This window comes from Microtus oregoni, unplaced genomic scaffold, assembly GCF_018167655.1.
Source record: "Microtus oregoni isolate MIOR12 unplaced genomic scaffold, Mior012 000032F_ref0000030, whole genome shotgun sequence".
NCBI classification, from domain to species: Eukaryota; Metazoa; Chordata; class Mammalia; order Rodentia; family Cricetidae; genus Microtus; species Microtus oregoni.
The window spans coordinates 27,280,893-27,540,366 of NW_024543091.1; the positions used below are offsets into that span (position 1 = coordinate 27,280,893).

The following is a 259,474-nucleotide window of genomic DNA, read 5'->3' on the forward strand; positions in this document are numbered from 1 at the left end:
CCTCTGTCCTCTTCCAGCGTATGCACTTGTGTACACGTACACACATACACACACACACTGTTCTGCTAGGGACCAGAGGGGCCCACCCTTCAGAGAGCCTGGCAGGAGGGAAGAGTTGACCCAGATAGGATCACTGCTGGTCATCTCAGGTGAAGGAAGAAAGCAACTCCCTGCAGCTAAAGCCTAGGACAGGGCCTTCTAGGTCTTCTCAGGTCTTCAAAATGCTTCAGGGCGAAGACTTCTCCATTGATGGGCTGGGCAGCTGTGTAGGGGAATATCTGATTCCTTCTAAATGTTATCTAGAGAGCAGAATAAAGAGCCCTTGTTGAGAAACTACTCAAATCTGTCCACGAGTGCCTGCCTCTCTGAGTTCTGCCGGTGCTAGATAAAGAAGCCATTGCCTCAGGAAGGCCAGGCCAAGGAGCCCAGCATCCTGTGATCTTCAGTCTCCTGAGACCGATGAAATCAAGCTGGAAACACTGTCTTGGCTTTGAAGTGGAGAGAGCAGCAGAGAGCCCACTGTTTGAGGCGGTCGCCTGGGGTTCTGTAGGAAGAGTGGACACACAGCATCCACAGGTGGATGCTTCACTAAAATGCTGCAGGAGTCTTCAGGAAATGTCTGCTTGGTTAGGTTTGGGAAGTGACATCACCAGGCCTCTAGCTCTGAAGAGCTCACGCACTCAACTTACTTGTAGCTCTTCAGAAAGATGGGGAGGATACCTGGGTATGGCTCAGTTGGCGGAGTGCTTGCCTGGTGTGCTTGGAGCCCTGGTACCAGTCCCAGAATCACACAAACCAGGTGCAGTGACTCGCCCGGTAATCCCAACACTAAGGAGGCAGAGGTGGAAGGATCAGAAGTTCAAGGTTAACCTGAGAGCAGCTACAGGTGCCTACACAATACTGGGTCTGTCCGCAGTAAATATGCATCAGAAAGAACCTTATGGGGCCCTTCTCCCCCGAATACTGGCTACCAATAGATTCTGAGGGAGGGGCAGTTAGTCACTGTGTGCCACTGAGGAACCTTCCAGCTCAATCCTATGGTTATACAGGCGTTTCCAGTTAAACTCATTGGGTCTCAAAAGGCCCACAAAGTCAAAATGTGGTGTTTGTTTGAAGGGAATTTGTAGGGAAGGGGGCGTACGATGCAGGTCGGGGGGATTTAGGAAGGATATAATAATCAGAATGTACCTTATACATGTATGAAGTTGCCAAAAAACAACATAAAAGTAAAGAGTAGTTCAAAGTCATCCTCAGCTGCATAGTGAGCTTGAGGCCAGCCTAGAGTACAGGAAGGAGATTCTGCCAAGTAAACCGCAGGAGGGAAGATCTGGTCCAGGGATCCCATGCTGTCGACCCGCAGCTGCTGGAACGAAAACCAATCAAGCTGACAGGCAGCAGCTGCCATCCCACCCTGGCAGGACAGCCCCAAGCCTGGGCCTCAGGAGCCACCTCCTCTGCCAGGCAGAGCCAGATCGAGGCTAGGGACTTCCAAGCCCAGCCCTAAGGAGGTCAGTACTGCAGCTCGCCCCAGGTTCACCACACACCCTAGGCGTCTGGGGAGTCAGAAGAAATTGCTGACCTGTCCCCTAGAGGAATAATTGCATTAGTGAGGTGGCCTCTGGTGGCTTTGTCAGCAGTTTCAAGGCTTTGAGTTGAGTAATCCTTTGGCGTCTGCCCCAGCAGCTGGTGGTCACAGGCTAGGGGACCCCCCCCCCCCCAGGCTCAGCTGACTCTACACGGTGTCTGTCTTGCCAGCTCACAATTTTCCTTTTCTCGCCTGCTCAGCTCAATTCTGAGGGAGCCCAGCTTGCCAAAGATGAATGTCGGGGAGACAAATTCAGAAACAGAACTTCTGTCCTTTAAATGCCTTCTGATCAGATGCTAAGCTAAACTCTAACCCTATTTCTAGAATCTTCCATCGGGACAGAAGAGAGAAAGTAGACCCAGAGGAAGCTTCAACATTAAGGACAGGGCCTGGCCCTGCGTGAGACCTAGCAGTAGAGAATTGGGCAGGTTGAGGGGATACTGAGCAGGTCTGGAAGGATGGGTAGGGGTGAAACAGGTGAGCAGGAGGGGTGCCCCTTAGGCACCCCCTTAACCACTCAAACTCCTGAGCAGGTCTGGAAGGATGGGTAGGGGTGAAACAGGTGAGCAGGAGGGGTGCCCCTTAGGCACCCCCTTACTCACTCAAACTCCTGTTTGCTGGGCTCAGTTTGCCACAAAGCCTCCCCAAGGTTCCCCTGGGGCGACCTAGGACTTTATCCCTTCCTCGGTCCCGCCTCTATACTGTCAGTCTCAAATGAGAGGCTCAAGGCCACCTGGGAGAGAAGAAAAAAACTCCCTTTGGTGTGGGCCTCACCCTGGCTCCCTCCACCCCACTAACCACGGACAGAACACCTCCCATCCATCCCCAAGACACAGCCACCCGCTCTAGAGCTGAGGAAGGAGATGTGCACCTAGCTCAGCAAAAGCCGCCAGACTTGCTGCTGGTCAGGCACCATGCTTCACGCCCTGGGGCCTGCCTTCATCTGGCCCAGCCTCCAGCCACAGGTTCACCCGGGTGTCTCACTGTGAGACTCTGGGGTGAACCTGCACTTGTTCACACCCAGCTCTGCCCCTCCTTCTTTACTGTTCCACAGCTGTGTGGCTTGTGTACCTCCCCACTCTGGGCCTCTCTGACTCAGTCTACCAACTGTGAGTTGAGGCTCGGTGTCAGCTTCTCTGCAGGGTCACAGTGAGGGGGTGGTTTGTGTGAGAGGACTCCAAACACTTTCCCAGAGCTGTTACTGAGACTTCATCTTTGCCTCCTCCTCCCCACCGTCCCTCCCACACCCACGGGTTCTCCATTCCCCTCTGCATTGGTTCTCGGCTGGACACCCTCAGCTCAGCCTGACCCATTCTACCCCTGCATCTGATCCCTCTGCCAAGTCCTTGGGCCCCACTTACATGTCTGCGTGGGTCAGTTGGGGATGAGTGGGATGTGGGGGCAGAGCTGAGGACAGAGACTCTGCTGAGAGCCTGGCGTGGAGTTGTCACGGAAGCCGTGGATGTCTGCCTTTGAGACTGCCCACAAAGAGGATGGAAGCCTTCCTAGAGTGGCATCTGGATGTGTGACACTGATGTCATGTTCTGAGTACAGACCTGGGCGGTAATACCCTGGCTTGACTGATAACTGGAGCTTCCGGCCTGGGTTGGAGTGAGGACAGAGAGGGCAGGCGAGAGGCTCAGGGCCTCGGCGGATCACCCTGCAAAGCCCCTGAGCTGACTTTCCAAATCCCCAATAGTGCTTCCCTGTCACAGTGAGGGTTAGCCCCACTTAGGGGGCCATGCCCCACCCTTCTGTTCCCTTAACTCCATGATCCCTCTAGAAGCTCCCAGGCTCTAATGCCCTACTCCACCCTGTGAGGCAAGGGCGGCTGAGGATGGGACTCCCCTCTCCTGCAGACCAACATGCTATTTCCTGCCCTGCTTGTGCCCCCGGAGAAGATGGCAAAAGGGTAGACTGGCAGGAACAGGACGGGGTGTTCACTGGGGTGCCGCTTCAGCCTTCTTAGTACCAGGTTCCAAAACACGTTCTCGGAACTATTTAACTTGGTTTTTCCCAGCCACCCTGGAAGACATGCATTTGGAGGAAACCAAGGCTTATAGAGACAGTCACTTGCTCAGAGAAGCATGGCCCATCACAGCAGGGATATCATGGAGGTGGACCTACCCTTGCCCTCACTCCCACTCTGTCTCCCTCCAACCATCCCGGGTATAAGCTGGGTAGGGGGACTCGGGTTCAGCAGAGAGACTGCCTGGCACTGGAGTCCAGGTCAGGGGAGGAAGTGGAGGCCACCTGAGTACTCAGAACCTGCTCCAGACAGCTGTGTCTCACCGCATCCTGCCATGGGGAAATGCCCACCAGCTTCTCCGCTGGCCCCAGCCTACCCAACACCTTCCGCTCGACTTGACAGCAGAGACACATCTGCTGATGCCAGCCTTCCAGAGGGCAGGTCCCTAAAGCACGGGCCCCACACAGTCCTTTATCAGGACAGGGGGTGGGCCTCCCAGGACCCGAAGTGAGTAAGCACTCAGGGTCAGGGACCCACACAAGCACCCATGCCTCAAATACATAGCAAATGTCACTAAAAACATTTAAAGTCCTTGGGGAGGTGGGGTCGACAACAAGCCCCCCTCAGAAGATTTGTCATTGGGTAATAATCGAGCACATGCAGTCTCAGCCGGGTTCCTTGGTCCTGGGCAGTGTGTGCAGGGACAGCGACAGCAAAGAATGGACCGGGATGTTGGGCAGCCTGGGAGTCTATGTGAAGACAGCAGGACTGAGCGGCTCCCAGGGCACCTGGGTAAGGCTGCAGGTGTGGCTGGTTGATCCCCTGTGGAGACAGTAAAGATTAAGAGGATCACACACTGCATCCAGAGCTGTGCTGGGAGAAGTCTGGACCCAGAGCCAAGCTCCAGAAGGAAAAGCTCCTAACTCACACGGGAAGGAAGCAGAGGAGAACCGGGCACCGACAGACAGAGTAGACAGAGACATAGGCTGGGCTGGGCAGCTGCTCACAGGGAGCTGACAGGCTGCCCTTGGGACTGCCGTACCCCATGAGCGCTACAGTGGCTGCCTCTGCTGTGGCCGTGGCTGTGACAGCCTCCAAGAAGGAGTCCCCGGGCAGCTGGGGCCTTGGAGAGGATCCCACAGGTAATGTCTGGAGGTAAGGTCTGGGCCCTTGAGGAAGAGACTACAAGCGGTAGGTTCCGGGGCCAGGAGAGAAGCTAGAGCCATCTGGTCCCAGTCCCCAGGCTGTAGTGAGCATGAAGGGGTCTGCTGACAACCCCAAAGTCCTAGAAACTCCGAGGCCCACGGATCAGGACCTAACAGTGGAGCTGCTGAGGAAGGCAATGGGTGCTCTTGCGTGTTTTATGACTGCTCTCACGAGAGCCTGCAGCCCCCCACAGGGAAGGAAGGGGGCTGGGAGAGTGGAGGCAGTGTGGATGTCTGCTGGAAACAGGCTGTGAAGGGAGCGGAGATGCTAAGAGGAGGGATCGATGCCACAGTGGGGAAGCTGCTTTTCCAGATGGGAGTAGCATGACTGTCTAGATTCGGGAAGGTGGGAACCTGAAGACTTGGAAAAGGATGAATGGGGGGCGGGGTGTGCAGCCATCTCAGTCCAGTCCTGTCTCCCCACTCAGGCGTGGGCCCCTCACTCCAGTGCCGCGTGTGTGGAGACAGCAGCAGCGGGAAGCACTATGGCATCTACGCCTGTAATGGCTGCAGTGGCTTCTTCAAGAGGAGCGTGAGGCGGAGGCTCATCTACAGGTGCCGCCAGCTCCGCCAGCCTGCCCCAGTGTGCTTAGCCCAGGTGGAGGTTGTTTGGGGAAAGCGAATGTCCATATTCAAGGCCTGGGGCCTGGGCATGACGCTGGCCCCCAGGAGCTCCCTGTCCTCCGCAGATGCCAGGTGGGGGCAGGAATGTGCCCAGTGGATAAGGCCCATCGCAACCAGTGCCAGGCCTGCCGACTGAAGAAGTGCCTACAAGCAGGCATGAACCAAGATGGTGAGTGGTGGGCCCAGCGGGGTGGGAAAGGCAGTCGAGCAGGTAGTAGCACTGCCGAGGCCCTTGGGGTGTCCTGAGTCTCCTCGCCTTCCAAGCTGTGCAGAATGAACGACAACCCCGAAGCATGGCCCACGTCCAGCTGGACAGCATGGAAACAGGCAATGATCCCCGACCTGAGCCCTTGGCGGCCTCCCCTGCATTGGCAGGGCCCAGTTCCCAAGGCCCCACGTCTTCATCGGCAGCCAGAGCCATGGGCCACCACTTTATGGCCAGCCTTATCACCGCCGAAACTTGTGCTAAGCTGGAGCCAGAGGATGGTAAGTGGAAGGGCAGTGGGCATGGATCTTTCTCCCCCGGCTTCCGCAGAGTGGGCACTAAGACCACAACCTCCTCCCTCAATAGCTGAAGAGAATATTGATGTCACCAGCAACGACCCCGAGTTCCCTGCATCTCCCTGCAGCCTGGATGGCATCCACGAGACATCAGCTCGCCTACTATTCATGGCTGTCAAATGGGCCAAAAACCTGCCTGTGTTTTCCAACCTGCCCTTCCGGGATCAGGTACACCACACAGCCAGCCGGCTGGAGCTGGACCAGGCACAGTCGAAAGTCATAAGCCAGCCAGCTTGGGGGAACATATGCTCCTGGGCTGGTGAGGGATGGAGGCTTACACAACTCAGATGGTGACCGAGGGGTACATGTGTCTCTGAGTTGGGAATGGTCAGGGCAGTGTAAGTAAGTATGTATGTCTCTGGGGGAAGGATGTGCACCCGAGATGCGTAGAGCCTGGGATGCAAAGTAAGACCTGTGGCTCTCTGGGCCCATTGTCTTTCCTTTTGCACACTGCCTGAACTATGGCCATTCTGTTCGAGACAGCCATCTGCATACCCCGCACAGCAAACTGGCTGACCCTCGGTACCTTTAGAGTGCAGACTTTCCATTACTTCAGGCCTGAGTGTCACCCCAGTCTTTCCACATTGAGCAGGCAAAGATCTCACACTGATCTGGGAGAGAGTGACTGCCAGATGTGCTGTGTGTTTGGAGGGAACAGCTTGGAAAAGTCACCCAGTTTCTTGAACTCACTCTTGGAATCATCTTGAAGGCTGTCCAGCGTCCCTGGGCTCTAGGCTTATCCTGAATGGCCCAGCCACAGCTCTGGAGAGAATCCACAGGCATCTGGAAACCTAGGTAGCTCTGTAGATAGCTGAGCCAGAGCCTGCGTAGGCAGTGGACAGGAGACTCTGGGCACCTCGGAGCAGCCCTTTTGTCCCTGGAGAAAGTGGCAGGCAGGGGACCGCTAGGAACTGTGTACCTGTGCTGACGCTTGAACCCTTTCTGGTAACAGGTAATCTTGCTGGAAGAGGCATGGAATGAACTTTTCCTCCTTGGAGCCATACAGTGGTCTCTGCCCCTGGATAGCTGCCCACTGTTGGCACCACCCGAGGCCTCCGGAGGCTCTCAGAGCAGGCTGGTCTTGGCCACTGCAGAGATGCGCTTCCTGCAGGAGACCATCTCCCGGTTCCGTGCACTGGCAGTAGACCCCACAGAGTTTGCCTGCATGAAGGCCCTGGTCCTCTTCAAACCCGGTACTGAGCCCTGGCCCAAGTTTTCCAGAGACATGGTTGGGAATTTGGGGGAAAAAGAGGAGGAGGAGGGGTTCAGGGGTTCTGGTGACCTCCTTCTGCTAGGCTCCTCATAAACCCACCTGGGTATAGATGGATAGTCTTCCTCTGGGGAAGCGGGGAGCAGAGAAAACAGTGTGGCCTGATACTTTGGGTGTTGTGGGATCGGGCAGGCTTCTGGAAGGGAGCTCACTGGTTCTGCTTCTCCCCAGAGACGCGCGGCCTGAAGGATCCTGAGCATGTGGAGGCTTTGCAGGACCAGTCCCAAGTGATGCTCAGCCAGCATAGCAAGGCTCACCACCCCAGCCAGCCTGTTAGGTGACAGTAATGACCTACTCATCCATCTACCCGCCTCGCCTTCCTCCCTCCCTCTACCTGCCTCTCCCTCACCATCTCTGGGCTTCCCTGCTTAGACAGGATAAACGGCTCAGTCGGCAGCATCTACCCAACACCTCCTGTGGACAGACACAGTGCCAGGTCCCAGGAGGGCACCAAAAGACAGAAGCTGCAGGGACAGGTGCTCCGCGTGTAGTCACATGAAAGACAAGGATCACCCGGGCCAGGCGTGGAGAGTGACTTGTATCTGAAGGGATAGCAAAGGCCAGACTTTTAAATTTTTACTTTTTAAAGACAGGATTTCAATTTATGTCCCACACTGGTCTTAAGTTTGGAGTTTTCCTGTCTCTACTTCCCAAGTGCTAGGCTCGCAGGTGTGCCCTTCTATGACCCTAGCCTTTGACAGGGACCTTGTCTCCATCCCAGGATAGGGTCTAAAGAGAAGAGAAAGTCTTATCTGTAAAGGTAGAGACAGAAGTACGCATTCTTAGGCAGGAGTCCAGTACAGAAGGATCAAAAGAGAGCCGGGGTGGTGGTGGCGCACGCCTTTAATCCCAGCACTCAGGAGGCAGAGGCAGGCAGATCTCTGTGAGTTTGAGGCCAGCCTGGTCTACAAAGGGAGTTCCAGGACAGGCTCCAAAGCTACAGAGAAACCCTGTCTCGAAAAAAAAAAAGGGGGGGGGGTCAAAAGAGTCTTGCTGGTAGGAAGGTGGGAGACTGAGGCAGAGAGTTGGCCTGGGACCAGCCCGATTAGAGCTTGGCGTGCCACTGAAGGCACATCTGATGAGAGAGGTGGAGGGGAACACCAGAGAGTCTGTGGGAGGAGGCGTCATGCCCAGGACTGGATCTCATGCAGACCTTTGTGGCTGTGGGCACAACAGGCAGAGCAGCAACTTCTCTGGGAGATTCCATTGGTCATAGCCATGGGGAGTGACCATAGGGAGCAGGAGACAGACAACAGTGAGGAACTCTGGGAATTAGAAGGGGACAGATTTAACCCTTGGCTAAAGGCAGGGAAGGAGCAAAGAGATGCATTCGGGAGCAATGGGCTTTCAGAACTTGAAAGTTGAGAGTCTGGAAGGAGCTTGCCAAGCTCTGGAGGAAGTGTGGAAGGTATACCGCGGAGCTGGTGTGCAGAAAAGTCAGGCATGAGTGAACACGGATGTGGCCGGCACAGGCTGGGTGGTGGTGGTAGACACAGGTGGAGGGTCCCGACTTAGTTTAGCATCAGGAAAGACACTGAAACATCAGCTGGTTTATCCCACTCAGCCAGGCTTCTGTGGACCATTCTAGACCACATTATCTACATTCTTTCGAAGAACTGGTGGCAGGAGCATCCTCAAGCCCCTCTCCAGTAGGCAAGGTCAGCACCATGTGGTGCAGGAGCAGAGAGCGTAGTGGAATGTCGGCACTAAGCCCTGACACAGACATCCAGAAGCCAGGGGTCTCCCTGGTCCCCTCAGAGGCACCTGATCATGTATCACATTTAAAAAATACCGAGGAAGGTTTTCTATGTAGGGGCAGGGGGAACTACTCAAGTATCTGCCAAGCAAACTTAAGGACCTGAGTATGCATCCCCAGAACCCACACAAAAGCCGGGCGTGGTGGCATGTGTCTGTCAGCCCAGCACTGAATTGGGTGGAGACGGGTGGATCTATGGAGCTCACTGGCCGGCCAGCCTAGCTGAACTGAGGAGCTCCAGGTTCAGTTGAGAGACCATGTCTCAAGACACATGGAGGAAGGGCTAGGGAGATGGCTCAGTGGATAAGAGCATTTGCTGTGCAAGCATGAGGACATGGGTTCAAATCCCCAGTACCCATGTGAAAATGCTGAAAATGCTGGGTAAAGCAGGCTAAATAAATAAAAACCAGTGTTGGGCAGCAGAAACAGTCAGATCCCAGGAGCTCTCTGTCCAGGCAGCCTAAATAACAAGGTTTTGGTTCAGAAAGAAACCTCATCTCAAAGGAAGAAAGCAGGGATGTACAGGATGCTCAGTGTCTTCTCCTGGCCTCTGTGGGTATATACTCCAACACACGAATGTGGATACATTGTATGTGTGTGTGTGTGTGTGTGTGTGTGTGTACTCACAGGCATGTGCACACATACACACATAAAATATAGATAAGGTGGGGAGTGATTGAAGAAGATGATCTCTGGCCTCTGCACATGCAGACTCTTGGGATTACTTTTGCCCTTTAATTGCTCCAGGCAGAACTAAGTATCACTGCAGGGTCTCCAGTCTCTGGGTCAATGTATCTTAGCACAGCCTACACAGAGACACTAAAACCCACACTTGCTTTGTATGATCCACTCTGACACACTGCTTTAAGACTAAGTTTCATATAGTCCTAGCTAGCCCTGAACTCGCCATGCTGCTGGGGTAAGCTTCAGCTCCTGATCTTCCTGCCTCCCCTTCCAAAGCACTAGGAGGATGGCAGGTATGTTCAATCACACATAGGCTACAAGCTACTGGGACTGGAGCCCATGGCCAGATGACAGTGGTGGCGCCTGCCTTTAATCCCAGCCCTGAGGAGGCAGAGGCAGTGGATCTCTATGAGTTCAAGACCAGCCTGGTCTATAGAATGAGTTTCAAGACAGCCAGGACTATACAGAGAAACCCTGTCTAAAAAAATAAACAAAACCACAAAAAAAAATTCTATCTAATGAGTTATAATATCCTCAGTCTCCATTTTGGTGTCTATTTTAATTTTAAAAGTCCATTTGTGAGGCTATCACCTATCACTGTCTACCAGGTAGGTCCATACCCACAGTTTGCAGTGACTCTTAGACTTCACAGTTCCTCTCCTCCTCCCTAGACCAGTGAAAGCAGAGGTCTCGGTGGAGCACAGCATCTTGGTGGTCCCAGCTGTATGACTTCCTCCCACAGACGTCTGGTTCTGATTTTTTTTTGTTCTTTGTTTTTTGTTGTTTTGTTTTTTGCACTGGGACCTCTGTTTTAACAAATGGTTCTTACTTGAAGCTAGGTTGGATTTTTTTTTTCTCCCTTGACTCCAGATAGTTTCCGTAGTAGTTACTATCATCATAGGTGTTTCACAGACAGAAATTCATATTCTTTTTTTTAAATATTTATTATGTATACAATATTCTGTCTGTGTGTATGTCTGCAGGCCAGAAGAGGGCACCAGACCTCATTCCAGATGGTTGTGAGCCACCATGTGGTTGCTGGGAATTGAACTCAGGACCTTTGGAAGAGCAGGCAATGCTCTTAACCACTGAGCCATCTCTCCAGCCCAGGAATTCATATTCTTATACATAAAACTAATATAACTTACAATGTGCATATGATCAATGAATAAATCTATAAACGCTATCAGGAATGGCTCACAGGCTGGAAGATGGGCTGCACAACATGGAGACCGGACTGGAGCTCAAATCCAGGACCTGGCACAAAGGCCAGCAGACCTGGCAGTGCTTGCAATCCCAGAACTGGGAGGCTGACGTAGTGGCTCCCTGGGGCAAGTTAGCTAGCTGGACTAGCCAGAATGGGTCAGCGTCCAGTTCAGCAAGGGACCCTGCCTCGGTAAAACAAAGTGGAGTGAGCCAGGAAGATGTTTGACCTCAACTTCCACATGAACAGATAAGCACACACACACACACAAATACTCTCAACGAGAGTGTATTCACACACACACATACCACATACACGTGCAAAGAAGTAACTTCTCATTCTATAGTCTTGACACATAATGGACAATATTCTCGAGGCCCTGTTTTCATGCTCCTACCAGAGGGAAGATGGAAGTGAGCCGTCTAACACAGGGGTCTTTCCTTGAAATGCCCCTGGAAGGCCCTGGGCACGCCTCCCTCCTCCCGGACCGCTTTGCTCAGCAGCTAGCCCTGAGCCTGACAGCATCCTTTCTCCCGTTCAGGTTTGGGAAGTTGCTCCTCCTGCTCCCGTCTTTGAGGTTCATCACTGCTGAGCGCATCGAGCTCCTCTTCTTCCGAAAGACCATAGGGAACACGCCGATGGAGAAGCTGCTTTGTGATATGTTCAAAAACTAGTGGGCAGGCGGGCCAAGTGTGTACACCTGGGCGACACACTCTTGGAGCTAAGTATTTCCTGCCTTTCTCACCCAGCAATGCCACATGTGGGTATTTGTACCTGGCAGAAACTTCTCCCAAAATACTTTATTGGGATAATCATAGCTGTCTTATTCGGAACAGCCCTAGCTCTGTTTGCACAGCAGAATGCATGGATGTGTTGTGTTATATTCATAGGAAAAACTTAGAGGGATCAACAGTGGGTCCACGTGACCACAAAGGGAAATTTCATAGGCTAGACGTTTAACAAAAGCCAGGCATGAGTAACTTTTATACAGGGTTCAAGACCAGGGAGGGAGAAGGAAAGGAAGGAAGATGGGAAAGAAGAGAAAATAAAGGAAATGAGAAAAGAAAAAGAAGCAAATAAGACAAAGTGTGGTAAGAGTCAGCAGTCACCTCTGGGTGTGGCGGGAAGAGGGGAATAGCCTCCTGCACTAGGGACGCCCTTTGTTTTGATCTGGATGACAAACTGATCGTCATTAAAACTCGTAGAGCACCTAAAATCCGTGCACTTTGTTGTATTGTTTCACCCCAGTTAAAATAAAACCAGAAAACCGCGTCCCAGGCTTTCTTCTTGTAGATGTGGAAGAGATGAGGACAAGATCTTTTAAGTTTTGTCTGGTTTCATTCCCAGCAAGAGTCTGGGTGCCACAAATCCAGGCTCTGGGCACTATTTCCCAGGGGATCCAGATAATACCTCCCTTCGCATCCGAAGGAGACCCTGCACTGCAGGCTCTTCCTTCTGGATTAGGTACAAACCACACCCAAACACCCATTTTCACAGAGAGATCCTTTATTAAGCAGGGAAGAAAAGTTAAAATGGAAAATGCCTGCTTTTTGGCTCAGGCAGAAACCGGCAGCAAATGACCCTGCAGGTGTGATTTTTAAGGAGACAGATGATGAGGGAGAAGGGGACGGGGACTAGGGAAAGGGGGGGGGGATGTTTGTCCTGGAGAGACAAAGGACCTGCCTCTGAATAGAGAGGAGACACACGTGGCACACTGGCAAAAGGCAGTCTGTGAAGGTAAAGGGGGAACCCATGTTAGGATGAGGTGTTTCATTTTAATTGGACATGTTAAACAGGTGAGTCAAAGGGGGGGTGTTCGTGTGTGTGTGTGTGTGTGTGAACTCTTCATTATTATTCCTTAATCCCTCATGGAAAGGCCTGGCTCAGACAAACCCTCTTTTACAAAGACAGACCCAAGCAAGTTAGTGAGACCTGGAAAATAATCATGAAAGTTAACATATAAAAGTTAACTGTGGTCCAGCCAACAGTACTTGATTAAAATGGCAGATGAAGCCCTAGGTTCAGTTCCCACCACCACCCAGACACACAGGATTTACATACGTCAGGCAATGTGTAAAACAGGCAGTGAGCTGGGTACCCAGGTTGGGTTGTCTCATCCTCACATAACTCCAGGGAGGCCCAGCTGTCACAGTTTCTAAATTAAAAAAAAAAAAAAAGGCTTCGTGAACTCCCCGCTTGCTGCACCGCTTATCACGGGCTGCTTAATCAATCAGCGGCTGCTTAATTCAGATGTTGCCTCCTCTCCTCCCCTCCACTCTGGAATCGGCTAGAGCGTTCTGTTGCATTTCCTGTCTTCAGAGCAGAAATGTAAGGGGCTGGAAGAAAAACAATACGTGAGAAGGCCATAAGAAGTCTAGGGGTTCCCTGGCCTTCGACCCTCTGCTCAGGAAACGGTGAAAGGTGGGTGGGGCCGAAGGTGGGCTGGGCCAAAAGAGCAAAGAGTTGGACCAACACTATCCCGTGGAAGACCTCCACACCAGAGGAGGCCAACTACTTGAGATTCTGTCCTCTAAAGTGTCAGCTTGGGGCCAGCAGGGTGGTTCAGTGGGGAAATGATAATTGTCACCAAGCTTGACCTCGGTTTGATCTCTGGAGGACAGAGAAACCCCACAGACTTCCACATGCTCCCTGTTTCCCACCCCCACTCCCACCCCAAATAAACAGAAAGTTAAAAGCGTCAGTCTGGCCTGTTACTGGGTTTCTGATGTCTGCGTTGCGGTTACATTCTCTAGTGTCTCTAGTGGAGTTTATGCCTAGCCTCTTAAGGCGGGGCAAAGATGCCTGATAAAAAACACACACGTGGTTGCCGTGGGCCGCGCCAGCCCAAACCGTTCCGTTTCCAAGCTGGCGTTTGGAAACACTGGAGTGCAAAGGTGACCCTGCTGAAGTTCTCTGGCGAAGAGCGCTGGGTTACTTCCAGGAGGAAGTGTTGGAGAATTCAAGGAGCTACCTTAGCTGAGTCATCTGCCCTCAGCTTGGTCTCAAAGCCTCCGAAGGCTTTCCCTTGTAGGTGTTTTAGTTTGGATCTTAAATGCCTCACGGGGTGTGTCAAGCGTGGGCACCAGCCTATGGCACTGTTGGGAGCCCGTGCAACCTTTAAAAGGCGGGTCCTATCTGGAAGGGAGTTGGGACCCTGGCTCCTCCTCTAACCCTTGGCCCTCAGAGCACCGAACACCTGACCAGCTAGCTGCCTCTTCCTCTACCAACTGAAAGCAAGGAGATGATCGACCACGGATGAAACTGTGAGCCAAACTCTTTCTTTCTTATTAAAAAAAAAAAAAGTCATTTTAAAGTGTGTGTACATCGTTCATTGGTGCAGGTGTCTGTAGAGCCTAGAGGTTTTAGCTCCCAGGATGCTGGAAAGCTGGAATTCCAGGCATTTGTGAGCCGCCAAAAATGGGTGCTTAGGAACAGAACTTGGTATTCCATTCACGCTAACATACCGCCGATGAGCACATGTGGACGGTAAGGGCTTTCTTTAGGGTCCTTTCTGGAAGACATTTGGTTTGGCTTTCGCCGCCAGTACCAGAAGCATGCTCAGCTGTATAGGACCACAGAAGGTTCTTGGGCTTACTCAGGCCTATTCTTTTCTTGAGAAACTGCCCTTTTCCAGTTCATACGATGCGTCTCCTCCATTCCCAAGTCAGATGTTTCAAGCATGAAGGGCTGGGAAAGACTTCAAAACGGCTAGAAAAACCAAAAGTAGTAACTAGAACCAGAGAGTGGCAGCTAGGCCTGCAATGTACTGTCTGCCGCGTCTCAGTGACTAGACGGCAAGCTCAGTATGGGGTCAGGGGTCGAGGGTTGGGAGTCGGGGACAGTATGGGGATGCGTGGGGGACTTCGCTGTATCCACTGTTCTGCTGCAAGCATTAGGGTGTTGGGGGCGGGTGATCCTGTTTCCTTAAGAAATAACCACAGGAGCCTGAGGCCAGCCTTGGAGTCCTGGCTGCCCCCAAGATTCTCCAGGTACCACTGTGCTGAGCGGACTTTCATGGTGGTCCCTGGTTCATAGAGACCCTACTGCCGAGCAACCTCGGCCAAGAGTAATTAAAAGGAGAACCACCTGTGATCTGCCTAGACCTTTCTCACGTCTTCCTGCTTGCAGGGCCTTGGAATCAGAAAGGGTTGGGACAAGTCTTAAAAATATGATTTCTTGGTTTTATTTGGCCAGTTTATAGACATTTTAAGAAATAAAACTCACTCTTATTCTAGTGTAGAAAAAGGAAAGTCCATCTCAGAATTTTGAAGGCTGAATGTATTTGGCATTGAAGGGAAATTTACTAATTTTTTTTTTTTTTTTTTTTTTTGTTTTTGTTTTTGTTTCACCCTGAACCTGACTTCATCCCAGTCAGGCTTCTCATTCAGGATCTAAGCACCTACCTAGTCCAAGGCATCCAACCCAGGAAATCCTTCTCCTGGGAACCCCATACCCACTGAATGATGATCTTAGTTCTGGCAGCTGTGAGAACTGGGGAAGGTAGAGCCAGCTGAAAGGGGCAGCGGACAACCTGTCCTTAACGGGGAGAGTGGGGTTAGAAGATAGCAGGGGACTAATAAAAGTCCTGATAGGAAAACTGACACTCGGGCAAATGACCCCCCCTTCCCACGCACCTTGTCATACAATAGGGAGACAGAAATACAACTCAGGATTGAGTTGTTCCCATTGTGAAGTGTTACTTTGCCTTTCAGGGGGAGGGGGGGCACTAAAAGCATCCCAGTCAGCTCTGCTATGTTGTAAGATGCCCTTCCAGAGGACACGAGTTCAATTCCCAGCACCACATGGCAGCTCACACATGTCTGTAACTCAGTTCCAACACCACTACACTTGAAATTAAATAAATAAATAAGATGGCCACGTGATGGGAAAATGCTAACTTTGCATTAAATATGCACTCACTGCTGCCATCGTTAGCGTCGGTGCTGCCAATTTCACACGAACCGTAGTCACTTGGGAAGAAGGAACGTCTGTTGAGGAATTGCCACCATTAGAATCACTTGTGCGCCTGTCTGTGTGGGTATTACTTACGGCTGTAGGGTGGTGCTGCCCCCGGCAGGTGGGCCTAGGCTGGATAAGACCCCGAGTGAGTTGTTAAACCAGCTCCACCGTGGTTTCTGCTTCTGCTCCTGCCTCGACTTTCCTCAGTGACAAAGAGCCTGCAAACTGCAAGCCGAAGCAAACCCTTTCCTTCCTGGTGTTGTTTTTGGCCACAGCAACAGAAACCAAGCTATAAACCGGACAGTTGTCTTCAATGCCCCACCTGTCCTCATCCTCGCCTTCCTCTGCCGTTTTTATGGCTCCTGTAATCATCCACATACTTCCAGGGTGGCCTTTTCAGTTTCATCGTAGGAAAGATAACATTTCACGCTTATCTTTGTGCACCTGGTTTATTGTGCTTTATTCAGTCCACCTGGACCATCCTTTTTTGCTGCAAATGGCGAGATTTCAGTTTTCTTGGTGTTTTTTTGTTTGTTTGTTTGTTTGTTTTTGCTTTTGTTTTGGGTTCTTTGGGGGTGGTGTTGTTTGTTGTTGTTGTTTTGTTTCTCTGTGTAACAGTCCTGGCTGTACTGGAACTCGCTTTGTAGACCAGGCTGGCTTCAAACTCCCAGAGATCCACCTGCCTCTTTGCCTCCCGAGTGCTGAGATTAAAGGCATTTACCACCACTGCCCCGGCAGTTTGCTGTCCTTCCAAATAAAATGCCATCGTGTATGTATATCCTATTTATTATTCACTTAACTGTGGTTAGCATTTAGACTGTTCATATAGCTTGGTATTATAAACAAGAGCATGTAGGCACCTCACTGGAAACCCTTTGAATTGACATACATTGAGACCCAAGCAACTTGTTATAATTTAGCAGTGTGTAAGCAAGCAAGATACGCGTTTACTGGCAGTTACAAAGAAAGGACCAATCAATTTATTACCTATCATGAAATGCAATCTTATAAGGAATCTTAAAGGAATCACAAATCTCAACTTTTATATATGAAAAAGAATCAGTTATACTTTAGATCTTTAGGGTGCAGGTCCCACTGCGGGTGGGGGCCACAGCAGGTGACAGAATACGCCATGCTGACAGTTTGGGTGTGGGGTTTATTTGAGATAAAGGGAGTGGGAAGGGAAGAGAGAATGAAAAGAGACAGAGAAACAAGAACCGGAGGGGAGAGAGGGAGAGACCTGCTTGCCTGGGGGCGGTGGAGAGATCGGGAGTGGGCGGAGCTTGTCTCTTAAAATGATCTTTGCACCTGTCACAGTCAGGGACCTGCTTGCCATAGCAGAGGGGTGCCAGGTTCCCAAGGGGCAGGGCCAAGGTGTGCCTGGCTACTAACAATGCCAGATAGCAGAGAAAGATGGCAGCGGCAGAGCGGCAAACATGTGAGGGCACAGAGTCTGTGGTCTCGGCCGTGCCTATCCAAGATTCACCCATCAGCGCTGCTCCTCCTGGTGGCCGACACCTCAGACTTCAGCTGCTCCTCTGACAAGCCCTCCAGCACTAAGCCGCATCCCTGGCTGTGGGCAGCTGCTGCTCTGCTCACTGCCAGGCAGAGCCATTGAAGTTTGTCAGGCTTAGCTCGATTTCCTGTGCTTTGGAGTCCTACTGAGAAAAAGCCTTGCCTGTGCCAGTTGTTTCTTCCATATTCTCATTCATTTCACGTTTTCAGAGTTCAGATAAAGCGTTTGGTACATCCTGATGAGCTGTTAATACAGAGTGAGGAACCTGGGTCGAGTTTCAGTCTTCTGCGTGAGGATATCCAGGGTCTCCAGCACCAATAAAATATGAGAACAAATGGACAGAACTTGTGTGTCCGGGTCTGGCGTGGAATTCTGTCCTGTTGGTCTAGGTGTTTAAATGTCCACGCCATTCTGTTTTAGTGACTGTGGCTCAGTAAAATTGTCTTGGAGTTAAGTGATTAGGATGCTTCCAAGTTTTTGCTCAAGATTGCTTTGGCTAAGTGGGGTACTTTCTGCTTCCATATGAATTTTGGGGTCTGTGAAGAATGCCACTGATATTCTGACAGGAATTCCGTTGACTCTGTACGTCACTTTGTATAACGTGTAATTTAAGAACACTAATTCTGTAAATCCCTGATTCTAAGGGAATCTTCTAATGGTTTCTTCAGTTTCTTTCACCAGTTTTGCAGTTCTCCTTGTAAAAGTCTACTTCCTTAGCTAAATTTATCCCTGGAGTTTTGTTTGTTTGTGTGGTTTATTGTGAATAAAATTGATTTCATAATTTCTTTCTCAGCAAATTTATTATTGATACATAGAAAAGCACTGATTTTCTAATATATATATATATATATAGCTAGCAGGAATTCCTAGCTGACTGAATTCCTCATTTCTCATCCTCTTTCAGGGATCTTGTATTTTTCAATGAATAGAGACATTAATCTATTCATCTGCAAATGAACAATTTACCTCTTTCCTATCTGCATGCCGTTTCTTTCTTTCTCTTGCTGAATAGCTCTGGTCAAAACGTCTAACACTGTATTGAGTGAGATCTGTGAGAGACAGCGTTGTCTTAGAGACAATACTCCATTTCTCCCCAGTTATGTATGATGTTGGCTATGGATTTATTTATTCTACAAAGCCATTGGTATGTTGAGTTCTGATCCTCTATACCGAATTTTTTCAGGTCTTTTTTTTTTTTTTTTTTGATTTTTGAGACAGGGTTTCTCTGTAGCTTTGGAGCCTGTCCTGGAACTAGCTCTGTAGACCAGGCTGGTCTCAAACTCACAGAGATCTGCCTGCCTCTGCCTCCCAAGTGCTGGGATTAAAGGTGTGCGCCACCACCGCCCGGCTTGTTTTTGTTTTTCAAGACAGGGTTTTCTGTGTAGCCCTGGCTGTCCTGGAACTCGTTTCTGTAGACCAGACAGTCTGGAACTTCGAGATCTGCCTGCTTCTGCCTCCTGAGTGCTGGGATTAAAGGCGTGCGCCACCACCGCCAGTTTGGAGCTCACTATGTAGCTAGGGCTGCTTTCAAACTTTGCTCTTCCTGCTTCTGCCTTACGGGGATGTGTCACTATGTTCCTCTTTGTTGTAGGGATTGTTCTGTTGCATTGTCAAATTTGATTCTCTTATTTTGTTGAGGACTTCTGCGTCTATGTCCATCAGGAATACTGGTCTTCTGGCTTATTTTTACCTCCCCACTCTTTCCCCTCTCCTTTCTTCTTGCCATTGTCAGGTTTTGGTAAGAGTACTGCTGGCTGACAGGATATAACCAGTATGCAAGGATCTCCTCCCAAACCACGGGACAGTGGGACAGCATGAGGGCCAATGTTAGTTCTTCTCTAACAGCTCAACAAGGTTTAGCAGCGAAGCCTTTCAACTCTGTAATTTTCTTTCTTAGAAAATGTTTTAATGTTGATTTACCGTCATTAGTTATTGGTCTGTTCAAATTCAGAACCTCTTGGTTCAATTTTGATAAGTCCTATATGTCCAGATATGTTGGGGGAGGCTGCTTGTTCATTTCCTAGCCACCCAGATTCCCAAAGTAAGCACACAAAAATGTGTATTAACTAAATCACTGCTTGGTCTATTAGCTTATGCATATTTCTAGGTAACTCTTACATCTTAACCCATTTGCATTATTTTGTATTTTACCATGCACGAGGCTCATGGCCTACTGGCAAGGTTCCAGCTGGCAGCTCCTGTCTTTCTCCTCTGGCCGCTACATGGCATCTCTCTGACTCCATCTACTCTCTCTATCTATCTCTTTCAGCCTGGCCTTACCCTGTTAAGCCATTGGCCAATGACAACAGAACATTCATAGCATACAGAGAGGAATCCTACATCACAGATATTTGTCCATTTCTTACAGAGTTTCCAGTTCTATGGCATATTGACTTTTCAAAACAGTCCCCAGTAATCGTCCTTTGTATGTGTCTTTACCTGGTATCCTTTTTCATCTCTTCGTTCCATCTCCTGTCTTCTCTGTTGCTCTCTTGGTTAGTTAAGCTAAAAGTTTTCCAATTCTGTTTATCTTTTCAACAGAATAACTTTTGACTTACTCGTCTTTAGTATTATCTTTTTAGACTATATTTTATTTCCACTCTGATTTGTTTGCTTTTTTTTTTTTTTTTTTTGAGACAGTGTCTCTCTGTGTAGCCATGGCTATCCTGGCACTAACTTTGTAGAGCAGGCTGGCCTTGAATTTACAGAGATCCGCCTGCCTGTTTCCCCAGCCCTGGGATTAAAGGTAGGTGCCTCTATCTTTATTACCTTTCTCCTACAAATTTGGAAGTAGTCTTATTTCATTAAGTCTTTGCATCATTAGATTGTACAAAAATCTTTCTCCTCCATTCTTTTTATTTTTAGTATTTTATTTATTCTTAGACAATTTCATACACACACACATACACATACACATATATATATACATATATACAGTGTATCTTGATCATGTATACCCCCTGTTTCACCCAAAAATATGGCTCTCCCACCTTCATATGCTTTTTTTTTAAAGCATAATTTCTTTATTGATTCTTTGGGAGTTTCACTAACTCCGGTCACCTCCCAGTTTCCCTCATATACTCCCCGAGCCCCTGCAGTGCCCCCCAAAAGAAAATTTTAAAAAATCAAACCAAAGCAAAACAAAGCAAGCAAGCAAACAAAAACAAGAACAAAACAAACTCCAAAAATCCCCTCGCTTTTTCAACTTTCCCGCCTCTCCAAGCCCTCTCCGTTCATCCTGGTCGCACTGGGAGTGGTAGACTCTTTTGTCCAATCAGCTTTACTAGTTAATGTTCATTGCAACACGTCACTGGTGTGGTTCAAGACCTCTGGTTTCTGGCACATCATCATCACTGGATCCTCACAAACTCCTCTGGGATATCCCATAGCCACCTGGAGTCACGGAGAGCCTGTGTGTATCCTGATGATGTCAGAGAGGCATGCGGAACTGGCCCTGCTCTTCACTGGCTCTGCCTCTCACTGTGTACTGAAGCAGGAGAACTGGCCTGACCCTCACTGGGGAGCTGGCTCTACCCCCTTGCCTAAGGCAGGTGGCCGCAGTGGCCTGGACTGACCATCTCGGCGACCATCCAAGTGCACAGCACAGCCAGACCTTGGGTTGACCTACCTAACATTTACCTGACGTAGGACCAGCTGGGGCTCCTGAAGAGACTGGTCTTTCACAGTGATTCCCCCCCTCTTTACAAAGGGGGAATTAGCTATTATACACTTTCTGCTTGGAGCGCTCTTTGCGCTGCACAACTCAAGCTTTGGCGTGCCATGCTTCCATTTTTATGTGTTTTCAGAAGGTGATTTTTTTTCTAACTTCCTCAGTGACATATTGCTGTTTGGCCTCCATGAACTTAACAGGATTTCTAAAAGTTTCTCTTGTTGACAATGGTAGTGCCATTCTGTTATGGTCAGAGAAGATATTTCAATTTTTGTGATTTGTCAAGATTTGCTCTGTGGCCTTTAACATTTGGCATATTCAAAAGAAAATGTTGTGCACTGAGAATGTGTATCCTGCAAGTCACTATATGGAATGTCCTAGAAATGTCTGTCAGTCCATCTTAACCGTTTCTTGCTTTTCTTGCCTTGTCTGTGTGGATGAGAGTGGAGTACTGAAATTCCTCACTACCTCTGGTGCTTGTTTTTTAAACTTAGGAGCTCCAACATCAAGTATATACATTTACAATCATTTACTTTTTATTACTTATATGTTTGTGTATGTATGGGCATATGTGTTGCAACAGTGCGTGTGCGGAGGTCAACCAACAGCCTGCAGGAGTTGATTTTTCTCCTTCACCGTGTGGGGTCTTGGGGACTGAGCTCAGGATATCAGGTTTGGCAGCAAATGCTTTTACTTGCCAACCCATTTGATGACCCCGTGTCTCTCTGTGTGTTATATGTGTGTATAGTATATGTGTGCGTGTGCACAGATGCTATGTACCTGTACACGTGTGATGATCAGAAGAGGACTTGATGTGTCTTCTGTTCTTCTCTGCCTTGTTCTTTGAGTCTCTCCGACCTGGAGCTGTGTTCTTTAGCTAGGCTGGTAGCAGCAAATCCCAGCCATTCTCCTTTCTCTACCTCTTGCAGTGGTGGGATTACAAACATGCCTGGGACCGTGTTGATTTTTACATGGATCCTGTGGATCTGACTTCTGGTCTTCTTGCTTGTACAGCAAGTGCTCTTAACTGCAGGGCCATCTCTCCAGTCCAGAAACATGTTTTTGATGAACCGATCCTTTGATTGTTATTTAGTAACTTTTTTTAAAAAAAATCTCTCTTGCTATCCTTCCCCACTTGGTCTAGTTTCTTAGATAAAAGTGCAGCAACTACTGCTTACTTTAGGATCACATTTGCTTGAAATATTATTTCCCAGACTTTCATTTCCAAGCTCTTATGTGCCTATACTGGTGAACTGAGTCTCTTATACATACCATATTTTTGATTCTTATTTTGTTTTTCATATAGGATCTTGCATGGTCTGGTATCCACTACATAGCTTAGGTTGACCTCAAAGTCATGGTGATCCTTTGCCTCAGCCAAATGAAGCTGGGATTAGAGGTGTGTATCATAACATCTAGCTTTTAAAAAATTCATCCAGTCAGAATATAGGTTTGATTAGATAATTTAGTCCACTTATATTAAGGTTATTATTGAGATGTAGGAACTTATGCTTATCTTGATTTTTCTACTTATTGTCAAGGACCGGCCTTGACAAAATCACTAGTTACTAGGGTAGTGTTATGTCCACATCTGCGAAGTCCCTGCAAAAGTCAACAAGGAGACCGAGACCTGTATGTAAAAGCAAAGAGCCTTTATTTTATGCAAGTTTACAAACTCAGTCTCTCCATATGTCCAATGTATTGTAATAAACATAGAGCCCCGAGCTCAGTTAGAGTTGGGTTTTTATAGTAGTAAAGGTGGGGTGAGGGGTTTCTGAGGTTTAGGACCCCTGATTGGCTGACATTTGTCTCCGGGTGACCTGGTGAGTGTGTTCTGGGAGGTGACCCTATCTACAGCAGTTGGAATGTTAGGCATTTCCTTTGAACTGTCTGTTTTTGGGTGGTGCTAGGTAATCTCAGTTTGTGGTTCTTTCTGCAGCCAGGTATTGCTTTAGGGTAAACTACTGAGACTCAGGCCTCTTGTTAAGTTTATCAATGGCCAAGTTCTACTCTGGCAGGTGATAATGGTTAGAAGAATTTCCTTTAGGTGACCTGCCCACAGTTAGCTTATCACAGCTGGCTCCCACATTTTCCCCTTCACAAGCACGGATGACAGGAGCCAAGATTGCCCCATGGTCCACATCAGCTTTCATGAAGTCCAGGCTCACCACCATTTAGAGCAGGTTGTAGTCAGCAACTGATGCTTAGATGTGTCTGCCAGTCAAGTGGAAGTCTATTGAGATAAATTTAAACTACTGTGCTACTGCTTGTAGTGCCCCAAATATAGAGTATTTGGAGTTCTGATCATCCTGATCATAGAATGGAGTAGACTGATAGGCTTGATGTGGCTAAAATAAATAGGATTCCTAGGTTTAGGTTGACTGGGGGTGAGGCATAGGTAGTGGAATTCATAGGCTTAGAGCTAGCGAGGATAAAGTAGGCATGATAATAGGGTTGTGGAAGTAGCTAGGGAGTCATAGGGGTTCTTTAATAAATAATTTTATTGCATCTGTGAATGGTTGGAGAATTCCATAGGGTCCTACAATATTTGGTCCTTTTCGTAATTGTATGTAGCCTAGGATTTTACATTCCACTAAAGTAAGAAATACCATGGCGATTAATACTGGAATTAGGAGGGTGAAATACACTATTAGGGAGAGGATTTGAACCTCTGGGGACAAGGTTTTAAATCTTATGCAATTTCCTGATTCTGCCACCCTAATCATACCCTTGTCTAGGGTTATAGTTACACAAACTTACTAAATTCAGATAATTTCATATATTAGTTTTGGGGTACTATTAAGAAAGCCCCATTTCCCTTGTCCTTTCATACTGGGAGAAATAGTTAATAGTTATTCCAGTCTGAACTCAGATCACATAGGACTTTAGTCATTGAACCATCAATAGCTGCTACACCATTGGGATGTCCTGATCCAACATCGAGGTCGTAAACCCTAATTGTCGATACGGACTCTCGAATAGGATTGCGCTGTTATCCCAAGGGTAACTTGGTCCATTGGTCAAAAGTTTTGGGGTCAATAGGATTTTGGTCACTTTGACTTGTGAGTCTAGGTTAAAAAAAATCATTCAGAGTTTGGTTTGATTTGGTCACCCCAACCGAAATTCCTAGCTTATATCTTGATATTTGGTTCAGTAGGGAGGTTTGTTGGAAAGTTAAGCTAGTAAATTGAAGCTCCATAGGGTCTTCTCGTCTTATTATGTTATCCCACCTCTTCACGGGAAGGTCAATTTCATTGATTGGAAGTAAGAGACAGTTGAATCCTCGTATAGCCGTTTATTCCAGTCCTCAATTAAGAAAGAAGGGATTATGCTACCTTCGCACGGTCAGGATACCACGGCCATTTAACATTAGTAGTCACTGGGCAAGTGGTGCCTCTAATACTTTTTTTTTTTTTTTTTTTTTTGTTTTTCGAGACAGGGTTTCTCTGTAGCTTTGGAGCCTGTCCTGGAACTCCCTTTGTAGACCAGGCTGGTCTCGAACTCACAGAGATCCGCCTGCCTCTGCCTCCCGAGTGCTGGGATTACAGGTGTGCGCCACCACCGCCCGGCCCGCCTCTAATACTTTTTATGGTAGAGGTGATGTTTTTGGTAAACAGGCAGGATTCATGTTTGCCAAGTTCCTTTTACATCTTTTAATCTTTCCTTGTGGCATGCCTGTGTTGGATTAACATTTTACATACAGGTGAGTTTTGTTAGTAGGATTTACACCTGGGGTTGTTGTTTTTGTTTTTGTTTTTTTTTTTTTTTTTTTTGTTTTTCGAGACAGGGTTTCTCTGTAGCTTTGGTGCCTGTCCCGGAACTAGCTCTTGTAGACCAGGCTGGCCTCGAACTCCCAGAGATCCGCCTGCCTCTGCCTCCCGAGTGCTGGGATTAAAGGCGTGCGCCACCACCGCCCGGCACACTTGGGGTTGTTAACTAACAATGGTCATCTGGGTTGTTATAGGCTTGTGCTTGGAGAACAGTGTTCTTGTTATTCATGTTAACAGTATTTCATCTATATAACCATAGATGAACCCAATTAGTATTTATAGGAAGTCATTATGATTTGTGGAATTTGGATGTTGTAGTGTTGAGCGGCTGTTTATGACAGGATGTCATAAAGAGTTGATGACAGAATGGTGCATATAAGGTAACGCAGATATGTCTAATAAGCATTAATTAAATAGTTGTAGATCAAATTCATGGTTGAATTGTATGTTGATAAAGAATTTAATGTCTTATATAATAGTGCATGCTTGTATGTTTGGGGAATATAATTTAATGCATGATATACATAAATGTATTAATGTCCTATATACATTTATGTACAAGAAGTTTAAAAAGAATGTCAGCTTTGGGTGTTGATGGTGGAGGATGAGTCCTTCCTTCTTGATGTTCTGAGAAAAAGATTTTCATTTCTGGTTTATAAGGCCAGTGTAATGTTTATACTATCAGGGCATTTAATCTAGGTCAAGAATGTTGTTTTCAATTATGCCTGCAATAGGAATGAAGATTACGGTGATGGCGAAATAACCGACGGAGGCTTTGTCTGATAATGATGAATGGGTGTTCAACTGGTTGGGCGCCCATTCGTGTGTGGATAAGGAGGTCAGCTACTAAAATTGAATACATTGTGTGATTGGGCAGGTTAGTCCTCATTGTTTTGAGGTGTGGAGAAAGGGTATAAGGGCGAGAATAAGGATGGATAGGATTAGAGCTAGTACGCTCCCCAGTTTGTTGGGGATAGATTGGAGGGTAGCGTAAGCGAAAAGAAAATATCATCCGGTTTAATGTGTGGTAGGGTGTTAAGTGGATTTGCTAGTGTATAATTATCTGGATCTCCGAGAATATCTGGGAAAAATAAAACCAAAATTATGAGAGCTAATAATAGAAGAAGAAGAATAGACTTTCTCAGGATGCTGAGAAAGTCTTCGTGTAGTAAGAGTGAAATGGAATTTTGTCTGCGTCCGAATTTAGGCCTGATGGGTTATTGGAGCCAGTTTCATGGAGAAATAAGAGATGAACGAATACAAGGGCTGTGATGATGCAAGGCAAGATAAAGTGGAATGTTAGAGTGGCTTTATCTACTGAGAATCCACCTCAGATTCATTCTACTAGGGTTGTTCCGATGTAAGGGATGGATGGCTGATAGGACATTGGTGATTACTGTAGCCCTTCCAAATGGTATCTGTCCTCACGGGAGTACGTAGCCTACGAATGCTGTTGCTATTATGGCAAATAGAAGTACAATTCCTGTGTTTCATGTTTCAGTTATATTGTAAGAGCCATAATAGATTTCTCATTCTACATGGAGGAAAAGGCAGATGAAGAATATAGAGGCTCCATTTGCCTGTAGATAGTGGATTAGTTAACGTCTCGGTAGATGTGAGTGACCTATGAAAATGTTGTTGATGTGCCTAATGTGTAGAGTATGGCTAGGAATAATCCTGTGAGGATTTGAATGATTAAGCGTAAACCCAGGAGAGAGCCGAAATTTCATCATGATGAGATGTTTGATGGGGCTGGAAGATCCATGAATGAGTGGTTAATAATTTTGGTTAATGGGTGTCTTTTTCGGATGATTGTCACTAAGTGTTTCTATAATTGAATAACGATGATTTTCATGTCATTGGTCATAGTTAATGTAGAAATTATGACAGGATCTATTTATATTTTAAGTCTATTGATTTCATTAGGTTGTTTAGGCACTTATTTGAAGACGTCTATTTATGGTGGGTTATGTTTGATAGTGGGTGTTCAGGTTGTTTAGCGGTATTAGGTTTTGGTGGGTCTTTTTTTTTTAGGATTAATGGTGTTTTTGATTTAGGGGGGATGTTGATTGTATTTGGTTACACTACTGCTATGTCTGCAGAGGATACATGGGTCTCTGGTTGATTGGTATCAGGAGTTTTATTGATAAGTGTTCTTATGGAGATAGTATATTATTTGTGACTAATTATTATGAGGGGTTGGATATAGTGTTGGACTTCAATAGTTTAGGTGGGTGAATGGTTTATGATGGTGATGGGCTAAGATTAGTGGGTGATGGGGGTGTTGGTGGCTGCTTTGTGGAGCTGCTCTGCATGGTTGATAGTGGTTTCTGGTTGAACTTTATTTATAGGTATATTTATTATTGTTGAGATTACTCGGGGTAATTAAATGCTTAGTAAGACTGGGATAGACAGGAGTGTAATTAGGAATGAGAGGAAATATAGTTTAATTATTCTTTTTTGGTTACTGAGGGTTGCAGAGTGTAGGTATGGAAGGTGGAGGTGATTTTGGGGATAGCTTTTTCTAGTCAGATTAGATCTAGTAAGGTTAGAGCTGTTTGTAAAGCTTATGTTAAGTGTTTTGATAGGGAGAATTCAATATATAATTGTTGGGAAATATCCTAGGGAGGTTGAAAATAGTTTAGTAGGTGAGGGCTTGGTTGGTGAAAGGCTATTTGTTATTAAGTTCTAATGTGATGGCAAATCCTGCAATGGTTACTAGTATCATGGTATAGTTATGACTTAGATGGTTGTGGGTGGGATATTGTATGAGATGAAGAAGCCTGCCATGACACTTCCTAGGGCTAGGTGTTTGATTGGGTTAATTAATAATGGGTCATTTTCATTAATAATGATTGAAGAAGGGAATTGAGGTTTAGTTTTTAAAGCAAAGTAGATGATTCGTATGCTGTAGACAGCTAGTATTGAGGTGGCTACTAGTGTTACTAAGAGGGCTCAGGTGTTGGTGTAGCAGGTGTTGGCCTCAATAATTAGTTTTTTAAATTTTTTTAAAAATTTATTTAACATTTTCACCTCCTTCCACTCTCCCTTTTCCCTTCCACTTTCCCTCCCCTTTCCCCTTCCACTTTCCCTCCCCTTTCCCCCTCCTCCTCCTAAGAGAAGTCCTAAGAGAAGTCAGGGTGGCCTGCCTTGTGGGAAGTCCAAGGCCCCCCCTCCTCATTATGGGGTGAGAGGTGCAGGTGCCAGGATATTTTGTTTCTGTTGCCATGACTTTGTCTCAGGTCTCTGAGTCTCACAAGGTTCTGATGTTTTCAGTTTAGTTTTTTTTTTTTTCCTGCTTTTTCAAGACAAGGTTTTTGTTTAACAGCCTTGGCTGTTATGGAACTCACTCTGTAGACCAGGCTGCCCTCGAACCCACAAAGATCCGCCTGCCTCTGCCACCCAAGTGCTGTACTACCACCGCCTGGCTGGTTCTGATTTTAACTATTGTTCACCTCAAAATGCAGCTATACATTTTTTCTTCACAGAAAGTGAGCGTTAGATGCCTTTAATCTTCCATCTTGGTATTTCCCTCTGAACTGTCTTGACAGTCAGCAGACCAGTACCTTGGCTTTGCTCCTCCTTTGAATTCAGCTGAGTTCTAACAGAAGTCACTTCTGCACTTACCAACTGGGAACTGGGTCCTTTCTTTTAACTTTATCAGTATAAGAAATCAGTGTTGTTCCTTTGGGTTATGAATCTGATTGGGAACCAGAAAACAAACCACACATATTCCATTTCTGGAAGCTTTGTTCTTTAATGAGCCATGGAGTGATTTGTTCAGCAAGCTGCTTTTGTGTGGCCATACAGTGCATATTCTGAGTGACGCATACTGCACTTCATACAAATGTCTTGCCCCCTCCAAAAAAAAAAAAAACAAAAAAAAAAAAAAGAAAAACTACAAAGTGCTGCTGATTGCATCAGGAATGTAATCAGTTCTGTGAATGAGATAAATCATTCTAATAGAATTGTTAAACAGTAAAGTGGCATATTTCACAGGATATGTCCTTTTATAATATACAGTATTTTAAAAATTTACACTCACCATACTTATAAATTACTTAAAATCCATTAAAATAATATAATACTAATCTGTAGTCCACACCTTTCCCATAGCAAATACAAATACTTTATTCAAGAGGTGCAACTCTTATATGACCTAAGAGGGCTGATAAAGAGGCATTAAGAATGGATCAGTACAAGGCAACAGGCCCATTGGTAGAGCTTTTTTGAAGTTTAAACCAAGAGATTAATAAGATCTAATACACTGGAGATTACCCAGTCAACACCAAATCAAGTATGGGAATGTTCCAGAGAAACATGGTCTAAGGACACAGAAAGTTGGGTCTCCTACAAATGACTAAATATTTTACTACTAAGGCCAGCATGGTGTTGGGACACAGTGCTGGGAAGTTATCATAAGTGTGTGGGTGCATATAACACACCATTCAATACAGAAGAATGCAGGTCCATTCCCCACCAAGACTTAAGAGTGGGCGAGAAAACCAGCTGGACAACTTCTTTCTATAGTTACAACTTTCTCAGCTTCACACACCTCCTGAGAATCCTTTCTTCTCTCTAGCTTATCAGTTACAGATGAAAACATAGAGCTCACAGGCAGAGATGGGACAATACAACCTCCACGGATCACATGTCAGCATATCTTTGACTGTACAACACATGATATCTTCACATCCTATGCAAGGATAAGAGTCACAGCAGATTTCCAAAGCCTGAGAGTTGGCCCTAGTGACCTGTGCCCTGAACTCACATCTTTTTGTCCCTCCTAACAATACTCAGAGAAAGAGGGTCATATCTCCCTTTGTTTCAACAGCCCAGCGTGGCCATATATATCTAAATGGCAGGAAGTACAAACTATGTGCAAACTAAGCATGTTGCCTCCCTGAATTCTGCCTGCATTTGCTGTAGTATCTTCAATCTGTAATGCAGAATGAATTTGTTTCTGCTACATTTTCTATGATACACAGCTACAAACATATATTAATGAGTGGGTAGAAAAGAAAATATAGATGTTTTTGAGGGCTAGACGTGACTAGAATGCTCTGAAGTTGGGAACACGGGCTCCACATGTAAGCCACTCTGCTGCTGCCATGGAGATTCTTTTGATGCATTCTGAGTGAAGAAAAGCAGCAAGGCAGAAAGCAACAGAGAACTGTGAACCTGATGCGGACTGTATCATGAGTGACTGCAATACATTGTCATTTTGTGGTGATGCAGAGACCCTGATAAGAACTGACGGGAGTAGAACATTTGGTTCTGACAGTATTGAGTTATGGCTTCATCTCTATCAGACCAATAGTGCCTGCTGACCAGCAAGAACAATAGCATTCTTTTCCTCAAAGAAGGCCTACACTTGCTGAGACATTCTTATGATTGTGTGGATTTCCCCCAGCGCATCCTGGCAGCTTGTTAAATGATTGGAAATTTACAAATCTAGCAACTGAAAAAAAAGTTTTTATTTAATTTTATTCAAATTCAGGATTTAGGTCCCTGAGAAAAATTATAAAGTCTTTTAATATCGATTACCTAGTTCCTACAAAGTGACCTATGTAGACAGTTTTTTCTCAGCCCCAAATTTACCTTATAGAAAAACAAGACAAACAAAAAACTGAAAATTTAGGTGGGAGAATGTATGTCAAGTGTTAAGTTTCCCCAGACCATTCCTCTGAAACAAGGGAAACTGTTCAATAGCTTAAAAAAAAAATTAAGTAACATTTTGACCAAAGTGGAGAGCAACAGTTAACACCCAGCAGTAGCTGCTCTCCCCAGTGCTAAAATAGACTGTGTAAGGCCCAAAATAGTTACCCCACCTTGACACAGTCATGCTGGGTTCCTTTAGGACAATATCCAACATTCTTGTTGTTAATGTTTGTGGGATATAAAACTTAACATTTACTGATTGACCACCATCATTTGGGGAGAGTTTCAAAGCTTCCTTCATGTGTTTCGATGATGAACTATATATACCAGGGAGAGGGAAGACACCTGCTACCATGAGTTGCTGCGCAGAATGATGCTACAAGTCTCATCTCTAGAGCTGGCCAATGACCACTGAAGCAGGGGCATGAGGTTCAGTGTTGTGCAAGAGGAAAGACCCTGCCTTAACAGAAGACTTATTATTCTCATGACTTCAAACCAAAGAAAATGAAGAAAACCGAAATTCAGGTTATAGGTGGTAAAGGCTCTTTTTGTAACAGTGCATATGGTAGTTAAGACAAAATGTATTTAGTTACTTTAAAAATAAACATTTTCACATACTTAAGAAAGGGCATCATGTTTCATTTCACATACATTATAAATAGCAAAAAGATTTCTACTCCCACAAATGCTAGTACATGATGTTTCAGAAATTATAACTTAGGTACATAGAGACCACCAGTGATGAAGAAGATGCCCTTACTTTTCTCTCAACCCAGAGGTGAGTGGTTCTCACCACCTGTCCAATGGCCTCTCATCTGTAGGAAGAAACTCCATGGAAAAATGGGGGAAGCACAAAGTTAAAAAGAACTAGGCATACTATACATGTGTATTTACAGTAAACTTCAGGAACAAGTATATTAACAAAAATAGCTTCAAGTAGTCCTTGATTTTTTTTCATCTAATACTGATGGTCTGAGAAAAAAAAAAGAAGATAAAAGTTAAATAGATCATATTAAAACTTTCTAAATTTCTTTTGGCAGATTTCTATAACACTCATGCAATGTTGTGAGTACTTGTAGAAAAATGATTACATGGTCACATTATTTGTCTGAGTCTATGGTGGTATTCCACCAGCAAGTGAATAGGCTCGGATACGGTCTTCAGTTTAATCTATACAACAACAAAAAAGCCTGGATCAATCAGGATGAAGCCTTCACATTTAGGGGTTACCTAAATGTGTCTGTGACACAGAAACCAAACAAAAGACTAGAGGACTCTGACCTGATAATCAAGTCTATCATGACAGTATGGCTGCCAGAACTTTATCCCATGCAACATAGCTGGCAGGAACTAACCAGGAGTTAAACCAGTACTGATTACTATGATATCAACATCAACAAAACACAAAGCATGGTCTCTTCACTGTATGACCAGATAACTGAGACATGCTCTGATGGCTTAATGGAAATCATAGTTTATGTTTCCAAAATATAACATGGAGTATTTTTAAATTAAACTTAAAATAGAGGGCTTGGGCTTTCTTCTTATAAATCCTTGGGGGAAAATATATTCTACCACAGCTCCTAACTATCCCAATACAAACTCAAAAGCTTTTGCTTTCATGGTTAAGAGAGGTTTGTATATTTTCTTCAAAAGCTAGAAATGAGAGTATTCCTCAGGATCACAATAGCCTCCTAGTTCAACAAGTATCTGTTGGGAAGGGAAGAGTACTGCGGGAGAGGCAACAACTGCTGACCAAAATCCCCCAGGTCCTAGGTGGCTTTGTTTAGTGGAATCTCAAATCAAAGACAGCAGCCAAGGCACAGATGGCCCATCCCTAGCAACCTTCAAAGAGGCCACTTCTGCAGGAAGCCCAGTGATCCAGCACACAAAGTGCTGGAACAAGAGGCAGGACCATTAGGACTGTTATGGACAAAGTGACCAGAAGAGGCCCCAGAGATGAGATGTGTTTACCACTCTAGCCACATAGGGACACATCTGTCATTCAGACCATAAACTCATTATTTCCAAAAGGTGGTAGCTGCTGTGCTGAGCTGCAGTCTGGGTCCACAGTTTTCTTTCGGCCAGATGCGACTGTCCCCTCTGGGGTCTCTTTGGTTTTCTGAGGTGAATTTTTCACATTCTTTAGTTTTTGTTTGCCCTTTTCAGGGTTGAAGGTTCCTCTGCTGATGAACTGAGGCCTGTCTTCCAGCGATTTGGCTTGGCCTAGTGGTCCTTCCATACCCAGGGCCTCACAAGCTGAGGCAGCTCGGTAAAATGGAGACTTGGAATAAATCTGAAATCGCTTTCTAGTGCCATGAGATGATGTAGTGTTAGATAAACAGGAAGAGACGCAGGAGTTGACTGAGTCCACAGAGTCTGGCTGCTTTCTTAGCTGTTTTCCCAACTTGCTTGAAGGCTCAGACTTGGCAGCTGCTCTCAGGGAGCTAAGGGCTAAGCTTCTCTCTAATGGAGACACAGAAGACAAAGTTGTGACAATGTCTCTTAAACATCAGATAATAAACAGAAGCCAGTGCTCACAAGTAAAAATGAATTTGTCAAAGCTGTGAGGGTCGAGATGATCTACATTGTAGAAATGGCAAAAAGCTCTAGAGTTGGGCCTGGTGGTGCATACCTTAAATCCCAGAGCTTGGAAGGCAGAGGCAGATGGATTTCTGTGAGTTCCAGGCCAGCAAAGAACTACAGAGTGAGAACTTGTTCACAAACAAATAGATCAACAAATCCTCTTCATCCAGTTCCACAAATACTTTACACTAAGTCCCAGGGAAGTATGGTATGTCTGAGTATAAGGCCAGCAGAGACCTAGAACAGTCACCATCATTCCAAAGCCTCTGTCTCCCTGAGATACAGCACCTAGTCAAACACCTCCTTTGGTGTGACAGTTCCACCTCATAGCAGGGGACAGTTTTGGCACTCATTCTTGCAAAATGACCATGAAATGGATATGCACTGTGATTACTGGCTTTCCCCAACCCTCCACGATAAGTTACCAAAATTAAGTTACTAACTGCATTACAATGACCATTTGTGAGTCTAATGAACAATTATGAGGAAGCATCACAAAGACCTGTGATTCCTTAGTAATCTGTCGTATTTTCATGTGAAATCAGTGGATTTGTAAAACAAACTCTACTTAGCTTGGGAATTTGTTTTGGTTTATTTTGTAAGATAGGGTTTATCCATAATATTTCTGTCTGTCCTGGACCAGGCTGGCCTTGAACTCAAGAAATCCACCTGCCTCTGCCTCCTGGATTAAAGATGTGTGCCACCGCACCTAGCTTGGGGATTTTTTTTTAACTATTAAATTAAAAAAAAATTATATATTTTTATGTGTGTGGATACTTTGCCTGCATGTACACCAAGTGCCTGGTATCCTCAGAGGCCAGAAAAGGGCATCAGATTTCCTGGGACTGGAGTTACAAGCTGTAACCACCATGTGGGTGCTGGGAATTGAACCCAGTTCCTCTGAACATGAGGGTTCCTAACCACTGAGCCACTCTTCCAGCCTAGCTTGAGAATTCTTATTCCTTCTTTACAAAGACATAATACAAATTATGTCTCTAGTATAACATATTCATTTATCAGCTCTCTCAAAAGTGGTACCTTCAGAATCCATGTTCAAATTTTCTGAGCTATCAGCAGTCCCAATAGAAGCCTCAGACTCAAGGGTTTCGTCATCAGAGGCACGAGGTTCCAATACGAGCATCTCAAAAGTTAGTTCTTCCCTATGAGATACAATCAACAAACCCATTAACATGATAGGGAGCAGAAAAAAGATGACAGAAAGACTTTATTAAAACAAAAGTTAAATGACAAAGACATTTCTTACTGTCCCACTAAGGTGATGAAGAGTATTTATTTATATGAAACCAAGAGATGGATGAAAGCACAAGATCACAGCAATGATGGAGCTAGGGGTGGGTGGGCTGATGTAGGTTGCTGTAACTGAGACGTTCTGAGACGAACTTTGTACTGAAAACTAGGAATTGAAGATTCTAAATTTATTCATGATATATCAGCAAAACCTGTTCTCTCTCTGGATCTCAGCTTCTTCATCCAGAAAACACAGCTTGTAGATCCCTAGTAATAAGCCAGCTCTGAACCTAATTCTTTCTCTTTAAATCAAGTCTTCTCTTGTCAGACCCTTCTTAGCCTTATTTCTACTTTAAAATTGCCTGAAATTCACAGATCATCTTTCTCTTTTTTTTAATTAAGAAAATTTACTTTTCATTTTCATACCAACCCCAGTTTTCCCTCCTTCCCCTTCTCCTGTCATCCTCTTCCCCCTTCCCATTCCCCATCCGCTCTTCAGAGGGTGTAAGGCCTTCCTTGAGAAATCAACAAGACACACAAACTACCCTTTTAAACACAACCTTGCCAGGAGCTCACTACTTTCATGTGCAGTCACAGGTTTGAGATGTATGCTTATCCTTCGCACTTTATCTTTCCTAACAATTTCCTATTTACCCCTCTATAATTCTATGTTCATCAGAGCTGAGGTAGGTCATCTTTTTAGCCCCGGGTTTGTAGCTAATGCCTCACTTTTTCCACAGCTGAACCCTAGCTGCTTTTCAGTTGCCCTAAATTCCAGAATCAATCCTGACATTAAAGCTTCTTGATTCTTCATGAATCAAGTTCTCAGACCTAAGAGGTAAGCTATAGGGACTCAAGGAAACCTTTAGAATTTCTGAGCAATCTATGTCAATCATAACTAGTACATAGTACCTTCAGGGAGAACCATGGTATGTTAATCCCTAAGGGGTAATGTCAACCCAGTCTTGACAGAGTGATGAAGGTAATAGAATTTCTTAACTTTCTCTTTGAAATCACAACAGGTTTCTCTCCCTAGTACCCCAGAACAGAGTACAGGTGCTGCCTTATTCTATCTAGTTGTTGGGCCCATGGTCATAGTGATTTTTAAATAATAACACTTGTTATTATTCCTTTATGTAACTCCAACTAATGCTTACACTTGGAGAGAACTTTGTCTTAGCCAAGGACTCTTGCTCTTCCTTTTGTGAAGCACATCTGGTTCTGCAGGTTGGTCCCTGACCTGTCAAGATATGATACCTCATCTTGGCTCTCCATTGTTCATGCCTTTGGAATATGGACTAAGAAAGCATACACTGTGGATGTTTACCCTCCTATTCCTACTGCATCAAGATTCCTATCTCATGAATTTCCACACTTACCCTGAGTATAGGTAATAAGAATCTGACAACTCCATGTCCTTTGGACCACCTGACATAGTGCTTGACACAGAAGATAATGAATAAGGAAAAAATAAAGGGGGGAAGGAATCACAAAAGACAACTGGTATCTCCTTTCCTCTGGACACTTACTTCTCTTTCTGTAAATTCTCAATTTGCTCAGTCAGCACTTTTTCCTCCTGCTGCATTGCTGCTTGCTGCTGTTCTGTGATGTCAGTCTCCATGGCCGTTTCACTAGTCATGGTCTCTTCAGGGACATCAGACATGGAAGGCAATCGGACTATTACAGGAGAGGATGGACTTGGATAGTTTCCACGATTTATACGCCCCTTTCCCTGCAGAGAAAATTCATTTTAGAAGGTAAACTAACTATGTCAGTTTTATGTGTTTATCACTTTGGATAACAAATGTCCTTCCATCACATCATGAGAATGATAGGTCTGAATAGGCATAGAATATTTAAATAAGATATCATAAATAAACAAATTAAGTTAAAAAGAATTCTATCAAGAACACTGAAACATGAACACACATTTCCAGCCCTGGGTGTTAAGAATTTTCATGTCTTCTTTTAATCTAAGCTGTGCACTAAATAGCTTCAAGCCAATTAAAACTTGAAACTAAGTTATGTTGTGACAGGTGCCACATTTCATTCACTCCAGAGCCATACCACACTAACATTGAAGGTACATGTTGTTTTCATCATTATAAGAAGTTCGGCAGCTTTAATCCTATAAAGACAATCTCTCTAGAAAGATAAAATGTTTTTTACATGTCCAGAAACTCATACTTAAAGATACTGGATAGCTAAGTGGCATAAAAAAGGCCCAGCATTTCCTAGTGATCTGCAGGTTCAGAAGAGATGGTGGAGTCTGAGCAGAACTGTGAACATCTAGAGTTGGCAGTTACAGTACAGTACGTTTACAAATCTTTATCAGAATAAACTTATTATTAATGAAGTAGCTACAGCTGTTTTGTTCAACAGTGGCAGAGATGGCTTAAAACTCTAATAAAATTACATACTCCATGGCCCTCCAGAGAAAATGCTTGCCAACTCCTGAAGCACAGAATAACAGTGTATGAGTTGTTGCCCCATAAGACTTCCAAGGTTTGCATTCTAGACAGAAGGGTAAACTGAAATTACCACAGTTCTTACAGGTGTAATAGCCTAGCTTCAAGTCATCTGAATAATCTATATATAAATTTGATACAAAAATTTTAAACTTCAAAGACTGGATGAAAATGATGAACCTGCTAGTGCCCAAGGATCTCACAAAAAATTAAAATTACTCTTTGTAGGTATTCATTGCTATCCCAGGCCTCAAAATACTTTCTACAAATCATTTTTCAAATCAAAAGTAGTCAGGAATAAGAGGAGATAAGACAATGCAAATGAAAACTAGTAAAATAAACAAACAGAAGACAAAAGCTCTCAAGGACTATCAGACAAACTTAAAAATAACCTGTTCAAACAGGTGGCAAAACATAACTGAATTAAGTAGAATGGAAGTTAGGTCATAAGAAAAATCCAGAATCAAGTCAGGAGAAATCAACACAAAAGGATAATTTTATAGAAGATGGTAAAAGAGAGAGAGAGAAAAAAAAAGATCCACCATATGTTTAATGTTTACTAGGTGGATATGAGGTGAAGAGATAATAGATATTGATACTAAGTCAATAGAACGTTAAAAAAATCAATTAACAATGTTACGTGACTGATTTAAATGACTGATTTGAAGTCCATATATGTCTTCAAGTGAGAACCAAAATGTCAAGGTATTTAGAAACATTACTAAAAACCAGAGTCAAGAAAATCTTAGAAGCAGTCAGAAAAAAAAAAAAAAAAGAAACCAAAAATTACTTGCAAACAAATAACAATAATTAGGTTCTATTAAATGAAGTATCAGTAGAATCACAGAGACAAAGCTGTCACCAGCAGGGTAATGGGGATTAAGTATGTGTGCATAGCAAATCATTAGAGAGCTAGCAAGCACATTCTTCCACAGAATTAAAACGGACTATGTCCCATTTATTTGTTTGCTTGTTTTCTTTGAGGCAGGGTCGTGGTTAGCCTGGAACTCATTATGTAGACCAGGCTGGTCTCAAACTTACAGAGATATACCTGCCCCTGCCTCCTCCATGCTCAGGGATTAAAGGCATGTGCCATGATGCCTTGCCTAAATTGTTTTTATACAAATTAGAAAAATATAACAAGTACATTTAAGGGAAGGGCATTCTAGGACAATTTTATATATAATCACAGGAACAAAAAATCTTGATGGTTTATAAACTGAAGTGGGCAATTTATCAATGATGGTTTAACATCAATAAAATTTACAATTCCCTAAGCCAGGCATGGAGCTTGAGCCTGTAAAACCAGTGCTCCTGAGGCTGAGGTGGAAGGTCACTGCAACTTCTAGACCAGTCTGTGCTACACTGTGAAACATCTCAAAAAGGTGTATTAAAAACCTAAAAGAGGGCTGGAAAGATGGCTGAGGTTAAGAGCACTGACTGTTCTTCCAAAGGTCCTGAGTTCAATTCCCAGCAACCACATGGTGGCAGACAACCATCTATAATGAGACCTGGTGCCCTCTTCTGGCATGCGAGCATACATGGAAGGAATGTTGTATACATAATAAATAAATAAACCTTAAAAATAAATAAATAAAAATAAATAAAAAGCTAAAAGTCTGGTCTACAGAATGAGTTCCAGGACAGCCAAGGCTACACAGAAAAAAACCTGTCTTGAACAACAAGAAGATAAAAACAAAATAAAACAACCCATAAAAGTCAACATTACACTACAGTAACAACCTAGAAAACCAGTAATCAAATGAATGTGCTAAGTCTCATAAAGAATAAAAATCTTATAGCAAACATCATGTTTAGTGATGGGAGAATATGTTAATAATGATCACTACTGCCAGGCAGTGGTGGCACATGCCTTTAATCCCAGCACTCAGGAGGGAGAGGCAGGCAGATCTCTGTGAGTTTAAGGGCAGCCTGGTCTACCAGAGCTAGCTCCAGGACAGGCTCCAAAGCTACAGAGACCCTATCTCAAAAAACAAAACAAAAAAAAGAATGATCATTACCACTGGTTCATTCAACACTATACTGAAGGTTCTAGTTCCTTTAGAAAAACAAAGAGGAAGTGTAAAGACTATCAAAGAACAGATAAAATGATCATTCAAAAATGATACAACTAGCAAAGGAATGCTCAGAACAATTATTAGGTGATTTCAGCAAAGTAAATTGGATATTTTATTTAACAAGCAACAAAAAGAAAATAAAAATCTTAATGTGTAACACTTTCAAATATAGTATCAACTTTAATAAATACAGTTAAAGATAAGTAAACTCTCAACATAAAATAATAAAACTTAAGATATACATGGAAAAATCTCTAAAAAGCAATTTACACATGTAGGGTCACCTCAAAAAAAAAATCTCAGGGGTTTTGTACAGGTGAGTTCATACTCTATATAAGTTACAAAAAGCCAAAACTGAAGAAGACAGAATGAGTTTTTAAGCCAGTTCATCAGAAAGCTAAAGTAAATGGGTCAGTGAGGTGACTCAGTAAGTAGAAGCACTTGCTACACAAAGTTGACAACTTGAGTTTGATTCCCCAAACCCACATTAAGAAGCCAGAAGCAATGGCTTGCATCGTAGAGTCCCAGCATTCCTATGATGAGGTAAGAGGCAGAGACAGAATTTTTGGGAATCTAGTCTGGAGTAAGCAGCATGACAGAAACAGGAAACCCTGTTTCAAAAACAAGGTACAAAGAGAGAACGGACTTCCCAAAGTCCATTTGGTACAAGAGAGAATGAACTTCCTTTGTCCTCCACACACGGGTAACATGCCCATTCCTCATCTACATGACACACTATACAAAAAAGCCAGATTAAGTAAAGTAGTAGTACCATCGATGATAGTCAAAATGAGGTTACTTAAAAACAAGAAATACAGAAAAAAACAATGAAGCTACAACAATGAGGACTCTAAGAGAGACTTACAAAGATCTAATCTACATGGGAAGTAGAAAAAGACAAGATCTCCTGAGTAAACTGGGAGCATGGGGACCTTGGGGGAAGGTTAATGGGGGAAAGGGAGAGATACGGAGGGGAACAGAGAAAAACGTAGAGCTCAATAAAAAAAAAATGAATCTTTGAGAAGATACTGATTACAACCTTAGTAAATAATAAAAATTCTTAAATATACCTTCAAAGTATTAATAAAACTAGATTACACTAAAATTAACCTTTGTCCATCAAGATAACTTATATTTTGAGTCAGCGACTTGTTATGAAAGTTAAGAATGTTATGAAAGCAAGACTGGGCTTCAACTGCTGATCATCCTACCTCTAACTCCTAAGTGCTGGGATTGCTTACGTGTGCAACCATGCCTGGCTTGAAAGACAACTTTATTTGTTGTTGAGACAGTGTTTCCCTGTGAAGATGTGGCTGTCCTGGACTCACTCTGAACCAGGCTGGCCTTGAACTCAAGAGATTCACCTGCCCCCAAGTGCTGAGATTAAAGGCACTTGTCACCACCAACAGCTCAAAAAGCCACTTTTAAGAGAGTTTAAAAAAAAAAAATCAAACCATAAAATGGAATGCTTGCAACAGAAATAACTGATCAAAGGATTACAGGCAGAATTCAGAAAGAATTAGAAAAAAGATAAGCAATCCAAGTATAGAAAAACAGAAAAGCATATTTAGCATGTTGAGAAAACAAGGTATATCTACAAGAAGGCTGAACCTACTTGTGCACATTAGAGTCACAGGACAGAACTCCAAATTCAAGAAGTGGCATGCAAATATTAATGGCTAAAAGTAAAGTAAGTGACAACAGAAGGGCTGGAAATTTGGCAAACCAGAGATTCCTGTACACTGCTAATTATCATCCAGCCATTTTGGAAAATGCTAAAAGATATATCCCATGACCCGGCAATTTTTTTCTTTTTTTGGATTTTTTGAGACAGGGTTTCTCTGTGGCTTTGGAGCCTGTCCTGGTACTAGCTCTTGTAGACCAGGCTGGCCTTGAACTCACAGAGTTCGGCCTGCCTCTGCCTCCGGAGTGCTGGGATTAAAGGCTAAAGGCGTGCGCCACCACCGCCCAGCACAATTTCATTCTTATGTATTACCCTAACAAAAATGTGTGTATGCTACATATTCCTCCAAACAAAACTCAACTGCCCATAAACAGGCCCATAAACTGTTCATAAAGAGTACACTGGATTAACTGTGGTATATACGTTCTAAAATAGGATACAGGAACAAGAGTGAGCTGAGTTACAACTAAGCACAGCATGGATAAGTCTTGTACATAAAAAGATGACTGAAATGTCAGATACAAAATCTTCCATAGTATATAACTTCACTAATATGCATCTCAAAAACAAAACAGCACTGTGCTCAAGGATACAAATTTTGGAGGCATACAACAAAGAGAACAGGAAATATTTGCTGCAGTCAGTCTTTAAATGCCTAGTCTGTTTTTAGGTACCCTGTTTTGATTTTGATCATCCTATATTGATGCTCTATTGTAGTTCTATTGCACTTAGGAGACTGAGGAAGGAGGACTGCAAGTTCAAAGCAAGCCTGATATATACGGTGGGGAGAAAAATCAGAAACAGAAGCTCTGACTAATAAACCTAGGTGAGAATGCTATAAGCCTAGCCTACAGTTGGTTTCCAAAACTAGCAACAACATGGATCCAAATGCTTTAATGAGAAGGATTCAGTTTACTTATTTTTTTTTCCTGAAGCATGCATGGGCAGCCCATATAAGGTGGTTTTGTTGAACTTAACCATATTGGGTTTCATGGTCTAAGTTGATGAGGATGACTGACCAGGTCTCTTCATCAAGAGGACACCAGATCTCATTACAGATGGTTGTGAACTAGCATGTGGTTGCTGGGAATTGAACTCAGGACCTTTGGAATAGCAAGCAGTGCTCTTAACTGCTGAGTCATCTAACTTTACTTTTTTTTTTTTAAGATTTAAGTCGGTAACAATGAAGAATAGAAAATACACTTTAGTGTTAAAATGATTATGGCCTATGAAAGAGTTTGCTATAAGGCTCATAATGAAAAAAGGATGTAGGAAGGAATAGCAAGACATAACAGATGGACACAAGCTCAATATTGTCAATCATTGTAAGCCTACATAGCTAAAGAATGATGATGAAATATGATTTTGACTATGTAGAAAGACACCTCCCTCATGGGGAGTTATATTTCCTGATGATTCAAAGAAAGTACATGTAACTGGGGTTTGTTTGTGGGTTGAATACATCAAGAGGAAGAACTGTGCAATATCCAGATAGAACTAGAAGCTAAATAGCTAGAAGCACATATCTTAGAATCCTAACAGACAATTTACCCCAAATACTAAAGGATCACTGTTGTCATTCATTGAGCCACAAAAACAGGAACTGAATTCTCAGACTATGTCTGAGGGATCTTCTTTCCTAGAAAAGAAAGGTTCTTTATCCAAGTTTTTTTCTAGAAGACTACCAGCCTTGCTTGGTGGTCTTGCATAAAGTCCACACTTTGTATGATATCGAGATAGGAGCTTTCTATGGTAGTAGGTATTGAGGCTGATTCAAAAGTTGTATCCCCAACACCTGTAACTATGGTTTATCCCATAATAAGAGTTACTAAATACTTTAAATATAGTCACTGTATGTTTGCATATGTCGTTACTTTCTGTGTAGTGCATAAGCCAGCCAGAGTATTGTAGTACAAGAGTCTCTCTCTCTCTCCTCTCCTTCTCTCCCCACTCTCTCTGTGTTGAGAAATTTAACCTAGGGCCTCAAGCATGATTGAGACAAGTACTCTACCACCAAGCTATATCCCCAGCCTTGGGTATGGTGGCTCTGAATATAGTTCACAGGTTCCCATTAGGGATATTGAGGCATTCCCAAAAAAATGTACAATCTGAACATTGCTTTTATAATAGTGCTAAGATGCTATTTGCTCTTTCCATTTACTGACATTTACTCTAATTAGATAAAACCAACAGTGGGTAAAAACACACGGTTGACACCTCCACATGACTAAGGCAATGGTATAAAACTGTACTACTGGTCTTCATATTCTTTAATACCATGTATTCACAGCTAAAAAATAGTTTCAGATGCCATCAGTTAAATCATATAATTATCAACCATTAACGGTTAAATTCATTTTCTATTTATGTATGATAAAATGACAGGCACACAAAAAGCACTTCTCCCTGCAATATGCTGAGGGTTGTCCTAGTAAACAGTATTTGTACAACTACCTACTAGCAAGGTTTATGTTGGGGTTTAAGCCCCACTAAACCTCTCAGAAGGGTCACTATAGCAGGTGAAAACCTGACTAATAAGGTCTGAGTGTAAACAAAATAAATTAGCTCACATAAGTCTTTTTAAATCATGTCCCATTTATTCTTTTTTTAAAAAATATTTATTTATTACGTATACAATATTCTGTCTGTGTGTATGACAGCAGGCCAGAAGAGGGCACCAGACCCCATTACAGATGGTTGTGAGCCACCATGTGGTTGCTGGGAATTGAACTCAGGACCTTTGGAAGAGCAGGCAATGCTCTATGCTCTCTCTAATGCCCTCTTGATGTTCCCCTTCCGATGTTTCTCCTCAATGTTCCTCTTTTGATGTTCTTTGCTGTCCTTCCCATCCCACAAGGTTTCCAGTTTATATGCCCACACACACATCATAAACAATTTTTTGGGAAATAACAATGATGCCAAGCATGCATTTCTTAGGATTAACAGGATGGAAAAAAAGACAGGTTTTTTTCCTTTATATTTTAGGGGTAAAGATACAGTTTCCTAGACTAAGACCTTGTGTCAAGTGAAAGGTAAAGGTAAGTACAGAATACTAATAGCTTGCTAGGGCAGAGCAACTCAGGTTCTCCACCTGAGTTGGCTGTTAGAGAATTCAGGGTCACCCAGACCTGATTATCAGTAAAAGCAGACATACTATCTCTCCTGCTCAGGGCTCCTTTCATGTCAATAAGTCCTGTCAATATGGACTAGATTTATGTAGATTTGACTATGAGAACAAAGGTTTGGCTGAGTGAATGCTTTCATACCAGTGCCCCATTACAATGTGGGGTAATGGGAAAAGGTCATCCAGTTGCCAGTACAGGGGGAAGTTATCACAATGAATGATTTATACACTGCTGGGATATTTTCGGATGAATCCCATTATAAAAGGGAGAAGAGCCAGAATTGACAGTGACTATCCAAAAGACAAGTGTTCCCGAAGCTCTGCAAATCAGGTTCTCCATCAGATCATACTTGTGGATCTGTCTATAGATCTGTCATGTGTACTTTTACTGTACAATGCTTGTGACTCACAGCAACCTGCTTAGCAAGCTGAATGACTTAGCTGCTTTTATCTTCAAATACTGGGCTAACTGACAAAGAATGACTATTCACACGGGAGTAAATTGTACAGACTTTGACCCTATTAGAAAGGAACCTATTATTTTCAAAGTCACAATTTTTGTCATTGATAACACTTTAAGCTTTCTAAGCAAACAGGAGAATTTTGGAAAACTTGTAACTGTCCTGAAAGTTTGACAGCTTCTAACACCATGTCAATGCCATCACTAAGAATTTAGGCAGAAGATGAAGTCCCATCTTAAACCAGCAGTTCTCAACCTGTGAGTCACTACCTTGACAAACTTCTATCTCCAAAAATATTTACATTATGATTTATAACAGTAGCAAAATTACAGTTATGAAGTAGCAACAAAAATAATTTTATGGCTGGGGGGGGGTCACCACAACATGAGGAATGGTATTAAAGGGCCAAAGCATTAGGAAGGTTGAGGATCACTGACTTAAATGATAGTGGCAATATAAACAGAGATGACAAGTCTCCTCTGACTGTTAGGAGAGTAAATCTGGAGCTCCCACTCATCTTTAGTTAGACTACTGTCAGAACAGAGCAGAACTGCCACACAACACTACAACAGTATGCAGAATTCTGTTTACTCAAATTCTTCCTCCAGATAAAGGCTGAGTCTGCCCTGCAAAGGAAGTTTACCCTACAACTCCCCAGATAAAGGTATAGTCTGTAAAGAAGTGAGAAGAATACAGGATACCAAATCTATGACTGAAATTTTAATATAAAAAATGCATGTGAAAGAAAGTAATAGTGACATGCTATTAGGGCTATATTCTGAGGAAAAGAGAAGCTTGATATAGTAGAATTGACTGTTTCTACAGTTTCTCATTAATCGTGAATGATACCTGTACTTACAGATCAATAAGATAATGCTTCCCGGTAAAATGGGTATACAGAGATGGGTATTTTGGAATTAGTTTCCACACAGCTTGGTATTTTAGTTTTCTACCCTTCCATTTCTCCTTTGCATAAACAGTGTTAATAAAGAGAGGCAGCAACAACATAATCTTGTCTGGCAAACACTTAAGTAGGTAAGAGCTGTATTTCTACATCTTGGAAGATACCATTAGAGTCACAGTTATGAACAGATACATAAGCATTACTCATGATAGATACTAAAAATCATACAGGTATTTCAAATAATAAAGTGAATTTGCTAGGAATATAGCTCATACAGCAGAACGAATCTGAAAACCTCAGTTATCTTCAACCCCCATGTTTTAAAGATTTAACCACAACAGAAACTCTAAAGGACTATCTGACAAGGAAAAACAGTATATTTCAAATGAACACTGTTCACCTGCATACGCAGATAAAGTGAAGGACATAAAGAAAGTGATTAAGAAAAAGGCATGTGAAGGCTGATCAATAAGTGGGCCCTGAACTGGGTTTGAACATGTAAGGCAGACAGGCACGAATGACTGACAGAGCAGAACATTTCCTGGATGAGTGAGACACGATGATGTGAAGTGACTAAGACACATTGCAATATTAATACATACCGAGACTGAACTGCGGGTAATGCTCATAAATCTAACTGCAATTAGTACAGGTTTCTGGATTAGGAAGGACATGAAAAGGAAAGCAGAAGGTTAGAATGTACATGTCATTGCCCCATTAAAAGAGAAGGCTAAACCTTTCAGTGGAATGATATATCCATTCTCTGCAGTACTGGGGAGGTGGGATGCACAACTTTTCCACTTGCTTTGAAATACAGTTTTGTAGTAACGAAGCTCTTTCCTTCCTTCTTAAGTCTAATAATTTAGAAGTCTGAATACTGAGCTAAAATTATTAATATGAAAAGGTTTTTCTGTTTGCAGTGCCAAGGATCAACTTTGTCTTAAAGACAAGCATCAACTCATTTAAAGCCTTAGGCCAAAATTTTGATTTTAGATAGGATTTCTATTTGTAATGTCTTGTGGGGAGATTTAGGTCATATCCTATGATGACTGTGCTAGCTAGTTTTATGTCAACTTGATACAAGCTAGAATTATTTTCAAAGACAGAACCTCTGTTGAGAAAAATACCTTCATTAGACTGGTCTGTGGGCAAGCCTGTGTGTGATACATTTTCTGGATTGAAGATTATATGGGAGTAGGGTCAAGCTCACTGTGGCCAGTAGCACTCCTGTACAGGCAGTCCTGGGTAATATATATAAGCAAGCAAGCTGAGCAAGCCACAAGGAGCTAGCCTGTAAGCAGCCCTCTTCCATAGTCTCTCCCTTCAGGCTTCTCACCTAATGAATGATGGACTACAAACTCTAAAATAACACCTCCCTCTCTAAGCTGCTTATGGTCACAGTGTTTTATCATAGTAATGGGAATCCTAAGACAAGCTTCATTTAATGTCTGGAATTCTTCTAACCCTACCCTCTGTTGAACATTTGTTCTGTGCAAGGAAGCTGAAATAGGAAGGAAGAAGCAGAGTTATTTCAACGCCAATCTAAATACAAACTATAATGACATGGAAGAAGCATTGTGGAAGCTCTAGAAAAATATGAAAATCAGGAAGCTGCTGTTTTAAGAGATTTGCTGAGAATCTGAAATAAGTGCCTGCTGCTACAATGTTTACAACTGAAAGGAGGAATAATAAGTAGGCAAAAGTTAAACTTTAAGGCATCAGTTGTTTTATCAGAACATCAGATCCTACTGTTTTAGTTAATGGTAACTGGAGTTATTATAATACATAATTGCTGGTCACTGGTTAAAACAGAAGACACTAAATACAAAAGAAAGCAAATGAAAGAAATAAATTTTATTAGCACATCTCAAAACTCAACAACAAATCCCTAAATAAATCTTTATCTGATCATAGAAGACTCATAAATAGAATTCTGCTTCCGTAGGAATCAAGCACGTTAGTTAGTTCATATTCAATTCTAAATGACTAAGTTTTCTACGGTCAGGAATCTTGGAAGGACCACCAAAAATTTTATGGCTGAGATTAGGAAAAGATAGTGGAAGAATGTAGAGAAAGCTAGGGTAAAGTTAAGTGTTTATAGCATGAACAGATAAAGTAAGCAGGAAGATAATAAGCCACCAACTTTTTATCCAAAATATTTAAAATATTTTGCAGATTTTATTACATATATTCTGTACATTATAGCTAAAATAACTTAAAGATCATCAGATATTCCTAGCACCAGTGTTTCCTCTGAAAAGTTCCTTCTGTGCATAATTCATGTTACAAACACTTACTCAAAAAAACATAGAAAACCCCTTCCCAAAACATGGGTCCATGTTTTGCATCTTACCATTGATCTACGAATCAGTGATAGTCTGGTCTTTGCTTTATTTTCAGCAAATTCCAGGCTACTTATATCTTTGAGACGAGCCTTATATTTATTCATTTGTTCTACAACAATCAGCTCCACACAGCTGAAACAGGAAGAAAGAAAGAAAAAAAAAAAACGATTACAAGCAGAAGTAAATCAAATGAAGTGTGGTATCCCTAGACTACTTTTAACTGACTGTCCTAGACAGCTGAAGGATAAAGGAAGCATCCTTTATTTTATGAGCTCAGAGAAAAGAAGATTCAGAATGGTGGTTGATAATTGTCTGCATTTTAGAAACCAACTGAAAATAGTTACAAATTCTAATGCCCAGGCTATAATCCCAGATTAATTAATAAATCAGACAACTCTGGGGATGGGACTCAAGCCCTTGAATTTTTCCAAAAGTTCCCACTGCAGTCAGAGAGAGAGAGAGGGAGAGAAGGAGGGAGGGAGGGAGATGGGGGGTGGGGGGTTAAGAAAAAAAGGTCAGGGTGAAATGTAGGAATACTGAAGAATTATAACCAGAGAGATTCAGAGTCGTAAGATCATGATTAGACTACATGCTTTATTACAAGGAGATATAAACTACAAATAACTTGACATTTAAAAACTGTAAGTAATCCTAAATTGAAGCAAGCCTTAGAATACCCAAGAATCTGCTTTACAGGCACTGGAACTTATGAAATCATTCACTGTGTTTGATATTTGGATAAAAAAAAACTACACCAACTAAAATCCTGTAGAGGTGAATGTGGCTGGCCTTACGTGGTAGTCTTACTGATATCTTGTACACTTTGTAGTGGGTCAGTAGTGTCAGGGCAACGGAGAATGCAAGGTGCAAACACAATGGCCAGAGCATTAGCAGACATTCGGTTAGTGTCTTCCTGTAGCGCAATCCTAAGGAATAAAGCAAAACCAACACCAGTGAAAAGGTGATAAAAATAATAGTGGGAAAATATGGAAAAGAATACAGTATGCCATCAACCCCATAGTTCAGTGTGGATACACATCTAAATTTAAGGAAGACATTCTAGACTTCCCCAAAGTTATCCCTTTACCTGAAGAATGGACTTTACTACTCTCTGAAACAGTCTGGTTCATAGGTCAACATTACAGCATATCAAGTGACCTGCTGCTTAAGTCCAACATCATAAACATTTCTGCAGAATGCAGAGTTGAAGTTGTGGTGTTTTTTAATTTTAAAAATAGGATTTATTTTTATTTTATGTGCATTGGTGTTTTGCCTCATGTATGTCTGTGTGACAGTGTCAGATACCCTGGAATTGGAGTTACAGATAGTTGTGAGCTGTTGTATGGGTCCTGGAAATTGAACCCAGGCTCCCTGGAGGAGCAGCCAATGCTCTTAACCTCTGAGACATCTCTTGAAAACCTAGAAGTTTTAACACATTCCCAAACATCTCACACATCTGACCAGAGAGAGGGTTATACTCCCAACCCCTTCTAATATTTACATACAGAGAAAAAGACCTACTCCTGAATCCTCTAGTCAGTTAATTCCTGAGTATAATCTGAACCAACTCCCAGAAAGCTGATGTTCACTCTTTTCTAGTTCAGGTGTCAAAATGGCTGAGTTACTTGGTGCTACCATGAGGTGGGACCAACAATCACTCGACTTAGCAAATTTCTGCTTGAAAAAGCCCTAACCCCATATTTTAGGTACAAAAGGTAGAAAGGCAGAAAGGAGTAGGGGGGGGTGTTGTTTTATAAACATTACAAGGACCAAACTGAGGGCTTTGTGCACACTAAAGGAGCATTCTACTTCTGAACTACATTCCCAGGAGAGGCACTGACTTTATACACTCAAGTTCTTCAACTGAATGGAATCCTGACCTCCTCCCCTGAAAAAAAGCCAGGCACAGTGGTGTATAATCCCAGCACTTGTAAGGCAGAGGCAGGAAGATCTCTGAGTTCAAAGCCACCCTGATCTACATAGTGAGTCCCAATATAGCCAAAGATACATAATGAGTCCCTGTCTTGGGAGGGGAAAAAAAAGGAAAGAAAAATCCTAAAGAAACTGTTAAGTTACCTAACTAGATGAAAGATGAGGCGTTCCAGTGTATTGAGATGAGTTCGGGAGAGCTGATCAATTACAGAGTACACTCCACGGATTGTCTCCTTTCTCTCCTGAAGGCCTAAAAATTGGTAAGAATAGCAAGTTACACTGAATATTCCTGTTACATGCTTTATCTTCTTCCTGGATGGATCCGCTACAGCAGAGAATGATGGTTTCAGCTTGAGGAAGCAGAAATAGCTCTCAGATACTTGGCTCCCTGTATTTGAATTCCCAGAGTTAAGTTTGCCCTCCAGCAGCCCTTGATGACAGCAAGCAGTCTAGTATTTCAGCCATTATGTGACAGACTGGGTTCTCATTAAAATGAACTATTCTATGTCCTCGGGCTCTAAATACCTCTGGGCAGACCTTTACAAATATACAACACATTTAAAGCACAGAGCCCATCTGGAATAAAACAGCTAGCTTCAGACACAGTTCCTGCTTAGATTCACAACAGAATGTTAGCCCACCCTAAAATCTCCTACTTGCTACTTTACTGTTTTTATAACCCATATCTTTCAGTTACTTTTTGAGAAGCAACAAAGTGGCTTACTCAGAAACTTTTAGAAAATCTACAAAAGAAACAACTGTTGAATAGGTAACAGTGCACTGGCAGTTTTGTACTCTGCCACAAGCTTAATTTAGGACCCTTAAGGGCTACACTCCTATAGAAGGACTTAATAATGAATACAACAGAAGGGGTTGCTTTATCAAGTCTAGGCCTGTCCTTTAAACCCTTGAAGCTTGTGCTTACCCATAGCTCGAAGAAATTCCTCATAGAGTTCAAAGGTCATGAGTGGATTGGGCAAATCTCGAAGCCATTGTTTGAATACGCTTGCAATAACATGTATGTTATAGTCATCTAGGTTTACACTTTCAGCATCTATTAGAGACAATGAATAGATAACAAAGCATGCAAAAAGATTCAAACAGTTCAAAGTAAATATACTAAAAGAAGGCTTCATGTTTCCTAACTAAACTAATGTATATCTCCCACACTCTAATTCTATGCTTGGAATTGTCACTTCTGACTGTGAAGGAATAATGCTTGTACCTGTTGTGAACACAAATGTAAAAGATTATGTTTTGATGGAAGAAGAATCAATTATAGAAGTTTCTAGGGGCTTACTTTCGATTTTTTGTACTTGTCTTGGAGTGGCCCACATGCCTCATTCTTGAGCACCCATGCTTCACAAGTCTAAGGGGAAAGCCCTAAAAGACATTTTCTAAAAGCAAGGCTGACATTCTTAAGACGGCAAGGAAATGCTTCCTCCTATTTTGCTCAAGGTTACTGATTAGACTATTAGAATACAGAATGAATGACTGACATTTGTTCTGTTGCACAGGTCAAGAGCCAAACCTAACAAATGCCCATAAACTAGAGTAGATCAAGTTCTGACAGTCAGAATTTACTACCTGAGTTTTATCAGGCATTTCCGGTTGTTTTCTTACTAATTTATTTCTTACTGATTAGTTCCAAAAAAAAAAAAAAAAAAACCAAACCAAAAAAAAAAAAACCCACTATGGTTCTTAGTCACATAAACGCAACCTTTGGTTCAAAAATGACAAAAAGTGTTAACTTGAGAATTAAACCAAAGACAAGCCCTTCCATATACTCTAGGATTAAGCTTTACACTAATAAGTGCTCAACTCACTAGCAGTTTAAATAAAGTCCTCAATACAAATAGGAATAGGAAAATCTACTGCAAACAATAGCACGACAAGATCTCCTGAGTAAATTGGGAGTGTGGGTGTTATGGGAGTGGGTAGAAGGGGAGGGGGACGAAGGGAGGGAGTGGAAAAAAATGTTTAACTCAATTAAAAACAGTAAAAAAAAAATACCACCTGTAGTGAAGACTAATAGGCAGTACTTTAAATTACAGATCCAGAAAACACTGGATTAAATTCTGACATGGTCACTCGTTGGCAATAAGTAGTTAAGATAAACAGTTAAGATAAGCTGCTCTATCAGCCTGGTCCCTTATCTATAAATGAAGATAAATGACATCTGTAAATTCACAAGACTGTTTCTAAAAATCTTTGTTGCCTTGAGTCAACATTTCACTAATTTCTCTGAACCTACATTTCCTCTTTATAAATTAAGAATGTCAAGATCTAATTAGTGTGTCATATAGAGTGAGATCTTTTTCAAGTACCTAACAATACCTTGTACAATTATTTACTGTCAACACATGCTTGATGAATTAACTGAATACAGTCAAAGATTCAAAAAAAAAAAAAAACCAAACAAGTACCACAGAAAAGGTTCTGGCCCTACATTTAGAGAAGCAATATGTAATAAAAACTTGAAACAACTTTAAAAAAGTATTATTACATCTTAATTGGGAAGCACACTATCTTACCTGTATCTAGACCTTGTCGAAGTTCCTTGATTTTATTAGTTGAACCAGACTTTCGGTAAATACCTTCGGTATAAAGCCCATGCATTTCAATGTAGTTTATGAGCTTCTCAACCACTAAAGGAACAGCTCGGTCTTCACTAGTCAATCGAGACAGTTCAACCCCAAATTGCCGAGATGAAAGCTCTGGATCATACTAAATGGAAGATAAATTTTGTTTCTACATGCATTCAAACACTACAGAACATGGTTAGTCAATCTTTAGGAAATTACTTTTTATTTTCCTAGTGTTATGCAAATAACCTCTGCAGTTTGGAGGAAAGGGAATTATGATTTAAAAAATATAAATTGATGAGATACTACTTTCAGTCATCTCCACTGGGAATCCATAAAAGAAAACAAAGACTAGAGGTAGTAGCAATGGGCTGCTACTTCTTCCCATCAAAAATCAATTCCAAGCTAGGCAGTGGTGGCGCACACCTCTAATCCCAGCACTCAGGAAGCAGAAGCAGGCGGATCTCTGTGAGTTCGAGGTCAGCCTGGTCTACAAGAATTGGTTCCACAAAAGCTAGGTAGGGCTACCCTATCTCGGGGAGAAAAAAAAATCAATTCCAGCAAAAGATGAGGTTAGTTGTGGGAGAAGGGGGTTCAATTTTGTATGCAAAAACTAAACAACCATAACAACAACAACCAAAAAAAAAAAAAACCCTTAAAACATTTGCCATGTACTTTGGGAAATCCACAGAATTTTTTAAAAAATTGTTAATAATTTCTAAAACACTATGCTATTTCAAGGACTTGGGAAGGAGAGGCAGGAGAATCAGAAGTTCCAAGTCATCCTAGGCTACACAGAGAGTTCCAGGCCAGTCTGAGCTACATGAGACCCTGTCTCACACAAACCAAACCCAGAACAAAACCAACCAAAATAAACAACAACAAAAAATAGCAACGAAGGATCTCAAAAAGATCCGATGCTTCACACTGATGTTGAGCAGGTGGTACCTGAGAAACCAAGAGAGGACTAGGAAATGTGGAGTCACAGAATCTGTGATGTTACACCGTCTGGTATGGCGAAACTAAAAATGAACAAAAAGCTAGGCAGAGGCTATAAAGTGCATTTGGACTTTATTCTGACAGCTAAGAGACAGTACTGGAGAATTTCAAAGAGCCAAGAATTAGTTTTCTCTTATTGTGCATGCATACATTTTACATGTAAGCACTTAATTCTCAGAGAATCAATTCCATATTTTATTTGAAGAATGTTAAGTCAGTAATAAAATAACACTTCTAATACTATTTCAAGATCTGATGCAAAATATTTAGAAAGTTTAAGGGATGCATATTAAATGTTAGTATTGTCACCATATCAACTTAACTAAACATCTACTAAGTTGCTAAGTATATATGGCTTGGAACCACCTAGTATAGAGTATATGATAATTAGAAAAAAAATGAAATAATCTCCATGCAATGATTTAAGCAAATAAATAAACATTAACAAAAAGTTTTACTATTAATATGATGCATGCATAATACACTTATCATCTTTTAAAATGTTAAGGCTCTCCCTTCAGTATCAAAGTTAATAGTTAAAAATTGTGAAATAAAACTAGATATTTAAACATTCATTAAAGCTTAAAGCTATATATTTGATACTTAAGTAACTATTGGAATCTATTTTATTGACTATTTATTAAGTAGTCTAATTCTTTGTGTCTAGTATATTTGCAAAAAATATAATGTGCTGAGTGATGCTCTTTCTTTGGAGAGGTTCTTCCTCTCTTGTAGGTGCTCAGAATAAGGAAATAGCACCATAATCTAATTAAGAACCACCTTAAAGCTAATTGGTAAATTTTGTTAATCTCAGTCATCAATGATTCACCCCCATTCCTAGGGTGTATTTCTTGGCATAGCTCTCACTGAGAGTCTGGGGAACTACTTTCTCTTTGAATAGTCCTAAAAATTCTCTTTGCCCTCCTTAGCAGTGTGAAACTCTGAAAAATCTTATCCTAATTTGATTCTTTGCCATTGAGGCTAAATAGCTTTTCAGTTAAAAACCATATCCTGAAACAAAATATTTCTAAATTTTAGTCTTATTTCTCTAATGAACAAATTACAGTGATTCAAATCTTGACAGTATGGAACTACCCTACCCCTACTGCTAAAACCTCAACAACCTTCTCTGACTTTAGTATGTAAGATCGCTAGACAGAATACTGTTTGGTTGTTGTTTTCTTGTTTACATCTTGGTTACGTTTCTATTGTTGTGATAAAACACTAAGATGAAAGCAACTTAGGAGAAAAGGGTTTATTTTGTTTACATTTCCACATCATAGTCCAAGGAAGTCTGGGCAAAAACTCAAGGCGGGAAGTGAAGAAGTGATGAAGGAACACTGCTAACTGGCTTATCCCTCTCATGGCTTGCTCAGTTTGCTTTCTTACAAAACTTAGGATACCACCTTTAATACCAGCACTCGGGAGGCAGAGGAAGACAGATCTCTGAGTTCGAGGCCAACCTGGTCTACAAGAGCTAGTTCCAGGACAGGCTCCAAAGCTACAGAGAAACCCTGTCTCGAAAAACCAAAACAAGGGGCTGGAGAGATGGCTCAGTGGTTATGAGCATTGCCTGCTCTTCCAAAGGTCCTGAGTTCAATTCCCAGCAACCACATGGTGGCTCACAACCATCTGTAATGAGGTCTGGTGCCCGCTTCTGGCCTTCAGGCATACACGCAGAAAGAATATTGTATACATAATAAATAAATAAACAAACAAACAAATGAATGAATGAATGAATGAAAAAAAAACAAAACAAACAAAAAAAACCCATACTTTGTAATGTGATCTGGGGTCATGAAGTTTGAAAACCACTGTATTATAAACCCAAAGAAGCTCTAACTTCTTTCCATGTGACCAAAAACCTTGCAGATCCACTGTGTAGTCCTGAGGGTGGGACTATCTTACCTTCTTGGAGCACTTGGCTGTGGTTTTCAGACAGCACTTCTTATGGCAAGCATACTTACACACTGGAAAACAGGTTAAGGATGTAGCAATTTTAGTCTGCAAATCAATAGCAAGAACTTACCAAGTTCACAATTTATTTGAATACAGTTTGTTTCTTTGAAGGTGAATCTGCTCTAAGGTCATGAATACATCTTGTTTGAGATAACCTCTGTTAATGGACATGCAGTTGAAAACACCTAACATTTTCAGTCAGTGTCAATGAACAATTTCTTTAGAAATTGTTTCAATAGAACAATGAGCTTTCTACTTTTTCTAGGGTGCCAGTCCTACTGTATTTATATCCCCCACTCCCACAACTCCAACGGATTATTTATCTATCTTTATAGTTTGATTCACAAGGTAGTGCTCCAAAGCCTGTTGAAACTCCAGAAATACCAATTAATAATCTTGATTACGCTCAAAGGCATTATTATCAAAAATGCTTACTGAAATGAAATTGGCAGTATATTTTAAAAAATAGGAAAGAACTTATTTATCATTCCTAAAGTACCAGAATAGAGCTCTAAAGAATAATATAAGCAGAGTATTAGCTACGGTAGGAAACATAAGATTTAAAAAAAAAAGTTCAGAGCAAAAATAATATCTAGGCTTGGGAGGCAAAAGTAAGATCTTTGTGAGTTTGAGGCCAGCCATAGCTACATAGATAAACACTCAAAGACAAAAAACACCAAACAAAAAACAATTTCTTGAAATGGCTTGATAACAATGTAGCCAGACAGCTAGCTAAGTAGGAGACACTTGATGGGGGGATGTTGAGAACAAGGTGACTTCTGTCATTCTGCTTATACCAGTTCAACTTCTTGCAAACTAACAAAAATATTCTCTCTTAAACTTCTAATTTTTTATGTTTTCAAAACTAAAATCAAGTAGAAGAGGCCATGGTATTATACTGGTGAAACCGAGACAGTCATAAAAACCATTAATCCTATTTAAAAAATTAATCTAAATCCACTTTGGCCATAAAAAAGCAAATTCTCCAAATCAGCAGGTCTCAACCTGTGGGTCTCAAACCATTTGTGGATAACATATCAGATATTCTGCATATCAAATATTTACAGTACAATCCCTAACAGCAGCAAAATTACAGTTAGGAAGAAGCAACGAAATAATTTTATGGTTTGTGGTCACAACATGAGGAACTGTCACAATATTAGGAAAATTGAGAACTACTGCTTAGTTTAAAGTCAAAGTGTTTGAATCAAGTACATTTCAGATTACTTCCTACTATCTCATTATAATTCTTAAGATAACTGATAATAAAATGAAAGTTCTTGCTTTATTCAAGTTTGAATCTGAAAGTCCCATAGGATCATTATTAAAAAATTTATTCCCCATCTAGTGGCACCATTTTGGGGAGGCTGTGGAAGCATTATAAGGTGGAAACTCAACTGGGTGAAACTGGTCACTAAAGGTGGGCATTTGAGGATTACATCCTGCCCTCATGTGGGTCATAACCTCTGCTTCTTGGTTTGCCTCTACCACACAGCCCACTGGGCATGAAGGACTACAATCCCTGAAAACATGAGCCAAAACAAATGTGTCTTCCCTTAAGCTGTTTCTATCAGGCACTTTGGTCACACCAACACAAATAAACATAGAAAACTGGTACCAAAGAAGTAGGGTTGTTGTCTTTGCTAAACTTATAACTTAAAAGTGATTTTAAACCTCTGAAACTGATTTCAAACAGAAATGTGGAAAAATATGGAGCCTGAGTATAAAAAAAAAGTCCTAGTTCTAGAGTGCTGTAAATAGAACTTGATGAGATATTATGGAAGGAGGCTGGAAAACTAGACTGCTAATAAAAATGAGGACAGTAAAGGCCAAGTTCATATGTTCCATTTGTGAACCCTATGGAGAATTGGACTAGAGACCATTTGTATTTTTTTTAATTTATTTATTATGTATACAATATTTTGTCTGCATGTATGCCTGGAGGCCAGAAGAGGGCACCAGACATCATTATAGATGGTTGTGAGCCACCATGTGGTTGCTGGGAATTGAACTCAGGACCTTTGGAAGAGCAGGCGATGCTCTTAACCACTGAGTCATCTCTCCAGCCCTGACTATTTGTATTTTTGAGCAAAAATTTTATCTATGTTGATCCAGGTTCTGAAAATTTAAGTGAGGCCAAATTAAAGGACTAATTAATTTGATGGAGGAAATTTTAGGACAACATAGCATTATAGCATCAGGCTATAGTTCTGGTTATTGCTGGCTACATTTAGCCAAGTTTTTATTGATAATTGGAAAGTAGAATAAAACATATTCAGTTTTACCAGGAAAGGGGCACATAGATATGGACAAAAGACCACAGCTGCATTAAAAAGATGGAACCTGGGTGGTGGTGACACACACCTTTAATCCCAGCACTGGGGAGACAGAGGCAGGAAGATGTCTGAGTTCAAGGCCAGCTTGACCTAAAGAGTGGGTTCCAGAATAGCCAAAGGCAACACAGTGAAAGCCTGTCTTGAGAGAGGGGGTGGAAAAAAAGGAAGAAGAAAAAAAAGAAGATGGTAAATTTGCACTGGAACCATAGGAAAGGTTCCTTGAAGACATTTCAGGTACTCATGACAGCCTTCCGAGAGCAAGTTCCAGGGTGGCATAAAACTTAGAATGCATCTGAAAGACTGCACTAAAGAGGGTTATTAACCGTAGTGTTAAACTCACAAAGGGCTAACTAGCAAAATGTTTTCCAAAGTTCAGCTGCTGCTCGGGTACTGCAGTTATAGTCCAAGAGGGCTTGCGAATTACTCCAAGTGGCTGCATAACTTAACAAACATATAGTACTAGTTTTGCACACATGTGGACACAAGAGAAGACCATAAAGGCTGTTCCCTCAAAGATGTCTAATACTTACATTTGCAAACAGAGGCTCTGTCCATTATCCATATCAAGGAAGAACAGTATTCACAGTATGTAGGGATGCTATACTGGGTGGCCTTAAAGATGTGGCCGTTGTGCTCTTCCACCTGAATGAAGAGATTTCACTATTTATACAACAGCCAATCAAGTAAACGCTTCCCTAACATGGTTGGCAAATGGGAACTCCTCCAACCTCATGCTAAGACTTCATGGGTATTTATTCCAGGTAGAGAATTATGATTCCTCCAAGAAATAATGATATAAAGTATAGTTTGTCCCTTAGATATACAGATATTATAAAAAAATGCAACTCAACAAGCAAGTGGTAGCTATCTTATGTGACTACGCATGTTAAATTGAAAGCAACATTTCTAATATGTTTTGAAATTCCAAAAATGTTTTATGTTATTGGAAATCAACCATGAGTTCGAAAGGCTTTTGTTTTCATAAATTATACCTATTTCATAAATTAATTTTGAGTTAATATTGAAAATATAAGTACATTAAGAATCAATATAAATAATTATTTTTTTGTTTTTTTTCCTAATCAACTTTTTAGTTACTATAAAAGAGAAAATGGTTTCAATGTGACATTTTCAATGCATACACATCTTTCGTGTTGATTTGGTTGAGACAGGATCTCACTATATAGCCCTGATTGGCGTGGACTCCTGGATAGATCAGGCCGACCTTGAACTCACAGAGATCCACCTACCTCTGTCTCCCAAGTGCTAGGATTAAAGGCCACTGACTTGCCTGGGAAATCTGTTCTTGTTTGCTCTCTTACTGTTCTTGCTGGTTTCCTTCTCTGAAACAGTTCCTTGTTCTGCTCTCATGACATACATTACCCTCTCTTGTTCCTCCCCCACTTTAGACTTCACTCTCACATTCTACTTTCTACTTTAATGCTGCACATATACATTTAACAGATATAAAAAATTAAATCTGTAAGCTACACAAGATAAAACATGTGATATGTGTTTCAGACTTGCTTATTTCTCTTAGTCTGATAGTTCCATACATATTACTGCAAATGTCACAAATACATTCTATACAACCATTTAAAATTTCATTGTATATATGTAAATTTTTTCTTTCCTTTCTTTTGTTTTTTTCTTCAAGACAGGGTTTCTCTGTAGCTTTGGCACCTGTCCTGAAACTAGCTCTTATAGACCAGCCTGGCTTCGCACTTTCAGAGATTCTCCTGCCTCTGACTCCTGAGTGCTGGAATTAAAGGCGTGTGCCACCACTGCCCAGCCTATAGCATTTTCTTTACCCATTAATCTGTTGATGAACAACTAACTGGCTGTCATTCTGGCTGTGTGAAGTAGAATCTCAAACTAGTTTTAATCTGTAGTTCCATGATGGTTGAAAGTTTTGAACATTTTTCATGTATGAGCCTTTTTACTTTTTTGTCGAGAAAAATTTTAGTTCAATTGATTATTAATTTTAAAAAGGTCTTATTTTGGTTTTTAACTTTTGAAATATTTTACAGATTCTTTCAGATGTATAGTTGGCAGGACCCTCCCTCTGTTTCTTCACTTGTGTTTTCTGGTAAAGCAGCTTTTTAATTTTGTGCAACTTCAATTTGTCAATTCTTGGGACTATTTCCTATGTTGTAAGTCCTTGTCAGAATGTCTTTGCCTAGACTTGTAATCTTGAAATTTTTGCCTATGGTTTCTTCTATCCGACTCATATTTTTCAGATTTTATATTAAGGTCTTTCCAGTTTGAAACTGATTTCTGTACAAGGTGACAGATATTTACATTCAGTTTTTTTCAGTACCATTTGTTAAGAGACTAAATTTTTTTTCCATTTTATTTATTTATTTTTTGACGCCGTTGTCAAATATTAAGTATTTAAGTGTTTATTTATGGGTCATCTATTCTATTCCATTGACCTGACAAGGCTATTTTTGTACTGGAACCATGTTTTTGTTATTATGGCTCTGTAGCGTAGTTTGAATACAAGTATTGTGATACCTCCAGCATTGCTCTTTCTTCTTAGGATTGCTCTGGCTTTCAGGGTATTTTGTGCTTCCATCCAAATTTTAGGAACTGCACTAAATCTGTAGATGGTTTTTGGTAATAATATTAAATATTAACTCTGTCAATCCATGAGCACGGAGATTTTTCTCCATCTTCTTCCTTGATAAGGGCTTTTCTTTTTTTAAGCTATTATGAATGGGATTTTTTTTTCCTTAGCAAGTTCATTACTGGTAATAAAAAGCTATTTTGTTAATTTTATACTGTCACATTGCATAAAGTGTTTACTACATGTAATAGGCTTATGGTAGTCTTTAGGGTTTTGTGAGTATAGAACCATTTGTAAATAGGGATAATCTGACTTTTTTTTTATTCCTTTTATTCTTGTCTTATAGCTCTAGCTATGATTTTGAATATTACAGGAAATAAGAGTAGAGAAAAGACATGACTGTTATTGTGTTTAGAGGACATGCTTTTAGGTTTTCCCCTACTTAATATAATGTTGGCTCTGGACTTATCATATATTCCATTTATTATGTGGATGTATCTTCTATTTCCAGTTTCTTCATGGCTTTTATCATTAAGGGATGTTGAACTCTGGTAAAGACCTTCTCCGTATCAATTGATATAATTATGTAATCTGGATTCTTAAATGTATTTATGAGCTTTATTATATTTATTGACTTGCGTATGTCAAATCATCCTTATATCCCTGGAATGAAAGAAACTTGGTAATGGTACATGCATGGTCTTTGTCTTAATTAGGATTTCTATTGCTGTGATGAGACACAATTATCATGGCAACTCTTAAAAAGAAAAAACTTTTAATTGGGTGGCTCACTTATAGCATCATTGCGGGAAGCAAAGCAGCATACAGACAGATCTGGTGCTGGAGAAGTAGTTGAGAGTTCTATACTTTGACTCACAGGCAACAGGAAGTGGTCTGTCTCACTGGGCATGGCTTAAGCATATATGAGGCCTCCACAGTGACACACTTCCTCCAAAAGACCACACCCATTCCAACAAGGCCATACCTCCTAATAATGCTACTCCCATTGGGGGCCATTTTTTTTTCAAGCTACCATAATCTTCTTACTAAGTTCTTGAATTCTCTTTGCAAATGTTTTATTGAGAGTTTTTGTGTCTGCATTCATAAAGAACACTGACTGACCTACAATTTCCTTTGTGTTGTATCTTTATCTGGCATTAGTGCAAGGTGAGGATGATTTCAAAGGTTTGGTGGAATTAAGCAGTATGTCCATTGCTCTTCAATTTTACTTTATTGGAAGATTGTTTCTTAAATTTGCTAGAAAGCAGCTTACAAAATATATACATATATTTGTTTTCCTGCTGATTCTCATTCTGATCAGTGTGATTTGTAATCTCTGAGTAGTTACAATTTACTTCTTTCCTGGTGGCTAAGGATGTTAATGCTTTTAAAAATATTTATTGCTCATTTGTATTTTTTTTCTTTTGAGAATTCTATGTTCAATACTTTGAACCATTTTTTTTTCTTTGACTGGGTTGTTTTTCTTGCTATAAAAAAAAACCTTTTAATTTCACAAGTCCCATCTGTCAATTTTTAATCATTTTTCTGTCCACATGCCCACCATCTTGAAGTGTTTTGTTGTCTCAACTTTTTTCTCTAGCAGTTCCAGGTCTAATGCTAAGGTCTTTGATTCATTTGGAGTTGATGAAGACTGATAGCTAAAGTGCATAGTTTCATTCTTTTACAGTCTTGTTAGCTTTCACAGCACCCATCTAATATATTAAAGTTATAACCCAATAAAGCAAACCAACTTAAAAAATGCTGAATAAATAACCGAACAACCGAACAATGAAATACAAATGACTACCAGACACATGCAAAGATGTTTAACATCATTAGCCATGAGGGAAATGCAAATTAAACCATAAACCAACCCAAATGTCTATGAACTGGTAAATAAAATAAAAAGGTTAGGGCTATAAATCAGTGGTAGAATAACTGCCTAGCATGCCAAAAGTCCTCAGCATAACCTCCCATAAAGTGGTATGTCTATAATGCAATTCTATTAAATATTCAATGTAGCTGACTACTGATAAAATAACATGGGTGAATCTCAAGAATACCACATGCAAAAGCCAGCAATTGTACAATTCCACTTTCATGAGATGGTTAGAGAGTTAACAAATAGTAAGCAAGTTAGAAAACAGTAATTACATAAGAAAATATTCCAAATTTTCTTTCATTTTAGAAAATCAGTACTAAAAGTAGGTGTTCTTGGGATTTCAGGTCCATTATCATTCTTACTTTTTTAAAGGCATGTGAGTACATTCTAGGGATCTGGTAAACCTGTTCACAGGAATACAAGATCTGCATCAAGCTACTGAGCTGAAAAATATTATTTCTTATAATATACCAAGAATGTAACTTACCAAATCAGTTTCTTTTTTCCTTCTTTTCTTTCTTTCTGTTTTAGGCACCTGGCAGGGGACAAGCAGAAACATAAATTGAAAATTACAAAAAACTAACATACTCTCTTCTTTGCACATGTTTGAACAGCTTCTACAAATAATAAACAGTTCTTTATTCTTCAAGAGGAACTGTGCAAAGCTAAGCCAAATTTGAGAAAATATTTAAGTTTGGTAAAAGGAAGGGCTAACAAACTCAGAAGAATGGAAGAACTCTTTAGAGACCGATCTCTTTTTAAATATCAGCTCTATCTAAAAGACACACCATTATTAGACATTTTATTCACTAGTCAAATGACCAACTATAAAGGTTTTGCCATCTACGATGGACATAAATATAAAAGGGGCCATATGGAGTATGGAAAAGCTCTGTAGACAGAGGACCTTTCCTGATAACACAGAACAAAAGAGCTTAAATGTACCCTTTAACAACCATCAACTTGCAAAGTAGTTTATAAACCTGTAAAAATCTTCTGCATTACAAGCCTGACATCCACAACATTAAATCCAGGATTTCTAGAGCTTGTTTACTACCTTAAAATGATTTAAAATGGCTTAAAATTTTAATCCATAAACTAAGTAAAAATAAAATGAAGTACAATCAACACAAAGACTAATGATATAATTTACATCTGTTATAATGAAATGCACTGATAACCTTATTTAGACAATATCTCTATTTAAAATACACATTTTTTTAAAGATTTTTTTTTTAAATTAGAATTTCTCTGTAAATCCAGCTGTCTTTGACTACTCTATCCTCCTGTCTTAAGTCTCCAGAGTGATGGGATTACAAGTATATGTCATCACACTCAAAGAGTATATGATTTTTTCCAGGCTGGCCTCAGATTCACTGTGAAGCTAAGGGTGACCATGAACTGATCCTTCTGACTCTACTTCCAGAGTGATGGGATTAGAGATACGCACCTCTGCACCTTGTTTTATACGGTACTGAAGCTCTGCGCATTATGCATACTCGGCAGCACTCTAGCAACTGTGCTATGTTCTTAACTCCTATCAACTATCTCTTTTGTAACAGAGATTACAAAGTATTTGCTAACTCTAAAACAAGATTTAATTAAAATTATTTTAATAATTTTATTATTTTATAAATAATTATTATTTAACTAAAATATCAAGTGGTAACTAACAGGACCAAAAAGTAAAACTTAATATTATTAACAGGACCAAAAGGTAAAACTTAATATTACTACTAAAAGGACCAAAAAGTAAAACTTAATATTACTGATGTTTAGATTTCCCAAAAATACATTTTTTTTTCTAAAAACTTTTTCAAGAGAGATCTAATTTGTAGGTTCTTAGGTAAAAGCTAAGTAACACACATAATTCATTTCACCTTTAACCATATTTTTCAGAAGTCAATTCATGTATTAATCTTCATTAGAGCTGGAAGTATAATATTGAGGGCACACTGTTATAATTAGAAGGATATGTTTAATGAAACAAGTTCAAAAAAATACACGGCAAACTTAGAATAGTTTGGAAGATCTGAAGAAATGATACACTGCCATGTTCTCTGTAATATTTTCTTGAAATACATTGTTTTACTATTACTCTCCTGCCTCATCCTCTTCAGAATTTGACTACTGGCATGTGCCACCATGAACAGAGTAATCAAAATATATTGCATAGATGTAGGAAAAGAAACCTATCTTTTTTTTTTTTTTTGGTTTTTTGAGACAGGGTTTCTCTGTGGCTTTGGAGCCTGTCCCAGTACCAGTTCTTGTAGACCAGGCTGGCCTTGAACTCACAGAGATCCACCTGCCTCCGAGTGCTGGGATTAAAGGCATGCACCACCACCACCCGGCAAAACCTATCATTTTACACAAATAATATACACTAATATTAATTTTAAAATGTTTCCTAGACAGGTTCCTTATAACAAAATTTATAATTTAATGGAAACCAAACTGTAACTCATTTACCTTTGAAGCTGTGCTATCCAGAGTCTTGAATTCATTCATGTACTCATCTAAAAACACCTTGAATGTGTTAACCCAAACTCTCACTGGAGATTCATTCCAATCACGTTGTTCAAGCCTCATGGTCTTTTCCAGAATCTGTTCAAACAGTGCATACAGGTCTTTGTATCGTATGCTTTTCCCATCATCCATCTAAGGCAAAAAAAAAAAGAGTTAAGTTTTATAAAGACATTCTTTTTTTAAATTATTTATTTATATTTTATGTATGTTGGTCTTTTGTCTGCATGTATATCTGTGTGAGGGTGTCAGATTCCCTGGAACAGAAGTTATAGACAGTTGTGAACTGCCATTGTGGGTGCTGGGAACTGAACTCAGGTCCTCTGGAGGAGCAGCTAATGCTCTTAACCCCTGTGCCACCTCTCCAGCCCCTATAAAGACATTCTTAAAGACTGATTCAACTTGTACTGCAGGATAGGTTAGGAGCTCGACATAGTTTATAATGAACCAGCTCAAGATGCTCTGTAGTTGCAAAGACCCACTATAGTATAAAATGTAGGCAATATAAACTACTAAGTATGAGTAAAAGACCAGTTAAACTAATACAGTAATTAAGCAAGTCCTAACAGTTGAAGTAACATAGTAATTGAGCAAGTTCTAAGAATTGCACCCTTGAGTCTGACTTTATAGCTGATTAAAATTCCAGGCTATGCTGAACCGTGAATATCTCCTAACATGGTCTTAGCTTACCGCCAATGCAGATGAGTAAGAGCTGAAGATATTCTGCCGAAATTCTTTCAGGGCTTTTTTAAATACGACATCCACTAATGTATCCTTCTTGCTGTCTTCATTATCTAGGTCATTCATCTAGGGACCAATCACAGAAAAATTAACAACTCATCAAAAAGATATAAATGCAATGGTTAAAATGTCTCTTAAGCAATGACTCTTCTAAAATTACAAGCCACTGGTCATCATAGAGCTTAAGAAAAGGACAGTATACCAGATCACATAAGTTCCCTTTTAACATGTTGATTCTATAGTTTTTTTTAACACAACAACTACAAATATACAATAAACTTCATCTTCATATATGACAATTATGAAATCACAGGGGAGACTAAAACTTTAAATTCTGTCTGTGCATTTCCTATTATCTAAACCTTCAATGACTGAGTTATTAAAGAAATTTTAACCTGTCTTTTCACAACAGCCTATCCTGTATACACAAGCATTCTTAAGTCAAATCTGCTCGAAGGCTAACTCAGCAAGCAAAGTGTACCTTTTTCAGAAGAAATTCATCCATACTTTTTAAATCACTGGCACTTGCTATGATTTGGACAGAGTCATTTTGCCAATGCATAGAATCCAAAGCCACGTTGCTGATTTTCACACCTCTTTTGCGCTTTGCTTTTGGAGAAGGCTCCTTATTTTCTTTGAACTCTTTTCGGGAACTCCCAGGCAGTTCTGGGCTCAAAGGAGGTGTTGGGTGATACTGAGTTAATTCTATAATTCAAACCAGGTAAAGTAAAAAGATATACTTAGTTAAAAAAAATACTGAAAATCTTCATCCTTACTGTAAAAACACTTAGTACCAAAGATGAACAAGAAGAATATGCAACAAACTAGCATATTAAATGCTGCTCATCTAGCTGTAACTTTGTTAGACTTGTTTGAAGGAGCATCCAGTTAAATGTTAAGTCCAACTAACAAGGAGAATTTGATAATTACAACTTTTATTACAGTCTACATCCATGAACCCATCAGCAATACTGTCTGTTAATAGTTAACAACTTGTTAGGGAATCAAGTAGCTCACCTGGCTTGCTTTTGCTCTTATACAAATGACATCTGCTTATAATGTATATTTTCAGTTAATGAGCCTTACCACTCCTTTTGGGAGGAATTATATTAGAATATAATAACTGAAAGTGATAAGTTTATAATGATATTAAAAAATGAACATCTGAGTAATGCAATGGGGGCAATTAAGTTTTCCCAAACAGAGTCAAGGTTAGAAAAAGTACAGAATTTGGCTGTCTTGGAGCTCTCTCTGTAGAACAGGCTGAAGATCCTTCATTTTAAGAATTGATTTGATAAGGTATTTTGCCATAGCAATGAGGAAGGTAACTAGCATGGTAAATACCTCATAACTATTACAATGGCTAAGAATGGGAACTCCTTGCCAAGCTGGAGTCAGGACTGTCTCAAATTCAAGGCCACCTAGGTTACAGTGTAAGACTTCTTTTAAAAAAGAAAGTGATTCTTTCTGAGTGTGGTGGTGCATTCCTTTAATCCCACACCCAAGAGAGAAAGAGGCAGATCTCTGTTGAGTTCAAAACCAGCCTGATCTATACAGTTCTAATCTATACAGTCAAAGCTACAGAGAGAACTTTTCCTAAAAACAAAACACAAAACAAAAAAAAACACAAGAAAAACAAAACAATAACAACAACAACAACAACAAAAAAGCAATAATTCTGGAGTTCGAATGCCTTGACTCAAATCCAAATCTTCTCATTTCAATATGTGTAAATAGATACCAACGTGTACTTTGGTGTTCTCACCTACAAACCAAGAATAATAATCATAGCAAAACAAGAAAAACTGAAAAAAAATCAATAGATTTTATACATATATATCACATTTATTACGGTTTACATAGCACTCAACGGGTGCTGTGAGCTAATGCTATGAATTACTAAGGATATTCTGTATTTATGATATAAGTGAATCTAGGTTAAACCTTTACAATTTAGAAAACAATGATTAGGGCTGGGATTCAGCTCAATGGGTAGAGTGCTCATCAGCATGCACAAGGCTGTGGGTTCAAACCCTAGCATTACCAAAAAAAGAAGACAAAGGCTAGTCCAAGACTCATCATCACTGAAGAGGTTTGCTTCACTGTTCTACACCAGGTATTCTTGGAGCTCTCATACAAGTAGAGTATGCCTTGCTTTACTAAGAAATGAAGCATTTACCAACACTAGTCCCATCTCATTAAAATATCATTCCAAGAGAATTGTCATTGTGAAGAGGAAAAGCACAGCACACTTTCAGTATGAGTAATAGAAATTAAAAAAAAAAGAAGCTCCATTCTTTGTCCATTTTTACCATCTGAAAAGGGATTAGCAGATGTCCCATCTGAGCCAGGAAAGAGTGACGAGACCTCTGACTGGGGAGCAGGTTTTACTCTAGTAGTCTTCTTCTCTCCTTGTTTCCCTTTGGCCCAGAATCTCATCTTTGCTCTCTGGGGTCTGTTTTTAAAGCAAAATAAAGGTAAGATAGAAATCAGATGTTCCAGTAATATTCATGTATCCTCTTAAGCTTTATATACTTTTCCTATGTAGTAATCTATTTTAACTTTGGTGTGTATTTAAGGGAGCAGTACAAGGTATCAAACTCCTGGTTGGACATATGCTAGGCAACACTACTACTGAGCCACATATCCCAATTCCTCCTCTTGAATATAAAATACAAAAACCTGACAAATTAAATAATTTGATAGGCAGTGGTGATGAAAGCCTTTATTCTCAGAGACAGGAGGATCTCTGTGAGTTCGAATTCAACCTGGTCTACAAGAGCTAGTTCCAGGACAGGCTCCAAAGCTACAGAGAAACCCTGTCTTGAAAAACAAACAAAACAAAACAAAACAAAAAAATTGATAAAATAAAAGTCTCAAAACAGTGGAACTAGGATTTCAGCTTAAGCTTCTTGATACCAAACTGCCATCTGTTCGTTGTTATATCTCGCATGAAGCTTACAAAGAAGAAAACACATTCAAAGAAATAACTAACAACTCTTTTAAAAAAAAAAAAAGTTCCTTTATATCATTAGCAATTTCTTTCTAATCTTTGTCCATATGTATCTTAATTTTTACTCACTAAAATCATGATTTCAAGGTAGTTTTAAATCTGTCCACTCACTAGTACACTATGAAAGTTTTAATGATTCTATTTATATTGAGTTGTCTGCTATAATTACCCACAGACACTACATATTTGAACATTAGCTAAGGGCATAGTCCAGAGTGCTTATATAGTTATTACTTTAATTACATTTCAGGTTGTACATCAATAACTTAAAAAAATAAAAATCTAAATCCTAACTGCTCTAAAATAAAAAAACTTTTGAGTGTTGATATGAGGGCAAAAGTGAAGAAATCGTTTTGACAGCAAAGCACAAGATGCCCTGACTGATCTTAAACTCTATAGCTCAGACAAGCCTTGTAAATTCCTCTACAGTCTATAAAAAGTGATCTATAATTAAGAAACGAAAACTTTTTTTTCCCAAAAACATTTTTTTAAACATACATGACATCTTCACTAAGGGCTCAAATGCTTATATAATATTTTTTAAAGGTATTTATTTAAAAATAAAAATCGGGCTGGAGAGATGGCTCAGTGGTTAAGAGCATTGCCTGCTTTTCCAAAGGTCCTGAGTTCAATTCCCAGCAACCACATGGTGGCTCACAACTATTTATAATGGGGTCTGGCGCCCTCTTCTGGCCTGCAGGCATACACACAGACAGACTATTGTATACATAATAAATAAATAAATAAATAAATAAATAAATAAATAAATATAAAAATCCCATGAACTCTCTCTTTGTGTGTGTGTGTGTGTGTGTGTGTGTGTGTGTGTGTGTTTGGGTGTATGCATCCACCTGTCCATGGCAATGAATATCCCATCCCTATGTGTACCAGAGGCCAAAGGAGGATTTCGCGTGTCTCCTTGAACCTAGAGCCTAGTCTAGAGGCAAGCAAGTCCCAGTGATGTTTCTGTCTCTGTTCCCTCCATAGTGCAAGGCTACTGCTGTGACCATGATCACGCATATAAATAGTGTATGAGTATTTTAAAAGCCTGCAATTTATGTATGTGCACTACAAGATTGTCTACTGTCCTTGGAGGCCAGAAGAGGGCATTGGATTCTCTGGAACTGAAGCAAAACAACTGGAGTCGCGTTGTGGGCACTGAGAACTGAACACCAGTCCTTTGCAAAAGCAGTAAGTGCTCATAACTGCTAAGCCATTTCTTCAGCCCCAGATTTTTTTAAAAAATATCTATTTATGTATTATGTATACATTATTCTTTCTGCATGTATGCCTGAAGGCCAGAAGAGGGCACCAGATCTCATTACAGATGGTTGTGAGCCACCATGTGGTTGCTGGGAATTAAACTCGGGACCTTTGGAAGAGCAGGCAATGCTCTTAACCGCTGAGCCATCTCTCCAGCCCCCCAGACTTTTTTTTTAAGGTGTGTATTTTTGTTTATTTTTGAGACAGGATTTCTCTGTGCAGCTTTGGAGTCTGTCCTGACACTCACTCTGTAGACCAGAACTCACAGAGATCTGCCTGCCTCTGCCTCCCAAGTGCGGGGATTAAAGGCGTGCACCACCACCACCCAGTATGGGCATATATTTTAATTCAAATCCTCATTCTTCCAGAGCGAACTTGTTGCTGCTTCACCTTAGCTCCCCATAAGCACTTTTTAAAAAATATTTATTTATTTATTATGTATACAATATTCTGTCTACATGTAAGCCTGTAGGCCAGAAGAGGGCACCAAACCTCATTACAGATGGTTGTGAGTCACCATGTGGTTGCTGGGAATTGAACTCAGGACCTTTGGAAGAGCAGGCAATGCTCTTAACCACTGAGCCATCTCTCCAACCCCCTCCCCATAAGCACTTTTAAAGAGAAGAAAAATTCTTTTTTGAAAGTATTTTCCTAAAGCACTTAGTGCAGAATACATTACAAGTCCAAAGATAGAAGATAGCAATCTCATCCTATTTAATCTCTCTTCTTTTACAATATTATTGTAAGTCATATAATGATTAAGAAATTTCCCCCAAAATACACTGCTACCCACACAAGATAAAGCTCAGTATATGCTATTATGTACTTGGCAATGCAATTACTCATTTCCTAAAAATTAAAGCAAAAGCCATATTCCAGTGACTCATCAAAATGACAAACACGGGAGGGGAAGAGGAGCAGCACCTGCTCTGTGTTCTCTAGACCTTTCCTTAAAGAACAGGGAGGGTAATACTGTAGACAACAAGGGAGTGAGCACTGTTCAAAAAGAAATGCCTTACAAGGTTGCTGTGTTAAAACAGGAAGATATACTTTATCTAGCATGTCAAGGGCATCACTGTAAACAAGATAAGGGCCAGATTCTTGCAAAGAGAGTTGATGAGGATTGAATCTACTAAGCACTCCTGGAAAAAGCTTCTTGAAAAAAAAGCTTCTTGAAAGAGATGAAGGGAAATGACCAGGGAAGAAGAAAAAAAAAAAAAAAAAAGGAAGCCAACTGAAGCACCAGCCTGCTCTACTAAGAGAAGCATAGCGTCATATAATGTATGAGAACTAACAGAAAGGTTAGTTGCTAGAGTCCATGTTCTATGAATTCATGGCTTAGTATACAAAGAGAAATAAAGGACCTGGTTGTAAATTGTAAATTAAAGCAAATAACTTTAATTAAAAACTCAGTATATAAATTAAATAAAATCATTGAAATTAGTTATTCCTATTTTTTTTTATAAACATCATACCTTATGTCCAAATCTGAAGACTTCTGTCTTACTGCCAATTTTGTAATCTCTCCTTGAGACATAGCCTTATGGAGCTTTGCTTGCTCATCAACTGAAGAAAATCGTTGTGATGTCTGTAGGAATTACACACGAGACAGACTTAAAGCCAAGTAAACACATGATAGCATGACTGAATTACAATTCAGCAACTGTCAGTTCACATTTCCTGGCAATTTAGAAAGACTTTCATCTGGTAACTTAGGAAAATGGTCAAGACCATTCAAAGACAAATTTAAAAGAATATGAGGCTGAGAAATAAGATAACACGGAATATTATTTTTCTATACCTCTTTTTATTTGTGCCTTAAGGTGGGGATCCTTTTTATAGGTTATAGATTATTGTTATGTCCATTCAAAGTTTAAAAAAGCTAGGCCGGCCAGGCAGTGGTGGCACACACCTTTAATCCCAGCACTAGGGAGGCAGAGGCAGGTGGATCTCTGTGAGTTCAAAGCCAGCCTGGTCTATAAGAGCTAGCTCCAGGACAGGCTCCAAAGCTACAGAGAAACCTTGTCTTGAAAAAACAAACAAACAAACAAACAAAAAAGCTAGGCCAGCCACACTGAATAAAAACTAAAGGATCACCTATGTTCTAAATTATAAACAATTATGTAATCAAACAAGGACTTCAATTTCATTTAGCAATTAATGTACTCCTCTAAGGACAATTCAGTTCTGAGATTCTTGTTACTTATTCAAGTAATATTCTTGTATTTCATCTCTTAAAATATCCCTTAGCCTTTTGATATGCTTGACTATGGCACAGAAACAGGAAATAGAGTTGTTAAAAACAGATGTCTGTGGCTAATATAGAGTGCAGTAAATCCGCATCTAAGGGATAAAAACAGACAGAAAACAGTTTTGAAGACAACTGGTAAAAAAGAAAAGAAGTAGGTAACTTATACCTGCCTCAGCTTACTACCTCAGGGTATTACTACTGGTTTCTATGTTGTGACACAGAGAGAGAGAGACCCAGGGGAAATGAGGATAAACGTTCATGGCAAACAAAGTAACTAGTGACCAAATAACAGAGATGAATAATAGAAGAAATCTGGAGATCTAGAAAAGGTTCCCTTTGTATATCTGGATTAGTAATAATCAACACTATTATATGTGAAAACAACCCAAGACCAAGAATAGAACCACCTGAAATGATTAAAGATAAAGTTAGTAATGATGTCAGGGCTCAAGAGCCAGGAACTGAACTCTATGCTGCACAGGCTCCTGAGTACACAGATGAACTTGCCTCAGAAGTCAAGAATAATTACCCTCCATTGAATACTGACTGGGTCTACTGATTTTGAAAGGCCTGAAGAAAAAAAAAAATCAAACTGTTTCCAGAACAAAGCTCTAGAACATTACCAGAAAAACCATAGTATATAGAATACTAATCGGGAGAAAGATACTTCAACTAACCAGAAAAAATTCACAATTATAAAAAGAAATATAAAGAAGTAGAAATATGTGATCCAGAACAAGAAAAACCAAGCCATTTACACTGAATGAAAAGTTTTTCAATTAGAAGGATATTAAAATAGTAATTATAACTTGTACTCTACATGATGAAAAAGAGAATTGGAGAGCAAAAATTTATGTAAAAGAGTCAAAATTCCAGAGATGAAACCTCAATATCAGTTTTAAAAAAGAATTTTTCCTGTTATATACTAATTAATTATATTTCTAAGAAGTTCTAGAATAGTGAGTGGTTGTTTCTTAAGAGTAGTGTGAGGAAAACTTGAGTAGAAACATGAGAAAATTGTTAATATTACAGAAATCTTGACAATTCAATCGTATGTTTCATAGTTTTGTACATATCTCTCAAAAGAACGCACTGTCCAATGAAGATCTGTAAAGGTCACTGTATGTACTAGACCTCATTCATAAATAACTTTAACAATGGTAATAAATCAATTGTCTAGTCAATAGCATCCAATCATACAATTTTAAAGATAAAAGAGGTAGCACTTAATATGTGATTTAAAAGAATATATTCACTACCTATAACTATGTTCCTCAAAAGAACTTTAAACTCAAATGTCAGGCTAACTCTAGAATTACATGGGCATTTATCTCGTGTGTGTGTGTGTGTGCATAGTTTTTTTCTCAGAAAAATAATGTAGAGACTTTATTTTTTGTTCAAATTCATATATACTGCTAATCCACACTGTTTAGCCTTGCTTGGGATACAGAACATACATGCTGGGATAGCTATAGAACGGAACTGAAGATGACTGGTTATAAGATGTAGACACTGAAAGAAAAAAAGAAAAAAGAAATTATAGGCTTGAGAGATCCTCAGTCCATAAAGTGCTTTCCAAGTAAGCATGAGGACCTGAGCTCTAGCTCCAGAACCCAAATACCTGATGATGATAACGACCAGACAGGGTGGTGTACACTGGAAAAGGCAGCGACTGGCTGATTGCTGGTGCTTGCTAGCCAGCAAGCACCACAAATCAATGAATTTCAACCCCAATTAAAGAACTCTCTCACAAAATTTAATGTGGACCACAACTGAAGATCAACATCTAGAGTTATTGGCTACGCTCCACTGAAGGGCACACAGGCACCAACGTGTGTAACACACGCAAACACCAAAATGCGGAGGGTACTCGGAAGGCTGAGACTTTGCTGTTCCTAAAGACGACGGCTATTCGGAAATTCAGTAGTGGTATGGTAACTGTGCTCCGTGGCTCTAGGAGGATTCAGAGAAACATAAATTTTGTGCTAGGAAATCAGACCAGAGCAGAACGACACTTTGAATATAAGGCCTTTTCTTCTAGTATATGAATAATAAACCTAAATATTTTTCCTTCTCTGTAGAAGAAGAAAGAAGAGAAGGTGGTCTAGAATGTGGCATGAACTGAAAAAATTTAAACTGTCTAGAGATTTTTTTTATCAAGGTGGACTCTGATCCAACTGGGCCAATGACAGCTGATGTAGTAAATCTTTTTGAAGAGGTGGGCTCTACCACACTGGGGTCATCCACTAAGGCCTCTTATATGGAAAACTACACCCACCAAGCCACTGTTGGTGCTAGCCCTAGAAGATGCCTATATACACATACTTTCTTGTGTGTGAGTGTGGGTTTGTGAAGTGAGTGAAGTGTCTGGGAATGTGTGAGATGCTCCTGGAGCTGGACTTACAATCAGTGGTTAGAGGCTTGACAAAGGTGTTGGGAACTGAATATATGTTTTCTGCAAGAGCAATACAAGAACTACTAAGCCATCTTTCCAGCCGCATTATTTTGTTTTGTTTTCTCTGTGTAACAGCCTTGGCTGTCCTGGAACCAGCCCCATTATTTTAAATTAGGGACTCACTATGTAACCCTTGCCGGCATGGAACTCACTACATAAGTCAGGCTGGTCTGGAACATACAGAGATTCACCTGCTTCTGCTTCCTGAGTGCTAGAAGTAGAGCTGTGTGCCACTCTTGGTCCCCTCTTATATTTCTGATATCTGGTAAATGCTTTTTTAAATAATGGCACAAGTTTACTATTAGTAAATTGTAGAACTGAAGAGGAAACTCAAGACAAAATGGCTTTATATTCCCAAACAAGTATAATTGCTAGAGGGCGAAAAAGTAGTATTTTAAGATATTCAACCTATAAACTCCTCATGTTGTTTAAATATAGTGACATTCTCAAAACACTAACAAAGAAGAATAAAAATACATAAAACCTAGTAAACAATTGCAAAAGAATGCACTCAAACTTCAAATTACCCAGTCAGAAAAACTGATAGTGATACATGATCCCAGAAATTCACCATAAACGTTTGCAAGAATAAACTCAGCTTTAAAACAAAAACAAAAACAACCTGAAGAAACACAAAGGATAAAATTGACAGTGGCCTTATGCTTACCAGTAACCAGCACAAAGAAAAGATCTACCTGGATACCTGGAGTTGGAAATCAAAAAGAGAAGCTGAGTATAGTAGTTCATACTTGGAATCTCAGTTCTGGAGAGGTCAAGACTGGAGAATTGTAAACCTGACCAGCCTTAGCTACAGAGTGAAACTTCTGCCTCAGAAAATAAAGAACCTCACTGTTTAAGTCATTACTTCTAGAGGAAAGTAAATTTGCAAAAGGATGGGAAGAAATTCCCTTTGAAGAACGAGTTATAAAGAGAAAGCTAAAAATCCAGAATCTAAACGGTTAAAAGAGAAGGGGAATAAAACATTGCTTTAATCACCAAACAAGAACAGGCTTTCCATAACAAAACTATGTTACACAGATGGAGAGGAGGTTCAACACAAATATATAAAATGAATCAATTAAAACATACAACACCTATACAAAGGTACAATAATAAAGCAAATGCATATCAAGTCAGAATCAAAATAAGAATCAAAACAACTCAGTCATTACAATCCATAACATGTGTCAGTATTACTACACCAGTGGGCACATCTTGTCTGGAAGCTGGCACTGTAGTTCTTAGGGTTCACAACTGGATAAGACTTCTAATGCTGTATCTACCTCAGCAGCATGCACAGCACCTTCTAACACTACAAAAGCTTTCTGCTCCATTGGAGAGAGTACACATCTGGTACTGTAAGTCTGGTCAAGAACCCATGACTGGGAGACAGAGGCAGGAAGATCTCTATGAGTTTAAGGCCAGCCTGGTCTATTACAATCCAGATCTATCTATGTAATAAAAACCTGTCTTGGGCTGGAGAGATGGCTCAGAGGTTAAGAGCACTGGATACTCTTCCAGGATCCTGAGTTCAAGTCCCAGCAACCACATGGTGGCACACACCACCTATAATGCCCTCTTCTGTCATGCAGGCAGAACCCTGTATACATAATATATTAATAAATAAACAAATGAATAAATAAATAAATCTTTTTTAAAAACCTATCTTAAAAAAAAGCCTGCGGTCACAGGTGAGTGAAGACCTCACAGTTTTTTAACTGACAAGACAATTGCATTCTAAATATTTCCATAGACAAATGCTATTCTCATCATTAATCAGAGAAGCTTCTCTTTGCAGTGAACAGTGGTGATTAGAAAGTCTCCTTGCCACTGAAGAAGCTTAGAATAAATGATAGTTGACAGCTCAACCCGGAACAGGACATTTATAACATCCCATCTAAGGTTCGAGGAACATTACACAAGGAGTAGTACACCATAAGGAAGAAGACTGTAAAATGCTTACTTCAGGCATGCCACCTACCACTGCAAAGCAGTAGTTGCCTGCACTGGGCCTGTAAACCTAACAGATGGGGGTCATTTATGGGGCCCAATCCCTCCATGCTGAACCATTTCCAACTGATAAGCTCTAAAGAAAGGACAGTCATTGTCTTCAGTAGTGCACAAAATAGTTTCAAACTTGGGGCCACAAAGACAGTCTGTGTGCTGTGAATATGTTTTATTACCAGTGGTTAATAAAGAAGCTGACTTGGCCAATAGCCAGGCAGAATAGAGCCAGGTGGGCAATCCAAGCAGAGATACAGGGAGAAAGAAGGTGGAGTCTGGAGGGGGGCACCAGCAGTTCCAGCAGTTGCAGGAGAAGAAAAAAAAAATGAGGTAATGGACCACAAGTCTTGTGGTAAAATATAGAATAACAGAAATGGGTTAAGTTGTAAGAACTAGTTAACATTAATTACAAAACTCTTTGGCTGGCCGGGCGGTGGTGGCGCACGCCTGTAATCCCAGCACTCGGGAGGCAGAGGCAGGCGGATCTCTGTGAGTTCGAGACCAGCCTGGTCTACAGAGCTAGTTCCAGGACAGGATCCAAAACCACAGAGAAACCTTGTCTCGAAAAAACCAAAAAAAAAAAAAAAAAAAAAACCTCTTTGGCCAATTATCTCAGGCTTATTAAGTCTCAGAGAGGTTATTCAGGAACTAACGGGTGGGAGAGAAACCTCCAGCTACAGTAATGGTTAAAAATCAGTGGGTTACAAACAAAAAGACATAAAATGTAGAACGTGGGAATGGTGGTGGAAGAGATTGGAGGAAGATAAGTAAAGGGTGGGTACTGAGTAAACATGTATTAAATATATCAACAAATAAATGATGTAACTAATAAAAGAAGATAAAATTCACTTAAAAATAACTTACAAGGTACCTAAGAAAGAAAGAAATCCCCAAAATTTTAATTGGAAAAATAAGATATAAAACAAATATAAAAAAGCAAAAATTTGTCAGAGGTAAAACAAGACAGGCAAGAAGAAGGGAAAAATCTACAACAAAACAAAACAAAAAACCCACTAATACCTGAAATTCCTAAACAAGAGAAACAAAATAGTGAAACCTGGCTAATAAAAATCATAAAGATAACTTTTCAAAACACAAAGGTAAGACAAGAATTTACAGAAAGAGCCTAGTATACGTACAATGGATCACTAATCTCTAATGATCAACTTGAAATCATATCCTATATCAGAAAAGAAGTCTGAGAATTTCTAAACTAAGATCAAATAATTCAAATACAAAAGGATTGAAATGGCAATAGACAACACTACATAAAGATATCAATAAGACAGTATTTTCAATAAAATCTGAATCACAGATTTATTAAAAATTAGATTTACTTTATGTATATGCATGTTTTATTTTATGTATATGAATGTTTTGCTTGTGTGCATGTTATGTGCACAATGTGCAAGCCTGCAGAATATCCTAGAACTGGGGTTATGGAGGGTTGTGAGCCACCATGCAGGTACAAGAACAACCAATGCTCTCAAATCGCTGAGGCATTTCTACAGTTCCTGAATCACAGATTTAATATGGTTCCTCAAATATCCAGGCTACAGAAAGAAGTCAGTTAACTGAGTATCTTTAAGTCCTTCCTACCTACTGCCTGCTAGAAAAGTTTCATCTAAGCAAATAAATTTAGATCAAAGGTGAATACAAAATTGGGATTTAGAGCAAAATATTATTAAATTACATGTTCTGACAAAAAAAAAGGCTCTCAAACAGACATAAGAAGAGGAGAGCAAAATGATTGACAGCTGTGTCACGGGTGTTAATTAATTAGATATTACTTATTGAAAATTGACTAAGTTGGATATGGTGGTATAGTTCTGTAAAAAAATAAAAAGTTATAACTGACCTATTAAATCAATAATAAAGACTTGACTTATCCATGAAAGAAAAATACTTCCAAATTTATTCAAAATAGGATTCAACTATACTTAATGGAAAACATTTAAGTGAAGATAAAATAAAAGGCTAAGCAAAAGTATATAAAACAAATGAAAGTGATAAGGAAAAAAACATTAACATTAACTAAAGATAAGAAGCATTAAATGTGATAGAGTGCTTCTTTAAATACTAAAGTCACAATTATGAAGGAATAGAAGATTCAGCCTACCGTTTTCAGCCTGAGACAGATCAGTATATAAAACATAACGAAGACATTGAAGACAATGTAACAAAGAGGGTAGGCACTGTGGGTATATTTTGAAACTATACACTCTAAACAGAATACTTTTTATCAAATAATGTGCAGCACATTCACAAAACTGATCATATTAGATAACAAAGAAAACAATAAATTCCACCAATTATACGTATTACATATATAAACATAAAAGCATAAACCAATGAAACAGAAAATTAAAAAATAGACATAATAAATAAAAATTCTACTTTGGAAAAGATGATCTAGATAAGGACTAGTGCTATAGTTTGGAATTGGTGTGGCTCTCAGAGGTTTTTGCTTAGGATCTCAAAGCAACAATTTTCAGATATAAGGCTTGTGGAAGGTACAAGGGGACTACATCATTAGGGCTCTGACCTTATCAATAGATCAGCCCATTAATAAATTCATGTGAAGGCAACATAGTGGGAAGAACTAGGTTAGTGGGCCATGCTCGAAAAGGTACAACCTGTCCTCCATTTTTTGGCAACCACAAAGATATACTACCTTCTCATAGAAGCAAAGCAACAGAGCCAATGATCTGTTGTTACTTTAGGTAGTTTTGTTATAGTTATGGCAATCTAGAACACAGCTAACTTAAAAATAATCACAGATCTATAAAATAAGAAATAGACAATTGGGTGTAGTAGTGCAAGCCTTTAATACTAGCACTAAGGAAACAGACTTTCTTCTTTTTCAGAACATATAATTTAATATAGGGATTCCTAGAATTTCCAGGCCACAGCATAGTCTACTATAGCAAGTTTCAGGCCAGTTTTAAGACACTGTCTTAAAAACAAGGAGGAGGGAAGTAATCACCCCCCCCAAAAAAAAGCTGCTTTATAAAAATCGTAAGAAATTATGTTCTAGACTTATATGTAAATATTTAAAGTTGGATGAAATGTATACCTTTATAAACAATAAAAAAAATGAAGTTTACCAAAATGTATTGCATTAGGGAATATGTTGTAAAAACAACTTCCCTAAAGAAAGAAAAAAACTTAGCAAGAAATTATACCACAATAGCAGGCTTAAAGGGGGGAGGAGAAAATCAAGTTTTTAGAAATTCATGTGCCCAATAAACTCTACCTTTAAAAAAAAATGTGTATTTTAGGATGCAATGAATTCCCTTTTATAAATAGATTCATCATCACAGTTTCAGAAAGTGTTAGAATATGACACATTTTTAGGATCAAGAGATACATTTTAAGGTGGCTTAAATCTAGGTAATAGCAGAAAAAAAAGCTATACATAAAAATGTAGGTTTCCTATACTAATCTCACAGAAAGAAAAGTAAACAACTTTACTAGTTTACCATCTAGAACACATATTGAAAAACTAAACACGGAAACAATCATCTTTAAAATGTAGCTCAGTAGAATATGCTCTTCTTATCTTCTTGGGTAAATACCAATGTGACAGACATACAAACCAAGGGAGAATAGCTCACAGGGTGTTTAAAGGCGGTCTGAAACAGAAGTTTTACAAAAAAAGCACGACAGTCACAGAGGCAGGAACCATAACTACTAACTACCTACCCCTACAGCATCAGCCATTGCTAATTAACCATCTTGAGATGTAATGTTTATCTCAAATTTCCTTTAGATGACCAATTTGTAATTGTTTCTAATCCTATAAGATCAGTAACTTTACAGCTAAAAAGAGAAGCTGGCCATTTCTGCTAAAAATTAATGCAATGTTTCTTGCTTAGCAAATATTGATAACATCTTTTTGTCGGGAGGAGAAAATCAAGTTTTTAGAAATTCATGTGCCCAATAAACTCAGTCTATCTTTTTAAAAAAAATGTGTGTTTTGAGGATGCAATAAATTCCCCTTATAAACAGTAAGATTCATCATCACAGTTTCAGAAAATGTTAGAATATGACATATTTTTCAGGATCAACAGATACATCTTAAAACCACTCCTCCCCTCCCCTCCACATCCCCATTTCAGTAAGTATCTACTAGCTTATTCTACAAAGCAAAGCTGCTTCATGCAAGCATCCACTAGAAACCAGCACCACCACCTGTCCCTAAAACAGGATAAACAGGATAGTAAGAAAGCTAGAGGTGACTAACACACTGTACAAGAAGGTGCTCTACAACTACAGGCATGCAGTGACTGTCAAGCAGGTGAACAGAGGCTACAATACCAAAAGGAGCCAAAAGCTCCAAGCAGAAAGCCTAACTCCCTGGTTCATCCCAGCAAGAGCTCCCAGTGTGAATAATGTTCTATCACCGAAAGAACTAAGGATTGTTACAAAAGAAACTCTCAGGAACAAAGTAGCATTTATAGCTAAGTTCTTCTATAAACAATAAATCTGTATGAACTAGATGAAGTTGTATTTTCATTAAGATTTGTTCCACTATAAAATTTTCAGTTTAATTATTATATACATATGTATTTCAGTAAACATAACTCAAATATAGGGCACCTGTATAATAATTACTAATCCTACAGTCAAGAGATCTGAGCTCTACTTATACACATTAACAAAAGAGTACAGATCACTTCTAACTTCTACAATCTTCATGTTTATAACTCATTTTGTTTTAACAGGGAGCATGCCATGCTTTTTTTTTTTTTGTTTTTTTGTTTTTTTGTTTTTTGAGACAGGGTTTCTCTGTAGCTTTTTGGCTCCTGTCCTGGAACTAGCTCTTGTAGACCAAGCTGGCCTCGAACTCACAGAGATCCGCCTGCCTCTGCCTCCCAAGTGCTGGGATTAAAGGCGTGCACCACCACCGCCCTGCCCTGTCTTTGTTTTGCTCTCTACGGAATATCAATGTTACTACTAAAAACTGAGCCTAGTTGTCCATGTGAGAAAAATACAATCAAAATATTCGAGAAATTTGGAGAAATTCTAACTAACTAGGTCTAAACATAATTCAAACATCTTATAACAGTTCAAACCTCAAACAGTAATGACTCAAAGATCATCTTAAAAATCTTCCAAAGTGAAGTTATTAAAGATTGGAGAGTCAATTTATTTAGGTAAATGAAAAACTATTTCATCACCCATGTTTTTAGTTCCTATTAGATTGATTAGGGTCTCTGCTATTCATTTCCCAGAACAATCAGAATAAAGTGTGTGTGTGTGTGTGTGCGTGTGCGTGTGCGTGCATGTTTTCCTCTATCACTCTACTTTTTCTAGACAGGGTCTCACTATGTAACCCTGGATGGCCTGACATTTGGTATATAGACTAAGGTGGCCTCTGCCACCCGAGAGCTAGGATTAAAGGCATAAGTAACCATGTTTGGCTATATGAGGTCAGTTTGTGTGTGTGTGTGTGTGTGTGTGTTGGTTTTGTTTTTTTAAGACAGAGTTTCTCACTGAAACTGAAGCTTAGTCATTTAGTAAAGCTGAGTACCCCTCATAGACCACAGGATTCTTGTATCTCTGCCTCTCAGCTTTGAGATTAAAGGCTCATACCAGCAAGCTTGGCTTTTTTATATGGAGACTAGGAGTCTAAACTCAGGACCTCAAGCAGCAAGCACTTTACCTACTAAGCCATTATTCCAGAACCCCAAGAATGAAACTTTTTACCCTAAGATATCTATAAATACAATAACACATGTAACATGTTTAATCTAATTTTGGTTCAGAAGATAATATAGTTATTTTAAGTCAAATGAGTATAGTAAATCAAACTCAACTCTAATGTTATAATTTCTGATTAATACAAATTCACACCATACATAGCCTTCTACTTGGTTGGGTTGCTCCGGGATGACACATTTTGTTCATTAAATTACTGATGTCTGGGCTTTGCTGGAGATCAGGTGAGCCTTGCTTGCACATGCTTGTTTCCTTTAGTGTTTTTAGACAGGGTTTTACTTTCTAGTCTAGCCTGGCCTTCAACTATGTAGGTTTGTGTTGGCTTAAACTATGGCAATTCTCATGCCTCAGCCTTCTAAATGCATGACCATCCATCTTAATTTTTGGTTTTTGGAGGCATGGTCTCACAATACAGTTCAAGCTGGCCTTGAACTTGAGATAATTGTGTTCTACCACACCTAATTAAAATTTATAAAATACATGTATCTTTTCTATTACTGAACATAAAGGAGAGGGTAGCAGCTTTAAAGGATCCCCTACCCCTAATTTTTAAGTGAATAATCTTTCAGTTAAAGTCTGAATTTATTTAAAAGGTATCTTACTCTATGTACCAAGTCAATAAACTCTGACCAGGAAGTCAAACACAGTTCATTGCCTGGTTCTGCATATTTACTAGAAAAATCTTGCCCATTTTTATTTTGTTGTCTATGATTGCTTTCACATGGTAGTGGTCAAGGTAGAGAGCTGCAAGCAACAGAGATTATGATCTCTGAAGTCTACAATATTTATTATTTGGACCTTTACAAAAGCAAAAATAAAAAAACTAAGGATTCCTACTCTAGACCCTTTAAGGTATATAATAAACAACATTTCTTTGTCAGTACTAATTTAAATTCTACTTTTGCATGAATTATCACTTGCTGTGTATAGTTAAAGTGCCCTTATTTGAGTACTATTAGACTTAGCTTTTGTTGCTGTGTTCACTGAGGCTTCTCATGTACAAGCCATTAAATGGAAAAAAGCTGTGAAGGTTAGCTTTAGATTAGCAAAGACTACTCGGAGAAGATCTGCTTGCTGTTTTTCTTATTGCTGCAAAAATTACCATTTCGGAGTCACTGTGAGAGGCCTGACCCAGGCTGGATACAGGCCCTAGCTCAGAGTGAGAAGCTTGGTCAAGGGAGAGAAGGGGCTCAATAATGTCATCGTAATCATCTTCCTCTGTATCCCCCTCCCCATCGGGAAAAGTACCTCTAGTCAAGAAATCGGAGCGCGTCCGCGCCATTCGAGCTTTCTTTTTATGGGCCGGTCTGGCAACCTGCTTGACCAAATGATAAAACAAATAACACAACAATGTTTTGTCTTTGAAATTTGGGAGAAGATGCCAATGAAAGAGGGCTCATGAAAGTCTGGAAACTTCCCTCCACCCCAACCATGCCCTGTTCATTAGCAGAAGTAACAGGGATGACCAAAGAGAATCCATACACATTACTGTGAACAACAGATAATGATGGAAGCTAAGTCTGCACTATTCTCCATAGTGAACTAAGTCACCCTTCACTGCCACAGGTCTCACCAAAGTCACCTGAACAAACTGTCCTTTTTTGTCTTAGTGACTTCTCTCTTTTATACAATTTATATTTTTTAGACACCATTCCTTGCCTAGTACATACCTTCCTAGTTATAAAAGGCTTAGTTTTATATAGCTTCTTTCTCTTAAATTCACCTGGGAATAAACAGGCAGATATGGTGTTCTACCTACAAGAATAGTAACCTCAAAAATAAGGTACAGCTATCTTAATTAAAAGATAAACAAGATCCAATACTTACCTCTCGTTGGCCCGGCCCTGCAAATTTAGATTTCCAAGCTGGTTCATCTTGTTTGTGAACTTGAGGATTTCCACTCTGTACACTTTAAATAAAATAAACAGGGTCACATTTCAATTTCTAGCTGATATTCTATTGAAGTAGTCCTAAAGTATATTAAGAATTTTGTTTGTTTTTTGAAACTCTCTATGTAGTTCTGGCTACACTAGAACTCAACAAGCAGATCAGGCTTCCCTTAGGCTCACAGAAATCTGCCTGCCTCTGTCTATTGAGTGTCAGGATTAAAGGCATGTGCCAACACACCCAGCTATGGGTATAATTTAACAGGACAGGACAAGTCAAAGAAGCCTAGAAAATTCCATAATTCCATCTTAGTCAATTCCAAAATTGGATTTATTATATTAATCTTCATAGTCTCTTCATCCTCATAGTCTTTAAACTGTGCATGTGTGTGGTTTTGTATGCAGAGTGTGGTCATGCATGTATATAGGCAGTTGCACATCTGTGTGCTATCCTGTGGAAGCCAGAGGACAACATTGGAAGTCCTGCTGTGTTATTATCTGCCTTGTCATCATTAGACAGGATCTCTCACTGAACCTGGAGCTTACATTTTTTGACCACACTGACTGGTCAGTATTCTCCAGTAATATTCATACCTCCTGGTCTCAATGCTTCTGGCCCCCAAAATGAGGGCTACAGATGTGTGCAGCCACACTCAGCTTTAAAGTGGGTGCTGGAGATCCAACCTCATGTCTTCATGTTTGTGCAACAAATGTTCTTATCCACTGAACTACCTCTCAAGTTCCTAGATTTCTTATTCTTACATAATCAATACTATATTCAAGAATCTACATGTGGGGCTGGAGAGATGGTTCAGCAGTTAAGAGCACTGACTTCTTTTCCAGGGGACCTGGGTTCAATTCCCAGCACCCACATGGCAGTTCACAACTGTCTATAATTCCAGGATCCAACACCCTCACATAGACATATATGCAGGAAACACCAACAGGCACAAAATAAAAATAAATTATTAAAAAAAAAAAAGGAAACTACGTGCATGGTGAGTTCTTAGAGGACACTGTGGTGACAATCATTGGGTGCATTACACTATGGTAGGCTATGTTTAAGAAAGGCAGCAACAAAACTAGTTAAGAACCAAGGCAAAGCCAGGCGGTGGTGGCGCACGCCTTTAATCCCAGCACTTGGGAGGCAGAGGCAGGCGGATCTCTGTGAGTTCGAGGCCAGCCTGGTCTACAAGAGCTAGTTCCAGGACAGGAACCAAAAGCTATGGAGAAACCCTGTCTCGAAAAATCAAAAAAAAAAAAAAAAAAAAAAAAAAAAAAAAAAAAAAAAGAACCAAGGCAAACCAGGCAGTGGTAGCACATGCCTTTAACCCAGCTCTCCTGAGGCAGAGGCCTGTGGATCTCTATGAATTCAAGGACAACCTGACCAATGAAGCAAGTTCTAGGATAGCCAGAGCTGTTACTTAAAGAGATCCTGTCTCAAAAAACAAAACAAACAAACAAAAAAGAACCAAAGTGAATTTAATGAGAAAACAAAAATTCCAAATCTATCACATCCTTAGGATACTTGTTTTAAACAGGCTTTTCATATAATCATTTTTTATGATAGTAATAAGGATCTTGTTTTACTTTGGGATGGTTCCTGTTAGTTAGGAAAAAAAAAAAATCACTTCTTAAACTCTTCTAAATTTTCATCCACTACCTTAACTTTGAAACTTGAGGCAATGTAGAATAATACTAACAATGGCAGGATATGAATTGTTATTAAGCAAAACAAAGTATTCTACAAACAATACAGGCATTAAATTGTGAACATTTAATTTTGTCTGAAAAATTCAGGGATAGGACTGCTTTATTAAAATTCTATGTAGAAATAGAGTGTCAGAATCTGAAGAAAATTTGAATAGCATCTAGATTTTCGTGGCACTAATTATTTTGATTAATTAGTATTATGGGTTTTAAAATTCATCCTTAGACTATAAAATCCTTGGGAATCATGACTTAACTACTAGCATCAGACTACTTCAAAACAGACAATAACTTAGAAAATTAGCTGATAAGTTAGACACTTTTCCATTAGAAATATTTTACTTTCATAAGGGGTTATAAGAAGTTATCTCGGAGCCGGGTGGTGGTGGCGCACGCCTTTAATCCCAGCACTCGGGAGGCAGAGGCAGGCAGATCTCTGTGAGTTCCAGGCCAGCCTAGGCTACAAGAGCTAGTTCCAGGACAGGCTCCAAAGCTACAGAGAAACTCTGCCTTGAAAAACCAAAAAAAAAGTTATCTTGGCCTGGGGAGATGATTCAGTGAGTACTAGCTGTGTTAAGTCTGAAGCTTAATAAGGATGTATGATGCTCCAGGTTTGATTCCAAGCATCAGAATTAAACAAAACAAAACAAAAATAACACCAAAAAAAAATAATAAAAACCCTAAATCAGAAAACAGTTCTTCATGTCTGCCATGAGTTAAAATTCTTTCCTTGTGGTTATCATCACTTAAAGGAAAGACCTAAATTATAAAATAAAGAATTCCCACTTAAAATAGATGCCTAAAGCAGTCTGACCCTCAGAAACATAAGACAGATTTGGGCATACTGGCACATGGCTTTAGCAGTCCCAGGTGGCAGGCAGATTTCTGTGAGTTTAAGATCAGCCTGGTCCACATAGTGAATTCCAGGCCAGTGTGGGCTACAGGGTAAGATACTGTTTCAAAAATACAGGAAAACAAAACAAAACAAAACAAAAAACCTCTAATAGCTGGATGGTGGGGGCACATGCTTTTAATCCCAGCACAAACCCTATAAAGTAGAAGATAGCAGCCAGCACCTGGGGAAAAAGCTGTTTAGTGAGTTTTAGTACTAAAGATGAAAAAGACCTGTTGATAACAACTTTTATACAACTAATATTACTATATCATACACTTAAATTTTATAAAAGGTATTAATGAAGACCATAAATAGGGCCAATAGCTGTGACAAAACATGTTCTGAAAAGTCTTGAAAATAACCAGATTGAATCACTCCACTTCATAGCTCTACATCGACCAGCACATGCTGAATGCCTGGAACATTGACAAGCACCATATTGACCTTTGCAAATGCTTTTCAATTAATGAGGAAGAATAAAAAGAAATGTGCTATCTATACTCAAAGATTCCTAGGCTATAACTACTCATACTTTACCCAGAGAAAAAATCACAGATTAGATAGTGTAGCATGCATATAGACAAGAGTGGAACACACAAAGCGCTTCAACAAACTACCCTAGGAAACTTCCTACTTAACATATAAAATGCAAATTTTACTTACGGTGGAATAATCATATTGTCTTTTGGTGTGAAGAAAATGGCTCTTGAATTTCCCCCTCTGGAAGGGTCATCAGGTCTGTGGCCATAAGAGTGAGTTGACCTAAAGTGTTCTCTTTCTGTAATGCGGTTATTAGAGAGTTTACAGGCAACATGTTGGGTGCCTATTCTTTCTGTCTTGGATAATTCCCTGGCAGTCTTTGATTGGCATGGGCTTCCTTTTCTTTCAAAGAAGAGGGTGACAGGTCGGTCTTTCGGAGGTAAATGAATGGAGGAACTATCTTTTGTGGCAAGAGCTGTATCTCTTTTAGTGACTGCTGATGGGGAACCTACTACACCAGCTTCTCCCTCACTTGGGGTATTTTGGATATGCAGAGAAGATGGCCTTTCTACTCTTTGTCTTGGCTGATAAAAAGATGGTGCCAAGAGAGATTCCTCAGTGCGTGCCTGTTCAACCGTCTTGAAGGCTTTACGTTCCTTCTCTAAAATATCTGTCTGTTGACGAATCTGTTCCATCATTTCTTTTTCATTCTGCTGCTGTAACTGCTTTTGCCTTTTCTCCTTTTCAGTATTCAGCTTTTCCAACTTCTTAAGCACAGTACACGAAGCATCTGTATTCAAAGGAATCACTTGATCTCCTGAGAACTGACACTTCCTGGCTTCCCTGTTGATATCTAAAGTAATAGCTGTATTCAAAGTGGCTTCTCTTTCCAGCAGTTTGTTTCTTTGGATACTTGTGTCTGGTTGGGAACTTGTTTTTAGAGGTTCTTGATGGGGAATATAAAAAAATGTAGGTAGACTACTTGAAACAAAAGAGTCTCTCATCTGGGGTTTACAGGAGATAGGTTCAGAACAGACCAGCTTTTCCTTAGCAGTCCCATTCTTCAAATGCTCTGAATCACAAGATGCTCCTTTTCGAGTCAATACGGAGCTAGTGTCCCTTGAGGCACTAAGAACATTGTCTTGTGAATGGAATTTTGGATTAGCAGATATATTGGGTGATGGAATCTTCAATTCTCCCTCATCTAAAATGAGGGACTCTGGTTTGCTCTGTTGGCTCTCCTCACAAGTCAGAAGTTCTAAGCTTCCTTGTGAACTCTCACTATCAGGTGTACCCTGTGGAGACTGCAGGCCTTCCGGAGCCAGTTCTGAAGACCATCTACGTTCCTCTGAAGGAGACACACCACCAAGAGAGCGAACTTTCAGCAATTCTAAGCTAAATATAGCTTGCTCTAATTCTCTCATTCTCCGACTTTCCCTTTTGGCTCGACCTACTTTTTTCTGATGGAGATCCTCCAAGGACTTGGGTCTCTGTCTTACAATCACTTCTTCCTGCAAGTCCGTACCACTTTGGCTTCTGCCTCTCTCATGCTGCTTGTCTGGAGACTCCTTTGAGAAATCCATGGAACTTTCACGGCTAATTCGATTACTCTCTATCACAGATTTACATTCCTCTATGGCTTTCACTCTGTTGTCAAAAGAACGATCCTCCCACTCAGAAGGGTCTGAACCCTGAATTTCTAGAGTTCCACATGCCTTGACATGCACCAATCCATGCTCTAGTTTTGTTTCTTTTAGCCTTTGCTCTTTTAAAGCTTTATATCTATACAAAAAATAGACAAAATGGATTAGAGAATTTACTATAATTTTTTAATAAATGGAACCCTGCTATCCTTAATTATGTTCAAAGTTGACCTTAAACTGCAGGCTCAATGTAATCTTCCTGCTTCAGTCCCCTATTTAGCTAGGACTAGAATGTACCACTATATTCACCTGCAAAAACTAACTTGATTATACTAGGTTGAATTATCCTCTTCTTTATATGAGTAATTCCTATCTGGATAGCCTCAACAAAATGTTAACTGAACTAAAGATCCATCAATAGTGTGACTTTAATATAGTACAATAGAGATCAATGTTCCCAAGGTCAAAAAAAAAAAAGGGAGTTGAATATTTCCAAATTTATAAGATTAAACCATATGTACAAGGTTTTTTTTCTTAGCAATTATAACCATAGGTCATGGAGGTTCCCAACTTGATTTAATTCAATGAACATTTATTTAACTTCTGCTATAGCCCAGACATTGCAGGTAAGAACTGGTAGAAATTTATCACAGTCTAGTGATAAAAAAACATAGGTAATAATGAAAGTATTAAAGCAAAGGTTTAAATAAAGGACCTATAAAAACAGAAGAACCAACTGCTTCATTAACATAGATTACCTTTGTCTTGCTCTGAATCCTCTATATGTTGACTGTAAAAGGATAATTTTGTTCCTTTGTTCTTTGTACTTCTTACTTTGCCTGTAGCTCCTCCACCTTGCCTGTATACAGGTAGCAGCCCTGTGTCGGCATCTACACAGTTCCCTCCACCTCTGCTGGATAATGACAGCTGCAGCTCGTAACTCCAAGTATCGCTGTCTCTCTAAGTGAGCACGCCAGGAAGCTTGGAGAAGGGATGCTGCACTAGCCATAATCAAAGCATCTTTCTTCACAGTCGCATTTCTGACATGCTTTTGATTTAGGTAATTCCTCCAGAAACGCTAAGGGAAATGAGAAATGTCTGTCAAGTTATCACTTGTTTCAAAGGATAGGTAAAAAAGGCTAAGTTTCTATGTCATTAGCACTTTAAGCATATAAGCAACTAACTTGTTGGTGGTTAATAATAACATTATTATTATAATAATGTTAACTCTTTCTATGCTGCCACTGAGTTGTGTTGATGTTCTGGTTGGTCTGCTGCTGCAGGTGTAATGAAAATGGATACTGCTTTACAAGAGGTGTTGAAGCTCACCTCTTCTAAGACCACAATGACTTAACAGATGGGATTCACAAAGTTGCCAAAGCCTTAAACAAGTGTCATGCCCATCTTTGTGGATTTTCACCCAACTATGAGCCAAGCTGATGGAGGCCCTTTATGCTAAGCACTAAATCAATGCTATTAAAGTTGATGACAACAAGAAACTAGGAGAGTAGAATGGCCTCTGAGAAAATTCATCAAGGGTAAAAAAATTTCATATAGTAGTGGTAAAATAAAAAACTTCAGGTAAGGCCACTATCCAAGAATACTGCAAATGTAAGCTGCAAATGGTTTTTTAGAAAATAAATAAAAAACTTTTTTTGCTTACCAACAGCAGCTATTTTAAATTTGAGGCCAGCCTGATCTACAGAGCGAGTTCTAGAACTGGCTCTAAAACTACATAGAGAAACCCTGTCTTGAAAACAGCCCCACCACAGCTATTTTAAATAATATAACCTAGCTGAGGTTAATTATACAATTTAAATTTTTTAGATGTTTTCAGGTTCTACAGATTAATTAGTCAGTTCTATTTTTCTCATTCATTCATTCATTTATCCATTCATTCATTCATTCATTTTTGACAGGGTCTCTCTATTGTAGCTCTGACTGTTCTGGAATTCTACGTAGACAAGCTGGCCTTTAAATCCCAAGATGTTACCTGCTGTTACATTCAAGGTAATCTATTAGATGTCACACGTATTTAAGAAATGATTATAATTCATTCTTGTCTCTGAAGTTTCATTATTACTTCAATGTTTCACAGTAAAATGGTTCTGGTTACTAAATGAAGTCCAAACTCACTCTTACACAAAGAATCCTAGTCTCATCCCACCTGGATAATAACAGATGCCTGTCTCAAATGGAGGAACTGTTGCCTAGAGAGCAAGACCCTAAACCACCGCTGCAATAGTACAATTCTTCGAAGCACTTCCTGGTGAAGCAGATCTTGTAAGTGCTGTCGTTCATGCTCCTTTAGGAAAACCTATGAGAAGGAAGAAAGACAAGGGATAAAGCTTAAGAAGAAATGAAGAACACTATTCATGAATTATTGTTTCTGGGGTAAGCTACTCTTTCAGAAAAGGACATATATAATGGCAGACATGCAAATAAAGTACTGATAAATAGTTCTATCACACTGGGCGGGGGTGGTGCAGGCCTTTAATCATAGCACTAGAAAGGCAGAGACAGGCAGATCTCTGTGAGTCCAAGGCCAGCCTGGTTGACAAGCGCTAGTTACAGGATGGCCAGGACTACACAGAGAAACCCTGTCTCAGAAAACCAAAAATAGTTCTATCACCTGAACTAAAGTAATCATTTTCAAACTGAAAAAAGATGTGAGTACATGAGAGAGGAGATGGGGAAAATTAGAAAATGTACCAAATTTATATTTTCAAACCTCTGCTACATTACTGCTTCTCATCTGGAAAAGTCATTGCTGTAAAAGATCAGAATACCACTAGCCAATATGTCACAATTTTTTAAAATTTTGGAATGGGGAAAAACTGATAACTGCCAATCTTAAAAAGTGAGTACAACCTGAAGGAACCAACAGTAACCATCTATTTGACATCTAAAGTGCACTAAAAGTTTCTTCATTCCCAGAGTCAAAAGTAAGTATAAAATAGACATATCTCTTTGAAATAGAACTTACGGTTCATCTTTAGGAGTAGACAGATATATCAAGAGTTAAAAGATTAAACTACTATGAGATGGAGACAGATGATCTTACCTGAGCAATAAAAGGATTGGAAAAACTAAAAGTTTCTAGTTAGTTAGAAAAACTAAAGCACATGAGACAATGAATAACTGAATTAGTCTTCAAAAAGTACTGTTAAATATTATGAAGCTACAATATGGAAGTGGATTTTGTTTGTCTTGTGTGTTTGTGACAGATGCTCATATAGCCCAGGCTGCCCTAAACTTCTATGTAGCTGAGAACAGTCTTGAATGAGTGAGTCTTCTAGCACTGCTTTCTAGTACTGGGACTACAGGCATGTACTACTATTTCCAAGACAATATGGGGGATCAGACAGTGTGTGTGAGGAAGATAATATAAACTTAGTGAGGAGTCTATTGGAAAAATAATTGACATGAAGTCAATAAAAAGAAAGTGACATATTTCAATGACACAGAGGAAAAGAGGATCAGAAACAAAATGGAATCAGGAATGGAGAAATGGGCTGAGATACGAAATCATTTTTTCCCCCCTGTTTTTTGAGACAGGGTATCTCTATGTAATTTTGGCTGTCCTGGAACTTGCTCTGTAGGCCAAGCTACCTACAGAGAGTTCCTAGAAGAAACAAAATGAAGGAATATAAATAAAAGGTAACAAATAGCTGAAAAGGGCAGTAGAAGAATCAGAATAATGTTACTGTAGACAAGCTAAATTGGTCATTACAGTAGAATATCTTATTCAGAGATGGTTTGAATTACAGCTGAAGTTGTAATTAGAAATAGAACATTGACCAAGAATTCTATGATTAGTACTGATTACAACATTTTATTTTAGGTTGTGGGGGTGGGTAGGTCAGGTAACAATTGTAGAAGTCAGTTCTCTTCTACCTACCACATGGGTTCTGAGATTAAACTCAGGTCATCAGACATGATGGCAAGCACCTTTACTACAGTCATTAAAAAAGAAAAGGCCCTATGGTCAGTTAAGAGGGTTAAGAGGGTTTGCTGGGTAAAAGTGCTTGGTATGTAAGCATAAGAACCTGAGCTTTGTCTTACAAACCTAAGACAAAAGGAGGACAGACTCTTGAAAACTGTCTTGCATGGATGCGCTAGCATTCATACATTGCTCATATACAAATACAGTAATAACAACAATAATAATAATAAATAAAATTTTGGGGCCAACAAGATAGCATAGTGCGTAAAAGTACTTACCACTAAGCCTGACAACTTAAGATTCATCGCTGGGATCCACATGGTAAAGGGAGAGAATCAAGTTCACAAGTTTTCCCCTGACCTCCACACTCATGCCATGGCACATCTGTGCCCATACACATACATATACACACAAATAAATAAAAGCATAAATTTAAAGCCACCTAGTTTAATCAGTTTGCTTGTAATATTTGATAACATACTATCTTTTCATAAAACTCATGACAAAGAAGGTATTATGAAAGTACAAAATGCACTCAATTTTGACTAAGGCTCTATATACTTACCATCGTTTTTCCAACTTGGTAATTATCAGGATTAATATTTATTTTCCTGAAGAAATCTTGAATGTTAAATTTAGAAGGGATAATATTTCGGGGAAGAAGTACATGAAAGTGACTCACAAAATCCTAAAAAGTGAAAAGAAATTGATATCAAATCACAAAAGAACTAGATGAATTTTAAACCCTAAACTAACAATAAGGGGTTTCTCAGTCTTTTAATAAATAATAAAAAAAATTCCTTAAAGCAAGGCAGTGGAAAAGATCAGAATACACTGAAAGAGGGCAGGGGCTACATGAGTGAAGGTACTCTAGGGCATGCCCCACCCCCCTTTTCTTTTTGGTTTTTCAAGACAGGGTTTCTCTGTAGCATTGGAGCCTGTCCTGGAACTAGCTCTTGTAGACCAGGCTGGCCTCAAACTCAGAGATCCACCTGCCTCTGCTTCCTGAGTGCTGGGATTAAAGGCGTGCGCCACCACCGCTCGGCCTTTCTCATTCTTTTAAAAGTGGAAGGTAGCAAACTGGTAGAGGTAGAAAAATAATGAGAATGGGTATGAGAGTAACGAGAATTTATTATATACATGTATGAAATTGTCAAAGAAAAACTTATTAATAAAAAAGTAGGATGAAACAAAAGAAACTATTTGTTACTTTATTATAAATAGGAGGTGCAGAAGACATGGCTCAGCACTGAAAGCTCTTCCAAAGGTTTAGGCTAGATTCCAAGTGTCCGCATGCCTGCTAACAGCCATCTGCAACTCATTCAGGGGAATACAATACCTGCTTTAGGCCTCCAAAGACACTGTACTCACATGGCACATAGATATACATGCAAGTAAAACAATCATAAACAGAAAATAAAAAAGTATCTCTTAAAAATATAGTTTCAAAACACAGTAAGAGGAAAGATACTGAGTCTGAATCATGTTATCAAATGAAAAATTTAAAAAAGGAAAAAAATAAAAAAAGAAGGATAGAAGTTAATTAATTATTCTTTTTGAGAAAGCCATACCAAAGACAAAATAAAAATCATTTAGCAAAAACCTGAACTCCAGCAAGGAAGGAAAGGAAATAAAGCAGCTTTTGGAACATACAAATGAGAATCAAGTTTTCTCTTTCGGATCTCTGTGAGTTCAAGACCAGCCTGGTCTACAAGAGTTAGTTCCAGGACAGGCTCCAAAACCACAGAGAAACCCTGTCTCGAAAAAAAAAAAAAAAAAAAAAAAAAACCTGCTTAGTTCCTGAAAGGTTCCAATATAATTTTTACATAGCAGTATATCTGATAATGATTGCTGAGTAACATTCTAGAAGCTTTCTATGTAAGAAGTCTAGGAAAATTAAAGGAAAAACCAAATGGAACCTTTTTATTAGACAAGATCATTCTGATTGAATTATTTCAATTACTGGAAAAAAATCAGTATGGAAATTGCTGAATTATAGTCAAACTTAGCATCAGCAAACATTTTTTTGGACAGGGTTTCCTGTAGTTTTGGAGCCTGCCCTGAAACTAGCTCTTATAGACCAGGCTGGCCTTGAACTCACAGAGAGCCACTTGCCTCTGCCTCCCAAGTGTATCACCTGGTTTAGCAAACATTTTTATCAAATGAAAATAGACAAATAGGAATAGTCAAATACTGTATCACAACATATACTCAAAAAGACTGCTGCACTTCCAAAAAATGAGTATTCTCTTAACGCTTTTTCAACTTTGTTTAAAAATGGTAAAATTAAAAAATGAGCCAGGCATGGTGGCTCATACCTTTAATCCCAGCACTCATATGGCAGAAGCAGGTGAATCTCCGAGAGAGTGTGGTCTACAAAACAAGTTTCAGAACAGCCAGGGCTGTTACACAGGTATATAATAAGTAAAATATGTAGAAATAATTTGTTTAATCAATATCTTGTGTTTTTGCAAATAAAGCTTGCCTGAAGATCAGAGTATAGAGCTAAGCCACTAGAGGCCAAGGAGTGGTGGTACACACTTTTAATCCCAGAATTTAGGAGACAGAGGCAGATGGATCTCTGTGAGTTCAAGGCCACCCTGGGCTATACTATATACTAGACCGATTCAACCTCAAAGAGCCAGGTGATGTTGGCTCACACCTTTGATTGCAGTACATGGGAGTCACATGCCTTTAATCCCAGCATTAAAGGGGTTGGAGATAGGAAGGGATATGGTTGGGTGGAGAGAGAACTATAAAGTGGGAGGAGACAAGAGCTCAGTGCAGTCTGAGGTTTGTGGCAACAGCTACGGTCTGAGGATGTAGTCTAAGAAGGCAGTCTGAGGTCAAGATTGCTCTTTTGGTCTGAGGATTTGGTAGAGGTAAAAGGTTTCTCTAGTGGCTAGCTGCACTGCTTCTCTGATCTCTCAGCTTTCACCCACTAATACCAGACTCTGGATTTTTTTATTAAGAACAATTGGGGGTTGGAGAAATGGCTCAGTGGTTAAGAGCACTGATTGCTCTTCCAAAGGACCCGGGTTCAATTCCAGCACCCACAAGGCAGCTCACAACTGTCTGTAACTCTAGTTCTAGGGGCCTGACCCCCATGGCAAAACGCCAATGCATATAAAATAAAATTAAAAAAAAAAAACCTTCCCATTAAAAAGAAGAAGAAGAACAATTGGAATTTGTGGTACAAATTCACTTGATATGAATATACATGTATATATATTTAAATACAAAGTGTATAACCTGGAAAGAATACTTGGAGCTATATCCTGATTGACGAATTCGAACTGTCTCCAGCATTCCAGTGTACCGAAGCTGTCTTAGCACCAAAGTATCATTGAATCTTAAGGGTAGCTAAAACAAAAAAAGAAAAAAGTTAATAGATCTCCAAATTCGGATTTGTCTTAAAAGTACAGCTGACTTTTGAGTATCCAGACTGACAAACATATCTACACATTTTATTTCAACAAACTACAAATAAGGGTACGGAAATAGAAAAGGGTAAGGGTAAAAATTTCTAACCATGAAAATGCTAAATAATTTTTAAAGAAACATAGACTATATCTAAACAGAAGAGTTTAACTATTATTAATAGTAATACAATTTTCAGAGAAAAAAATCTTTTTTCTTCTAATGGAATTTCAAGGGCTGTTAATACTTATCCGGGAGATTCTAGTACATGTTGAATCAAATCCACAAACACCTTACAGATGGGTAATATGGAAATTAAAAGACTAGCTATAAATAATATTTATGAAATATAAATTTCCATATAAAAACTATGCATAATTCCTCTCTATTCCCTTTTAATGTAATTTGAGCTTTGTTATGAAATAACCTGAGTCTTATACAGAATACTTTTACCTTTTCAGCATTGGAGCGAATACATTTTACAAAATATGGTTCTGCTTGATCAAGTGTCTCCATCAGCTTGCTTAAGGAGGCCTGCAATAAAAGTAGTGTCATTAGTATGCTTTTACTTAGGAGTTGACAAGTGACTTATAAATATAAACAACTGTGGCAGAATATGGAAACAACCTTCTATACATACAGGGTTTGTTTCTGAAAAGGAAATTATGTACATTCCCATTCTGGTTAAATCAAGAATTTGCTGAAGATGAGGAATGCAGTTTAAACTTAATCTTAAAGCTCAGGCCCTGGCAATAGTCATTATTGCAGATGCATTTTAGAATACTCTAAATAGAGAATGATTTTTCACTATTCTTCATATTTCATTAAGTAACAATATTCAAATGCATTTTTTAAAAATAAAAGAAAGGTAGTCTTGCTTTTTTTCTTTTCTTTTTCCTGTTTGTTTTGAGATAGGACCTTGATATTTGTTCAAGGTTGGCTTATGACAAGCTATGTAGCTCAGGCTGACCTTAACTTGTGATGTTCCTTCTGAGTACTGTGATTACAGACATATGTCACCATGCCCTGCCTTGATATTCTTAACATTCTTGTCAGTTTTAGAAATCACTCGAAAAGAGCCACTATCTTAAATGAATTTTAATGTTTGTAAAGTATGTAATGATATTCTCTCTTCTACACTGGTTTTATAGATATATCCCAATTAGTCTGGATAGAGGAATATCAGTTTTTGATCTGCTCAAAGAACTAGAGCTTTTGTTTTAATTAATCTCCTTCAATAGTCTTCAGGTTTTCTTTTTAAGAATTTTCTTTTAAAGATTTATTGTATTTTTAGTTTTGTGTGTGTGTGTGTGTACTAGAGTCCTGAGGCCCACAAAGGCCCGAAGCATCAGATTCTCTGGAGGTGAAGCTGGGGTGGTTGTGAGGCACCCCTTATATTGGTGCTGGCAACCCAACTAAAATCCTCTGCAAGCACATTTGCACTTTAAACCTTCTCTCCAGACCCTCTTGTTTATAGCTTCACAGACTTCTATTTATCTTTGAATTACTCCTTCTTTCTTCTCGCTTAGGATTAAATGTATCCTTCACTTTCTATTTTATTAAAGAAAAACCTCTGATTCTTGGATATACAACCCAACTCCTTTTCTAATAAAAGTACTCTCAATTTATGGCTTCATAGGCAATGAATCACATCACATCAGTGATCTTCAGCTTACTTTGATCCTTCAACAACAACCTTTAAGAAACAGATTGTATTTAGCATGAGTAGAAAAAGTAATAACCTGAAACTGGGCGCTGATACTGGGAGGTTTCTTTTTCTTGTGCAGATGAAGAAGGGATTTGGTAATCCGATCCTGTAGGGTGAGTCTTGTTAGATGCTTCAAAGAATTTACCTCCAGCAAGTGCTAAAGAGAAGGGGAAAACTATATATAAATATATATGTATATATATATACATACATACACAATACTTATATATGATAAAATATCATCAGCCACTTTTCATTATTTCCAATTGTGAGAAATATTTTATTTACCAAAGGTGGTTAGTCTGACAAGGGCTCTCCCCCTTTCCCTCTGTGTCAATAAGTCAGAATGTCAAGCCCAGTACCCATCAATAGGATGAGACACCACCTACATGAAGTCTAAAAGGTAAAGCCATTTTGGCAAAATTGGTTACTAGCTAGATTTGGCTTCTGGCATACCTTTTTTGCAAAAAGAGCAATCACCTTGAAGACTTACTCTTGTAGAATATTATTTTAACCCTGTATAGATGTGTTACATTTGTTTTCATTGCAGAACATTAACTGTATAAAAGTGTGTTACTTTTGTTGATGCTGCATTTGTTTAATTATGTAAAGAAGTGTTGTATTTGTTTCACCTTGATTGCCTAAGGACCTTGACTGATCTCATAGAGTTTAATGGCCAATAGCTAGGCAGGAAAAATACATGGGGCTGGCAGGGAGAGAAAATTAATAGAAGAAAAAAAATCTAGGCTCAAGGGAGGAAGGAGAAGAAAGAGGAGGAGGAGACGACAAGGGTGATGCCTGGAGCAAGAAGCTAAGCAGTCAACAAGAGCAGCGAAAATAAGATATACAGAAAGAAAAGTAAAAAGCCCTGAGGAAAATGGTAGATGAAGACAAAAAGGTTAATTTAAGTTAAAAGAGCTAGCCAGAAAAGAGCTAAGCTCAGGCCAACCATTCAAAACTAGACTCCATATCATGATTTGGGAGCTGGTTGGTGGCCCCAAATAAAAAGTCTGGTACAGTTTTACTTTCACTTTGTTCATGTGTTCCTTTGTGCAACACTGTGAATATTCATTTCCAATACTATGTATACTATGTACCATTTCATAAATGATAAGATTAAATGAAAAATGTGAATTAAACATTCTACTCTCTTCTTCCTCCAAAAGCTACAAAACCAAAAATTAAACTATATTTCACAAACTAATGCATCTAGAGTTCTGGAAGTGGCTTAAATTTGCCAGTCAAATACTGTATGAAACTGGAAAAGTATAACAGAGGCAGAGGCCCTGGCTACTAGTTTTATTATTTTGGCAAAATGCACACAAAGGCACTTTCAGCTTTCTCTATTACCAATCTCTGAGTGTTCAGAGGTAGAGTACAATTACTACAGAGTAAATGCAGTTTATCTTTGTGATCCCCTCATTATACAATAAATAGCAGTACCCATAAGCAGTTGGGTGCACCAGCATCTTCCTTCTTACTGGTTACAACTGGGGCTCACTCTGCAGTGATGTTTTTTACTATTCTTGATTTTTAAGGCTTTAAGTCATGTGTCTTAACTAGCTACATTATTTTTACTTTAAAAATATCTCAAGTAATTACCTTTTTGTATACTTAGTTTAGAAACTTTAAAAATAATTACTCAATTCTCTCCAACTGAAACCTGACATATAATGTGACTAAATTCAATGAAACCTCGGCACTACGAAAGAAATGAGAGATACAGCTTTCCCTGGAGCTCCAGGCATACATTAAGCACTGTTAAAAATCATTCTAGTAGTAAGGTTTTAAAGTTTTTATTGCAAGCACTCCTGCTGTTCTTTTTCGTCTAAATAAGTATTGGCATTGGGAGAAGGGGCAATCTGACTCATTGATTAGCAGCTGTTGGACTCTCCTTTGATGCCCTGGAAGCCTTAAGCAAAAGAATAGCTGGTGCCACTATGGCCCTGTTTTGAGCATTGCAAGGACAATCCGGCAAAATCAGACAATGACTGGTGCTGATTACTCCAGCTCCTGGAAGCTTAGCCTAGCTAGGGGCTATTTCAAACAACTTGTACCAGAGACTGTTAGCTACAGTAAATTTCAATGAATTGTAGAAGACCTTGCAACATTTAAACCTAATCCAGAGAGGGATCAATTGCTCCAAGGGAATAGCAGTTAAATTGTTCTAACTGGTGGGAAAAATGAAAAGTGGCAACTGGTGCACATAAAACTTTCTTTGTAAGGGTGGTGTGCTGTGATTGGTACACAAAGTGCACCTTGGTTGGCCAAACACACCTTCTCTTATTATAGAAAAGCTGCCCAGGTGCTGTGAGACACAATCTAATGCTGTCTCAATTAATGTTGAAAATGCTAAACCTAATAAAACCCATCTCTCAAGTTCACTTTTCTTATGTACTCTTAGTAATGTAGACTGAGCTGTTTTTATCTAATAAAGCAGCAGCAGAAAGAAGCATAGTGACAGCATCTGTCTCAGGTCCAACAGCAAAAGTAGCAAAGGCAGCTGGCTGCTTAATGGCTGAACAAATAAAGTCAAGAGGTTAGCAGGTCAAGTGGGTAAGGATTACTGCATCACCAAAGGAGCCACATCTACACTTTGAAAGGGTAGCCAGGACAGGAACAGGGGCAATAAAAATAGTACAGGGAGTTAATACTGGCTACTGGAAAAATTCCAGAGAAATGTCAAACCTTTAGGGTCAAGAGTTCCAGATACCCCAGGCTGCTGTAACACTGACCTCTGCCTATGCTAAGGTATATTCTGATTTGTTAGACCCATGCAGGGGCTCTAACATTTGTAGATCCCAATACCTAAGGCCTGGATGAAAGCTGTAACATTAAAGGTACCACCTTATGCTACTCCAATCTGCCTACTACCACTCACTGCTATCAAATACTAAATTATAAGTAAGCAATCAAGGCCCGCACTTGAAGAAACTCCTTACCTACCCACAATTTGTATTTGGCTAGAGCAAAGTGGGTAACATTTCTACTCTGTTAGAATACAAAAAAAGTGGTAAGAAAAATGGGTTTTCATTAGATATAAAATCGTTTGGCATCTTGATCTACAATTTTGAAGTCTCCAGAATTATAAACAACAAACTAACATGTTTAGAAACTACCAGGTCCATAATATTTTAATATAGTAGTTCAAAGAAACTAATGTAACTCTCATGTTAAGGATGATAAAAATGGGAAATAAAATTAACTCAAGATTTGATTCTGAGTAACTATAAAAATTTGCTAGGGGAGGAACACAGTAAAAATCATTTGAGGTGTGAAAAATAAGAGAAAAAGAGGATATCAAAACAGAAATATACAATAGGGCATTTGATGGTTTGAATGATAATGCTCCCATAGGCTCATGTTTGAATGCTTGGTCCCCAGTTGGCAGAACTGTTTGTGAAGGACTCAGGTGTAACCATGTTGGAGGAGGTATGTCACTAGGGGGTAGGTTTTGAGGTTAAGAAAGCCTCATTCTGCCGGGCAATGGTGGCGCACGCCTTTAATCCCAGCACTCGGGAGGCAGAGGCAGGCAGATCTCTGTGAGTTCGAGACCAGCCTGGTCTACAGAGCTAGTTCCAGGACAGGCTCCAAAGCCACAGAGAAACCCTGTCTCAAAAAACCAAAACCAAAAAAAAAAAAAAGAAAGAAAGAAAGAAAGAAAGAAAGAAAAGAAAGCCTCATTCTTAGTTAGCTCTCACTGCATCATGGCTGTGGATCAAGATGTGAGCTCTCAGTTCTCCAGCCTGCCTACTGCCATGCTCCATGACTCTACCCATCTGAAAATGTAATCTTCAATGAACTCTTTCTTCTATATATTGTACTAGCCATGGTGTCTTAACAAAGCAACAGAAAAGTAACTAAGACAGAGCAATGCAAAATCATTACAAGAATATAGCTCCACAGAATAGTTTAAGAAAGAATATTAAATTTAGACTGGATCCATCCAGGGTGATATTGAACTAACCGAGATCTCTATGCCTCTGTCTCCCAATTCCTGGGACTAAAGGTGTATGCCACCACTGCCCGGCCTCTAATGGTTTAGCTCTGCACTCTGATCTTCAGGGAAGCTTTATTTGTTGAAGTACAAGCAAAATAATACTACACATTAGTATTAGTCTTGAAGTCTAAATCATTGGTTTATTTACTTTCATAGATCACACTGATGAGATTTCTTATGTTCCTTGAATAATATTCACTGTTTTAGGCTTTGTGTTAGGAATATGATACAATCTAAGTTTAAACTGATGAGACTACATAGCCTGGGTTAAGTAAAAGAAGTGGTTGGTGTGTTTAATATTAAAGTCTGATTGTTCAACCCTATATACTAAGATGAGTATTGTTTCACTAGTGAATCATGTCTTCAAAACTTCTGATAAAAGCCAACCATCTTATGCAACTATGCATTTGGAATTGGCCTTAAGTCCATCCCACTGATCAATTTATCTAGTGTTATTGAATACTTGAACGCTTTGACAGAATAATTATGTCTGAAAACCACATAGCAATAGCTGTCCAAATAAATTCATTTTAAAACCTGAAAAAAAAGGATATTAAAGTAGAAGTGACCATTTTGAGTTATGAGATAAAATAAAGCCTAAGAGGAAAACCCCCCAAAGAACTATTATTATAGTTATTATCTTGCAGATTAAACTGTGTGGTTGCAAATCACAGAATTCCTTTTTAAAGATTGCGTAGAATTCCACTATGGCTATAAATTACATATTCTTTATCCCTGGATAAAGTGAATTTATCAATTCACTGAGTAGGCACTTAGACAAGATACCAAGACACAGAAATAACCTATTTTAAACACTTAACATTGTAATGCTGACCAGCTCTTGTGGACATGTAACCAGAAGAACTACTGGATTATTTGCTGTATATGTTTTTCTTTTTTTTTTCCCGGTTTTTTGAAACAAGGTTTCTCTGTAGCTTTGGTGCTTGTCCTGGAACTAGCTCTTGTAGACCAGGTTGGCCTCAAACTCACAGAGATCCACCTACCTCTGCCTCCCAAGTGCTGGGATTAAAAGAGTGCGCCACCACGGCCCGGCTTGTGTTTTTACTTTTTAAGAAGGAATATCCAAACTATTCTAAAAAAATATCTGTACTTATAATCCCAACTTTGCTGTATCCCCCTACCCCACTCCCATAAATGCTAAGGGTTGAACAAGCACTCTACAGCTGACCTATATCCCCAGTTCAACTTCCAAGTTTATGATAATAGTTGTTCTAACTAGGAGTATGAACTGTTATCTCATCATGGGTTTTATTTGTACTCCTCTGATGATCAGTGATGTTAAGCATTTGGAAAATATGTATCTGTTGGCCATTTGCATGTCTTCTTTGGAGAAACATCTATCTGGGTACTTTTTAATTGAGTAATATTCCTATTCCTTGTCTGTACATATTTTGGTTATTAACCCTTGATTAGACATATGGTTATGTATAGCTTTTTAGTTTGATATAATACTATTTGTCTATTTTTTGCTTGCCTCCTGTGTATTTTGAAATATCTAAGAAATCACTATACTCACACAAGTGTCATAGAGCTTTTATACAATGTATTTAATTCATTAACGTACATTAGGTATTTTGTATCTGAGGTGAGATTATGGTCCAGTTTCATTCTTTTACATCCAGTTGTAAAAACGCTTTTTATTGAAGAGACTTTTCTTTATCCAGTGTGTTCTTGATAACCTTTGTCAAAAATCATCATAAATATGTAGGTTTTTCCCTAGGTTCATTATAGTGTCCCATTGTTAGTTGTGCCCTTTTTTAAACTTCTAATATTTTATAGACAGTATATATGATGTGTGCATGTGCATGTTTGTGTTCAAGTGTACACATTGTGGCGGTCAGAGGACAGCCTTGGGTGTTGGCTTTCAACTTTCATCTTGTCTGAAACAGTTTCTTGTTTCACTACTACACATGCCAGAAAGTCCATGAGCTTCTGGGGACTCTGTCTCCATTTCCCAACTTGCTGTACAAACATTAGAAACAAAGATGCATGCTACTTGCTGTATGCAGTATTATGTGAGTTCTTGGGATTTAAACTCAGGGCCTCAAGCTTATGCAGGAAGTACTTTTTCTCACTGAGTTACCTTTTAAGTCTATCTTTTTTGTAAGTGGCATTTAATACTATTTTGATTACTACAACTCTTTAATAACACGGACAGCACAATATATCAAGTTCATTCTTTTTGTTCAAGACTGCTTTGACTTTGTGCATTTCTGTCAGGGTTATTTTTTCACATCTGTATAAAGTGACAATAGGGGCTGTATCCCATATTAAGTTCCTCAGTGACATAAATCTATCAGTGACATTAGGTGCTAGAAATTATCTTAATAATAATTTTTCTAAGCCATGAATTGGAAAGCTCACTTTCCATTTATTGTGCTGTATATAATTTTCTGTATATAGATCGTTTACTTCTACGGTTCAATTTACTATAAGCATTCTATGTTTTATGGTGCTGTTATAAACAGAATTGTTTTGTGATTTTTTTCAGATATAGTCGGTTTATTAAAACATGATTTTTACATTGCATTCGTCCTCTCAAACTTTACTGAATTTACTTATTATATCTAACAGTGCTTAGAGGATTGTAGTGATATTTTGTGTTTTAACAAATAAAGCTTGCCCTGGTCTACAAGAGCTAGTTCCAGGGCAGGAACCAAAAACTACAGAGAAACCCTATCTCGAAAAATAAAAAAAAAAACAAAAAAACAAATAAAGCTTGCAAGAAGAGTACAGCGCTAAGTCACTAGAGGCCGGGAAATAGAGGCACACACCTTTAATCCCAGGACTCAAGAAACAGAGGCAGACAAATCTGAATGAGAAACAGAGCTCACATAAAAGTGATCCCACCACTTGGGATAACATACCTTTAATTCCAGCACTGGGAGTTAGAGACAGGAAGTGGGAAGGCTGGACAGAGAGAGGAATATAAGGCAGGAGGAGAGCATCTGATGTTTGGTGGAGACAGTTGCACTATGAGGAGACAGCCTGAAGGCAGGATAGACCCTTTGATCTAAACAATAGTGAAGGCTGGCCACACTGCTTCTCTGATCCTTTAGCTTTCACCCCCTAATATCTGACTCTGGGTTTTATTTATTAAGACCAACTAGAATTTGTGCTAGAGAGGATCTTTAAAGATTGCTGTAAGAACATGTCATAAGACAACAGAGGTTATTTTACTGCTTCCTTTCTAAGTTGGGTGACTTTTGTTTCTTTTTATTGCTTAATTTCTCTGGTTAATACTTGTTATTTTAATAGAAATAGTATAAAAAGGCACCCGTGTTATAGCCCTATATTTCCCCCACTCGGTAAGAACTGATTTAGCTATAAAATATGTAGCCTTTAGTTATCATGGAGGGATGGAGACTTTTTTGTATATATATTTTACAATCTGTCTGCATTCGTTTACGCAGTTATATTTTGGCGCCCAACGTGGGGCTATTTTGCCCCCGACTCAAGTGCATAGCCCACTAGCTAACACAGCACGCTCCTGGGTGCTGTTTTTTAGTTCGTGACACGGGCCCCAGTGCCGAGTCCGAGACACACTTGGCCACACAGGCCCAGTTTGTTTGCTTGGTTGGTTTTATTTGTTTATTCAAGACAGGGTTTCTCAGTAGTTTTAGAGCCTGTCCTGGAGCTAGCTCTTGTAGACCAGGCTGGCCTCAAACTCACAGAGATCAGCTTGCCTCTGCCTCCCGAATGCTGGGATTAAAGGCGGGTGCCACCACAGCCTGGCTGGGATGGAGACTTTTATCAAATAGTTTTTCTTCATCATTTACTGCTCATAAGTTCCATTCACTGAGCTACAAATCACACTTGATCAAGGTGTACAGTCATTTAGCTATGCTATTGGATCCAGTTTACAAGAGGGAGTGAGAGATGGGGAGGAGGAGGTGGAAGGAGGAGAGGAAGAGGGAGAGAGAATAGGCCACATGTGTTTAAGTGCTAATGGTAGAGGCCAGAAGAGAGGGTATCAAATCCCTGGAGCTAGAGTTAAAAATGGTTATGAGTAGCTAAATGTGGTTGCTGGCAACTGCATTTGAGTCCTCTGGAAGAGCAGGAAGCACTTATAACTACAAAGCCAAGATTCCAACCCAACCAATCAGTTTTATATTTTAACGTTACTAATTAGCACTATTTGTATTCCACTTAAAAAACTGATTGTAGTATTTTTTTTATAGAGCACATGTAGCATGTACTAGAGTCTCTCAAAATTTTGTCTGGAAAAAAATGTATCTCTATTTTTGAAAAAGCAGGACTACTAAGGACAGGGGTTATGGGACCTATATACAAGACTCAGCTTTTAAAATATCTTTCAAGTTCTGATTATACTATGTCTTGGTATAGATTTCTCCAGATTTATATTATTTAATACCTTGGCCATGATTTGTTATTTCTTTCCCTAAACTTGGGAACTTTTCTGCCATTATTTCCTTAAAATGTTTTCTGTCCCTTTCTTTCTGTCTTCAGACACACCAATAATTTATAGATCTTTTATTTGATGGTGTCCCTTAAATCCCTCAGGCCACTTTCAGTATTTGTCATTTCTTCTCCTTGATCTAGTTTGCTACAGAATGCCTAAACTTATGTTCAGACTTGTCTTGGAAAGAAAAATCCAATAAAAAGTGGGTACTTTGAATGCCTACCTAAAGCCCTTCCCCATGGTCTACACCAGTGGTTCTCAACTTTCCTAATACTGGGTACCCTTTAATACAGTTCCTCATGTTGTGGTGACCCCCCCCAACAATAAAATTAGTTTGTTACTATTTTGTAACTGTGCTATGAATCATAATGTAAATATGTGATATTCAGGACATTGATCTATGACCCTATAGGTTGAAAACTGTAGCCTAGAGACTTTCAGGAATTTGGAATCCATCAACTCCCAGAGGTACGTAACTGAGAAGGCCCTTCCTTTGGGAGGGTGCAGTAGAAGCATTGAGATTCAATGTAGAGATGAACTCATTCCAGAGGCATTTAGGACCTGACTTAGTCTCAAGAACAAAGAAGGGGAGAGACCCACGAAGTGCAAACTCTTATTAATTCTACAATACATACTAGATCTGAGACCAATCCAGTACCCTCATTACCTTTCTTTATATTAATCTGTTTTTAATATAAAAATTCATATGAAATTCGAGTGTCGGGGCTGGAGAGATGGCTCAGAGCTTAAGAGCACTGGCTGCTCTTCTAGAGGTCCTGAGTTCAATTCCCAGCAACCACATGGTGGCTCACAACCATCTGTAATGAGATCTGGTGCTGTCTTCTGACCTGTAGGCATACATGTGGACAAAACACTGTTTACATAATACATAAATCTTTAAAAAGATAAAAGAAAGAAATTCGAATGTCAGTGTTCACAAATGAAGTTTTCTCAGCATCTGAACATACTTGTTCAGCTACCTGTTACCTGAAGTTATTATTAAAGTTATTATCTGTAATCCTACAACAGCAGACCTAGGTACTTACAACAGACCACTGGCTCACAGAGATTATTCAACTCTTTATAGAAACACTATTCCACATTAGTAAGAGATGAGAATTAATTAGAGAATTACATAATCTCTAACTAGACATGTTTCAGAATTCACATTTTTGCTTTAACCTGGCTCACAGAAAAATGAAAAGATCTTATGTAAACAGTACTTGCATATTTCAGGAGCTTAGAGAAACAAAAGAATGGTGTTTCTCAAAAGTAATTTATTTGCCTGAATTATTAGGCTTGTTCACTTCCTAGCAGACTTTATTATTTCTAAAATGGATTCAACTAAGAACACACATTCTCTATATTGAACATAAATAAGGCATAAATAATTTTTAAAAAAGTTACTCAATGGGGACAAATAGATTTTTTTCCACAGTACTCACCTTTGGAAGAACAGGTTTTGATCTGAAGTTTTTGTTTCGTCTATAAAGATAAAACATTCATTAAAAGAAAAAGAAACTACAATAAAAATGAGTGATTTTCAGAGCTCTCTCGTGCAATTAAATAACTCATTTGGGAAATGTGGGCCCTCTGTACAAAAACATTATCTGACTGAATCAAGCAGGTACCGTTGAGAAAAAAGTAAGCAAGGACAAGACAAGGAGGAAATACCAGCTTTGTAACTTAGGAATAAGCAGAGTTAAGCCTGAAGGTTAGTGATATGGTGCTGTAATTTCTAAGCTCTAAGCTTCACTTTCTTGTATGTAGGCAGGCTTCTATTTTCCAGCACCTACTAAGATTGATTGATTTCTACCATTAAAAGATTTTTAAGATACGCCTAGATTTCATAAAGGGTTAAAAGTATACATTTCATAAAACAATCTTTCATTTCAGAAATTAAATTTTTCTATTCATTTTTCGTATTCATCAACAAAAATTAACTTTTATTATGGTTTCAGAAAATGAACAAATACAGTTCAGTGCTTAGAACATTGGCTAAGTTAAAAGGACTACCATGAATCTAAAGTTTTTCACCTACCAAAGTATAACTTCTCTAAACGTTAGGTATACTACAATAGACTATAAAGCATACATGGTTACATGGTTATCTCCATGTCCAAAACAATCCTTCATCAGGTAATGAAAAATAAGAATTATATGACACTACACATGCATATGCATGAGATTTCTCTGTCCAAGTGCTAAGTCTAAGGAATAATAATTGTAGCAATGACAGGGAATCCTAAAAAGATCTAAATTTTTTCTCTACAAGAAAATAACAATAATCATTCTCTGTAATTAATATGTTTAACTTTTTGGGGTTGTGCTAGTGAATAGGGAAAACCGAAACAGAAAATAAAGCAATGTTATGCATTAGACTCACAGTTTTTAAAACTAAGTACATTTCAAACTTTTTAAATCAAAATTATACCCATGAATATAATACTTCATCTTTCATTATTCGTTTTGTAAGAAAATTTATTAAAATACTCCTTTACAAAATCTATTACTAATAATACTGACGTGAGAATTCCATGAGCTCTTTCCAGGAGTTTGCTGCTTGCTGAATTAGCAAATATCCCATCTTTATCAAGCAAGGAAGTGTTGCTAGTTGGTAGTCTGCTTTGGCGAATGCCAGTTCTGACATTCCAAGAAATATCAAATGTATCACTGTGGAAAAAAATGGTATAACTTGCTTAATTGCCTCCATATTATTATATTGGTATAAAAATTACATTATAGATATGAATCATTAAAAGATTTCAATGTTAAGCAACATAAAATGGCTTTTTTACAATGGCTGCCAATCAAGTGGGACTTCTCTGTCACTCAGAAAAAATTTTACTAGATTCTATGCAAATGTACAGGTAGATGAATACATCATATAAGTGACATCATTAACATGCTGTTAAACATAAGTATATATTTTATTACATAATGGGATCTATCATGCCTTTCTTTTTTAGAACATTCAAAAGCTTCCACTGGGATTTATAACATTAACAGGCCACATGATTCTATGGTTTATCTAGTTTCTTCCTGAGACATCTTATTCATAAACAAAATGTTACTGACACATCAACCAAAAATATTGAGCTTTGGCTACAGACTGAGCACTATCATCAGCACTAGGGGCAGAGGAATGAACACACAATTATCAGTAATTATAGCACAATACTTAACAAAGGGCTTTCCAGGTAAAGGTATATATTTAAATCACTTCAGAAGCCCATGAAAATATAAATAATATTTTAAAAGAATTAACACTTAAGAAAAGAGAATAAGAGCAATAGTGATGTGTCCTTACAATATGGAAGTCACATTTCTTGGGCTTTGACTGTTCTTTCTTTACATGGACAAGGGGTGAAAGAGAAAGTCTGTAATATGAACAGCAGTATACATAGCTGAGGACAGTAATATTATACAGAAATATAGAATAATATTGAAAATAGAGGTACTCAGTCTTTTTGTTTTTGTTTTTGTTTTGGCTTTTGAAGACAGGTTTTCTCTGTAGCTTTGAAGCCTGTCCTCGAACTCACAGATATCTGCCTGCCTCTGTCTCCCAAGTGCTGGGATTAAGGATGTGCACCACCACCGCCATGATAGTACTCAGTCTTTTTATCTAAGTTCTCCAAGAATGGGAACAGCAAAGACTATATAATCCAAGTAGTCAGTAGGAAAAAATTATAGGGTAAAATTTAGCCAACGCAATGCCGAGAAAAATTCTCCAAAGACCTCGAAAGTATGGTACTCAACTTCATTTGGAAAAGGAAAATACCCAGCATAGCCAAAACAATCTTATACAATAAAAGAACTTCTGGAGGCATCACAATCCCTGATTTCAAACTCTACTACAGAGCTACAGTACTGAAAACAGCCTGGTATAAGAACAGACAGGAGGACCAATGGAATAAAAGACCCAGATATCAATCCACTCATCTTCAAACACCTGATTTTTGATAAAGAAGCAAAAAATATCAAAAAAAATATCAAATAGGAAAAAAAAGCATATTTAACAAGTGGTGCTGGCATAACTGGATATCAACATGTAGAAAAATGAAAATAGACCCATTATCTATCACCGTGCACAAAACTCAAGTTCAAATGGATCAAAGACCTCAACATAAAGCCAGCCACACTGAACCTTATAGAAGAGAAAGTGGGAAGTACACTTGAATGCAGCACAGACACTGAGAGAAACAATTAATAAATGGGACGTCCTGAAAATGAAAAGCTTCTGTAAAGCAAAGGACAGGGTCAACAAGACAAAACGACAGCCTACAGAATGGGAAAAGATCTTCACAACCTCACATCAGACAGAGGTCTGGTCTCCAAAATAAACAAAGAACTCAAGAAATTGGACACCAAAGGAACATATAATCCAATAAAAAAAATGGAGTACAGCCCTAAACAGAGAAGTCTCTACAGAGGAGTCTAAAATGGCTGACAGACACTTAAGGAAATGCCCAACATCCTTAGCCATCAGAGAAATGCAAATCAAAACAACTCTGAGATTCCATCTTACACCTGAAAGAATGGCCAAGATCAAAAACACTGATGACAACTTATGCTGGAGAGGTTGTGGGGTAAATTTCTGCATTGCTGGTGGGATGCAAGCTGGTATAACCCCTTTGGATGTCAGTGTGGCGATTTCTCAGAAAATTAGGAAACAACCTTCTTCAAGACCCAGTAATACCACTTTTGGGTATATATCCAAAGCATGCTCAATTGTGCCACAAGGACATGTGCTCAACTATGTTCATAGCAGCTTTGGTTGTCATAGCCACAACCTGGAAACAGCATAAATGCCTCTCGACCGAAGAATGGATAAGGAAAATGTGGTACATTTATACCATGGAGTACTACACAGCAGAAAAAAAATAACAACAGCTTGAATTTTGCAGGAAAATGGATGGAGCTAGAAAACATTATTTTGAGTGAGCGAACCCAGACCCAGAAAGACAGTTATCACATGTACTCACTCATAGGTGGTTTTTAAACATAAAGCAAAGAAAACCAGCCTACAAGCCAGAATCCCAGAGAATTTAGACAACAATGAGTACACTAAGAGAGACTCACAGAGATATAAGCTACATGGGAAGTAGAAAGTATAAAAAGACAAGATCTTCTGAGTAAATTGGGAGCATGGGGACCTTGGGGGAGGGCTGTAGGGGAGAGGGGAGAGTTAAGGGAGGGGGACCGAGAAAAATGTAGTGCTCAATAAATAGCAATATAAAAAATTTAGCCAACTGAAAGGGAACACAATGATGTTTCAGGAAGTGACTTTACACATCAAAACAGACACTGTTTTTCAATCTTAAACATGAATAGTTGATCAATACTAGACATTTAAAAAAAAAAGCCCTTGGCATGAAAAAGAAATCAAAACAGAAAATAACTTCAAGAATACCAGGTATGCTGTTCCCAGCTCTCTGGAGGCCGGGGCAGTTGGATCTCTATGAGTTTGAGGACATCCTGGTATAGAAGAGATTATGTTTCAAAAACCAAAACAAGGAACAAGAACAAACAAACACAAAAAACCTTAGAAGAAAATGGTCTAGGCATGAGGGGAAGGGGCTACGAGTAATATTCTTAAGAGAAAGGAAAGAATACTGAGGGGGCTGTAGAGATGGCTCAGTGGTTAAAAGCATTTCCTGCTCTTCCAAAGGTTCTGAGTTCAATTCCCAGCAACCACATGGTGGCTCACAACCATCTGTAATGAGTTCTGGTGGGTGCCCTCTTATGGCCTGCAGGCATACATGTAGACAGAATATTGTATACAGAATAAATAAATAAATATTTAAAAAATACTGAGAAAGCAAACTTGAAACTTTTGAAATTAAGTACATCAATAATATATGAATATGCAGAATATATTCATTCATTAGTTTAAGATAAAGACTTGGCAATTATTCTATTACTGCACATCCAACATTAAAAAAACAAGCTAAAATTCTTATATGGTTTATATTAAGTATGAGGAGATTAATAAGCAACAGGAAAACATTTTCTAGGTCATATAGCCAGGTGAAGAAAAAAACTTATAAAATATGGTAAGCTTTTAAAATAGAGTAGTTAGAGAAGGTCTCATGGATAAAGCTCAGCTTTAATAATAATGTCAGTTGTGGTGCTGCAGGCCTGCAATCCTAAGACTGAGAAAGGTGAGACAAGAGGTTCAAGAACTACAGATCAGGTACAGTTACACTGAGGAGCTCAAAAACAGCCTCTGCAGTTAGATAGGAAGAGTGTCATTTGACAAATAAGATCTTAATTAATAAAATAGCGATTCGAAAAAAATGAAGTCATTACCTGGTTAGAGAGAACAAACACAAAATCCCTGAAATGGGCGTGTTATTGATGAGTTTAAGATACAGTGATAAAGAGATCATGATATATGTGCCTTTTTAGAAAGCTAAAGGATTTTGGCTTTCACTTGAATGAGTAAGAATATATCATGATTTTAACTAAAATATTAACATAATTCATTTTATGTATAAAAATAATCATCTGGTTTTGGACATTGAAGACAAGGCCTAATTAATTTAGAATAATTCATGCAAAATATGACAGCATGAAATGATGTGATGGAAGTAGTTATGATAAAAATTCCCAGGTATCATTTGAGGGCAAAGTTGACAAGGCTTGATGGCATAACAAATGTACACTGTATGAGAAAGAATTATAAATCACTCTAAGATATATTTAAACCAGTAATAGCAGACTTACAGGTGAAGAAATGAGAGATGAACAAAACCAAAAAGAGATAATATAAAAGAGAAGATCAAAGAGGTCCAATGTTTTAGTAAAGACTGTATCGAGTACCCACACCTGAAGAGTGGAAGTATCATGGAAAAGGCTAAATAACCAACAATTTAAGAAGTTAAAAGCATTTAATTCAAGCTCATTAAGTATCACTGTGATGCCAAACCTTACAATAAAGGTCTATATTTCAGTTACATAAGAGACTCAAGGCCTGTCTGAGCTACAGTATGAGTTGAATATCAGCTGGAGCAACTTAATATGATCCTACCTAAAACAAAAAAAAAAAAAGAGGGCTAGGACTGGAGACAGTGCTCCGTGTAGAGTGGTGGCCTGGCATGAACAAGATTCTAAATTCAACCTCTAGTACTGGAGGAGAGGAAAAGTTATGGGAAAGAATAATATTACCCATCTGATGGCAGTCAGGGAGTACCAGATATGTTGTTTCCCCATATGAAATAACAATTGTACTAGTGAAACATACTCTTACAACACTATAAGTAATCTACCCCTTTCTCCACAAAGAATATATCCTAAGATCTCCACATCTGAAAAGAACAGTACCTAACTCCACCCTGTCTATGCTTACTTCATACATATAAATTCTGTGGTAGTCTGAATAACAATGGTCCCCACTGGCACATATATGTGAATGCTTGGCTCTCGGGGAGTGGCACTACTTGAGAATGAGTCGAGGTGTGGCCTTGTAGGAGAGGTGTGTTACTGGGCATAGGCTTTGAGGTTTCAAAAACAAGGCAAGACCAAGGGCTTTCTCTCTTCCTGTTCCCTATAGATCCAGATATAGAACTCAAAGATAATTCTCAAGCAACAATTCAGCCATGCTTCATGCCATGAAAAAAATGAACTAAACCCTGAAACTGTAAGCAAGCCCCAATTAATTGCTCGGCACACTTTTAACCAAGGCACTCGGAAGGCACAGGCAGGGGATCTCGGTGAGTATGAGGCCAGCCTGGTCTACAGAGCAAGTTCCAGGACAGTCAAAGGTACACACAGAGAAACCCTAACTTGGGGGGGAAAAAAGTTGTGGTCATGGTGTTTCCTCAAAGCAACAGAACATTAAGACAAATACCTATGATAACTTTCATTTCTAAATTAATCATGGTAAGTAATTAACAATATCAACAACAATATTAACAATAAAATACAACACTGGTAAGAAACAACATTCATAAAAGCAATGTCATCATAATATAAAGAATAGCACATAATTTAAAATATGGGAATTTGTGGGGCTGGAGAGATGGCTTAGGTTAAGAGCACTTATTGCTCTTCCAGAGGTTCTGAGTTCAGTTCCCAGCAATCACATGGTGGAGATCTGGTATGCTATTTTAGCATGCACGCATACACACACACACACACAAAAAAAAAAAAAACTTTTTAAAAAATGAGATTTTGCCTGGTCTACAAGAGCTAGTTCCAGGACAGGCTCCAAAAACCACAGAGAAACCCTGTCTCGAAAAACCAAAAAAAAAAAAAAAAAGAGAGAGAAAGAGAGAGATTTTATTTTTTTAGAATTTCCTATTTAGTTTTGAGGCCAGTCATCCATGAATAAATTAAAATGTAGAAAGCAAAGCAAAATGAAAACAACTACATTTTGGAAATCTGAGGTCTATTGATAGCTTGTAACTTCCAGGGAAAGGTTTCTCTGCTAAATCTCAGCTAAGTCTGGTCATATCATCTCTTGGAACAGCAACAGCTATTTAACCTATACCAAAAGTGGTAGGAGAGAATGGTGTGCATCTTCTTGGAATAGCTTCCACACAACTCATAGTCAACATGGGCATAAAGAACTTTCTCCTTCATATGTCAGAGATTTATGTGCTAATAAATGCAGGAAAAACAAACAGGTGGTGATCACTCATATTTTCTACATTGTTGCAAATCTTCTTCCCCTCCACTTGAATAACCTCAGTGGACTTAAAAGTAATCACCATTTTCTATTTCCAACCTTCAACTTTCTCCTGTTCTGATTTGGAGAACCAGGTAATAGCAGCAATTCACATATGTGCATACAAAGGAAAATAACTGCATGTGTCCATGGAAAGGGATCATAAAACAGCTGTGATGTTCTTAACATACCTTAAGCTGATCTTGGGCACAGAAAGAGTCTACAGTTGAAAAAAAAAAAAAAAACAAAAAAAAAAAAAAACAAGCAAACAGAAAAAGCAAGAAGAAAACAAACCAAGTCAAACAAAAACGACACAAGCAAAGGAAGATGATCTGATTTCTATTTACAATATTATTGCATTCAAATGGCCACCACCAATCAAAAAAATGAAACATCATAATCACACAAAAAAACATACACTTACTCAGAACTGTAGTCTCAATACTTCAGAGTTAGAGGATCAGAAATTCAAGATCATCCCTGGCTATATAGCAAGCTCTAGACCAGCCTATACTATACGAGACACATTTCAAACAAACCTCCAAGCAAATGGAATAGCAATCCCAGGGTAGGACTAGCAAGCTAGGGGGCACTTACTGTCAAGCCTGATTATATCAGTTTGATATCTGGCTCACACATGGGTGAAGGAAAGAACCTGGTCCCCTTCTCGTCCCCTAAGTTCTCTGACACATACTATGCACTTTCTCCATCCCAACAAACACAAAGTCCACAACTATTATAAAAACTGGAAGTCATAGCACAGGTCTGTAACCCCAATTCTCCTATGTTAAGACACAAGGTGGAAACACAACAATCTCCAGAAGCTTGTGAGCCAGCTATCCTGATGTAGTAGTGAACAACAAAGAGACCGAGGCACCTCAAACAAGGTAAAACACAAGAACACATGCCACACATGTGCCATGACATATGTCCCTTCACCCTTACACACACAAACACATCCCAACAAAAACATAAATCTGAGTAAGTGTGGTGGTGGCACACACCTATAATCCCAACACTCAAACTGAGGCAGGAAAATTAAAAGATGAACGGCTGCCAGGCTGCACAGCAATATCCAAAATTATCAGTAAGATTGTTATTCAGCTCATATTTCCTTATAAACATATTTATACCAAACTTACTGTTGATTTTTTTCATTTAGAGTATTCATGCCCTGAAGATCAGAAAGAGGTGTTCTTGGGTTTTTACGGGTTATACCTAACAAAAAAAAAAAAAAAAAGGAGAAAATTTCAAACCAGTGTACTTTCAAATTACTAAAGGAAAATATTTTCTAAAGACAAATAAGAATAAACTTAGTTTTTGAGTAAATGTCAGTTACTAGGAAAAGTTTTGTAACTATCAAAACCACAATTTGATTAAATGAACCCAAATAGGAAATTTAGAGTAAATTCTTAATTATTTCATTTAAGCATTAACATTAGGAAATATAGAAGCAAATGGGCTGAAGACTAAAAACACACAAAATTTACAAAACTGGAAACACTTCTAACCTGACTCCTTTGTATCATTTTTTGGCAACAAATACACTGCTGATATGTAAACATAAACTTTAGAGATCTATTGATCTTACAAATAAAGACACTAGAGATCAAATAATGTTTCTTTATGAATCTTGTGAATATTTAACAAGAGAATTTTCTTATAGGTCCTGTATATACAAGGTCAATTTCATTACACACACACACACACATACACACACACACACACATTTAAGATACACTAGAAAGGAAGAAATCACACATCTTTTTAAAAAATAAGTCATACAGAGAAAATCCTAAAGAATATACAAAAATATTAAATCTAATAATGCAAAAATACAGGAAATTAATCGATGTGTAGAAATCAATTCTATTTCTGCACAACTGTAATAAATGATCAAAAATCCATTCATAAAATCAAAATAATAATATAGAACTAAGAAAGAAATCAGGAGTCAAATCAATAGAATGATATACATAGTCATGATAGGGCAGTATACTTTTAAGATTTTTTCTCTTCAAAATAATCTACGTGGATAAATCTTTGATTATATTTTGCTTGTAAATACATTATTGGATAGCAGAATTATAAACCATTAAAGATGTTGTTTCCCAGGCTGTGGCATGGTTTTTGCTCTCTTAATGTTATTTGAAAAGCACTAAGTTCTCAATTTAGAAAACCCTAACTTACCTTTTTTTTTCTACCTTTAGCTCATGTTTTTTTATCCTAAGAAATCTTTGCTTGTTTTCTTTTTTCCTAGTTTTTCTGACAAATTTAGTGGCTTTGATCCTTAAATCAGCATGACTCATTTCAAGGTAATTTTTTTTATGACAAAAGAGTATTCTTAAGGGCTGGAGAGATGGCTCAGAGCACTGGCTATTCTTACAGAGGTCCTGAGTTCAGTTCCTAGCAACCACATGGTAGCTCATAACTATCTATAACTAGATCTGGTGCCCTCTTCTGGTGTGTGTGCAGGCACGCAGGCTAAATAATTAAAAAAAAAAGTATTCTTAAAATAAATGGATAACAAGTTGTTCAACGCCATTGGTTTGTTGAAAATCCTTTACTCTATTCAACTATCTCAGCACCTTGGTAGAAAACAACTATATCACACACACACACACACACACACACACACACCAAATGGATCTATTTCTGTACTTTTGATTTGGTTCAGATTTCCTTTCTTCCCTCCTCTGCTCTTTTCGTTCCATTTCCCTCCCTTTCTGCAACACCATGTACTGAACCAAGGGCTTTGAGCCTGATACACAAGTCCCTACTACTGAGCCACTGCCCCAACCCCAAGTTCTCAACACACACTTTTTTTTAACTTTTGAGAAAAGTTCTCACTAAGCTACTCAGGCTGGTTTTTTAAACTCTTCCTATGCCTGACTCATAGGAATGTAAGATTTTAAGTTGGCTACAAGGTCCATTCACCTCAGTTTCCAAAATACAGACAATTAGGAGTTGCTTATCTGGGTAGTTCTAAATCAGGTCTCTAATTAGGTTGTACTCAAGCTGCCTAGTAAGACTGTAGGCATCCTGGGACTAGAATGAAGATCCACTTTCAGGTCATTCAGACAAGCTGCTAAGGAAGCCTAGTTCCTTATTACCTGTTGGCTGAAGTTCTGCTGGGACTCTGAATGGTGCTGCTCACAAAAGTGGCTTCTCTGACAGTGATGTGAAAACTAACAAAGGTACATCAAAAATAGGAATAGTAATCAGAAGGGACACAACTGCCATGTACTTCTTGCACACAGACGCACTCTTGTAAAATGTGGGAGTGGACTGGCTGCCTCAAATCCCATACTGGCATTTATAAACTTCATTTTCTAGAAGTATTAGAAATATCATAATTTTGTGTATTGATTAGGTATCCTATGAGATTGTTAAGTTCACATTTAATCCTAAGACAATGTTTTAGATTTTTACCTTTCTCTACTAACAGTCATGTGAACTAATTCCTCCTTTGTTGTTGTACTACTGTGCCTATGACCCTGAAGTGGCTACCAGAAAATGTCTTTACCTGGGTTCTAAGTAAAGTCTGCTCTAAGATTTTTTTTAAAAAAATACAACCTTTTATAAATTGGGGCCACTGTTTCCCACTCCTTAGCTGCCAAGTTTTGAAGAAAAATGGGTACAGAAGTATGGCAGACTTTTTCTTCATCTACTGAAATGATCACAGTACTTTTTTTTTTCTTTTTTTGTAGATGGTTAACACAGTGAGTTAACTTAACATGTTTTCGATCTTGGCTATCTCCCTAAGGCCAATGCATTAGAAATCTGACTCTCAGTTTAGCCTAAGATGGTAGAACTTTTTAAAGTGCTTGAACCTGGTGGTAGTTATTTGGATTATTAATAATGCATGCACAACAGTGATCCTGGGTTTCCAGTCTCTTCTTCTCCTTGCTTCCTAGCCTTGAAGTAAGTTTTGTTCTACTACCTGCTAATCTTACAATATGTTGCCTTATCTAAAGCAACAGCATAAACATATTATAGACTATTATTTACTTTCTGTATCACTGATTTTTAGCTCTTGGTATCATTTGCTTGCTTTTCCTTTTTAAAGATCTAACATGTCCATCTTTCTAGACTCTTAAGGTGAAAGGTTTAATCATTATTTTAGTGCACTTTTTCTTAATGTGAAAATTTAAGGGCTAGAGAGATCTCACTGGTTAAGAGCACTTAACCATTCTTCCAGAGGACTGGGTTCAGCACACAACAAGCAGTTCATAAAAACCTGTAACTCCAGCTCCAAGGGATCTGACATAAAACCCTTCTGACTTCCAAAATCACCTGTATGTATGTGGTATACACAAACACACACACATACACCCCAAAATAAAAAGGAATAATTTTTTAAAAGGAAGAATTTAAAGCTACTTTTTTTCTTTATAAACACTTTAAGTGCATTCCAGACATGTAGTGTGCTGTAATTATGTAAGATTAGTACCAAAATATTTTAAAGCTGCATCAGAATATAATTGTAGTGGAAAACAGAATACATACCTAAAAAAACTGAAAGCATCAATATGCAGAAATTAGGAAACTGCTAATGCACAATTTCTCCATGCAGCCTAAGCTGAAATGGGACACATAAACTACAATATGGTCCAATCTACAGATTCCAGGCTCAATCATAAAGAAAAGCAAATGACCTATATGCAACTACTTTAAAATTAAGTAAAGTTCATTTAAGCTGTCCTCAAAAATTTGTAGACTGTTTTCAAAGGTTAAGAATACCAAAATGAACAATTAGAATAAGGACTGTGTATCTTTAGAAATAATAACAATAGCTGGTGGAAGCCCAGTGCACTGGTGCAGACCCCAACAGCCTGCCAGCAGGTGAAAGACTTCCAGGCAGGCTACCCCACTACTACTGCCACCCACTGGACTCCGTTTCTACAAGATGTACTCCGCCACACAATCACACCTACCCCGGTTCCCCCTACCCCCAGCAAACACTTATCATATAGGACAAAACAGCAGCCTACAGAATAGGGAAAAAAAATCTTCATCAACCCCACATCGGACAGAGGGGGTTGACCTCCAAAATATATAGAGAACTCAAGAAACTAGACATCAAAATACCAAATAATTCAATTTAAAAATGGGGTACAAATCTCAACAGTGAATTCTCAAAAGAAAAATTTCAAATGGCCAAGATACACTTAAAGAATTGTTCGACATCTTTATAGTCATCAGGAAAATGCAAATCAAAATGACTATGAGATACCATCTTACACCTGTCAGAATGGCTAAGATCAAAAACACTGATAACAGCTTGTGTTGAAGAGGCCATGGAATAAAGGGAACAATCCTCCACTGCTGGTGGAAGAACGAAATTGTACAACCACTTTGGATGGAAATCAGTACGGTGGTCTCTCAGAAAAATGGGAATCAATCTACCTCAAGACTAAGCAATACCATTCTTGGGCATATACCCAAAGGATGTTCAATCATACTACAAAGACACATGCTCAATTATGTTGCTAACAGAACTATTCGGAATAGCCAAGACCTGGAAACAACCTAGATGCCCCTCAACTCAAGAACAGATAAGGAAAATGTGGTACATTTACACAACTGAGTATTACTCAGCTATAAAAAACATTGACCTCCTGAAATTTGCAGGTAAATTGATAGAACTAGAAAAAAAAATCATCCTGAGTAAGGTAACCCACAGCCAGAAAGACAGACATGGTATGTACTCACTCCTAAGTGGATATTAGGAATATAATACAGGATACCTACAATTCACAGCCCCAGAGAGGTTAGATAGCAAAGAAGGATGCATGGATTTCCCTGAGAAGGGGAAATAGAAGAGAAGTCCTTGATAAAGTGGAGGAGGGAAAAGAAGTGGGAGAATGGGAACTTGAAGGAGCAGGCTGTGCCAGCTAGGTTCTGGACAGAGTGGGAGAGTAAAGAAAGAGATGTTTTGATAGGGGAGTTGTTGCGGGAGGTCCTCCCACTCCTCCAGCCTATCACCGCTGAGATACCAGCCCATTGGGGCGTGGTCTCTCTCCCTTTAAAAAAGCGGCCACTTCCCTCTCCTCTCTCTCTCTTCACTTCCTGCTCCGCCCGCGATTAGACTCCTTTCCTGGTTGCGTAGAGGGCTGTTGCCTGGGACAGTGATCTGTAAGTATTTTCCCCTTTAAATAAATACCACCCTATTAATCATAACCCCAAATTGGTGTGGCATTGTTTGTGACTTACGCCTTCAGGGAGTGGCATTTCAGGGTCAGGAAGAAACCTGGTGCCAGGGAAACTCCTAGGAATCCAAAGATGACCCCAGCAAAGGCTTCTAGCAATAGTGGAGAGGGTGACTAAATTGGCCTTCTCCTATGAGCAGATTGGTGACTACCCTAATTGTCATCAGAGAGCCTTTATCCAATATTGCAGAGATCCTCAGCCAAGCACTGGGAGGAACTCTTCAGAGTCTTCCTGAAGAAAGGGAGGGGTGACTGTACTACCTAGGGAGTTCAAGGTCATGATGGGGTAACCACAGAGACAGGACTCTGAAACATTGGAAGTCTGCATGGGACCAACCTAGGCCCTCTGCTTATGTGACAGTTGTGTAGCTTGGTCTGTTTATAGGGCTCCTGGCAGTGATATCATGACCTTTCCCTGGCATTTAGCTGGCTTTTGAGAATCTGTTCCCCATGCTGGATTACACTGACCAGACTTGATGCAGGGGGAAGAGCTCACTACTAGGTGCTACCTCAACTTGATGTGCCATGCTTTGTGCAAGCCCATGGGAGGCCTGCCCCTTTCTGAATGGAGGCAGAGAAGAAGCAGATGGGGAGAAGGGTATACTACAGTGGGAGGAAGACTAGACAGCTGGAGAGGGAGAGAGAGGAAACTGTGGATGGTATGTAAAATAAATAAAAGTTAAATAAAATAAATAAAAAAAAAAGAAATAATAGGGCTGGAGAGATGGCTCAGAGGTTAAGAGCATTGCCTCCTCTTCCAAAGGTCCTGAGTTCAATTCCCAGCAACCACATGGTGGCTCACAACCATCTGTAATGGGATCTGGTGCCCTCTTCTGGCCTGCAGTCATACACACAGATAGAATATTGTATACATAATAAATAAATATTTTTTTAAAAAAAAGAAATAATAACAATAGTTAGAAATAAATTCTAAAGACACCTCTTTAAAATGACTTACTTTCTTCCTACAAGAAAAAAATTACAATTTTTTTTCAAAATACATTATACATTTTTTATACCAATACAGTGAAAAAAAATAACTCACCATATTTATTTTTAACACTTCTACTTAATCTTTTATTAAGTAAAATGTTATGGAATTTCAACTAGAAAGCTAATAAAAGTAGTAACCTAAACCTGTGATAATTTATTAGATGACCAAAGCATATTTTGAATAAATTTGGTCCACACAAATAACTTAGTTTTCTGAAGAACCCATTTACTATCACAATAGGAGTAAGCCCAATTATTGTAACCACACGCCAGATAAAAGAACCTATTTTCATGCAGACTTACAAAGACCAAAGGAAGAAATGGAGATCAAGTGCATCTTTTACATCAATTTTAAACAATAAATAGAAATGCATTCTGATTCTATTATTCTTTATGCTAAACAGTAATGTGGTGACTTCTCTTATATCAGACATAGAAAGTCTCAATCAAGAGCTGTAATCAGCTTAAATGGATGCTCCAGAGATTCGAAATTATAACATTGCTGATGCAGGACTCAAGTGTAAGCAAGTACAAAATTTAGCAAGATATGAAAAAACTTTGGAAAGTGTTGAATAACATTATTACTGTGATAATTTCATGAGTTTCTATATATGTAAGATTTACCAAATTGTTCTCTTATATTTAAGTGTAATTATATTTCAGTAAAACTTTCAAAAAGCAAAAAGGAAAAAAGTACTGTTCATTTTTATGATATAAATCTTGAAAGACAAAAATAGAAACCAATTCAGTGATGGCAACCTAGATAATTAACTATGTGGTGACCATCATAGCAAACAGTTACCCACATTAAAGAACAGGCATATCACCGATTTCAAGAGAAAAATTAGAGTCCAAGTAAAGGATTGTGAAGATCATGTTGCCTATACAATCTCCATGCCACCTTCATAAATGCTCTTGATTTCCATTTCCAAATAGATGTGACAACACTGGGTTTGAGGATTTGCAGCCTTACTGTACTTCTCTTCCTTGCACCTCTGCAGAATCTCTAAGCTCCTCTGGTGGACTGGGTGTTGGAGAAAGCTAAAACTATCCATACTTTTCAAAATTGCACATGGCGTTGTATCATCATGTCCTTAAGAAGCAAAACAAAACAAAACAAAAAAATGGAGAAAAGAAAAGACATGTGAGCCCAAACCAATTAAGAGAATAAAAGACAATGCTGCCAACTCTCTTAATATATTGTAAAATATCAATAATGTGAACAATTTTACCCAATTAACAAATAATAGGAAAAAACAAATATTCTTTTCAAATATTCAAAATGTCTATTTTATTAATCAAAGTATTCTGAGCTAATGCCATATCAAAAACTCTAAGAACATTTCAAACAATTTGTATCATTTGGTGGTTCTTCAAAAACTATTCCTTTCTGAAATATCTTTAGTATATAGTTGGCAACATTGATAGAATCCGAGAGAAATTATACCTGAACAATTTACCATAACATTTAACATTTCCTTTACAAATCTGGCAATCAACCACACTTGAAGGTATTCTGTCAAGTGTGTGGTAAGTGTAAGGAGTAAAGCTCCAAAGAACAGAAACCCGAATAGCACTTTTGTATTTATAAATCTGAAGAAATAGTTGGAGAATATTTATCTCACCACTGGAAAAGAAGATAAAAGTGAATGCGGGAAAGAGAGACAGAGATAAGTAAAGACCAAAGCCCCAAATAAGTGCTAACCAGTGAATCATTCTAGCAATAAGACATTGAGGGATGTGGGGAGGGCAGCTTCAATACCACAAATATTAGCAAAAAATTTCTTTAAGATAGAATACAGAGTTCCCATTTTTTCAGAAAAGATGGACTCTCAGTGTCATTCACTTAGTGATTACCTTAAGATTTAAGGAATAATGATTACATTTAACAATTTTGCCTTTGTAAATGAAAAATATATAATTTAGGGACAAATTAAGTGAAATATAATGAATTGAAGGTCCATTAGTATACTTTATTATATGCCTAGGAATGGGATTCAATGTTATAACTTACAAATAAATAGTTCTCAAGATAGTCATTTTAAAGCTCAAAGAAAGACTAATTCAAAAACCCCTGCAAAGTATTTTTTCATCTTAATGAAATTCCCTTAAACTTTATTTCTAAACTCAGCAAATATTATATTACTTAGCAGAGAGAATACAATCTTATTATTCATTAGCTAGTACATAAAAATAGGTTTTTTAAAAGATAAAATCTACTTAAAGAATCTTATCAAACTTGGGTTGGAGAGATGGCTCAGCCTTTAAAGGCTAGGCTCACAACCAGAGACCAGGAGCCTCGAACCAGACCAATGACTCTCTGCAATGAACACTTACAAGTAAAGATGTATGGACAAAGGTGTATTGGGCATGATTTGTAATGTCGCACTACAGCTTCCATGATGAGATTTGTAAAGCCTTCTCTTTTTATACTTTTCTCATTTTATTTTGCTGGGGGTTAGGGAGGGTTGCAAAGGCAGATGCAATGGTATGGTGTTGTTTTTCATTGAATTCAGTAGTTGTCCTGATAAGCAGTTGCAACTCCACAGCTACTAGTTGTGGTGCAACTGCGCTGGCCATAGCCAGGTGGAAATTTTGTTCCCTCAGACACCGACTCTATTAAGGCTGCTAAAGCAAGCATTACCTAGATCTCTAGCACTCTACAGAACTCAGAATTCAAAGGTTAAGGTGAAATTTTGTTCACTCAAAAAGGCTGAATAGCTCTCTTTTCCATCTTCCTCTCGGAGAGGCAGCTTTGCTTCTGCCTCTCTCCCCACTTCTCTGCTTCCCCCCTTCTCTGTCTCTTTCCCCTCTTTTCTCTCTCTCTCTCTCTCTCTCTCTCTCTCTTTCTCTCTCTCTCTCCCTCTCTCTCTGTCCCCCCTTCACCCTTCCTCCTCCATAACCCCCTGAATAAACATTCAACCTCACCCTGCAAAAAAAAAAAAAAAAAAAAAAAGGCTGAATAGCAAACAGTTAACCTTCTCTCCTAACTCACATCTCCCCCAAAATGGGGTGTCTTTCTGCTCTGCCACCACTTAAGAACCCTAGCTACAGATGGTTCCTCCCTACTACTTTCTGTCAGCTGGTTGCTAAACAAATATTTCACAGGATAAACGAATGTAACACATCTTCAATTAATATTCCACACCAATATGAGGGAAAGAATGGGATCAAGATACATGATGTGAAAAACACACAAAATAAATAAGAATCTTATCAAAATGATAATAAAATGTTATGTTAAAAACATCATTTGACAGAGAAAAATGTACTCTTATAGCTATTCAGATAATTTGCGTAAAACAGCAAACTTAAAAATAAAATCCATTTCAAACATTCTAACAAGTTGATGAGAAGTAAATATGTTGTTAAAATGGATCCTTCTTTACCAAAATAACTGCAAATATTTACTGTTTTATAAAAGAGAACTCACCATCATTTCATTGCCACAAGATACTTTGATAAAAAATACTCAGTTTTCATTATTACCAGTAATTTTACCCTTGGTGGTCAGGTATCACACTAGCCTGAATATGGATGGCAGTCAGGTAACATGCACAAGTTTGAGAACAAAAAGAGGACATCTGTATGAATTATACTCATAATCTACGCAATCAATACATAATTTGATAATCTATTAAAAATAAATCAAGAAGATGTAAAAATTACTTGGTGAGAATATAGTTATTAAAATACATTAAATTTTAAGAAACCGTTAAATATTACTATACCAATTGTTCTCTATTTTCCATTTGATATAACAGTGTCACTGGTGTATTTTTGTATCTTTATAGTTTTGTGATTCAATGTCACATATAATGTTTTAAATAACCTGTGTCCTAATTCTTTCATTCTACTTTTTTTAACTTTTACAAGCATTTTAACCTTTAAACACAGTTTTCCAGACTACAACACCATTTCTATACCTTAAAATTATATTCTTCTTGTTCTTCCAACTAAATATCTCAATATAAAGATAGCTTAGTATCTAAAAAAAACTTTCCTAAAAGCTTCTTTAAAAAAAAAAATCACTTAGAGGAAAAGCAGATTTAAAGTAGTTCATTTGTTTCTCCAATAAATTTTGTTTGTTTATTTTGGTTTTGTTTTTCAAGACAGGATTTCTCTGTGTAGCCATGGCTGACCTAGCACTCACTGTAGACCAGGCTGGCCTCGAAATCAAAGAGATCCGCCTGCCTCTGCCTCCCGAGTGCTGGGATTAAAGGCGTGCGCCGCCATCACCACCTAGCTCTCCAATAAATTTTTATTTTCCATATTTACAAAAAGCAGTTCACACAAAATAAGAAATGAGGTTTAAAAGCTGACTTTAGGAAGCACTCTCACAATTCCGCTTAAATGCGTGTCTCAACTACATATAGATTAGAAAATTCTAACTACATGCAATGGACTAAAATTACAGCGAGAGCAAATACTACAGCACATTCCAAAGGACCTCAAGTGCCTCAAGTGCCCTCATAAAAAATAAAATGGAAGGTTTTTATGGTATAAGCAGAAAGTATCCATAAAAAAAATCATTTCTAAATTTCAAACTAAAAAACTCAATGGACTGAGAGAAGGTAAACAGGAAGGGAAAAAATTTAATGAACAGATGCAGTATTGATTCTTTAAAAGAAAAAATGTTCTTAGTAACAAAACTGTTCAACCAATAAAGTAATTCTGTGGCACAAGACTCTACGATATTATACTCATAGACTCCAATACTTTGTTTCCTAATTTGTTTTTCATACTAAATTACAATTTCATTTGCAGAAAGAAATACAGATAAACAAAATGGAGAAAACACTTAAGTTCTGAATCAATATATGATTATCAGCATGCATTTTTGTCCTTACTACCATATGCTTTATACTTGTTGTGGAGATTTGAATGAGAGTGCCCCCATTTGCTCATATATATGAATGCTTGGTCTGCATTTGGCAGAACTATTTGTGAAGAATTACGAAGTGTGGTCTTGGAAGAGGTCACTGGGGCTAGGCTTTTGAGGTTTGAAAACTCCTCACCAGGCCCAGTCTCATTCTCTCTGCCTGGAACTTTCAGGTCAGATGTAAGCTGTCAGCTACTGCTCCAGCACCATGTTTGCCTAGCCTACACTATATCAGCCATGGACTACACCCCAATTTTTATTATTATTATTATTATTATTATTTTAGTTTTTTGAGACAGGGTTTTTCTGTGTAGCTTTGGAGACTGCCCTGGAACTAGCTCTTATAGACCAGGCTGGCCTCAAACTCACAAAGATCTGCTTGCCTCTGCCTTCCAAGTGCTGGGATTAAAGGCGTGCACCACCACCACCGGGCTTAGACCCCAATTTAAAGCTCCCACTTACAACTAGACTTGGTCATGGCACTTCATTACAGAACAGAAACCCTAAGACACTCATTATTCCTATCACTATTAATGAAAATATAATGACGTATGCCTACATAAATGAGAAACCTGCATTTAATCACTTAAAGGAAACATGATTCCAGAGTATAGTAAATACAGAAGAAAATAATAGGTATTATCATGCAGATACTAGCAAGGATGGCTTACCAGTTTTTCTCTGAATGTATCTTTTCCCAGCTTCCCTGAAAGCAACCACAGCTCTGAAAAAAGCCCGGAGAACTGCCCATCGGAAAACAGCTACAGGATCAATTCCAGTCATCCCGGAGACAAAAGCATTCCTGCTACTTCTCAGAAGAGCCACAATGTCTGGACGCATATGATCTGTATTTTTTTCCCGAAAATCCTATGTGAAAAAAGTATCAATGATTTTGTGGAAAAGACTATCAAAATCAATAAGATAATAAGTGACAGGTTTGAATGGTATGTGAACAGAAATTATGGAACTGAATTCTATTCTGGATAATTATCTGGACCATGTATCTTCTAAAAAGTGCCAGTTAAGCAGGGCGGTGCACACCTTTAATGTGAAACCTAGTAACCAAAATGAATGGAAGGGAGCAGGGAGGGAGGGAGGGAGGGACTGATGGCAGAGCAAGGCGGATTCAAAACCAGTCTAGTCTACAGAGCAAGTTCCAGCACAGTCAGGGTAACACAGAGAAACTCTGTCTCAAAACCACCTTCTCCCACCCCCACCCCCCAAAATTATATATACCCAGTAACCTATGACACAATTGCACAAAAGTGATGCCCAATATTTCTGTTTGACATTTTGTTTGTGTGCCCTATGGAACAACAGTGGGTTTGTCTATAGCTACTTTATTTTCTTATGGCTTCTGGTGTGCTAGGAATTAAACTTAGAGCATCACTTATACTAGAAAAGCATTCTACCACAGCTACATTCTCAACCCTACTTTTGGTCTCATTCTGTTTGCTATAGTTTGAATCAAAGTTACTGAATATTTTAACTTTTGGTTAACATTTTTATCAACTTGACACTTTTATCATTATAAAATATCCCTTTTTATCTCCAGTAATAGCTTTACTTTTGTCTAATTTCTTAAATGCCTATATAATTACACTTTTTTGGTGGTGATGGGGTTTCTCTGTGTAGTTTTTGGAGCTTGTCCTAGAACTCTTTCTGTAAACCAGGCTGGCCTTGAACTCAGAGGTTCTACTGCCTCTGCCTCTGCTGAGATTAAAGGAGTATGCCATCACCGCCAAGTCACAATGATACCTTTTAAATCAGTTATTAGTTTCAATCGACTCAGTAACATAAACAAAATATCACAGAAACAGAAATGTGTAATATGATAAATGTCCCCTTAGTCTGGGGCATTTAAATATTTGGTTCCCAGTTGGTGGTATTATTTGGGTAGGTTGGTGTGTTCTTGCTGAAGTATGCCACTGGGGACCAGCTTTGATTTTAAAGACTCATACCATTTCTATTTCCAACTCTTTTCTTTGTGCTTTGCAGATCAAGATGTGAGTGAGAACTCAGCATCTGCTCAAGCCACCATGCCTGCTGCTTCCCCACCATGATGAACTCTTAGTTAGCTCTCTGAAACTGTTAAGCCCAAATAAACTTTTTCTTCTATAAGTTGCCTTGCTCATAGTGTTTTATTACCACACCAGAAAAGTAACTACAATATCTAGCAACAGGCTCAAAATTTTTGATTAGTTTTACTTTGTAAATTATATCTAAACTCTGCTTCTCACCTGTGTGTTCCTTCTTGGGTATGGTACCTCCAATAGACTCAATTATTTCCAGGCATAAATCATTCACTTAGAACATCTATAAAGTATATAGATATCTCCACAGTATACCTTATATAAGATCTTCCCCATTTCTAATGCTACTCTTGTGATTCAATTTAAGACTTCGCCTCAATTTAAAGGGGGAAGGATAGGAGGCAGAAGAGAATCCAGTCTTGCCCTTTCTGCTGTCTGTAAAAATAAATATCTTCTGCTTAACGTAGTTTCAGAGTTCCTACAATAATTTCAACAATACACACACAAACAAAAAAAAACACTAAATTCCAATGGTGAAGTTGGTGGTAAACATCTGTAATTAAAGCATTCAGAAGGCTGAAGCAGGACTATCACTTCACCATGGGCTACACAGTAAGAAACTCCTGAACTCCATTAAAAACAAGAAAACACAATGTGATCTAGAAGCTCTTCAAGATTTAACCTGCTGTCTGCTCTTAGAATTCATATTATCCCACTATTAGTTAATAGTCTCATATGACCAGGCGGTGGTGGAGCCTGCCTTTAATTCCAGCACTCGAGAGGCAGAGACAGGTGGATATCCGTGAGTCTGAGGCCAACCTGGTCTACAAGAGCTAGTTCCAGGACAGGCTCCAAAGCTACAGAGAAACCCTGTCTCTCGGGGGGGGGGGGGGGGGGGGGAACAAAAGAAAAACGAAAAGTCTGATATCACTGACCTCTAATCTCTAATCTACTACTTCAACATACTAATCTCGGGTCTTACTTTACAACATGTAATTCACTACCTCAACTCATCAGCATAACATTTACTTTAGGTGCTCTCTTAAGTCAAAGTGTTTTAGAAAGGTTCTTATGAATCTACAAATTTAAAGGTAATTACTTCATTACTTTAACTCAGAAAACATTTATTTACAGCACATAGCTAGAAATAAGTATAAATATGATATGCAAATAAAATACTTACAAATATGTCTGTCTAGTTTTATCACTTTATCATTGTAAACACTGAACAGATAATGTGGCACATGGTATTTAATAAATAATGCTTTGGAGTTTGTTGGGTTGGTTTTTCTTTATTTCTTGGTTTTTCAAGACAGGGATTATCTGTGTTAACAGCCCTGGATGTTGTAGAACTCACTCTATACACCAGGTTGGATTTGAATTTACAGAGATCTGCCTACCTTTGCTTCCAGTGTGCTGGGATTAAAGGCGTGAACCACCATACTCAGCAGTAAATAATTCTTAAATAAATGGATCAGCAAATGGACAAATGACCTTAATTAGGATGTCTACTACAGCCAAACATGGTGATACACCTCTGTAATCCTAGCACTTTGGATATAGAGGCAGGAAAATTAGGAGTTCAAGGACATGCTCTTCTACATAGAAAATCAGAGACTAGTCTGAGCTACACGAGACTGTCACAAAAATAGAAAACAAAACAAAAACAAAAAACCATTCAGACACTCATCTGAAGATTTCATTTTATTGCTGCATTCCACGAAAACTTAGTATCTTAAGTGGCAAGTTTAAACTTCTGAAGATTTAAGAGTTAACCAACTCATCAGGTCCATAAAAATATATTCAGAAGTTAATATTAATAAACCTAGTAAGAATGAAAAGTCACAACTACCTAACAGTGCTCTAGAAACAGAAGTTCATAAAAGACCATGAGTATCACATCAAAACAAATGAACTATGAGAATGAACAATAAGTTTGAGACACATAGACACAATCTGTTCTTCTAACTTTGAAAAGTTCACTAGAATGGCCTAATAGATACATCTACAGAAGGAAACCAGCAGAAAGATCAATTTAAAAAACAGATCTCAGGAGACAGAGGCAGGCGGATCTCTGTGAGTTCGAGGCCAGCCTGGTCTACAAGAGCTCGTTCCAGGACAGGCTCCAAAACTACAGAGGAACCCTGTCTCGAAAAACCAAAAAAAAAAAAAAAAAAAAAAAGAAAGAAAGAAAAGATCTCAATTCTAGTGCACACCTTTAATTCCAGTACTTGAGAGGCAGAGGTAGGAATATCGCTAAGTTTGTAAAAGAGAAATATTGTCTGGGGGGAAAAAAAGAACATAAACAATGTTTACATGCAAAAATACTGTCAAGAAATAAAATGTTCTATATTTTAAAAGACACGCCTCTGCTCTAAAACCACATTCAGTAAGAAATTTACTGACCTTTACTCCATATTTTACTTTTCCAGCATAATGTTTTATGATAAAAGCAGGTTCCATCACAGCTGGAAATTCAATATAAGAATTCTCTTCATGTTGATGTTTAAACTTGTCTAGTAAAGTTTGATTTGTAGCCTGTGGAAAACTGAATTGGGGGGAGGTAACAAATTATGAGAAAGATGTCATTTATATAACATAACACTAAAGTACATTATAATTACAGTGTTGTCTAGTATACACTATTAATGTAATTAATCAAGAGTTCATCATGCCTAATTCAAACAGGGCCTCCAAGAAAACTGTTTTCCCAAAATTCATTTGCTAATGACCATTGTCTAAGTACTCAAGAGGTTACTACAGCCAAGGATAAGTGGGCCCCAACAGTAAAGTTTGCAGCAAAAGAAGTTTTTAGAGTCATCCAGGTGATGCTGGTTTTGTAAATATGTAAAATTTGTAAGAGTTGTGAAATTTCAAGGAATTCTACCAAATTTGAGAGAAAGAATAGGGAGACTAGCCAGAGACAGAAACCCGGAAGATAGGTATGAGTGAGCCCAAGTTGTAATGGAGACTCTAGGAAGTTGAAGTTGCCAGAAACATGGAAGATCTCCAAAAAAAAGCTACAGGCAACCAGCCTCAAGAGAGTTGCCAGAAAAGCTAGAGATTGCAAAGCCAAAAAGTCCATTAGAGATCAGATTATACCATCCCATCACTTGGGTGATAGATATAGATGATCAATCAAAATTTAATGTTGCCTTAGGGGGTTTTGGTTTTACTTTGGCTAAGACCCTCCTTTCTATGCTCCCACCCTTCCCTCGTGCAGAGGAATGTTGATCCTGTGGCCATCCTTACCAAATGTATGTTAATGTACACAACAGGCATCTTTAATTGTATAGGAGATCACAACTAAAAGTTACCTTCTGGACTTGAATTTTGGGATAAAGCTCAAACTATACAGGGACTCTTAGAGGTGAACTAAATAATTTGCATTATGAGCTAGACATAAGTCTTTGGGATCCCGGGGCAAATGGTTTATAATTTGTACATGAAATGTTTAGTCCTCAATGTAGCAGTGTTCACAGGTAAGAAGTGACAGGGTCCTAATAATTCACAACTGAACAAACTACTAAAAGGTGTGACCTAACTGAAGGAAGTAGGTCACTAGGACCCACATTCACCCCCTTATCTTTGTTTCTAAGATGTCCTGGGATGTGCAGCCTCCTCAAGCTCAAAGCAACTGAGCCAAAGAAACAGACTGAATTAAACTGGGATCCAAAGTAAATCGTTTCGTCTTTCATATTTCAAGTATTTTCATCACAGGGATGGAAATACTAGAAGTTTCAAATAGAAGATCTATGACAGAAAAGGGGATTCTTTCAAAAAACAGTTTAATGTTAGCATAAGTAATGAGTAATATTGTGACATGGTTATGAAGATGCTACACACCAATCTTAATGTGTAAAAGTTATTCTAAATTATAACAAATATAGAATCAAGGAAGAGAATGATTACTGGCTTCAGATCATCCTAGCTTATATTACCACTTCTTTCAGTGTGCTGAAACTTAAAGACTCTAAGTGCATTTGTAAGCCCCCTCAACCCTAAGACATTTTTCTAAAACCTTACTCACTCTCTCTTGGAAACGGGACAGTAGCCGCCCCCCCACACACACACACACGCTGGACTGCTCATCCTCCTGTGTCCTTGTGAATAATCTTCAAACATAACTCCATTCTAAGAATTGAGGCAAAGAAAACCCAAAGATGTTGACTCAGTTCCTGATGTATTGATTTAGTCACTGGACCAAGGTAAGGATGGACCACAGATGCTCTCCCTTATCACCTGACCATGCAGCTATTCTCCTGCCCTGGAATAGACCAATCACTGCTAGTAACCCTTTAAATAAGTCAATCCAATAAGTTGGAAAACAACCTACAGGTTCCACCCTTGTGTCTGTAGTTTTTGCTTTAAAAGATGGACTGTAACAGCTAACGGGGGTCCTTCATATCCCAAACCTGAAGGGCCCTGTCATGACAGAATAAAAATCCTCTTGCTTTTGCATCAATTGAGGCTGTGTGAGTGGTGTCTGGAGCAACTCCTCCCTTTTTTTTTTTGTTTGGACATCTAGTCCAACAAAACAAGTCAAGCAACCTTCACAACTGGTTTTCTAGTTCATAGGATGAGTGTAATGCTAGGTATAGTAGTGTTAATTGAATCAAATGCTACTAATAATTGCATCCAACACTACCTGCCACCCTACAGGGATTAAACAAAAGTTAAAAAGATTTTTTATGTTCATTTGTTCTCTCTCTTTTTCTCCCTCCTTCTGCTTTTCAAAGTCAGGATTTCTCTGTGTAGTCCTGATTGACCTTGAACTCACTCTGTAGACCAAGCTGGCCTTGCAGAGATTTCCCGCCTCAGTCTCCTGAGTGCTAGGATTAAAGGCAGGCACCACCACTGTCCAGCCTTTTTGTATGTTTTCAACACTGACATTATTCTAGTAGCTGTGCATTCAAATACTATTCTGCCCCAAAAACTTTCTCTCTAAGCTTATTCCAATGTTCTAAAGTCATTCTAGAAAAGACTATAAACTCCTGAAATTTGAAAAAGCTATAGCTCTACAGTACTATCACCAAATCTAATCCTACCTTATTTCAAGCCACTAAAACTATTGTCAAAATAAATGTCCCTTTAAGAATTCTTTAATTGTGTGGTATTCTTACTAAAAACAGGTATGGAGAGTGAAAGTGAAGAGTAAACAATTCCAAGTACCAGCCTAGGAAAGCCTAGCATCTGCAAACTACAACTCACATAGAATAAATATTCTCATCTTACTGTCTTTAGGCAACAATTTGTTTACTTCCTAACCCAGGGGTAATTTTTGTTTGTTTTTCAGGACAGGGTTTCTCTGTAGCTTTGGTGCCTGTCCTAGAACTAGCTCTTATCTTACAAAGATCCACCTGTCTCTGCTGGGATTAAAGGTGTGAGCCACCACTGCCCAGCTAGCCCAGGGGTAATTTTAAAGCGTACTTTGAAATGGAGAAAAAAAGTTTCTAAAGAAGTAGGGTAGCCATGCAAAGAAAGGTTCTCCCAACAATCTATATTTAATAAACACTCATGGATATATGGTGTATTGGAGTTTGGGGGGGTGGGAGGTAAAAAGAGTGTATCTGAAATAGTTATTCATTTTAAAGCAAGCACATTCCCTTAATTCAAGGGTTGATGAGATGGCTCAGTGAGTAAAGGCATCTGTTGCCAAGTCTGATAAGTTCGATGTGATCTCCAGGATCCACGTGGTAAAAGGAGAGATGTTGTCCTTTGACCTCCACATAAGTGGGTGCAAGTGTGCGCTCGCTCCTCCCTCCCTCCCCACCCCCCTCTCTCTCTCTCTCTCTCCACCCTCCAATAAAATGGAAATAAATAAATGATACTCAATTTAAGAACTGAGTGAGTCTACAGAGAAGCCCTTTCTCGAAAAAAAAAAAAGAACTGAGTGAATTATAATGCCAGCACTCAGGACACAGAGGCAAGAAGATCTCAACTTCAAGAACAGACAAGGCAATGTAGCTAGACCCTGTCTAAGAAGTGAAAGAGAGGGAGAGGGAGAGGGAGAGGGAGAGGGAGAGGGAGAGGGAGAGAGAGAGAGAGAGAGAGAGAGAGCAAAAAATCTTTAAAACATGTATGTCAGGATGTAGCCAGTGATACATTCCCCATGCTCCCATGGATGGATCAACATCCATGCGTATTTGGGTAGAACTTAGTGGATAATCAAAACAAAATAAAAGCTGAGTGTAAGTACTCCTTTAATCCCAGAACCTAGAAGGCAGAGGAAGGTGGATCTTCCATGCCACCAAAAACGGTGGGGAAAGGGGATGGGACATGAAATTTGGAGTGTTGCAGATAATATGGAAGGAAAGAGGAAGGTTGGAGGAAAAGGAGGTGGATGTTTCATTGCATAAATGTATGAAATTCTCAAGAATAAAATACATAGAAAAACTTAGTATCAAACTTTATAAGAGGATTCTGAAAAAAATTTGTTCAGGAGTAAAGTGCAGTCTACTTGGAAATATATATATACATATATATGTATGTATGTATACTTGAAAATATATATATTACAGATATATATGTATAAGAACCCTTAATTCTTCATTTGAAACATTATTAGAGCATTTATCCTTACTTAGACATAAGCTGGTTAGTGGTACGTGTTTGTAACATTAGCACTAAGGAGCCTAAGAACTGCTGTGAGTCTTGAGGCTAACCTCGGGCCGCAGCAGTCCTCGTCCCAACCTGGCCATAGTTACACAATGAATGACGTTCTGTCTCAAATGAAGGAGAAGCCACTCAAAAAGCACAATGACCAATTATGAAATTGAAAAGCACTATACTCACTTGCTTTCTTCATCCAAAAGATGGAGCAGTCCTGTTGGTTTTTTACTAATAAGATTTATGCAGCAAGTATTATCAATATAATCTATGTTGTGCCAACTGATACCTTCAGTTCTATATTCTTCCTGGAAAAACACGAAGAACAAAAAAACTTATTTGTCTTTCAGAAAATAACAAGCATATGACAACAAAGTTTTTTTTTTAACTAGACCAGTTACATGTGTTTTTATCTGGGTAATCTAGTCTATTACACTCATCTAAATGTTTGTTTCTGTACTAGTACCATTTTTTTTTGTTATTATGACTTTTTGACCTGAAATCAGATATAGTGCTATTTTCTGCATCCTTCTTTGAGGTCAGGACCATTCCAGCTATTTGGAATGTTTTGCACTTCCGTGTGAATTTTAGGATTATTTCTATAAATAGTGACATTGTGGGGACTGCACTGAATTTATATCCTATTTTTGACAGTATAGCTATTTTTTACAAAAGTAATTCTTCGGATTTATCATCATGGATGACCATTCTTTCTTCAAGTGCCTCCAGAACCTTTCTCTAAGTTTTCAAGACTTCATTGTACACCTCTTCTACTTCCTTGGTTAGGTTTATTTCAAGGTATTTTCCTTTTATCTGAAGTAATTAAAATTGGAATTACTTCCCAGACTTCATTTGCTGATCATTTTCCAAGATTTTGGGAGTGTTCACTGGTTCTTTTTCCCCCCTCTTCTTTGTTGATATTTTATTGAGTTCTACATTTTTCTCTGCTCCCCTTCCTTGACTCTCCCCTCCCCAAAGGTCCCCATGCTCCCAATTTACTCAGAAGATCTTGTCTTTTTATACTTTCTACTTCCCATGTAGCTTATATCTCTGTGAGTCTCTCTTAGTGTCCTCATTGTAGTCTAAGTTCTCTGGGATTCTGGCTTGTAAGCTGGTTTTCTTTGCTTTATGTTTAAAAACCACCTATGAGTGAGTACATGTGATAACTGTCTTTCTGGGTCTGGGTTCGCTCACTCAAAATAATGTTTTCTAGCTCCATCCATTTTCCTGCAAAATTCAAGCTGTTGTTATTTTTTTTCTGCTGTGTAGTACTCCATGGTATAAATGTACCACATTTTCCTTATCCATTCTTCGGTCGAGAGGCATTTATGCTGTTTCCAGGTTGTGGCTATGACAACCAAAGCTGCTATGAACATAGTTGAGCACATGTCCTTGTGGCACAATTGAGCATGCTTTGGATATATACCCAAAAGTGGTATTACTGGGTCTTGAAGAAGGTTGTTTCCTAATTTTCTGAGAAATCGCCACACTGACATCCAAAGGGGTTATACCAGCTTGCATCCCACCAGCAATGCAGAAATTTACCCCACAACCTCTCCAGCATAAGTTGTCATCAGTGTTTTTGATCTTGGCCATTCTTTCAGGTGTAAGATGGAATCTCAGAGTTGTTTTGATTTGCATTTCTCTGATGGCTAAGGAAGTTGGGCATTTCCTTAAGTGTCTGTCAGCCATTTTAGACTCCTCTGTAGAGACTTCTCTGTTTAGGGCTGTACTCCATTTTTTTTTATTGGATTATATGTTCCTTTGGTGTCCAATTTCTTGAGTTCTTTGTTTATTTTGGAGACCAGACCTCTGTCTGATGTGAGGTTGTGAAGATCTTTTCCCATTCTGTAGGCTGTCGTTTTGTCTTGTTGACCCTGTCCTTTGCTTTACAGAAGCTTTTCATTTTCAGGAGGTCCCATTTATTGTTTCTCTCAATGTCTGTGCTGCTGGAGTTCTATTTAGGAAGTGGTTCCCTGTGCCAATGCGTTCAAGTGTACTTCCCACTTTCTTCTTTAAGGTTCAGTGTGGCTGGCTTTATGTTGAGGTCTTTGATCCATTTGGACTTGAGTTTGTGCATGGTGATAGATAATGAGTCTATTTTCATTTTTCTACATATTGATATCCAGTTATGCCAGCACCACTTGTTAAATATGCTTTTTTCCATTTGATATTTTTGATTCCTTGTCAAAAATCAGGTATTCGAAAATGTGTGGACTGATATCTGGGTCTTCTATTCAGTTCCATTGGTCCTCCTGTCTGTTCTTAAGTCAATATCACGCTGTTTTCAGTACTGTAGTTCTGTAGTAGAGTTTGAAGTCAGGGATTGTGATGCCTCCAGAAGTTCTTTTATTGTACAGGATTGTTTTGACTATCCTGGGTATTTTCCTTTTCCAAATGAAGTTGAGTACCATTCTTTCGAGGTCTTTGAAGAATTTTGCTGGGAATTTGATGGGCATTGCATTGAATCTGTAGATTGCTTTTGGTAAAATTGCCATTTTTACTATGCTAATTCTGCCTACCCAAGAGCATGGGAGATTTTTCCACTTTCTGGTGTCTTCTTCAATTTCTTCTTCAAAGATTTAAAGTTCTTCTCATACAAGTCTTCCACTTGTTTGGTTAGAGTTACTCTGACATATTTTATGCTATTAGTGGCTTTTGTGAAGGGTGTTGATTCTCTGATTTCTTCCCCAGCCCTTTTATCATCTATGTACAGAAGGGCCATTGATTTTGTTGAGTAAATTTTGTATCCTGCTACATTGCTGACAGTGTTTATGAGTTGAAAAGAATTTTTGGGATCACTTATGTAAACTATCATATCATCAGCAAACAGTGAGAGTTTGACTTCTTCTTTTCCAATTTGTATTCCCTTGATCTCTTTTTGGTGTCTTATTGCTCTAGCTAGGACCTCAAGAACTATATTGAATACATATGGAGGAACCTTGTCTTGTTCCTGACTTCAGTGGAATCGCTGGGAGTTTCTCTCTATTTAGTTTGATGTTGGCTGTTGGCTTGCTGTATACTGCCTTAATTATGTTTAGGTATGTTCCTTATATCCCTGCTCTCTCCAAGACCTTTATCATGAAGGGATGTTGTATTTTGTCAAATACTTTTTCGGCATCTAATGAGATAATCGTGTGGTTTATATTTTTCAGTTTGTATATATGGTGGATTACGTTGACAATTTTTCATGTTGAACCATCCCTGCATCTGTGGGAAGAAGCCAACTTGATCATGGTGGATGATGTTTCTGATGTTTTCTTGGGTTCGACTGACAGTATTTTATTTAGTATTTTTGAATCAATGTTCATGAGTGAGATTGGTCTGTAATTCTCTTTCTTAGTAATGTCTTCCTGGATCACTGATACTTAACATGAAATGTTCTAACATTAACTATACCCCCACAGCATGCTGGTTAACTGTAGCTAGTTTCTTGTTTATTCATCTTCTAAACTATTAAGAAGCATATTTACTTGGGTTTGGATTTTGTAGGTTGTTTGGCAGCAGTGTGTACTGAACTGTAGGAATCACGTACATGCTAACCAGTGTTTTCCCACTCTACAATATCCCTAGTGTTAAAGGGGCATTTCCTAACTTTTACCTCTACATGTACTTTATTAGTTTCTATGGTAATATTATTTATGTTTGTTTTATCGAGACAGCATTTTTATGTGTAGCCCTGTCTGTCCTGGAACTCTGCTCTGTAGACCTGGCTTTCCTCGAACTTGCACAGAGATCCTCCTGCCTCTGCCTCCCAAGTGCTGGGATTAAAGGTGTGTACCACTACCTTTATATTTATAATTTTATTACAGTACTAAAATGTTAATTCTTAGAAAGTTGGCTTTTCCTTTATGGTTCAAAACAACATGAGCACTAATTATATAAATATTCCATGTGAATTTAGAAAAAATGGAATCTTCAGATGGAGTTCAGTATTCTACATATCATTTCATTAACTGGGTCTCAATAATCAGTAAGACAGAGAGCAATGGATACCCATAAAAGTACCCATCAACTGTTATTTATTTTTTAAGTATCTTACAGCCCTACTTGTGTTTTGAATATTGGTTCTATTAAGTTATTCAAGATAGAAAATTAAAACATCCTATTTACAGATGCATGTTCCTGATTTTAGTTTTATTAATCTTTGCTTCATGTACTTTGAAACTAAATTATCAGATACCTATAAATTTGGGACTATACACTTGCTAATTCCAACATGGAAGCAGAGGCAGATGGATCTCTGAATTCAAGGCAAGCCTGGTACACAGAGAAAGTTCCAAGACACCCGGGGCTAGGCAGAAAAATCCTGTCTTAAAAACAACCACACACACACACACAAAAAAAAAAAAAAAAAAAAAAAAAAAACGAATCTACTTTGTAATATGAGATAGTTCCTTTTATATTAGGTAATAGAGCTGCAAATACTTTTTGTTAATGTTTGATAAACCTTTTTTATACCATTTTACTTTTAGCTTTGTGTATAATAATAGTAGGACTGCCTCTGACAAACTTTGCTATTTATCAGTCTGACGATTTTCAGCTACTAGAGCAATCAACTCATTTATATCTAATGCACTCACTGGTACCTTACTATTTCTTCTTTCAAATATTTATCATGTTTTATTGGCATTGCTTCTCATTTTGTTGCCCAGGCCCTTCCAAAGAGCTGGAACTACATGCCCCTGTCACAGGTGCTCTTTTATACTTCCTTTTATTAGTGTTTGGATTGCCTGGGTCATTTTTGCTTTTCTTACAATCTACATTAATTTGGAAAAGATTTTATATTTATTTACTATTTTGTTCTTATTCTATAAATTATAACATGCTTCTTTAACTTTCAATGTTTAACACAAATAAAAGTTTCCGTAACTTACCAGTTAATACAAAGATGTCACAATCTTATGCATATGCTATTTTCCATGTGTATTTTAATTTTATTGAAACATTAAAGTAAAAAAATCCTTATCTTTGTTAAATTTAGTAATATGTTCATTTATATTCACTCACTTAAAAAAATAATTTCACAGTCGGGTGGTGGTAGTATATACCTTTAATACCAGCACTTAGAAGGCAAAGGCAGCCAAATATCTGAGTTCAAGGCCTGCCTGGACTATATAATGAGTTCCAGGACAGCCAGAGCTTCATAGAGAAACCCAATCTCAAAAAAAAAAATAATAATAATAATTAATGAGAGTAATGAATTATTATTTCACTATTTTGCATTTCATTTTGAATATCTGTTATAATAGGAATATAATTAATAGGCAGGCCTAAAGAATAAGCTTTAGTGTTTTTTTATTTTTTATTTGGGGGGAGGGGGTTGAGACAGGGTTTCTTGGCAGCTTTGGAACCTGTCCGGGAACTTCCTCTGTAGACCAGGCTGGCCTTGAACTCACAGAGCTCCACTGGTCTCCGCACACCCCCCACCCCCCACCCCCACACACACACACAAGTGCTGGAATTAAAGGCGTGCACCAACACCACCCAGCAATAAGCTTTTAAGAAAAATATCTTATTGTCTTCTGTCTCCCACTATTTCCTCTGGAAAAAAAAATTATTGCTGTTTTACACACACACACACACACACACAAATAAATAAGTAAGTGATATTAGGTAGTAGTTCCATGGTAAGGACAGTCAGTTAAGCCCCTGACATAAAGTCCCTTGGAGGAAAAACAGGAAGTTTTCTTCCAAACTAGCTGTTCCTTCAAGCAAGTCTAACAAGGGGTATCTAATACTTTTGGAGCAACTGAAGGACCTAAAAGAATATATAAGATAAATGCTCCAGAAATGTAAAGAATGTTGCTGGTATCTACGAAGAATCAACTCCTGTACAAGTCTAGCAATAACTGAACCCACGTGGTGGTATGGCAGTGACATTCTTGGGCCCTCTGTCCTTGGCACACCCAAACAAACAAGCACAAGGACTGCATTTAGTATTTGCTAAAGATTAAATCTGACCTTAACACTGCAACAAGCTCCTTGCCCTGAGAAGAGGAGGGTGAAAAGGGTAGCTCAAGAGATGTAGACCGTGACAAGCTGTCTGAGACTACACTTATAGTAAACAAGCCATGAGTTCAGGCTGGGACCATGACCTCATTCCTACAAGATCCTGAAATGCATGGGAAGGCAATTCCAAAATCCCTTTCTACTAAAAGAATTCCTGTTATACCTATAACCAGACCAGACAGTAAGGGATATGATACTGAATGTGTCTTTCCTTTAACCATGCTTAGTGGGCAGCTGGGAACTACCTGTAGTAAATCCAGTTCCAGGATCTGACTCCCTCTTCTGGCCTCAAGTACCTGCAGGTATGTGGTACACATAAAAACAAGCAAGCACGTATACATATACATGTAATAAAAATCAATTAAAATTTTAAAACTTCAATATCCCACTCTCACCAATGGACAGGTCTGCCAAACAGAAACTTTTTATTTATTTATTTATTTATTTATTTTATTGAGCTTTACATTTTTCTCTGCTCTCCCCCCTGCCTTTTCTCTCCCCTTCAACCCTCTCCCAAAATCCCAATGCTCCAAATTTACTCAGGAGATCTTGTCTTTTTCTACTTCTCATGTAGACTGGATCTATTTATGTCTCTCTTAGGGTCCTCATTGTTGTCTAGGTTCTCAGGAATTGTGATATGTGGGTTGGTTTTCTTTGCATTATGTTTTTAAAACCACTTATGAGTGAGTACATGTGATAATTGTCTTTCTGATTCTGGGTTATCTCACTCAAAATGATATTTTCTAGCTCCATCCATTTGCCTGCAAAATTTAAAGTGTCATTTTTTTCTGCTGTGTAGTACTTCATTGTGTAAATGTATCACATTTTCTTTAGCCATTCTTCGGTCGAGGGGCATTTAGGTTATTTACAGGTTGTGGCTATGACAAACAAAGCTGCTATGAACATAGTTGAGCACATGGCCAGACAGAAACTTGACAGAGAAATATGAGAACTGGACTCAAATGGACTTAACAGACATCTATAGAACATTCCGCCCTTGACAGGCAGCGGTGGTAGCACACACCTTTAATCCAGCACTTGGTAGGCAGGCAGATAGATCTCTGTGAGTTCGAGGGCAGCCTGGTCTACAAGAGCTAGTTCCAGAACAGGCTCCAAAAGCTACAGAGAAACCCTAGCTCGAAAAACCAAAGAACATTCGGCACAAACACAAAAGAATGTATCTTTTCAACATCTGAGGAACCTTCTCTAAAACTGAGGACATACTCAGTCACAAAGCAAATCTCAACAGCTAACAAAAAACTAGAATAATCCCTTATATCTATCTTATTGGATCACATGGCTTAAAGTTAGAATTCAACAACCTAAATTACAGAAAGCCTACAAAGTCAATTAAACTGAACAATGCTTAACTGAATCACCACTGGGTCAAGGAAGAAATAAAGAAATTAAAGACTTCCTAGAATTCAGTGAAAATAAATGAACAACGTATCCAAACTTTTAGAACACAATGAAGGCAATTCTAAGAAAAACTTTCATAGCACTAAGTGTCTACATAAAGAATTTGAAAAAATCTACCTGGGCACTAGTGGTGCATGCTTTAATCCCAGCACTCGGAAGGCAGAGGCAGGAGGATCTCTGTGAGTTTGAGGCCAGCCTGGTCTACTGAGCAAGTTCTAGGACAGATTCCAAAGCTAACTTGTCTTGGGGGGAAAAAAAGATTTTGGAGAAATCTCATACTAGTGACTTAAAAGCATTAAAAGCACACCTGAAAGCTCTAGAACAAAAGAAAGCAAACTGACCTAGGAGGAGTATTTAGCAGGAAATAATAAAACTCAGGGCTGAAATAAAAATATAAACAAAGAGAACAATACAAAGAATCAATGAAACAAAGAGCTAGTTCTTTGAGAAATTCAATAAGATAGACAAACACTTGTCCAAACCTATACCTTATGCCAAATGGCAGAGAGAGAATAACCAAATCAAGAAAATCGGATGAAAACGGGATCATAACAAACACTGAGGAAATCCAGAGGACCATTAAGTAATACTTCAAAACCTCTAATCCACAATTGGAAAATCTAAAAGAAATAGACAATTTTCTGGATAGGTACCATGTATCAAAATTAAATAAAGACCAGATTAATTATTTAAGTAGACCTATAACCCCTAAGGAAGCAGTCATTAAAAGTCTCCCAGCCAAAAAAGTCCAGAGCCAAATGGTTCCAGCACAGAATTCTACCAAAATTTCAAAAGAATTAATAACAATACCCTAAATTGTTCTACACAAAAGAAAAAGAAGATACACTGACAAACTTTTTTTTAAAGCTTTGTTATGTATACAGCGTTCTGCCTGCATGTATGCCTGCAGGCCAGAAGAGGGCACCAAATCCCACTAGATACTTGAAAGCCAAGGTGCTCTAAACTGCCAAGCCATCTGTCCAGCTCCCCCAAAAATTTTTATGAGGCTACAGGTACCCTGATACCCAAACCACACAAATATACAATAAAAAAAAAGAGAATTACAGATCAATCTCCCTAAAGAACATTGATGCAAATACACTCAATAAAATACTGGCAAACAGAATCCAAGAACACATCAAAAAAAAAAAAAAATCACCCATCATAATCAAGTAAGTTTCATTCCAGCGATGAAGGGACAGTTCAACATACGAAAATCTATCAATGTAATCCAACATATAAACAAACTGAAAGAAAAAAACCACAAGACCAACTCATTAGATGCTGGAAAAGCCTTTGACAAAATCCAACACCATTTCATGATAAAGGTCTTGGAGAGATCAGGGATACAATGAACATATATAAACATAATAAAAGCAATATACAGCAAGTCAACAGCCAATATTAAACTAAATGGAGAGAAAATCAAAGCAATCCCACTGAAATCAGGAACAAGAAAAGGCTGTCTGCTCTCTCCATATTCAACATAGTTCTTGAAGTTCTAGCTAGGGCCATAAAACAAAAGGAGATCAAGGGGATACAAATTGGAAAGGAAGAGGTCAAACCTTCACTGTTTGCAGATGATATGATTGTATACAAAAGTGGCCCCCAAAATTCTACCAGGAAACTCCCACAGCTGATAAACACCTTTAGTAATGTGCAGGATAAAAGATTAAATAAGAAAAATCAGTAACCCTCCTATATACAAATGATAAACAGGTTGAAAAAGAGAACTACACCCTTTACAATAGCCACAAATATATATATAAAATCTTGGAGTAACTTTAACCAAACAAGTGAAGACTTGTACGATAAGAACTTTCAGCCTTTGAAGAGAGAAACTGAAGAAGATAGCAGAAAATGGAAAGATCTCCCATGCTCTTGGGTAGGTAGTATAAACATAGTTAAAAATGGCAATCTTACCAAAAGCAATCTACAGATTCAATGAAATCCCCAACACAATTCTTCACTAGCCTTGAAAGAACAATACTTAACTTTAAATGGATTAACAAAAAACCCACGATAGCTAAAACAATTCTGTAGAATATAGAAACTTCTGAAAGTATCACCATCCCTGATTTCAAGCATTAATATAGAGCTATAGTAATAGAAACAGCTTGATATTGGCATAAAAACATACATGTGAATCAATGGAATCAAATCAAAGACCCTGACATAAATCCACACACCTACCAACACCTGATTTTCTTAAAATATTTATTTATTTATTTATGTATAAAATATTCTGTCTGTGTGCATGTCTGCATGCCAAAAGAGGGCACCAAATCCCATTACAGATGGTTGTGAGCCACCATATGGTTGCCGGGAATTGAACTCAGGACCTTTGGAAGAGCAGGCAATGCTCTTAACCCCTGAGCCATCTCTCCAGCCCCCAACAACTGATTTTTGGGAAAGAAGCCAAAATTGTACAATAAAAAAAGAAAGCATCTTCAACAAATGATGCTGTCATAACTGGATGTCGGCATGTAGAAGAATGCAAACAGACCCATATCTATAACCCTACACAACACTGAAGTCCAAGTGGATCTAAGATTACAACATGAATCTAATTACACTGAAGCTGACAGAAGAGAAAGTGGGAAGTAGCCTAGAACACACTGGCAAAGAAAACTACTTCCTGAATATAACACCAATAGCACAGACACTGAGATCAACAAATAATAAATGGGACCTTCTGAAACTGGAAAGCTTCTGCAAGGCAAAGGACACAATAAAACAAAACAGCAGCCTACAAAATGGGAAAAGATCCCCACCAACCCCACATCTGACAGAGGGATGATCTCCAAAATATATAAAGAACTCAAGAAACTAAACATCAAAGTATCAAATAATGCAATTTAAAAATGGAGTACAGACTGAAACTGAGAATTCTCAACAGAAGAATCTCAAATGGCTGAAAGACATTTATGGACTTACTTAACATCCGTAATCATTGCATTTGGGAAATGTGAACCAAAATGACTCTGAAATACCATAATCTTACACCTGTAAGAATGGCTAAAATCCAAAACACTGATGACAACTTACATTGGAGAGGATGCAGAGTAAGGGGAACACTCCTCCATTGCTGGGGGGAGTGCAAACTTGTACAATCACTTTGGAAATCAGTATGGCGGTTTCTCAGAAAATTGGGAATGAATCTACCTCAAGACCCAGGAATACCACTTTTGGACATATACGCAAAGCATGCTCAATCATACCACAAGGACATTTTGCTCAATTATGTTCATAACAACATTATTTATAATAGCTAGAACCTAAAAACAAAAAAAAAAACCTAGATGCCTCTCAAACAAAGAATGGATAAAGAAATGTGGTGCATTTGCACAATGGAGTATTACTCAGCAGTAAAAAACAATGACATCATGAAATTGAACTTGCAGGCAAATAGATCGAACTAGAAAAAAAATCATCCTGAGTGAGGTAACCCAGACCCAGAAAGACAAACATGGTATGTTCTCATTCATACATGGATATTAGATGTAAAGCAAAAGATAACCAGGCTATAATCCACAACCCTAGAGAAACTAGGTAACAAGGATCCTAAGAGGTATGAATCACCCTGGGAGAGGAAAATAGATGAGATCTCTTGTGTAAACTGGGGATGAGGTACAGGAAAGGGGAGAGGAGAAAGGATGGGAATAGCTGAGTTGGGGAAGGGACAGAGAAGGAGAGCAACAGAAGAGATATCTTGATAGAGCAGGCCATTAGGGAGAAATCTGGTGCCAGGGAAACTCCCAGGAATCCACAAGTATGACCTCAGCGAAGACTCCTAGCAGTAGAAAAGGTGCCTAAACTGGCATTCTCCTGTAAGCAGACTGTTGACTATCCTAATTGTCATAGAACCTTTATCCAATAACTAATGGAAGCAGATGCAGAGATTCAGAGTCAAGCACCAGGACAAGTTCCAGGAGCCCATTTGAAGAGGGGGAGGAGGGATTATATGAGCAAATAGGTCAAAATCATGATGCGGAAAGCCAGAAACAGCTGACCTGAGCACGTGGGAGTCACGGACTCTAGACCAACAGCTAGGGAACCTATATGGGACTGACTAGGTCTTCTGTATGTGGTGACAGTTGCGCAGAGTGGTCTGTTTGTATGGCCCCTGGCAGAGGGACCAGGATCTGCTCCTGATGCATGAGCTGGCTTTTTGGAACCTGTTTCCTATGGTGGATGCCTTGATCAGCCTTGATGCATGGGAGAGGAGCTTGGTCCTGCCTCAATATGATATGCCATTCTTTGTTGACTCCCATGGGAGGCCTTACCCTTTCTAAGAAGTGGATGGGAGTTGAGGATAGAAAGGAGGTGGTAGGTGGGAACAGTAAGAGAGAAAGGAAGGGAAACTGTGGGTGATATATTAAGTAAATTTTAAAAATTTAATAAAAAATGTTAAATTTACTAAATTAAAATTATTCTTGAGGTCATACTAATTTTCTTTATTTATTTTGGTTCTTATCAAGACAGGGTTGCTTTGTCGACCAACCTGGTCTCAAACTCAGAGATCCTTCTGCCTCTGACTCCTGGAATTAAAGGCATGAGCCATCACACCCAGCAAAACCACACTTACAGTTCACATCTGTTACCATAACTTTCTGGATAGTTCCCCCACCATGGTACTATGATATTGTACACTTCGCTTAGCTTTAATTCACACTAGTTTATGTCCATGCTTCCCTTCCACCTTTTTTCCATTTTGTTTTGGTTTTGCTTGTAAATAAATAAATAGAGGTAATTATGGTCTCTAAAATGGTTTCTTCACCTAAATAGACTGAATTAGCAGACAGCTAACAATAACAGAAGTCGGCTGGGCGTTGGTGGATCACGACTTTAATCCCAGCACTTGTGAGGCAGAGGCAGGCGGATCTCTGTGAGTTCCAGGACAGCCTGGTATACAAGAGCTAGTTCAAGGACAGGCTCCAAAGCTACAGAAAAACACTGTTTCGAAAAACCAAAAAAAAAAAAAAAAAAAAACAAAAACAAAAAACAAAAAACAAAACAAAAGCCTTTGTGGTTTTCTTGGTTTATTTAGATTTATTTATTTTAGGTATATGAATGTTTTGCCAGTCTGTATTTATGTGCATCACGTGCACGCCTGGTGCCCACAGAGGTCAGAAGAAGGGTGTTAGATCCCCTGAAACTGGAATTGCAGATGATTATGATGCACCATGTAGGGGGTCAGAACTGAAACCAGGTTGTTAGGAAGAGGAACAAGTGCTCTCAATTACAGAACCATCTCTCCAGTACCAGAAAATACTTTTGTATCCACACTCAAGATTCTCTGATCTCACATAAGAATCAGACACGAATGCAGTTAAATAAAAATTAAAGATAAGTAACCACACCCAAAAGCAACAAAAATACAATGCCCCTTAAAAAAAAAAGCAGAAAGACAGTCATGCATCTTTTCATTCAACGATACATGTAAATAAACACAAATTAACAAATGCATCTGGCAACTACTGAAAAAAGAGGAAACTTCAGTATGACATGGCTGAAATCTCTGCTCTGATTTGTCATTTCCTTACAGTGAGTGATATGACCACCACACTATGTGAATAAAAATGCAAGCAGTAAAACAGCTATGCCAACGATTCAAAAGTTTGGACAGGAGGGCAAACATACACATATTTAGATACTCACTTGTTCCAACTTAAAGATATGCTGATTAAAGTAGTGTTGTAAACGTTCATTAGCAAAATTAATACAGAACTGCTCAAAACTATTATTTTCATAGTCTTCAAACCCAAAAATATCAAGAACACCAATGGACAAAGTCTGTAAAACAAAAGAAAACTTATTTAAAAACAAAACTCCAACTTACTCATATTACAAGTAATAAAATACTCCTTTCTGTAACAGTTTTGGTGCTGTCTAGTATTTAAGTAAAATATACAGCAATCTGTTAATCACTTATGTAAATTATCACATAAAACCATTATAACAGGAAAATGTACTTCATTCTAATTTAGAAACATATGTGGGAGCTAAAGAGATGGCTCAGCAATTAAGAGCACATACTATCTTTTGCAAAGGACCCACATTCAGTTCCCTGCACCCACATCAGCTGACTGACAACCATCAGTGACTCCAGCTTCAGGGAATTTGATATCTCTGGTCTTTGTGGACACTGAACATATATGCATCTGCATACACACTCACATACACACACACACATGCAGGCATGCATTAAGAAATATCTGTAATGTAATGATAACCATATAATCTGTTATAAATATTTTTAAAAACATGGATATTTCTTAATCATTGGACACGAAATTGAATGGACTTTTTTAAGAAAACAGACTTATAGCAGATGGTAAAACATGTAAAATGGCAATCAACAAGAGCAAACTATACTTTCCTGTTACAGTGGTTATCATACGATAATTGATATTAGTGTTTAACTGTTTTTCTCAACTTTAAAAATAATATTTAATTGACAGAACTGATTGAGATGTGATTTTAGGGTGAGCAGGAAGAGGGAGCCATCACTGTAACTCACCCACAGCAGTGTGAGCGTACATTTACAATTTTCTGAAAGCTCACATCATAGGGTCTTAAGGCTAATAGGCAAATTAACTAAAGTAAGCTCTTTTCATTGTAAATATTTCTTTTAATAATACAAACTTAAACATATATAATATCTGCACTACAGTATCAAAATATACAAAGTACAGGGTGAGTGAACTATTATCTTGAGAAAACCAAGAAATCTTAAGTCCTATGAGGGAAAAGAAACAACAGGTATAAGAAAAATCAAAAAAGGTTAGCAAAGTGAAAAATCAGCACAATAAAGTTACTTCTGGTTATGACAAAAAATGATGCAATTCTTCTTACTTTGATCTAAACCACAAATAAACAATTTTGTTGTCAGTACTGGGCATACAACACACTCAGTAGGTAAAGGTACTTGATATCAAACCAGACCTGAATTCTAGCTGAGTAGTAGTAAATCCACTTAGTAGAATGGGAGAACTGATTCCCAGAAGCTGTCCTCTGACCTCCAGATAGTCAAGAACACAAAATAAATGTACAGAAAAAAGTTCTCCAAAGGCAGAAGGAATGTGAGGCCAAGGACACCATGAGGGATTCATAGGGAGACTTTGATTGATAAATAAATAAATAAATTGCGTGAATGAATGTTTGAAAAGTGATGGAGGAAGGTCATTGGTTAAATAAAAAGAAACCGCTTGGCCCTCATTGGTTAGAAGATAGGTGGGAGGAGTAAACAGAACAGAACGCTGGGAGGAAGAGGAAGTGAGCTCAGACTTGACAGCTCTCCTCTCGGGAGCAGATGCCTCAGAGAGATGCCATGCTCCCAGCTCCCAGGCAGACGCATGCGATGAAGCTCCGACCCAGGATGGACATAGGCTAGAATCTTCCTGGTAAGCGCACCTAGGGGCGCTACACAGATGATTAGAAATGGGCTAAATTAATATGTGAGAATTAGCCTAGAAGAGGCTAGATAGAAATGGGCCAAGCAGTGATTAAATGAATACAGTTTGTGTGTTGTTATTTCGGGCATAAGCTAGCCAGGCAGCCGGGGTGCTGGGGACGCAGCCCCACCGCCCTTATTACTACAGAAAAGTGATTAAGGACCACCTTAGGCCTCCTCCCCACCAAAAAAGAACAAACCACTAAATCAACTCATGACACTTCTGCAACAACACTTAGATCCTAGCTATTTAGTAGAGGACATAAATGTCTACTGTTCTCTTTCTTAATATTTGACTTCTAGAAATTACCTTTGTGATGTCTTACTATGATTCATTCAGATTCACCTTTAATATCTGTTACCAAGTTTGATTACTAATATTCATGACAACTTGAAAGAATCTAGGAAAAAGGTCTCTTTCTGGCCATGTCTGTGAGGGCATTTCCAGAGAGTTTAACTGAGGTGGGGAGATCCACCTTTAATGTGGGTGGGCAGCTCTATTGCACTGGCTGGGTTACAGGGACATGGGGGAGGTATCCCAAGCTGAGAGAGCTGAACGCCAGATTCCATCTCTTTCTGCTTCCATTCTGCAGATAAGATGTGACCAACCACCTGAAGCCCTTGCTGGAATGACTTACTCAAGGTGGAGAGCTGTACCCTCATAATGTGATTAAAATAAAGTGTCCTTAAGTTATTCTTGTTAGGTATTTTGTTATAGCAGCAACAAAAATAAAACCTAATGAACCATTCTATCTTTCCCACTTTCCTATCCCCCAACTCTGAAAATGGATCTTGGCCTCTAAATCGTAATCTTCCGACTTTAGTCTCTTGAGTGCTAGGATTAGAGGCATGCATCACAACCCCAAACTCAATCTCATTCTAACATGGGGTATAACACTCTTGATTAAATGAGAAAATGCCTCCACTGGTGATGAGATGCAGTAAGCAAACTAATATGGTGTCCAAAAAGATGCTTTGAAAACTATATCATGCTGGGTGGTGGTGGCACACGCCTTTAATCCCAGCACTTGGTAGCCAGAGGCAGGCAGATTTCTATGAGTTTGAGGCCAGCCTGGGCAACAGAGCGAGTACCAGAACAAGCTCCAAAATGACACAGAGAAACCTGTATCAAAAAACAACAAGCCAGGCGGTGGTGGCGCACGCCTTTAATCCCAGCACTTGGGAGGCAGAGGCAGGTGAATCTCTCTGAGTTCGAGACCAGCCTGGTCTACAAGAGCTAGTTCCAGGACAGGCTCCAAAGCCACAGAGAAACCCTGTCTCGAAAAACCAAAAAAAAAAAAAAAAAAAAAAAAAAAAAAAAAAGAAAAGCATGACAAGATATTTGGCTTTCATTCCTAAAACGAATGGCAAAAAATTAGAAAGGAGAATAATTTCTCTCATATTAGAAAATATAAACACTGATAATATACAATATGGATAAAAGTTCAGAGAAAAAAAAAACTACACCTCACTGGTAGAAGTATACAGTCCTTGCCAGGTGGTGCTGGCAAGTCTCTAATCCCAACATTTAGTAGATAGAGGCGGGCAGAACTCTGAGAGTTTGAGGCAGGTCTGGTCTACAAGAGCTAGTTCCAGGACAGGCTCCAAAGCAACAGAGAAGCCGTCTCAAAAAACAAAACAATGAGCCTATAATTTGTGATCCTAGAGAAGCTAAATAAGACGGTGAACCCAAAGAAAAACATATAGTTATCCTCCTGGGTATTGGAAGTAGACAAGATTACTGGGCAAAAATTGGGGACTGGGGGGTGGGGTGGGATGGGGGAAAGGGGAGATAGGGAGAGAAAAGTGAGAAGGGGAGGATGAGGACAGCTTGGGGGAATGGGATTGTTGGGATAAAGGAAGGGTGGATATGGGAGCAGGGAAGTATATATCTTAATAAAGGGAGCCATTTTAGGATTGGCAAGAGTCTTGACTCTAGAGGGGTTCCCAGGGGTACAGAGAGATGTCCCCAGCTAGGTCCTTGGGCAGCTGACGAGAGGGAGCCTGAAACGGCCCAGTCCTATAGCCATACTAATGATTATCTTGCATATCACCATAGAACCTTCATCTGGCGATGGATGGAGATAGAGACAGAGACCCACATTAGAGCACTGGACTGAGCTCCCAAAGTCCAAATGAGGAGCAGAAGGAGGGAGTACATGAGCAAGGAAGTCAGGACCACGATTGGTGCACCCACCCACTGAGACAGTGGGGCTGATTTATTGGGAGCTCACCAAGGCCAGCTGGACTGAGTCTGAAAAAGAATGAGATAAAACCGGACTCTCTGAACATGGCGGACAATGAGGGCTGCTGAGAAGCCAAGGACAATGGCACTGGGTTTTGATCCTACTGCATGTACTGGCTTTGTGGGAGCCTAGCTTGTTTGGATGCTCACTTTCCTAGACCTGGATGGAGGGGGGAGGGGAGGCCCTTGGACTTCCCTCAGGGCAGGGAACCCTTACTACTCTTGGGACTGGAGAGGGAAGGGGGAGGGAGTGGAAGGGAGGGGGAGGAAAAAGGGAAGTGGGGAGGAGGTGGAAATTTTTAATAAAAAAAAAAAACACAGATTGAACTCAAAAAAATAAAAAACAATCAAAAAATGAAAAAAAGTATACAGTCCTTTCGGGAGCAACAGATAACATCCTTAAACCCAGGAAGAATAAGCTAAAGTTATCCTATAGAGAAGTATACAAAGGTCAGTAAAAGAATATCTATACTGGAACATGGTGGAGTCCACCTCTAACCCCAAGAACCTATCAGTCAGGCATAGAAGGATCTCAAGTACAAAACAACCTGGCTATACAGTAGCACTCTGTCTAAAAAAAAAAAGTATTTATTTTAGTATTGTTTAGGATGAAACAAAAATATTTACTTGTAGTGAGATAATCTAAGACACAAATCACACTAAATATCACAATTTGGGGGCTTTAGGGGGCGGGGTTCCCCCCAAGGAAGTTTCTTCATGTAGTCCTAGCTGTCCTGGAACTCATTCTGTCATATGAGTGGGCTGGCCTCGAACACACAGAGATACACTTGCCTTTGTCTCCCAAGGATTGGGATTAAAGGTGTATGCAACCATGCCCAGCTAGTATTACACAATTATTAAAAATATATAATGACATACTTTATGAAATCTTATATGAAAATGTATTTTATAGGAATCTATTTTAAGAAATTTTTATATAAAAAACAAAACTGGAACAATACAAAGTTTGATTCTATTTCTATTTTTAAGATCAACTTTGTATATAAAGGTCCTTAGCATGTAAATAAATAGGGCGATGGTACAGAAAGACACACAGAACAGTTAACCTGAATATGGAAATAAGTAACAGAAGTAAAGCTGATTTGACTCTATGTAATTTTATTCCTTAAAATTTCAAGTACTCACCAGTTTATTTAATGGTTTTCTGGTAAAATATAATACAATAGGTCTTTACCTTGGTATCATGTTCCAAATCTTTACTATTTAGAAGTGCATGATTAATACGAAACACGATCCAGTCAAACAGAGCACTATATAAAGATTTAGCCATGGAGTTTCTCACTGTCACAGCCTATAAAATACAAAGAGAATTATGAATGTAAAGTGAATTAAGATTGCAAAGTGGAATGGTAATAATTTCACTAATATACAATAACAAAGAATGTTTTTGCTTTCATTTCAGAAGGAAAACCTATTCTGAATTAGAAAACTAGATTGTCTGTCAATTTAAATAGCCTATAATCGAAGTTTTCTGTATTTACTCTAATTTAGTCCAACTCAGGAATCTAGAAAAAATTTCCATGAAACAAAAACTATGTATGAATCACTCAATTCAAAGCATTTTTTTTTACTGTCTATGGGGGCATATTTTCTCCCAAACAAAATGGGAAGTCTGAAAACAAATAACTATACCTGTTATAATTGGAGAAAATAGTCTAGGTTATGAAACCTGACAGCAGCCGGGCGGTGGTGGCGCACGCCTTTAATCCCAGCACTCCGGAGGCAGGGGCAGGCAGATCTCTGTGAGTTCGACGCCAGCCTGGACTACAAGAGCTAGTTCCAGGACAGGAACGAAAAGCTACAGAGAAACCCTGTCTCAAAAATAAAAAAAAAAAGAAAGAAAGAAACCTGACAGCAAAAGAGGACATTATAATTTGTAGAATCCTTCTTTCACTCTTAGAATATAGACATTATACTAGCTATCTTCAGTTTGTCATTCAAAGTACTACATAACAGTTTCATTCAAGAAAATAGTAACAAGCCAGGCATTGGTGGCACACAATCCCAGCACTCGGCAGGCAGATCTCTGTGAGTTCGAGGCCAGGCTGGTCTACAGAGGGAGTTCCAGGACAGGCTCCAAAACTACTAGAGACACCCTGCATCGAAAAAACAAAAAACAAAAAAAAGAAAATAGTAACAATCTCTTAATTAGGCAATTATGAAATTTATATTTTATTTCACTTCATTATTTTCTTGATAGAATCCAAGAAATAAAATAAAATGAAAAAGTAATTTTGAAAGATTCCAGGTATCAAAATTGGGTATACACGAAAACAAAAAGTGGGAGAGGATATAAATTAAAGAAAATTCACATTTAGAAAACAGTAAATTCCAGCACTCAAGAAAATAAAGCAGGCATACTGGCATACTATCATAAGTTCGAGGCCAGCATGAATCACAAAGTCAAACTCTCTCCAAAAGAGAGGAAAAAAAAGAGAAACACTTTAGTTTACAAAATTTTTTAAAAATAATTGAGTCCTATCACATAAAAGAATATAAATGCTAATAATGTTTTACTGTTTATATTAACATCTCTGTTTTCAAGTGGTAAGGAAATAAGAGAAGACTACCAGTCAATTTCTGTTTCTGAACTCATTCTAGCTGTATGGACCACACAAGACACTTGAATTACTAGGTTACAGTTTAGATATCTATAAAGTAGAGATATAATATAACACATAACATAAAAGAGATTAACTTATTTATGAATTTCAATAATTTAAAAAAATGTTCCAAGTCACGCATGGTGTAAAGGCCTGTACTCTAGGCATTTATTATGAAAAGATCATGAGTTTCCAGGTTGGTATACCATTGCTGATTTTTAAATATTTATTTATCTGGGAACATATCACTTCCTGGCAGTAAGTACTTGCACCTTTTGAGCTATCTTGCATTCCTTAGCTGATTTTTTAATTGTTCTAAAGAAAGATACCAGATGGATTTGGTTTAATTAGAAAACCCTCGTTAAAAAGAACTGGAGACCTTTTATCTAATACTCTCTTAATGGTACTTAAGAAATAAACTGCAAATGACAAGAAACAGCATGCTCCAAGATAACAGAGAGGAAACACCACATGGTAGAATGTAAATTAATAGAAATGTAATAAATAATTTAAGTTGGTAGAGCTAGTGAGTAAAAAAACCCAAGCTACGGGTCAACCATTTATAATTAATATGAAGTCTCTCTGTCAGTTATTTGGGAACTGGCATCAGGAAAAAAAAGTCTGATCACTAATGAAGATACAACAGCTGCTAAGACACATTATAAAAACTGTATTATAAAAACTGCTGGATTAAACCAACCTATATATTTTTATACATTTTTAAAATGTCTTCACTTCAAAATGGAAGTCAAAAGATAGGTTACTTTGGGGAAGAGGTGACGGGGAACCTCCTGCAGCCAAAGACCTTTAAGACCAGGTTGGAGCGTGAGCTTTTGGGTACCCAGAGAAAACCACAGGCCTGCCCAGCTCTCAACTCTCTTGTTCCGGCATTCCACGCCTTGAGGTTGGACTTCCCATTCCAGTTGTGAGTTTTTCCCTGTAGTAATAAGAGTGGCAGGGGGGCTGCGTCCCCAGCACCCCGGCTGCCTGCCCGGCTAGCTCAGTCGGTAGAGCATGAGACTCTTAATCTCAGGGTCGTGGGTTCGAGCCCCACGTTGGGCGCCAAAATGTAGCGGCGTAAACGAATGCAGACAGATTGTAAAAATATATATAGTTTTAATGTAGAAATAGACTTACAGAACCACCGTTCCCGCGGAGACCAGGAAAGCAGAAGAGACAGCTCGGAGCATGCTCGCCAAATTTATAGGCAGACATTAGCCCGAGGCGAACACGCCCCCTAAGGGGCGGGACTTATCCCTACATTTCCCTTTACAATAAAGAATAATCTTGAAATAATCTTTTAGAGTTATCTTGGAATTATTTGACTCCCGTCTCTCCCTCCCCTTTTTATGCATTCAGATTCAGAGAGGTCATGCTTTTATTTCTATAGGACATGAGAAGCTATGGAATTGTTCCAGGTTAACATGAACCAGGTTTGATCAGGGAAGACCTGGTGAAAATTCTGACTTCAAACATAAAGAAACAAAACTACAAGACATATAACATATGTATTTTACTTGTTAAAAAAACAAACAAACAAACAAAAAACCTTTAACTGACTTGGGCACACCACATATTCCATACTTGTATGCTACTTTTTAAAGTTTATGTATTTGGGGTTGGAGAGATGGCTCAGTGGTTATGAGCATTGCCAGCTCTTCCAAAGGTCATGAGTTCAACTCCCAGCAACCACATGGTGGCTCACAACTATCTGTAAAGAGATCTGGTGCTTGATTCTGGCCTGCAGGCATGCATGCAAGAACAACACTATATACTTAATAAATAAATAAATCTTAAAAGTTTATGTCCTAAAAATGGATGGCCCAGGTGATGCAGCATTTCAAAATGCCTCTGTTATGGTCTCCTCCAAATTCCGCATCCAAAATAGCCTCACGGCTATTGGCTAAGATGGTCCAGCCTCACAGACTATTTTAGCAGTGGTTTAATATCCCAATTAGATTGCTTTTGGTAAGATTGCCATTTTTACTAAGTTAATTCTGCCTACCCAAGAGCATGGAAGATCTTTCCAATTTCTGGTGTCTTCTTTAGTTTCTTTCTTCGAAGATTCAAAGTTCTTCTCATACAAGTCTTCCACTTGTTTGGTTAGAGTTACTCTGACATATTTTATGCTATTTGTGGCTATTGTGAAGGGTGTTGATTCTCTGATTTCTTCCCCAGCCCTTTCATCATCTGTTTATAGGAGGGCTACTGATTTTTTTTTTTTTTTTTAGTTAATCTTGTATCCTGCTACATTGCTGAAAGTGTTTATGAGCTAGGGAAGTTCCTTGGTAGAATTTTTGGGATCACTTATGTAAACTATCATATCATCAGCAAACAGGGAGAGTTTGACTTCTTCATTTCCAATTTGTAACCCCTTGATCTAATTTTTACTTGATAACTGTTTTATTATGTATAATTTTATTATTTAAAGTTAAAAAAACCTGGGGGCTGGAGAGATGGCTCAGCGGTTAAGAGCATTGCCTGCTCTTCCAGAGGTCCTGAGTTCAATTCCCAGCAACCACATGGTGGCTCACAACCATCTGTAATGAGGTCTGGTGCCCTCTTCTGGTCTGCAGGCATACACACAGACAGAATATTGTATACATAATAAATAAATAAATATTTGAAAAAAAAAAAAGTTAAAAAAACCTTCCTTTTTATTTAGACAAAAAATGTTGTGGAATAATCCTTCTATACACTGTGTACCCACATGGCAGCTCAAAAGTGTCTCTAACTCTTGCCTCCATGGTATCTATATACATATGGTACAAAATATACACGCACACAAAACACCCATACAAATTAATAAGGGTTTTTTAAAGATCCTTGAAGAAAAATGAAAGCCTACTGTTTATTTGCTTAGGTAATGAAAGCCTACTATTTAAAACCACACTGAGTTTCTGGTCCAAGAAGGTAACCTGCATATTACCAAAACAGCAATGTAAACACCAAGTCAGCTACAAACCCATTGATCTACAATATTATCATGCCTGCAAGATATGATACAGAAATGGTGGCACAAAGCTTGTGGAAGAAACCAACCAATGTCTAATTTGACTTAACGCCCATTTCACAAGATAGAACCCATATCTGACCCTACTTGTACGACCAAGAACCAGAGGGCAGAGTGTCCAGGAACCTAGGGTAAAATCAAATATACTGATCTAAAATAAACAAACAAGGTGGACAGTTATGACTCACGCCTTTAATCCCAGCACTCAGGAGACAGAGACAGGCAGATCTCTATGAATTCAAGGTAAACCTGGTTTAGAAAACAAGTTCCAGGACACAAAGAAACCCTGTTTCAAAAACCAAAACAACAAAAACCAAACTGAGAAAGTGACTCCTAATGATATTCTGTTATACTTATAGATCAGTACCTTGTTCAGCCATCATCAGAGCTTCCTCCAGCAGCAAATATAAACAAAGAAACTCACAGCCAAACATTAAGCAGAATGAGACACCTTGGAACACCCAGCCCTAAATAGGATATCTCCATCAAATCCTCCTCTCTCAGAGCTCAGGAAACCACTTGGAACAGGAGGTAGAAAGAGTGTAAGAGTCAGAGGGGATGGAAGACACCAAGACAACAAGCCCTCTAAATAAACGTGAGTAAAACTCATATGAACTCACAGAGATTGAAACAACACTCATAGGGCTTGCACAGGTCTACACCAGGTTCTCTATGGCTTTCAGCTTGGTGTTTTTCTGGGATTCTTGAGTATGCAAAGAAATGAGTCTTTGACTTCTATGCCTTCTCTTGGGTTCTTTTACTTCTGCTGGCTTGTTGTGTGCAACTTCGATGTGATAATTTTGTTTTATCTTATTATATTTTATTTTGTTATATTTTCATTGGGGAGTGAAGTTCAATACAGGGTTTCTCTATGTAACCAGCCCTAGCTATCCTGAAACTGGTTCTGTAGACCAGGCTGGCCTCAAACTCAGAGATCTGCCTGCCTCTGCCTCCCGAGTGCTAGGATTAAAGGCGTGTGCCTGGCTATATTTTCATATTAAAATAGACAGACAGACAGATAAAAAACACATTGAATTTTAAGTTTCCAAACCTACAGAAACGTTGTTTTTTTCCTCAAAAGTACACTAATTAATACCTTTTTGCCTAGTGTCATTTTCATTACATAAAAAAGGGAAAAGAAAAAGAAAAAAAACCTACAAACCTTATATTCTAGAGTATTCAAAATACTGATGCCCCAGAAAACCATACCTCTGCCAGCTTATATGGTAAAATAAGTTTTTCTCCCACTGTCACCGTCTTCCTTGTAACTAATGCTTCAAAGAGCATCTCTTCTTTAACCTATAAAGTAGAAAGGTAAATTCAATATGCAAGATTTATGATGGAGACTCAATTATTACACTGAAAAGCTAACTAGAGAAAAATTTTAATGAAAGGAATATAGAGTGAATATAAAGAAATGCAAAGAAACATACACAATCTTAATAATGGCTAAAGGGGAATTTAAGCATACAAATAACAATAATTCCTCCACCTAAAATAGAAGAAAAAAGCAACAAATAGTTTATTTTCAAAGTATGCTTCCAAGTGGAAAGTTTAACTCTAGAGAGCTTGCCTAGCATATGAAAGGTCATGGGTTCTCACCAGTGTCTCACACACACATCTGGGAATAGAGACACAAATCTAAATCTGGCACACTCGTTCTCTAGATTTTACAATCTAAAGATAAGGCCATGGACAAAGGATGAAAGCACTCCTGGAATCTAAGACTCCTGAAGAATACTTTTGTTCTACATTTATTTTTATACATGCATATTAAACTTTCAGATAAAGGTACTACTTTGCTTTTACTCCCATCCCAGAAGTAAATAATATTATATTTATTTGTAACACGGTCTCACTCTGTAGCCCAGGCTGGCTTCAAACTCACGGTGAACCTTCTCCTCAACCTTGTGAGTACTGAGGTTCCAGGCATACACCATCAACACCTGACTGAATTATTTTCTTTTCAAAAGAAAAAACGGAGACTAATAAATGGCTCTGTGGTTAAAAACACTTGCTCTTGCAGAGAACCTTGCTTCAGTTCTGAACACCCATATGTAATTCCAGTTCCAGAGAAAGTTACATCCTCTTGTAAACCTTCGTGGGCACCAGGCACACACATGAATACACACACACACATACACACATACACACATACATACACACATACATACACACATACATACATACATACATACATACATACACATACATGTAAGCAAAACACTAATACACATAAAAGGATTTTCAATACAAATAAAACTGTTATATGCATCTGTATGTGTGCTCTGTGTGTGTGTGTGTGTGTGCACTGTGAAAAGCAGGTCAATGTCAGGTATTTGTTTATTTCTGTAGATCTTCTTTTGTTTTCTAAAACAAGATCTCTCTGTGTAGCCCTGGTTGTCCTAAAACTGACTATGTAGACCAAGCTGACCTTGAACTCTGCCTCTTACTTCTGCATGCTGGGATTTAATGCATGGTCGCCGTGCCTGATTCCACTTACTTTTTCAGGCAGGGTCTGTCAAGGGAACCAGACCTCACTGACTGGTTATACTGACTGACCTTTCTTGGCATCCCCCCTCTCTCACTCTCCCCTCCCAGTAATTGAATTACAGATGCACAAGACCAGTTTTTGAGTGTGTAGATCCAAACTCAGATAAAACAGACATTCCAAATCCCTGAATTTCTTTTAAATTCCCTGAACATCTCTTAACTAACCTCTGACAAAAGAATACTAATTAAGAATAGAATCCCTGTTATTTATGTCTGAGTTTAAAATAGGACTCCAGGCACAATGTCCTAATTTATCATAATACTAAATGTTTGATTAAAATATCTGAAATGCTTGATTGAAATCTAGTCTATGACCTTCAAAATTATAATCTTCAGAGCTGGGCGGTGGTGGCGCACGCCTTTAATCCCAGCACTTGGGAGGCAGAGGCAGGCGGATCTCTGTGAGTTCAAGACCAGCCTGGTCTACAAGAGCTAGTTCCAGGACAGGCTCCAAAACCACAGAGAAACCCTGTCTCGAAAAACCAAAAAAAGGAAAAAATTACAATCTTCGGATACAATGATCTACATCTTGTAGAAATTTATTTCATCTTATTCTGTCATAATATCATTCCATTGAGGTTAAAGCAATGATCAGTCATATATAAAGAAAAAATAATCACTGCAGTTAGATATGAAAAAGAGGTTATCCAATGCTCTCAACTGGCACTATAGCTTTATAATGGACACATACTGGGAAATAACTTTTTCTGTAAAATCTCACCTAAATTATGCCAAAGAGAAGTAAATGGTTCTACATACAATGAATTAGTTTAGGCTTTCTTTCTTTTCTTTCTTTCTTTCTTTCTTTCTTTCTTTCTTTCTTTCTGTATAAGGCATTCTGCCTGCATGTATACCTACACACCAGAAGAGAGCACCATATGTCATTATGGATGATTGTGAGCCATCATGTGGTTAAATTCACTGAGACCTGCCTGCCTCTGCCTCCAAAGTGTTGGAACTAAAGACATGAGGCACTACACCTGGCTTAAAAGGATGTATCTCAAATGCATTACCAAGTAAAATAAGTTCATCTAGAAATAAAATTAACTCTATAATTACAATTATATTGCATGTGAAAATGAAAATTAGGGTGAAGAGGAGTTTTAGAGCAGTGTAAGAGTTCTGTATAAGACTGTAACCATGAACACATGACTTCATCCATTTGTCAAAACCCATTCAGCACAAAAAGTGAAGACACACTATCACTTTGGGAGGAGCAATAGAACAGAGTCTGGTGGCCCTGCAGCGGTGGCACGCGCCTTTAATCCCAGCACTTGGGAGGCAGGGGCAGGCAGATCTCTGTGAGTTCAGGGCCAGCCTGGTCTACAAGAGCTAGTTCCAGGACAGGCTCCAAAAGCTACTGAGAAACCCTGTCTCGAAAAACAAAAACAAAACAAAAAAAAAAAAAACCCCACAAATCCTGTTTCAGGAAAGAAAGAAGGAAGGAGAGAGGAGGTGTGGGAGGGGGAAGGAAAGGAGGGAAGAAAGGAGAAACCTCAAGTTAGAAAGAGCAACATTAACATAACCCCTAAACAATATAGAGTGGAAATATTCATCCTTGTCAACAAACTGAAGGAATGCATGTGTTAAGGGGAAGTGAAGGCAAGGGAGAAAACATTAGACCTAATGATCTTGGCACACTCACAAGTAAAGTAAGGCAGGAATCCAGGAGGAATTTCAACTTCTGAAAACACTATCTTAAAATAGTATCAAATGAAATCATTTTAACCAAGTATATCCATTTATAAGTATAAAGGACATATAAATTAAAAATAAGAAGTTACCAATTATCTAAAATGAAAACCAAGAATGAATGACTCACTTCTAATAATTCTGAGACAATAGGCAGTACTTCAGGATTACAGATGTCAATAGAGTCATCCCGATAGGTCTTCTTTTTATAGGAGATATTACCCAAATGTAGTATTGCTGAGAGCAGAGAGAAAATCCTATGAAAATAAAAGCACAGATTAAAGTTTGCTAAATACATTATCAAAGCTCATTTTACTCCAAATCCAAAACAAATTCCCCAGTACAAATTATGAAGTATTTTCATCTTCACAAAAGAATGGTAATTTTAACTAAACTTTAACGACTATGTCAGTTAATAAATTATTAACAGGAGCTGGAGAGATGGCTCAGTGGTTAAGAGCATTGCCTGCTCTTCCAAAGGTCCTGAGTTCAATTCCCAGCAACCACATGGTGGCTCACAACCATCTGTAAAGAGGTCTGGCGCCCTCTTCTGGCCTTCAGGCATACTTGCAGACAGACTATTGTATACATAATAAATAAATATTTAAATAAATAAATAAATTATTAACATGTAACATGGCATAAAACAAATTTAAAAACGAACTCTCCACTTGTACACTATATCCCATTGGCTCCAGTTGATTCAGGAGTTGTAATGTCTTCATTTCCTACCTCATACTTGGATCTTGAAGAACTTTTTTTTAAATCAAAATACTGCTTATTTCTCTTCTTTTAAATAAATCACCCTAGATTCAACACGTTCTCTTTCTCTTTACAAAAAAGCTTACTGAAATACTAACTCAAACTCCTTGTCGGCACTTTACTATTTGTATTCACTATCATTTAACATCTGCTTCAACTTCGTATGCCTCAGAAGTTACTAAGAACTACTTCCACTTAGCTGAGAAAAAAAAAATCATGCCCTAACTTATCTGCTATTTGAGACATTTAACACAGCTGAACATTCTACTACTTAGTGGTTATTAAGTGGTTGTTGTAGAATCATGAGAATCTGAGTTTGAAACAGAGCACCCACATAACAAACCAGGCTTCCTGGAAATGCCCATAACTCCAGGTCCCAAAAATCCCAATGCCCTCTTCTAGTCTCCTTGCACACCCACATACGCAAACATGTGCACTTGGACTCACAAAGAAGCATACACATGAATGAATGTGTACACACACCTTTTTAAAGCCCTTAAGAGGAGCTGGAAAGATGGTTAGTTCATCAGTCAAGACTGCCAACTACTCTTGAAGAAGACACAAATTCAGTTCCAGCACTCACATCGCATGGCCAGATGTCTAACAAAAGCCTGCAACTCCAGCTCCAGGGCATCAGTCACCCTCTTCTGGCCTCCATGAACACTGCACTCATGAGTACAAACCCACACATAGGCATATACATGTGATTAAAAATAAAATATTTTTAAATATCCTAAATGCATGTATCCATATGCCTATTGATTTACTACTTCCTTAGAATAAATCTAACCTATTCTTAAAACTTATCCATGTGTCTTCTTAAATTTAAATTAAATATTTATAATTAAATTATAACTAAAAATTTGTAGGTTGAAATTTGGCTTTGCAAAATTAGAAAATATTCTAATTAAAATAAAGTTCTTCAAAACCAAATATACTTTTTAAAATATTTATTTACTTATTATGTACACAATATTCTGTCTGCATATATGCCTGCAGGCCAGAAGAGGACACCAGAACTCATCCCAGATGGTTATGAGCCACCATGTGGTTGCTGGGAATTGAACTCAGAACCTTTGGAAGAGCAGGCAATACTGTTAACCACTGAGCCATCGCTCCAGCCCAGAACCAAATATACTTAAAGTATATTTTTAAGTAATTTAAGTGTTAAATAATTTAAGTGTTATTTTTCAAGTAATTTAAAATTAGAAAATACAAGTCAATCCCAAAGGAATAATTGATAAAAGTATTCTAAGATATAAAAAAAGCTCAGAATCTCTTAAACATCATAAAATCTAGAAGTCAAAAATTAACACAAATGTATGACCCAGTTTTCATCTGTTTCAAAAATTGGCACATTAATGTTCTCAAAAATACGTCATACAACTCTTATGCAATAATACCTTAAAAATAACCTAATGTGATAAGTCAGAATTTAAAAGATTTTAAAATATAAACAGGAGTCATGATTTTTTTCTGTCTGTTTTTTGAGAACGGAGTCTCTCTATAATACCCTGTTTGTCCAGGAAGTAACTATGTAGACCAGGCTGGCCTGAAACTCACAGAGATCAACCTCCCTCCGCCTCCAGTACGCTGAGATTAAAAGTCTATGCTACCATGCCACTTGGAATCTTGAGTCTTAAAATGTTTATAATTTTACATTAGAAGATAACACAAATGGTATCTTAAAATATAGAGTGCAGAAAAAGCATAACGGACAAATTTTTTCATTTAATAAAGGCAGGACATTAACAGTTCTTAAAATAGATTTTGTTGTGTATGGTACCAAATTCCAGCACTCATTAGTCTAAGAAAGGAAGATCAGAGAGTCCAAGGTAGGTAGGCCTGAGCTACATAGCATATGCCTATCTATTATAAAAAATTAAAAAAAAAAAACTTTCAACACTGCCAAAATTTAAGGATGGCTACACAGTTATGGAAAACAATTTTAAAGCATATCACAGGAAATAGGAAAGAATGCTACTATTTATTAGCTGAGATAACTGTGGGCACAAGAAAGGAAAGTAGCAGTACACACAATATAGTCTCTATCCAAAACAACACAATATTCTGAATGAGTGGAAAAAAGATAAAAATAATTTCAGATGATAAATTATTTAATGTTCAAAGTACTATGCAATAAAAACTTATAAATATGACCCATAGAGTTAAACTTTTTTCTGTGAAGGAATATTTGAAAAGAAGATAAAAGACAGGGAAGGCTCACACTAAAATTTACTGCTTCCTAAAGTTTACAATATGGGATCCTGTCATACCGAATAATCGTTTTAACACATAAAAAATAAGCACTATATTGCCAAAACTTCCATTTCACTGGTATTTAATATAGAGAGTACACTTCACTCAAAATTATCATGACAAGAAATGTTTGAGGTTTGGAATTTCTCAGACTGTAGAATAGGTCCATGACTTTGTTTTGTACTCCTAATCTAAAAATCCCAAATGCTCCAAAGTCTGAAGAAGTTTGAGCACTGTGTGAATATTCAAGATATTTTAAATTTCAGATCATTTCAGAATTCATCTTTTTTTGTTGTTGTTTTGTTTTTTTCTCTGTATTGCCTTGGCTGTCCTGGAACTCAATCTGTTGACCAGGTTGGCCTTGAACTCAGAGATCCACCTACCTTTGCTTCCTGTGTGCTAGGATTAAAAGCATGTGCCACCACTACCAAGCCAGAATTCAGCTTTTAGCATTAGGGTAACCTACTGAGGACATATTCTCATACTTCATTCAGTTTATATGTCATCCATTCAGGATCACATGCAGTACGTAAGTGACCCTGAGGGAAGAGATTAACAGAAACCTAGGGAGGTTTTCTCCTATATTTGACCTTCAGTGTATTGCAGTAAGTATGTTTGCACATTTATAGATTGTATTGTTTGGTTTTAACTAACTTCTCATAAAAGGAATCCAGAAGAGAATTTTATAATTCAAGAAGCATACCAATACACAGAAAAATAGGTCAGGCTAATATTCTCCTTATTGAAACTCATGACTCAAGAGATTATTCATTCATTACACAACCAAATATGACATATCTTCAACATGAATCCCACAGACACTTCAAAATCAATTATAAAAACAGCTAGATTCAAAAGTGTGCGTTCATAGTTTGAGTTACCTCAGAGGCTAAGGCAGGCCCTTACACCAGTCTGAACAATACATGATATCAAGACCCTGCCTCCAAAACTGAACAGACAAAAGTTATGAAAAAAATATTCCTGCTGGGCAATGGTTGTGCACTTCTTTAATTTCAGCACTCAGAGGCGGAGGCAGGTGAATCTCTGAGTTCAAGGCCAGCCTGGTCTACAGAGTGAGTTCCAGAACAGCTAAGGCTACACAAAGAAACCCTGTCCTGAAAAACAAAAAAGAAAGGGAGGGAGGGAGGGAGGGGGGGAGGGAGGGAGGGAGGGGGGGGAGGGAGGGAGGGAGGGGGAGGGGGGAAAGGAGGGAGGGAGGGAAGGAAAGGAAAAGAAAAGAAAAAAAAAGAAAGGAAAATAAAGGAAAGGAAAAGAAAAGAAAAAAATATTCCTACAGCAGTCAGATGGTGGTGGTGCACACCTTTAATCCCAGTACTCAGGAGGTAGAGGCAGGTGGATCTCTGTGAGATTGTGGCCAGCCTGATCTACAGAGTGAGCTCAGTTCATCCAGGACTACATGGAGGAACCATGTATCTAAAACAACAACAACAAAAAAACATTCCTCTAGGAAGAGACAAGGTTGTATCTTTTAGTTTCTAGAAACACAAATTACTTCATTTTCTAAAACAAATGTTTTTGGTTTATGTATGTTGCTGATCTGTTAATACATGTATGAGGGTGAACACGTAGAGGGTACATGCATGTGAGTCAATGCATGTAGAGGCCCAAGTTAAACATCAGCTATCTTTTATCTAAATTTTAATTTCAACTTTTTATTATTTTATGTGTATGAGTATTTTACAAGCATGTCTATGCAACATTCATGTGGTGCCTGCAAAGGCCAAAAGAGGGCAGCAGATCCCCTGGAACTGGAGTTACAAATGATGGTGAGGAGCCCTACCTATGGGTATTGGGAATTAAACCAGCTCATCTGGAGGAGCAGCCAATATTATTTACTCTGAGCCATCACTCCAGTTCACAGATGTCCTTTCTTATTCTCTGCACCTTGAGGCATATATTGAGGTAAAGTCTATTGGTGAACCAGAGCTTGTCATGTTTTCCATCTTGGCTACAAAGATTTCCTATCTTTGTTTCCTATTCACTGGGATTATAGGGAGGTCATCATGCTCACCAGGTTTTCCTGATGTGGGTTCTGAGGATCTGAACTCTAGCCCTCATTTTTGGACAGCAAGCATTTCATCCGATTAGCCATCTTCATCAGCCCTATTAACATTTTTTTATGTTTCCATTTTGTTTATATTAACATGTATAGAGGTTTTGTGGTTAGTTTGGTTTGCTTTTTGTTTGTTTGTTTGTTGACAATATTGCTGTTAGGGATTGAGTCTATAGTCTTATGTATACAAAACAAGTATTCTACCACAGAGCTACATCCACAGATCAAAATTTTTAACAGAGCAACACACATGTAAATATGCATGGAATGTTGTAGTTTACATAAAGACTAGAAAAAATAGAAGTCTATTTTTTCTTCATGGATATGGCTGCAGGTAGGTTCCATGCTTATGCAAGCAACACAAATTCTATTCAGTGGGTTACAGAAAAAAGAAAAGGAATAGGAGAAAGCTGAAGATAGATGGGATAAAGATATACTGTACATATGTATGAAATTGCCAAAGAAGAAAAATGTCTTTAAAATAACTAAGAGAAATTTCTCAAAGACACATCATGCTTTCTTTTATACTTGAAATACAAAACTATAGTAAATGAATAAAAACTTTAAAACTCACTGTCTCCGTGTCTTGGGGAGAAATCCTACCATTTCCATGGCCAATTGTAAGCGTTCAAAATCATGCCTCAAATCTTCTCCCTCCACTGTGAAGCAATCCTACTTAAGAGAAGGGAGAAAATATATTAAGATTACCTGTTTAAAAACAATGTGAGCCATTCATTAATTTAAGCAGGTTCCTGTGTAAATGATTAGAACTAGTAGAATATTTACACACAGTCAGGCTCATTAAGCCTCTTATATAAGTACAGATAAGCAAAGTAAATACATCTACCAAATATTAAATAGTACCTTTTTTTCTACCATTAGCAATCACCAACACAGGATGTCAAAATGGTGGAGAATTAGTAGCATTTATAAAATATATGGATACCAAGTTTGATTTTAAATAGCACTAAAGAGTTTTTTAGAGATTTAAAACATAAAAGAGAGCTCAAGTCCATACACAGTTAATTTATTCAAATTTTTAACAGGTGTCTATCTTATGTAAAGCCTTGAATTAAAAGCATACAAATACACAAACAAAAAAAGATAATAGACAGTAAGCAGTTGAGAAGTGAAACCTGGATTTATATAATACAAACCAGTTGGTGTTAACAAACAGTAGGTATATGAAGAAAAGATAGAGTGGCAAAAACAAATAAATACATACATCATAGTGATCAACCGAAATAAACAAATTATGCCAAAATTGAAGAATACACATCATGAGCAGGGTGGTGCATGCCTTTAATCCCAGCACTCAGGAGGCAAAGGCAGGAGGATCTCTGTGAGTTCAAGGCCAGCCTAGTCTACAAGAGCTAGTCTCAGGACAGGCTCCAAAATGACAGCGAAACCCTGTCTTGAAAAACTAAAAAAGAAAAAAATACATGTCACATGAATCAATAAAAATACTTATTGAAGGGCTAGAAAGATCACTTAGCACTTAAGAATACTTGCTGCTCTCAAGAAGACCCAAGTTAATTCCTAGTTGACGTCAGATGTCAAATAATCACCTATGACTCCAGCTCCAAGGTATCTGATGTCCCTTTCTGGCCTTAACAGGCAAAGACAAATACATGGTGGAGGAGACAATGCCTGCCAAAACAGACACCTTAAACCACTAAGTAAAACTCCCAGTGCCAGAAATGAGTTACATCTGTTGAGCTGGCCAAAGGGGTCTCATAGAACCTCGTCCCAAACATCACAGGCAATCTGCCAAGGCTATTGGTTACCCTTTACAACTTGATGGCAAGACACTATTGCTGAAGACACCACTTACTTAATATCATCACACATAGAAAAATCAAGCTGGTGTCCCAATAGAAGCTTTATCCTTACTGACTAGAGTTCATGGTACTAGAAGGTACCTTGAACATTACACGAAGAAAAAGTAATCAATATCACCCAGCTACAAACCCTGCAATCTACAACAGTGAACTAACTACCTGCAAGATATACTGGTGCAATAGTGACACAAACATTACATGAATAACCTCTTCTTGACTGGACTTAAGACTGGAACCTGACACTGTTAAAGTGGCAAAGACTCGACAAGTTATGGGTGGGAGAGGGTGTGTGGAAGAAACCGGAGGGGAGGGAGTGGGAACTTGGATTGGAATTTTATAAAATATCTAATAAAATTTAAAAATAAAAAGTTCCTAATAAAAAAATCATTCTCTAATTCAAATAATGCTAGCAAATGTAGAAATGACATTTTTCCACAATACTCTATCAAATTCTTCAGGCATATTGTAATTGAAAAATTTAATACAAAATTTAAAGACCATTTTTGAAGGAATTTTTGGGTTTGTTTGTTTTTTGAGAATTTCACTATGGAGTAAGCTGACCTCAAATCTGCTAAGTAACACAGGCTGGTATAACTTGAGATACTCCTGCCTCAGTCTTTCTGAGGACCATATTACAGGCATGGGGTTCCTTCCATCTTTTTGAGAGTCTTGCTATGTAACCCAAAGTGCAAGAATATAAGAATGTTGAAAGGACCAAAGATCACTGGCAGGAATAAAAGAATTAAGCAAAAAAGAAAAAAATATGAGGGGGGAATAAAAAGAAAATTAAGTGACCTTCTGATGGTCTCAAAATTAGTAAGTAGATGAGCTAGTATTGGGAGCAAGCCAAACAACCTCAAATTTGTAAGCCTTACTTTAACTTTGAAAAAATGAAGACCAATCCACAGTTCCACAGACAAGTCTGAACAAGTCATCAATCATACTTTGATGTAAAATAAATTATACTTTTCTATTACAATTCTTCAAGAAACTACAAATTGAAATATCTATTTCCCAAAATACTAGATCTGAAACCAGTAACATCTTGATCATGAAATGGTAATGTAACCAAACTTTGTCTGAAAGAAAAAAAAAAAACAAGCACCCATACAATATGCTGATGCTTCACAACTCTGGCATAGGGGAATTTTACAATGAGAAAGTTGTGACTCTTTTTTTTTTTAAAGCAGCAAGTGCTCTTTTTTTTTAATATTTATTTATTTATTATGTATACAATATTCTGTCTGTGTGTATGTCTGCAGGCCATAAGAGGGCACCAGACCTCATTAGAGATGGCTGTGAGCCACCATGTGGTTGCTGGGAATTGAACTCAGGACCTTTGGAAGAGCAGGCAATGCTCTTAACCACTGAGCCACCTCTCCAGCCCGTGACTCTTTAAAGCAAAGATTAAGACATGTTATATTTATAGGAAGAATACTTAAGAACTTAATTAGTTAATATAGCTAGATGTAACTATGCTTTCACCTTTGTGTGACCAAACTATAGATGGAAAGAAAAGCCTTTTATCATTTTATACTTACAGATTTGTACTTGCATATAAAACAGTTAAACATAGTCTCTTTCTTTCTTCCTTTCTTTCTTTCTGTTTTTTTCGAGACAAGGTTTCTCTGTACCTTTGGTGCCTATCCTGGAACTAGCTCTTGTAGACCAGGCTGAACTCAAACTCACAGAGTTCCGCCTGCCTCTGCCTCTGAGTACTGGGAATAAAGGCGTACGCCACCACTGCCTGGCTAAACAGTCATTTTCTACCATATATGCCTTATAAAACTGAACTTAAAACCTCCAATAGTCTTCTTTTAAAGTTTCCATTTCTGTGAGATGTATAGATATATATACACATGAATGCAGGGGTCTTCAGAGGCCAGAAGAGGACATAGGATCCCCTGAAACTGAGATATTCAAATTCAGATAGAGGAATTTAAAGGGAACCAATTTCAGCACTGTATTATAAGGCTAAAGAGGAACAGCCTAAGATTTTCAAACAAGCAAACTTAATATATTCAGTAACCTTACAGAAATTGCCAAATGATATAGGCTCCGTAAAAAGCTAATTGGACTCCTGTGCCATCGTTAGATTGAGGAGATTCTAGGAAGTAATAGTTTCATATGGCATGCATTCACCTGTAGTGAAGCAAATGCTAAATTCATGGTCAGTTTGTAATAGAACTATTCCCAAAGACTGGATAGACTTGGTTAAAGCTGTTTTAGAGGCTGGTTCACAATTACAATGGAATATCTGGTTCAAGTGTTTTATGTGGAAAAGGTCTCTGAGTTGATTCTAAAGGGAAAACTGAGATCTTGTCAATTAGCAAAAATAGACCCAGCAGAAATTGTAGTACCTTTTACTAATGATGAAATTGATAAATTAAGGGCAGAAAGTGAACCTTGGCAAAGAGCGTGCAGTAAATTTTTGGGAGAGATTAATAACAAATATCCTAAAGCAAGAGAATTCAACTTAGAGAGAGAACTAGCTGGATTCTTCCTCTCATTGTATGGGAAACACCAATATCTGGAGCCCCTACATTCTTTATAGATGCAAATCAGGAAAGGCAGGTTACAAATCAAAATATGTAAGTGGATCAAAGCCCTTATGACTCTATGAAAAAGTCAGAATTATATGCTATCCTCATGGTCCTAGGAATTTTAAAGAACATCTCAACATAGTTACTGATTCATAATAATATGCAGAAAGGGTAGTTTTAAAAATTGAAACCGCTGAATTTATACCAGATGATACAGAATTGACTTTATTATTTATTCAGTTACAAGAATCATCCCATATACATAAGACGCATCCAATCCCATAAGGGTCTGCCAGGTCATTTAGCACAATGTAATGCAGAAATCAATCAAATATTGATTGGAAATGTGTTGAAAGCCTCAGAATTTCATTTAAAAAAACCTTGCCAATAGCAAATATTGAAAGAAAGACTTTCCCATCAAGACAAGGAAATTATAGGCAATGTCCTACCTGTTCTTTATACAACCAAACAACACTACCTGCACGAAGTAAGCCAAAGGGTACTTAAAGGAATGAAATCTGGCAGATGGATGTGTTCTATTTGGTAGAATTTGGAAAACTAAAATATGAACACCACACCACTGACACCTATTCAGGCTTTCAATAAGCAATTGCTCTGAGTTCAGAAAAGGCTGACTGGATAATCACACATTTTCTAGAAGTTATGGCCACCATAGGTATACAGACAGACATGTCTCGAACATGTCTCTAAGAAAATGAAGCTGTTATTTGCTTATTATAATATAAAGCATACTAGAGGTATACCACACAATCTTACAGGCCAGGCAGTTATAGAAAGATCAAATCACACTCTAAAGGATATGTTAAATAAACAGAAAGAGATGATAAAGACGCCCAGAAATAGACTGCATAATGCTTTACTAACTGTGAATTTCCTAAATGCTAGGGAGAAGAAACAACAGTTATGGAGAAACAATTGGATAGTAGAAAAAACTACAGAATTAAATTATCCAGTATATTTTAAAGATGCACTGACCTTAAATGGAAATCAAGACATGTGCTATGTTGGGAAAGGGGCTTTGCTTTTGTGTCCAAGAAAGAAGAAAAGCTATGGATACAATCAAAATTGATAAAGATTCAATCTGAACAAGAGACACTTCATAATTAGAAGAGATGATGATAGTTCATCAAACATCATAACTTTTTAATCTAAACTAACCATAAAACTAACAAATGCTTTTCATTTGATCAGATATAACTTGCCAAAAGACAATTTCCCCAGAATTAGGGTTGGGAAAGAGTTTGTTTCTGTCTTTTCAGGAGAGCAAAGGCATCCAGCTATGGAATCCAAAGACCACTGGACAAATAAGACATCTAAAGAAAAAGGACAAATTATCCAGAAAAAAAGTACCAAGAAAAAGAATGAATTGGACTATTAGTATATCACATTTTCAATAGAATAAAATTTCATAAATCTTCTCAAATGTTTGTTACTGCTGTTCTCTACAGACATATAATGTAAATGGTCTTTTTGAAGTCCCAGTCCAGTTAGAGATTAAAGCTGGTTTTGGAGTTGGAGTGTGGTTCTCTCCTTCTTTAAATCCAAGCAAGCTTATTCAAGTAAAATTCAAAATCTCTGTCTCATGTCAGAAAAGCCACCTGATATGGGACAGAAGAAAAACAAATGACTATTTTATTGCCACTAATCTCATAATCCTTTGGTTCTATATTGACTCTTTAACAGCTTTTCTTAAGATATAAATATCATCTCAGGGTTTTTTTTTTTTTTTTTTTTTTTTTTTTTTGGTTTTTCGAGACAGGGTTTCTCTGTGGCTTTGGAGCCTGTCCTGGAACTAGCTCTGTAGACCAGGCTGGTCTCGAACTCACAGAGATCCGCCTGCCTCTGCCTCCCGAGTGCTGGGATTAAAGGCGTTCATCTCAGGGTTTTGTTTTGTTTTTTTGTTTTGTTTTTTGTTTTTCAAGACAGGGTTTCTCTGTAGCTTTAGAGTCTGTCCTGGAACTAGCTCTTGTAGACTAGGCTGGCCTTGAACTCACAGAGATCCACCTGCCTACGCCTCCAGAGTGCTGGGATTAAAGGCGTGCTCCACCACCGCCCAGTCTCATCTCAAAATTTTTAAGGTATATATATATCTTTTTGTTATGATATTAATGGTCATACAGAATACTAATTTTAGAAAAAGGTTTCATCCACCTTAATGTACATGATTTTAGGTTTGAGTCTCTATCAGTTTTCTACAGTGAACCATGAGCCCATCTAACAGAGACCTTAAATGTCTCCAAAAGGAGGATGGGACCCCAAAACGGTAATTCTTTCAGGACTATGATGATAATACCACTATGGTGAAAAACACCAACTAAAGGTCGGCTTTGAACTACAAACTGCTCAGAACATTTTCCAGGTGGCTTAGCTGAGATGGTCCAGCCTCACAGACTACTCTCACCAGGACTTGAGTCAAGCCCTCTGCTTCACCATTACACAGAGACTGGACAACAAATGATACAACTACATCTCCCAGGACTTGACAATTAACCCAAATTTTTCTTTTCAGAAACCTCTAAAGATGCCAATGGCCACAGACAACAGAAAGTAAATTTAAGAAAACAATGCCCATATTCCCAAGAGGTGGTGTGGGTGGTTTTTGGTCTTTCATTGGGTTATGGGTATTCGTCATTGTTTAGAGTCAAACTGCCATTGGTAATGGTCAGGAAAAAAGCTAAACAAAGGAGATAAGATTCAAGCTTCTTGGTTAGAAAAGAAAAAAGATACAGAAACAATAGGATAAGTTATTGAATCTACTCATAAAATAAAAAGGGGACAATATAGATATATAAGATAAAAAGGTAGATTATTGAAAGCTGGGCAGTAGTGGCACACGCTTTAATCCCAGCATTCAGAAAGCAGAGACCAGTGGATCTCTGTGAGTTCTAGGCCAGCCTGGTCTACAAGAGCTAGTTCCAGGACAGGCTCCAAAGCTACAGAGAAACCATGTCTTGAAAAACCACACATACAAAAAAAGATAGGTTACTGAATCTATCTTTAAAAAGCAACTACTAGTTTTAAATATTTTATAATGGATTGGACTTTTGTATATTGCATACAAACTTTATATATTGATGCAAATTCGAGATTAATCTTGTTAAAACATTCTGTACATAGGTTTCTAATCTTGTTTAAGGTATTGTACCTCTACAGCTCATTTAACAATGTAATACAAATTTCTAATTCTTGAACATTATTATTACAAACTGTTTAGGATAATAAGGAAATGCACGTTAGTAATTAGTCACCTATTATAATTAAACTTGTAGTCATATTAATTATGTTTTCATGGTCAAACAGATTTTTTTAAAGTATTTATTTATTATGTATACATGTACACCTGAAGGCCAGAAGAGGGCACAAGATCTCATTATCGATGGCTATGGGCCACCATGTAGTTGTTGGGAATTAAACTCAGGACCTCTGGGAAAGCAGCCAGTGCTCTTAACCTCTGAACTATCCCTCCAGCTCCAGAGATATATTTTAGATAGATACATCATCTTCAAATACTTCAGAGATCTACAGAATAAGGCATTTAAGATGTTTTAATAACATATGTTTTAATTTTATGACAATGAGACGTGTCTGCTACTGGCAGCACCAGTCTACTTCAGAGAATAAGATGGGCATCAAAGCAATTTCATAAAGATTTTACTTTCTTTGTGGCAAATGTAAGCCAATGGGCAAGAAAATGCCATTACCTCTAATGCTAACAATATGCTTTCCTAATTGGAGAATAACTGCCACGCCTTGTCAAGACAAGGTGGGACAGACTTTCAAAAATCCTGCTTCACAGAAAAGTCTGCCAAGTATTCTAGGCCTTGAGGCTGACGATGGAGCCCCATCACTGCAGAGGAACTATGGCTGGCTGTCCAGGCAGGCAGCTGTTTCTGTCATTTCTCGCATTTTTGGAAGTTGTTTACTCACTCTTCCTGTTTACTCTGCTAATATTATTTCCTTCTTGGGTTTCTGAGGGAGTTAAAGGTTAAATAGTTATAGCTATAGTTTTTCTTGTTTACAAGACTCAGAAAAGAAAAACTCCCTAAAGAGGTGTAAAGTATAAAAGGCTGACAGACATTAAGAGATAATCTGATAATACAAATTTAGAAAGTGAATTAGGTACAACCTTTTGGACTCATTAAGATAAAATAGATAGAGATTATTTTCTCTGAATTTGTCAAATGCAAACGGACTAGACATTGATGATGTACTTATTGCCTATATATTGTATAGTTATTTTACACACTGCATAGTTTTTCTTATATTATCTACAGCCTTCTTTATTTTACACAAAAAGGAGAAATACAATAGTTTTAATATATAAAGCTTGCCTGAAGACCTATATTCTTTATGTTTTAATAAATAAAGCTTTGCCTGAGGGCAAAACAGCCATACTAGTCAACCATACAGGCAAGGCAGTGGTCGTGTATGCCTTTAATATCAATACAAGAGAGGAATTTTAGATAGAAAGAGAGGTCTCATTTTCAGTCTCAGTCTGAGGATTCACAGGGGCAGGATAGCCCATTTCAATCTAAGGTAGAGGTTAGAGCTACTGCCTGGCCACTTTACTTCTCTGATATTCAGCTTGAACCCCAATATCTGTCTCTGGGTTTGCACTACAAGAGATTCGTTATATGAAAAATATTAAGACCCAAAACAGAAAACATATATTTACACATGGAGATCATAGTTTTACATCAGCTGTCATCCCCTATCATCCTCTACCTTATATATTTGCGACAGGGGCTCTCACTGAACTTAGAACTTAACTGTTTAAGCTAGACTATTTAGCCAGAGAGCACCTGAAATCTGTTTTTAAACACCTCACCTGCACCACACCCAGTTTTTATATGGGTACTAAGAATCTAAACTCAAGTGTTCAGTCTTCTGCAAGAAGCATTTCCTCCAATGACTTATCTCTGTAGCTCCCAAAGAGTAATTTTTATTTTACTCATATGTGCATATACATGTGGATGTGTGCACTCAGAATTAGCACTACATTACCTGGAACTGGAGCTACAATTCATAAGCCACTTAACATTGGGTGCTGGGAAACAAATTCTCATACTCTGGAAAAGCAGCAAGCAATATGAACCACTAAGCTATCTCTATAGCTCCCTAAAAAGTAATTTTAAAAAATAAATATCAGTTGGGTGGTAGTAGTGTACGCATTTGATCCCAGCACTCGGGAGGCAGAGGCAGGTGGATCTCTGTGAGTTTGAGGACAGCATGGTATACAGAACTAATTCCGGGATATGCACCAGAGATACCTGTCTCATAAAACAGAACAAAACAAAACAAAAGAATCAAGCTAGGGATGAAGCTAAATGGCAGAGTGTGGATAGCAGCCACACTGCACCCAAACAGAACAATAAAAACCTCAAAGGAAAAAAAAAATACTAAAGTTAAAGAGCTACTCCAGTGCTAGGCAATCACGGATGTAATCAATTTACTGTTTGTGAAAGTGAATGTTAAATAAAGATTAAACATTAGGCTTAATAAATTGGTCTATAAACAACAAACTTTTACACACAAATCAATCATTCAAAGTAACTAAAAACTAGTGATCCTCTTTCCTAGCCCTCTTGGCACATCAGCTCATCTTCATGCTGACTTATCAAGATGGGTGGAAATGAGCAATGTGAAGTCCCTTTAACAGGAACAAAAAATATTTAGGTACTTGTACTGACCGGCTCAGAATCATAGCAATAATCATCCCAGCTCTGTCTTAGGGGTTTCTTTGTTATCTGAAAGTTAAGGCACATTAGTTAGGTAGAAGTTTTAGGAAGAAATTATACTTCTTATAATGATCTCTAAAATGCAGTATTCAGAAAGCAAGACTACTTACTATCCAAAGAACAGTTATTTTGCATGGTAACATACACTAATAAAAATAAAATAAATGTTTAGATTACAGGAGATCATATATTATTTTATTCAATTTATACATGTCATTGCCCATTGGCTCTGATATTTGTATTAACCACTGAGTTCCTTATCCTGTAAGTACTGACATTATGTATGTCATAGCCACAAAGACTCAGGACTATAAAATTCTGTGTCAGTAAAATTATCATCGCATATAAGTGATTATCATCTATTTAAAGAAAATATTCATAAGAGCTGAATTTGTAATTTTTAAAAATTTGTACAGTAAAATTTTCTAGCATTCAAACAGAAAGTGATGTAACTTCTAAGTTCTTGATCTATTAAAACAAAGTTAAGATGGTTTCTATTAATATAAAGTTTTAAAGTTAAAAAATACCAACCAGGTAGAGTACACTGTACATTTGAGAAGTCCATGACATTACTTTCATTATCTTTAATATAGAATATTGATGCACTCAAGTCTAAATTAAATGGAAAAAACTTTTTCATTGCCATAAAGGCCTTTTTCCCATGAATATTATATTTTGTGCCAAACAAAAATGAGAGGTTGCTTTATTATTTAAATGATCTAATATAGTAACAATTCCACTAAAAATTGGATTTGTATTTGGAATTTTAATGAGAAATAAAAATAGAGAAATGAACATCATGAAAATTTGTGAAGATCACTTCTCATCACGGAAGCTTAAAGCTGAATTCTAAATTTAAAGAAAGATATAGTCTCTAAATCATTTGGCTTTGAGGAATTCACGATAAAGGCCTCAAAATCATGGTAATCCTCCTGCCTCAGCATCCCAAATTCTGGAATTACCAGAATGAGCCACCATGCCTGGCTTCCCACAAAATGTTTAAGAGAGCTGTTCATTTAAATTATACAGTGATACTCTGTATCAGTATCCACAGCATGCAGACATATGCACATTAGATTGTAAAACCTGCAAATCAAGTTTAAAGCAATCTCTTGGCAATAGATAAGGATTAGTCACCAGTTACACTAACATCCTGAGGTATGTAAAAGTAAGTCACAATAGACAATGTAAAATTTTTCTGATAAGAAAAGTACTATGAAACAACTTAATATTCTTAAAAGAATCTCACAAAATGCATGAAGAACATATTTAATTTTTTACCACTTATATGAAGGATTAATCATTTTTAAATCTGGAAATTGGCCAGGTGGTGGTGGCGCACGCCTTTAATCGCAGCACTTGGGAGGCAGAGGCAGGCGGATCTCTGAGTTCGAGGCCAGCCTGGTCTACAAGAGCTAGTGCCAGGACAGGCTCCAAAGCTACAGAGAAACCCTGTCTCGAAAAACTAAACTAAAATAAAATAAAATAAAATAAAATAAGATAAAAAAAATAAATCTGGAAATTATACTACTTAAATTTTAGACTGCCTACATAAAGGTACTGATTAACATCCATTATCAGATTTGAGAAAAAAATCATTAAAAAACGTTTTCAGTAACTAAAATCTAATCATTACCTACATTTCTAAGTAGGTTTCATGAACTCTCACCTGATTGAGATAATGGTACTCCTCAGGCTGCTTAAGATGAAATGCTAACCTCTCTTCTTCACTTGCTCCTGCGAGGAGGTAATAGAATACATGATAGTTCCTGTTGGGAAGAAAGCATATAATGAACATGACTAATTATGGTTAGTTTTTTGTTTGTTTGTTTGTTTTGTTCTGTTTTTAAAGAACACATTACTTAGTACAATGTTTGATTTACTTTGTATTTTTAAGGCAACATAACAAATTCAACATTTTGCATGTCTACAAAATTGAATGTAAAATACAAAAAAAAGGAGAACAAAAGCAGTAAAATGAGAAAGTAAGGGCTTTCAAAAATTGTCTTCTCTAAAAGTAATGGGGAAAAAACCTCACAAACTGGACTGAATTACTCTTTCAGAGCTCTAAAATTAATCAGGAAGCTGAGAGAGAGAACTGCTATGAGCTCAAGCCAAGCATGGGCTACATAGTAAGTTCCAGACCATCATGTGCTAGACCAAAACCTGTCTCAAAAAATTCGAACAAGGGGCTGGAGAGATGGCTCAGTGGTTAAAAGCATTGCCTGCTCTTCCAAAGGTCCTGAGTTCAATTCCCAGCAACCACATGGTGGCTCACAACCATCTGTAATGAGGCCTGGCGCCCGCTTCTGGCCTGCAGGCATACACACAGACAGAATAATGTATACTAAATAAATAAATAAAAATAAAATTCGAACAAGCCAGGTGGTGGTGGCACATGCTTTTAATCCCAGCACTCGGGAAGCAGAGGCAGGCTGATCTCTGTGAGTTCGAGTCCAGCCTGGTCTACAAGAACTAGTTCCAGGACAGGCTCCAAAGCTACAGGGAAACCCTGTCTCGAAAAAACAAACAAAAAAACTATAACAAATTACCAAGAAAAACAAAGAAAAAGTAAGGAAGAAAGAGATGTGGGGAGGGAGGGAAGGAGGGAGGGAGGGAGGGAGGGAGGGAGGAAGGGAGGGAGGGAGGGGAGAGGGAGGGGGAAGGGGGAGGGATGAGGGAGGGGGAGGAAGAGGGCGAGGGATGAGGAAGGGGGAGGGAGAGGAGGAGGGATGAGGAAGGGGGAGGGATGAGGGAGAGGGGAAGGGGGAGGGAGGGAGGGAGAGGGGGAGGGAGGATGGATAGGTAAACAGATAAGGAAGTAAATGGATAAACTAAACCCAACAAGCAGAAGAAAAGCAATTAAGGGGTCACAACATTAGGAAAGTTGAGAACTGCTGTAAGGTTTTCCTTTTAGGTCTAATTTATAGTTCCTTAAAATGAGATGAAAGTTATTCCTCGCTATAATTTCTTGCAAAAGCTTCTGAAAAGATTGAGTCACATGTACTTCATAACTGTAATTTTGCTACTGTTATGAATCATAATGCAAATATGTGTTTTCCTATGGTTTTGGGTGTCATGACTCAAGAGTTTGAGAACCACTGTCTTAGAACATTTTATCTTATGAATACAGACAGAAAAAATCAGCACCAACATAACAGCAAACCAAATCCAGAAACACATAATATAATACAGAGAAACAAATCTGTTAAATAAAGCAATCAAAACAACAATCAGATTGTAAACTCAGTATTGTCACTTCAAATTCATTCTCTAACACAAGAAATCAAGATTATATCCCCACTACTCTATTATAATGTTCAAAAAACCACACTAATTACTAATAGCGGAAACTGAGCCACAGCTTTGTGAATGTGTTCTAGTAAGTATACCTACAGCCTTCTTCTACATATTCAAACATCTCTAATAAGGATCCTCTCTTATTTCTGCTACACACACACACAAACCACTAAATTCTTAACCTAATCCTGACATTAATTCTTTTTCATTATGTAATTAATCAATAATTTATGAGCCTTTATTACATATAAGGACCATGTTAATCATGTTATAGATAGTCCTTCAAAACCAGATATGATGTCCTACACCTTTATTTTCATCACTTGGGAAGCAGAGGCAGGCACACTGCTTTGCATTTAAGGACCACCTGATATACACAGGGAGTTCCAAGACAGCAAAGGCTACATAGTAATACCCTTCCTTAAAAATAAAGAAGCTGGGGTGGTGGCTCACACCTTTAATCAGGAGCACTCGGGAGGCAGAGGCAGGCAAATCTCTCTGAGTTGGAGGCCAGCCTGGTCTACAAGTGCTAGTTCCAGGACAGCTAGGACTGTTACACAGGGAAACCCTGTCTAGAAAAACCAAAATAAATAAATAAATAAACAAACAAACAAATAGGGAAATAAATAAGGAAAACAGATGGTCATGGTGCCACATGCCTTTAATTCTAGCATTCGGGAGGCAGAGGCAGGGAGAACTCTGTGAGTCCAAGGCCAGCCTGGTCTACAGAACAAGTTCCAGGATGACCAGGTCTGTTATACTGAGAAACTCTGCTTCAAAAAATTAATTATTTTTTAAACCTATTATTTCATTTAGGCCTTGAAACACATTCAGAATGATTTTAAGTACATAAGAAAAGTGAGATCAAGGTGTGCATGAGAGTTCAGGGCTATTTAACTTCACACTCCAGGTCATACATAACTTTACTGCTAGCTAACATACTGACATATGAAGCAATTAACTTACCTCCCTAAATTTCTTTATCTGAAATATATAACATGTTTCATTTCTAAAGTTCCACGTACCTCAAATATGACAATGGAACTAAGAGCTTTTTCTGAAAACTCACTGATTTTGGAGAAAGGGTCTAACACTATAGCCCCAAGTTGACATGGTACTTACTATATACCCTAGGCTAGCCTTGAACTCAGGGTAATCTTTCAGCCTCAGCTTCCCAAATACAGGAATTACAGGTGTGAATCAGCACACCTACCTCATAACTACTTTCAAACAAAAAGAACACTAAGAAATATAAGAAAGACCCATGTCTTTTTTTTTTTTTTAAGTTTTTCGAGACAGGGTATCTCTGTAGCTTTGGAGCCTGTCCTGGCACTAGCTCTTGTAGACCAGGCTGGCCTAGAACTCACAGAGATCCGCCTGCCTCTGCCTCCCGGGTGCTGGGATTAAAGGTGTACGCCATCACCGCCCGGCAAGACCCATGTCTTATAAAGGCAGATGGTTCAAGGAAGAATGAGTTTATCACCCGAAAATCTACTTTCCTGTTCTCAATTTATTTAGAACTGAGAAAGAATAACAGTTCTGCATATCCAATAAAAATCTCCCAATCGTCTTGAGCATTCTGCCCCCGCAAAAAAAATAGCAGTTACATACAAAACTTATGTATGATATCAGTGAATCTAAAAGGGAATTTTTGTGATTCTGTGAAGTTGATCTAATTATATAAATAAAAATATATACCGTTCATTATGCTCTTGATAAACAAGTCTAGATTTCTCCAGTAGATACTTTTCAACATACGCCCTGGAAGAAAATAAAATTGGTTGATATAAATAATAAAAATTGGTTTAGATAAATAAAGTTAATATATGATAGATTTTATTATTTAAAAAGTTCAAAAGTATAAAGAAGCATTCTCTAGATGACAGCAGTAATTTTACCATTATAATTTATATATATATTAGCTTTATCCATGTTAAACTTAAAAAAAACCTACCTATATCATCAAATGACTAGAGAATGAGATAAGCAGGTGAACTATATCAAAAGTAAATACACAACCAAAGCCCCATTTCAAAAAATAAAAACTAACCAAAATCATAACACTAGTAATCAGGAACACAATGACCTTATGAATATGAATCCAGGTCTGATTTCACTACCACGGCTGACTTTCAATTTCACTACTCCCTAGATATCTCGTTTTCTTCCAAACCAATCCATGAGGTCTAATGGTACAAAAGTTACCAGTTCAGAGAATGAGCTAGTCATACTATGCCACTACATTCACCTGCTCACCACAGTGCTGGGCACATTACATGTGTCTGAAACTCTATTTAAAACCAGAATATAAAAAGAAGTAACAGATGAATTAAATATTGTTTAATCTATCTTGAACATCCTTGTTCTATTTAATTTTTTCCTCTATTTTTGTGTATACCTGACTTTTTAAATAAAATAAAATTTACTTCATATGTCAAGAAGATAATTATAATTATTAGCTTTATATTCAACTTGACCAAACTGACCACTATGATCATGCAATTACCACTTTGTCTTGCCTCCTCAAATGCAACAAGCTCTTGTTATAACCATTACTAGAAATAATTCCTCACTTCATAAAATGATTTTCCAGTCCTTCTACTTGGCAATTTTTTAATATATATATATTTATTTATTTATTATGTATACAATATTCTGTCTGTGTGTATGCCTGCAGGCCAGAAGAGGGCACCAGACCCCATTACAGATGGTTGTGAGCCACCATGTGGTTGCTGGAAATTGAACTCAGGACCTTTGGAAGAGCAGGCAATGCTCTTAACCTCTGAGCCATCTCTCCAGCACCTTGGCAAATTTTTAATATGCAACATAAATACCAACATTATTGAGAAAGCCTCCAGAAACAGTTTAAACAATAAACTGATCTCATTTACTCTAATCAACTTGCATAAATATCTATTTTCCCAATAACCTAATGAAAACAAAGAAAAAATATGCTTATAAGTTTGTTTAACCTTCAATATTTAGAACAAAGCCTGATGCTCAAAATGCCCCCCACAAACACATGCTTAAAAAATAAAATAAATAATGCAAAATACATACATATGTTTTTATTGTTTTTTTCACCATAGGAAAAAAAATGTTTAAATTTTTTAGGCAGTCAACAAAAGAGCCTGCATTTCCTTCCATAAAGGAAACTATACATCAACTTTCTAATTCACAAAACTGTCTTAATCAGTGAAGATATACACTAACACCTTCAAGGTTAAAAAGCAATGTATATAACTCTACTTATTGTCATTCTTCTTTAAAACACAACTAAAAGCCTAACTCCTACTTTAAGGAGGAAAAGTACCAACCGGGTCTTTGAAACCTGGTACTAAAAATCAAGAAAAGAAATGACCTATGAAACTACCATTGAACATCTGTGGACTTCTGTGATTGCTGATGATGCTGGTTTTAGGTTCTTCTGACAGGTCAAAAGGTTGTATACACAATAGTTTTAAACTCCTCTTTTTTTTAATGCAGAAGTAAGACTGAGTTAAAATTTAAATAGCATAAAAAGTATAGACCAGTCTACTTATTAATAGGAATGCAAAAATCATAATAAAAACCATCAAAGAAAAATAACAATTTATGTTTTTGCATTTATGTATGTGTGTATTTATACTGACCAAGTGGAACTATTTTTCCAGGAAATCAAAAGAGCTCAGTATTAGAGAGAGAAAACTGTAGTATCAATATATCTCAGAAGGAAGACATGTTTATCTACATATATCCCAAAACACTTTTGATAAAATTTAACTTTAAAAAAACAAAAAAGGAAAAAAATTTTAACTTTAATGAATAATAATAACAAACGCAAAGAATTAAAATCAATAGTACTAATAATTCTTTAGCTAGAGTTTTACTTAATGTAGAAAACAGTATTAACATAAAAGGCAAAAATAATATTACAGTGGTATCTGTAATGGATTGGCTTTTAAATATCCCTACAAAAGCTGAATCACCAGTCTATAGTACTAGTAGGGAGGAGGCTGGGCATCGCTGGAAGAAAATTAGGTAATTAAAGTGTGCCCTAGTGACGGATGCTGATCCTCCCTTGCCTCTCTCTACTGTGCTTGCTTTCTAGCCACCATGTGGTTATCACCATTCCGTCTGTCCCGCAACACCAGCAATGACACTCTGTCTTGCCATAGATTCACAAACAAGAGCCAATTAATCATGGATTTATACTTTTACAACTAACTGTAAAACAAAATAAAAATCTTTCCTCTTTTATCTTTGGTATTTTACCACAGCAATGGTAAGCTGACAGTTACATTTCCCATTGTGAAGCAGAATACCTTACAGAGAATGGACAAGGAAGGAAAGAAGGAGAGAGGGAGGGAGGAAGAAAGGAAGCAAAGATGGAAAGACAGAAGAATGGATGAAAGAAAAAGACGACAGACAGAGAGACAGACAGACAGGCAGGCAGGCAGGCAGGCAGGCAGACATGCAGACAGAGACTAAATACAGAAGGAATGATTTCACTTTAACTCATGGTTCAGGAGACAGTCCATCATAACAAAAGTGACTCAATCCATGGTAGTAGGAGCTTAGAGCTGTTTGTTACTGTTCTCAGCAGAACCCAAACCAGAGAGCTAGGGCCAAGAGTGGGGCTGGGATAGAATCCTAAGATTAGCCCGAAGTGAGGCACTAATCTTTTTACAAGTATTGTAATATGGCTTGAACAATCAAGACAAACAACAATAAAGTACAAACCATCCATCAAGACACCATATGTAAAACTATAAAAACCAATAGCTACACATACGTACAAACAATAGCAGTAAAAAAATAAAATGTAGAAAAAAATCATACTCATAATAAAATACTTAAATATAAACTCAATCAAATATGACAAAAAAATTTAAGTACTCCTAAAGAGTACAACACATCATCTCTAAAATAATTGAAAATGAAAACATTGAATTAATGAAAGCAAGTAACAGCTATAGGAGAACCTTAAGTACACAGTTAGGTTAAAGAATTCAACTGAAAAAGCTACAAACAATATGATTCCAACTGTACATTTTGGAAATGGTGATATGGAGACTGGAAAAGCTCACAAAATTACCAAGACCTAGAAAGTAGCAGGGCTGAATAAGTCAAACACAAAAGACTAGCACAGTAAAACTATGCTATAGTACTAAAATGGAGACTGTAAATAGCATCTCTACATTTCTCAAAACCAACAGGATGTACAACACAATCAGCAAACTTCAGTTCAAGTTATGGATTTCACAATTAATAAATCTGCAGCAACAATGCTGTCATCAATTTTAACAAACAGACCATACTAATACAGATGTTTGTAACAGGGGTAGCTATGCTAAAACGAACGGAAATGATATATGGGAACTCTTTAATTCCCGCTTCCTTCTGCTGTGACTCTGAAACTGGTCTAAAGAATACCCTATTAATTTTTTAATCTATAAAATATATTGCTGGCACAATCAGATGACTAATCATAGGAAATGTATGGATTTCTACTTTACCAAAATTAATACCTTGATTGGAAGAATAATAATATACATATGTAGAAAGTGTGATTATGCTGGAAAATACAATAATTAAAGAAACATTTTCTGATCTGAAAAATTTTGAAGATTTATAATATAAACATAAATTCATGTAATTGTTAACAGTTAACAAATATAAGTTAAGGATGTCAAGAATTATGATTAGTATTAACAATTTTCTCAGTTTGAACCCTCCAAAAAGGAAACAATTTTTATGCAGATACCAATATAATACATAGATTATGAAACAAGTAATAACTAAAATAAAAATATGCTTCAGAGGATGACAATATAACTCAGCAGTTAAGAGCACTGGCTGCTCTTTCAAAGGATCTGGGTTCAATTCCTAGCTCTCACATGGCAGCTAACAACCATCTGTAACTCTAGTTCCAGGGGATCTGATGCCCTTTCTTCTGTCCTCCAATACACTCCATGCATGTGGCATACACATACACAGAAAATAAAATAGATCTTAATACATATACATGTATGTACCAAACATGTACATATGTATGTGTGTACTTTATATACATGTATGCTCATATTACGAAAATGTATTGCTTCTAACTGGCAGTACTTACCCAAGTACAGTGCCTGTTTCTTGGTAATTTACTTGAATAAACTTGCCAAAACGACTTGAATTGTTATTATGAGCTGTCTTTGCATTTCCAAAAGCCTGTCAAAATAAATACTGCTTTTATTTAAAAGTAATTTTTAAACATTGCTTTAATACTAAAGAAAAACAATAAGGCAATTTATTTATATCTTTAGAATCATTCATATTTGAGGTAGAATAAAGTAAAGAAAAGGCTGGGGGGAAAAGTAGATTTTCAACTCATACTAATTCAGCAAAATGAATCTCAAGTTTTAGAATCTAATATATACAACTAAAAAAGAAACCTCAGTTGTTAAGAGCGCATGCTGTGCAAGCATGATCTGAATTCAGATCACAACACTCCTGTAAAAAGCCCAGCATGACGATACACAGCACCCATAACGCCAACACAATAGGTGGACAGAGAGGAGGAAGGCTGAGGTTTCTTGGCCACTTCAACTAGTTCCAGATTTAGTGAGAGACCCTATCTCAAGGGATAAGGTGGAGAGTGACAATATAGAACCATGTCCTTGTCTGATCTCCACTTCTAGGTCTACAGGTTCTGGTACCTACACACACGTGCATACAACACACATTCATATATACACAAGATTATTAAAATAAAAACACGTTTCTTTAACAAACACCCAGGCAACTTCACAGTCAGAGGAGCCATAGCAACAGCCACATTTGTAGGCATCAGAAGTACCTAGGACGCTGAGATAATGGAGATAATGCTGATGGTAGAAATCAACACAGGACCAAAAACAACAAATATCATCAGATAATTTTAAGTAGAGAGGAACCAGAGCTTCTGCCTAACTGCCAACCTTGGGAAACTGTGGCCACTGGTCAGTGAGCAATGCTGATGGATGGGTAAATGTCAAAAACAAGACTGGGGCTGGCTCCAACACAGATGTGATGCTGCTTAAGTCATCTGTGGTCATGAAGACCAAATGCTTATGTAGAAGAGCTGAAGAGAAAATTAAAGGTGGGGCGTGGGTTGTTTTATTTTTTATTATGTTTTGTTGGTTTTTTGGAGGGGATGTAAAAGTGTGCTGGTGGCTTGAAGCCATATAAAGAGGTTCATTAATATTAACAATTTTTTTTTTGATTTTTCGAGACAGGGTTTCTCCGTAGCTTTTGGTTCCTGTCCTGGAACTAGCTCTTGTAGACCAGGCTGGCCTCGAACTCACAGAGATCCGCCTGCCTCTGCCTCCCGAGTGCTGGGATTAAAGGCATGCGCCACCACCGCCCGGCACAAATTATTTTTAAAAAGACAAATTTCATTCATCGAGATGTCTTCATATTCCAGAGACAATTCTTTTTTTAATTATTTTTATTGAGTTATATTTTTTTCCATTCCCCCCCTTTCTCTCCCCTCCCCTCCTACCGTCTCCCATGGTCCCCACGCTCTCAATTTACTCAGGAGATCTTGTCATTTTCTATTTCCCAAGGACATTAGATCCATGTATGTCTCTCTTAGGGTCCTCTTTGTTGACAGCCAATTTCTTAAGTTTATACTAAAGCATGTTACAAAGCTGAAATAAGAGGTTAAGAAAATAATAATTACCAATCCAAGTTCCCAGATTCCAACCCAAGAGAGGGAAAGGGGATTTTATAAGCAAAGGGGTCAAGATCATGATGGGAAAACCCACAGAAACAGCTGGCTAATGGGAGCTCACTGACTCTAAACTGACAGCTAGGGAACCTGCATAGGACCAAACTAGGCCCTCTGAATGTGGATGACAGTTCTGTGGCTTGGGCAGTCTGTGGGGTCACTGGCAATGAGACCAGGATTTATCCCCAATACATGAACGCATTCCCTTTTTGGACACCTTACTCAGCTGCAAGCGGGGAGAAGCTTGGTTCTGCCTCAACTTCATATGCTGGACTTTGTAGACTCCCCATGGGCCTTACTCTTTTTGAAAAAATGGATAGAGGGTTGGGTAAGGGGAAGGGGGGTGGGAGGAGGGTAGAAAAGAGAAACTGTGGTTGGTATGTAAAATGAAAAAAATTACTTTTTAATAAAAAAAAAGAAAATAATTATATAAAAACTGATCATTCTAGAAGTATATAAAAAATTTCATTAAAGGGCTGGAGAGATGGCTCAGTGGTTAAGAGCATTGCCTGCTCTTCCAAAGGTCCTGAGTTCAATTCCCAGCAACCACATGGTGGCTCACAACCATCTGCAATGAGGTCTGGTGCCCTCTTCTGGCCTGCAGACATACACACAGACAGAATATTGTATACATAATAAATATTTTTTAAAAAATTTCATTAAAGCACTACGTTTATCTATTTAAAAAAACTATTGTACAGATGATAAAAGAACTATAAACTTCCTATATCATCGTCCAAAGCAAATACCAAACAATGAAATAATGGTCAACAATAAAGAATAAATGAAACAAAATCAATGATGAATAGTTAACACTATGTTAAATAAAACAAACTAGACAGAGAATTCGATTATATAATCTACCCACATCCAATTCTAAAAAAAATATAAAAATAAAATAGTAACAGTAAGTAAATGAGAGGTTGTCTTGGAATGGAGGTGGAATTGGTTCACAGGGGACGATGGGTTGATAAAGATATTCTGAGGCCTGCAAGATGGCTTAGGAAGTAAAAGCCCTTGCCAGAAAACCTGAAATCTGAGTTTGACCAACAGGTTTTACATGGTCAAAAGAAAAAACTGACTGCCAGAAGTTGATCTTTGATTTCCACATATGTGGTTTGGCCGCACACCACATACACACAGACACACACAAATAAAAAAATATCTAAAAACTGTAAGATGTTCTAAAGCTTTATTATATGATAGATGGTATACTGGCTGTTTTTGTATGTCAACTTCACACAAGTAAAGAGTCATCAGAGAGGAAGGAACCTCAGCTGAGGAAATGTCTCCATGAAACCCAGCAGTAACCATTTTCTCAATTTTGTGATCAATGGAGGAGGAACCAGACCACAGTGGGTAGTGCAGTCCCTGGGCTGGTGGTCCTGGGTTCTACAAGAAAGCAGGCTGAGCAAGCCATGAGGAGCGAGCCAGTAAGCAGCAGCCCTCCATGGCATCTGCATCAGCTCCTGCCTCCAGGGTTCCTGCTCTGCTTGAGTTCCTGTCCTGACTTCCTCCAATGATGAAAAATAACGTGGAAGTATAAACAAAATAAACCCTTTCCAACCAAACCCTACCAAGACAGATGGGTAAATATTTTACATGTTTATGTATTCATTAAACTGTACATTTTGAATGTATCTTATTAAAAGTTATAATTCAATAAAATTAAAATTTTCAAAAGCAGGAGCTGGTGGTTTATTTCAATACCACCAAAAGTAAATAAATTATTCACTACCTAGAGTAGCCTATTCACAATATTTTTTCTTTTTTTTTTTTCTTTGGTTTTTCGAGACAGGGTTTCTCTGTGGTTTTGGAGCCTGTCCTGGAACTAGCTCTTTGTAGACCAGGCTGGTCTCGAACTCACAGAGATGCGCCTGCCTCTGCCTCCCAAGTGCTGGGATTAAAGGCGTGCACCACCACCGCCCGGCTCTATTCACAATATTTTTAAAGACTTTGATTTTGAAATGATTCATTAAAGTTTTTTTTCTTCTTATAAAGATCCATAAGAATCAGATCCTTCTAATCACACACACACACACACACACACACAGCTGAAAAGATAAAACTTAACTGACACTTCATACTACACTGGCTGCTCTTTAAAGGACCAGGGATGGGCTGGACAGATAGCTCAGGAGTTAAGAGCACTGGTTGTTCTTCTAGAGGTCCTAAGTTCAGTTCCCAGCAACCACATGGTGGTTCACAACTATCTCTAGTGGGATCTGATGTCCTATTCTGCCATGAAGGCATACAAGCAGCTAGAGCACTCATACATATAAATAAATCTAATCCCACATCTGATAGAGGGCTAATTTATAAAATATATAAAGAAGTCAAGAAACTAGGCATCGAAAGAATAATCCAATAAAATATGGGGTCCAGATCTAAACAGAGAACTCAAGAGAGGAATCTCAAATGTCCAAAAGACACATAAAGAAATGCTCAACATCCTTAATCATCAGAGAAATGCAACCCAAAACAACTCTGAAATACCATCTTATATCCGTCAGAGAGGCCAAGCCCAAAAACACTGATAAAAGCTTGTTCTGGAGAAGATGTGGAGTAAGGGAAATATTCCCCCATTACTGGTGGGAGTGCAAACTTGTACAGCTGCTTTGAAAGTCAGTATGACGATTTCTCAGAAAATTAAGAATCAGCCTACCTCAAGACCCAGCAATACAACTCTTGGACATATACCGAAAGGATGTTCAATCATACTACAAAGACATTTCCTCAACTGTGTTAATAGCAGCATTATTCATAATAGCCAGAACCTGGAAACAATCTAGATGCCCCTCAACCAAAGAATGGATAGAGAAAATGTGGTAAATTTACACAATGGAGTACTACTCAATGGTAAAAGATAATGACATCTTGAAATTTGCAGGCAAATGGATGGAACTAGAAAAAAATATAGTATGTACTCACTCATAAGTGACTTTTAGACATAAAGCAAAGAATAACCAGCCTATAGTCCACAATCATAGAGAACCTAGACAACAAAGAGGACCCTAAGAGAGACATACATGGATCTGCCTAGGAAGTAGAAAAGGACAAGATCTCCTGAGTAAATTGGGAGCATGTGGAGCAGGGGGAAGAGGGTGGGAGGGGAAGGAGGAGGAACAAAGGAAAGTGGTGAAAATGTATAGCTCAATTAAAAAAATAAATTATAAAAATAAAATATATTAAAAAATTAAAAAATAAATTTAAAAAAGAAATATATTTTTGAACTATAAATAAATAAATAAAAGACAGGGGTTTAATTCAGAGAACTCTAATGGGGCTAACATCCATTTGGAACTCCAGGTCCAGAAGATCAGATATCCTTTTCTGGCTTCTCCAAGCATTGCATACATGTGCACACACACATGCATGCAGACAAAACACATAAAGAGTATAAAAACTCAAAGTAAGCTATTAAAGATTACATTCATGTGGAAGGCCATGTGCATGCAAGAGGGTTACAAATGTCAAAGAATATATGTATGCTCAGAAAAGAGCTCAGGCTTGTGTCTGAAGGAGAAGCTGCATGATAGCAGAAAATAAAAGGGAAAAGTAAAATTGATAGTTTCCAGGTGGAGGATGAAAACAATGCTTCACCAAGCATATAAAACCTCAAAGAAAATTCTGAGAGCATTGATATGTATAGGCATTTTTAAAAGTCTCCATTCAATCAGAACCACAGGAAACAACGGAGAATTATATGATCCCATCCAAAAAAGGGGGGGGGGGAATACAGTATTATTATATTAGTTCAGAATTCGTGAAACAACAAAACAGGAGTAACAAAACTAATAATCACAACTCCTGAAAAAATCTTGTTTCCAGAAGTACCACATTATGTTAAATTCTAGTTTTCATCTTCTTCCTCTGTAAAGCCCAAAACAAACAGAAGCCCTGCTTCTACCTTTGTAAAGAAATAGACTACTATTCCAATAGCTCAAAGAAACAGTTTTTGGTTGAATTTTCTTTTGATGGTACCAATGATCAAATCCATGGTGTGCACATGCCAAGCAAGTGCTCTATCACTGAGCTAAAATCCTGAAAGAATCACTTCTAAAAATAAATTATTAGTATCACACCTGCCTTGTTTCTTAGCCATTTTAAAGGTTTCCTGGGTCACTAAAAATGATGTCTATTATTATAGTTGTATTTCATCTTTTCAAATCTACCAATTGTTTCTTGAAGATTTAAGAAAACTGTGTCTAGCTGGGTGTGGTGGCACATACCTTTAATCCCAGCACCAAGTAAGCAGAGGTTTGTGGGATCTCTGTGAGTTCAAGGCTAGCCGCAATTACTACATAATGAATTCTAGCACAGCCAGAGCTATGAAGAGAGACTCTGTCTTTTTAAAAAAGAAGAGAGAGAGAAAGGGAGAGAGAGAAAGAGGTTTTTATATACCTTACCTCAAGTACTGGTCCAGCTCCAAGAATAATCTGTTCTACTCCACTAGCAAATCCTTTCTGACTGAGGGCAGTAAGGTGATGAATAAGAAAGTTTGTGCTTTGTGTCTTTCCAGAACCACTCTCTCCTGAAATCACAATACACTGATTCTTTTTGCGCTGAAGCATAGCATGATATGCTACATCTGCCACAGCATATATGTGGGGTTCAAGTTTTCCCAACTGGTGGTTATCATACATTTTGACATATTTAGGGTTATAAATAGGAAGAAATTTGAATGGGTTAATAGCTATTAGAATACTGCCAACATAAGTATAAATTTTTTCATGCTTAAAGCGATTCCGTAGGTTTTCTAAAAGAGTTTTCTCATTCAAATCAGGTAAGCTACATAAATCATCAAAGTCCTTCTGTTGAGGCTGTGGAAGGAAACCCCGTTCCATCATCCTGCGGCGTTCTTCGGTTACCCGTAGCCATGACTGAAGGCTACCATAATGGATTGATCCATCAAGATTTTTTTCTCTCAGAAGAAAGCGGTAATCCTCTCCACTCAAGCGATTTTCCAAAGCCATCCGAGGCCATAACATCATTCTTTGAACTGGACAGTCGGTTGGATTGAGTATCCATTCTTCTCCACCAAATTCCTTTACCTCTGCTAAGACGTAACATTTTGTTTTGTCTAGGTGAAGTCTATTTATAAGAGAATCAATCACCTCAGCAGCTGTGGAGTTTTTTCTGGCAGGAACTGGACAGTAAATTGTTCCTTCTGAAATTGTCCCGGGATATATTCGTAATGTATGTTCATTATCCTCAAAGCGTCGTCTTCCTCCATCACTTACATTCATATTGGATCTTGTCCCATCAGAACGGACAGTATGCATTCAGGACTTGGAAAACCATCTTCTTGGCAAAAGAACTGTAACATAAAGATAGAAACACTGAGCAGTCAAATTGAATATTGCTTTCTGTGTTCCAAAATGAAATCCTTAACAAGCATATTGACTGCAGCTTTCTGAACACAAAATCCTAACAACAAGAACAAGTATTAACGGGGGCTGGAGAGATGGCTCAGAGGTTAAGAGCACTGACTACTCCCCCAGATATCCTGAGTTCAATTTCCAGCAACCACATGGTGGCTCACAACCATCTGCAATGAGATCTGGTGCCCTCTTCTGGTGTACAAGTATACACCCAGGCAAAACACTGTATACATAATAAAATAAATTTATTTAAAAAAATAACAAGTATTAAACAGATTCAACGCAATGCCCATCAAAATCCTAGCAAAATTCTTCAAAGATCTAATTTTGAAAAGGAAGCAAAAAATATCAAATAGAAAAAAAAAAAGCATATTTAACAAGTGGTGCTGGCATAACTGGATATCAACAGGTAGAAAAATGAAAATAGACCCATATCTATCACCATGCACAAAACTCAAGTCCAAATGGATCAAAGACCTCAACAGCCTACAGAATGGAAAAGATCTTTAAAATATACAAAAAACTCAAGAAATTGGACACCAAGAGATCACATAATCGAATAAAAAAAAAATGGAGTACAGACCTAAACAGAGAAGTCTCAACGGAGGAATCAAAAACGGCTGGCAGGAAATGTTCAACATCCTTAGTCATCAGAGAAATGCAAATCAAAACAACTCTGAGATTCCATCTTACACCTGAAAGAATGGCCAAGATCAATAACACTGATGACAACTTATGCTGGAGAGGTTGTGGGATAAATTTCTGCATTGCTGGTGGGAATGCAAGCTGGTATAACCCCTTTGGATGTCAGTGTGGTGATATCTCAGAAAATTAGGAAACAACCTTCCTCAAGACCCAGTAATACCACTTTTGGGTATATATCCAAAGGATGCTCAATCATGCCACAAGGACATGTGCTTCATAGCAGGTTTGCTTGTCATAGCCAGAACCTGGAAACAACCTAAATGCCCCTCGATCAAAGAATGGATAAGGAAAATGTGGTACATTTACACAATGGAGTACAACACAGCAGAAAAAAATAACAACAGCTTGAATTTTGCAGGAAAATGGATGGAGCTAGAAAACATTATTTTGAGTGAGATAACCCAGACACAGAAAGACAACTATCACATGCTTTTTAAACATAAAGCAAAGAAAGCCAGCCTACAAACCACAATCCCAGAGAACTTAGACAACAATAGGGGCACTAAGAGAGACTTACATATAGATCTAATCTACATGGGAAGTAGAAAGTATAAAAAGGCAAGATCTCCTAAGTAAATTGGGAGCATGGGGACTTTGGGGAAGGACTGAAGAGGGAGGAGAGAGTCAAGGAGGGGAGCAGAGAAAAATGTAGAACTCAATAAATGTCAATTTAAAAAAAACAGAAAAAAAATAAAGCTTGCCTGAGAATCAGAGTACAGAGATAAACCACTAGTTAACATAGCAGCCAGTCAGTGGTGACACACACCTTTAAACCCAGGACTCAGGAAGCAGAAGCAGACAGGTGTTTGTGAGTTCAAGGTCACCCTAGGCTACTTGAGATTGAACAAGTTTCAAGGAGAAACATTACGAGGTAGTGAAGGCTCACACCTTTAATCCCAAGCAAGACATGGCTGGGCAGAAAGAGAAATATAAGACAGGAATAGACAAGAGCTCAGGTATTTAGTCTGAGAATTCGTAGGAACAGGATCGCCCCTTAGGTTTGAGTAATCTGAATAAGTAAGAAGTCTCTCTGGTAGCTGCTACTCTGCTTCTCTATCTTTCAGCTTTCACTCTCAAAAAAATTTTTTTTTTGTTGTTTTTGCCTGCATTTATGTATATGCACCACATGTCTACCTGGTATCTCTGGAGGTTAGATGAAGGTATCAGATCCTTGGAACTGAATTACAGAGTTGTGAGCTGCCACGTGACTGCTAGAAACTGACCTTGGGTTTTCTGCAATAACAGTTAATGCTATTATTAACTAATGAGCCATTTCTCCATCCCCTATCATAGGAATTTATTGACAAGTGTTAGTAAGTAGAATTATACAGTATCATTCAGTATAAAGATAGACAGAAGAAATAAACCAGGCAAATGTATGCATCTTTAAGAAATGAAAACCTGGTGAGGGTATGGTAGCACAGGCCTGTAATCCTAGTCTTACCAGTATACAGAGAAATGGCACAATGTACTACCAAGGCAAGACCCATTTGAGAAAACATAAATGATTTGCCTACAACTGTAAATATTAGGGGAATGAGCTATTAAGTACTCTGAATTTATTTTAGACGGGTAACTATGGGAAAATGGTGTTCAAGACCTAATAATATTGGAGCTGGGGAAATGGCACAGTGGGTAAAGTTCTTACCATGTCCGTAAGGAACCGGACTTTGGATCCCCAGAACCCACATAAAACCAGACACAGCAATACACATTTGCAATCCCAGCACTTCTATCCAGCGGTGAGATGAGAGGTAGAGACAAGAGAATCCACAAAAGCTCTTGGGTGGACCAGTTAGCACATTGTACTTAGCAGTGAACAAACAAAAAATAGTCTCAAACAAGGTAAAAGGCAAGGATTACCACCTTGAAATATCGTTTAATTTACACACACAGTAAGGCTTCTGCTCAAATGATAACTCCTAAAAAGAAAATTTTTCCTTATTAATCTAAAATATCCTTGTTGAAAGAATAAAAAACAATTTTTTTTTTTGAGACAGGGTTTTTCTGTAGCTTTGGTGCCTGTCCTGAAACTAGCTCTTGTAGACCAGGCTGGTCTCGAACTAATAAAAAACTATTTTAAAAGTTAAAATAACCCTTTGTTCTGCATCTCCTTATTGTATCTCCCCTTTTCTTTATTTACTTACTTTTTAATCAGAGAACTTGATACACAACCTAAACATATGATTATTTTTATTTTAGGTTTTTGTTTATTAAGTCAACATGCCCACTAAAAGGTAATAGAATTCCATCATTCCATCAAGAGTATTCATGCCTAAAAACACATGATAAGGGGCAAAAGAGATGGCTCAGCAGTTGTTGTAGAGCACTTGTTGCTCTACAAAGAACCCAGGTTCAGTTCCCAGCAGTCACATGGTGGCTCAAAATCATCTGTAACTCGCCGGGCGATGGTGGCACACGCCTTTAATCCCAGCACTCGGGAGGCAGAGGCAGGCGGATCTCTGTGAGTTCGAGACCAGCCTGGTCTACAGAGCTAGTTCCAGGACAGGCTCCAAAGCCACAGAGAAACCCTGTCTCGAAAAACAAAACAAAAAAAATCATCTGTAACTCCTATTCCAGAAAATCCAGTACTCTCTTTTGGCTTCTGCAGGCACTAGGTATGCGCATGGCACACTATATATATACAAGCAGACTAAACACTCATATGCCTAAAAATACAATAAATAAATCTAAAAATCACTTTAAATGTGTTGAAAGGAATAAGCAGTTTACATATACATTAATAAATATGTCAATTTATCAAACATTTTTATTGCTTAAGTTAAACATTTCACAGGTCGGTGGTGGCAGACACCTTTAATCCCAGAAGAGGCAGGTGGCTCAATAGATAAATATATTTGCTGCTAAGCCCAATGAAAGGAGAGTTTTCAGGTACATGTACTGTTAATTACTTCAACAATTTCAGAGATATACTTTATAGACTCACATTTGCATCTTCTATACATATTATCATGAGAAGCGTTCAGAGTCATGAACTGACTGTTTAATAAACCACCTTTGTCTATTTTGGAAGAAGTCTCAACTATCACTTTTATCACTTGCTGGCCTTTCAACTGCAATTATAATATTTCTTATTTTTGCTCAGTTCTTTCACACAATCAACATTCCAAGACTCAACAAGAAAGCATGGGGGGAGTATAATGGACAAAACAAGGAAAGAAATGAACAAAATAATTCCAGAAAGTACTTTTCTGTAAAGGACAGGATAGATAGAAAATATTTTACACTTTGGGGAACACAGAGTCTTTCACATGAAGTTTTTTGTTTGTCTTTTGTTTTATAGCCTTAAAAATATGAAAAACATTTTTGGCTCTCAGACAGGACAAAATCAGGCCACCGGCAGGATTTGGCTTGTGGGCAGCAGTTTGCCTATCATTATACTAAAGAGCTCCAGCACGCTATTTTAGTTATCAGTAGTGCGCAGTAACTTTAACTTCTCCAAGGTGGTAAAGCCTATAAGGCATGCAGAAGCCAATTATGCTAACACATGAGAGATATGCTTCAAGCTAAGAGCAGTGAAGAAGGCAAAAATGTCTCAACCAAGAACAAATTTGGAACTTTGAGAAATGAAATCACTGTGGTTCAAGCCAAGAAGGAAAGCAGTAAAAAGATAAGGTCAGAGATATGAAGGTATCAGATTACACAGTTCCTTGTAGTCTGAGGTTCTGTTCTAAATGTAAAAGAGGGCACCAGCAAGATGTTTCGAGCAGGTAAAGGTGCCTACCACCAAGCCTGAAATGAGTTCAATCCTGAGACTCAGATGGTTGAAGGATCCTATAAGTTGTCCTCTGAACTCTGTGTGCCATGTGAACACTAGCATCCATTTGCTTATTTTTTTAAACATTTATTTGTGTGTGTGTGCATGCGCACGAGCGTGTGCTCACATGGCACATAGGTAGAGTTCACAGGATAACCAAGAATACACAAAGAAACCATGTCTTGAAAAACCAAACAAATAATCTACAAGGATGACCCCAGCTAAGACTCTTAACATGAGAGATATGTAGCCTAAACTGGCCATCTTCTGTGACCAGGCAAAACTTCAGTGGAGGAATTGGGACACTAACCCAGCCACATAAGCTTCAACCTACAATCTGCCCTATCTATGGGATGTGCTGGGGAAAGGGTGGTACAGAGATTGTGGGAGTGGCCAATCAATGATTGGTCCAGTCTGAGACACATGCAATAAGAATGAGCCCACCCCTGACACTGACTGGAGTGACAGGACCCAGAGGCTGGATAGCCCAGAGACCTATGATAAAACCAAATACAACTGGAAGAAAAAAAAAGTCAATGTAATAATGTCTAATGATATTCTGCTATACTCAGAGATTGGTGCCTAGCCCAACTGTCATCAGAGAGGCTTCATCCAACAACTGATGGAAACAGATGCAGAGACCCACAGAGCCAAACATTAAGCTGAACTCTGGAAATCCTGCTGAAAAGAGGGAGGAAGGATTGTAGGAACCAAAGTGGTCAAGGAAATCACAAAAAAAAAAAAAAGAAAAAAAGAAAAAAAGAAAAAAAACAGAATCAACTAAATTGGGCTCATAGGAGCTCACAGAAACTGAACCAACAAACAGGGAGCCTGCATGGGACCAACCTAGGCCCTCTGCATATATGTGATAGTTGTGTAGCTTGTTCTTCTTGTGGGACTCGAAACGTTACAATGGGAGCAGGGGCTATCTCTGATCTTTTGCTGGCTTTTGAGACCCTATTCCTCATACTGAGTGCCTTGACCAGCCTTAATACAAGGTGTTCAGTCTTACTGCAACTTGATATCCATGGGAGGTGTGCATCCTTCTGAATAGAGACAGAAGAGGAACAGATTGGGGGAAGAGAAAGAAGTGGGGATAAGGGACTAGGAGGAAAGGAGAAAGGGGAAACTGCAATCAGTATAAGTATTTAGGCATCTGTACTGACCTGCCCTTAGGGTCCTGACAGGATACATCCTCAGTTGCAGCCACTAAGAGCACCACCTCCTGTGCACATTTGTGCATTTCCTTTTAAAAGGTGAGACTGCATGGAACCAGAGACTGCTTGTTTGCTCCTGACTGCTCAGGCCCAGAAAATACACACACACACACACACACACACACACACACACACACCCCGGGCAGTGGTGGCACACTCCTTTAATCCCATCACTCAGAAGGCAAGTGATCTCTATGAGTTCGAGGCCAGCCTGGTCTACAAGAGCTAGTTCCAAGACAGGCACCAAAGCTACAGAGAAACCCTGTTTCAAAAAAAAAAAAAAAAAAGAAAAGAAAAAGAAAAAAAATCACACAGAAACTATATTAATTATAACACTGCCTGGCCAATAGCTTAGGCTTCTTATTGGCTAGCTCTTATACCTCAAAACAACCCATTTCAATTAATCTGTGTATCACCACGAGACTGTGGCCTACCGGGTAAGGTTCCGGCAAACATCTCTGGCAGCTACATGGCGCCTCTTGCCTCCGTCTACTCTCTCTATATATCTCTGCTCAGACTGCCCTCCTTGCTTTACTCTGCCAAAACAGTTTTATTCACTTACCAACAAAAAGCAACACATATATAATAAAAGGACATCCTTCATCACCTGCCCATCTATGTCTTTTTTTCTTTTTCTCTATCTCTCCCTCGCTCTTTTTTTCTCTTCCACCACTCTTGTATCCAGGGACCGGTCTCTGCCTCTTCTCGCTCCTCTTCCAATAAACCTATATGAGTTGCATGGTGTGACTTCTCTTCACATTTTTTAATTTTTTTAGACAGTTACAAAAAATAAACAAATGTAAAAGTCCCTAAGTTCCTGGTTTTGTTACTTTTTCTTGTTTATTTTTTAAGGCAATCTCATTCGTGTATCTCAGGCTATTCTCAAATGCTATAGGTTAACTTCAATTTATGATCTTCTTGCCTTCCCAAGTGCTGGGATTATAAGCATGCACCACCACACAGCTGTTTTTGATCTCTAAAAATATGATGACAGTGCTTAGAGAATGACCTAGTAGTTAAGACTACCTGTTCTTCAAAAACCAGGGTTCAAGTACTAGCACCCTGCAGCTCACAACCATCTGTAACTACAGCTCTAGGGTATCTGAAGCACTTTTCTGACTTCTGCAGGCTGCCCAGGAATGTACATAGTACACAGACATACATGCAGTAAAGATACACACACATGTGGTAAGATTTTTTTAACTTAAAAAATGGTAGCCTATTTTTTAAAAATATTTTAATTGGGAACTGAGAAAATGACCTGGTCTAAATGTTTTGCTATAGTCAGTTCCTGAGTTGGGATTCTCAGACCTATATTTAAAAAGCCAGGCCAAAAAAAAAAAAAAAAAAAAAAAGCCAGGCAAACTGCTTGTAATTCCCCCAGCACTAGGAGGCAGAGAAAAAAAGGATTCCTGAGCTTACTGGCCAGGCAATCTAAGTTAAATGATGATTTCCAAGTTCAGTGAAAAACCTCAAAGATAAGCTAGAGGAACTGAAAAGGTGGCTCAGCAATTAAGTGCACTGAATGTTTTACCAGAGGACCCAGGTACAATTCCCAGCATCCACGTGACAGCTAAAAACTGTCTATAACTCCAATTTCAGGGGTTCAACACCCTCCTCTAATCTTCATAGACACTGAGAACACACATGATGCAGACATACATGCAGGCAAATCACTTACATACACACAAAACATAAATAGTTGAATCTTTTATTTTAAAAATGTATTTTGCTTTGTTCAACAAGATGGAGAGCAACTGAGGAAGACATCCAATATCAACCTCCAACCTCTACACAGAAGTTCAAAACTATATTTGCAACTGCACACATATATGTATATACACACACCAATATGTATACTCACATAGACAAGATACTCCAATTGCTTGAAAGAGAATACATCAAAGGTTGGAGGTCAGTTAGGGGTACAGCCCAAGTATGACTTTAATCATTTTAGCTCTAAAGATCATAGGACTTATACCAAGACCAATAAATTTCCCACATCATTTTCTCCCAGAATTTTCTTTTGTTTTGTTTTTGTCTTTAAAAAGAGTTTTCTCTGTAGCGTTGGAGGCTGTCCTGGAACTAGGTCTTATAGACAGGCTGGCCTTGAAGTCACAGAGGATCTGCCTCCCTAGGATTGATGCCATGTGCCACTCCCCAGACACTTTTAAAAAAAGATTGATTGATTGGTTGGTTGGTTGATTGATTATTATGTATACAGTGTTCTGCCTGCATGCCAGAAGAGGGCACTAGATCTCATTACAGATGACTGTGAGCCACCATGTGTTTGCTGGGAATTAAACTCAGGACATCTGGAAGAGCAGCCAGTTCTCTTAACCGAGAGCCACCTCATTCACATGATCTTATAGCAAGAATAAATCAAAAGGCACAACTATCTCAATCAGCTATCATCATGATTGTCAGTGTCTATGAACAATGTTTTGTAACACATTTGGCACTATAACCATTATATCTTACACATTGTGTTGTAGTTCATCACTGAACCTAAATATCCTTTCACTCAATATAATCTACCTTAAAATACAGTAAGTAGCCAGGCGGTGGTGAGGCACGCCTTTAATCCCAGCACTAGGGAGGCAGAAGTAGGTGGATCTCTTTGAGTTCAAGGCCAGACTGGTCTATGGAGTGAGTTCCAGGACAGTCAGAGCTGTGCGAGAAACCATGTCTTGAAAAACTGAAAAATAAATAAATGGAAATGAAAAAAAGGAAGGAGGGAGGGAGGGAGGGAGGGAGGGAGAAAAGAAGGAAGGAAAGAAAGAAAATACAGTAAGTAGATAATCTCTGAAAGACTGATCTGTGAGCAGAGACGCCATGCTCCGCTCTCCCAGACAGACGCAATTCAGCTCCGACCCAGGATGGACGTGGGCTAGAATCTTCCTGGTAAGCGCACCTCAGGGTGCAACACAGATGATTAGAAATGGGCTAAATTAATATGTGAGAATTAGCCTAAAAGAGGCTAGATAGAAATGGGCCAAGCAGTGTTTAAAAGAATACAGTGTCCGTGTAATTATTTCGGGGCATAAGCTAGCCAGGCGGCCGGGGTGCTGCGAACGCAGCCCCGCCGCTTATATTACTACAGATCTGAAGCTAGGAGGAATAATGGTACATGCCTGCAATTACAGGACTAGAAGAAACTGCTGTAGCAGGACCAAAAGCACAGACAGAGCTACTGAAAGAAAAACACAGATTAGGAAGCACTACACTTTAAAACAAACATGTAAGTATAGCTAGGATTAGCTGTTTAGCAAAGTTCACCACGGCAACGATTTCACAGCAAATCCCTGAGGGACTTAAAATGTATTGCTATGCAAAAATATTTCCCTATTTGGACAACTTTACAAGTAGAACTGAGATGGTTACTAATCAAAAGAAACCAAAAGGAAATAACACTGACAGGGAATATGTGAATTCCCTATTACAGTTTACTATGTCAAAGACACTCCATGAAATTTTTGGGATAATAGTTAGGAAGCAGTAACTATGTACTGTGAAGTAATTACTTAACTTGAAATGCTATTCAGTGGCACCTCATCAAGGTCTAGTTTCAAAGTCATTAAGCTTTTTCTGTGACAGTGAATATGTTATACTTTTGCAGGTCATATGACCTCTATCCCAAATACTTCATCTGCCTTTACATCTGGGTATGGTGGCACAAGCCTTTAATCCCAGCACTCAGGAGGCAGTGGTAGAAAGATCTCTTTTAGTCCAAAGACAGCCTGGTCTACAAAGTGAGTTCCAGGACAAGCAGGGTTACACAGAGCAACCCTGTCTCAAAGTTCCCCCTCCAAAAAAAAACACTTACGTGTATACATGTTTCTAGTTGCAGTGATGCTCTGATAATTATGGAACCAATTACAATAAAGCTCACTTAAAACACATACATCACATATACAAAAAGGCAAGAAAACCTTTCATTCAGATCACTTGCTTTTAAAAGCAGAAATACTAAGGCTGGAGAGATGGCTCAGAGGTTAAGAGCACTGGCTGCTCTTCCAGAAGTACTGAGTTCAATTCCCAACTCCTACATGGTGGCTCACAATCATCTATAATGTGAATTGGTGCCCTTTTCTGGTGTGCAGGCGTATGTGCAGGGAGAACACTGTATACATAATCAATCAATAAATTTTTATTTATAAAAGCTGAAATCTCATGGGGAAAAATAACTGTTGGAAAGGGAGGTTGATAAGGCATTATTACTGTGTTTCAATAATAAGGAAAAATTAGCCATAAACTCCTGTAGCTTCTAACACCTTCAGTGGAAAACAGAAAAAAACAGAATACTTAAGTCAACCCATCGTTCTAGCAAATCTGTTAGTTATTAGAGTAACTTTCAAATCTGTACAAATTAAGAAACTAATAAAATGAAATACTGAGTTTTCATTCTAGTCTGAGTACAGGTCATAATAGAAAACCTCTCACTTATTATAATAAGAAAAAGAAAGGGGTGATAAACTACAAAATCAAAATTGTAAAACTCATCTGAGAACTGAGAATACCTCCCCTCCACCCCCCCAAAAATTTAAACAAGTTCAGTTCCAGACAGGGATACGCCCTTTCTAGGTAAACAGTAAAATTACTACCTTCAACTCTAAGTGCAAGGTGAGCAAAGGGGCAAATAATCAATCCTCAGACTGACATGACAGATTGAAATTCAGGAGTTTCAGAAGCAAAACTACCCAACACAAGCTAAAATGTCTTTCCAGTGGAGCTTTCATAGAGTAAACATCAGTCTATGGCTACACTACCCTGAATCTATTCCATCCTGTCTGACCTTAGGAACTAAGTAGGGTCAGACCTGGCTAGTACTTGGATGGGAACATAAATCACTGTGTATTAATCACAGTGGATGAAGAAGAAAAAGTAAGTCTCCTGGACTGAAAAGTCAAGAACAGAGATATAAAGCAAAGAGATCTACAGAAACTAGTTCAAATGAAATAGCAAGTTTTGTTACAAAGTATAAACTGAATCTACATAAGATAAATTAAAGTCAAAATTAACTACAGTTTTCGCTCACCCAAAAATCAATTCGAGGTCAGAAAAAAATACATATTTAAGCTAATTTAGCCTTTTTAGTGGAATTAACATGCCTTTTTTCTAAGAAGTAACAGAACTTTAATTCTCATTGTTCTTAGCACCCATAATATTCATACACAGTAAGAATAATGGTATCTAAGGGATCATGAAAGTGATGGATAAACAACAGGAAAATGCAAAAATATTGATGACTCAAATAGAATGATTTTAAAATAAAAATAAATCTCATAAAAATGTATTTTATGTAATGTATACCACCAGAGAGGGGGGATGATTTAATGTATTTTGGCAGAAGTGTAAATTTAAAGTAAAAGAGCCAAAGAGTAACATTCAACAAATAATATATAATAATTAAAATGTGTCTGTTCTACATAGCAAGTTCCAGGCCTACATAAATAGACCCTGTCTCAACAACAAGAACCAAACAAACAATCAAAAGTCAAGAAAAAGGAAATAAGATCTAAAGTGAAAATGAAAAGGTCACTGGAAGGCTTACCAACACATGCATGCATACAGATTATAAATTCAAAAAAGATCAATGGACAGTTTCCAAAATAAAGCACAGAGGAAATACGGGAGAGGGGATCTGAATATTCCCATAAAAGAAGACCAATAAATAAATGGCAAATTAACATATTGGGGAATGAAAAAGTAAAACACTGAGATAGTACCACATACCTATTAGACAGCAAACTTCCAAAGCAACTACACTACCAAATACTACCAAGAATGTGAGGCACTGGTAGGAATGAAAAGGGCACAAGCACTAGGTAAGTACGTGTCAGCTTCTTACACACTTGGAGCCTGTCATCTTATTTCTTGTTATTTACCCAAACTACTGAAAACTACACCCAAACAAACTTCACAAGGATAATTATAGTAACCAACATATTTTTCAAAAAATAGTAGTGCCAAAAAAAAACAAACAAAACAAAGTCAGGTAGTAATGGTACCAGCCTTGCCTTTAATCCCAGTACTCAGGAGGTAGAGGTGGGGGGGGGGGGGGAATCTCTGTGAGTTCAAGGCCAGTCAGAGCTGTTACACAGAAGGGAAAACAAAAACCAAAAATAGTAGTGATACAGGGAATGTTCCAGGATAAAAAGAATCCAATGATGAAAAGACACACAGGATCTTTAAAAAACATATAGCTAAGTGAAAGAAAACCCAATCTGAATAACTAAATACTGTATGATTCCAATTATGTAACATCACTGAAAAGGCAAAACAATAGTGACTACAGCATCAGAGTAACAGGCAAAATAAACCAGTAAGCAAAAATTGGAAATCCTGACTCACCTGAGTTTCATCTAACAGAGTACATATATGTAAGGAAAGCCAGACATACAAAGTAAGAAAGGCAGACATGTAAACGTCCGGAAAATGGTCAAGCTTCTTGAGCCTAAGGCTTTTTAGGGCTTTTTCCTTCAGCTTATTAACCTACCCCTGTTCTGTGAGGTGCTTTCTCTTTCTTGGGAAACTGTTATTTCTACTCCTAATTGTGTATATCTGGTACAGGCCTTTGTCCTGAGACACAAGAGCCTGGAATGCAGAACCCTCTGAGCCCTGGTCTACATCCCACCTAAAAGTGCTTTTACTTTTTATCTTTTTTCAGATATTGACTCGTGGCATAAGCATGCTTTCTCTGAAACTCTAGGCTTTCTTTCTCACTGTTTTTCTAATCTCCACATCTAACAAAGGCTGAATTTCTCTCCACTTCCAACCTCTCAGCAGATGTTGAGATTTTTCAACTTGCATTCCGTTGTTTTTCTTTCAAACTAATAAAATGGCCTTTGAGCTTTCTTCCAAGTCCATTTCTGAATTGTGTTATTGACAAGACTAAGAACTTAAAAAATTTTGGTTTCCTCAGTTACAGGAAATCAAAATGATTAATGGTTGCCAAAAGGTCTAGGAAAAGTGATTGGGGGAAAAAAAAAGATGAAACTAGGATTTTTACAGCAATAAAATTACTGGGTAGGATAGCAACAAGGAAATAATATGGAAACAAAGCCAGAAGGAACAGAAAGGACAAGACGGAGAGCTTAACCCATAAATTTTCACCTGAATTGGAAGCATCTAGAGTAATTGTTTTGGGGTGTTTTTTTTTGGAGGGGGAGATGTTGGTTTGGTTTGGTTTTGGTTTTTGAGTCAGGGTTTTTCTGTCTATCTTTGGAGCCTGTCCTGAAACTTGCTCTGTAGACCAGGCTGGCCTCGAACTCAAGAGATCCACCTGCCTCTGCCTTCCAAGTGCTAGGATTAAAGGCATCACCACTGCCTAGCTAGATTAATTGGTTTTAATTAACTGTACACTCTAGGTTTTATAGTGGTTTTGTTGTTGTTGTTTGGTTAGTTGGGTTTTTTGTTTGGTTGGTTGGTTTAATACAACAGGGTTTCTCTGTTTAGTTCTGGCTATCCTGGAACTCACTCTGTAGACCAGGCTGGCCTCAAACTCAGAGATCTGCCTGCCTTACTGAGTGCCCACCACGCCATGCTTTACAGTGTATTCTAAATGCAGGCTTCAGAATTTGAAAATTATTTTCAAATTGTTTTATAAAACTTAAAGGTTGAACGCCTTGTCATAAATTAGCATCAGACGTACAGCTTTATCTGTAAATATTTCTGCACCTAACAAAATTTTAAATGGCTCAACAGTGACTACCCAAACAAGGAACAATTACTTGTTACTAATTCTTGGTGGCAGGGGGAGGGGCGGAGAACAAGAAAAGAAAACAAAAGCCATTTGGGAGGCTGAAACGGGACTATCTCAAATTTGATGCTGACAAACTTGTAAGAAAAAGTAAAACTACATTTTACATTTGCATTTATACTTTCAGCAATGTAGCAGGATACAAGATTAACTCAAAAAAATCAGTAGCCCTCCTGTACAGAGATGATAGAAGGGCTGAGGAAGATATCAGAGATTCAACACCCTTCACAATAGCCACAAACAGCATAAAATATCTCAGAATAACTCTAACCAAACAAGTGGAAGACTTGTATGACAAGAACTTTAAATCTTTGAATAAAGAAATTGAAGAAAATACCAGAAAGTGGAAAGACCTCCCATGCTCTTGGGTAAGCAGAATTAACATAGTAAAAATGGCAATCTTACCAAAAGCAATCTACAGATTCAACGCAATGCCGAGCAAAATTCTCCAAGGACCTCGAAAGAATGGTACTCAACTTCATTTGGAAAAGGAAAATACCCAGGATAGCCAAAACAATCCTGTACAATAAAAGAACTTCTGGAGGCATCACAATCCCTGACTTCAAATTCTACTACAGAGCTACAGTACTGAAAACAGCGTAGTGTTGGCATAAGAACAGTCAGGAGGACCAATGGAACCGAATCCACACATTTTCGAACACCTGATTTTTGACAAGGAAGCAAAAATATCAAATGGAAAAAAGCATATTTAACAAGTGGTGCTGGAATAACTGGATATCAACATTTAGAAAAATGAAAATAGACTCGTTATCTATCACCATACACAAAACTCAAGTCTAAATGGATCAAAGACCTCAAAATAAAGCCAGCCGCCACACTGAACCTTAAAGAAGAAAAAGTGGGAAGTACACTTGAACGCATTGGCACAGGGAACCACCTCCTAAATAGAACTCCAGCAGCACAGACATTGAGAGAAACAATTAATAAATGGGACCTCCTGAAAATGAAAAGCTTCTGTAAAGCAAAGGACACGGTCAACAAGACAAAACGACAGCCTACAGAATGGGAAAAGATCTTCACTAACCCCACATCAGACAGAGGTCTGATCTCCAAAATATACAAAGAACAAGATATTGGACACCAAAGGAACACATAATCCAATAAAAAAAAATGGAGTACAGACCTAAACAGAGAAGTCTCTACAGAGAAATCTAAAATGGCTGAAAGACACTTAAGGAAATGCCCAACATCCTTAGCCATCAGAGAAATGCAAATCAAAACAACTCTGAGATTCCATCTTACACCTGAAAGAATGGCCAAGATCAATAACACTTATGACAACTTATGCTGGAGAGGTTGTTGGGTAAAGGGAACATTTCTGCATTGCTGGTGGGATGCAAGCTGGTATAACCCCTTTGGATGTCAATGTGGTGTAATACCACTTTTGGGTATATATCCAAAGGATGCTCAATCGTACCACAAGGACATGTGCTCAACTATGTTCATAGCAGGTTTGCTTGTCATAGCCAGAACCTGGAAATAACCTAAATGCCCCTCGATCAAAGAATGGATAAGGAAAATGTGGTACATTTACACAATGGAGTACTACACAGCAAAAAAAAAAAATAACGACAGCTTGAATTTTGCAGGATGATTATTTTGAGTGAGGTTACCCAGACACAGAAAGACAATTATCACATGTATTTACTCATAGGTGGGGTTTTTTTTGTTTTTTTTTTTTTTTTGGTTTTTCGAGACAGGGTTTCTCTGTGGTTTTGGAGCCTGTCCTGGAACTAGCTCTTGTAGACCAGGCTGGTCTCGAACTCACAGAGATCCGCCTGCCTCTGCCTCCCGAGTGCTGGGATTAAAGGCGTGCGCCACCACCGCCCGGCCTCATAGGTGGTTTTTAAACATAAAGCAAAGAAAGCCAGCCTACAAATCACAGTCCCAGAGAATTTAGACAATAGGGACACTAAGAGAGACTTACATAGATCTAATCTACATGGGAAGTAGAAAGTATAAAAAGACAAGATCTCCTGAGTAAATTGGGAGTATGGGTAGCTTGGGGGAGGACTGAAGAGGGAGGGGAGAGTCAGGGAGGGGAGCAGAAAAAAATCTAGAGCTCAATAAATACCATGGGAAAAAAAAAGAAGAGGTAAGCATTCTCCTTGACAGAATTAAATCTTATGGGTCCTGTGGGCAATGTAATGATTATAGTTTTCATCCTGCAATAGAAAGTCATTGGAAGAAGCTCGAGATCTGATTAAGGCTTTAACAAGAGATTCCTGTTCTGGGTGAGGAGCGAAGGATAGCAAGTGTATAAAAAGGACACTCAGAATCACAGATAAACTGTGACTTATACCCACACAGGCGGCGAAGGGTCAAGTTCTGCCAAGGCTTTGAAGGCAGCATCTACTGACTAAGCTAATTAGATATGGTGTGTGAGAAAGAAGGGTTAAGAATTTTACCAAAGTAGTTGCTTAGGAAATTATTGAAATAGAAGCAGTTAATAAAAGTTTTGGTTTTTTTTTCCTTTTCTTTAAAAAAAAAAAAAGAAGAAATTCAAATAATGAAGCACATGCTATACCTCAGCAATAAAGAAGCTGAGGCCAGAGGAGCTAGAGTTCTAAGGCAATCTAGGCTTCAGAGCCAGTTTAAGATCAAAAAGAAGGGGAAAAAAAAGGTAAAAGGTAGGAAAAATGCCCAGTTTCAATAACAATCAAGGAAATGAAACATTAAATCATAAGATACTATCATTTGGCAAAAACTGAAAAATCTACCAACATCTAGTACCAAAGTCTATACATGCAGGGCGGTGGTGGCACACACCTTTAATCCCAGTACTTGGGGGGCAGAGGCAGGCAGATCTCTGTGCATTCAAGGCCAGCCTGATCTAAGAGCTAGCTCCACGACAGGCTCCAAAGCTACAGAGAATCCCTGTCTAGAAAAACAAAAACAAAAAAAACCAAACAAACAAACAAACAAAAAAAGAAATACAAAGTTCCTGTCTCCAAAAAGTAAAAAAATTAAAAAAAAATAAAGTCTGCACTGTAATGATTACGTATAAGATAGAGTCAAGAGCTAGGTGTGATCGCACACACCTTTAATACAGTGTCAGGGGAATCTGTGAGTTATAGGCTGGCCTGATCTACATAATGGGACAGTCAGAGCTACACAGAACCTATAAATAAATAAATAAATAAATAAATAAATAAAAGTGGGTACAGACCAAGGGAAATTTATGCTGTGTTAGTTAAAAGTAAAAACTAAAACTCCTGTCATCATCTAAGTTTTCATTTGCTCATTCTTTGTGACCTATCTAACTACTCTTGTGACCAAGTATTTCTGGTCACATGCATTATTGAAAACTTGTCTGTATACAAATGTACTGTTATTAGACATAAGCATACTAACCATTCTACCATTTGTCTCATAAGAGCAAGAAATTGAAATCAACTCAAATGTTCATCAAAACTAGAATGGGTAATTGGCAATATAATCTAATGGCTCAATTTACCAAAGTGAAATCTAATAAATTATGACTAACTATAACAATCTGGAATTAATTTTGCAATCATTATGCTAAACTCAATTTCTTAATCACATAAACTAAACAGTTATTCAACTCACATGTTTAAAAATGAAAGCAATACAGTATTTAAGGATATGCTACTCGCATTTAAAATCTTTTTTTTTTTTTTTTTTTGGTTTTTTCGAGACAGGGTTTCTCTGTGGTTTTGGAGCCTGTCCTGGAACTAGCTCTTGTAGACCAGGCATTTAAAATCTTGAAGGACTGGGTCAAGGATTTAGCACAGCAGTAGGAGAGCACTTGACTAGCAAGCAAGAATAGGGTTCTAAGTTCATTCCTTTTTACCAGGAAAAAAAAAAAAAGCAGCAGCAGCAAATCAAGATTATATTCATAAATTCAGAAAAAAGGTTAATACTACAAAGAGACATATATTGACAAACAAAGTAAGATAGGAAAGGGGTATTTCTGGTTGCTGGTCTAGACAATGAAACATATACATGTGTATGGCGGTGCAGGTTTCTACACTGCATGCATGTGACATCAAAGCAACCTTGGGAATCCTCCCTTGGGCCTACCCATCCTTTAAAAGAAAATGCACTATGAACTCAGAGACTGTGGCAATACACAGAAAACCTGAATTGGTTTTAAGTCAGATGGGGGTCCCAGTACTGAGAGAAAAAAGTAGTTCCCACCCCTAATGAAGAACTGATACCCACTGGCAAAGGGAAAATCAGTTTTTGTCAATGGAATGTCACTGTGTATATCTAGCAACACTCCAAGGCAAGCCCTATGTCCAGAAGAAGTTAGCTGGCCAACAGAAAATAAACTGAGTGATGCTTCTGTGGACTTTTAGTTTCATTTTGTTTTGTTGTGAATTTTGGTTTTGTTTTGTTGGTCTTTTTTTTTTTTTTTTTTTTTTTTTTTTTTTTTTTTTTTTTTTTTTCGAGACAGGGTTTCTCTGTGGCTTTGGAGCCTGTCCTGGAACTAGCTCTGTAGACCAGGCTGGTCTCAAACTCACAGAGATCTGCCTGCCTCTGCCTCCCGAGTGCTGGGATTAAAGGTGTGCACCACCATCGCCCAGCTGCTATCTGCATCTTTTGATTTTATTTTTGAGGTGTGTTTCTTGCTCTGGGTTTTTTTTTGGGGGGGGGTTGTATGTGTGTATTTGTTTTTGAGAGAGAAAGAACATAAAGCTGGGTAGGTAGGGAATTGGAGAGGGTCTGGGAGGAATTGAGAAAGGTGGAAAAACATGATTAAAAAATATTATATGGCCAGGAATAGTAACACATGTTTTTAATCCTAGCACTGGGAATGCGGAGGCAGATGGATCTCTGTGAGCTGGAGCCCAGCCTGGTCTATATAATTCCAGAGATACATAGTGAAGTCCAGTCTCAAAAAAAAGAAAAGAAAGAAAAACAATTAAAATATATTAAATGAAGAAAGCTGTAATTTAAAAATTTTTTTAAAAAAAACTTTAAAAATGAATTTCTTACTGTCCTTAGGCTTGTCATTTAGGGTAAGCTGCTTGGCCAGAACACTCCAAGGATTTGCCTGTTTCAACCTCCATAGTGCCAGAATTAAAAGTGCACACTACCACTGCTTTTTTTTTTTTAATGAGTTCTGGGAATCAAAGTCAGGTTGTTTGCATGGGAAATACTTTATTGACAGCTACCCCCCCAGCACCTCCCACCTCACTAGTTTAATAAGGTAATATAACTAAGTCTGATACTCAGTGTATATATAATTTTGGGTTTGTTTGAACTCAGAAATTCAACAAGAATAGGGCTAATGAGATGCTTAGAGACAAAAGCACGTGCCACCAAGTCTAATAACCTAAATTTGACACCATATTCATATGGTAGGAGAAAAATCTCTCCAGAAAATTATTCTCTGACCTATGTAAGTATGTACATACAGACACAATTAATGTAAAAAGAAAGGAAGGGCGAGGGGGTGGTGGCGCACGCCTTTAATCCCAGCACTCGGGAGGCAGAGGCAGGCGGATCTCTGCGAGTTTGAGACCAGCCTGGTCTACAGAGCTAGTTCCAGGACAGGAACCAAAAAGCTACAGAGAAACCCTGTCTCGAAAAACCAAAAAAAGAAAAAAAAAAAAGAAAAAAAAAAGAGAAAGGGAGGGAAAATCTGTGAAAGAGCCCGGTGGTGGTGGCGCACGCCTTTAATCCCAGCACTTGGTAGGCAGAGGCAGGCGGATCTCTTTGAGTTCGAGGTCAGCCTGGTCTACAAGAGCTAGTTCCAGGCAGGCTCCAAAGCTACAGAGAAACCCTGTCTTGAGAAACCAAAATAAATAAATAAATAAATAAATAAATAAACAAATAAACAAACAAACAAACAAAGGTTAGAGTGATGGCTCTGAAGTTAAGAGCATTTGCTGCTCTGCTGCTCTTCCAGGGGACCCTACTTTAGTTTCCAGCACCCACATTAGGCAGCTTAGAACCACCTATACTTTCAGTTCCAAAGATTCTCAAAACCTTCTTCTGGTTTCCACAGGCATCTGCACAAATATGGCATTTGTTCACCCAAACACATACACTCACAAATAAAAATGTCTCTCTTTTAAAATGTTTTTAGAAAAAAAAGAAAAAAAGTGCTTAAGAATAACCAAGCAGTGCCAGCACACTGGAGGCAGAGGTAAGCATATCTCCATGAGTTCAAGGCCAGACTGGTCTACTGAGCTGGTTCTAGGACTGCTAAGGCTATACAAATAAACCCTGTATCAAAAACAAAAAAATAAAAACTAAAAAAAAAAATACACTGAATAAATTATGACACATCCACAAAGACTATCATGTTGCCACTTTAAAAAGGGGAGGTGGGGATAGGGACCTGAAGACGTGGGAACCATCTCAAACTCCAGTTCTGGAGGATCCAAGACCCTCTTCTGGCCTCTGTGGGTACCAGGCATAGAGGTAGTACAGATAAATATACAGGCAGAACACCCATACACATAAAACTATTTTTAAAGCTGGGAGTGGTAGCACACAGCTTTAAACCCAGCAAGCATGCTATAAGTTGAGGCATGCAGGCTTCTGTACTCTAGAACAGCCAAGGTTTCATAGAGAGACCCTGCCTCAAAATTCAAATAACAAAACAACAACAACAAAAACTAAAACAGAAAATGGAGCCAGGGGTGGTGGTCTTTAATCCCAGCACCCAAGATATCTCTGTGAGTTCAAGGCCAATCTGGTCTACACAGTGAGTACCAGAGCAGACAGAGCTGTGACACACTACCTGAAAAAAGAAGAAAGAAAGGGAAGGAGGGAGAGAGAATCTTTATGCACTAATAAGGAATGGTTGCCAGAAACACACTGAATGCAATTTTTTAAATCAAGTACAAAACAGCATATACATTATGCTAATTTGAGTGTATCAACAAGAATTTGAGGGGGCTGGAGAGATGGCTCAGAGGTTAAGAGCACTGACTGTTTTTCCAGAGGTCCTAAGTTCAATTCCCAGCAACCACATGGTGGCTCAAAACCATCTGTAATGAGATCTGGCGCCCTCTTCTGGCCTGCAGGCATACAGGGAGGCAGACTATTGTATACATAATAAATAAAATCATTTAAAAAAAAGAATTTGAAGGGAAAATATACATATATACATATACACATAAATGAGATTCCCTAGTTTATCTTGCCATACGGTTTCTCCTTTTGTACTATGCAGCTATTTTATATAGTGAAACAAGAGAAATAAATCAAAAGAGAAATGAATTCTAAAATAAAAACTAGACATTAATACATATCAACTGGCACCAATCACACAAAGAAAATAAGGACTGCTATATATTCTAAACAACAAATATAGCCTTATTAAAATATACTCCACTGACATAAGGAAAAAGAAACTTGAACTTTGCTGAGTACTTTTCTTAAGATTTATTTATTATAGTGTTCTATTTACTATAGTGTATGCCTGCAGGCCAGAAGAGGGCACCAGATATCTCGGTACAGATGTTTGTGAGCCACCCAGGGGTTACTGGGAATTGAACTCAGAATCTCTGGAAGGAAGCTCTTTAACCTCTAAGTCATCTCTCCAGCCCCAAGTACTTTTTTTGGAACTACAAAGAATTGACAATTACTAAAACACTAAAGAACAGAATACAATACGGTGTGAAAATACAACTCACATAAGTATACTTGATTTAGGAGCAAAAAAGGTAGTTTTAAAATACAAAGTTATAGCAAATACCACCTTAAACCCCGTTAAACTTGGATCACTAATAGTGGGACACTGAATATCATGTGTCTCCAGACTTGTTTAACCTCTTAACACTGTAACACTATGTTGTCATCTGCAAAGTTCATGCTTGAGAACCTCTCAACAGTGTTGTCAAAAGGATTTTAAGATTTATTAAGTTTACAATTTTTGGTTGGACTGAGGTCATAGCTATCCTCATATCTGTGGCCACAGCATAGATGATACATACATATCATACATGATATATACCAACTCTTATGAAAGATTTTACCCAAAAAAAATAGCATACATTCAAGCCTTAAGAACATAGCCTCCAATTCCAAAATAGAGCCCAGAAAAGAGCAAGTTAAACAAGAGCCAATAAACAAATCACTCTAGAAAATAAACTGTTCTTCAAAATAATCTGCTCTTTTCAAGGCAATTTCAGTATCTTGAGGAGAAGAACATTACAGTATGTTGTGAGAAATTTTTCTCAATAAAAGAGATAAATGAGGGGCTGGAGAGATGGCTCAGTGGTTAAGAGCATTGCCTGCTCTTCCAAAGGTCCTAAGTTCAATTCCCAGCAACCACATGGTGGCTCACAACCATCTGTAATAAGGTCTGGTGCCCTCTTCTGGCCTGCAGGCATACATACAGATAGGCCATTGTATACATAACAAATAAATAAATATTTTTTTTAAAAAAAGATAAATGAAATGAAAAAGAAAATTGAATTCTAATTTGAAATTTTTATTTTAAGAAACAACTAGGAAATTTCAAATATAGAGTGAAAATTAAATTTTTACTTAGAAGGTCAGCCAGATGGTTCAGTGTGTAAAAGCACTTGCCAATGAGCTCGTAACTTGAGTTCACTCCCCAGAACCCACAGTAGAGAATAATAACCCCTGTGGATATCCTCGGACCTCAGCATGCACACCATGGAGCACAAACACAATAAATTACTTAATTTCTGGAGAATTATTATTATCCTAAGGTTTTGGCAATGGTAAACTAGAAGTGTAAAGAATATCTATTTTTTAAGAAATATTTTCTGGGCCAGTAAAATGGCTCAGCAAGTAAAGATACCTGCTACCAAGCAAGGTTACCTAAGTTCCATCCCCAGAAATTACATAGTAAAGGAGAAAATCAACACCCACAAGCTTCCTCTGGTCTCCACACCTACACATACACAAAACAAGTTTTTAAAAAATATTTTTCAAAGTACTTTGAAACAAACTTGTCATGGTTTCTGTCATTTACTATCAAGAAGTTCAGCAAAATATGCAGACACATAAAGAATAATCCAGTAATTCATAGCGCTATGGAAGGCAACTAGTTCTAACTTTGAATACAGACAGCATATACGTTCAACCTTTTTATCCTCCCCTTTCCATTTTAACTTTTCAATGTGAGTAGATTTTATAACTGAGAAAAGAATTGGAGGAGGCAGGAAAACTAAAAGAAAATAAAGTTTCAAGCAGTATTCAGGGGAAAAATGATTGAAAAATCACTTATGAAGATGTCTACAGTCTCCTGAAGAACTTTCTCCCTTACATTAAAAAAACAGAGAGTGAAAGAAAGATTACTCAGGCCACTATCAGATGATCGATAAGAGTAAGCAGACTGCAAACAAATACTTAACACACTACAAACAGCAATAGTACTAAAACCTGTCAATGATTTAAGAAATGGCTGTCATTGCCAAACACAACACATTCAAAATGATACCTGACCCAAAATACATTCTATTATCCATTAATCCTATGTACTGAGATAACAAGAAAAGCCCTCCCTCTTCCCATACCCCATTTTAGAAGGAATCTCACTTCATATCCCTGGCTGGCCTGGAACTCACTGTGTAGACTAGGCTGACCTCAAACGTGCAGCAATCCTTCTGCCAAACGCTAGGATTAGAGATGTGTAGCACCATGCCCAGAAACACATTTCTTCCAAATATTTTGAGTGTAAAATATGACAGTTAAAAGATAGATTGTAAATTACCTTTATATTTACTTCTGTTAACAGCAACAAAAAGAATAGTAAAAAAAAAAAAGTCACTATGATTAGTCACTTATCCTAATGAAATACTTAAACGTATCAAGAGAGAGCCATATTGAAGAAAGAAGCTTTTACATACTCAATTCTAGCCAGGGTCTGTGACATTCACCTGCAATTCCAACTGCTATGGCCCAGATTTGGTTTTTTTTATTTGGTTTGGTTTGGTTTGGTTTTTCGAGACTGAGTTTCTCTAAACCTTTGGGGCATGTTCTGGAAGTAGCTCTTGTAGACCAGGTGGGCCTCAAACTCACAGAGATCTGCCTGCCTTTGCCTCCCGAGTGCTGGGATTAAAAGTGTACACCACCACTGCCCGGCTTGGCCCAGGCTTGTAAATGACCTTGGCAAAAGCATATCAAGATTCCACCTCCAGTCTGCAGCAAGACTTTAATCCCAGCAGACAAGTAGATAGATGTAAAGATGTAAAAAAAGTTCAAGGCCAGCCTGTTCCATGGAGTGAGTTCCAGGACAGCCAGGGCTACAGATGGACACCCCTGGTGAGTCCATATTCTTGGCCCAGCAGTGCCAGTACATGCCTTTATCCCAGCACATGGGAGGCAGAGACAGGCAGATCTCTGAGTTCCAGTTCCAGGACAGTCAGGTGGCTACAAAAAAAACACTGTGTCGTCGTTGACCCCCAACAAAAAAAAAGTCCATATTCTTTCAACTTAATTAGACAGCATGGATTTAAGATTAACAGACAGAAAAGCCTAACTACAGGAAACGTATGTGTAAAAGAATACCTACGTATTCAAAGAACTATATATACACTTGATGGTTTAAGAAAAGTAACAATTATTGCTAGCAGTGAAAAAGAAGCATTTTTTTTCCAAAATTAGCTAAGACACACGACAACTAGTCCTATCCTCACTCTGAGGAAAACTTATACTCAGTGCCTCCTGGATAACCCCACTATCAGAATACACAACATAATTCACATTAAAAACCAAATGCCAAACACAATTCTGAAAGTACTTTACACATTTACTATGCCTATTCTGAGCATGTTCTACATCAAAATAGGTCACTTTCACCAAATATACTTCAATTTATCTAATCTTTTTTTAATATTTATTTATTTATTTATTTATTTATTATGTATACAATATTCTGTCTGCGTGTGTGTCTCCAGGCCAGAAGAGGGCACCAGACTTCATTACAGATGGTTGTGAGCCACCATGTGGTTGCTGGGAATTGAACTTAGGACCTTTGGAAGAGCAAGCAATGCTCTTCTTAACCACTGAGCCATCTCTCCAGCCCCTATCTAATCTTTTATACCACTTTAACCAACAAATCCTTCCTAATATACACGTTCTATACTATAAATTTAGTGTAATGGGGTTTTAGTTGGCTGCATAAAAATAGAGCAACTATGTTCTTATAATATGTTATATATGTTATTTCTACAAAATCAAATTCCTACCTGCCATGCTTATTTAAAAGATACAGTCAAAAGCTGGGTGTGATGGAATGTACCTGTAATCCCAGACCTTGGGTGACAGAGGTAGGAGGATCTGAGTCCAGGGCAAGCCTGGTCTACAAATTCAGTTTCACAAAAGCCAGGACTACATAAAGAAACCTAGTCTGGAAAAAATCAAAACAAATAAAACAGAGAAACTTGTATGCTAAGAGTTATCCATCCCATTTAGCTGGGCACTGGTGGTGCACACCTTTAATCCCAGCACTTAAGTGGCAGAGGCAGGTAGATCTCTGTGAGTTCAAGGCCAGCCTGGTCCACAAGTTAGTTCCAGGACAGGCTCCAAAGCTACAGAGAAAGCCTGTCACGAAAAAAAAAAAAAAAAAAAAGCACTCAGATAATGTTGTAATAGGAGCAGCGGGCTTCTTCCCGCCACCCAGCTAGGTTTACCCGAAATAATTACACGGAAACTGTATTCTTTTAAACACTGCTTGGCCCATTAGTTCCACCCTCTTATTGGCCAACTCTTACATATTGATCTAACCCATTTCTAATAATCTGTGTAGCCCACAAGGTGGCTTACCAGGGAAGATCTTAACCTGCGTCTGTCTGGAGTGAGAGAATCATGGCGACTCCCTGACTTAGCTTCTTTCTCCCAGCATTCTGTTCTGTTTACTCCGCCTATCTAAATTCTACCCTATCAAGAGGGCAAACAGTTTATTACTTAACCAATGAAACAACAGATAGAAAGATGACCTCCTCCATCATTTCCCCTTTTTCTGTTTAAACAAAAAAGAAAGGCTTTAACTTTAACATAGTAACAAAATTGACCTTAAAATCCATACCAATGTAAATTATTCATACCTGTATCATTCACTCTATTGTAATATGAGCAGCGGGGCTGCATTCCTGGCACCCGGCCGCCCGCATGGCTAGCTTTATGCCCCAAAATAATTACACGGAAACTGTATTTTTTTAAGCACTGCCTGGCCCATTAGTTCCAGCCTCTTATTGGCTAGCTCTTACATATTGATCTAACCCATTTCTAGTAATCTGTGTAGCCCACGAGGTGGCTTACCAGGGAGGATCTTAACCTGCATCTGTGTCCGGCAGGAGAATCAGGGCGACTGCCTGACTCGGCTTCTTTTTCCCAGCATTTTGTTCTGTCTACTCCACCTACCTGATTTTCTGTCCTATTAAAGGGCCAGGGCAGTTTTTTAATTACTTAACCAATGAAACAACAGATAGAAAGATGACCCTCCTCCATCAAGATAATAAAAATCCAGAGTTTTCATTAAGTGTATATATTTATGTAATCAGTACTCAGTACCTCAAAATAGAATATTGTTAGGATTTCACAAACTACTTTATGTCTTCTTCTAATCCTAATCCAGTTCTTAGAGGACTTGATTAGGAAGTCTCAACAGAGGAATCTAAAATGGCTGACAGACACTTAAGGAAATGTTCAACATCCTTAGCCATCAGAGAAATACAAATCAAAACAACTCTGAGATTCCATCTTACACCTGAAAGAATGGCCAAGATCAATAACACTGATGACAACTTATGCTGGAGAGGTTGTGGGGTAAAGGGAACACTTCTGTATTGCTGGTGGGAATGCAAGCTGGTACATCCCCTTTGGATGTCAGTGTGGTGATTTCTCAGAAAATTAGGAAACAACCTTCCTCAAGACCCAGTAATACCACTTTTGGGTATATATCCAAAGGATTCTCAATCATGCCACAAGGACATGTGCTCAACTATGTTCATAGCAGCTTTGCCTGTCATAGCCAGAACCTGGAAACAACCTAAATGCCCCTCGATCAAAGAATGGATAAGGCTGGCAAAATGGGCTCCTTTGCTGCCAAGCCTGATGACCTGAGTTCTAGCCTCCAGGAACCTATATAGCAGAAAAAAAGAACTGACTCCAAGTTGTCCTCTGAACTACAAAAAGCCCATGTGCAACCACAGGCATGCATACACACAATAAATAGAATCTCCGATCTAAATACCTGTGTTACTACTACATGGCACTTATACTATCACCTTTACCAAAGAAAGTAAAACCTAGAAAGGAAAATAAATAGACAAGTAATGAGGTGACTTCCATAGAGAGCTGTCACAGACAACACACATACACTTTAATCCAGAAGGAGTTAAATAAAGGAAAGCTTCCTGGAAAAGATATCCCCGAACTGAACCCTAGAGGTTGGATAGGAACTAGCCAAGCATGGAAAGGATTGAAAGGAAACACAGGCTGAAGACAAGAAAACTAAATTCAGTTAAAAAAAAATGCATAAACGAATTCAGGGAGAAAGCAAAGGAAGAAAAGCTCAGGCGGCAGAAATAGAAGAACAGGTCCGTGTCAAGGCTAGCCTGGGGTCCAATCTCAGCACTCAAGAGGCTGAGGCAGGCAGATTTCTGTGACTTCAAAGCCACTTTGGTATACATAGTGAATTACAACAGAGTCAGGGCTACACAGTAAGATTCTGTCTCAAACAAACAAAGCTAGAGAAGAGATGGTGTGTGACTCGCCATGCTACAGCTTAAGCTTTATCCTTAAAGCAACAAGAAAGCACTGAGGATCTTTCAACTGGAAAGGACAATTAAATGTGTATTCGTATCACCATGTCAATGACATTGCCTTCCAAGTTTACAATCCCATTTTGTAGAAACTACCCGGAATACCACTCCATACTTTTAACCATGATTCTGCCCCAACACACATATGTATACATATTACACAACCAATATGGGTGGCCAGGAATGGTCACTCAATGCTAGCTAGCAGCCACTGGGAAGAGAAGGAAAAAAGCAAATAAAAGAACTGAGCCAAAGAAATTATTTCATGAGCATTCAAATGATAAAGTCCTAGAATGCAAAGGAGTTATCTCAAGATCTGATGTTTAAAAGACAGCAGCCCCTGGGTAGTGGTGACGTTGGCTTTTAATCCTACTACTTGTGAAGCAAAGACAGGTGGATCTCTTTGAGTTCAAGGCTAGCCTGGTCTATAGATCAAGTTCCAGGACAACCAGGACTACACACAGAAAAATTTTGTCTCAAAAAAAACAAAAATAAATAAAAGACAGCAATCAGAAAGCAAGGTGTTGTCGTGCTAATGACGTGGTAGTTACAAAAGCCAGAACTGAGGAATAAATGGAAGCTATACAGAAGTGTTCCCTTTACCCCACAACCTCTCCAGCATAAGTTGTCATCAGTGTTATTGATCTTGGCCATTCTTTCAGGTGTAAGATGGAATCTCAGAGTTGTTTTGATTTGTATTTCTCTGATGGCTAAGGATGTTGAACATTTCCTTAAGTGTCTGTCAGCCATTTTAGATTCCTCTGTTGAGACTTCCTAATCAAGTCCTCTAAGAACTGGATTAGGATTAGAAGAAGACATAAAGTAGTTTGTGAAGTCCTAACAATATTCTATTTTGAGGTACTGAGTACTGATTACATAAATATATACACTTAATGAAAACTCTGGATTTTTATTATCTTGATGGAGGAGGGTCATCTTTCTATCTGTTGTTTCATTGGTTAAGTAATTAAAAAACTGCCCTGGCCCTTTAATAGGACAGAAAATCAGGTAGGTGGAGTAGACAGAACAAAATGCTGGGAAAAAGAAGCCGAGTCAGGCAGTCGCCCTGATTCTCCTGCCGGACACAGATGCAGGTTAAGATCCTCCCTGGTAAGCCACCTCGTGGGCTACACAGCACCATCATAAAATAAAGTGAAATCTGTCTTCTCCTGTTTCCAACTTTTTTTTTCTTGTTTCCAACTTAATAGGTTCCTTTTCTTCTTGAAGTCAACTTGTTTCATTTTTACTGGGCTCCCTTCTGCATGTTTCCAAAAGCACTCTTTAACTACTTAAGGTAACCTGAGTCTCTTCCTTGCAACTGGATGAGCCTAAGAGTATCTTAGAATACTTGATTTTGGCAGCAGTGCAAAGAACGGAAAAGAAACAAACAGCAGAAGACAGAAAGCAAAAATTTTAACCATTTAGAAAGCATCACAGAAGCCTAAGAGGCATTTGAATTTAAAAGAAAGAATACAGAAGAAAAGAAGGTTGTGAAATATTACGATAAAGAAGGTGCAAGAAATAATGACAAACTGAGCCAGGCAGTGCTGGCACATGCCTTTAATCCCAGCACTCAGGAGGCAGAGGCAGGCGGACCTTTGTGAGTTCGAGACCAGCCTGGTCTACAAGACCTAGTTCCAGGACAGGCTCCAAAGCCACAGAGAAACCCTGTCTCAAAAAAAAAACAAAAAAAAAAAAAAAAAAGAAAGGCAAACTGGATATTAGTGGTACAACTAAATAGAATAAAAGACAATTTTTATGAGTTCCTAAAAAATTGATGAGAACAGAGGGTGCCATTAATCAAGATAAGAAATCAAGATAAATTGAATAGCCGTTTCTGTCTGTTCTACCGTTCCTACTTTTGTGGGGAAGAGAGGCAGAGACAGTTCTGTTTTATTTTTGGGTTGGAGTACTTAGGAAATGTGACACCACCACAGAGGTCTTTTACCAGATGAGGTGTAAAGCAAAGGCACGAGTTCTAGACAGCCTCTGTAGACGCAGGGATCAATACATTACACTGGAATGCTTTCGGTTGGTTGGGGAGTTATGTTTTGTTGTTGCTTTGTGGGTTGTTTGTTCTTTTTGAGACAGTCTTTCTACTCAGCCTGGCTTGCCTTGAATTATTGGCAATCCTGCTTCAGGCTCCCTCAGTAATAGAACTGCAGACCTTTTTTTTTTTTCTTTTTTTGGTTTTTCGAGATAGGATTTCTCTGTAGCTGCCTGCCTCTGCCTCCCAAGTGCTGGGATTAAAGGCATGCACTTGGAACTGCAGTTCTCTAATACCATGCTTGACTCAAGTTGATGTATTTTTAAAAAATCTGAAAAGTAGTCTGACTGTTTACTTCAAACTATTAATATTCCTAAAAAAATCAATCATTCAATTTTTTTTTAAACTTAATATTTAATATCCTTGGCCAACTTACTCTCAAACTTTCTGTTCCCCTTTGAAAATGTAATGACTGAGAGGCTGAAATAGACAAGAGCACTTGCTACTCTTGCGGAGGATGCAAGTTCAAACCCCAGCACCTCTAACAGGCAGCATACAAATGCCTATAACTCCAGCTTTAGGGGAGTTGATGCCTTTTTCCGGCATCAACTGACACTGACACTGGTAGACACATACATGGTAAAAATTAAAATAATTAAATAAAAAATAATAAAGATTGGATAAAGATCTGCATAATTCAAAATGATGAGAAAAATAGGGCATATATTACTAATTTCTACTTAACTAATATGTCTTTTGAAACATATTAAGTTTAGCTGAGCAGAATGGTGCAAATTAGCAGTTCCAACTACCTAATTAAGTAGCTGAGGCAAGATCAACTGAGCCCCAGAGTTCAAAATACATCAGCAGCTATATACAAAGCAGCAAATCACCATCAAATTAAAAACAAAACAAAAACAATGAATTTATACCATCTCTTCATAAACTGTATATCACTAAATTAATTCAAATTTAAAGTCCTACATTAGCACTGTGTGCTAGCACCTCTAATCTTAGTGTGCTCAAGAGTTTGAAACCAGCCTAGGCTATATAGAGAACTCTAGGACAACTATACTAAATGGAAAGACACTATCTCACAGCTCAACTGATAGTGTCTGCCTGGCATTCAATTCACAAAGTCCTGGGTTCAGTCTAGAGCACTGCATTAAAGAGACAGCAGCACATTCATGCAATCCCAGCATTCCAGAGGTAGAGTTAAAGAGTTCAAGACCAGCCTGGGCTACATGAGTTTTGAGGGACATGAGACCCTATCACAAAAAATAGTAATAGTGAGACTGGAGAGGTTCCTGAGAGGTTAAGAGTTCATCCTGTTCTTGCAGAGGACCCTAGTAAGGTTCCTAGAACCTACTGTCCAGCTGCTTTAACTACTTCTAACTCCAGCTTCAGGGGGGGTTCTAACACATTCTTTTGGCTCCAAACACTCTCATGCACATAAGCGCACAAAGACATACTCTAAGAAATAAAAATAAGATTCTAAAAAGTAACAGAAATACTAAAAAGTAGTAAAAATAACACATTAGGTTGTGGTTTTCACTAATAAAACTTTTGAAAAGAACTTAATCTAGGTTTTTATGAGCTTTAACTATGGTTTCTGCCAGAAATCTTTTCCCTCTATATACATCTTTGCTTGCAAAATTTACTACTAACACAAACCCCATTTTATGAATTTCAGTCACAAATTCATCTGTCTAATAGCCAATAATTTAACATGTCACAACTGAACCTATCCTTCTGTCATGAAGTAAAAATATTCATCATGTGGCCCCCACTTATAAGGGAAAAGATTAGCAAGATATCTAGAATTCTGTCCTCTCTGTATTCTCTTCCCTCAGATCACTAAGACTAGTCAACTAGCTTATTCTATTTTATTTGTTTGTTTTTTGATATTTCAAGACAAGGTTTCTCTGTGTAACAGTCCTGGCTGTCCTGAAACTTGCTGAGATCCACCTGCCTCTGCCTCCCAAGTGCTGGGATCTAAGGTGTGTACCACCACTACTGCTCAGCAACTTTATTCTACTTTTAATCTGCTCTAAAGTGACTTTTAAAAATACAAACCTGAACATTTTTCTGATAAATATAACCACCACCAAAATTAGTCGACAGTTGTTCAGAAAGTCAATGAGAACATCACTTAGATATACTTCTTTGTATATCTCAGAAAGTCAACAAGAACATCACTTAATCTTCTTTGTATAGGTTCATCACAAAAATCAGATTTTTTTTTCAAATCGAAAATCATTTATACATAACAGAACATACATTTAAAATAAAGCATTCAGAAAATTTTGGAAAAGGACTGAAAATAAATCCATATCCATCAAAATGGAATGCTATCAGTCAGTAAATGAGGTTTTTCCATGCATACTATTGCTGAATGATAACGGGCACTTAGCAGTGTTATTTGAAAACAGAACCATTTGTGTGTAACTTCTGTATCTTAAGACTGTAAGTAGATATAAGCTTGTAAATGCTGGAAATATCACCCCATACCAGTTACAGAAGCTGAAAAATAGAAAATGAGAGGCTGGAGATTAAACTTTTTTAGAACTACATTATTGTTCTGACCCTTTCGACTTTTAAACAGTGTCTCACTAGTACCTATAATTCAATTGATTTTTCTCCCTATATTACACGAAGGCACACACACAATGAAAAAAATAAAACTTTAAGTACTAACTACAAAGATCTTATTATCCCTCACCCTTGCATCAACATTAAAATTATACCCTTAACACTTAATTTAACATTACATTTCCTTTTTTGCATCTCAGGAGTACAGCTTCAACAAACATTTTATTCATTATTCTACTACTACTGAGAAGGCTATTAGCAATGACTTCGACACTGAATGACATTTATATCTGCCCCGTGGAGAAGACAGCAACATCCGTTGGTTAAAAATTACTGAACAACCTTAGTCTTCAGGGGTGAACAGCTATAAACCCTGTTTTCCTAACAAGTTCAAAAACAGTACATTTAAAATTCTGTATAAATCTACAAAGAGGTGAGATAAATACTATATAGAGACTTGCTTATCTTCATTGGCATAATGCAACTTAATCCTTACAGAAGCCCCTAAAGCGTCTGATTTAGACTAGTTCTTTCGTTCTACTAAGGCAAGATGAGGAGCAAGCAAGCTGCTCGACCTTGTAATGGTACACACACCCTCCTTCTCTGAGATTCTACACTCTTCCCTCTCTTCCTTTCAGCAGCCCGCCCAAAGGGTCCAAACATGGGTCTCAGTCTGACCGCTTATAATATCCAACAGCGTGAATATACTGGACTAAGTAAATAATCTTTAAGTTTTCCTGGAAATTTCTTTACAAGCGAAGAAAAGATCCCGACTGGGTAGAAAACAGGTAGCACGGTTTGCTTAAGGAGTGATCTTCTAAAAAAAAAAAAAAAAAAAAAAAAAGGTACACACCACCAGGGAATGGAGGAGATCCAGGACTATGTTGGTGATTTGAAGGGCTGACCCGAGACCTACTAGGTAACAGCATCATGACATTGGGGCTATCTGAAAGCTTGTATGGGTAGGAGGAAAAGCTAGCCAACCCGACTGGAAGTAAGCTGCGGAAGGGACCCTACGAAGGCAGGGGTAGCGATGATTCGTAGGAGAACCAAAGATCTGGGACGCTGCAATGGGGTAGGAAGCACTAGTGGCCGTGGCCCCGGGACTGGGATCCGTCCAGACGTAACGGAGTCTAGAGGCTACAATCAGAGTCCTAAGAGAGTCGAAAGGGGTTCTAGCAGCAGGGGGGGCGGGTGGGGGGTGACAAGAATCGCCGCGGCCGCTGCTGGACAGAATGTTGTCTGGTCAATGAAAGGTATGAGGGAGCAGAGTCTAGAGGGGGATTCCGGCCGCATTCGGGCGTTCGCCAGGCTACAGAGGCAGAGCCGCTCGCGGGGCGTCTCCGCCGAGGCGGGGCGGGGCAGCCTGCCGGGAGCCAAAGAGTCGAGCGGGAGACGTGGGCCGGGCCAGGCCAGGCGGCAGGGCCGCTGGGCGCTGGGGCGGGTCTTACCTCGGGCTGTGCCGCGGTGGCCACCACAGCCCCTTCCTCTTCTGCAGTAGCCGCTTCCCACCCTCGGTTTCCAGGGTCAGGCCGGACAAAAACAGCAGAGGCCGAGGCCGCCGGGGGTCGGACGGTTCCGCGAGGGTGGGCCCAGCCGCCCTAGGGTCCGAGCAAGCGGCGTCCGCGCATCCCCCGCCCTGTCACAGAGACTCCGCCCGGCCGGGGCAGGCACATCCCCGCCGCACCCCGCCTAGAGAGCACGCGTTGGAACGGCCGCCTCAACCCGCGGTCTCTGCTTCTGCCCGCGGGACCGGTATCTGCGCCGCAGTCCCTCCCAGTCCTGCCAGGACTTTCCGTCAGCCACCGCCAACTGCCTCTGCGTCTCCAGTCCGCTTGGGCCTGCGCGCCCGCGCCCCCGACCCCGCTCACGCGGCCCCGCCCCGCGCGACTCTCCAGCGGCAGACGAGCAGGCGCGCGCGCACTCACCTCCCACGCCCCCTGCTGCCAAGCCCGGGTCGGCCCCGCCCGGCCCCGCCTCCGCACGTGACGCCACTGGAGCGTGCGGCATGCGCTTGCGCGGACACGCCCCGTTCCCCCCACCCCCGGCTGGCCCCGCCTCCCTTTTCCTTCCTCACTTTACGGCCGTGCTGAGACCTCCTTGTTAGAATCTCTCGGCTTCTATGCAGAAGTGTCGTAAGGTTGGAGAGGCAAACTCTGAGTTTGCGACCTTAGGTCTCATTTTCCGGCCAGCACAGAGATCCCTGAAGGCTGGTTGGGTTGGTGAGGCCTGAGGAATAGGTAAGATGCCTCCTCCCCACTTGGGTTTGTCTCAGTTTGTGGAAACAGTGAGTCGCTTCGCGGTCTACGCAGACTCTAGCGTATCCCAGCCCCTTCCCCATTCTGCGGCTGGATTCTCAGCGCCGCCCCTTTCCACACACGCATGCCCCCCCTTGTCCCCGCCCTCGAGTCCAAGTATTTCTTTCCATTCATTCCAGACTGTTCACTGAGTTGCTTCTGTACTGTAAGCCCCACCATATCAGAAGGAAATGAAATAATCTCAGTTTTTCGAGGCGCTGTGATGTAGGAAACAAAGAATCCTCAGTGGTAACACAATAAAATAACACAGGATGATCTGAACACAAACTGGGGGAATCCATGATTGCAGAGGACTTTTCCCAAATAGCTTTCAGGCCTGTTGGAAACTTGTATTAGAACCCGTAACTAGTCGGAAGAAAGTGGGAAAAGTAACATGGCCATGAGAATGGCTAGTACAAAAAAGCATGTGATAGCGACCTAGAAGACTAAAAAGCAAGGGGGTTGCCATATACCTAGCGTATACCGCCAATTATAACAACCAGACTATGTGGCGAGTTTGAGGCCAGCCAGAGTAAATAGCAAAATCTTGATCACAAGAGAAAAAAAAAAAAAAACTTACTAGAACGAGTGAGGGAAATGAAGAACCAAATGTAGGCACAAAGGCTGTCTTAAAAGATGACCGGTTACCTGAATTGTCTGGCCTGTAATCCCAGCTCCTGAAAGAGTAAGACAGTTGGATCGCTAAATAGGAAGCCAGTTTTAAAAAAAAAAAAAAAAGGCAGATATGGTGGAACACGCCTTTAATCCCTGCATTTGGGAGCAAAGACAAGCCAGCCTGGTCTTCATAGGGAGTCTCAGGCTAGCAGGGATACATAGTGAAACCTTGTCTCAAAAAACAGAATAGAAACCGGGTGGTGGTGGCGCATGCCTTTAATCCCAGCTCTCGGGAGGCAGAGACAGGCAGATCTCTGTGAGTTTGAGGCCAGACTGGTCTACAAGAGCTAGTTCCAGGACAGGCTCCAAAGCTACAGAGAAACCCTTTATCAAAAAAAAAAAATAGTTTAGCTAGGCTCTGGTCGGTCCTTCCTGGGGGTGGGCTGAAGGTTTGACACGGAGCCTGTTAGTGACAGGAGGGTGAGGAAGGGCGGAGAATAATGCTAGAACACCAGCCTGTCCATTAGCATCGCCCTGATGCTACTATTTTTAAGTAAAACCAATGTTGTTGTGTCTCTCCCCCCCCCCCCCATCACCATTAAACTGTAGTTCCCCAGGCAACCAGTGATAAGGGTGAAGTGGTTGTGAGAACTGGGAACCGAAACGAAGTTAAGCGAGTTGATCTCACAACCTTAAAGTTGGAATCTTTTGACAAAGAGCTGTAGATAAGATGAGGAGCTTGAGCAGAATATTGAAAGTAATGACTGCTCTGGGAACTGAGAGAAGAGAAGCCTCTACTGCCTTCCAATCAACACTGTTCCCTGTGCAGGGGAGGCAGGGAGGAGGCAGGAGGTTTGTCCCTAGGGCTCTGTGCATGCTAGGCAGAGCTCTGCCACTGAACTATATCCACAACCCTCTTTCTGCTTTTTGGTTTTGGTTTTGTAACAGGGCAGGCATACCTTGAATTTGTCCTGTAGTCTAGGAAGGCCTTAAACTTTCAGATCCTCCCTGCATCCACCACCAGTTCTGCGTCCCATCTCCAATCCTAATCAGATCCACCTCAGTTACTGCCCATTCCTCTTCCTGACAGCCAAATTTTATAAGCTATGTGCAGTCTTTTGGTTTTAGGGGTTTTTTTTTTAATGGTTTCTCTGTGTAGCCTTGGCTATCTTAGAACTAACTTTGTAGACCAGGCTGTCCTTGAAAACACAGAGATCCACCTGCCTCAGCCTCCCAAGTGCTGGGATTAAAGGTGTGTGCCACCACCACCCAGGGCTATCTCCAGTCTTAGAGTTCAAGAAACATCCACATTTTTATCCACTCCCCTGAGACATTCCTATACACTGCCTTGACAATTCTTTTTTTTTTTTATTTTTTTTTTTGGTTTTTCGAGACAGGGTTTCTTTGTGGTTTTGGAGCCTGTCCTGGAACTAGCTCTTTTAGACCAGGCTGGTCTCGAACTCACAGAGATCCGCCTGCCTCTGCCTCCCAAGTGCTGGGATTAAAGGCGTGCGCCACCACCGCCTGGCTCTGCCTTGACAATTCTAAGTATCTTGCTAATTTATTAATCATCTAAGAACAAGATACAAAGATGTTTAAAACGCAGCCCTCTTAGAATCACAAAGTATAATAAACTTGGCACTCAGGAAAGAGCTGTATATTAACTAGGATTAATAAAAAAAAAAAACCTGTCTATCTGCCTCCAGATAAGAGTGTTGTCTGATGTGGCAGCAGCGCAGTAGGGGTGGGAAAAAGATGAAGATGATAAAATGTGTGAATATATTATGAGGAGCCTTAAATTCTACATCACAGAACTTAAGTTATCTACCTTAAGCAATTTATTAATATAAATGACAAAAACTCTTAACCTCTTACAATCTAGATTCCTTTGGCAGTTTGGTCTGTCAACCTGATCTCAGAAAATTCATTTAAGGGTATACAATAAAATACTTAGAAATAAGAAGCCAATGTGAAGTATTTAAACACCTTAAAACAAGTAGTGTAGTTACAGATGTACTTCTTTATGCATTAATTAGCATGTCACAACAGGCCTAATTATATAATGTCAAAGGAGTAATGAGTATAAATTATATTGAGATACCTGCAATAACTTTACTATAATGTAAAAATATCAGATTTTGCCAGGCGGTGGTGGCACACGCCTTTTATCCCAGCTCTCAGGAGACAGAAGCAGGTAAATCTCTGTGAGTTCGAGTCCAGTCTGGTCTACAGAGCAATTTCCAGAACAAGCTCCAAAGCTACACAGAGAAACTCTGTCTCAAAAAAACAAAACAAAAAAAAAATCAGATTTTTAGTGACAAAGACATACTGCTAATACTACAGTGATTACCTACAATTATTGAAGAAATGCTAACTTTGAGCCAGAATTAATTGAAAATTAAAGTACATTTCTTCCTAGTCCAAGGTCTTTGAACCCTTAAATTTTAATCACACCATGCTCTGTTGATCTCTAGTTTCCGAATACCCCAGTGGAATAGTTCCAAGCAAGAATATGGCACATCAGATCCATGTTTGGGAAAGGTCATAGGTTGGGGTGAGGACAGGGAAGTGGTTACTTTTCTGTTTCTTCTTTACCCCTGGGGCATCAACTAATCCAATAATAACCCACTGTTCCCTAATAGCCAGAACCTTCACTGGCAGTAAACTTGTGAATGCATATATATGTAATTACAATTCTAGAAGATTATTCAGGACAGTAAATTGGAGCTTTTGTTGAAAATATATATGCTAAGCTGAAGATAATGAGATGTTAAAGTTTTGTAAGAATGTAGTTACAGTTCTATTTGGAAAAAAAATTAATGCAGAATCATACCTAGGTTAATTGTCAAAAGGGAAGATAGAGTTGGGAGTGGTGGCAAAGGCTTTTGAGCCCAGAATATAGGAGGCAAAGGTAGGAAGATCTCTGTGAGTTCAAGGCCAGCCTGATCTACAAAACAAGTTCAGGACAGCCAAGGATATATATATCAAGACCCTGTCTGGGGATAGTAGGGTAGAAATGAAAGTATTAGCTAATCACCTAATTTTGAAAAATTGCATTGACTCTTGAAGCTCAATAGAGTATTGACTGTCTATACTCTCAGCTCTTGAGAGGGTAAAGATGGAGGATCCTAGAGAATTTGAGGCTGGCCTATCCTGGAACTAGCTCTTGTAGACCAGGCTGATCTTAAACTCACCTGCCTCTGCCTCCTGAGTGCTGGGATTAAAGGCATGTGCCACCACCACCCAGCTAGATCTAATCTTCTAATGCTTGTAAAAGCCAACTTATTTTCAAGTCTTATTTTTGAACCATCTCCCTAGCCTCTGGATGTAAAATTTTTGATGACATGTTAGATATCTAGAATACCTTCTGTTGTAATTTTTATCTTCATTTTCCAGTGACAGATACCCTATGACAAAAATTGTCTATTAATAATCTCACTTTACAAAAGAGGAAACTGTGACTTAATAAAAGTAATTTATTTATGGTTATATAACTGATGAGTAACAGAACCAAATGTGTTTAGGTTGAATGTTTAGAGTTCTTTTCTTGGCCAGAGTAGTTTGGCCTAAGCTTAGTTCTATTTTCATTATAATTCAGGGAGTTAATCGTAATCACACTGTATAAAATCAAATCAATCTTTGGCCTACATACTTGATTTTTTTAATTTGTGTGTCTCTGTCTGTCTGTCTGTTTTGTCTGTGTCTCTTTGCCTGTGTGTGTGTTCAAGGGTACAGAGAAGTGAGCATCAGATCCCCTAAAGTTAAAGGCATTGAGTATGCTGAGTTCTTCACTCTAGACCTCTGACAGAGTAGTAAGCACTCTTAATTGCTGAACTATCTCTACAACCACCACACTGGGTATTTCAAAACTCAGACAAAACACAAAACTTTCCCCTCAGTTTTTGGTGCTGGGGATCAGACACAGGACTGTGTACATACTAGGCAAACATTCTGCCTCTGAGCTAATCCCTAAACCACAAAAACTATTTGAATAAAATGTGAACTTCACTGGGTATGGTAGCTCATACCTGTAATACCATCACCCAGAAGGCTAAGGCAGGAGGATCGGCCTAAGTTTGGGGCCATCTTAGGCTTCATGAACCCTTGCATCAACAAACCGATAAGTAAAGTAAATAAATAGGAAAAGTGTCTCTAAGTATGTAGAGACTCTTGAGTGTGCCTGGAATGAAGTGGGACTAGATGGAGTGTAAACACAGGTTAGAAGATGATTAGATGGTAAGTGGTAACAGACTGAACACCATGTGGCGTCTTGTAGTCACTTCTTCCAAGGTGAGGCAAACTGTTATTCGGGTGCTTTTCTTGCAAGCTTCTATCTCTAGGTGGCTATTAAGTGGGGTCATGGAGAGCTAAGAGCTAGACAGCTCAGATATTTACCAAGTTGTATATCCTGACATTCACCCCTATGCTGTAGTTATTGATGTTATAAACCAGTGGTTCTCAGCCTTCCTAATGCTGCAACCCTTTAATACAGTTCTTCATGTTGTGGTGACGCCCCCAACGAGAAAATTATTTTGTTACTACTTCATAACTATAATGTTGCTACTGTTAATGAATTGTCATGTAAATATCTGATATACACGATATCTGATATGCGACCCCCAGGGTGGTTGCAACCCACAGACTGCCATATAAGAAGACATGTGTCCAGAAGCCTAGCTTGACATATGTGACTAGCCATTCCCCTTCATAGTAACTTTTTTTTTCTTTTTAAGATTTATTGCCAGGCGGTGGTAGCACACACCTTTAATTCCAGCACTCGGGAGGCAGAGGCAGGCAGATCTCTGTGAGTTCTAGGCCAGCCTGGTCTACAAGAGCTAGTTCCAGGACAGGCTCCAAAGCTACAGAGAAACCCTGTCTCGAAAAACCAGAGAGAGAGAGAGAGAGAGAGAGAGAGAGAGATTTGTGTGTGTGTGTGTGTACGCATGTGTGTACTTTTTCTTCAAGCACACCAGAAGAGGGAATCAGATTCCATTACAGATAGTTATGAGCCACCTTGGTGGTTGCTGGGAATTGAACTGAAGACCTCTGGAAGAGCAGCCAGTGCTCTTAACAGCTCAGCCATCTCTCCAACCCAATAAGGTATTTTTATATTAAGTCCAAGCACTTAGCCTCCACCAAGTTGCACTTGACAAACAAACTATACTGTCATTTGTCATCAGGCTTAATTTGTTTGTTTGTTTTGTTTTTCGAGACAGGGTTTCTGTGTGTAGCCCTGGCTGTCCTGAAAGTTGCTTTGTAGACTAGGCTGGCCTCAAACTCAGAGAGATCCACCTGCCTCTGACTCCCGAGTGCTGGGTTTAAAGGCTCCGGCTTAATAATAGTAAAAGGATCTTTTGGGGAGTAGGGGTTGGTTTTTCGAGACTAGGTTTCTGTGTAGCTTTGGAGCCTGTTCTGGATTGCTGGATTATAAGTGTGTGTGCACCACCACCACCCGGCTAAAAGGATCATTTTTTTTTGTTGTTTTTTGTCTGTTTGTTTTGTTTTGTTTTGTTTTTTCAAGACAGGGTTTCTCTGTGTTTTGGAGCCCGTCCTGGAACTAGCTCTTGTAGTCCAGGCTGGCCTCGAACTCACAAAGATCCACCTGCCTCTGCCTCTCAAGTGCTGGGATTAAAGGTGTGTGCCACCACTGCCCAACTATAAGGATCATCTTTAAAACAATCTTATTTGAACTTTTACATCTGTCATAAAGATGATGTGGAATGCACAAATTATGGTGTACCATGTTTGCTTTTATGAAAATATCTTGGAAAAAAAAACTTTCAAAAGCCTGAAGTGGTAGCTCATGCTAATAATCCCAACTCATGGGAGGCTTAGACGGGATTACTATGAATTTGAAGCCAGCCCGAGCTACAGGGCAAGTACCAGGCCATCCTGGGTTATAGTGTTATACCCTGACTCAAAACACAAAGCAACAATAATAATAAACTATTAGATGTTAATACAAAGAATGCTGTTCCCTCCCTGAGTAAGCATTTTCTCTTTGCCTTATGGACATTGTGAATATTTAACTTAACTCTCTGGTTAGCTGCCAAAAGCTTAGAGCCACGTCGGTGGCTCACCAATAACCAATGTGCTCTATGCCTCGTTAACTTCACCCCTGACTCCAGTTTGTCTGAACTCTAGCTATTTTTTCTTTCCTTCCTTCCCCCCCCCCGCCCCATTTCTTGCTTTTGTGCTGGGTGTATATGTATGCAAAAATACATGTAGTTTCTCAGAAGCAGCCTTATATTGTTTTTTAAGTCGTTCAGATTATCACATGCTGTGTGTATATAAGACTGTCTTCTACACATCATTAATCACCTCATTTTACTTTAACAGTTTTTCTTGAAAGGTATTTTTTATGTACAACTCTTTAAGGGTTTGGTTTGGTTCATCAAAACAAGGTTTCTCTGTATAGCCCTGACTGTTCTGGAACTGGTTCTGTAGAGCAGGCTGGCCTCGAACTCAGAGATCTACCTGCCTCTGCCTTCTGAGTGCTGTGAACAAAGGTGTGCACCACAATGCTTAACTTTGTGTACAATGTTGTAATTTTGTATGGTTTGATTACATGAAATTGGTTATATCAAATTTGCATGGCTTTAGTAGTATAACCAAATGATAAAAATACTTGATCTAATGATCAGAATTGGTTAAATTGGTATCATCATTCTGTGTTCTTATATTTTGCTTTGTTTTGTTCTTTCAGTCTGCCTATGATCCTTTTCCTGGTCTGTGTTTTTAGAAGTTCTGCTGAGTGATCGGGCTACTGCACAGCAATTAACCGTTACCTCAGTTGAGTCTTTAGGCTCAAGTAAGCCATCTTGCACACCTGCAGATTTGCCTGTTAGCACACCCTTGATTGTTTCACAAGGATATTAATTCCCATGAGACATCTTGTCTGTGTTTCCTCTAAGTTAACCAGCCTGTTATTTAAACAGATGAATGTGAATGGCTGTTTTGTTTCCATCCCTCATTTGCTATAATTGTTTGTAATACTAGCTGGATTTTCTGACTGTATCTATAGTATTAGCTCGTTGATAATATGTATATTATGTATACAATGTTTTTAATTATTTAAATGGACTTATTTGATGCATGCCTTTAATCCTAGTACTCAAGAGGCATAGGCAGATGGATTTGTTTGAGCTCAAAACAAACCTGATCTTCGTATTGAGTTCTGGGCCAACCATGTCTACATAGTGAGAGCTTGTTTAAAATAAATAAACTCTTTAATTATCTTCAAGGAAATTTATTTGGCCAATTTTGCAGGGAAATGTTCCTTTTTAAGATGCTCTTTTAACCAGTCACCAAAACCAAGACAGTAGGCCAGAAAAATTGATTATCAGGAAAAGGCACTGCTGTGCAGTCCTGATCACCTGAGTTCGGTGCCCTGACTCCTCATGCTGGAAGGAGAAAATTTATTCCGGCAGCTTGTCCCTTGATGGCCACATGTGCATCATGGCATGTGCATGACCACATGTATTCATTAGAGTTAGAATGTGTTTACTGCTCTGTTTTTTTGCAAAAATCTCAGCTATAATTTTAACCAATCTCTCTCTACATTTAAATATAAAATTAAAATTCTACACTGCTTGAAACTTTTCATTTTTATTCTAATTGTTCATATCCAGTATATAAGCTAAAGTTCCTTTAGTGTTTTTTAATTAATTAGTTAATTTTGTTAGTTTGGTTTTTCTAGACAGGGTTTCTCTGCATATCCCTGGCTGTACTGGAATTCGCTCTGTAGACCAGGCTGACCTCGAACTCAGAGATCCGCCTTCCTCTGCCTCCAAGTGCTGGGATTAAAGATGTGTGCTGCCACCACCCAACTTTAGTGTTTTATGATGTCAGCATTGTTGGAAATTATTGATAAAGACTTTATAATTATATGTCATCTTTACAATAATCCTGTAAGAGTAGCTATTGTTTTATAACCTAATATCATATTCAACAGTAAATATTGTCTTCTGACTCTCCTCCAGTTTCTGGGATTTTTGAGAAGCCCTGCTCAATACAGGATGGACCCAATAGTCTTGAGTTATATGGACAGTCTGCTGCGGCAGTCAGATGTCTCTCTATTGGACCCTCCAAGCTGGCTCAATGATCATATTATTGGGTTTGCCTTCGAATATTTTGCCAACAGTCAGTTTCATGATTGCTCGGACCATGTCTGCTTCATCAGTCCCGAAGTTACCCAGTTCATTAAGTGCACCAGCAGCCCTGCAGAGATCGCCATGTTCCTCGAGCCCCTAGACCTTCCCCACAAGAGAGTTGTATTTTTAGCCATCAACGATAATTCCAACCAGGCAGCTGGGGGTACCCACTGGAGTTTGTTGGTTTATCTCCAAGATGAAGATAGCTTCTTTCATTATGATTCCCACAGCAGAAGCAACTCAATCCATGCAAAACAGGTGGCAGAGAAACTGAAGGCTTTCTTAGGGAGCAGAGGAGACAAACTGGTCTTTGTGGAAGAGAAAGCCCCAGCTCAACAAAACAGCTATGACTGTGGGATGTACGTGATATGCAACACCGAGGCCTTGTGTCAGAACTTCTTTAGACGACAGCCAGAATCCCCACTGCAGCTACTCACCCCGACATACATCACAAAGAAGAGGGGAGAATGGAAAGATCTAATCACCAGACTTGCTAAAAAGAAGAAGTAGCTACTGAAGAAGTCTATGAAGTCTCCTCTTTCTGCCCTTCCCTGTGGTGACAGCCTCAGTGCCTGCGGGAAAACCACTAGTAGATGAAACTTCACTATTCCTACTTTTGTTTTCTTGAAAAAAAATGTCAACCTCTGCATTATATGAATGGGAAGTTTCACTTTAACCCCGAAAAGAGCAGTCCATTCTATGAAAATGTCTTGAACTTAATGTACCAAAACCTTAAAAAAAAATAAAAACACTCATTACACAGTTTCAGGGAAGATTCTTCTTTTCTTCTTGCTATAACATTAATTTCCTTTTGGTCTCTCCTCTCCTCTGGCTTACTCTAATGGAAGAGCAACATTCTAAAGCAAACCTATGACATACGGAGTCTAAGACGTGCATGAAGAAAACAGCAAAAGAAACAAAATCTTGTTGCAAGCCATTGATTGGAAGTGGATCATGACCTAACTCCATTTAGGGCCTTCATATTATAGAAATAAGACAATTCTGATGCAAAGCCTTTCCCATCTGCAAATATTTAATAAAGATGACTTTAGCCCATCTTCTTCTGATTCCTGGAATGCTTTAAGAAAGGGGAACTTCATTAAAAATAAATGCCTGGGCTGGAGACATGAGGTAGCAGTAGAGCACCTGCTGTGGTGTGCAAGAAGTCCTGGATTCAGTCCCAACCTGCAGAAAATTTAAAACATGCATGCGCGCACACATGCACAGACACACAACAAACAAACTAAACCCACTGTGGTGTGTAATGTACGCTTGATGGGCTCAGGGAGTGGGTGAATTGGTTACTCTAGATTGATCATGACTTTTCTTTGCCTTGTCTGTTAGCCATGCACATATCCCCTCCTTTTATTGAACATGCTTTGGTTCTAAAACTCAATAGTTGATAATTAACCAGGATTAGGTGTTTTTTCAGACATAGTTCTACTTTTTGGTAGCTATAGCTTTTATACTAATCTGGCAAAATTGGTTTTAGTTATGGTAATCTCCAGACCATTAATGATCTGAAACATAGAGCCAGTTTATTTTTTAAATATAAAGGAAGAAAAAAACACCTTTCTCAAACTCCATTCAAAATGCAGACAGTATAATTGTGAAGCTGTGAAACCAAGACGAAAGGAAATAGTATCCCCACAACACTGTTGACAGTTTTCAGTTATTTTGATTAATTTACACAACAAGTTGGGCACACACATTAATTGGGTCCCTGATGACAATTTGCAATACATATAGGATGTAAAAATCAAAGATGTGGGGGCTGCAGAGATGACTCAACAATTAAGAGCACTTGACTGCTTTTTGTCCTAAGTTCTATTCCCAGCAACCACATGGTGGCTCACAGCCATCTCTAAAGGGATCAGATTCCTTCTGGTGTGCATGAAGACAGAGCACTCATATACATAGAATACACAAATAAATCTTAAAAAAAATAAAACTAAAGATGTGATTCACTAACTGAAACTCATTTCAGCTACTTCTGCCCTCTAACCCTGACCCCAGCCTTCATGGCCCAGAATAACCTTGCCAGTCAGCAAGCACAGAAGTAGTAACTCAGTTCCCTGGAGCCAGGAAAGGGAAGATGGTGACAGTGTAAAAGAACAAGCTACATAAACAGACTTCCGTGAATGGGATCTGAAACAAGTTAGAAAAGGGAAAAAAAAAAGTTTCCATCTCAAGTTAGTACTTTCAAACCAAAAGGCTAAATGAAAGATAGGAGACAAAAAACAGGAACAGATGAAACAGAGAGGGGACGTAAGTGTAGGGTGGGGATACAGGTTGCTGATAGGCCACCAGTGGAGATAGGTAGCAAAGCAGTATATTTCAGTGACTGTAGACTTGGGCAGCTGAGCAGACCATCAATGAGTCTGCCCTTTCTGGGGAAAGTTGTCTTTCTGATAGTGCAAAGCATGCTTATTTGCTTACATATCAGACTGTCTCCCATTTAAAACTAATGCATATGAGAGCAGTCCTGACTAATTCCCTAAGATTTGTCCCAGAATGAATTCTTTCTTAACTGTTAAGTCTTTGTTTAAAAATACAAAGATATACAGTCTCTTTTTCCAAATATATGACATGGTTGAAGTAAGCTCCAAATTAGTCTCTTTTTAAAAAGCTTGAGTAAGCTTGATGAGATGGTCCAGAGGGTTAAGACACTTGACACCAAACCTGATGACCTGAGTTTGATCCCCTGGTCAAACTCGGCAGAAAGAGAGAACTGGCTCTTTGTTAAGTTGTCCTCTGTCTCCCACACATACACCATGGTAGCGTATATATAAATAACTTATAAATAACTAAGTATAATAAAATCTTGAGTATATCATTTGAAAATGTTGGCATTGTAAATAACAGATTTTGAGTTGACATGTAGTATTCCGCTAGATACTAGGATAGTCTCTTATATTATGCACCTGCAGCTGAGCAATGGTGGCACTCACCTTCAATCTCAGCACTCGGGGAAGGCAGAGGCAGGTGGATCTCTTCGAGTTCAAGGCCAGCCTGGTCTACAAGAGCGAGTTCCAGGACAGATGCCAAAGCTACAGAGAAACCTTGTCTCAAAAAAAAAATTATGCACCTGCTTGACCATACACAATTAATGTAATACTAATAATACTACATTGCTAGTAATATAAATTTATTAATAATACTATTAATATGTTGGAAGTATTGCTTTAAGATGTGTCATTTTATGTTGCATTTGTCTAACACTGTGAAGCTGTGTTACTGTGCCTGTCTAAAACACCTGATGGTCTAATAAAGAGCTGAACAGCCAATGGCAAGGAAGGAGAGAGAAATAGGCAAGGCTGGCAGGCAGAGAGAAAAATATGAGAAGAAATCTGAAAGAAAGGGATGTGGGAATGAGAGAGGAAGGAGGAGGATTTCAGGGGCCTCCTACCTAGCCACCCGCCTACACAGACATGGAGTAAGAAGGAAAGAGTATACAGGAACAGAGAAAGATAAAAGCCCCAAGGCCAAAAATAGATTGGATAGATTTAAGAAAAGCTGACAAAAACAAGCCAAGCTAAGGCCAGATATTCATAACTAAGAACCTCCATGTGTGATTTATTTGGGAGCTATGTGGTGGGCCCCCCAAAAGACTAAAGAGCCAAAAGAGCAAAATATCTACAACATTAATACAATACTATTTTGATTTCAAGTATTCTATTGCGCTGCCCCATAAATATAATCACGTTTGTCCAACTTGGGTCTCAATATGGAATTGAGAAGTTATCACATGTAAGTGCAACATTAGCTGGTAGTGATGTATGTGTGCACATGCACACATACATGCACAGTATCGGCAGGTTTTCTATTTGTTGCTGTCTACACAGTTATGTCCATCCTTATTAGCTAGGATGTTGAAGTTTACAAACACTGGTTCTGACTAGAAAAGAATAATTTAAAAATTAAGTATTATTAAGGGTACTAAGTATTAGAATTCTGGTATATGCTTTATTTCTACTATACTACAGATTTCTTTTGAAACAGTCTTGCTTTATAGTGTAGGCTGTCCTCAAATTTGTCATTCTCCTGCCTCAGCCTACTAAGTGTTAGGATTACTGATGTGCAACACCATAGCCAGCTGATGCTATAATTTTTACAATCTCCATATTGTTTTTAGCTTTATTTTTATATGCATGAGTGTGCACCATATGTGTGTCTGATGCTCTCAGAGATGGGAAGAAAATTTGGATCCCTTGGAACTGAATTCTAGTAGCTGAGTTACTATCTAAAGGCCACAATGTGAGTGCTGGAAACTGATTCTTGGTCCTCTGCAAGAGCAACAAGTGCTCTTAACTGCTAAACCACATCTCCAGCTCGTTATCTTTTTGTGTATGTGTGTAGATCAGAAGTTGAACCCTGAGTCTTACACATCCTTGGCTCTACGGGTTGGGCTAAACCTTCAGAACTGTTGTTTCGTTTTTCACTTTGGGGGATTTTGTTTGTTTGTTTTGATTTGATTTGATTTTCGAGACATGGTTTCTCCATATAGCCCTGACTTTCCTAAAAACTTATTGTGTAGATAAGGCTGTCCTGGAACTCAGAAATCCCCCTGCCTCTGCCTGTAAGTGATGAGATTAAAGGCATGTGCCACCACAACTGGCTTTTTTTTGTTTGTTTGTTTGTTTGTTTTTTGTTTTGTTTTTCGAGACAGGGTTTCTCTGTGGTTTTGGAGCCCGTCCTGGAACTAGCTCTTGCAGACCAGGCTGGTCTCGAACTCACAGAGATCCACCAGCCTCTGCCTCCCGAGTGCTGGGATTAAAGGCGTGCGCCACCACCGCCCGGCTGGCTTTTTTTTTTTTTTAAGACAAATTCTCACAACGCTATCTGTTCTAGAACTGACTATTTAGACCTGTCTGGCTGTGAACTCACACAGATGAATCTGCCTCTGCCTCTCAAGTGCTGGGGTTAACGTTTCTTTCTTTTTTTTTATTTTTTTTAGACTTGACATTATAGTCCAGACTAGCCTGAAACTCTATGTAGCCTGGTCTACAGAGTGAGTTCTAGGACAGCCAGAGCTACAGAGAGAGCCCTGTCTCAAAAAACAAAAATAAAATAAAAGTAAAAGAGGTTGGGGGTGTAGTTCAATGGTAGAGCACCTGTCTAATACGTACGAGGACCTGAATTTGGTCCCCAGTTTCACACAAATACAAACAAAATTAATGTTAGATTGTCATATGGTTATAAGTGGTCTGATGAGCCGGATGTGGTAGGCACTCGGGGCAGGTGGACCTCTGTGAATTCTAGGTCAGTCAGGACTATATAGTGAGACCTGTCTCAACAGCAGCAAGCCTGAGAGATACTACAAGCCTGATGAACACACACAAGAAACTTATTGGTGCACGCCTTTAATCCCAGCACTTGGGAAGCAGAGACAAGCACTTCTCTGTGAGTTCGAGGCCAGCATGGTTTAAAGAACAAGTTCCAGGACAGACTCTAAAGCTACAGAAAAACCCCATCTCAAAAAACCAAAACAAAATAAGAAACTTATTCAAGGATGATAAATAGCAACAAATAACCTCTATGACATTCTGTGTTGCACAGTTAAATACTTTAGACATGCATCAAAATATATGTGCTATATATTGTTGTATTTTAGAGAGTACTAGATATATATTTTAAACATATATTGTCATTTTTTATTTGTTGGGTTGTTTTTTTTTTCCAGAAGCAGAGGAGTTGAGATAGTCTCTCATAGCCCAGCCTAGCCTCCAACTTGATAAGTAGTAACACCTTGAACTTCTGCTCCTGAGGCCTCCACCCCTGGAGGGCTGATCTTACAGGTAATATGCCGCCACTCCCAGCTAGTCTCATTTAATCTCATGTTTTTTCCAGGTGGTATTAGTTCCATTTCATAGTAAGAAATAAACTCAAAGAGTATCAGTCATGTGACCTCTGTCTCCTCATATTCTTGGCACCTATTCCTCCCTACCTCCAGAAAACAGTGGCAAGAAGTCCTTGCTGGAACATATTCTAGTGCAATCTTGCTTTCCTTTCTGGATTTGACATAGTCTGCTGGGGTGCTGCAGAAACCAACAGTAACTGCCATATAACTGTTAAGCGGCAGAACCTGGATAGTAACTGGCTTTGTTTTATACATTAGGTCATCTTTGGACCAGCTCCTGATGTCAATGTACTGATCTAAGGTTCTGAAAAAGCCCTACAGTGCACTTCCTACTTTAGATGGCCTTTCATATTCTTATCTATGAAAGATAGGGAATAAAACATGAGCAGACCTCTGGAGAATCTATTAAAAATGGAAAGAGGAGATGTGTCAAAAATTCAGGTCTAAGCAAAGATAAAGTGGTTCTACACAACACAGGGCAAATTAGTCCTCAAATTCCAACATGAGTCTGAATCCCCACTAAGGAAAATGAAGTGTTAAATGTTCTTGAATAAAATGTCCTTGGGGCTGGAGAAATGGCTCAGTGGTTAAATGCACTTACTGTCCTTGCAGAGGACCTGGGTTTGATTCCCAGCATCCATGTGGTGGCACACAACTGTTGGGAACTCCAGTTCCAAGGATCTGACATTCTGTTCTGAATTCTGTTGGATCCAGGCATGCATGAGGTACACATACATATATACAGGCAAAAGAAAAGAAAAATGTTCTTGAGTAAGAGGCAACTACCATGTCTGTGTGTCAAATGACATGGCAGCTGTCTTCAGTGCCCATAGTAGGGGTGAGTTTTCATGCTGGATCTAAATTAAATTACTCTTAAATCACTTTCTTACTTGCCAGTTTCTTCTCCACGCCCTGTGTTCTCAGGGTCTAGTCCTGTTCTCACTGCACACTTCCTGCGCTCTCCACTACTAAACCAAGGATAGATTTTAGTGTATCAGACCTATACTCCTCTTCCATGCTTCAACCTGTATATCCAAGTACCCGCTGCATGTCTTAGGGATGCCATAGCATCCTCACACGCACCAAATCTCAAAGCTCAACTCACCTTTCCCCATCCAACCTGTTCCACCCCATTCTAGCCAGAAATGTTCGAGTTACCTTGACTTTTTATCTCACATCCTCCACACCCATCAGCCTTCTATTCCCGTTGGTTCTACATTAAATTATTCTTTAATCCACGTATTTCTGTCTCCCTATGTGTCTGTTTCTCTGTGTGTCCATATCTGTCTTTCTCAGTGAGTCTCTCTGTCTGTCTTTGTCTTCGTCACTCTCTCTCTCCAAAGCAGGTATGGTGAGAACCCCTGTCATCCCAGCTCTTGGAAAGCTGAGATAGAAAGACTATTGCAAGCTTGAGCCTGGTCTGCACAGTGAATTCCAGGCCAGTCTGAATTACACAATGACACCTTGTCTCAAAAAGACAAAAACAAACTCAGAAGACAGCGGCTCTCCTGTCTAGATGACCGAGTGTCTTCTAAAGTAGTCTTCCAGGGCTCTCGGGCTCCCCAGACTCCGCTCCCCTCTGTCTTCTGTCAGTGTCTCCTGCAGAGATCTGGATAATCTGGTCCTCCCTAGTCACATCGCCTCTTCACCAGCCCCCTCAATCTTATCTTAGACTCCCCTGTCCTTGTTTCCTCCAACACACACATGCTTTCCCCTAAAGCTTTCACCCAGGACGAAGGGATTTAGCTCAGTGGTAGAGTCCTTGCCTAGCACACACAAGGCCTTAGGATATGGAGAGGGAGGACCAGAGAATGAGTGTCAGCCTCTACTGGTCCTCCTCAGGGACATCCCAGACCAGTTTGCTTCCCTCGTTTATTCCTAGAATCGGGAATCTTCTCAGTGTGTCCAAATCACACATAATCTTTGGTATTGTGTCTCCTCCAAGCTAAACTGTAAGAAAGAGTGGTTGGCCAAGCAGTGATGGCACACGCCTTTAATCCCAGCAGTCGGGAGGCAGAGGCAGGCGGATCTCTGGGAGTTCGAGGCCAGCCTGGTCTACAAGAGCTAGTTCCAGGACAGGCTCTAAAACTACAGCAAAACCCTGTCCCCCCCAAAAAAAAAAAACAAAAGAGAGAGAGAGAGAGAAAGAGAGGCCACTGCTCGTCACACTACCTGGCATAAACACACTTGTTTTTGTATGTTTGTTGAATGGATAAGTAAGAATGTAGAAGCAATTCATAAAAGAAAAAAAAAGAAAAGGAAAACCATCATCCTTTCATGGCATAGCCACAAAAATCAAAATGCTCCACCAATCTACGTGACTTTCCATGTTTGCATAAGACCAAGTTATGGGGGAAAGGGTTAGTGAACTTAAGTGACCTGACAGAGAATGAGGAACCCACCAAACTGGCCAGTCTGCCAGGGACATCCTTTTAGCTGGCCTGCTGCTTTCTCGGGGGTTTTCACATTTTGCCCAGTTGCAATGCATGTTGCAAGCACTATTCTAAAGGTAACAAGGAGTTTTATCCGGCTACTAGAGTTTCATTTTCTAAGCCATGGCTGTCCCATTGTTGGACTCTGGGTTAGTTCTGGTTTCAGGCTTTAGGAACTCCAGTGCTGTAGAGATCATTCAATAACTTTTATTTCCATTTTTCTCCCTAAGGAGTCAAAGCGATGACTCGGCAGGTAAAGGCATTTACTGCCAACTCCAACACTTGAGTTCAAATCTTGGAGACTTACATGATGGGAGAAGAAAACCAACTCCTACAAGTTTGTCCTCTCATCTCTACATATGCACATTAAAAATAAAATATATTTAAAAATGTATAAATAAAATATTTAAAAATCAAAATTTCTCCTTGAGGAATTAAAAAACATGGTTTAAACATCCAAGAAGTACTCCAGAAATAGGTATCATTACTGTGTGTCAATTAAAACACACAGCAGAGCCAGGCATGGTGACACATTGACTATAATCCCACCGCTCGGGAAGCTGAAGCAGGAGGATCAGGAGTTCAAGACTCAGTCTCAATGTCCTTGCCCTACCCCCTCACGAAAGGCACCAAAGTATGCATAGCATTTACATCCTTTCACACACACAGACAGCCAAGACTGTCTAAAATCATCATGTAGGACCATATTGTATAATATAAAATTATACAGCTCCATATAGCTCAGCCACCATCGAGTTTTATATTTGCTTACGTATTGATTTTTTTAAGACATACTATATAACCCTGGCAAACTTGCTATATAGACCAGGGTAGTCTTTAATCCTGTGTCAATCTCCCCGCCTCCTGAATGTTGGAATCACAGGCGAGCATCACCATACTCTCCATTTATTTCTTGAAGCTTAGCAGACAATTAATGTTTGTTTAGTTCTTTCTATGTATCAAGAATGTTTGAGGACTGGGCGTGAGCTTTTCTATATGACGATCACTCACTGCTAACCTGAAAGGTGAGTTGGACTGGATAGCTCCTGTGAGTTTTCCCTTTGTCAACCAAGAATGTGCTCAAAAATTAGATTTTGGAACTTTCGAGATTTTGGATTAGGGAGGTTCAACCTGTAGAATGTTTTATTATCTTTAATTATGTGCAGGTAAGCCGGGCGGTGGTGGTGCACACCTTTAATCCCAGCACTCGGGAGGCAGAGGCAGACAGATTTCTGTGAGCTCGAGGCCAGCCTGGTCTACGGAATGAGTTCCAGAACAGGTTCCAAAGCTACAGAGAAACTTGATGTGGGATTCCCCTCTGCATACCATTGGTTAATAAAGAAGCTGCTTTCAGCCAATGACTTAACAGAATATAGCCAGGCTGGAAAAGATAGATAGAGGTGGAGTCAGTCCACTGGGAACAGACAAGCCAGAAACTTGCCGGTTAGCCACAGTCATACCACGATACACAGATTAATAGAAATGGGTTAAGTTAAGATGTAAGAGCTAGCCAGTAAGAAGCTAGAGCTAATAGGCCAAACAGTAATACAGTTTCTGTGTCGTTATTTCGAGTCTGGACAATTGCAAAGGAACAAGCTGCCTCCTACTATAGAAACCCTGTCTCAAAAAACAACCTACCAAAGAAACAAACAAAAAAAACCTACTCCTCTAGCTGAGAATTACCCTGATTTTCCTACCTTCCCTCGAACTCACAGAGATCCACCTGCCTTTGCTTCCTGAGTGCTGGGATTAAAGGCTTGTTGGTGTGGGAGAATGGTCTATATTCTGTCAATTATATTTTAAATAAATGCTGATTGGCCAGTAGCCAGGCAGGAAGTATAGGCAGGTCAATAAGAACAGGAGAATTCTGGGAAGAAGGAAGCCCATTCCTCAGCAGACCTGCCCAGCCACAGAAGAATCAAAATGTGACTGCCTTGCTGAAAAAGGTCCTGAGCCATGTGGCTAACATAGACAAGAATAATGGGCTAATATAAGTTATAAGAGTTAATAAGAGGGGCTGGAGAGATGGCTCAGAGGTTAAGAGCACTGACTGCTCTTCCAGAGGTCCTGAGTTCAATTCCCAGCAACCACATGATGGCTCACAACCATCTGTAGTGAGACCTGGTGCCCTCTTCTGGTGTGTGGGCATACATGGAAGCAGAATGTTGTACACATAATGAATAAATAAATTTAAAAAAAAAAGAGTTAATAAGAAACCTGAGCTAATGTGACAACCAGTTTATAGTTAATGTAGACCTCTGTGTGATTTCTTTGGGACTTAACTATTGTGGGAACCGGCAGGACAGAAACTCAGACAACAGCATGTGCCACCATCACCCAGCTTAGAATTTAGGTTCTTTTTTTTTTTTTTTTTTTGGGTTTTTTCGAGACAAGGTTTCTCTGTGGTTTTGGAGCCTGTCCTGGAACTAGCTCTGTAGACCAGGCTGGTCTCGAACTCACAGAGATCCGCCTGCCTCTGCCTCCCAAGTGCTGGGATTACAGGCGTGCGCCACCACCGCCCGGCAGAATTTAGGTTCTTAACCAACATACTTTGCTATATCTTTTTTTTTTATATATTTATTTATTTATTATGTATACAGTATTCTGTCTGTGTGTATGTCTGCAGGCCAGAAGAGGGCACCAGACCTCATTACAGATGGTTGTGAGCCACCATGTGGTTGCTGGGAATTGAACTCAGAACCTTTGGAAGAGCGGGCAATGCTCTTAACCACTGAGCCATCTCTCCAGCTCCTACTTTGCTATATCTTGATGGTTAGTAGTAGTGGTGCTTTTTCTGTTTTATTCAGTAGAGAAGAAATAATTACTATTAGAATCAAAACCTGAATGTAGGGATGGTGGTGCACATCTTTGATCTCAGCACTCAGGAGGCAGAGGCAGGCAGATCTCTCAGTTTGAGGGACAGCCTGATCTACAGAATGAGTTTCAGGACAGTCAGGGCTGCACAGAGAAACCCTGTCTTGAAAAACCAAAAGGAAGGAAGGAAGGAAGGAAGGAGGAAAAGAAGGAAAAAAGGGAAGAAGAAAGGAAGAGAGAGAGGGAGGGAGGGAGGGACGGACGGAGGGAGGGAGGGAGGGGCTAGAAAGATGATTCAGTAGTTAAGAGCATTTGCTACACTTGCAGAGGACTTGGGTTTGTTACCTGGCACTCACATGGCAGCTCACAACTATCTGCAACTCCAGTTCCAGGGAATTTAATGTTCTTCTAACATTTATGGACACCACACATGCAAGTGGTGAACATGTATGCTTGCAAGCAAAACACACATATAACAATGAAGAAATCCTATAAGATGTAAAGCAGGCAGGCAGTGGTGGCACACAACTTTAATCCCAGCACTCGGGAGGCAGAAACAGGCGGATCTCTGTGAGTTTGAGGCCAGCCTGGGCTACAGAGCAAGTTCCAGGGCAGGCTCCAAAGCTACAGAGAAACCCTGTTTCAAAAAACAAAACAAAACAAAAAAGATGTAAAGCAAAAAAAAAAAAAAAAAATTAAGTGGACCATGAGGATACAAGGGAGATCAATTACAAATAACAAAAGAAAAGAAATTCAGAGCTTTTAATATCTCAGAGAAATAGAATGAGGCCTCAAAAAGAAAGTCACCATAGTGGAGGTCAGTGAGATGGGAATATCCTAGAGGCAGGGCAGGAGATTAGGGGCTACGCAGGACACCGGCATTGAGAAGTTCCTTACTATTATAGAAAATGGCTATCCAGTTTTTCAAATCAGACATCTACCCGCTGAATTTGCACCTTTGCTCTGTGTGCTGTTGGCATTCTATTAAGTCTATCAGGCATGTCCAACCTTTTGACATTGTAATGTGATGAAACCATTTCAAAGGTTACAGTGGGGAACTACACAACTGAGTTACTAAAAAAATTGATTTGATGAAAAAGGGGGGGCTATGAAATGGCTCAGCAAGTAAAAGTGCCTACTGTGCAAGCCTGAAGACCTGGGGGGACCTCCACAGCTGCCTTGTGTGTGCCACCGACTCCTGCCTGCTACGCATGTACCACCACACACACACACACACACACACACACACACACACACACACAATCTATTTTAATTGTCAAAACCGAGGCTCAAAATGTTCTAAGTGCATTTACAATTTCTGTACTGAGCTGCACGCAGGCTTTCCTTGGTCACAAGGGGTGGCCTGTGGCACAAGGACTACTAGGTGAACACTCGTCAGCCTTTCCCGCAATTGGACTCCCTGGAGCAGCTGGAAGAATGAAGTCACAAACCGTGAAGCGGAAAGGCCACAGCCGAAGGAACAGGAGACAGTGGACAAGCATGGTCTGACCCAGAAAATCAGAAGCAGTCTGGGGAAGCCTTAGAAGACTGAGATCTCAGAACGACTTCCCACCATGAAAGGAAATGAGTCTAGGAATGGCGTGTAGGGCTGGACGCGGAGCACGTTTATGTCATCCCAGCACGCAAGGACACCGAGACAAGAGAACTGTAAGTTCAAGACTGTCTGGCCCATGCAGCCAGACTGTCTCAAAAATCAAAGAGAGAGAGAGGGAAAGGGAGGGAGGAGAAAGGGAGGACTGATGATTAGTATTAAAATATTTGAGAGTCCAGACTGGGAACTTCTTGATCACTTCTAAGTCCAAAAAGATCACGAGTGAATCTCGGTACTGTGCACATGCCTCTGATTCTTGTAACACAGCTTTGGGGCCCGCCTGGATTACATAGTTAGTGAGCCCCAGGACGGCTTGGGCTACAGAATAAAAGTCTATTTTTTAAAAGGCATTTATTGACACAGAGTAAAATGAATTAAATTTGCTCTCATTAGTCCTTGTCTCCGCATTAATGTTTGGTGACTGGCCACCAGAACACCAAGCCCTTCTGGGTTTCCCCCTGCCTCCCTGGGTGCTGCTCAGTTTCCTTTGCCACTTCCTCCTCCTCTTCCTGATCTCTCAGCAACTGCACAGCAGTCCCCAGGCCTCCAGTTCCTGGTCTATCAACACGTTTATTTCCATGGTGATCTCATCCCATATCACCCTTTTAAATATTACTCTAGCCAGGTATGGTGGCTCACATCTGTAATCCCAGCACCTGAGAGGTTGAGGCAGAGGGATTGCTACGAGTCCCAAGATAATCTAGGCAACTCAGTTGTGAGTTTCAGGATAGCCAGCTACAGAATGAAACCCTGTCTCAACAAACAAAACAAGAGAGGCAGAAGACAGAACAACCTCTGAGTTCCAGGTCAGAGCTACACGGTGAGACTGTCTCAAACAAACAAACAGCCACTATAGTATCTTCCAGGTGTCTCTCCCTTAGACAGACTTAGCCTATCACTTGTGTGACATCCACACGTGGCTAGCTAAAACTTACCTCAGACTTAGCATGGCCAATACTGCTATTTCTTTTCTATTTGATTTTATTTTGCTTTGCTTATTTGTTTATTTATTTATGTTTTTTGAAAGATGTGTGGCCCTGGCTGTCCTGGAACTCACTCTGTAGACCAGGCTGGCCTCGAACTCACAAAGATTCCCCTGCCTCTGCCTCCCAAGTTCTGGGATTAAAGGCGTGCGCCCAGTCATTTTATGTATTTCTTTCTTCAGTGGGGTGGAGTCAGGTGACAGCTCAAGGGAGTGGGCTCTCTTCTTCCACCATGTGGGTCCCTGTGATGAAACAGGGTCATCAGGCTTGGCAGCCGTTAGCCCCTGAGCTGTCTCCCCTGCCTCCAGCACCACATTCCTGACCTTCCTCTTCCAAGCTCTACTGCTCATGGATGTCTATAGCCTTTCAAGCCACAAATTGTGAAGTCATCCTCAAGTCCTGCAGTTCCCTATCTCCAGTCTGAGAGGTGGCCCTGCTTCTATGTTCAGAACATCTCCAAGCTCAGCCCATTCTGCCCGTCACCACTTCTAGTCGGCTTGCACACTCCTCAGCCAGTGGGGCCCTTGGGTGAAGAGGGCCTTGGAGGATTGGGAAGGAGGTGAAGCCTGCCATCAGCCACTCTCCTGCTGGTGATTCTCCAGTACATTATCTGCACATTAGTCTATGTTCCGAAGGGTTCTGATCTGCAGAACCATCTACTTCTGAAGCCTCTTAGGCCGGGAAATTCTTTGGCATCAACATTTCCTGTGGCAAGGAAACAATTTTTACTTTATCAGCTATTCCAAAAGTCAATAGATTTGATCAGAGTGCTAATAAAATACCTGCTGAGCTGGGAATTGTAGCTCAGGACTGGATTATAGTGCAGCCCAGGCCCTGGGTTTACTCCCTGGCACCACACACACACACACACACACACACACAGCAATGACAATAATAAATTTCAAAAATTTCAAAGCCTGTCAATATTCTGAGATAAGTCTTTAACTTCCTGCAATTCAAATCAGTGATTCTCAGTTGGAGACAGTTTTCCCCTCTCTATAGGAGATATTTGGCAATATTGGGGGTAGTTTCGGTCATCACAACCAGAAGTAAGGGTTGCATTGGCATCAGGTGGGCAAAATCCAAGGGTATGGCTAAGTATCAGATGCAGGCAAGCCCCCATAATGAAAATTACCCAGTCCCAAATGCCAGGACTACAGACACTGGGGACATGGTCTAAACTGTGCTTGGTCTTAGACAAAAGACCAAGAAGTGACTGATCCAGACTATTCTCTGAGACATTTTAAAACCATGAGCTACTCGTCACTCCTAGGCTGCAGCAGGTCCAGTAGCCTCCTCTTTCCCTGAAGGGTCATGTCTCCCGTTCTCACCCTGGCACTGGATCCTAAGAGATTTTGCAGGAACTCTGCTGAGGGGCTCACCTGCACCTTCTTCCATACCATTCTTTTCCTGACATTACCCCCAAAGCACATGTCTCTCCTCTCATCCAAATCTCAGCCTTTGAAGCCCACGCATGCTGCACGCCCATCAGCTGAGTCAGTCTTACCCACGAATCCTACACTGTTACATAGCTAATGCCTCTAGCTTGCTCTGCACCAAACTCCCTGAAGGGGACCCACGTCATCTCTCAGGCTTATCTGTCTCGGTACTGACAGTCAAGTGCGAAAGCTGCGCTGCTGTATTGGGAGTCAAATGAGATACCAAGCATAAAAGCACATTGTACAGGGCCTGGTGAGCTGCTATGTTCAGAAAGTGGTAGGATCCTAGTATCTGTAGAAGCGTTCATTCAGGAGCTCATAGCTCACTTAATAAACTACTCCCAGGTAGTTATGTGTTGGAGAGAGCATGGGCATTCAGGATTAGCCTGCTATTTGGAACTAGCAGCAAAGAAAAACTTCCATCAGAAATCCTACACCAATTAATACGCCTTCATGCGCCACTGAATCCAGGAGCAGGTGGGTGTCACATTTTCCCAAAGCGGTGCCCAAGCCAACCTTTCTGCGTTTAGCAAGTTAATCAACAGCTTGTGAGTAACTCTTGGCCCACTCCAGCCCAATTTAGAAGACTGCCAAGGGGATAAGATATCAATATGCCCCAGCCTCTGCTTTTGCTGGGGACTCAGCTCTGTAGTGCCCCCCTTCTTCCTCAACCCAAGCGCTTCCGCGTTGAGTCACAGAAGCGTCTGAGGCCCTTAGAGAGGAGAAATCAATCACACCAGTGGGTTGAGGCTGCCCATTAGGCCTGCCCTTTCCCCATGGCAGAAGAGAGAGCCTTGTGGGGAGCCTGTAAGAGAAAGGAGTGGGGGCATCACATTCCAACGCAACCCCAGCTTTGGCTGGGAGCCAGCTGCTGAGTGCCAAACAAGAAGGAACACATTCCAGGGAGGCAGGGAGCCCTGCCGACGGGAAGGGGCCCAGTAAGCAGGGCCCCCCGCTGGGCACCAGGTGCTGCTCATCTGGAGATCAGTCACGCAGGGGGAAGGAGTCCAGTTTCTCTGGTTACCATTTCAGAGGCTGAAATGCCTCGCTCTCTCCCCCAGCCTGGGTGGACGCAGCACATTTAACAGTCACATTTTAAACCAGCCTCTCTAAGTAAAGGAGGAGGACAAGGAGTGTTGTTGACATCTTGGTTCACACCCTACTGGAGCCAGATTTCTTTCATTCTGTACTCAGACAGAGGATGCTATTTACAGCAAGAGTGCATGGGGGCAGGGAGCCTGGGTTCCAAGCCCTAGGAAACTCAGTTCAGTTCCCCACCCGCGCGGTTCTCCACCCGTGCGATCCAGACACACCTGCTCTTCACACCAAACCAGCCTGCCTTCCTGGCAGCCAAATCTTCGGAAGATCTGGAGAGTCCTTGGAAGTGTTTGCCGGCCTGTCGCCAGGCCGGGAGCGGGGAGGAGGTGATGAGGGACGGAGGTTGAGCTATTCCTATGGGGTGAAATGGCCCCACCGCCTGCCCGAAGAGTCTGCTCTTCCATTACAAACCAGAAGCCTGAGCCAAATTTCACCCAGCTAGGAGATATGCCTGGAGGGACCTTGGAAGGAAATGAAGGCCTCTTGCTGGACTTTGCTGCCCCCTAGTGGCATATTTTTGTTCTCTCCCTCTTGCGGGTGGCAATTTGATAGTCAAATAAACTTGAGTGTTCTTGAGGCAAACAAAAGAACCGCCTGGAAGAAATTCCCCTTATCCAGATCCCCTAACGTCCCTCCAGAACTCTCTGTTCAAGGACTACCACAGATATTCATCTCGTGATTTCTGCCAATAAGATCAACTCGTTTCAACACCAAACTGAGAAGATGGGGTTATGTGCCCTGTCCGGGAGATGAGAAACGGGAGGGGAGCTTGAAGAGGTTTCTCGGACTTTCCCTGGGTTCTTCATAAATCTGCAACCGGTCAGCCGTATTTTCCTGTTACATCCAAATGCCACCCCAAACGTTCAAGTCTTTTTAGTACATATCTGACCGAAACTTGAAATGTTTTAGATGTCTATTTTTATTTATTTTTGTTCGAGTAACATTCGTCTTGTTACAGTAAGCATGTCCTTCCTTCCCTTGGTACTGGGATTGATGCAGGGCCTTGAGCAAGCCAAGCATTTGTTCCCCCACTGAACTACGCCCCAGCCTCAGCCACACGACCTCATCCCATCAGTGCAATGGAGGGCAGTTGTGACATAGCCTCACCAACACTTGTAAATTTCTGTTTGGCAGCAACCATCCTTATCGTCGTGATGGCCTCTCCACGTTTTTTAACGTGAGTAGAAATGCTGGCCGGTCTTTCATTGGTTAATGGCTACTTCTAAAAATCTATGAAGAGAAAAGTCTATGCAAATCTTTTGCCTGTTTTCTATTGGACCATTTGGGTTTTGCCATTGATGTCTATAACTAACCTCTTTACATTTAGTTTGTTGCTGTGTTATTGTTGCTGTTGTGTGTGGTGTGTGCACGGTGCACACGAATACCACGGATGTGTGTGGCGGTTAGAGGACAGCTGTGCGGAGTCACTCCCAGGGCGCAAACACAGATTGTCAGCCGTGTGTGACAAACAGTCTATCCCCTGAGCTATACGCCCAGCCCTCCAGCCTCATTTTTTTTTAAGTACTTTATTTACTTCGCATTGCCGAGAGTGTACTTGACGCAGGGGTGGTGTACACATGCCCCTGCACGTGTGAAACCCAGAGCAAACTCTGTCGAGTTTTTCCACCCTGACGTGGCTTCCAGAGTCCAAGTGCAAATGGTGAAGGCTTGGACAGCAAGCACCTTTACCTCCTAGGCAGCTCTCCGGCCTCTTCTCACTCCACAGTGTGGCCATTATTCCAGAGTCATGTAGATGGTTTCTCTGTTTTCTAGCCATAAATGGCCTTTCCCAACTTCTGCAGCCAGAAATGGCTCTTGTTCCTCACCTTCAGGTACCAGCAAAGTGTCGCTCGCTTCAGAGGACTTTCCTGATGACCCTGTCTGAAGCTAGTTTCTCCTTACCTTACATCAATTTTTCCTTCATGGAACCCAACATCAAGCTATAGTTACCCTGGCTGTTTGCCTATTAATCAGAACTCACCTTTATGTGGAATTTAAGTTAAACGTATCTAGAACACGACATTACCTGGCATGGCTGCCACTGCATCCCCAGTCCCTAGCATGCTGGCACATGGTCTGGACTCAATAATATTTGTTGACTGAATACACTACTAGAAGGAGGCATTGGAAAAAAGAAAAGGTTGATATGGTCCAGCAAGAGGGCTGGTGGGTGAGCTGCTGCTACATAAGCCTGTCAACCTGAGTTCCATCCCCAAAGCAGACACACACACCATAAGAAAACACATTGGAGGACTGGAGAGATGGCTCAGTGGTTAAGAGCACTGGCTGCTCTTTCAGAGGTCATGAGCTCAATTCCCAGCAACCACATGGTGGCTCACAACCATCTGTAATGAGACCTGGCACCCTCTTCTGGTATGTGGGCATACATACATGGAGGCAGAATGTTGTATACATAATAAATAAATAAATCTAATAAAAAATCTTAAAAAAAAAAAGAAAACACTTTTGATTAAGTTAAGAATGTGCTCTGAGTCAGGAAGAGTGGCACATACCTGAAATCCCAGCACACAGGAGGCTGCTTCAGGAAGACAGAGTTCAAGGGCAGCCTCCAAGATGCAGCCAGACACTGTATCTAAAGAAATTTGAGTGGGGTGGGAGACAGCTCAGTGGATGGATCTGAGCTCAGATCCTCAGGTCCAGTAGCAGGAATGTACCAGTGCTCCCACGAGGAGATGAAAGGCAGGGACCAGAGGATCCCAGAAGCAGACAGGCCGGCTAGCTTGACACATGCAGGAGAGGAAGAACAAAGAGACCCAGCCTTCCGTTTATTGTTTTGGTTAGGGTTGGTTTTTTGAGACAGGGTTTTTCTGTGTTTCCCTGACTATTCTGGGACTCTCTCTATAGACCAGAAGACCAGGCTGGCCTCAGACTCACAGAGATCCGCCTGCCTCTGCCTCCCGAGTGCTGGGATTAAAGGCGTGCGCCATCACCTGCAAGCAACCCTGTCTAAAACAAGAAGGGAAGCAAGGTCTGGCACTGAGCTTGTCCTCTCCTTTCCATACACCGCACAGCACACGCACACCCACATTCATACACATGAATTTGTGCATGTGCACATACACAAAAAATTAAAGAGAATTTAATTTTTTTATTTTTAAAAAAGTAAACTGTGTATGTTGGCATCCACCTATAATTTCAGCACCCAGGAGGCTAAGGCAGGAGGATTTCTATGAGCTCAAAGCTAGCCTGGGCTACATGAGCTGTAGGCCAGTCTGAGTTAGCCAGCAAGATTCTGACTCAAGAAATTAAAATAAATAATTGAAAATACAAATTTTAAAAGAAATACTTTTTTACTTTTAATTTTTGTGTCTGTGTATAGAGGTGTGAATGTATTTGTTCATATGGGTGTACGTAGGTGCACATGCATGTTCATATGGGTGTACATGGCTGCATGTAGTGTTCATATGGGTGTACATGGCTGCATGTGTATGTTCATATGGGTTACATGGCTGCATGTGTATGTTCATACGGGTGTACATGGCTGCATGTAGTGTTCATATGGATGTACATGGCTGCATGTATATGTTCATATGGGTGTACATGGCTTCATGTGTATGTTCATATGGGTGTACATGGCTGCATGTGTATGTTCATACGGGTGTACATGGCTGCATGTGTATGTTCATACGGGTGTACATGGCTGCATGTGTATGTTCATATGGTTGTACATGGCTGCATGTGTATGTTCATATGGGTGTACATGGCTGCATGTGTATGTTCATATGGGTTACATGGCTGCATGTGTATGTTCATATGGGTGTACATGGCTGCATGTGTATGTTCATACGGGTGTACATGGCTGCATGTGTATGTTCATACGGGTGTACATGGCTGCATGTGTATGTTCATATGGGTGTACATGGCTGCATGTGTATATTCATATGAGTGTACATGGCTGCATGTAGTGTTCATACGGGTGTACATGGCTGCATGTGTATGTTCATATGGGTGTACATGGCTGCATGTAGCGTTCATATGGGTGTACATGGCTGCATGTGTATGTTCATACGGGTGTACATGGCTGCATGTGTATGTTCATATGAGTGTACATGGCTCCATGTAGTGTTCATATGGGTGTACATGGCTGCATGTGTATGTTCATATGGGTGTACATGGCTGCATGTGTATGTTCATATGGGTGTACATGGCTGCATGTGTATGTTCATACGGGTGTACATGGCTGCATGTATATGTTCATATGGGTGTACATGGCTGCATGTGTATGTTCATATGGGTGTACATGGCTGCATGTGTATGTTCATACGGGTGTACATGGCTGCATGTAGCGTTCATATGGGTGTATATGGCTGCATGTGTATGTTCATATGGGTGTACATGGCTGCATGTGTATGTTCATACGGGTGTACATGGCTGCATGTAGCATTCATATGGGTGTACATGGCTGCATGTAGTGTTCATATGGGTGTACATGGGTGAATGTATCATATGGATGTACACAGATGAAGGTATGTGTTCATAGGGTATACATGAGTGCATGTATGTATTCATAGGGTGTACATGTGTGTATGAAAGACAAAGATCAATATTAGGGATCTTCCTTGATGACTCTCCACCTTTAATAGATAGATAGATAGATAGATAGATAGATAGATAGATAGATAGATAGAGTGTGTGTGTATGTGTGTGTCCTTTTTTTTAAGATTTATTTATTATGTATACAATGTTCTGCCTGCAGGCCAGAAGTTGGCACCAGATTTTATTACAGGTGGTTGTGAGCCACCATGTGATTGCTGGGAATTGAACTCAGGACCTCTGGAAGAACAATTAATGCTCTTAACAGCTGAGCCATCTCTCCAGCGTGTGTGTATGTGTGTGTGTGTGTGCATGCACACTACATGCACTCAGGAGCCTGTAGCAGTCAGAAGAGATATCATATCCCTTGGAACTAGAGTTACAGACACTAGTTAGCCACCATGTGGGTGCTGGGAAGTGAACCTAGGTCCTGTGCAAGAACAAGTTCTCTTAACCACTGAGCCATCTCTCCATCCCCTCTTCACCTTAAAACTTTTTAAAGCACGTATTTATTGTGTATATGTATGTGCATGCAGACACATGCCATGATACGTGTCTGGAAATCAAAGGACAACTTGTTGGACCTGGTTCTCTGCTTCCACCACTGGGGTCCAGGGATCACACTCAGGCTGTCAGATGAGATGGCTAGCACCTTCCCCCGAGCCATCTTTCCAGACTCTCCGCTTTGTTCTGTCTTTTAAATATTTATTTTTATTCTATGTGTATGTGTTTTGCCTACATGTATGTATGTGCACCATGTGTGTGCCTGGTTGCCGTCGGAGGCCAGGAAAGGACATGAGATCTGCTGGAATTGGAGTTACAGATAGTTGTGAGCCGTCTCTTGTGATGTTGAGAATCCAGCCTGGGTCCCCTGCAGAAGGAGCAAGCGGTCTCAGGCTCTGAGCCATCACTTGAGTGTGCCACTGTATTTTTTGAGGTCTCTGCAAACCGTGAGTTTATTCAGTCGGCTAGACCGGCTGTTTGCTGAGGTCCAGGGATTGCTTATCTCTGTTTTCCTCCATGCTGGGGTTGCCAGATTGACGCCCTCAGTTTTTATATGTTTTCTGGAAATCTGAACTCAGATCCTCATAGGGTTTGGGTGGTGTTTTTTTTTTATTTGTTTGTTTGTTTTTTAAATATTTATTTATTATGTCTACAATATTCTGTCTGCATGTATGCTTACAGGCCAGAAGAAGGTGCCAGGCCCCATTACAGATGGTTGTGAGCCACCATGTGGTTGCTGGGAATTGAACTCAGGACCTTTGGAAGAACAGGCAATGCTCTTAACCACTGAGCCATCTCTCCAGCCCTGGGTGGTGTTTTTGTTTTGTTTTGTTTTGTTTTGTTTTTGTGTAGCCCTGGCTATCCTGGTACTCGATTTGTAGATCAGACTGGCCTTACTCAGAGATCTGCCTGTCTCTGCCTCCCAATTACTGAGATTAAAGGTGTGCGCCACCACTGCCCAGCATCAGATTCTCATGTTTGTATGGCAGGTACTGTACTGACTTAGCCATCCCCACCACTCAAATCATAATTAAAAAATTATTTTAGCTGGGCAGTGATGGTACACATCTTTAATTCCAGGAAAACCAGGCAGATGTCTGTGAGTTCAAGGTCAGCCTGGTCTACAGAGTGAATTCCAAAACAGCTAGGGCTGCATAGAGAAACCTTGTCTTGAAAAACAAACAAACAAACAAAATGTATATGTATTGGTGTTTTGCCCGCATGTGGACATCAAAAGAGGGTATTAGATGCCCTGCAATTGGATTAACAGATGGTTGTGAACCACCCTGTGGGTTCTGGGACTTGAACCCAGATCTCCTGAAAGAGCAGGCTGGTGCTCTTAACTATTAAGCCACCTTCCAGTCCCATATAAATATTTAAAAAGTGTTATGATAACAGTTGGAATTTAGATGTCCTAGACTGTCACTTATAGAAGAGACCACAGGAGTTTTCTGGCTTGAACTTCCATACACCGGGAGAGATGGCTCTCTGGCTGCAAAGGACCCAGGTTCAGTTCCCAGAACCCTATAACTGTTGTTGACTCTTCCAGGGGATCC

General features: G+C 39.2%; 3 protein-coding genes, 1 long non-coding RNA gene and 1 other non-coding gene across 9 annotated transcripts; 4 read left to right on the top strand and 1 right to left on the bottom strand.

The window, feature by feature from the left end:
• The first annotated feature begins 4,599 nt into the window (after positions 1-4,599).
• Nr2e3 (nuclear receptor subfamily 2 group E member 3) lies at positions 4,600-11,532 on the top strand. Its single transcript, XM_041679917.1, has 8 exons — positions 4,600-4,696; positions 5,188-5,314; positions 5,449-5,552; positions 5,648-5,869; positions 5,955-6,112; positions 6,897-7,137; positions 7,386-7,491; positions 11,400-11,532. The coding sequence occupies exons 1-8, from the start codon at positions 4,600-4,602 to the stop codon at positions 11,530-11,532; spliced, it is 1,188 nt and encodes a 395-aa protein (XP_041535851.1).
• Positions 11,533-14,037: 2,505 nt separating this feature from the next.
• LOC121466000 lies at positions 14,038-127,274 on the top strand. Its single transcript, XR_005976705.1, has 3 exons — positions 14,038-14,121; positions 90,102-90,192; positions 127,160-127,274. It is a non-coding gene; the product is annotated as an uncharacterized LOC121466000 (long non-coding RNA).
• Myo9a (myosin IXA) lies at positions 28,218-227,490 on the bottom strand. Of its 4 annotated transcripts, XM_041679415.1 has the most exons (45): positions 227,009-227,490; positions 194,358-194,469; positions 192,800-193,710; positions 186,756-186,850; positions 182,351-182,413; positions 179,022-179,121; positions 177,305-177,361; positions 167,784-167,881; positions 162,245-162,371; positions 159,079-159,168; positions 153,428-153,544; positions 148,193-148,327; positions 135,287-135,408; positions 130,898-131,039; positions 127,130-127,325; positions 122,550-122,669; positions 115,514-115,589; positions 108,227-108,373; positions 107,146-107,185; positions 97,291-97,413; positions 96,002-96,082; positions 95,381-95,491; positions 92,694-92,816; positions 90,350-90,499; positions 88,941-89,260; positions 86,723-88,321; positions 83,396-83,477; positions 82,671-82,883; positions 70,610-70,722; positions 67,171-67,313; positions 65,340-65,563; positions 64,808-64,924; positions 64,064-64,252; positions 62,082-62,129; positions 57,674-57,785; positions 54,757-54,818; positions 51,799-51,991; positions 50,190-50,318; positions 49,409-49,514; positions 48,127-48,258; positions 47,341-47,464; positions 45,590-45,643; positions 35,798-36,000; positions 34,059-34,180; positions 28,218-32,900 (listed from the first exon to the last, which is right to left on the bottom strand). In XM_041679415.1, exons 3-45 carry the CDS (start codon positions 193,673-193,675, stop codon positions 32,440-32,442), a joined length of 7,935 nt encoding a protein of 2,644 aa, XP_041535349.1. In that variant the 5' UTR covers positions 193,676-193,710; positions 194,358-194,469; positions 227,009-227,490; the 3' UTR covers positions 28,218-32,439. The 4 variants fall into 4 exon arrangements, with proteins under 4 accessions (XP_041535349.1, XP_041535350.1, XP_041535351.1 ...); XM_041679416.1 differs by lacking the exon at positions 194,358-194,469; XM_041679417.1 differs by lacking the exon at positions 82,671-82,883.
• Positions 155,846-155,918, top strand: Trnak-cuu. Its single transcript has one exon. It is a non-coding gene; the product is annotated as a tRNA-Lys (tRNA).
• Positions 227,491-227,749: 259 nt separating the features above from the next.
• On the top strand, positions 227,750-237,669 carry Senp8 (SUMO peptidase family member, NEDD8 specific). 2 transcript variants are annotated; one of them, XM_041679693.1, is made up of 3 exons: positions 227,750-227,797; positions 235,176-235,280; positions 236,452-237,669. In XM_041679693.1, exon 3 carries the CDS (start codon positions 236,488-236,490, stop codon positions 237,130-237,132), a length of 645 nt encoding a protein of 214 aa, XP_041535627.1. In that variant the 5' UTR covers positions 227,750-227,797; positions 235,176-235,280; positions 236,452-236,487; the 3' UTR covers positions 237,133-237,669. The 2 variants fall into 2 exon arrangements, with proteins under 2 accessions (XP_041535627.1, XP_041535626.1); XM_041679692.1 differs by lacking the exon at positions 235,176-235,280.
• Positions 237,670-259,474: the final 21,805 nt, after the last annotated feature.

Excerpts from the sequence above, each read along its gene's own strand:
- Nr2e3 (XM_041679917.1), top strand. The coding sequence starts at position 4,600 with ATGAGCGCTACAGTGGCTGCCTCTGCTGTGGCCGTGGCTGTGACAGCC. Across the intron at positions 5,870-5,954 it reads TAAGCTGGAGCCAGAGGATG|CTGAAGAGAATATTGATGTC; the intron begins GTAAGTGGAAGG and ends CTCCCTCAATAG. Across the intron at positions 6,113-6,896 it reads ACCTGCCCTTCCGGGATCAG|GTAATCTTGCTGGAAGAGGC; the intron begins GTACACCACACA and ends TTCTGGTAACAG.
- Myo9a (XM_041679416.1), bottom strand. The coding sequence starts at position 193,675 with ATGCATACTGTCCGTTCTGATGGGACAAGATCCAATATGAATGTAAGT. Across the intron at positions 115,590-122,549 it reads GTGCAAGGAAGAGAAGTACA|GTATAACCCGTAAAAACCCA; the intron begins GTAAGGCTGCAA and ends TTTTTTTGTTAG. Across the intron at positions 57,786-62,081 it reads GGAAAAAAGAAACTGATTTG|GTGGAAGAGCACAACGGCCA; the intron begins GTAAGTTACATT and ends CTCTTCATTCAG.
- Senp8 (XM_041679693.1), top strand. The coding sequence starts at position 236,488 with ATGGACCCAATAGTCTTGAGTTATATGGACAGTCTGCTGCGGCAGTCA.